The sequence below is a fragment of the Periplaneta americana genome, chromosome 16 (assembly GCF_040183065.1).
Source record: "Periplaneta americana isolate PAMFEO1 chromosome 16, P.americana_PAMFEO1_priV1, whole genome shotgun sequence".
Taxonomy (NCBI): domain Eukaryota; kingdom Metazoa; phylum Arthropoda; class Insecta; order Blattodea; family Blattidae; genus Periplaneta; species Periplaneta americana.
The window spans coordinates 30247195-30535552 of NC_091132.1; the positions used below are offsets into that span (position 1 = coordinate 30247195).

At 39.9% G+C, this 288358-nt stretch overlaps 2 protein-coding genes across 3 annotated transcripts in view; both read left to right on the forward strand.

Moving 5' to 3' along the window:
- rst (roughest) overlaps positions 1-31641 on the forward strand; it is a 278032-nt gene extending 246391 nt beyond the window's left edge. The window contains exons 5-8 of the mRNA XM_069849661.1: positions 20296-20713; positions 23361-23471; positions 25091-25353; positions 30833-31641. Coding sequence (XP_069705762.1) covers positions 20296-20713; positions 23361-23471; positions 25091-25353; positions 30833-31207 — 1167 coding nt within the window. The 3' untranslated portion in view covers positions 31208-31641. The remainder of the gene's footprint in view (positions 1-20295; positions 20714-23360; positions 23472-25090; positions 25354-30832) is intronic.
- Positions 31642-45177: 13536 nt separating this feature from the next.
- On the forward strand, positions 45178-152621 carry LOC138716524 (retinol dehydrogenase 12-like). Of its 2 annotated transcripts, XM_069849674.1 has the most exons (11): positions 45178-45377; positions 45485-45711; positions 55169-55404; positions 60649-60949; positions 65379-65986; positions 73465-73650; positions 79368-79508; positions 80741-80840; positions 144697-144800; positions 146129-146269; positions 151178-152621. In XM_069849674.1, exons 2-5 carry the CDS (start codon positions 45541-45543, stop codon positions 65559-65561), a joined length of 891 nt encoding a protein of 296 aa, XP_069705775.1. In that variant the 5' UTR covers positions 45178-45377; positions 45485-45540; the 3' UTR covers positions 65562-65986; positions 73465-73650; positions 79368-79508; positions 80741-80840; positions 144697-144800; positions 146129-146269; positions 151178-152621. The 2 variants fall into 2 exon arrangements, with proteins under 2 accessions (XP_069705775.1, XP_069705773.1); XM_069849672.1 differs by lacking the exon at positions 45178-45377 and having other exon boundaries at positions 45384-45711.
- Positions 152622-288358: the final 135737 nt, after the last annotated feature.

A 288358-nucleotide genomic window follows, 5' to 3' on the forward strand; every position in this document is an offset into this window, starting at 1 on the left:
CCAACATGTAGTTCCGTATTCCATTAACGGTCGCACTAACGTTAGATATGCTATTTCCCTCGATTTGGGGCTAGCTGTATTACTTGTAATTCTGTATCTTGCTTAGGTATGATCAATGTAAATAGGCCAAATAGACTAAATCGAGGGTATTCACAAATACAAATCCAAATGTATATTTATCGTAGGAAAGGGAAACCCCTAAAAACATGTAGTATTATTCTGTAATGGATCATGTTGTTAAAAAAATATACATACATACATACATACATACATACATACATACATACATACATACATACATACATACATACATACATACATACATACATACATACATACATACATACACATGCTCTCGCATTTATAGCCACGGTCTCTAGAGAGATAAATCACGTTCTAGGTCACACATAAGGAATAAAGAGGGAATTCTAAAGTCGTTAATTCAATCACGGATTGATTCTGCTCGGTGCACTGGGAAAACAGAACAAATCACTGCTCTTCCCCGAATGACGTGCATGCAGTGAAAATCTATGACTAGGACGTGCTTACGAATATCGACGACCGGAGCTCAGGCCCCCATCTTTCTTCAACGCGAGATCGCATTCTTATGAGATGATTCCGTTGCTTCAAGTGGAAGACAGGTTACATTAAGACGTTAATTCCAGAAATATCATCTTCATGTGCCTATTATCTAAGTTGACATCTGCTCATTCCCGTCTTGCTTGCTTGCTTGCTTGCTGACGAGACATTTGTGCTGTACAGTCTTCACTGTAACTTTCGTAGCACTCTGCAAGACTTCTATAGGCTATAATTAACATTATTTAGTCCTATACTTCTTGATTATACAACTTTTAACACTGTATCACTTCGGAATATGTATGATAAGACTTTCTTGTGTTAAATTCTAACGTACCTTGTTTACATGTTTCGAACTATTTATGGGTCATCTTCAGAACTGGTCGTTGTTGGTCTTGGCGCCTCTTGTTTTGTTTCCTGTGAGGGTGTGTTCGTGTGGTATAATATAGAGTCAAAGAGTGTGTGTGTTCTGAAATTGAGTTGTGTGTTGAGAATTTCTTTGGGGTGCGTTTTCGTGTGTCTGTATATTTCATATTGTTCTAGTGTGTTTAGTTTCTGGCTTTTTGGTTGGATGTGTAGTATTTTCATGTCTGTGTTGATGTCTCTGTGGGTGTGGTTAGCATTTGAGATGTGTTCTGCATATGTGGAGGTGTTTTGTAATTTTGTTGTGGCTGTTCTTTGTAACGTGTTTGAAATGATCTGCCTGTCTGTCCTATGTAGAAGTTGTTGCAGGTGTTACATTTGAGTTTGTGTACGCCTCTGTGGTTGTATTTGTTTGTTTGTGTTGTTTGTGTGCTGACCAGTTCTGAGGATGGCCCATAAATAAGTCGAAACATGTAAAGATGGTACGTTAGAATTTAACACAAAGTCTTATCATACATATTCCGAAGATTATTTAGTCATTTAAAAACACTTTGTACATCTGTAATGACTTTGGGCTGAGAAGGGTTAATCAACATTTAAAAACATTGTTAAGGTACGGTCACACGTCGCTACTTTTGCAGTGATGCAGTACAAAAAACTGCGCAACTCTCGTACTGCGACGTGTGAACAACGGTGCAACCCGAAAAGTAGAGGCTGCCGAACCTGCTGCTCGCTACTTTTTCATGCTGTGCGCAGCTTAAAAATAGCGACGTGTGAACAGAGTTCTCAGGGTTGCAGCCGCAGCATTTTTGATATCGGTTTTGTTGAAACTTTTGCTGCGGTTGCGAACAGTGTTGCCACCCAAATGTGCCAATGATACTTTTATTGTTTGGATGTATTTTAATGTTAGATGTGATGAAAATAAATTATTTGTAACAGTTATTAAAATGCACAACACAGTCTGAGCATATTTGCTGACGATATAATTCACTTTTTTAATTTTCTGTAGCGTAGTTTCAAACAGGAGGGTTGCCAACATTGATTACGTGAATATGCTGTTGGATATCATTTAAGTAGACCTATATAGGCGTTTTTAAAAGCTTTATAGTAAAAATAATGTCAATTTCTGAATACTAGTTAGGAAAGAAAAGCAAATGATAGATAAGTAAGCTTTCACATGAGTTTATTAATAATGCGAACATAACCACAAAATGATATTGAGAAGTCAACACGGAGATGGAAACCTGCAGCATGACTGCGGCTGCAAAAGTAGCGCCTTGTGTGTGAACAGACTCGCAACCTCCAGTTGCAACTTTTGCAGCACTCGGGTTGCGCAGCACGAAAAGTAGCGTGCAGCGCGCTACTTTTGGCTTACGTGTGAACACGACACGCAACATTTGCAGCTGCAGTACAAAAGTTGCGCAGCAAAAGTAGCGACGTGTGGCCGTACCTTTAGTTTCTCTAATATTTTAAGGCCATGGCAGCATTTTATAAGAATTATAAAGTGTCCCTAAACTTTTTAGCAAGACTGTACTTTTATTTTTATTCATCAGCAAAGTGAATAAATCCATTCCAAACGTTTTCTCAATAATCTACCATTGTGTTCTACCTCATTAACAGTAATAGGATGTAAAATATACAGAGCAGAATAACGATCGAGCAGTCCAAGTAACACAATAACATAAAAAAGATCTTTGTTTTTGATTTGTGGAGTGTTGTACGCAAATCGATCAACCTCGTTCAGTTCAGCACTTGATTGCTTGCGACGTTTGTCGAGCTAGCTGAATGGTGATCTGTTTACATTTATGTAATACCTCAGCAACAGTTGGATGGATGTCATAGAATTCAAATTTCTAAAGCATTTTATTGACTACAACACGATGTCGAGTGCTTCTGAATATAAGCTTAGTGCCATAACTGCAATTGACTTTGTATTCTCGTAACAATGGTACAAAAGACGATAGAAACAGAACTAAAATCAACAAGTTCATTGTAGGAATACATTTACTACTAAAAAAAATTCAAACTAGAAAGACATAAACAATTAAGTGTTAAAGAAATGTTAGTCCGTATAAAAGTACAAAATATGAAGACTGTAATGGAATTATAAAAGAATATAAAAAAATCTTAGCCAGTGCAAAAATACAGGATTATTCAGTAAAAGCGTGCAAAAATTAAAAATAGAAATAGCGGATGCTGTAATAGTATATTATGCAACGAGCCTATAATGGTAGTAATTAAGACGCGAGTATGTTTATGAAACGAGCGCAAGCGAGTTTCATAATTTTCATACGAGGGTCTTAATTACCATTATAGGCAAGTTTCATACGACATTTTATGCTCGACCGTATTTCTAACTTGAAATTATTCATAAGTATTCATATTATTCTTATCTGACTGAGGAGCGGAAGTGACCTTGTACAATATCTCGTAAATTGTGAGATGTGCGCAGACGCGAAAGTATTGATTTTTTCCGAGGAACAAATGTCATTGACCTTGATATAATCTAGAGAGTAAAATGAACATTAATCTTGATATAACCTGCAAATTGATTTAGACATTGAAAAACGAGATGACAAATTGAATTTATTTGAATATTATTTACAATTAACGCTAATTATTATAGTAAGAGAACATAACCTTCTGCGACAGTATTAGATTTCCAGCCTCCGTGACGTTTCGCTAGTTGTCTTTCGATTGCATATCCGAGAATAATCGATACTTGCGCTTTCATATTGCTTTCTGATTGGTGGAAAACCTGAACTTTAATGAATAGGTGTACTTTAATGAGGTCCATTAAAGGGCTGCTACCAGGTGTACATTTCGGCATGGTCGAGCACAGAGAACATTTTGAGATGGAGAACTTGACGTCTACAGCCTAAATTGAAGGTTCTACATTCATTTTCAACCATCAGAGTTCAATCAAATGTAAAATAGAGTACTGTACGTGCAACGTATTTATATTAAAATATTGCAAGAGGAAATAAAATACCGTTTGCAATGTTTTTCCACTTAGCTATTCAATTACACGTAAATAACACTGAACAACAAGTTTTTACTTTTTGTCTTGCTCCGAAATAAAAATAGGTGACTATTACTGATATGTTTGCCCTAAATCTGAATTTAAAATCCAAATTGCTCCATCACGTACCATTTTCTGGGGAAAATGAATTGAATTTTTTATGACAAAACTTATTTGTTTTTAATTTTTCACTGCTACTGATAAAATTACAACACACGAGGGATTCAGAATTCCTCATAATACTAGAAAAATGTGTACTGGATACAAAAAATGACGTTATATAGTTTAAAACACAACAATAAAAATATTTCATGCGTATAATGAGAAAAATCTCGGAATTTGAACTTCCATTTAAAATATTTTTTTGGATGACTTCTGCTTTTACTAGACCCGGGACTGTCTTTTACAAGGAACCAACAATAGACTGCAAGCATGCTGGATGATGATCTTCCTTTATATCGCCTTTATATTTTAGATATTTCTTGATGAAATCTTTCCCCATGCTCATAGCTTACCGCTCCAAAGTTAAGAGGAAAGAAATCCAAATGAGAATGTAAAAAGTGTATTTTGAGAGACATATTACACTCCATTTTGTCATATGCACTTAACATGGTTTCCACAGCAAGTTCTATGTAGTTGTCTGCCCTAGAATTTCCAAGGAAATTTGATGAAAGCGCGCCATGCCATTCTTTCTGTAACGGAAAGTTTTTCCTCAAATAAACGGTCAGCCATAACTTTGTAAAATTTGTGGACCGATGAAAGTGTCCTCTTTTAATTTGCCTTCAATCAAACTGGTAAATGTTTCCTTTAAATACTGAAAACCACACCCTTGTTTGTTCATTGCACTTTGAACTGTAATGAAATTTAGTTAAGAGAAGGGACCCAATATCTGTTTATTTATTAGAAGTACAAAAGAACATGCCAACAACCATAAGAAACCGGAAATAAGTCATAAACTCATAAAATTCATTACCTCTTGTTTTGGTTTATACCCCCAACTTGCGCCAGATATTTCCTGGGGGAGCGCTTATCGAAAAGTAAAATCATAGTATATCTTAAAAACCTTACGTGATACGAAGAAAAGAGATGCATTTTCGGATTCAGCGCACATCAAACCATAAGGGACACATTGTTTTAAGTCGGAGAAAAATTCTTGTTGTTCAGTGTAATTAAATAAAAAAAAAAGTGTTACAGAAATACCCGAAAATGTAATTATATGCCTATTATATTGTTAAAGTTCATTAGTGTACTTGTGTTTAATTTTGCCTTTATGAAACCCTTGTAAAATCTGTTTCTACAAATTTGTAACAAAAAATCTGTTAAATTGTAATTGTACTTTTATGAAATATGCCCCTGGTGTCCTTAGGTTTAAACACAAAAATTAAAAAAGTGATGTTCGAAAAGTTTTACGTGACACGAATTATAAATACGAGTATATAAAATACATCAGCAAATTTCGTAGTACAGACGAATAACAGTCCATATGACATATATTGAGAGAAGAGAGACATCTACGAGCATTTTCTACAAATGGTTTAACCATCACAGTGTTAAAAGAATGTATAAAACTCAGCTGCGTATATAAGCTCTCGTACGTGAGCAGAATTCAGGCAGGCGTGGCTTGATATAGTTTGATATATGTCTCTGAACTGTTTACACAAGAATATCACGTTCATGAGGTGACAAAACTTACTTCATCATAAATTAGGTTTAGAGAATGTAATCGCTCAGACATGGAACAATCGGTATGTAAATTGAAACAGCTTAGTATTTGAGGAAGACGCTTCATAAGATTATATAACTCAAGGAGAAGAATCTGTAGTCAGTTATTCAAGTCAGCATTGGAGAGCTGTTTAAATTTTAATAGGAATCCATAAAGAGAGACACTGGTAGTGGAAAGATATACGTGAAATACTACAGAATCATTCTTTTTATCTGACATGACATGAATCTGCTATTGTATATGGACATAATATGTTGTATTGAATGATGTTTTCTCTTATTATTCTCCCATAGATTTGTTATGTAGTCCCTAGCAGGTTTCTATTATCCTTAAGATAGCAAAGAGTAAGAAGTGAAATAAAATTATAACTGGAAACAACAATGTAAGGTCAATATTAGGTCCCCTACTTTTTCTAGTGTTTATAAATGATCTTGCCCCCCTAATAAAAGATGTAGGTCATCCCATATTATTTGCAGATGACACAAGTATAGTTATTACAACCAATAACTCCAATACATTCCAATCTTCAACAGAGGAAATTCTCTTCAAAATATGTGACTGGTTCTCAGTCAATAAATTGGTATTAAATTGTAACAAAACTAACATAATTCAATTTAAATCCTGTCCAAATTCAACGTCGCAAATTTCTAGCGCAATAATTAACAATAGATCCCTATTAGAAACAACAACAACCAAATTTCTTGGCTTAAAAATCGATAATGTGTTAAATTGCAAAAATCATATTAAAGAAATTACCCCCAAACTAAATTCAGCTTGTTTTGCTATTAGATCTATGCAAAAGATAGTAAATATCACTACCTTAAAAACAATATACTTTGCATACTTCCACTCGGTAATGAGTTTTGGAATAATATTCTGGGGAAATTCCACAGATAGTAACAGTATATTTCTATTACAAAAAGAGTAATTAGAATAATAATAGGTGCCAAATCTAGGGAATCGTGTAGGACTGTTTTCAAAAAACTACAAATAATGCCCATGGCTTGTCAGTATATCTTTTCATTAATAATCTTCCTCATATGTAATCGTGAAAACTTTGTAACTAATTCAACAGTTCATAGCATAAATACACGTCAAAAAAATGACTTTCATACTCTATGGGCAAGTCTATCGTGCTATCAAAAAGGAGTGCGTTATATGGCAGTAAAAATTTTTAATAGCCTCCCTATCGATATAAAAAATGAAACTCAAAACATAAAATTATTTAGGGACAAATTAAAGAAGAACCTAATTTCTCACGCCTGCTATTCTGTAGGTGAATTCATGACATTCAATAACACTTCATGAAATTGATACTAAAACTTTGTGTTGTACTACTAGACTATATTGTAAATCTCGTCTGTATATATTTCATCTAAACTGTGACTATAAATTAAGATTTTATAATAGAATTAAGTTTTTTTTGACTTGTTCCATATTCTAGCTGTAAGCATGTATGAATACCATGGAATGTTAATAGATACAATACAATACAAAGTAAGCAGGTACAATTATCTAGGTTAGGGGAAATAATAGTTATACTCATATAATAGTTACAGTTTTATTTTGTCGTGTAACAAATTTTATTAAAAACTAATGGTTATTTTAAAAATAATGCATAATTACTAATTACACTATATTAAATCTAATGATTTTATGTGTGATTATTTAATTATATAAAATAAAGTAAAGAATTAAATAATTATAGTTCTAACTTCTAAAATAACGCATGGACGGGATGAAGGTAAATTACCATTTTTCTGCCGGAAGTCAAAGACGGGTCCACGAGATCTTAAACAATCTCCACGTGAACAACAAAAAATGTTCACAACATTTGAATACATGTCCATTCTTCACATGAGCACCGCCGGCTCGAACCCTAGATCATATATATAACAGATAGCTCATCCCTATGTTAAAATCGATAGCACTTTGAAGGGAACAACCTCCAGGATCGCCACCCGTCCGCCGTAAACGAACACGAGATGGCAGTACAGTCGTTACTGCAATTCAAATGGGAGTTATGACTCGACTCCTTATGTAACAACTAGATGGCAGCATAGTAAACCTGACAAAAGTTGTTACCGTCAAAGCCTATAAGGCCCAGCAATCTGGGTATATATGATCTAGGCTCGAACGCATTCATGCAACCGATGGCTGATTTTACTGCCTGCTCATTCATTGGTCAAATACGAGTATGTAACATGACTAGAAAAAAATTGTCGCTAGATGGCAACTCCTAACGGCCAGTGGAGTTACTTGTGGATATAGGTCCTATACTTTATGTTTGTAGTATGTGTTAAAATATTACTCTAATAGCTTCTTCTTCTTCTTCTTCGTTAATCCAATATATTCTTTCCTCTCGAAAGAACAAAAAAGCCGAAAAACGTTTTCTGTGTGAAACTTCCCTACATTACTAAGTAGAGATTTCACGAATTTATCCACAAGAGTTTTTAATACAAGTTTTCTGATGGTTATTATTCCTAACACACTTCAATATGTCACACTAGCACAAAATAGATAGAACAACGGTTTTTTTTCTGTAGTTTGGAGTAGACATACCGATGAAAATAGTATATTTGGTGCTGCCACCTATCACTTCAGCGGAAGCATTGTTAGAGCAGGCAGTATATACAGCCATCGGATGCGTTCAAGCAGGCGATGCACATGAGTTCGCAAACCAATCTGATTAGGATGTTAGGCAATGAAGCAGCTAAATCTGTCCTATTGTTAATTGCAATAAATTGATGTTATACGATATATTTCTGTGGTTTATTTGTGAAAAATTATGTTAAATGAAATTTTAGTCCATTTTATTATTGCAATGAATTCAAATTATATACTGCATATAGGGTGTAACAAAAAGATAAGTGAAAACTTATGGAAACATTCCTCCAGAAACATTTCACTCCGGTGAAAACTCTGAATTCTTATGTTATATGAGAAATTCTATTTATTTCAACAAGTCACTTGGCAGCTACTTTTCGATTGCAGCGATATTTTACTACTTAATTAACTTATTATTCCCCGAAAAAGTATTGGGAATAAATTTGAATACGGAACAAAAAATAGTTTCCTTCCCAGGCAGGATTCGAACCACGAAAGTCTTAGTTACCAGTCTATCGTGCTCTGGAGTGAACAGGCTCTGAAATCAGCTACAAGTGTTGGTCCGGTTTTTTTTTTTTTTTTTTTTTTTTTTGCCACTACTACTGTACACCTTTACTTTTTAACTTTGCTCTAGAGCATGCCATTAGGAAAGTCCAGGATAACAGAGAGGGTTTGGAATTGAACGGGTTACATCAGCTGCTTGTGTATGCGGATGACGTGAATATGTTAGGAGAAAATCCACAAACCATTAGGGAAAACACGGCAATTTTACTGGAAGCAAGTAAAGAGATAGGTTTGGAAGTAAATCCCGAAAAGACAAAGTATATGATTATGTCTCGTGACGAGAATATTGTACGAAATAGAAATATAAAAATTGGAAATGTATCTTTTGAAGAGGTGGAGAAGTTCAAATATCTGGGAGCAACAGTAACAAATATAAATGATGCTCGGGAGGAAATTAAACACAGAATAAATATGGGAAATGCCTGTTATTATTCGGTTGAGAAACTTTTATCACCCACCCTGCTGTCAAAAAATCTGAAAGTTAGAATTTATAAAACAGTTATATTACCGGTTGTTCTGTATGGTTGTGAAACTTGGACTCTCAATTTGAGAGAGGAACAGAGATTAAGGGTGTTTGAGAATAAGGTGCTTAGGAAAATATTTGGGGCTAAAAGGGATGAAGTTACAGGAGAATGGAGAAAGTTACACAACACAGAACTGCACGCATTGTATTCTTCACCTGACATAATTAGGAACATTAAATCCAGACGTTTGAAATGGGCAGGGCATGTAGCACGTATGGGCGAATCCAGAAATGCATATAGAGTGTTAGTTGAGAGGCCGGAGGGAAAAAGACCTTTAGGGAGGCCGAGACGTAGATGGGAAGATAATATTAAAATGGATTTGAGGGAGGTGGGATATGATGATAGAGAATGGATTAATCTTGCTCAGGATAGGGACCAATGGCGGGCTTATGTGAGGGCGGCAATGAACCTCCGGGTTCCTTAAAAGCCAGTAAGTAAGTACTGTACACGATAGCTGTGATAACTTCCACACAAAAATAAAATTGTTCGAGCATGAAATAATTCGTTTCCGGACTGAAATTAATGTAACATATTTTATCCACTACATGTGAGGAATATTTCCCTGAAGTTTTGAAAGTTTTGTTACACTCTGTATAATTCGATTACCGAGCAGAATATATCTTAGCCATTTGGTTTCCAATCTCAGAATGAAACATCATTCATAGGGGCATGTAATTAAGCATGCGCAGGAGCCGCCATCGTACTTGACGATAATTATACACTTAAGAAATTTAATATTTCATTTTTTTCACACACATTTTTCTTATACAAACCAGTCTCGAAGTGGTTCGTTCCCTACCACCAGCCGACCTTGTCATTCAATCCTTTTGTTATATAAAGTGCGAAGTTTTATGATGTTTTGATGGCTGGCCAGGTCACAACGAACTTCGTCAAGGTCGGATCCACGTCGTTTCAGTTGTAGTTGGAAACCGGAGTAGGACAGGTGGAGATGTTTCATACGTCGACAGGAGGTAAAAGAAGCATTCACGTGGAGAGGGCAGTTATTGACAGCTCAGCGCTCCAGCGACTCTAAAACGAAGCACTGCGGAATTTATGATGATGGGAGTATTCGCGATTCTTTTTTCTTTTTATAAAATTGTTAAAAAAATGAAGGAAAATATCGTCCAAGTACAAAGAAGACGTTATGGTCTACAACATCATTATCATAAAAGAGAGAGATTTGATCAAAGGCCCGTTCTGGTTACTCAATTGTTAAAATTGTTTATTGTGCCATCTTGGAAGTTCCACTATACTCTTGCGTGAATTTGTACTACTTCTCATACTGTAATCTTATGCAAATCCAGCTTCAAAATGCGCTGTTTCTAATCTGTTCTCTATATATATTTCATAATTAATCTTAATTAAATTCATTTTGGACACAATCGCTATATATATTTGTTTTTATATTTTTTGAAATCTGAAACACCGAATCAAAGTCAGGATAGGAGAAGAAATGTCAGAGGAAAGTGAAATAGGGAGGGGGTACGACAAGGATTCCCTTTATCACCTACCCTGTTCAATATCTACTTAGAGAGTCGTGGCAAAAATGTCATCGTGCGCCGAGCCACTGTGTAACCTGCAACGTGCATAGCACCTATGGAGGGAGGCGGACACCCGACGGGGAAGTGAAGCAACTGTCTGACTTATTAACGGATTTCATTTTCCTTAGTGAAGCACTTAAATATAATTTTATACAGTATAAGGTTACAAACTAATGTTTAGTACGTGTATTATCACAACCTAAAATTAACTGTCTTCAGAATGTCTCTGCAACAGAGTTTCAAAATCAGGAATTATGTCACTTACTGCGAGTCGTTGTTGATCACGAAGGTATTTGTCTGTCAGTCGTGATCTAAATTTGGTTTTTACTATTTTCATTGTTGAAAATAAGTTTTCACAAACGTGAGTTGTAGCGAACATGGCTTCAACAGAGCAAGCGAAAAAACGAAGCTTCGGATATTTATTTTTTGGCAAAGATTTGAAAAGTTCAACATTTCTCAAGTCCTTACATATAGCTTTCATTTAACATCTCATGGTAAATCTGTGAGTTTAAATTGAAGATCTAACCGCATTATTCGTACATCTGCTGAAAAAGAATTAACGTACAGAGATAATAATAATAATAATAATAATAATAATAATAATAATAATAATAATAGTAATAATAATAATAATTCGCCTTTTAATGTTTTATGAGTGACATGTAGTATAATGCTGTTTTATGTTATACAATCGTTTCCTCGCAATACTTGTGAACAAATCATACATTTAATATTCTCATCATATTGGCAGCAAAAAATTGCGTCCTCCCATCCTCCTTGAAACTTTCGTTTTTGTAGAGGTACATAGTTTCGAGAGAGACATTGGACGATACGCCACTCGCAGGTGAGAGACAAATAAGCAATGGAACGAAGTTTAATTCCAGTGAGTGAGAGGGTGGGAGTTGAGGAAGGCAGGAAGTAAGAGAAATGGACAGCTATCATTGCGAGCCACAATGTGCTCGTGAGTCACATTTTCGACACGGCTGACTTAGAGGATCTAGTAAAGAACAGCTGTTTTCGGAATATGAGCGGAGTGATAGTAGTAGGAATAAGAATAAAGTGCATGAGATTTGTTGATGATACTAACGGATATACTAATGGAGCTAAATGGCAGCTATAAGCAGTATAAGATGAATATAAATGCAAACAAGACGAAGATTATGGTTATGTGGAGAAAAATAAAGAAGATAAACGTACGAATTCGAAATGAGGCAGTAGAGCAAGTGGACAGCTTCAGAAACTTGGGCTGTACTATAAGCAGTAACGTGAATTTCTGCCAAGAGATCAAAAGGAGTAATGCAATGGCAAAGGAAGCTTTTAACCCTCCTGCTACGAAGGTTTTTCACAACTTACTACTACCAAGGGGGGAATACAATTACCCCCATCAAAATCGTATACCGATCTTTGTTAAGCATTTGGAATATAAACAATTTATGTATTATTTAGGATAGACTTACAAAAAATGTAAGAATAAAATTATAAACATCGTATTTTTGTAAAATGAAGGGTGATTCAAAAGTCCTATTCCACTTTGTTGAAAACGTACGTATGTATACTAAAATTAATAAACTTTGGATATGTTACTGGTGGCACTACGAGGTAACATAATATTTCAGTACATTTAAATTTGCCTCCCTTCCATTTCAAGACAAACTCCTCAATGGAATAAGTGGAAAACACATTTACAAGCAATGAAAGTCACAGTACAGTAGCATAAATTGGAAACCATTTCAGTTATTTCTTGAAATTTAAATATTCGAATACCATATGTTGGCCTACAACAATGAGCGTCTCAAAAAATTTGGTTATAATACAATAGAATTAAAAAATAGAGTTCTAAAAATAAATAAAAATATACTTACTTACCTACTTACTTACCGGCTTTTAAGGAACCCGAAGGTTCATTGCCGCCCTCACATAAACCCGCCATTGGTCCCTATTGTGAACAAGATTAATCCAGTCTCTATCATTATATCCCACCTCCCTCAAATCCATTTTAATATTATCTTCCCATCTACGTCTCGGCCTCCCCAACTTTTTCCCTCCGGCCTCCCAACTAACACTCTATATGTATTTCTGGATTCGCCCATACGTGCTACGTGCCCTGCCCATCTCAAACGTCTGGATTTAATGTTCCTAATTATGTCAGGTGAAGAATAAAAATATACTTACTTACTTACTTAGCCTACTTACTTACTGGATTTTAAGGAACCCGGAGGTTCATTGCCCCCCTCACATAAGCCCGCCATCGGTCCCTATCTTGAGCAAGATTAATCCATTCTCTATCATCATATCCCACCTCCCTCAAATCCATTTTAATATTATCTTCCCATCTACGTCTCGGCCTCCCTAAAGGTCTTTTTCCCTCCGGCCTTCCAACTAACATTACATATGCATTTCTGGATTCGCCCATACGTGCTACATGCCCTGCCCATCTCAAACGTCTGGATTTAACGTTCCTAATTATGTCAGGTGAAAAATAAAAATATAAAAATAATAAATGAAATTTTATTTCTTTGTTGAAATTCAAATATTCGATTACCACCTAACAATAAGCATCTGGAAAAAAGGCTCCACTAATAATAATTCTAACAAAATCACTTTTTTTAGAAAAACCAACACACACAGAAATAAAAAATTGGCTAATTGGGAACAAAAATGATAATATAAATAACAATACAACAATTGTAGTAAACAACACAAAATAAAATAATTTGGCAGCAGGCAAACTCAAAAATGAAGAAAATTGTAGAATTTCAACATTTCCTTCCGGTTCCATTTGATGTAGCCTGCCGTTCGATGAATGAATCCCATCTCGCAAGCTGTTATTCTGTTACCGGAGATTCCATGATTCGCTCCCATATCTCAGGACCGTTCTATCCATTATTTTATATATGCAAATGTGGATTTATTTTTATAATTACTAATGATGGTTTCAAAACTCTGTTAATGACGTCCATGGATTTATTATAATTCAAAATTGTTTCGGTAAATCTAAATTTTCTGCAAAAGATTGTTTATAAACCAAATAAATGCATTAACTCGTTCTAGGATTTTGTTGTTTAAACATGTTGCTTGGTACTGGATATTTACCATAAATGGTCATTCATTATCTTTGTTTTTATGGAGATATGCACAAACAATGATTTTACTTAAAAAATCACGTTAAATCACGTTTTTTTTTCATTTATATACACGTAAATGTTGCATTTAAACCATGTCCATAGGACCATTATCTCTTCAGATAAATGATATTGATAAAATATAGACACTTAATTTGTATTATTATTATTGTTATTGAATTCACATTTTGAAAATAGAGATTTTTCAAAACACGATAAGCCTATATCAAGTCTATTTTCGTGAAATGAATTTTAATCCGGCAGTGAAGTTACTACAACATTCATAATAAAATTGCAACAAACAAAACAATTCTTATTTGAAGATTTAAAACCATTCTCTCATACTTATAAAATGTGTGTAATAAATTAGTAAATTGATTTCCGTTTATATAGTTTGGGTAAATTGAGTCCCACTTCGATTTATCTGTTAGGTAAATTAAGTCCCACTTGAATTAGGTGTTAGGTAAATTAAGTCCCATCTCGATTTAGGTGTTAGGTAAATTAAGTCCCATCTCGATTTAGGTGTTAAGTAAATTGAGTCTCACGTTCTGCAACCAGCCTATTAGCTTTGGCGAAGAGACACCGCGTGGAACTGACTTGATAGTTCTCCATAAATATCGTTCTCATGGGGTACTTGGAGTAGTTTTATCATTCGTTTTATTGAGATAATTTTTTTCGTCCTACAGATTGAAGTCTGAATGAAACAGTTTTCAAAAAAATCAAATCTTGATATGTAAACTTAATGATTCTTTGTTTTAACCATTTGTTCCTTCAAAAATGTTTATTTTTATATAATTTTCTTTGTTTTATTTCTTCTTTCTGTGCTTCGCAACTGAACATATGTGATCAGAAATAAGTCGTTGAACTGAAATAATGAATATTAAGGCAAATAGTTATGCTGAATTTATTTCATCTCGTTAAGAAACCGGAACTCAATTTACTGTAAAGAATAAAAAAAGGGACTCATTTACGCTCAGAGGAAGATAACTAATTATGGACTCAATTTACCTAGACCCGTAATAAACAAACCGCATGGCTGACAATCTTCTCTTTATTTTTTATAGCTTAATAATACTGTTGCGTGATAACAGTGGAAGCATTATTTGCTTTAGCACGGAAAAAACTAAATCCTGTTCTTGTAGTCGCTTAATTAATTTTTATTGCTCAATTTATTTAGAAATTATGTTAATTTCAACTTTATTAGTTACTTTATAACAACTCTTACTTACTTACTGGCTTTTAAGGAACCCGGAGGTTCATTGCCGCCCTCACATAAGCCCGCCATTGGTCCCTATCCTGAGCAAGATTAATCCATTCTCTATCATCATATCCCACCTCCCTCAAATCCATTTTAATATTATCTTCCCATCTACGTCTCGGCCTCCCTAAAGGTCTTATTCCCTCCGGCCTCCCAACTAATACTCTATATGTATTGCTGGATTCGCCCATACGTGCTACATGCCCTGCCCATCTCAAACGTCTGGATTTAATGTTCCTAATTATGTCAGGTGAAGGATACAATGTGTGCAGTTCTGTGTTGTGTAACTTTCTCTATTCTCCTGTAACTTCATCCCTCTTAGCCCCAAATATTTTCCTAAGCACCTTATTCTCAAACACCCTTAATCTATGTTCCTCTCTCAAAGTAAGAGTCCAAGTGTCACAACCATAAAGAACAACTGGTAATATAACTGTTTTATAAATTCTAACTTTCAGATTTTTTGACAGCAGACTGGATGATAAAAGCTTCTCAACCGAATAATAACAGGCATTTCCCATATTTATTCTGTGTTTAATTTCCTCCCGAGTATCATTTATATTTGTTACTGTTGCTCCAAGATATTTGAACTTCTCACCTCTTCAAAAGATAAATTTCCAATTTTTATATTTCCATTTCGTACAATATTCGCGTCACGAGACATTATCATATACTTTGTCTTTTCGGGATTTACTTCCAAACCTATCTCTTTACTTGCTTCCAGTAAAATTCCCGTGTTTTCCCTAATTGTTTGTGGATTTTCTCCTAACGAATTCACGTTATCCGCATAGACAAGCAACTGATGTAACCTCTTCAGTTCCAAACCCTCTCTGTTATTAATTAGTAATTAGAGTAATTAGAATAATAGTAGGTGCGAAATCTAGGGAGTCGTGTAGGACTATTTTCAACTAATTCAACAGTTCATAGCATAAATACACGTCAAAAAAATGACTTTCATACTCCATCGGCAAGTCTATCGTGCTATCAAAAAGGAGTACGTTATATGGCAGTAAACATTTTTAATAGCCTCCCTATCGATATAAAAAATGAAACTCAAAACATAAAATTATTTAGGGCCAAATTAAAGAAGTACCTAATTTCTCACGCCTTCTATTCTGTAGGTGAATTCATGACATTCAATAACACTTCATGAAATTGATACTAAAACTATGTGTTGTACTAGTAGACTATATTGTAAATCTCGTCTGTATATATTTCATCTAGACTGTGACTATAAATTAAGATTTTATAATAGTATTAAGTTTTTTGACTTGTTCCATATTCTAGCTCTAAGCATGTATGAATACCATGGAATGTTAATAAATACAATACAATACAATACAATATCCTGTACTTTCCTAATGGCATACTCTAGAGCAAAGTTAAAAAGTAAAGGTGATAGTGCATCTCCTTGCTTTAGCCCACAGTGAATTGGAAACGCATCTGACAGAAACTGACCTATACGAACTCTGCTGTACTCTGCTTTATAACAACTCTATACATTCATATCTACATTTTGATAGAAAACCCTTTCACTTGGTTTACCTTGAGAGTTGGAGGCACAGCAGTTTTCACGGAAAAGATAATTTCTCAGGAATATTGAAAATTGAGGAGCGTTTTTGCTAAATCGATAGATGCACAAAACTACTTTTCTCAGAAAACGAGTTTTATTGTATACACGGTTTATGTTGTAGGAAGGAGATATTTCTAATCATGCTATGCGCACGGTATGAACCGAGTTATGAAAAATCTGACTGCATAGGGTGATGCAGAAGCTAAACATCATATGATTGTGATATGTAACTCATTTTCGCAAAATTTTGCATCCATCGAGTTTAGCAAAAACGCTCCTCAATTGTATTCAGTTATACATCGAAATATTTCCTAATGTCGTTGCATTACTTTATATTCTTAGCAAAGAAATTATGAAAATCGGAATATCCGGGATATACGCCTGTCGCGTCTCTTTACCCACGCGGGTCAAAACACGTGATTGAGTTATAGCTAGCTGCATTTATAAATACGCACATTTCAGAGCCATTGCGTTTTATGCACTTCATGTTCCATTAAGTCCCTGTAAATTCAAATTCGTGTAATCCACAGTTTAACGTTTCTGTAAACATCAAATCCCCTTCAAAATTCACCCCTCCAACCCGTGCAATGACCTACTCTTTCATTATACACCAGCAGCACCTGTGACGATTTATTTGACATCTGATTCCTGCCCCAGCAGAGCCAGTATTGGGTGTCGCCCCCTTCCCGGAGATGAATTCCAACTATCATTCAATTCAATCCCTAACTAAATGGAAATCGCTAGAAATGGCGACCAGTGCATGGAGCAGCGTCTGTCCTAGCTGCAAAATTGAAGCTCATTTCCATTCACTTCTAACATTTTACAGAACTTAGCGGCTTCGAGTGTACTTTTTCTTACGAGATATCCGAGCTTAGTTCCTTTAAATTGGTTTTCACACTTTATTTTTTATACACTGGTCATCTAAACTTCCTGACAAGACCTACTTTTATTATCATTATTAATTACGTCTTAATAAATTCCGTATACTCAGACCCCATTTCTCTGCAAGTTTCCTTGTCATATACTCCTGTCTTCATATTCTTCTGCAACAGTTCATAGCATAAATACGCTTAAAAATGACTTTCAACTCGATCGGCAAGTCTATCGTGCTATCAAAAAGGAGTTCATTATATGGCAGTCAAAATTTTTAATAGCCTCCCTATGGATATAAGAAATGAAACTCAAAACATATGATTATTGAAGGTCAAATTAAAGAAGTACCTAATTTCTCACGCCTTCTATTCTGTAGGTGAAGACATTCACCAACGCTTCATGAAATTGATACTAAAACTTTGTGTTCTTCTAGTAGACTATATTGTAAACCGCTTCTGTATATATTTCAACTAGACTGTGACTATAAATTAAGACTTTATAGTAGTATTAAGTTCTTTTTTTATTTATTCCATATTCTAGCTGTATGAATACCATGGAATGTTAATAAATACAATACAATTTACATCATGAGCAAATAACAGTGAATATACCGGATGTACGGTCGAGGCAAATTACCAGGTTGAGTTTTTTTCCGGGGTTTTCCCTCAACCGAATGTGAGCAAATGCTGGGTAACTTTCGGTGCTGGACCCCGGACTCGTTTCACCGGCATCATCACCTTCATCTCATTCAGACGCTAAACAACCTAAGATGTTGATAAAGCGTCGTAAAATAACCTACTATACCGGATGTAACTGGATTCTGGTAGACCCCAAATATACGGAGAGGAAGTGAAATAACCCTGCTGGTTTTCAGAGCGAAAAGCTCATGTGTAGTATGTAACAAAAAAAAAGTGTAACACAATATTGGTGAAAATTTTATATTTCCTCAAACAAAGCTTTATTTTTCCAAATGTTTAACACCCTCTTATTCAGTATTATTACTATTGGACTGAAAATACTGGTGCATAATTATCATTTTTCTTTTTCTTTTTCGCTTTCATTGTTTGTTTACTTGTTTGTCACTTTTCTTATTCTATAAGCTGCCATTGTTTGTTTGTTTTTTCTGTTTGTTCGTTTGTTTAATTGTTTGTTAATTTTCCTACTTTGTTAACTTCCATTGTTTGTTTGTTTGCTTGCTTATTTGTTTACTTGTTTGCCATTTTTCTTACTCTGTTATCTTTCATTGTGTTTGTTTGTTTTTTTGTTTTTGTTTTGTATGCTTTGTCTAATGGCAGCCTCTGATTTGAGGAAGTTCTGCTAAATAAATAAATATTATAACTCGTAAAAAGGATATCCCCTATTAACTTCCCATCTCCTGCATTACTCTCGTAGGTAAGCAGGTTTGGTGTTACATGCGCTCTGTGTTTGTCAAGACTCAAGAGTGACGTTTAGTTCAGTACTTCGCCAATCCGATACGGTTGAACTACTGCCTGCTGAATCGCATCCTATGACTCCTCAATCAACGCTTACGTGCGAGTAGCTGCTAGGTGACAGATAGTGCACACAGCTATTAACATTATTATCAGTATATGCGTGTATTTTAGGGATAATAGCGATGTGCACTATCTGCCACCTAGCCGCAAAATAACTTTGATTGAGCAGGCAGTTTACGCAGCTATAGAATGCGATCCGGTAGCACTGGTTATATTATATCAAATAGTAAGGTATTTGATTATATCTCATTTCTAGTGACTTATTATTCACATTGTAATATGATGTCCGGTATCTCCTATCTGTCAGTCTGTATACCTGTCTGTCTATCTATGTACCGTATGTCTGTCTGTCTATGTATCTAATCTAATTCAATCCAATCCAATCCAAATCTATCTTTTCCTATCCTATTTTATATTGTATCTTATCTTTCTGTCTATGTGTCTGTCTATTTTTATGTATATCTATTTGTCTATTCGCCCGTCTATCTATCTGTATGTATGTCTATCTCTCTCTTTCGCTCTCTCTCTCTCTGTCTATTTAATTTCGTAAAGTTTAAGGGGAGGCAGAGGTGAAATTTTGAACAAAAACTGAAGAAAAATTGAAAATTTGGTTTTTTCCATTTTTATTGTCTTTATTTTGATATTCCGATGTTAGTTTTTGATTTTGTGCCGTTTAAAAGTATGAAATTAAAACCAAGATAACTGTATTACTATATTATTCCTGTAATAAACTAATACTTATCATTATTTATATACCTTCTCTGAACATATAAATAAAAATAAATATTGAAAATTTCTTACAATATGTTGCATGGAGCATTTTATATCAAACGATATAAAGTTTTATAAAATTATTAATATTTACAGAACTATTGTACTTAGAAAGTTGAAACTTGGCATGTCCATTACTACTAACATACTTAGTATCCATGATCAATTTCAAACAAATCGGATAAACTTTGTGGATTTTGAAGTATTCACCTCTGCCTCTCCTTAAGATACCTAACTGTTCGAATAAATCCATTGCAGTGTCTTTACTGTTAACGTTCTTCGTGGCAGGTTGTGGGAACTTCTGCGAACCTGACCCTGGACGTCGACGCCGACACTGCAGGCCGGTACTACTGCAAGGCCAGCGTCATGGGCTTCCCCGAGGTGGGGGCCGAGGCGGCCATCTACCTCAAGGGCCCGCCGACCATCATCAGTCACCGCACGCAGTTCGGTATCCAGGGGGACAACGTGCGCCTGGAGTGCGTGGCCTTCTCCATCCCCAAGCCCGAGCACGTCATGTGGACGTACCGCGGCAACGAGGTGGACGCCGACGACAAGGACTACACCATCCTGGAGGACCCGCTGCCCGAGGGCATCAAGAGCACGCTCGTCATCCGCGAGTCGCAGGAACAGCACTTCGGGGCCTACAACTGCTCCGTCACGAATCCCTATGGCAGCGACGTGGTGGAGATCAACCTCAAACCTCAGAGTAAGCACATCCTCAGTACAAATTTGTATTAAAACAAGCTTCATCTTCTCCATAGCAAGGAAATCTGTCCCGGATAGAGGGCTCCAGGTAAAATTCGTCTGTCATTTCTTCCCGATGTTGAATATCAATATTGAATAACGTCTGCCGTGACAACAGATTAAACATAGCACTTCCATTCCTGCTTTTCGAATTATGTCATACTTTCATACCCATTAACTTAGAACAAGAGATGTGACAGGGAGATAGCCCACTTTACACTTTAATATTAACCTGAATTACGCTAATATAGTACGAATACAACAATGCTATATTACATTGTCTGGAGCAGAGGTCTCCAAAAAGCGGATCGTCATTCGTGCTCTCGATGCTGCCCGCCGAACACAGTGTGCTGTAAGGCTAGAGAAGGGGAAGAGACTCGTACCTCAACAGATGGGAGCGATCAGTGTGGGATCGCGGCAACGGTTTGCTTATGTTTACAAATAATATCATCAAAAGAATAAGAAATATCATATGTTTGTATATTATTTTGACATACTATGAAGCTGGAGCCCCGTCTGTTGCTATAGGGACAAGTCATTGGAAATTCAACTTCTTCTGTTCTATGGTGCCTTTCAATGCCTGGAAAAGATCTTCTCCAGTTGTATTTTGTAATTACATCTAGAAGACATTCAGACACAGTAAAATGTTCATTAACTCCTCGGATGAAAATGGCTAGGTGAGCTTTGTTATTTCTATCTGTGCTTTCGTGCAATGCAAGTGAGTGAGCTACAAACTGGTTAATTGTGGTTTCGACTTCAGATTCAATTACATTTACAATCTTGAAATTCCTTCTCTGAACTGTAATTGGAAACAATTTAATTTTCTTAAACTTTGACTTTGTTCTGGACACAGTATTTTAATAATGTCCTGTATGCACTATTTTACAAATGATGCTTCTGTAAAGGGCTTCATTGATTTTCCAATATTCCAAGCTAGAATATAGCTAACAAGAAGCTTTTTCTGTTTAAGACTGAGGACACGTGTGTGATTTGTGTTTGTATTTTCTTGTTTTATATTTATCAAAATATTTGTGGGCCTACGCATTTCACCCAAAATGAAACGAAAAACATGCGGAACTGAGTGTACACGTATTGTAATATACTGATTATTATGTATAACCAAGGATTACACAGATAGCCCCAAAATAAACTATTTCCACGTGTCCAACATGCCTGTAATTGTATGATATTCTTTCTGAAGAGTCGAGTATTGTCATTGCATGTTGAATTTTAACACACACTTAAGCATTTCACATTCTCCCCACTAACACAAAAAATTTCTCTTCCCTTTCATCCTTGAATGTACTATGCCCAGGATTAGACGACATTGTGAAATAGTGGAACACTCCGACCAACACAATGATAATGGCAGTCCGCCACTGCTCTTCGCTTGCGCATAAACATTGAGTACAGTACAGGTGGGGATGGGTGAGGCTGAGCGCGCTCATTACGTACTGGCTTCGGTTCCGTTCAGGGGTTACTCGCGAGTACGCTTTTGGAGACGTCTGGTCTAGAGTAAACCGTACTTGACAGGAGCAGAATGTTACTCTTCAAGAGTTTCATGACAAATGACTTAATTCCTACTCTAGTATAACCTGTAGGAGTAATCATAAGAGCTATAGTTTATGTTTGTTCAGTCTCTGGTTGTCATGGCATCCATTACATAGAAATTGCTCCAGATGGCGTTCTTTTTTCCTCCAAGTACTTGAAGGGCTTTCTCGTGTGCATGCAGAGTTGCGTTCTAATATCTTCGATGAAGAAGCTTTCCTTCCTTAGTTCATATATTATCTCCAGAGTGTTGTTCTTCTTACTTCTAGCACTGTTTTCATGTAGCTGATTGTTAAGTTTTTCCCATATGATATTTAGTCCGTAGGTTGCTATTGGTGCAATTGCCGTTTCTGTTTCTAGTTGTTGCAGATTCTTGATGCTGTACATCGATTTTGTTATAGTGACTGCTCTTTCTTGAATGTGGATTCTGTGTGATTTATTGATTAGTGGGGTTTAAAAAGGGCACGTCAGCTACTATGGCTATTTGCGCCCTTTAATGTTGTTTGGAGTGTTACTCCTAAGTATTTAAATTTATGCACTACCTCAAGTGGCTCGTTCTGCAATGTCAGGGTGTAATTTTTTCTTAGTTTGCCGCCGTTTCTGAAATTAATTTCTTTTGTTTTCTGGTGGTTTATCTGTAGGCTGTTTTCCTCGGCCCATCTCACGAGTTTATTTAGGACCTGTTGTAGTTCTTCTATGTTGGCCGAGCCTATCGCATCGCCTGCATACATAATGAACGATGCTGTGGTGTCCTTTATGATTTTTGTTATGTCTGTGGTCATGATATTGAAGAGCACCGAGCTGATAGGATCTCCTTGTAGTACCCCAATTGTCTGTACTATTTTCTTGGATAGTGTAATTTCGTCGGATATTTGTATGTAGTTGTAGATACAGATGTCTGCTGTTGTTAGGGTAACATAGTCATAGTACAAAATGTTTATGAAAGTTTGTTAACAGGAAGGGGTAGAAAAGTGACACATACAGTTCCGGTATTCTAATATTATGATATTTATAATTTTGTCCATGTTCTGAAGAAAGTAACATGCGTCTTTCTGTTGCAGAGAGTTTTCCTCTACTTATGATCCTGACTGGAGTCATAGGAGGTGTTATAGTCATCATAGCTATTGCTATGGTGATAATTCTTTGTCAAAGGAGAGAAAAGAAACCAGAAGGTAAGTTGTGTATCATTTAATAAATACAAGTACATTGTCTTCTTCAATCTCTCACATTATCATCCCATTTAAAAAGGTGTTAATCAACGTGTGTTTTGTTTTGCTTTTTTTTACGTGTAATGACTATATTCATGTACATTAACAGAAAAACTTAAAGGATTTTGTGGAATGGAAATTAACCTAAGCCATTCGACTTCTGTTTTCATGAATATGCTTACATCACATCAGATAAATAGACCTCGGATTTTAGGTAAAAACCTATTTTGTTCCTCATTATATATACAAAATAAAAGTTGTACATATACGAATTATGGAAATATATGTTCGAAAATGGTGGTCCTATACAACCTAAAAATACCTAATTTCACGTTAGAAACTATTTTTACCTAATTTTACATTTCCCAATTTCTGAGACAATACCGCTTGAATATCCACAAGTGAATAAGCTGGTTTCCGCAATTAAAAAGGTTTTTATTAAAGCACCTACGAGGATTCAATTATTTCGAGAGCAACTTCCCAATGTGCCACTTCCACCAGAACCTATTCTTACCCGATGGGGAACATGGTTACAGGCCGTGGAATATTACAGCAAGCATTTGGAGGACATTAAGAACTTTGTTTTGAAATTGGGGGATTGATAGAAGAAGTGACAAAAAAAATCACCTTGGTTCCTGGGTTATGTTGGTGAAAAAGTTTCTGAAAAACTCAAATCAGTGCTTCAAAAAAACCCAGGACTGACAGTTCTCCGCACAGTTACTGACATCTTGGCTGGCAAAACACCTGAACATTAATGTGCTGTTCCCTTGCATCTAATACCAACATTTAAATATGCTTTGGTGTCATCATTTGATGTGGAACGCTCATTTTCGGCATATAAGATGGTGTTATCTGAGAAGCGATGCAGTTTCTCAATGGAAAACTTAGAAAAGGTGTTAGTTGTTTACTCTGGCTCTAATTATGGACATGTACAATGAAATAATGTCAAATGTTTCGGCTAATTTGTAATGGGAAATGAAATAATGTCATTTTTTGTTCACCTATTTTGATTTGTGATAGAACCTATTTTAGGTACCTAATTTAAGATTTTTAGGACCTAAAAGTCCGAGGTCTACTGATAAACCATGGCTAACGAGAAAGAATGGCTATGGCACGAATCGGAGTCACATGGTTATCATGGTCTAGTCATGGCCATCTTGACAATCGTCTAATATAAATGCATGTTCAAACTTCTAAAAAACAAAGGAATTGTTATATTAAACTCATGTTAAACGTGCATTTATATATGTTGACCATGTTATGACTAAAAATGTATCTTTCTCGTTACTCACTTAATAAACCCAAGAGTGTGATCGAATCCATTCCTAACTGAGGGGGAGTTCGCATATATACATAATACTACTTGGAAGAGTCTTAATAATCCATGTGGATTATAATATATTTTTAAAATAATTTTATTCAATAAAGTTGTACTTTGACATGGAGTTTCGGGACTTGTAATGGAATTGTTTTTGGTGAACATGCATTATAGACGTTGCTACCTTCACCATCGTTATCTCAACTAAAACTTCAGTGTTATTTTGAATTGGTTTTTCCTAGTTTTTTTTACTTTTTTTTTTCAGACTGCAGAGAAGCAGAAAAACAATGTAAAGAATCAGACAGGTCGTCCAACATCTCGGATTTGAAGATGGAGCTACGAACAGGTTCATCTGTAAGCAATGTCCATTGTGAGCTGGAGTACGGGCCCGACTCCGAGACAGGCAGCGAAAGTGTTGGTACGAGGGTTGGAGTTCCTCTAGCAGGCCCTGTACCTATGCCCGTCAACGGTGGCGACCACATATACCGCTACTCTGCGGAGTTCACAGAGCCTGTCTTTCCTCCTAAAGTAAGCAACAGTTGACATCTGGATCTCTTAAAGCAGTAATCATCATAAACTGCAGCAACACAATACACTGAATTTACAAGAACAACCAAATTGTTTTTTGTCTCAACAACATGTTTGTCTGCAGTTTCAATTATTGGCATGTTCACATAGTTTGTAGAAGTGATGTCAGTAGGACTTCCGTGAACTAATACTCAGCCATAGATAACCTTTTCCCACCCTTCTTAATGCAGCCAATTTTTTTACTCACATTTAAGTTTACAAGCATGTGCGTTGTGCAGGATGAAGACGAGTTACCAATTTGGCTCATTTTACTATGCCATGTAGACCTACTGAAATGGTTATCACAGGCTTAAAAGCAATCAGACCTGACCCATTTCTGCAAGGAAATGTATGTGAAGACTTACATTCATAATATTATTACTACATAATATGCTTATTCACAATTTATTTTAAAGTACTACCTGTCTCTTTTCTAGAATGACTGGTTTAATTTTGTTAATGTGCTGCTTTCTTTACAATCGTGTATAATCTATTGTAAGTTATCCTCCAACGCTCCATAATAATCTCACTTCTGTTTCTTGAATAGTCATATTATTAACCTTTATACTTCTTAAACAGTGGCAGATGGTGGGTTTGAAAGTTGAAGAGGCCAAGATATGACTGATGGAAGGTTGTATTTTACGTAAAAAAAAATATGTCACGTACCTCATTACTAGGCCTGTGACATTGGAGCATGTTTACAGTGAAAGGAAACCAATTCACTACAAGATAGACACAGAGTACGCAAGTGTATGTGTGTATGGAGACGACACAACCTCCCCAGTACAGTTCATTCAAGTATAATGCAAACTATCGTGAAGTGTAGTGCGCTCCGCAGTATGGCTCAGAAGGAAAGAAACACGTCTTGGAAACTAGAATATTTAGTTTCACAGTATGGTGCAATCTAAATAGCAATCTGTATTGTAAACTTTGCAATGTCAGAATTACGTCTGCTAAAAACAAGGAATATAATGTTCAAAGGCACGTAAGTACAATGAAACATAAACAGCTGGAACAAGGAAATATGCTGAAGGATCCTATGTCAAGTTCAACATTTTATGAAGACGTGTGTAAGGCATTTATACCTGCCGACATACCATTTAATAAACTCGCAAATACTGTGTTCCGCGACTTTTTATGGAAATATACTAGAAGAGAAATTCCACATCAGACTACGTTATGAAAGTACTATGTCGAGAAAATTTACAACACATGCATTACTGAGGTCAGAGATAAACTAACAAACCAACACATATGGGTGTCAATTGATGAGACGACAGATGCTGTTGGGCGGCATGTAGTTAATGTGATTGTTGGGGGTCTGGATCCGGAAGACTCTGCTGGATCATACCTACTGTCGTGTAATGTGATACATGATGTGAACAATTCTACAATATGTGGGGGTTTTTCAATATGCAATGTAATTATTATGGTCAGCAGTTAGGTATAGAGGATGACAAAGGACTTCTGATCGTTACCGTTGCAGCATCCTATGTGTTAAAGGCAGTAACTACATTGAAAACAACATACAGAAAGATAGTAAACATCATAGTTTATCCTGTCAGGTAGCTAATATTCTGCCGGATGACAAATACACTGCAGGTAATTTAGATGTAAAATATATTTCACATATGCACCTGTCGTTTCGCAGTTTCTCTGCATTCAAATCCATACTAAGACAGTAGTAGACACGCATTCGCTTTCGAAACTTTGAGAATGAATCTTGTTGTTCACTGTAATTACAAACTAAACACGCAATAGACAATACATCTAAGCCCACATGTGTTGAATGGAATTTTATAATAGTTGAAATGAAGTTAAGTAAAGATAGAAAGTAATTCAGAGGAATGTGTGTAATATTCCCTTCTGCAGACTGTACTGTACAAGACGGAGCGGTGCTGTGTGCTCTGTGTATATCTTGGAGTGAGTTGACTTTCTTTCACTGTACACATGCTCCAATGTCACAGGCCTACTCATTACTATTACGTACTTGTACAGCAAATTCACCAATGATCTTCATCCTTCACAAACCAATCAATTAGGTTACAACATATTGAACCTCTACTACTAGAAGAAACTAGTCAAGCAAGGTAAATCCTAAAGATTAACACAGTAAAGAAGTTGAAAATTTAATCAGTAATAATAATTATAGATTTGAACTGCATATAACTGTTAGGCTTACTTAAAATTCGAGTGACTAGCAAGCATGTTATGTAATAACAATTGTCAGGATTGCCAACTTTGTGAGTTAGTATCTGTTTAGTCAACTGTCCGAAGGCAGGTCTGAACCTCACAAGTGATACCAACAAGGCAACACTTATGAGGAAACTAAGCCAAGAGATAATGGAGTATGGAGGCGAGTTCCTTTTCCCCTAATTACTTGTAGTACCGATATCTATAGAGAGTTTAATTTTTTTAATCTGATGATTCTGATTATTTCACTGTGATATTCAGCCATGCTGAGAAATGTCAAGGAGAGCTCACAGGAGGATAACACCACAGCAGTAAAGAATGGGACGTTGTAAGATACTGAGGACCCTTACAAAATAATTTTTCACATTACTGTTACATATTGTATTTTATTGTATTTATTTATTCCCTGTACACTCTATTATAGATATAGATTCGTCATTAGATACTCACACACGCGCACGCACACACACACACACACACACACACACACACACAAAATAAGATTTCTAATAAGAATTTAATTTTAACATTCTTAAGTTCTTCAAAGAAATAGTAAAACTACTAAAAGACACAATAAATAACAAGAAACATAATATATTTTCAGTTTACAAGACATGAAAATAAATATACTAACATAGATTAAATAAAAACAAGTACGTACATAATGAGATTACATTAAACAATCATCTAAGGTGATTTATTAGGAGAACGAGTCAACCTTTAAAAACCAAGAGACTTCATCTTAGTGTTCTGTATATTTATTATTAATATTGTTAGGGGAAAAATTATGTACAACAGTAATGAAGGTATGGCTTTAATGTAAAAAATCAGGAATGACATGGACTGGATCAAAATAGTTTTACTCTGGTTTTGAAACAGTCATAATTTAAATGTTTAACATATCCGGGTATCTTGTTATATAGTAATATGATAATGGTAATAGTATGACAATTTATATGCAAGTGTTATGGTCAGTGATGTCGTGATAATAGTTTTCTTGACCATACTCCTCAACCCTTAATTTCTCTCTTGAAATATATTTTATTTTCCTCTCTCCATTTCACCGACTGCCATATTTTAGTAGGTTATTTAACGACACTGTATCAACTACTAGATTATTTAGCGTCGATCGAATGAGGCTGAGAATTCGCTGTACATTACCTGACATTTGCCTTATTGTTGCGGAAAACCTTGAAAAAAACACAACCCGGGAATCGAATCCACGTCCGAGAGTAGCTCTGATCAGTAGGCAAGCGCCTCTATTGACTGAGCTATGCCGGTGACCCAACCACCATTTAATGGATGTTTTTATGTTGAGAAAGTAAAAAATTGTTTTGATTTAGCCCACCTTTTAATACAATAATTGTGAAACAAGCTTAATTTAAGTAAGTTCCTATCAAGCTTTCATAATGAATCTGCAACATTTTGTTGTTTTTCAATTATTCTTTTATATATGATTCTGGAATTCAGCACTGTAGAGGTGGACCATTTATGTTTATGGATATTAAAGAGGATATATTAAGAACAGCAAGATATGATCTAAGATCAGTTCAGATCTCCGTGTACAAAATTTAGGCACCAATACGCTGTATGATTCTGTATGGGCAGAATTTTTTCTTCCCCATACGATTCATTAAAAAACTGTAGGTTCCCATTGGTCCCATATGGGCCCCATGACAGCACTGGTTATGGTCATGGATTTCAGAGTTTCTTTTAAAATAGTTAAGATTTTTATGAATGAAGCAAACTGTTTCTAGAATATAGATGCTGGGGAGTGATGAAATTTTTCGTTCTTGAAAAATGTCTTTGCTTGGAGCGCATATAGGGACTTGTTTCATTATCTTTATTATTTTCTTTTGAAGTTTCTACAAGTTGTACAATAATTGAAGCAGTGAGATCAATAACCACTCAAGTCCACTTCTGGCCATTCATTTTTTGCAAATTTGAAATTAAATTTTGGATATTTGCACAAGTGTTATGACTTTAAAAGTTGGTATACTACTTTGTCTTGATCTCTAAAACAACCAGAAATATTACGTGCAAAAAATAATAATTAGGTAAGAAATAAAAATTTTTTTTTTTTTTTGCATTTTTCTCGAAACTTGTGTAAATGGACTTGAATGGTTATTCATCTCACCGCTTCAATTGTTTATACCGGTAATAGACCATTGCTGTCACGTGTTCTGATGTATTTTCTAATACTGCACAAATTGTGTATAATATATAATACATAATCTAAATTTAACAGAAGAAATACTGAAATCAGAAGTAAACACTGACACAATTGTCTTTAGAGACAATTAATATTAAGTACCCTCCACAAAACTGGCTTCATTTATACATCGACAGATCCTTGATCTCCAGAGAACAAGGTGCCGGTGCAGGTGTTATGTGCTGTCTCTTCTCACTTTATAGATCTCTTGGATATGAAACGACAAGTTTTGATGGTGAAATCATTGCAATAAGTGAAAGTCTCAGGAATCTTCTGTGCCACATCAATAAATTTAAGAATGCAGTTATATTGTCAGACTCCAAAGCAGCTATTCTATCAATAGTCTCTAAACACACACCTTCATTCAAACAGCAGAAATAACTAAAATGCTCTCTCAATTAATATCACTCAATAAAAGAATTGTATTCCAATGGATACCATCCCATTGTGAAATCCTGGGAAACGAGAATGTGGATGCTTTAGCAAAGAAGGGCAGCACTGCTACTTACAGACCTGTTACTAAATCTACGTGTTACTCTGTGAAAAGATTTATTAAATCTACATACTTAGACTTCAACAAACAAAATTTGATAACACAATCCCAAGGGAAAAAATGGAACTCTCTGCATCAAAATCCACAGTTAATTCCCGATTTACCACGAAAATCGTCTGTAGCTGCATTTAGATTGGCAACAGGCCATGATTGTTTGGCCAAACACCTGCATAGAATTGGAATATATCAGTCCCCTAACTGCCCATTGTGCAACTCAAACCAAGAAATGGATTCGGAACACCTCAAAATCTGTGCTTCAGTGGCTGGCCATGATAATATCTTTGAAAAATATTGGAGTGCAAGAGGTCAAATGACTTTATTGTCAAACGCCTGGCATTAGAAAACAACAACAACAAATTGTGTATGACTGCAGAGTAAAAAAAAATCCCTGATTTCAACAGTACTGCAAATCAATTGCTATTTACGCACTTTTTAAGAATTACAATTGTATCATATTTATTTTGATTGTTCTTTTGTTGCAGGATGGACAAAACAACAACGGTTATGTGCCGTATGTGGACTATACACGTGATTACAATCCACCGCCACCTATCGAAAGTAGCCGAGAATCATTATCAGCGGTCACAAGTGTAGCAAGTGTTACAGGAGTGCCAAGCATAGACCCTCGATACTCGGCAGTTTATGGGAACCCATACCTGCGAAACTCCAATACGTCATTGCCACCTGCTCCAACACACGGCATTGGCACCCCTGCACCCCCTCCGTACTCGGCGGCCACTAGAAATGGCGCTGTCCCACAGGTGGCCAGGCTACCGAACTCCCCCACGTCACAATACATAGTGCCCACCACGCAGCCCACAACAATGAAGAGGGGGACCCTGGCTACACACGTATAATAATTGCTGGACTACAACTCCGTTAACAGTGTAACCATGCCATGTACATTATTTTGAATTCCAGGGTAAATACGCTAGGAATATTAAAAACACGTTGAAGCAGTTTAAAGCTCATCTGTACATACCTATAAAAATTTAGCTTTTCATAAGTGCGTGTGTAGTGAAAAGTTGGAAGCCTTACGAGGACATTTGTGTATAATTTAAGCAATTAGCAGGATTCTACAATCAACAGAGCTTCCAGTTTTAATCAGTGCATAGGGTGCAAATGAAACGCAAGTTCATACATACCAAAGACATTGCTTACATTCACCGTTGGTGTGAACCGAGCCTTGTTGCATGAAATGGACGACGGATGCAAATCGTGGGTAATGCATTTTCTTTCCATGAAAGATGGCGAACAACAGACTAGTCAAATAATTAAAAAAAAAAGAAAACTAACTTGTTGAAACTGGTTTACACTACATCTGGGATAAATTGGCCTCGGCGTGGCAAACAAGCTTACCCAGAGGTATAGTGCAGTGTACTCTCAAGAGACGATATAAATCTCAAAACAATGAATTAAAAATGAAGAGGCCACGGTAAGGGAACTCCCACAGAAGACGAACAACGATGTGTGCATGCTCATCCAGTTTTGTTGATGTATAAACTAAGTGGCTTTCATTGCTCTACTTTCTTCCGACTGCTGCTGAACGTTCCCTTGACATAAAACGATTAAATCTTAACTGTGATTACAACTACTTTCAATGTATTTACTAAAGAAATCTATCTTTTTTGGGATTTCTTCTGTTCCAAAAATTAAAACTATTTGATGTTACAAAAAAAAAAGTGAGAAGTTAAAAACAATACAGGCCTAAATATCTCAGCTTTTGGACATAATTTTTACAAAATCGATGTTCATTTTAGAATGGTCTGTTACACTAGCTGCCAAACGGCTTTAGTTGACTTTATACTTCATGTCAATTCATACCAGGGCTGTAGGTAAACAAGGCGTCTTGTTCAGCCCAATTCTCAAATGTCCAGTGTCACAGTGTGATAGTTTCATTGCATCATGTTCTTCACTTATGGTTGGTATTTTTATATCGTAGTTGGCAGGCAGCCATCAAGTTGACTGTAGTAAAACCCGTCCCTTCTGCTAATATCCAACCATTAAGATATAATGTTGTTGCTCTGCCGCCCGGGCCAGTTCCGTGTTGGTTCAGTTATTGTTTGGCATCTGTATTGTTGACATTTTACTCAGGCATTTTTTCCATTGTTGCTGGGGCTCTACATGCTTTCTTTAAAGGATCGCCCTGCACCGAACCGCAGGATGTCTTTTCGGGCAGCGGTGATTCTTGCGATGTATTTGTGAAAGATTGTGAAAGTTTTAAACATGTATAAATAGTAATGTGTTCAAATTTGTAATTAATATCTTTTAAGAGATGAAGAAGAGAGAGTTCTCACCCTTCCAAAAATCATCAAAAAGAAAAGCCAAAAATAAAAAAATTAATTTCATAGATATCAACTTTTCTATCTTCCATTTTCAATATTTCCACACGATGAAGCAAGCATAAATTGCTCCTCATTATGACGAATAGTTGAGTTTTAATGATCTCATTGCACCACAAATGGCCTAAGTAATACTCATACGAAAGTAACGGTATTAAGTTATGAAACTGTTATTAAGTTAAGAAACGAACGATTCTGGGGACTAAGCATACGTCCCGCCTCTCCCAGTAACAACCATTAAATGGGCCTATTGTAGACAACCAACCATACAAATGCCTATTGTTTAAAGTAGTGAGTGGTGATACTAAGACAATTATCGTACCATCACAGTAGTTTATATTAATTCTGGACTACGTGGTGATACCAAGTGACCGTGTACTTCTTTGTAGTGTTATTGCTACAATGTGTGCACCAATGAACTGAAATTTGTTTTGGTTATGTTTGATGTTGAGTGAAGCCTGCCTTAGTACTGAGTGATATTGATGAGTGTCTGGGCCTAATTGTTTTTTATATAGCTCTATATATATACATATACATATATATTTGCCAAGATTGTGTACATTTTAATAAGTTGAACAAAATGCAAGTTGACTAAGAAGTCACTGAACTGATGGAAAGAAGCTGCCAGCGATCTCTTTTTAATGTCTTATGATCTTTCTGTAATGTAAATTCTATTTAAGCTGTTTCTTTCGAACATTAGACTTTTAAAATATAAGAAGTTCTACAAAGAGATGTTGCATAAGTGGAATTTTGTTCTGCAATGTGGCACTTCGTCTTGTCCATCCGTGGATGCTGTCAGTGCTGGGAATCATGAGGCAAATGTCATATTGTTATTATTTAGATGTATGTCGAAGTATCTACAAGAAAAAATTACAAAAAAGATTGCCTACGGCCCTGATTCATTCCAATGTATGTAGAGTCTTCTTTCGTTTCTACTGCAATTCGCTCAACATCGTCATTTTCTTACACATTTTGGATTTCAAAACAGGAAACTTTCCTAATAAAGCAATATGAGACTTTTGTGACTGAAAAAATAAACAATGATCAATTTTATGAAATGTACTAAGAACTACCAACTACCTACGATATAATACAATGAAGACAATTAGAAAGATTACATCACATGAATTTGCAGTTACATTCTTACAATTTGCCTACAATTTTCCTTCCTTTCCCATGGAATACTACACTATTACAAATTTAATTATTGTCAGTGAGCAGAAAAACTGTTTAAATTTCAGCTTCACACAAAACACAGGAGATGGTACACAATGGCTCTAAAATATTTAATAGATTTGCAGGTATGTATAGATTTCTTATTTGACAGAGGAAGCAAAATGAACTGACATAGTGTTTACACACAAGGACAAAGAATTTTTAACAAGATTTTAATTTATTTTTGTCTTTGGTGCTGAGCAGTAGAAATACTTAAGTGACATTGTATTACATTAATATGGTATAAAGCAGGCGTCTCCAAAACCGTACTCGCGAGTAAGCCCCTGAACGGAACCAAAGTCAGTATGTAATGAGCGTGTTCCGCCTCACCCATCCCCACCTGTACTGTACTCAATGTTTATGCGCAAACGAAGAGCAATGGCGGACTGCCATTGTGTTGGTCGGAGTGTTCGACCATTTCACGATGTCTTCTAATCATGGACGTTTACATTCAAGGATGAATAGAAAATTTTTCGTGTTAGTTGGGAGAATGCTTAATTTGTTCGAAAATTCTTAAGCGTGTGTTAAAATTCAACGCGACGACAATACTTGACTCTTCTCAAAGAATATCATACAAGTACAGGTATGCTGGACATGTGAAAATAATTTATTTTGAGGCTATCAGTATAACTGTTGGTTATACATAATAATGAGTGTATTACAATACGTTTACACTCAGTTCCGCATGACAAACATAAATTTTTTTGTTTAATTTTAGATGAAATGCTTAGGTCTACAAATATTTTGATAAATATAAAACAAGAAAATACAAACACAAATCATACACGTGTTCTCAGTCTTAAACAAAAAACGTTTCTTGCTAGCTATGTTATAGCTTGGAATATTGGAAAATCAATGAAGCCCTTTACAGAAGCATCATTTGTAAATTCGTGCATACAGAACACTACTAAAATACTGTGTTCAGAACAAAGTCAATGTTTAAGAAAATTAAATTGTTTCCAATTACAGTTCAGAGAAGGAATTTCAAGATTGTAAATGTAATTGAATCTGAAGTCGAAACCACAATTAGCCAGTTTGTAGCTTACTCACTTGCATTGGACGAAAGCACAGATAGAAATGACAAAGCTCACCTAGCCATTTTCATCCGAGGAGTTAATGAACATTTTACTGTGTCCGAATGTCTTCTAGATGTAATTACAAAATACAACTGGAGAAGATCTTTTCCAGGTACTAAAAGCAACATAGAACAGAAGAGGTTGAATTTGCAATGGCTTGTAACAATAGTAACAGAAGGGGCTCCAGCTTCATAGTATGTCAAAATAATATACTAACATATGATATTTCTTATTATTTTGATATTATTTGTAAACATAAGCAGACCGTTGCCGCGATCCCCCACTGATCGCTTCCATCTGTTGAGCTACGAGTCTCTTCCCCTTCTCTAGCCTTACAGCACACTGTGTTCGGCGGGCAGCATCGAGAGCACGAATGACGATACACTTTTTGGAGACCTCACGGTTAGAGTCTTTGTTTTCTTTTCTATTAATTTTCATTCCATATTTTTTACATGTATGTGAAATAATATTAACTAAAATGCAACACAAAATAGTCGGGCTATTTTTTCTCATTTACATTTGAAAATAAAGTCACTGGAAATCTCATTTGAATATCAAATTCAAATTGCTGTTGAAATAGGGTTTGAATATTAAATTCAAAATGTTGTATACATAGTTATCAATCTTTGGGTACATTAAATTAAAATTTCTTAAAAGAAATGTAAATTTTTCTAAAAGTACATTTTTTGTTTCATTTATTAGCAGAAAACCCGTATTTCGTGAACTAGTTATATTTAGTATGCTGTACATTTACAGAGAAAATGAAGACATAGTAACAAAATATGATGGGAAAAGAGTACCGTACTTAAAGTTTGCTCAAAACTGTTGTCTGTGTTGCCATTAATGCACTGTTGAATAGTTTACCCTTAATCAGTGCCATCAGCTCTGTAAAAAAAAAGTCTAGATCTTAAGATTTATTTAATCAGAAATCATCGTCCATCAGAATCCTAAAAGTAATCAATTGGGTTGTGTTGGAAATGTCCCAGGGCTCAAAATCCTCGCCCCTTATGTGCGCGTGTGTGTGTTGAATCATTGCATAAAATGCAAAATGAGCAAAACTGTATTAAACTTTTTTGTTTGAAATATCTCAAAAGAATAACCTCCTGAAATTAATGACATTACTTAGGTTCACCTTGTGCAAAATGTGCCCAAATGCACATTGGTAATTTTATGTTTGAAAGTGTAGCGTGTTAAATATGTTGCTGTAGTTTTTCAATCTATGATAAAAAGCGAAAAGTATGTGTTTCTGCGAAATAAGAACGAAATTACATTTTATGAAGTATTTTTGTGTTTCTGTAAAAAAAAAAAGAATAAGAATGACCGTACTTAAAGACCCTCTCACACACAGGTTCTTCTCCACGTTAGCTTTTATAGTACATAATTATAGCATAGAAATGTGACCTATTTCAGACCCTCTATGTTGTTACGGTACCTGCACCATTATTCCAGTTTTCAACTAATTTGTCTGCTGCTGGTGGTAGAATATTGGCTGCCTATTCGATCTCTTCATGTCCAATGTTCACTCACAAACAAGTTGCTTGTGGTAACCGGTGATTTTGATTGAGTAACAAGATGGGTCGTAATAAAATCACAACATATATTTTGGCACGTTTTTTAATGTTCATAATTTCACTATAATTTTATATTTTGTTGCATTACTTATTTATTATTTGCAAGAATTTTAACTGAAAAATCTAGAAAACAATTATTGGTAAATTTTTTCTGAAGTTTGTTCTTGAATACCTTATGGAAGTCGGATATTGTTTTGATATCAGATTGTCGTGGTCGCGGTGAGAGTAAAAGGAAAATACGCAATTGTATAATCATATTGTAATACCGGTATTACGTTATAATACTATGGGTATGAAAATGCTTAAATTTAACTGCTTGTATAGACAAGAATGCATTGTTGAAAATCAAATTGGATGTGTGTTTATTATTTATCGCTATGAATAGTAACCACAACTTTCAGCTACATTTCCAATATCGTCAACAATACTATTTAATCACTTTCCAGCATGTGCACTAAAGTCCCGTCACTCTAATTTCCGGCAGCCAATCGCGTTGCAGGTCGGCTACATTTAAATGTTTGCGTCTTGTGATTCGCTAATGAAGAAGTTATTCATTTCTTAAGGCTCGATAAATACTTAATATAATTGCCCGCCATTTCGGCTCTTTCGTTGGCGTTCGCAGAAAGCACACGAAGACATTTGCCGCTCAATTATTTGCTGAATTACAGTGCGTTTGATTTATTATCATAGGAGCTATGACATGATAATGTTTAATGGTGTGGTAAATAGATTCCTCGTATGATAGCTCGGCAACGAAAGAACAAAAATGGCGAACGATACTACCTACCTAGATTTTATAAAGCCTTCACTTCATAAGACGTAAGCAAAGAGGAGGAGTCACGCCGGGAATAACAGCATCGTGACTACACTATATAATTGGATATGAAAGGTTTATTCTGCAAAGAGTAGGAGTTGATTTTTAAATTTACTTTATACATTCTTCCTATCGAAGTCAGAAATACTCGTAATAATTCGATGGCAGAGAATCAGACTGTCCCAAGTCCGTTTCACTATTTTTTTAGGAGACCAATTTTAAGTTCCTGACTTTCAAAGCTGGACGTGAAATATTTTGAAATAGCCTCATGGGAAGTTTATGGGGAATAATATTTACAGATTGTTCGATTCATATATATACACTATGCAAACAAGGACATGGAACACAATGAAACAGAACTCTCCTTGTTCTAAAAAGTTGAACTTATAACGGTTTATATATCTGTAACATCGAATTATTCCACCAACAAAACCAATGCTCAAAAATAAACCACAGTCTGCCTTTCACAAATCAATTTTATTTCAACATTGAATAAATTTGAATATGTTTCTTTGCATTGAGTCTGATGTGCTTAGTGAGATCGACTTTGATGACATCGTCAATGCTTTCTCTGTGAAGATAACGCAAAGGATATAAATAATTGATTAAATGGCGATCTTACTCGTGTTAATGGTGTAAGCATGTGCGGCTTACAGCTGTTTCGGTGCTTCTTCACACCATGATTCAACATGGACGCAAAGGATATCTTTATAAATTCACAAGTAAGGTGCATGTACAGTGAAACCTCTCCTTACAGACACTCCCAAGATACGGACACTCCTCATATACGAACAGATTTTTATGTCCCAACTGAAATAATATAGAAATAATGATAAATTTAACTCTCGTTTACGGACACTCTCAGACACGGATATGGACAGCTGTTTCACAGTCCTAAAGCTTGCTTTATCTCCTGACTGTGAACAAAACTTGGATTTCAAGACCTAATGTATTATAAAAATGGAAAATTTAGTTTTGAGAACTGTATAGAAATTCTTTAACATGAAAGAAGACAATAAGGCTCTCATAGGCTACTGACTACCCCTTGTTAGCTGGAAGCGGGTAGATAAACAAAGTCATAAAATTTAACTTGTTTGATGGGTTCAAGGTTTCCGCGATCGTGAAATTGTATTCGACACATGATAGGGTTAGTAGGATTATTCTCTTGACTTCAATCAGTTGTTCTGTTTCCAGCGACATGGCACCTGAACGTAAAGGTTAAGTTGAAAACTGTAAATTACAGTACTGCATAACTGCAGACCTAGAATAAAATTGCATGGCACAGTACTGTATTTTCCTTTTTCTGTCTTATCTACTGTAGTTCAGTAGACTGTATTTAGAATTAAACTACAGTAATACATTTCATTTAAAGCGTGAAGGTGTACATAATGCATATTATAAATTTACTGTTGGATTGGGGAGTTTCCCTCCCAATGAAGGACACCTCACAGATGCAGACAGATTGTTACGTCCCTTCGATGTCCGTATATGAGAGGTTTCACTGTATTTTAATTCCAATAATTTGTTTTCTGAGTTGTAACATTTCATTTAAAACTAATTTAAACTAAACATGAGTTAGGGAGCACTGCCTAGAGACGGCACTGTACCTAAATCCGACCCTGGCTTTACATTGCCCTCCCACTGCTTTCCCTCAATGTTGACATTAAGATGACTTATTTCTTGTTTTATTTTATTCTTAATTATCAATTTGGAAGAGGCATACGAAAGTTCTGCATTTGATGACTGTCTAATTTCTGTCGCTTTTTATCCAGTGAGCCAACTAGTTTATTTCTATTAATTCCACAATATAGAGGAATTCACTGGAATGTAATTTCTTTGTTCAGCTCTAAGACGATTTTTATTGAATCAAGAATTTCAACAAGTCTAGAAGATGCTGTCGAATTCCGATTAATTGCTGCTGAGCAGGGACATCGCTAGGAGGGTGCGAAAGGGTGCGCGAGCACCCCATAAAAAATCGGAGCACCCCTTTCCGCACCCCAAAGGGCAATCTATCAAAAAAATACTAGGCATAAGTTATTTTGAAGCACAAAAACAAACAAACAATTTCTTGGATGTAAAAAAACTACGTCCCTTAGTGTATCGTTATGGATGTGATGAACAAGAATGATAATAATAATAATAATACTTTACTTTACTTTACTTACTGGCTTTTAAGGAACCCGGAGGTTCATTGCCGCCCTCACATAAGCCCGCCATTGGTCCCTATCCTGAGCAAGATTAATCTAGTCTCTATCATCATATCCCACCTCCCTCAAATCCATTTTAATATTATCTTCCCATCTACGTCTCGGCCTTCCTAAAGGTCTTTTTCCCTCCGGTCTCCCAACTAACACTCTATATGCATTTCTGGATTCGCCCATACGTGCTACATGCCCTGCCCATCTCAAATGTCTGGATTTAATGTTCCTAATTATGTCAGGTGAAGAATACAATGCGTGCAGTTCTGTGTTGTGTAACTTTCTCCATTCTCCTGTAACTTCATCCCTCTTAGCCCCAAATATTTTCCTAAGCACCTTATTCTCAAACACCCTTAACCTATGTTCCTCTCTCAAAGTGACAGTCCAAGTTTCACAACCATAAGAACAACCGGTAATATAACTGTTTTATAAATTCTAACTTTCAGATTTTTTGACAGCAGACTGGATGATAAAAGTTTCTCAACCAAATAATAACACGCATTTCCCATATTTATTCTGTGTTTAATTTCTTCCCGAGTATCATTTATATTTGTTACTGTTGCTCCCAGATATTTGAATTTCTCCACCTTTTCAAAAGATAAATTTCCAATTTTTATATTTCCATTTCGTACAATATTCTCGTCACATGACATAATCATTTACTTTGTCTTTTCGGTATTTCCTTCCAAACCTATCTCTTTACTTGCTTCCAGTAAAATTTCCGTGTTTTCCCTAATCCTTTGTGGATTTTTTCCTAACATATTCACGTCATCCACATAGACAAGCAGCTGATGTAACCCGTTCAATTCCAAACCCTCTCTGTTATCTTGGACTTTCCTAATGGCATACTCTAGAGCATAGTTAAAAAGTAAAGGTGATAGTGCATCTCCTTGCTGATGATAATAATAATAATAATAATAATATTAATAAACAGATGTATAGTACGCGCAAGTGCATGAGAGAACATTTTGGATTTTATATGTACCACATTTTTACAGCTCGCACCCTATCTGCACCCCCTTGCTCTAATCCTGGTGACGCCACTGCTGCTGAGGAATCATTGAGAATAACTAACTCATTTGCTGAAATAATTTATACCCGTATGTAGTGAAAGCTTTTAAAGGAAATGTTTATTGTTCTTCTTCATGACGATATGTTTAATTGGTACTAATAGATAAGTAAAAGGAAAGAAGTCTGTAAAAATTCCTGCACCAGCTGGGACTCCACCTGTGGAAATGTATAGTCACTGGAATTCGGCATATTTAGTAGACCTTATACTTTTTATATGTAATTTATGAATTCAAAAATTTGATTAAAATTAGTTTTAGTCACATAATAATATTTGCTTTTAATATTATTTTTCATTTCACGGAAATTACTATTTAAAATTGAAAGCAATGTGAAAACATAGTTTTTTACTATGAAATTCTGTATTACTTTTCAGAAATGCAACTCATACAGACAAGCCTAAAGATTAAAATTATGAATTAACCTTCTCAAAAAAAAAAAAAAAAGTTTTCCAACTGACTGCCAAAAGCGGGTAATTTTCACTACAGTGAGCTACTCTTTTTTGGAATTTAGATAATTTGTCGAGAGGAACGAATTCTGTCCATAAAATAATTCTGAGTCTTTAGATCTAAGAGATCAAGAAAATATTACGCTGTAGCCTACCAGTATCACGTGTATTTTTAGATTATCTAATTCCAAATTCATTGCTGTATTTTCTTAATGGCTACAATTATTACGTTATTGCTTCACCCATGTAAATGGAACAGTGCGAGAATGAAAATGTGTGAGATGCTAAATCGAGTTTAACTGGCTGTTGTCTTATCACAAGGCAATTAAAAGGCAATGTAATCTATAATCATGAGTGAAACTATGTGACCATGTAATTAGAATTACTGGCAAATGAAGAACTGAACGATGATCTTTTGGACAGTTATTATTATCAGAGGAGTTACCCGGTACTTTAAAATTTTTGCCTGAAGAGGTTTTCAATTTGGAGACGTACTTCTTTTGGATATGAATTAGTTTTTTTTACTATATTTTCGCAATGAATAGAGTTACGTTAATTTTTGTAAAGTAATTAAAATAGAAATTTTAAGTTGAATATAATGGCAGTTGACTTGAATATAAACATCAACGTATATATGCCTAACTTGGAGTCAGGCCACAAAGGGAAACACTAGAGGAGGAGAGTTCGATCTGGTGCTGTGGATTGAATTCGGCATAGCTCAGTGGTCAGAGCACTTGGTACGTAGAACCAAGGACCTGGGTTTAATCCCCGGCACTGGAGCGAATTTTTCTCGTCAAATATTAATTGAATATTTTATATCTGAATAAAATTTTTGGAATCAAGATAGTATTGTGTAGACCTATACACAATAATGGCAATTCTTTAGAACATGGTCCCGTACTTTGATTTTTCGATTATTTGACCGAAGGTTATTTAGAATCAGTCGACAATTTGTCTAAATGTTGAAAGTGTTTCATAATTTTACTTTGTTTAATACTGTATTTGTAGTTCCTGCATGAACTTGTTAACATTTAAAACGAACTCCTCTTCTTCGTATTCTGATGATTATTATTCTTTTGTGCAGAGCAGTGCTGTCATAGTAATTTTTTTCTTGGCCATATGCCTGACCCCTTACTTTTCTTGTGTTTTCCAATTATTCTCATATATTATGTAATTATGGTTCTGGATTCCAGTGCTGTAGAGGTGGATCATTTATGTTTACGAGCATCAAAGTTATTAGGAACAGTAAGAGATGATCTAAGATCAGTACAGATTTCCATGTACAAAATATAGTCCTCCGTGTACAAAATTTAGACACCCATACACTGTATGGCTTCATATGGGTAAAATTTACTCTTCCCTTTACGATTGGTTAAAAAAAAAATTGTAGGTTCCCATATGGCATATGGCCTCTATTTTTTTTTATTTTAGTAGGTTATTTTACGACGCTTTATCAACATCTTAGGTTATTTAGCATCTAAATGAGCTGAAGGTGATAATGCCGGTGAAATGAGTCCGGGGTCCAGCACCGAAAGTTACCCAGCATCTGCTCATATTGGGTTGAGGGAAAACCCCGGAAAATAACCTCAACCAGATATCTTGTCCCGACCAGGAATCGATGGGGATGGCCTCTATGACAGCACTTGCTCAGGGCAATATAATTTGAATGAAATGAAGGAAAGTTATATGCATTTAATTTGTGGCGCAAATTGTCAACTGCATGCACCCTGGACCAAATAATCGAAAACCAAAAGTGACGTAAGTACAGAACTCATTCTAAAGGATTGTCTGCAATAATTCCTCTGATATCAGGGTGACCAGGCATCCGGCTTTTGAAGGACATGCCCTCCTTTTTAAGCTGTGTCCTCCAAGCATTTAAAATATAACATTTTCTTAAATCTATGACTATTGCAAAGTTAACTTTTCATAACACGTATTATTTAGTCCTTTGCGGTAAAATAATTATTTTATCTATTTGGGTTGAGGTAGAAACCAAAAAAATATCTCTAACGAGAAATTCCAAATTGTAGATTTTTTTTTTTTTTTTTTTTTTTTCGTTGGTAATTTTGTCTCTAAACTAAATTTATCATACGTAATGCTCTTAACGAGGACAATATTTGGTATTATTATTATTTTCGTTTACATTGAGAATTAAGGTATACAGTATTATCATATGAAGAGTAGGCCTATAGAAGCAATAATAGACACAGAAGTAATACTTTAAGTTTACAAAACAATGTCATTAGATTAGAATAATGTAGAATTACCCTTTGTTCTTCTTTTGAATAAAATATCGTCCATTTTTTCATCATTCTGCCTTCCAAAGACATTTTCGCATCTGGTCACCCTGTCTGATATGAACATTTTAAACATTTTTTGAGGGACATACCGACTGCCAATTTCATTTACTGGTAACACTTGATCTTACGTAAGAAGCAAACAGGAAAATAAAAAAGTGAGTCCCTATAATTCCGTGTTGTTCGTACCTAATAGTTATTGTGAGCATGATTGAGATTGTAAGGATGTTTGGGATTTGAAATAAAATTTTGAATTTTATTTTAATTTCTGTCTTTGTACTCCCCACATTTAAATTTAATGAGGAAGAGCCTTCCCGTTAAATATTTTATACCGTAATTGCTTTTTCAGTCCATGAAGTCTGTCTCGAAACAACAATGCAGTTGATAGTCTGTTAGTGATCTGTGGTATAAACGTTTCACATATCAATATGACGCCTATAAGTTGTCTGAATTTGCAATGAATAATAAAATGTGTCATTATAGAAAATTGCATTTATTTGGAAATTAATACCATACCGGTACCACAGTTAACTACTTTAGAATTACACTATATGTTAAATGAATAATAATATGTCATTACAAATAATTGAATTCAGTTAAGTAAGACCTACTTCCTACTTTAGAATTATACTGTGTTAAACGGTTAAATTAAGTATATCTCTGCCTTTGTATTTCCTGATTTATTAATCGCAGCCATTTGTGTATATACGGATAATAATTAAATTTTTATTATAGGTCTATTAAAATTAAGTTGAATATTTCGTTAATCTTTTACATTAAATTTACTGTGCTGGTATCTATTGTTGGTTACTCAAAAGAAGACGAGCAGAAGGAATGTGACCCTGACTGTGGCTGCTGATTATTATAAACATATCTCAGGTGTTTGATAATTTGTTTATGTATATGTGGCTTATTTAGTTATTATTTCTAAGAATAGACGGCGAAGGTAACAATCAGTGTCGCCAATAGTACATATACCCGTATTATAAAATTCAAAATTTCATCCCTCTCGCTCATGCTTGTGAAAAAGCACTAGATTTAGCGGGAAACTGCTGATACCGTACTGTCAATTATGAGAATAATTTATGTTTAATCTATATCAGCATTTTCCCAAATACTTTTTTACCCGTCCAAATAATAGGGTCAGCTATTGAGAACGAGTGGAACTATTTCAAAGTTTATCAATTTATTATATCTTTGGTTCTGACTTTATCCGTGATTAGGGTATACAAATTTAAAAGAATACTCTCCTACCACTTAGCTTGTATTTTAATGTTTATAACATGTTAATCTAAATATTACTTAAGAACTTTTGTTTCGTTTTTATATTAGATTTTCACATTAAGTGATATAGTATTATAAATTATAACAAATCTAATGATAAATATCCATTAAAATGTAGGAAAAGTAATTCTTTAATATTTTATCTTATACATACAGTAGGCTACACTTTATTAATACATTGTTATTACTCGTAAGTCGCTTGTATATCAACTGCAATAAAATGTCCCTCTTTCACAGTTTTAAAATCTGGCAATCCTACTTACATTCTATATTTCGTATAAGGAAAAAGTAATAAGGATCTTACCTTTTAACTTCAGTGTTACTGCAGCTATTATAAAATGTTATAGCAATAAGATATTTCATTAAGCAATGAAGCAACGCTACATAAATATTTTAAATTACCGCGTGTACGGAAAAGTGAATGATAACAGCTGATTTCGGGGCACTCTGTTGGAGAAAGTGGGAAACGTACGAATTGAAGGTGCTGTGAATATCATGGTTGCCAACGCTATCAATTTTCGGGAACATATATGGAAATTACATGTTGTTGATTTGTTGAATTATATCCTTTCCTCCATGTTATAACACTTCTTAATTAAGAAATAATTATATATGAGTAGGAGTTTAATTAATAATAAAATAATCCACTTGTAGTTTTTATTCTTATAAGTATCACAATTCTTTCTCCAATTATAATAAATTGGCGACCCTAATGTAAGTGCGAGAGCGAGAAGTGCAAGCTAGCAGAATATTCTTTTAATTTAAGCGAATAAGTATGCTTTCTAATTTTGTTTATATACTTCTTCCTCTCTTCCTTGCAGTTGGATTGCTGCGTAAAATTCGCGAATATCAATGGGGTCATTGCAAAACCAAATCAATGTTGAATGGGAAAGTTTTCATAGTTACTGGAGCGAATTCAGGAATTGGTAAAGAAACAGTACGAGAATTAGCTCGTAGGAAGGCTCGTGTTGTTATGGCATGTCGTGATTTAGACAAGACTAAACAAGTTATTGAAGATATCCGTCGTGAAATTTCTTCAGGTGAACTAGTAAGTATTTTCCCTTTAGCCCATAATTTGAAAGAACGGTGTAGCGACTGATTCTCGTTGTCCACTCACAATAGTATGCGCATTCGACACCTCGTAAAGAGGTTAGCTGCACTAGTCTTTCAGATTTTCCCTTTTGTATCGAGCTATGATATGCATGATTAACTTCAGGGGTCGCTTCCGTACAGGGGCAGTGGCATTTCTTCTAAGGTTAGAACTAGAACCCAGTTTAGGTAGATATTTGTGTATTAATCGAAAAAAAAAAGTCATATAAACATGCGTCCTATTCTCAATATTTTCTAGCTACTGTCCCTGTACGGAAGCGCGCCCCTAACCTGTCACATAATACACACCTCATCTAACCTAACCTAACCTGTCACATAATACTGCACACCTAATCAAACCTAACCTAATCTGTCACATAACACCTAATCTAACCTAACCTAACCTGTTGTAACATTCGTCACGTTTAGTATTATTTAGTTTCCATGTATTGCCGACCCTGCTATTCGTGTCGGTAGCCATCTATACTTGTTTTTTTGAAAGATGGGACATGACAGTAGCGTTGCGATCGGAAAAAGAACTGAATGTCACATAGCATGGTAGGCCTGTTGCTATGGTAACAACGATTGAGTTGCCAAACTTCCCGTTTTTACGTGGCGAGTGCTTAATAGCTCTGTTGGTGACATTTATTGTGCACACAATGGCTGCATTCAGCTGGGACTGCACTAATTCAGCTATTCATTTTTGCTGAGTTACAGCAGCTGTGAATTGCTGAACGACCATTGCAAAATGAATGCTGTGTGTACAAAGAAACACACTGCTATTGTTCCGTCTACTCCGGAATATAAGACACCATTGATTGTTGCCTACTCCCTCCACTTTCGCTGGCTAGCAACAGGCTTGCAGCAAAAAAAAAATGTTGCTACCGAAAATGTCAGCGCTGTTGGCCAGCAAGGCGTTCAATGCTGCCGCTATTTCAGCACTACCTCAGTGCTGTCCTGGCTGAACGCAGCCAATGTTAGCTTTAGTACGTTTCGTGTTTGATTCTCTGTCGATTTTTGTATTGTTTTCTTACCTTCGCGTCTATTGTCAATGAATGTTTTAATGTCAATTGCTAGCTTCCATGAGCTGGCAGCTTGATAGTCCATATTGGCAATGTAGCACTCCAGTTCCAAGCTCGGCTGCTTAACTGTGATGTTCCATCTTCCAAAAAAACAAGTATAGTGGAAGTGGATCGTAATTCCAGGAAGAAAATATGGCGACTTTTATAATAATTACATTTAGTTCGTTCAGTGTGTGTTTTGTGATATATTAAATGTGTTAATGTAGTAATAATTCCATATATATCATACAGTAAGAATTGAAATGTGTTGTGGCTGTGATAAAAGTATTGAAAATTGCTTTATAGCGCCACATTGGCAGTGATAAAAGTGTGCTGATGGATACTCTACCTTGTTCTTGACTTTTTATAATTTACAAACAAAGTGTTTGTGGTATGTTATTAAATTTATTAAAAAAGCATATATTGTTATAACCCATGAATCTGTCTGTGTTAAGTTACTAATAATTTTATGTACAGTGAAACCTCGATTAATCGTTTTGTTCTGGACTTCTGAAAAAAAACGGTGGAAACGGGAAAACGATTGGTACGGGAACCTGTCTAAAATGAATATAGGCAGTCAAATTTACTTATAGTACACACATATATTCATATACTAAAGAATGTGTGGTACATGAATGATTTTTTGATTAACTCACTTCATTTCTTGTTAAAAAAAAAAAGTCAGTGATTTTCATTTGCTTACTTGCACCTTTACTTTTTAAGCTAAACAGTAGCTGCTCAATATTAATAATGTTCACTTGGTCTCTGTCGGCGATCTCGTGAGCATATATGAACGCTCTCATGGTCTCGAACGCACTTAGTGCTTCTTGAAAACTCGGCACTGGTTTGGGATCAACTTCATCATTTTCGTCACTGTCGACTTGTCCCTCCTCCATGGAACTTCCACTCGCCACTTCCTCACACATTTCTTTCACAGACAGCACATCACATGTCGCGAGTTCTTGGACCACAGACACATAAGCGTCGAAATCAATGCCAGCGGTTCCTGTCTCCAGCTGAGTCCAGTCTTCGTCATCATCATTTCTGTTGACTTCCGACATGTCTAACTCTTCATTTCTGTCCCCATAACCACATTTTACGAAACAGTTCTGAATTGTGAACTGAGTCACTTGTTGCCATACCAAAACAATAGTATGTCTATCTTCATTTTTACCTCTTTCCTTTCATCCATCAAACATAAAGCCCTCTGTACTAGCTGCTTCCTATACGCCTGCTTGAAGTTCTTTCTTTATAACTCCTAAATCAAGTGGCTATACAACACTGGTGCAGTTTGGGGGATTAAACATCACCTTCACATTCTTCAAAGAGGATGTGTCTGGAGAATGTGCAGCACAATTATCAATAAAAAGGAGGATTTTCCTGCCTTTTACACCAAAGAATTTATCAAGAGCGTGAAGAATGTCTCTGAAAATCTCCAATGTCATCCATGCTTTGGAATTAGCATAGTATTTCACAGGTAGTTTCTTCACGTTTTTGAAACACCGTGGTTTTTCAGAATTGCCAATAATGATGGGAATTTGTTTGTCTGAGCCATCGGAGTTTGTGGACAGCAGTACAGTCAGTCGTTCCTTCGCACTTTTGCCTCCGTGGCAGGATTCTCCTTTAAGTGCCAGTGTACGGTCTGGAAGACAATTGAAGAAGAGGCATTATAGATGTCCGAGGCTCGTACTCTTCCAGCAGCTCCAGGAGTCTTGGGAACCAGAGATCCGTGGTGTTGGTGTCCACAGCAGCACTTTCCCCAGCTAGTTTCTTAAACACCAAGCCATGGCGTTGTTTGAAACGAGAAATCCAGCTGTTCGATGCAGAAAAGTTCTCAATCCCCATTGTTTCAGCTATTTTCAGAGATTTCTCCTTCAAGATGGTCCCATCAATGGGAATGCCTGATGCTACCAGGAAAAGAGGACATTTTCGAGCTTGCTGTAAGTTGACTCCTTGCCCGTCTTCCTCTTTTTGGCTGCTGTACCACACTTATCAGCCTGCTGTCTGATTTCTATTTTCTTTGCCATTATGCAATTTAGAGTTGAAGGTGGCAGGCCAAGACGCTTAGCTATGTCAATCTTCTTCTCCGTTGGATTTTTCTCCACCTCTTCTATGATACGAAGTCGTTCTTCTAAAGTCCGAACTTTTGTACATGGAAATGCCATATCTGAGAAAATCAGATTAGAAACTGCCAAGTTAAAAATACGAACTGTCGAGAATCGAACACGTGTGATAGACTGCGTACACAACTTGGTGGAAGCACGGACTGGAATGTTTTACAATAGAAAACGATCGATAGGACACATGGACCCTTCCCTCTACATTGTCTTGCCAGGCAAGCTGTGAGGAAGGTCGGTGCGTAAGCAGGCCAATAACCATAAAACTTCACAATTGGAGCTTGCAGCACAACATTCTGAAGACATCAACTGCTACAAATATTTGTAAGCTTCTTGCTATTTCTTAAAATTGATCAATCTGGGATTTACACACTTCAGGGCTAAAAAATCTGGCCAATAGATGCGGGAAAATGATAAATCAAGGAACGAGATGCGGGCTATATAGTCAGTAGTTTAAATGGAATATGTTCAGGGACCAACGAATTTGAATGATGGATCCGGGAAAATGATACATCCGGGAACAATAAATCGAGGTTCCACTGTAATTAACTTTTTTATAAAATGAATAATCTTTTTGTTGGGGTCCTAGTCATATATTTTTGTACATCGTCCTCAGATTATATAACTTATAATAACTTAGAATATGTGAGGGTATAATAAGTCCATATGTAGTATCACCATATTTTAAGTGTGTTACTCACTGAAAATAAACATCAACACTAACCAAAATGGTGTCAAATGTTATTGTTTGATTATAAGATGGATATTGTATATTGTCCTTATCTAATTTATCAAAACACAGACAGTTTTTAATGTCCAAAAATTTAACCTCCATTTTCTTATGTCTGTTACATAAAAGTCCACTCCGGGTTACACTGCTCCACTGAAGGAGCTCTAGAAAATTTTGAAGGGGAAAACTTTCCTGGCGGTCTTCACCTGCCTTGTCATTGAACAACAGACGACAGTCTTCTCGACTCCTCCTGCACAGCAAAATGACACAGTTCATTTCAATGTGCAGATTTACACCAGCCATCTCCTCCTCGTCCCGTCCCGTGATCACTTTGATCACATTTCCGTCCCCCTCGTGTATGTGGTACCTAAGAGGTTATGTCCATTTCTCTTGACTAGTGGCCAACAGGCTTGGAGCTCACATATTTAGTTTCTTGCAGCCCCGAACCCCTTGCAAGGACGCGTTTTGCATACCTTTTAAATTTGTCCTCCCAATTCACCTCTTTCAATTCAATTCAATTCAGTCACTCAAGAGTCACTCGTTTGCTAGATGGCAAAGTGGTAGCTCTAACGTGCCCTCTGTCACTAGCAGCAATCTTCCAACCAGGCCTACGCTATAGCCTTGATTTTTCTGAACCGACGCATGCGACATGCGAGGCCCGCCTCACACGAATCCGGACTACACGAGAGATAGAGAATGGTTTCTATAACTGCGAGATGCGAGGTCTGGGCATCACTCACTATCTCTCGTGTAGTCTGGATTTGTGCGAGGTGGGCCTCGCACGTCGCATGCGTCGGTTCAGAAAAACCAAGGCTTAAGGTTGTTTTTTGTTCGGACGTGTCTGCACACAGCCACCACTCTGGGAACAGGGAGCCAAGCTGCGTCCCTGTCTCCTGTATTCTTTCGTACACCAGCTGAACCTTCCTCACTTCTTACGTACCCTAAACTTATTTTATTCTCGTGTCACTGCAAATCTCATCACCACCTCCACACCACCCACTTCTCTCCCCTGATCACCCTTATCTCATCTTCCTGACTTCGACTCTCCGCACTTATCTCGACTTGTTCGATAAAACACAACCATCCCCTCAACTCCCCCCCCCCCCAGTCGGTAACTCGCGAGTTCGCTCTGTTTGATCCTGGATGATAGAGGTCACCATTTCCCTGCTCCTGAAGTCGGTAAGTCGCACAGTACGCTGTGTTGATCCTCCGATGCCAGGAGCTTGTTCTCGAAGTCGGTAAGTCGCACAGTTCGCTGTGTTGATCCTCCGATGCCAGGAGCTTGTTCTCGAAGTCGGTAAGTCGCACAGTACGCTGTGTTGATCCTCCGATGCCAGGAGCTTGTTCTCGAAGTCGGTAAGTCGCACAGTACGCTGTGTTGATCCTCCAATGCCAGGAGCTTGTTCTCGAAGTCGGTAAGTCGCACAGTATGCTGTGTTGATCCTCCGATGCCAGGAGCTTGTTCTCGAAGTCGGTAAGTCGCACAGTTCGCTGTGTTGATCCTCCGATGCCAGGAGCTTGTTCTCGAAGTCGGTAAGTCGCACAGTTCGCTGTGTTGATCCTCCGATGCCAGGAGCTTGTTCTCGAAGTCGGTAAGTCGCACAGTACACTGTGTTGATCCTCCGATGCCAGGAGCTTGTTCTCGAAGTCGGTAAGTCGCACAGTACGCTGTGTTGATCCTCCGATGCCAGGAGCTTGTTCTCGAAGTCGGTAAGTCGCACAGTTCGCTGTGTTGATCCTCCGATGCCAGGAGCTTGTTCTCGAAGTCGGTAAGTCGCACAGTACACTGTGTTGATCCTCCGATGCCAGGAGCTTGTTCTCGAAGTCGGTAAGTCGCACAGTTCGCTGTGTTGATCCTCCGATGCCAGGAGCTTGTTCTCGAAGTCGGTAAGTCGCACAGTACGCTGTGTTGATCCTCCGATGCCAGGAGCTTGTTCTCGAAGTCGGTAAGTCGCACAGTACGCTGTGTTGATCCTCCAATGCCAGGAGCTTGTTCTCGAAGTCGGTAAGTCGCACAGTATGCTGTGTTGATCCTCCGATGCCAGGAGCTTGTTCTCGAAGTCGGTAAGTCGCACAGTTCGCTGTGTTGATCCTCCGATGCCAGGAGCTTGTTCTCGAAGTCGGTAAGTCGCACAGTTCGCTGTGTTGATCCTCCGATGCCAGGAGCTTGTTCTCGAAGTCGGTAAGTCGCACAGTACACTGTGTTGATCCTCCGATGCCAGGAGCTTGTTCTCGAAGTCGGTAAGTCGCACAGTACGCTGTGTTGATCCTCCGATGCCAGGAGCTTGTTCTCGAAGTCGGTAAGTCGCACAGTTCGCTGTGTTGATCCTCCGATGCCAGGAGCTTGTTCTCGAAGTCGGTAAGTCGCACAGTACACTGTGTTGATCCTCCGATGCCAGGAGCTTGTTCTCGAAGTTCGGTAAGTCGCACAGTACACTGTGTTGATCCTCCGATGCCAGGAGCTTGTTCTCGAAGTCGGTAAGTCGCACAGTACGCTGTGTTGATCCTCCGATGCCAGGAGCTTGTTCTCGAAGTCGGTAAGTCGCACAGTTCGCTGTGTTGATCCTCCGATGCCAGGAGCTTGTTCTCGAAGTCGGTAAGTCGCACAGTACACTGTGTTGATCCTCCGATGCCAGGAGCTTGTTCTCGAAGTCGGTAAGTCGCACAGTTCGCTGTGTTGATCCTCCGATGCCAGGAGCTTGTTCTCGAAGTCGGTAAGTCGCACAGTACGCTGTGTTGATCCTCCGATGCCAGGAGCTTGTTCTCGAAGTCGGTAAGTCGCACAGTACGCTGTGTTGATCCTCCGAAGTCAGGAGCTTGTTCTCGAAGTCAGTATGTCGCACAGTTTGCTGTGCTGATCCTTCGAACTAGAGAACTAACCTTCTACCCGATTCCATCTCTCTCGTTATCCTGCCCCCCCACAACACACATGAAAGCAAGCCGATCTTCCCCAGGCACTCCCGTTACCCCTACCTCCCTCTCACTCAAATCGTACTTTACTATCACGCTTCAGAACTCTTCCCGCATCGAAGCCTCAGGGAGAATTTCTAAATTATCAATTTCTATCACGAATCCCCTGTTACCTCTACCACAGAACTATGAGGGAACCACAGTTATACTTTCTTTGTTAGCCTATTTCTGTAATAAACTAATGTTACTTTAAAATAGTCTTTCCTTTAAACTTCACCACAGTTTAGTATGATCAACCCACCCACAAGCTACAGCCATCTTGTCACGTCTCTCCCGTTTCCCCTCCCGACCTCGACTACACGTTGGAGAGGAATGACGAAAGGAGACCGGAGTATGACATAATAGTATACGAGTATTAACTAAAAAAAATCGGCTATCAAAAACAACCTGAACATGTGGCACAGTAGGAATTGATATAACTTGTTTAATTTCATTTCTTATACGCCAATTTTGGCGATCAATAGTCTCAATAAAGAATGAAACAGGAAGCAATAATAATAATAATAATAATAATAATAATAATAATAATAATAATAATAATGCATACACTGTATTTGTACAATTTTGCCTGGTGGAGTGCCTTACAGCCTTAACTCTGGCAAAATAAATAAATAAATAAATAAGTGCACATAGGCTATATAAAAGTATATGAAAAGTGGATGTAAATAAAAATGGACATATGCTTGTGGACATAGGTTACATGGATCCAAAAATGTGAACATAAATGTGTGTGGACATATGTGACATGGAAATGGTATCAATTGACATATCGTTCTGGAGGGAATTTATCACATAACTTACTTTAACAAAATGTTGTTGTTGTTGTTTTCTAATGCCAGGCGTTTGACAATAAAGTCATTTGACCTCTTGCACTCCAATATTTTTCAAAGATATTATCATGACCGGCCAATGAAGCACAGATTTTGAGGTGTTCCGAATCCATTTCTTGGTTTGAGTTGCACGATGGGCAGTTAGGGGACTGATATATTCCAATTCTATGCAGGTGTTTAGCGAAACAATCATGGCCTGTTGCCAATCTAAATGCAGCTACAGACGATTTTCGTGGTAAATCGGGAATTAACTGTGGATTTTGGTGCAGAGAGTTCCATTTTTTCCCTTGAGATTGTGTTATCAAATTTTGTTTGTTGAAGTCTAAGTATGTAGATTTAATAAATCTCTTCACAGAGAAATACATAGATTTAGTAACAGGTCTGTAAGTAGCAGTGCTGCCCTTCTTTGCTAAAGCATCCGCAATCTCGTTTCCCAGGATTCCACAGTGGGATTGTATCCATTGGAAAACAATTCTTTTATTGAGTGATATTGATTGAGAGAGCATTTTAGTTATTTCTGCTGTTTGAGATGAAGGTGTGTGTTTAGAGACGATTGATAGAATAGCTGCTTTGGAGTCTGACAATATAACTGCATTCCTAAATTTATTGATGTGGCATAGAAGATTCCTGAGACGTTCACTTATTGCAATGATTTCACCATCAAAACTTGTTGTTCCATATCCAAGTGATCTATAAAGTGAGAAGAGACAGCATGTAACACCTGCACCGGCACCTTGTTCTCTGGAGATCAAGAATCCGTCAGTGTATAAATGAAGCCAGTTTTGTGGAGGGTACCTAATATTAATTGTCTCTAAAGACAATTGTTTCAGTATTTCAGTGTTTACTTCTGATTTCAGTATTTCTTCTGTTAAATTTAGATTATATTCTATATTTAATAGAGTTAAAGGGTTTGGTTTAATTTGTAAGTTTTCTTTTAAATTCGGGATATTAGTTTTCTGTTTTAATTCTTGAACAATGGATATGAAACTTTTTTGAGTTTTCAATCTACAGAGAGGACTGTATGAATGCCAATTGTTTCCTGGTAATCTAATAAGTTTTTCAAATTGAGTCAGTGCTTTTTCTTCTATTGTCATTTTGATACTGTTAATATTAGTGAGGAATCTCATAGAATCTATTGGAGTTGTTTTGATTCCACCAGTAATGAGTCTGAGAGCTTGGTTTTGAACATATTCTATGTCGTTTATGAAAGGTGAAGTAATTAAAATTTCTCCGCAGTATGTCAGCACTGGCTGTATAAACATTTTGTATGTAGTGTTCAAAGTATTCCTGGAGCATCCCCATTTCTTTCCTGCTAGTCTTTTTAGAAGGGAGAATCTTTAACAAAAAGTTGTAAATAAATTATGTACAATTCAAATTAGGTTTAATATGTTTGCATGGTATACTTTCATATAACTTAGGCCTATAGTGAATCTTGTGTCTATCATGTCATAATATTATGATATAGGAAGCAAGAACACAATTTCTTCATTACCAAAAGTTGAATATCGGTGCAAATTATGAAAGCTGCTGTACAGAAATCGAACAGTGTTTGAAATCTTGAAAATTAATAAATGTTACATCTGAAAGTTGTAATTAATAAGCAACTTCTACTTAGTTTTTGAGTTTCTGGATCACTGTCTTATGTGACTCAATGTAAAGAATTTGATTTTAGTGCAAATGTGTTATCACTTTGTTCCTCTCTTTTTAGATCCCCATGCTTCTTGATTTGGCGTCATTGGAGTCTGTTAAAAGATTTGCCACTGAAGTTCTTAAAGATTTTCCAAAGATTAATGTTCTGATAAATAATGCAGGAGTATCTGTGCCTGTATCTGAACGAAGGAAAACTGAAGATGGGTATGAAATAAACTTTGGAGTGAACCACCTGGGTCATTTTCTGCTGACTTACCTTTTGCTCCCACGATTGAAGGAGTCATCTCCAAGCAGGTAACAAATCTTTATATTCTTCCCTGCTCTCTATAAATTTTTAAATTACGGTTTATTTAATGACGCTTGGAACTGCCAAGGTTATATCAGCGTCCCTGGTGTGCTGGAATTTTGTCCAGCAGGAGTTGTTTTACATGCCAGTAAAGAGTAAAGCCACAGAATTTGTGTGTTACATATGGGACATTTTGCAATACATTTTCTTGAACTGGAATATAATTTACAGTTTCTAAAAATACAGACTCACATATAATTGAACAGAATGCTTTTCCTTACATTATACCAAAGTCAGGAATCCAAAATCTCATTTCAGTGCAAAACAAAAACAAAAAAAAAAATATTAATAATAATAATACCTGTTATGTACGGAACAGTAGAAAATCAGCCTTTATTAACTGGTTTATTTCCTCTTCATTTTTTCTGAAATTACTTGTAGTTAAAAATGCTTTTTGGTGCTCAGCATTACTTTACAATATATAGGCTTACTTAACATGTGCTATCAGATCAAAGATTTTCCTTTACATGTTCCAATCACAAAAATATAGTTTCTGAGAAGTGTAAGTTACGTATGGGACAAGTGCTTGGTTATGTATGGGACACACTAGTATTAAGTTATCCTATTCAACTTAACTGAACAATAATAACTAAAAGCTTGTTTCAGAGTGTGCCTTACACACCCAAATTTTGAATTTTGGATTCAATCATCTTAATTTCATCAGCTGGAAGTGCAAATATTGGCATTTATTTTATTCAGCCCTTCCACAAGCATTTCTGTTTTCATATGAGCAAATGCATACATTGTGAACTTTGCATGATGTTGGAAATGCTTCTGATAGTCAGTGGCGTAGCATGAAATTTTGAGCAGGGGAAGCTAACTCAAGTTGTCTTTCATGCAATATGAGAAAACGTATTACAAAAATACAGTCTTAAAATAGTCAATTTCAAGTCAGCAGTCGAAGATTGGTTGGAACATCGTAAGTAACACCAATAAGGCATGACCTCAAATGATACGTACCGAATTCACGGTTTGCACATATCTCTTAACAAATAGGCACGTATACGTATAACTCCCTGTCATACTTAGAGAAATCACAATATTAGTATCATTACGTAAGTATGCGTCTGTCTTTTGGTTGTGTCCTTCATTGACAGCATGGGAGTCGGTCATTTGCTTTTTAAGTCACACAGCAAGGGAGTCGGTCATTTGTTTTTTAAGTCACACTTTTGTTCGTAAGTCAGTCTTGATAATACAATTGTCCTAAAAAAATTCAAGTAAATTAGTGTCAGGAACTGTTATTTCACTCAATATTTAATATATCAGCCACAATGCACACTAACACTTCAACTGAACACAACTGATGAAAAGGGATAACTCGGAAACTACTTATTTTAAATGTTAAAGCTAGCTTCTTGCTAGCCTTGCGACTAGAGTAGTTTAGTTAGAAAGGGATGGAAAATCTGCAGGGTGGATTACACAGAAGAAACCAGTCTGCTTGGAAGCTGGTGTGTGCAGGCTTCTTGTTTACTGCTGTGTCACAAATCATCCTGAGCTGCCGCATCACAATATTTAACGCGTAAATATAAATTCTATTAAAATTAATAAATAATTTTCTCCATAAACTGCAGGTTTATTATGAAATTATTATTAACTAGGGAAGCTAAGCTTTCAGCTTACATTGACACTACGCCACTGCTGATAGTCTCAGTGTTTTAAACATGGATAATCCTATTTTAAAATTATGATCTTTTTTTTAACAAACCGTATTCCTCTTGAATTTTCAGGTTAAAATATGCTTTTGTATTTGTTTCTGCTTACGAGATTCACGATTTTTCACAGAAACATATTCCTTCTTTCCTAGTCTTATTCTGCTTATGTCATTCCTTCTGTAGAACTGTATCACTTGACACTTTTATTCTTCACTTAGTGCATCACCCCGTTTCTTTCTTTCTTTTAGATCACTTATCAAATAGAGTTTAAGGTTTTCAGAAAGTATTTTTTACCTTTGAAGGTGACAGATTTTGAATGGTGTTGGAAAGAACATGAACTTGTTTTGTTGGAGATGTTGGGAGAAAAATTAAATTATGGTTTGTACCTGCAGAGGTTATATCAGCGTCGCCGTGTGCTGGAATTTTGTCCTGCAGGAATTCTTTTACATGCCAGTAAATCTACTGACATGAGCCTGTCGCATTTAAACACACTAAAATGCCATCGACCTGGGCCGGGATCGAACCCGCAACCTCAGGTATAGAAGGCCAGCACTATACCAACTACGTTACTGAGGCCGACTGTTGGAAGATTGCGTTCAACCCACTTGAATGCCTTGCCTATTACTTGTGGTGAAATCTTTGATGTTGATGCTCTGTTTTCTGAGGTTGAGCAGCTGGTAACTTTTTTTCTCTCTTTGAACTCTCTTCCTCTCTCTTTCCCAAGTTCTTTCTCGATCAATCTCTCTCTTATTCATTTTACATCTCTTAAGTATTTCTATATAGTCTCAATCTCTCTCCTTTCTTTTTTTTCACTTTCCCGAAGCTCTAGATTTTCTTCATTTTATTTATTTTTTTTTTGCCTATGTTTTCTCACTCTTTCTGCAATTGTCATAGGAGCCATACTTTACAAATGGATAATAATGGCACACCATGAAGAGTATTACATCATATTGTATGCCTATATAACATTTACAATAAATTTTGTACCTAAATATTTTTGTTTTTTAACTTCAAAATTATGTAATCAATATTTATGAATAAAAAAATAACTAATCAAACAAGTGAAACAAAAACTTCCTTTGCAAGTTAAATTGTTATAATGATCAAAATCACTTTAGTTCAAGCAGCACTACTAAAGCCATATAAGTAATGAAACTTATCTTTTTAATTATCAAGTTTTTTATGTTTGGGCTATTAATTATATGTTGCTAAAATGTATACCAAAGCCATAATAGGAGGTTGATTTTTCCTCTATAATGCTGGCAACCTGACTACCTGATAAATTCTCAAATTTTACAGAACATATATCTCCCTAAAATGGAATTTCCTTAATATCTAAGGAAACAGTCCCATTAGTAACAGATTTTAAAATAAAATTTAATGCCTATTTCATATGCATTTTCAATTACAATATAACACCATACTTCAAAAAATAAATACTAAAACTTTTTTTGCATTGATAACAAGCCACAGAGTTTAAAAATGTCAATTAATTTGTTATGTATGGGATACCGGCTTTATTTTTAACAGAATACCACTAACTTTTAAATTGAATAAATCTTGTAAATATATGGTATGAAAGACTTTTAAGTACATGTCTTTGAAAACGTAGGTAGAAATATTTCAAATAAATTATTTAAAATTTAAACCTTTTTAAACTTTGTCCCATATGTAACACAAAATTACACCACTGGAAACATTTTCAAGCTCCCTTTCAAAATTCTATACATTTTTGCAAAATTGTCCTTGGATCTAAGTACCGGTAATAGAGAGTTCAAGCTTTAAAATGATGTATTATTGGTCTCTTCTTAATAGAAATACTGTGGCCTCACCCTAAATCTACTGACATGAGCCTGTCGCATTTAATGCTCTCTATATAACATAGTGAAATTTATTACCAGTATGCAATGTCTGGTCTGTAGCAAATAATTTTCCATGGTATATTCCATTACTTCATTATATCAAATTTAATAATATTTTCACTAGTTACTGGAGCTTTGCACATGTTCATAATTATATGCTGCACATGTTTCTTCAAGTCATGCGTTTTACAGTGCGAGTTATAATTATGATCTCCTGCATTTATGGAAGTCGTATTCTCTGTCATTACATTCGTGCATATTTAGATTTGAGTATGACCTTACTCCTCCCTCAATAATACCCCTACAATGCTCTTGACTCGTTCATGCAGCGTACAGTGAGGAGGAGTGCAATGTACTCCAACAAGACAGAGCATGTTGCTGTCTTCCCCTGCTCTGTAACCACTAAAGTTTGCCAGCAGACTTAATTCACTCTTTATTCAAAATAACTGGCATCAGCGAATTAACTGAATGTCCAGAGCAAGAATTATTAGGACAATTTTGAATTGCAAACCAACAGGGAGATCACTGGTATGTCCTATGAAGAGATAGGAAGACAACCTTTGTAGACTATAACTGTTCTTTTCTGAGTTTCTGATGGTGGTGTTGGTATGAATGGTCTCATTAAACTAGAATATGCTTATTACTCCAGTTGTATGAAGCTTATTTGAGACATTTCTTATTTCCTTATTAACACTGATGAGTTACAGTATCTTTTGCCTGATTTTATGGACCTTGTTTCTTTCAAATTCATTGTCAGTTAAGAGATGTCTTACATTCCATACTTTGTATTGTATTGTATTGTATTTATTAACATTCCATGGTGTTCATACATTGCTTTACAGCTAGAATATGGAACAAGTCAAAAAACTTAATACTATTATAAAGTCTTAATTTATAGTCACAGTCTAGATGAAATATATACAGACGAGATTTACAATATAGTCTACTAGTACAACACATAGTTTTAGTATCAATTTCATGAAGTGTTATTGAATGTCATGAATTCACCTACAGAATAGAAGGTGTGAGAAATTAGGTACTTCTTTAATTTGGCCGTAAATAATCTTATGTTTTGAATCTCATTTTTTATATCGATAGGGAGGCTATTAAAAATTTTTACTGCCATATAATGCACTCCTTTTTGATAGCACGATAGATTTGCCGATGGAGTATGAAAGTCATTTTTTTGAACCGTTGAATTAGTTACAAAGTTTTCACTATTACATACAAGGAAGATTATTAATGAAAATATATATTGACAAGCCATTGGCATTATTTGTAGTTTTTTTTAAATAGTCCTACATGATTCCCTAGATTTGGCACCTACTATTATTCTAATTACTCTTTTTTGTAATAGGAATATCCTGTTACTATCTGTGGAATTTCCCCAGAATATTATTCCAAAACTCATTACCGAGTGGAAGTATGCAAAATATATTGTTTTTAAGGTATTGATATTTACTATCTTTTGCATAGATCTAATAGCAAAACAAGCTGAATTTAGTTTGCGGGTAATTTCTTGAATATGATTTTTCCAATTTAACACATTATCAATTTTTAAGTCAAGAAATTTGGTTGTTGTTGTTTCTAATAGGAATCTATTGTTAATTATTGCACTAGAAATTTGCGATGAGAAAGTACAAAGTAATGTTTTTATGTATATGCTTTATGTTTCCAGAATTGTTATTGTATCTTCTATGCTACATGAACGAGGAGTTATAGATTTTGATAACTTAAATGGTGAGAAAGGTTTTGTCGGAGCAAAGCGACGTATGAATCCAGCATATTGCAATTCAAAACTGGCCAACATGCTGTTCAACGTAGAACTTAACAAGAGAATTGAGAACACTGGTGTGGACTGCTACGCTCTGTGTCCAGGATTTGTGTACACAAATTTATTCCGATACTCTAATGTGAAGTGGTACCATTACATCCTTTTTTCACCTATTGCATTGATTTTTATGCGGACACCTTCACAGGTATGTTATCACTTATTACAAGAGTCCTGCATTTGGTCACTTTGAATACAAGTTAGGTGTACGTTGGTCATACTAGCTTGTCTTGGTACAGAAATCAAATTGCGAATCAACAGTTGTGTTTACATCTGTTTATTCGTGTACCTGTATGTAAAATCGGTGAAAAACAGGAATAGTACTTCCGTACAAAATACCCTTAATATTCCAGAGCCAGCACATTTTGTCCACGCATGCAATGAGAAAACCATTCGAGCTATTTGTAAGATAAAGATACATTAACTGAAATATATTAAACATCTATGCAGTGCAAACACACTCTGAAAGACACTCTGTACTCTTCAATGAAATTATGTAGATGTGCAACAAATGTAACAATATTAATCTAAAACGCACATTCGAATTTCTTCCTACAACCGCTTTTGTTAACATTATGTATTAGTTGTAATGACATAAAAGGAAAAGATGTTTAAAAAAATTTTGAACTCGATAAAAAACTCAGGTGCCACATAACAATTTTTAATTGCCATGGCTACCTGGCACCTGGAATTGTCTACTCCTGATTTTTACAATAAGTAAAATGCATCTAGATACTTCAGATTTAATTAAAGTTTGGAATTAACAAATGAAAATACATAAATGGCAACACAGACTTGAAATTAAACAAATTATGAGTGCATACTGTACGAGTCTGTACACATGACAATAAATGACTATGTGTTGCTATTTATGAGTGTGTTCAGAGGATAGGATCACTTCAGAACACAACGAAATGTCGAAATAATTTTCTGTGATGGAGGTTTTTAACGAAATATTACTGTCCTTTAACTTTTAAACCTTGTGTCTGCTTCTCGCATATGGTGCCAGGAACACTTTAATCAGTGCTGTCAAATTACGAAGCCTTAGTAGTGAGAAACATTAAAGAGTGTGGTTTGTCCATGTATAGTTCGCTTCCATGTAAAGTAAGATTAATAGATAATACCAGGTGGTTAGAATTGAACTGGCGGTATCCAGCGTGGCACAGCATGGAGTGTAATGATCGTAGGAGTATGAAACCTCGTCGATATGCTAATTAAGTAATGCGCTCACAAATTATGTAAAAAAAATAATTAGTTCCAAGTCTTGACACCAGGTGAAAATATGTCGCTGTAAGAAGTCAGGAAAGATCAAACACATGAACACCTCGTGGGCCTGTTAGGTGTACAGTGACATCTGCATGTTATAGGGACCTGCTTGTGCAACATGTGATTCCAGCTTTGCAAGAATGCAACCATGACCACACCACCCTTAATAATAGCTATCTTTCAGTTATTACCCTTAACAACACGCTAATCCCTTATTCATCTGTCGTAAAAAATCTTGGCTTCTTTTTTGATAATAATCTAAGTTGGAATTTTCAAGTCAAAGAAACGATAAAAAAAAAATCTGTTCCTCCATTCACTGTTTGAGTCGCTTGAGAAACTTCTTGCCCCAGCAACTAAAACTTACCATAGTACAAACCCTAGTAATGCCGCACTTCGATTATTGTGACATTTTGTTAAGTGACCTAAGTTCTGAACTGTCAGTCAAGTTACAGCGAGCTCAGAATGTATGCGTCAGATACGTGTGCAACATCCGACGATATGATCACATATCACCGTCCTTCGCAAGTCTTTCGTGGCTCCAACTTAAAGAACGCAGAACTTTACTCTTTCGAATTCTGCACACCTTAACACCAAATTACCTTTCGTCTCGTTTCTCTTATCTATACTCTAACCACGACATAAATACCAGATCACTTATCTGTGGCACGCTAAGTATACCTCTTCATAGAACATCTTGTTATTCATCATCTTTTACAGTATCCACCTCGCATCAATGGAATTCCTTGTCACAAAGTATTAGGGGCTGCAAGACAATAAACACCTTTAAGAACAGCTTAAAAGATAACCTTATTAGCATTTCACTCCAATCATACTGATTTAAACTATCACTGACTACATTGTTACTTCTTTCTTTTAGACATCATCCTGATTGTGCTGTATTTTCAAAATTGTCTCATAATAATCTCTTTCTATTATCTAATATTATTTGAAATATATTAACATTCTATGTATTTTAGCTTAATTCTGCTACACAGTTTATTTCAGTGTTTAGTTAATAGTTCATAGTATTTTGTTGTTTAATTCGTAAATAACTCTTGTATACATGTAACTCTCACCTAAATCAAATTGTTGAATTCTTTGTAAGTTCATGCATATGTATATACTCTTTTTGCTGGTTGAGTGGAAGAGAAGGCCTTACGGCCTTAACTCTGCCAGCTAAAATAAATCATTATTATTATTATTATTATTATTATCTTCATGCTAGATGGGACAACACCATATGTCTCTCGCTAGGTGAAAGATTTGCTGCAAGAAACTTTCAGTAACGACCGCATCATTTCTAGGCAATTTCCAGATGTGTAGCCTTCAAGATCCCTTGACCTAAATCCATGTGACTTCAGGTTGTGGGGATATTTGAAAGATCGTGTCTATTAGGGACATATCTGATCTGGTCTCTGCCTGGTTAGCATACAACGACATGTTGCTCTGATTTCATCGGATATGCTGCGAGCAACTGTCGACCATGTTATGGATGCAACATGTTGCTGAGGTAGGCTGCCATGTTGAACAGTGTTTGTAACCATAGTTCCTAATAAACGTGCCAGAACCACCGTTATCATGTGTTTGATCTTTCCTGCCGTTTTCCTGCGCCCATACCACGTTCTGACTGCTTACAGCGCCGTATTTTCATCTAGTGGCCAGACTTGGAACTAATTATTTTTTGCATAATTCGCGACCACATTGCTTAATTAACATATCTATGAGATTTCACACTCCTATGATTATTACAGTCCGTGCTGTGCCATGCTGAACACCGTCAGTTTAATTATAACCACCTTATATTAAAGATAAACTGGTAAAACTACTTGGTGTATTTTAATTGCTCATCATTCTGGTCACGCAATTTTCATGATGACTATGAAATAATTACATCTGTTTCCATGTTTATTCTAGGAGTAAATACAGGTAAAAAATAACCTGTAATTTGTTTCTTGCTCTTTCGTATATTTTCATCAACAGTTATTACTAGCATGATCAAACATCATTTTTGTCATTGTCATTATGGTCATGTGACATGATCTTTTGGAAAGCAAAAAGTCATGGTGACAGTAAAGAAGCAATTATTTGTCCGCTATTCTTTATAAAAGTAGCTAAAACACCAAATAAATTCTGGAGAATCACGAATTAAAATGAGAAAATTAATAAACAAATAAAAAATTAAAAGTACCGACTTCAAAGACATTTGAAACACATTTTCTCGTATTGAATAAATTCTTAAAGTTAGAAATGCTAATGCTGTTCTGAATTACACAAGGAAAAAGAAAGAGATTATTTCTCGAGATATTAAGCACAAAATTGTAGAATTATTCCAGTATAATATCAGTCTTATGATCCCAGGATAGGACGACATTAAGAAGATCAGAATTGAAAAGTAAAAGAAGAATTTTACAGGAAATGACAAAATTGTTTCACTCACTAAGTTTGTGACAGAAAGTGAATCTACTCATATACACGTGTTGTATGCACTGTTTTGCTGACTACGACCGTTTTGGGTGACACTGCCTAAACCTAAAGACAGAGAAATATGCCTATATAAAAATTCTGCTCTTTTAACATTTATCATGTTGTTGCTCCTATGATAATCAATCGTGCTGTAACTTTTTAATTGGTAGCTCAATGTCTAAAAAAAAATTCGAATTGATATTTTTTGATAAATAAGAAAAACATACTAACTTTGGTGTGATCTGTTCGGAATAGACATTTACACCTTCAAAAGTTGATAAGCAGCAAACTTTTTTGTTTTTCACGTTAGATGATAGGTCAGAGTGAGAGAAATGTTGAGAAAGAATGGGAATTACTTGTAAAAGTGGTCGCTACTCAAAATCTTGACTGGTTTCCGAGTTACAGCAAGTTAAACAAAGGAGCTTTTTCGCTTGGCGGATTACTCACAAATCAACATTTGTATTTGTTGTAATCTCAACGAAAAATACTTTCCTGTGCCTTCTTGTACTTTGGCCTGAATAATTTAGCCATCTTGAGCTGTTCTAACTAGATGAATATCATCCACAGTGTTAAATCTCAAATGTTTTAACACCAAATCAGCCCTAACGTAAACTTCATTCACGTTCACGTTATCCGACTAGAGATAGTGGGTTCCGCTATTGAAGTAATGTGAGCTGAATTACTCTGATTGGCTCTTTCATCAATGACGTCAACATAGTGTCAACGTTTAGCATATGACGAGGGTGTGAAAAGTCTCTAATGTCTTTATTCATCTCTGAAAAGGTATCTATTTCATCCCTTTTCACAAAGTATTTTAAATAATTCTAACTTCTGAATATCTTTTTCAGGGAGCACAAACAACACTTCATTGTGCTACAGCAGAAGAGCTCGAAGGAAAATCCGGATATTTTTTTCGAAACTGTGATTTTTATGAACCCAAGGTGAAATTTGATCCTGATGTTGCTACGAAATTATGGAAAGTGAGTGAAGAAATGGTTGGATTCGATGATGACAATAGTGAAAACCAGTGATATGTGTATGTATTTTTGTATTCTGTAATGATTACTTAAGTCATGATGTAATTGGTCATTTTGTGCCAATACTTGGTTAAGGGTCTGATCTAGATTATAATTTTTTATGTGTAGTTATTTATGTACAATTAAATATCTTATCAGTTTTGAAGGAACTTGGAACAAGAGGTGAAAAAGTAATAATTGTTTAAGAACATAAAGTGCATAAAAATGCATCAAAGCACAATAAAATTATATTAAAATAATTGGCCATGTTGAACATATTTGATCCATTTCTGTTTTCAAATCTTTCCCTTCAGTATCAGTCAGTGATGAAGCTAAGTTGTAAATACTGTGGTGGGAAGACTTACAGGTGGACCTATGCACATGTTCTCCATCTCTTTCTACTAGCTATTGCATCATCTGGATTGCAACTTGGGTGGCAGGTATTTCTGCACAATCTTACAAGCTGATTCATTATTAAGTGAGATCTTAACATTGTATTGTATTGAATTCAGTTGGATACACAGTATGTCACTGTCACATTATGTCATTTACAGTCGCCAAAATCACTACAGTAGAACCCCGATTATCCGTCACTTTATTAATTGATTGGCAGATTATCTGACTGTCTTGCTCTCGCTCTTTTTTTTTGCTACACAAATGTATGAAGTACTGTGCATTATATTAGCACGTTATTTTTTCTGGAGAGGATTATTACAAGATTTCACCCTTACACAATACAGTAGCGTGCAAATTAATCCGAACATGACATATTTTTACATTTTCTGTCATTGTTGGCTTCAAGCTGCTCACATCACTTTAATTGACATCTGTAGTACGTGTAATTCCATTGTTGAAGGTCTGTCATTTTTTTTTAATAATATGTGACATTTTGCCTGTCGTTTTGTACTTATAAGCATTTCAGTTGTGTTGAAGACTTAATACTGCAATCCTGTGTACATTCTGTCGTCTTCACAAAGGGATACAACTCCACGAAAACGGTCTAAAATTATAACATTAGCAGAGCATTCTTCTATGACACAGAGGCAAATTGCTGCAGAATGTCACATCGGTTTGGCTACTGTTAATTCGATCATAAAACGATACAGGGAGACTGGATCCATCACACCCCAGAAAAAAGGAAACTGTGGCCGGAAAAGGAAGACTTCACATGCAGATGATCGTTTAATTGTCAGAAAAAGTAAATTAACCCCCGAGTTAATGGCTACCACTGGGGCGAATATTCACGTCACAACAGTGCGGCGTAGGCTTTTGGAAGCTGGATGAAGGGCTCATAAGCCTATTAAGAAGCAACTGCTAACCCCTGTTATGTGCAAAAAACGCTTAATGTGGGCAAAATTACATCAACACTGGACAGTGAATGACTGGAAGAATGTACTTTTTTCCGATGAGTCTCATTTCGAGGTCCACGGCCACCGTGTTTCTTACGTACGGAAAGGATCCAAAAAAGTAACAGCAGCTCATCTTCAACAAGCACCCAAATACCCCCCTAAAGTAATGTTTTGGGGTTGTTTTACACATGAAGGGCCTGGAGCATTAATACCTATCAAGGGAATGATGAATTCTGACAAATATGTTCACTTATTGGAAATCAGAATCGTATCCCAGCTGCAAAAATCATTTCTGGATGGCAGAGGTGTGTTCCAACAAGACCTGGCACCATGCCATACGTCTCGAAAAACTACAGAATTCTTCAACAAGAAGAATATTCAGGTACTCCCCTGGCCAGGCAACTCACCCGACATCAACCCCATTGACAACTTGTGGTCAATTTGCAAAAGAAGAATGCAAAAAATGGATTGTTCTACAAAGGAGAAGATGATTTCTGCCCTCATTGGTGTATGGTTTCGCGATGAAGAAATGAAGAATATTTGTGGGAAATTAGTGGAATCCATGCCAAATCGTCTCAGAGCTGTTATTAGGAACAAGGGAGGCCACATAGATTACTGAGGTATGTCTTAGATCCTTTTTTTATCCCATTTGAGTGTTCTTGCATAAGTAATTACGTTGTTTGGATTAATTTGCACGCTACTGTATCTTTCTACAGACATCCATTACAAGGAGTTTAATTGGCTCTTAAAAACCCGTTGTTAACAATAGGGCTTAAATCAGTGAACTTCTGATCCACTACCTGGTGTATTGAGTTGAAGAGGAACTTACGAAAATGTAAGCATTATTGACTAAATTTATGAAAATCTTTTATGATATGGATTATCCGAATTTTTTAATTAACTGCTCAGCCCATCCCCTTCATTACCACGGATAATAGAGGTTCTACTGTATAGAAAAACGAAAGGGAGTGATATAAAATATTTCAGGTTCCCGAAAAAGTGTAGAGTTTTCTGCAAAATGGGTCTGCAGTATGCCAAGACTTTGCTCACATTGTATTGGGTGGTAACATCTCATAATAATAATACATGCTTGAATGATAGTGAATTACAATTACCAAACAAAAAAAGTCTAAATTAAAATATGAAAGTCTAACTTTTAATAATATGAGTGTGCTTTATGTATTCTAATATTCATATATTTATTTCTACATCATGCTTACTGGCTATGGTTCGCCACTACATTTCTGTATATAAGCTACCCATAGCCTTCTAAATACAACATGTACTATTTATCTCATCATAGATGTGTGCTTTTTCTATGTTTTTTTATGCTCATAACTAGACATCAGATCTTTAGGCCCTAAAAAATTAAGTTCTAGGTGCCTATATAGGTTGGAAACATATGTAAAATAGGTTCTTATTGTTTTAAAATAGGTACAATAATATTTATGAAAATACATCATAAGGGATATGAGTAAAAAAAAAATTACCTACTTAAAAATAGAGAAATGGCAGTATCGGTAATGCTTGAGAAAAATAGGCTTTAAGACAATTGCAGAAACTACAATAAATTTAACATTGCAAAAATGAAACAGATTATAGCTTTAGAATGTTATTTCAATGATGGATGAAACTTGTAATGTGCATTAAGTTAATACCATGTGGTGTACGGGTGTCATGTTACCAAAAACTGTCCTTATATTCTGATCTACATTTGTATGGCTGTGTATTAAATATAAATGTGTAGACACCTACATAAACACAGGCCAAGAATTTTTGTGAAATGAAAAATAAAATCCATATTCGTAGATGGTTAAGAAAAAAGTTATTTTTATAATAAAAATTACATCATCATCATCATCATCATCATCATCATCATCATCATCATCATCATCATCAACTTTCAGGTTTAGGCCTTCAGACCTGTTCCGTCCTCAGGGAATATCGTCAGTCCATCTTGTTCTTGGGCGCCCAACATCTCTACGTCCTTTGGGCTTATAATTTAGCATTATTTTGGGAAGTCGCATTTCATCCATTCTAATTATGTGGTCATGCCATTTTCTCTTCTGTTGTTCCACTCTGTTGTTCATGTTAAATATATTCCGCTCTGTTCTGATATCAGTGTTCTTTCTGTGATCTAGGAGGGTAGTCCCTGCAACTGCTCTTAGGAATTTCATTTCCGAAGTCTCTATTTTCCTCTTATCTTTCCTATTTAAGGTCCAATTTTCGCATCCATACATCAGGACTGTTGTGGCTACTACTTTATAAAGTTTCAGTTGCGTTTCTTTTGTAGTTTTCTGTCGTAAGTGTCTCCTGATGGTTCCGCATATTCTCCCAAATTTCTGAACTTTCATATTTATATCTTCGTTTTGGTTATATGTCACATTAGACCCTAAATATTGGAAGTTGGATACTTGTTCGATTATTTTATTATTTATAATAATTTTGCACCTAAGTGGATTTTTCCCTAAAAGGCCATTGATTTTGTCTTCGTAGTAGATATATTCAAGTTGTATTCTGTCATTATGTTCTGTAGTTTGAAGGATGCCATTTGTAGTCCATCTTCTGTTTCTTCTATGATAGCCTGATCATCGGCGAATAAAATTGTGTTTAAAACTGTATTTCCTAGTTTTATACCCCCCGTTATAGTATCTTGCCATCTCTTAATGGCCTCGTCAATGTATATACTAAAAAGTGCTGGAGACATCGGGCAGCCTTGTTTAACACCTTGGTTTACTTCAGCTGTCGCGCCTGTTCCATTGTCAATCGTAATTAATGTATTTTGATACAGACTTTGTATAACATTTATTAGATGGATGGGGTATCCTTTGTTCCTCATTATGCTCCATAGTTTTCCCCGTAAGACTTTATCAAAGGCTTTTTCGTAATCCACAAATAATATATATGTTGGTAGATTGTATTCTCTCCTTTTTTGTATAAGCTGTTCCATTATAAATATACAATCAGAACATGAACGTCCTTTCCTAAATCCGTTTTGTTCTTCTCCCAGCGTTACTTCATTTATAATATTCAATCTTCTTGTAATAATTTTCGCGTAAATTTTATAGGCTATATTAAGTAGGCTTATTCCTCTGTAGTTATTGCAGTCATTTCTATTTCCTTTTTTGAAAATTGGACATATTTTGGATATTTTCCACTCTTTCGGTATTGTGTATGTGCTCCAGCATATATTAATTATTTGTAGATATCTTGATTTTACTTCTACTGGAGCGTATCTTATTAGCTCGATGTTCATTGCGTCCATACCTGGCGACTTTTTGTTTTTGAAACTTTTTAATATTTCTTCTAGCTCATAATATTCTATAGGATCAATATCATTCATTTCTTCAGTGTGAGTTTCGTTATTATCTTTGTTCTTATTTGTCCACAAATGTTGAAAATAGTTGAGCCACTCCTCATGTTTGATGTTGTTCATGTTCAGGCAGTCTTTCTCAGATTTATTTAGATGTTTTATCACTTTATAAGCCATATTTTGTGCTCCATGTATATCGTATTCAATGTCACTAACAAATTTATCCCAACTTTCTCTGTTTATTTTCCTTACTTCTCTCTTGGCTATAGCACTTTTCTTCTTATAGTCTATTCTGTCTTCAGTAGATTTTGTTTGCAAGTATTTAAGATATGCTTCTTTCTTTTCCTGGATAATCTGTTTTATTTGTTCATTCCACCGCCATATTCCTTTCTTATTTTTAAACTTCCTCCTTTTACCAAGGGCTTCATTTGCAGATTTTAATATAGTATCTTTCAAATCCTCCCATTCTAGGTTTACATCTCTGCTTATAGCTCTATGATCCAGATTCTCTTGTATTCTTGAACAGTATAGCTTCCTTATACTGTCTTGTTGCAGTAAATGTATTTTGTAATTGGCTTCATCTCTTTTGGGTGGTTTCTTTATTTGTGAAAGCCCAGTATTTAGGGATGCTTACCTTAGATATTAACAAATAATGGTCTGAGTATATATCGCAGCCCCGATAAGCTCTTGTGTCCAAAATGTGTGGTGATAATTTCGTATTTGACAAAATATAGTCTATTATAGACTTCAGACCTCTTGCTGCCCAGGTATACTTATGTATTTCCTTATGGCGGAAAAAAGAATTTGTTATTTTGTATTCATTAAATACTGCAAAATTTTGTAGCATTTTGCCATTCTCATTTAAAATTTTTTCTCCATTTGTTCCTAAAATTCTTTCTATAGATGTTTTCCCCACTCGTGCATTGAAATCTCCGCATATGGCTATATAATCAGTTTTGCGGACAGAATTTATGTGTTTCTGTAAATGCTCATAGAACTCTATGCTTTCGTCTTTCCGGCCCTCTTCTGGAGCGTATATTCCCACGATTGTTAGATATCCTCTATGAACTTTAATTCTTACATTTATTATCCTATCATTTATAAAATTATAGCTATGGATTCTGGTCTTCCATTCTTTCCTTAACAGGACTGCAACCCCTGATGAAGCTCGTTTATTACCTGGTACTCCGGAGTAGAGCATGATGTAGTCTTCTAATTCTTTCGAACCTTTCAATTTCTTTTTTGTTTCGGTAATGACTGCAATATCTACTTTCATATCTTTCAACTCTTTCTGTAGTTCCATGTCTTTATTAGCTATTCCTCGTGCATTCCATGTTGCAATGTTCAGTTTTTCCGTAATGCCAAATCGTTTACCCTTGTTCTTTGCTTTTGTCGTCTTACATTTACCTCTTTATTACAGGCCTGGCACAAAACCACTTTCCCATCTGTCGTAAAACACTGGAAATCTGAAATTCATTGTTTTATTAATGCACTTTTGGAAGTTTTCAGTTTCGGCATTTTGTAGCACAAGCAGAGAAGCATAATACCAAAACTACAACTGTTGCTCCAAGATATTTGAATTTTTCCACCTTTACGAAGGATAGATTTCCAATTTTATTATTTCCATTTCGTATTATGTTCTAGTTATGAACAGCAGTTAACTTTAATGCAGTAATTCATTTTATGTTGAAACAAAACGATATATGTAAGTTTTGTGTTTAGTTTTTTACTTATTTTTATGTATATTCATTTATTTTTTTAATTTTTGGAATGGGTAATTTTAGTAATGTAATGTAATGAATTCTTTATTTATACTGGCAGAATTAAGGCCATAGGACCTTCTCTTACACTCTACCAGGTCACAAAGTATACAAGCAGTTAAAATTTAACAAAAAGTTAAAGAACAGAATACTAACATATTACAAAAATATAATAATAATAGCATAATAAAATCGACACTAAACAACATGAAAATAATACCATAATAGTAAAAAAGAAAGTAAAATACATTGGAATATGGAATATAGTAAAAGCGACTCATTTAGTACAAATGGTTAATATGGAAAAACTTAAGGAAGAATATATCAAAATGGAATGTAATAAAATAATAATAAAAAAGAAAAGAAATATGAAAATTAAATAAAATTAACGATAAAAAGGCTATGATAATAAATTCATCGGCTGATAAAGAGAAAAAAAGGGGAAAGGAAGGAAAAGGAAATATAAAACTATGGCAGAGAAAAGGGCTTATAAGGGCTTTTAGGGTCCATTAGAAATATTTTTCTTCAGTTCTTATAGATTTTTTATAGAATTTTTTTCAAATTTGGTTTCATTTCCTTGCTGTCTTATGTACAAATCATAGTTGCTGTTTTTACATCACAAAAATCTTTATTTGCTAAGGAAACTGACCTTGATTGGGTGGTGATAGTGATGTGATAAGCTGATGAAGAATATGGCAATGGTAGATTTTATATGTTAATTTGTTTTCACCAATAATTGAAAATGGCTCATAAATAAAATTTATATAATAGAAACAGCAATACTATATACATAATGTGTAGTAATAATATTGTTGGCAAAAAATAGAAAACCTCTCATAAGCATGTTCTTAGGACTTGGAAGATTTTCCACTTTTGCCAACGATTATGTTGTATGTGCATTGATCCAATATAGTTTATATTCAAAATGAAATAAATATTGAAACCATCGATGAAATTATATTTTATGCCAATGCAAGTAGTGAGAAATAATGATCTGAAATCGTATTAAAGTAGGATTTTATCCTTTTTATATATTATCAATTTTCACACGTACTACAGCCCAAAGAAGAAATAAAAACTTTTGTAGGAAGTTTTGTGTCTTTCTTGCCAGAATAAATACTAGTTTAAAAATGAGGCGCTATTCTGTGTTGCAGTATAGATTACAATCATGATCATCTATGAATTTGTAATACTACAATAAAAACAGATGCAAGACGTTATTTTGCTTTCTTTTATAAACTATATGCTCTTGTTTGTGTTTATTATCACTCCATATATAGTCACTTGCCTGTAATTTATTAACTTTTATGATAATTATGGCATTTTAATGTAAATGTAATAAAGTTTTTTTTGATAATTTTAAGGTAATTTGAAGTCACTGACATTCACCTTCTACTTATTTTGTATTTATGCATGAGCGTGTAGGATCTTTGTCTTGCAATTAATTTATTTCCTTCATTTGATTGTTTCTCATACTTTTCTACTGTGTCTTCCAGTGTCTCAGTTCCTGGACAAGGAGGTACAAATTGACAAAAGCCAATTTGTACTTGAGCTCAGTGTTCTGGGGATGCGGACCACTTTTGACACTGCATATGACATCTTGAATCCCTACAAGGTGGAGGACTTAATCTACACCATATTTGCTCTCATCTGTGGAGCAACGTATGAAATCTTCCTCGTTAGTAAGTGTACAGAGATCTTACGTACTCTTAGGAAGTCTTCTTTTTAATCACTTGGTAACAAGTGTTGCTGAACTTGGTACACTTGAGATTTCTAATTAACTGTTCTGAAATAATTAGGATTTTGTTCATATTCAGTATGTAGGAATCAATTTATCAGGGAATGATGTACAGATGTATGAACCAACATTACACTCTATTCGCCGAACTTATCAGCTTTGTTCTCAGTGCACATACATCGGAGTTATGAATTTTATTATAATCATAAAATGAAATTGAAATGAAAAAATAGAATTGAGAATAATATTAAGAAATGAAATGGAAATTAAAATTTTAAATAGAGTCGAAATTAAAAAAATAGTGTTAGAATGGAAATTAAAGTACAAAATTAAATTAAAATTAAAATTAAAACATGAAATTGAAATCAGAATTGAAGTTAAAATACTGATTTAAAATTGTAATTATAAACTCTAATTGAAATTAAAGGTAAAGTTAAAATTAAAATTTAAAAATGGAATATAATTAAAGAACTATATAAAATTTAAATTTGAAATAAATAAAGAAGAATAAAATTAAAGTTAAAAGTAATATTGATATAGAAAAATGAAATTAAAAATTATATTAAGTTAAAATTAAAATAGAGAAGTAAATTAAATTTAAAATAAAACAAATATATGTCTGGATAAATATACAATTAAAATTACTATTTGAAATCTGAATTAAAATTTAAAGATATTTTAAAAATTGATATTAAAATTAAATTTAAAGAACAAAATCGTAATTAAAATTGAAAAAAATTGAATTAAAAATCAAATTGAATTGGAAAAAGAAAATGAAATTAGAATTAAGGAATGAAATAAATATTAATAGCAGAGATGAAATGAAAATTACATTTAAAATTAATGAGTTAAATGAAATTTGTAATTAAAAAAAAATAGAAAGATATTTGAAATGTAAATTAAAAAATAGAAATTGAATTGAAACAAATATGTCATTAAAATTAAAAGTAAAGATAAAATTGAAAAATTGAATTGAAATGAAAAATGAGTTAAATTGAAATTGTAAAAAGTTACATTTAGTATTTAAAAAAAAAAAATGAAAAATAAATTTAAAATAAAATTTAAAATGTAGGCTAAAATGAAAATTAAATATGAAATCAGACGCCTGAAACTGTAAGACAAGATTTAATAGACAATATTTACATTAGAATTTAAACTCATGAATATTATAGGACATGTTTGAGATGGGCAGGCATGTAGCATGTATGGCCGAATGCAGAAATGCATATAGAATGTTAGTTGGGAGGGCGGAGGGAAAAGGACCTTTGGGGAGGCCGAGATGTAGATGGAAAGATAATATTAAAATGGATTTGAGGGAGGTGGAATATGATGGTAGAGACTGGATTAATTTTCCTCAGGATAGGGACCAATGGCTGGCTTATGTGAGGGCAGCAATGAACCTACAGGTTCCTTAAAAGCTAGTAAGTAAGTAAGAATATTACACAAATCATCAAGAAGTCATATTTTCATATTTTAAGAACAGATTTCAATTTAAAAATAAAATTAAAAAATGAAATTAGATTAAAAAATATTTTAAAATTGAAAAATGAAATTGAAATTAAGATAAAAGAATTGAATTAGAATTAGAATTAAGATGAAATTCAAAAAATTAGACAGAAATTGTAAATATATGATTAAAATTAAAATTAAGAAATGTAATTAAAAATAATAGAAATAGTAAATCAAAAAATGAAATTGAATTAAAAAATATGATTAAAATTGAAATTATAAAATGGAATTGAATTTAAAATTAAAACATAAAATAAAAAATTTAAATTTAAATTACAATTGAAATTGAAATGAAAAAAATGAAAATTAAATTAAAAAAGAAATTAAGAATAAAAATAAGAATTAAAGAATAAAATAAAAATTGAAATAAGAAATGAAATTAAAATTACAAAATTTAATTAAACCTGTAATTAAAAAATGAAAATAAATTAGAAATGGAAATTAAAAAAAATGAAATGAAAATTGAAATTAAAAACAAATTAAAAATGAGATGAAAGTTAAAAAATGATATTGAAATTAAATTGAAACTGGAAATGAAATGAAAATTAAAATTAGAACATAAATTTCAAGTTAAAAAAAAATTGAAATCAGAATCAAAATTAAGAAATATAAATGAAATTTATGAATTATTTTATTCCCAGGAAGTTCAGATGCCTGAAGCTTTAAAAGAATATTTAACAGACAAAATTTACATTAGAATTTAGAAACTGTTTAATATTGTAAAACGGATTTCTAGAAGCCATATTTTAAGAACTGATTCAAAATCACTTTTGAAATTTAAATGAAGAAAATGGAATTAAATTTGAAAAGAATAGTTAAAATTGAAATTAAGAAATGAAATTGAAATTGAAAAACTGAATATTAATTAATTTTAAATAAGAATAGAAAAATGAACGTATAAATAATTAGAAAATAAAACAAAAATTAAAAATAGGACTAGAAATTTAAAAAAATAATATAAAAATTAATATTAAAAAATGGAATTAAAACATAAAATTGAAATTGACATAAAAAAATGGCATTAAAATTAAAATAAAAAATGAAATTAAGAATTCAAATTAAAATGAAAAATGTAATTTAAACATTTAAATTGAAATTAAATGATAGAGTTAAAATTAAAATTAAAATTGAAAGATACAGTTAAAATTAGAATTAAAAATTAAAATTATTTATATACATAAATTAAAATTAAGAAAAAAAAAAAAAAGGAAATTGAAAAGAAAAAAATGAAATTAAAATGAACAAATGGAATTAAAATAAAAAATAAATTAAAATTAAGAATAAGAAGGAAATTAAATCAAAAAGTATAAATTAAAATTAAAACTAAAACTAAAAATTCAAATTATGAAATGAAATGAAATGAAATTTAAAATGGAAATTAATGATTAAAAGTACATTTAAGAAATAAATGTTAATAATATGGAAATGAAATGAAATATATAAATAAAATTAATTTGAAGAAATAAATTAAAAATTAAAGTAAGTTAAATTAAAGAAATTAATATAATAAAAAAATTAATGAAATTAATGAATTAATTTGAACCAAGTAAAAACATTAAATAAATAAATTTGAACAAGAGATTAAAGTAAAGATTCGATTGCATTGTTAAGAAATCACCTGAGATAAGACTTTGCACTGTAATTCCTTTTTCTGTTTCTTGGTTTGGTTTTATATTGATAATTAATCGATTAATTACTGGAGAGAGTCAAAGCAGCCTATCTGAAAAGAATGCTCTTCATCTCAAAATACACGCAAAGCAGAATAGCATATATTTTAGCAGACACAACCTACTTCATAGAGGACATGATGGCAACTCACAGCCTGGTACCAACACCACAAAGCATCAGATTCCTGCAAGACAGGCGACAAAAAGCAAAAGACATTAACCATAGACTCCTCAGCACACCAGCGATGACAAACAGCGAATGGAAGGAAGCCAACTACCACCTGCGCCATCTGTACACGAGAGTAGCAGCCCATGGACTACATCACCGAATATGCCTAACCAAGGGATACCACAGCCCCACCGACGGCTGCCAGTGCACCATATGTGGAGGACCATGCGATACATATCACATTAATGAATGCAAAGAAAGAACATTGACACTATCCCACTATGCAAACGATGCTAACTTTACTTAATCTTATGTACACAGTGTGTTTAATAAATATATTATTAAAAAATAGAATGAATTATATAAATAAAATGAAATAAATATATGAAATAAAATAAATAAATAAAATGGAGTGACAAATAAATTAATTATACTAAAAAAAATAAAATAAATCAGTTAAATTAAATTTGTTAATTAAATTGTATTAAATAAATAAGTGATTTATATTATTTGAATTCAATTAATAAATGGAATAAATGAATAACATGAAATAAGCGAATTAAATTAAATTAATTTAATAATTAATTACATAACATTACATTAGTATATTAAATTATTTAAATAAATAGATCGACTATTGATCAGATTTTTTGTATTCGACAGATAATGGAGGAAAAATGGGATTATAAGGGTACAGTACATCAGTTATGCATAGATTTCAAAAAGGCATATGACTCGGTTAAGAGGGAAGTATTATATGATATTCTTATTGAATTTGGTATTCCCAAAAAACTAATTCGATTAATTAAAATGTGTCTCAGTGAAACATACAGCAGAGTCCGTATAGGTCAGTTTCTATCTGATGCTTTTCCAATTCACTGCGGGCTAAAGCAGGGAGATGCACTATCACCTTTACTTTTTAACTTCGCTTTAGAATATGCCATTAGGAAAGTTCAGGATAACAGGCAGGGTTTGGAATTGAACGGGTTACATCAGCTTCTTGTCTATGTGGATGACGTGAATATGTTAGGAAAAAATACACAATCGATTAGGGAAAACACGGAAATTTTACTTGAAGCAAGTAAAGCGATCGGTTTGGAAGTAAATCCCGAAAAGATAAAGTATATGATTATGTCTCGTGACGAGAATATTGTACAAAATGGAAATATAAAAATTGGAGATTTATGCTTCGAAGGGGTGGAAAAATTCAAATATCTTGGAGCAACAGTAACAAATATAAATGACACTCGGGAGGAAATTAAACGCAGAATAAATATGGGAAATGTGTGTTATTATTCGGTTGAGAAGCTTTTATCATCTAGTCTGCTGTCAAAAAATCTGAAAGTTAGAATTTATAAAACAGTTATATTACCGGTTGTTCTGTATGGTTGTGAAACTTGGACTCTCACTCTGAGAGAGGAACATAGGTTAAGGGTGTTCGCGTAGGCTTCCGCGGCTGGTGTACATGGTGTGTGGATAAGCTTCAGGGCTTCTACCGCGTTGTCTTGGTGTTATTGGCCGACGTTTCGACCGCTGTGTTGTGGCCATCTTCAGAGCAGTTGTTGGATAAGGAAATAGTCTGCCAGTACTTATATATATAGTATATATATAGATGGCCACAACACAGCGGTCGAAATGTCAGCCAATAACACCAAGACAACGCGGTAGAAGCCCTGAAGCTTATCCACACAGGTTAAGGGTGTTTGAGAATAAGGTGCTTAGCAAAATATTTGGGGCTAAGCGGGATGAAGTTACAGGAGAATGGAGAAAGTTACACAACGCAGAACTGCACGCATTGTATTCTTCACCTGACATAATTAGGAACATTAAATCCAGACATTTGAAATGGGCAGGGCATGTAGCACGTATGGGCGAATCCAGAAATGCATATAGAGTGTTAGTTGGGAGACCGGAGGAAAAAAGACCTTTGGGGAGGCCGAGACGTAGATGAGATGATAATATTAAAATGGATTTGAGGGAGGTGGGATATGATGATAGAGACTGGATTAATCTTGCACAGGATAGGGACCGATGGCGGGCTTGTGTGAGGGCGGCAATGAACCTTCGGGTTCCTTAAAAGCCATTTGTAAGTAAGTAATGAATAAATAAATAAATAACTAAAATGAGATAAGTTAATTTAATTGGAATAAATTAAATAAAGTGATTAAGTTGTATTGAATTAGATAAATAAATGAAATAAAATTGAATAGAGAAATACTGTTAAGACGAAGATTGACATAAGTAAGTGTCATCATGATCATAATCACAGTGGAGGCTAGAATGTTTCCTGCATTATGTTTTAAATATTCCTTCCAGATTGGTTGACTGTATAAAGCTGATGATTCCAAAGAAAAACAGAAGATACATTAGAAGAAGAAGAAGAAGAAGAAGAAGAAGCAGTGAGGAGATACCTTTCATAGTGGAAACCTGGGGATACAGAAACACAAATTAGTTCATGTATGTATCTGATGGTAGGCGGCTGGGTAGCTCAGTTGGTAGAGCAGCTGGCTACGGACTGGAAGGTCCGGGGTTCGATCCCAGGTGGCGACAGGATTTTTTCTCGTTGCCACACTTTCAGAATGGCCCCGAGGTTCAGTCAGCCTCCTATAAAATTGAGTACCAGGTCTTTCCCGGGGGTAAAAGACGGTCAGAGCGTGGTGCCGACCACACCACCTCATTCTAGTGTCGAGGTCATGGAAAGCATGGGGCTCTACCTCCATGCCCCCCAAGTGCCTTCATGGCATGTTACCTTTTATCTATCTGATGGTAAAAGATCAACTTTGTGTGTAGATACAGTACTTGCGCAATTTATAGTTTTGAATTATTTCTTTTGCTGTTGCACAGATGGTTAATTTCCAGCACTAAGTCACTGGTACTTGTCGACTGATTTTGGCTTAATTGATATGAAATTTTCAATTTAGAAACCTCATACTTGTAGTGTGGGATGCTTTTAAACGAGTGAGATTTTGAATTGACATGTGAATTTTATTGAGACACAGTATTTATTACTTTATTTAATTTAATGTCAATATAATGAACTTGTGGGAGCACCATCATTATTTTCGTTAAAGTGACATTGATTAGATTCGTATGCAAGTTATGGATTATTGGTTCGAATATTCACCCTTAATAAACATCTGTGGTTTACAAAATATGTAGCTGGAACACTAAATGCATGTAGCTGTTGTAGGGAGAGTAAAAAAGTAACTTTAATAACTGTTTCATTATTTGAATATGTAGAATAAGACTACAAACACTTGATGACTTTTCAACATAGTATAACAGGAACACTTGCATTGAACGTAGTGAGGACTATGTTGGAAAGTGATAAAGTGTTTGTAGTCTTATGTAGATATTCAATTAATATTATTATTATTATTATTATTATTATTATTATTATTATTATCATTATTATTATTATTATTATTATTATTATTTTACATAAAAGTCTTTAGCCCCTGAAATAATGTAATAGACCTTAGAGTTAAAAAAAACATTTCTTTATCATAAAAAGGCTTCTTAATGAGCCAATTACAATCATTGTGGCAGTACTTTTCTTTAGTGCTTTGGTATAATAACTAATTTTACGCTAATAGTTATAGAATAGTTATAAAGACTAATGTGTATATTAACCCTTTGCAAATGCTTAGCAAGATTTATTACATTTGTTTGGTTGTTTGGTGTTGTAGTGTTGAATACTGACACTTGGCAAGCTGCAGTGGTGGTCACAGAGAGTGGAAAGAGAGCACAGAGGAAGCAGATTGAACACAAAGAAGGAGAGAGAGCACAGTGAGTACAGAAAGAGAAGAGAGAGGACAGAAAGAGCACAGATAAGATAGAGAGAACACAGAGAGGACAGAGAGAGCACAGTGAGGGCAGAGAGAGAATAGAGAGGACAGTTGGAGAAGAGGGACGACAGAAAGGGAATGTAGAGGACCTGGTGAAAATAGAGAGAACAGAGAGGCCAAAGTGAGTACAGAGAGAGTACAAAGGACGTAAATAGAATACAGGGAATGCAGATAGAGTTCCGAGATAAAAGAGAGGGCAGATAGAGTACAGAGAGAAAGTAGACAGGATAGAGAGATCACTGAGAGTGCAGAGAGAGAAAGTAGAGAGGAGCAAGAGACAAAAGGGAGGGCGGATAGAGCAAAGAGAGAAAGTAGAGAGGATAGAGAGATCACTGAGAGGGTAAACACAGAACAGAGAGGGCAGAGACAAAGTAGTGAGTAATGAGAGACAACAGAGAGGACAGGGAGAGCACAGACAGGACAGGAAGAACACAGAGAGACAGGGATAGCAGAGAGGGGACAGAGAAAGGAGAAGGAAAGCAGAGAATGGACAGGGTGAGCACAGAGGGAAAAGGGAGAGCACAGAGGGGACAGGGATAGCACAAAGGGACAGGGAGAGCACAGACGGAGCAGGGAGAGGACAGAGAGAAGACAGGAAGAGCACAGAGGGGACAGGGAGAGTACAGTGGGACGGGGAGAGCACAGAGGGAACAGGGACAGCACAGAGGGACGGGCAGAGCACAGATGGAACAAGGAGAGCACAGAGGAAACAGGGAGAGAACAGAGGGAACAGGAAGAGCACAGAGGGGACAGGGAGGGCACAGAGGGGACAGGGAGGGCACAGAGGGAACAGAGGGGACAGGTAGAAACCAGAAGGAGACACGAAGAACACAGATGGGGCAGGGAGAGACCACAGGGGCCAGGGAGAGATCACAGAGGACAGGGAGAGACTAGAGGGGACAGGAAGAATTGAAAGAGGGCAGGGAGAGACCATAGGAGACAGGGAGAACACAGAGGGAAGGGAGAGTACACAGAGGGGACAGAGAGAGAAAAGAGGGGACAGGAAGATCACAGAGAAGAGAGAGGGGTGAGCAGAGGAGACACGAAGAACACACAGGGAAGACAGAGAGAGCAGAGCGGGCAGGAAGAGGCCAGAGAGGACAGGAAGGACACAGAGGGGAAAAAGAGAGAAGACAGAGGAGGCAGGGAGAGACCACAGGGGACATCAAGAACACAGAGGGGGCAGAGAGAGACCAGTGCGGACAGAGAAAAGACAGAGGGAACAGAGAGAGACAGAGAGGGCACAGAGAGACCAGAGGGGAGAGGGAGAGACCAGAGGGGACAGGAATTACACAGAGGGGACGGAGTGAAAACACTGGGTACAGAGGGGACAGGAAGGACACAGAGTGAACAGAGAGAAGACTGGGGGCAGGGTGAAGGCAGAGGGGAAAGGAAGAACACAGGGAACAGACAGAAGACACAGGAGGCAGGGAGAGCGGACAGGACGAACACAGAGAGAATAGGGAGAAGACAGAGGGCACAGGGAGAGACCAGAGTAGACTGGAAGAACACAGAGTGAACAGAGAGAACATACAGGAGGCAGGGAGAGACCAGAGGCAATAGGAAGAACGCATGGGAAACAGAGAGAAGACAGAAGGGACAGGAAGAACACAGAGGGGGATAGAGCGAAGATAAAGGAAGCAGGGAGAGACCAGAAGGGACAGGACGAACACAGAGGGAAAAGGGAGAAGATAGAGGAGGCAGGGAGAGACCAGAGTGGACAGGAAGAACACAGAGTGAACAGAGAGAAGATAGAGGAGGCAGGGAGAGAACAGAGGGGACACGAAGAGCATATAGGGGACAGAGAGATGATAGAGGGGGCAGGGAGAGACCAGAGGGGACAGAGAGAAGATAGAGGAAGCAGGGAGAGACCAGTGGATACAGTAAGAACACAGAGGGGGACAGAAAGATGATAGAGGGGGGGAGAGACCAGAGGGGACACGAGGAACATATAGGGAACAAAGAGATGATAGCGGGGGCAGGGAGAGACCAGAGGGGACAGGAAGAATGCAGAGGGGACAGAGAGATGATAGAGGAGGCAGGGAGAGACCACAGGGGACACGAAGAACATAGAGGAGACAGAGAGATGATAGAGCGGGCAGAGGTAGGGAGGGACTAGAGGGGACAGCAAGAATACAGAGGGGACAGAGGGAAGATAGAGGAGGCAGGGAGAGACCAGAGGGAACAGGAAGAGCACAGAGGGGACAGAGAAGATACAGGAGGCAGGGAGACACCAGTGGATACAGGAATAACACAGAGGGGACAGAGAGATGATAGAGGGGGCAGGGAGAGACCAGTGGGGACACGAATAACATAGAGGGGACAGAGAGATGATAGAGGGGGCAGGAAGAGACCAGAGTGAACAGGAAGAACATAGAGGGGACAGAGAGATAATAGACGGGGCAGGGAGAGACCAGAGGGGACAGAGAGTTGATAGTGGGGGCAGTTAGAGACCGGAGGGAACAGGAAGATCATAGATGGGACAGAGTGATGATAGTGGGGGCAGGGAGAGACCAGAGGGGACAGGAATAATTCAGAGGAGACAGAGAGAAGATAGAGGAGTCACGGAGAGACCAGAGGGGACAGAGAGATGATAGAGGAGGCAGGGAGAGATCGGAGGGGAAAGGAAGAATACAGAGGGGACAGAGAGAAGATGGAGCAGGGAGGGAGAGGCCAGAGAGGACAGGAAGAATACAGAGTGGTCAGAGCGAATATAAAGGAGGCAGGGAGAGACCACAGGGGACAGAGAGATAACAGAGGGGACAGAAATAAGTTAGAGGAGGCTGGGAGAGACAAGAGGGGGAAAGGAAGAACAAACAGCGGACAGAGAGATGATAGAGGGGGCGGGGAGAGACCAGAGGGGACAGAGAGAAGATAGAGGAGGCAGGGCGAGACCAGAGGCGACGGCAAGAAAACAGAGCGGCCAGAGAGAAGATAGAGGTGGCAGGGAGAGGCCGGAGTTGACAGAGAGGGCGCAGGGTGAGACCAGAGGGAACAGGAAGTACAGAGAGGGGCAGACAGATGATGGAGGGGGGAGGGAAAGACCAGAGGGGACAGGAAGAACATAGAGGGGACAGAGAGAAGAGAGTGGAGGAAGGGAGAGACCAGTGGGTACAGGAAGAACATAGAGGGGACAGAGAGATGATATAGGGGACACGGAGAGACCTGAGGTGACAGGAAGAACATAGAGGAGACATGGAGAAGATAGAAGAGGCAGGAAGAGACCAGAGGAGACAGCAAGAACACAGAGGGGACAGAGAGAAGAGAGAGGAGACAGGGAGAGACCAGTGGGAACAGGAAAAACATAGAGGGGACAAGAGATGAGAGAGGGGGAACGGAGAGACCAGAGGTGACAGGAACAAGACAGAGGGGGCAGAGAGATAATAGACGGGACAGGGAAAGACCAGAGGGGACAGGAAGAACACAGAGGGAACAGAGAGAAGATAGAGGAGGCAGAGCGAGACCAGAGGGGACAGGAAGAACACAGAGGAGACGGAGAGAAGATAGAGGAGGCAGGGAGAGACCAGTGGGTACAGTAAGAACACAGAGGTGGCAGAGAGATGACAAAGAGTGCAGAGAGATATCAGAGGGGACAGGAAGAAAACAGAGGGGGCAGGGAGATGATAGAAGGGGCAGGGAAAGACCAGAGGGGACAGGAAGAATACAGATTGGACAGAGTGAAGATAGAGGATGCTGGGCGAGACCAAAGTGGACAGGAATAATACAGATGGGACGGAGAGAAGATAGAGAAGGCAGGGAGAGACCAGTCAGTACAGCAAGAACACAGAGGGGACAGAGAAATGATACAGAGGAAAAGGAGAGACCAGAAGGGACAGGAAGAACATAGAGGGGACAGAGAGATAATTGAGGGCGCCGGAAGAGACGAGTTGGGACAGGAAGAATACAGAGGGGACAGAGAAATGAATGGGGGACAGGGAGAGACCAGATGGGACAGGAACAACATAGAGAGGACAGAGAGATGATAGAGGGGGCTGAGAGAGACCAGAGGGGACAGGAAGAATACAGTGGGCACAAGGATGATAGAGGAGGCAGGGAGAGACAAGAGGGGACAGAGAGATGATAGAGGTGACAGGAAAAATACACAGGGGACAGAGAGAAGATAGAGGAAGCAGGGAGAGACCAGTGGGGAGACGATGATCATAGAGGGGACAGGATGATCATAGAGGGGACAGAGATGTAATAGAGGGGGTAGGAAGAGACCAGAGGGGACAGGAAGAATACAGAGGTGACAGAGAGATGATAGAGAGGTCAGGAAGGACATAGAGGTGACAGAGAGATGATAAAGGGGGCAGGGAACGAACAGAGAGGACGGCAAGAATACAGTGGGGACAGAGAGAACATAGAGGAGGCACGGAAAGACCAGACGGGACAGGAAGAACACAGAGGGGACAGAGAGAAGATAGAGTAGTCAGGGAGAGACCAGTGGATACCGGAAGAACACAGAGGGCACATAGAGATGATAGAGCGGGCAGAGGCAGGGAGAGACCAGATGGGACAGAGATGATAGAGGGGGTAGAGAGAGAGTAGAGGGTACAGGAAGAACATAGAGCGGACAGAGAGAAGATAGAGGGGGCAGGGAGAGACCAGAGGGGACAGGAAGGAAACAGAGGGTACAGAGAGATGATAGAGGAGACAGGGAGAGACCCAAGGTGACGGATAGAAGATAGAGGAGGCACGGAGAGACCAGAGGGGACAGAGAGAACATAGAGGGAGCAGAGAGATGATAGAGGGCGCAGGGCGAGACCAGCGGGGAGAGGAAGAATACATTGGGGACAGAGAGATGATAGTGGAGACAGGGAGAGACCAGAGGGGAAAGTTAGATCATAGAGGGGACAGAGACATGATAGAATGGGCACGGAGAGACCACAGGGGACAGGAAGAACATAGAGGGGACAGAGAGATGATAGAGGGGGCAGGGAGAGACCAGAGGGGACAGAGAGAAGATAAACGAGGCAGGGAGAGACTAAAGCTGAGAGGAACATCATAGAGGGGACAGAGAGATGATAGAGTGGGCAGGGAGAGACTACAGGGGACAGAGAGAAGGTAGAGGAGGCAGGGAGAGACCAGAGGGGACTGCAAGAATACAGAGGGGTCAAGGAGAAGATAGAGGAGGCAGGGAGTGACCAGAGGGGTGCAGGATGAACATAGAGAGGACAGAGAGATGATAGTGGGGGCAGGGAGAGACCAGAGGGGACAGAGAGAAGATCGAGGAGGCATAGAGAGACCAGAGGGGACAGGAAGAACACGGAGGAGACAGAGAGCAGAGTGAGGAGTGAGGGAGAGACCAGAGCGGTGAGGAAGAATACAGATGGGACAGAGAGGAGATAGAGGAGGCAGGGAGAGACTAGAGTGGACAGGAAGAACATAAAGCGGACAGAGGGATTATAGAGAGGGTAGGGAGAGACCAGAGGGAACAGAGAGAAGATAGAGGAGGCAGGGAGATTCCAGAGGGGACAGGAAGAATACAGAGGGGACAGAGAGGTAATAAAGGAGGCAGGGAGAGACCAGAGGGAACAGTTAGATGATAGAGGTGACAGGAAGAGTACAGGGGAAGAGAGACGAGATAGAGGAAGCAGGGAGAGACTATAGGGGACAGGAAGATCATAGATGGGACAGTGAGATAATAGAGGGGGCAGGGAGAGACCATTGGAGACAGGAAGAATACAGAGGGTACAGACTGATGATAGAGAAGGCTGGGAGAGACTAGAGGGGACAGGAAGAACATAGAGGTGACAGAGAGTTGATAGTTGGGTCAGGGAGAGACCAGAGGGGACAGAGAGAAGAAAGAGGAGGCAGGGAGAGGACAGAGGGGACAGGAAGAATATAGAGGGGACAGAGTCAAAATAGAGGAGGCAGGGAGAGACCAGAGGGACAGAGAGATGATAGAGAGGGCAGGGAGTGACCAGATGAGACAGGAAGTATACAGAGGGGACAATAAGAAGTTAGAGGAGGTAGGAAGAGACCAGAGGAGACAGCAAGAATACCGAGGGGACAAGGAGAAGATAGAGGTGGGAGGGAGAGACCGGAGGGGGGCAGGAAGAACATAGAGGGGACATTGAGATGATAGAGGGGGCAGCGAGAGACCAGAGGGGCAGAGAGAAAATAGAGGCGGCAGAGAGAGACCTGAGGGGACAGAGAGCAAAGAGAGGCAGGGAGAGACCAGAGGGGACGGGAAGAATACAGAGAGGTCAGAGAGAAGATAGAGGAGGTGGGTAGTGACCAGAGGGGACAGGAAGAACACAGAGCCAAAAGAGAGATGATAGAGGAGGCTGCGGTAGACCACAGGGGACAGGAAGAACATAGAGGGAGCAGAGAGATGATAGAGGGCGCTGGGAGAGACCAGAGGAGAAAGGAAGAATACAGTTGGGACAGAGAGATGATAGAGGGGACAGGGAGAGACCAGAAGAGACAGGAATAGTACAGAGGCGACAGAGAGCAGAGAGAGTTGACAGGGACAGACCAGAGGGGACAGGAATAATACAGAGGGAACACAGAGATGATTGAGGTGGCAGAGAGAGACCATAGGGGACAGGAAGAGTACAGAGGGGACAAGGAGAAGATAGAGAAAGCAGGGAGAGACGAGAAGGGCAGAAAGAATACAGAGGGGCAAGGAGAAGATAGAGACTGCAGGGAGAGACGAGAGGGGGACAGGAAGATCATAGAGGGGAGAGTGAGGTGATAGAGGTGGCAGCGAGAGATCAGAGGGGCCGAGAGAAGATAGAGGAGGCAGGGAGAGACCAGAGGGGACAGAGAGCAGAGAGAGGAGGCACGGAGAACCAGAGGTGACAGATAGAAGATAGAGGCGGCACGTAGAGACCAGAGGGGACAGGGAGAACATAGAGGGTACAGAGAGATGATAAAGGCGCAGGGCGAGACCAGAGGGGACAGGAAGAATACATTGGAGACAGAGAGATGATAGTGGAGACAGGGAGAGACCAGAGGGGACAGAGAGATGATAGAGGGGGCGGGGAGAGACCAGAGGGGACAGGAAGAGCATAGAGGAGACAGAGAGATGATAGAGGGGGTAGGGAGAGACCAGAGGTGACAGATAGGTCATAGATGGGACGGAGAGATGATAGAGGGGGCAGGGAGAGACCAGAGGGGACAGGACGAACATAGAGGGGACAGAGATGGTAGAGGGGGCTGGGAGAGACAAAAGGGAACAGTGGGAAGATAGTAGATACAGGGAGAGACCACAGGGGACTGGAAGAGCACGGTGGGGACAGAGAGCTGAGAGAGGAGGCAAGGAGAGACCAGAGGAGTGAGGAAGAATACAGAGGGGACAGAGAGAAGATAGAGGAGGCAGGGAGAGACCTGGGTGGACAGGAAGAACATAGAGCGGACAGAGAAATGACAGAAGGCGCAGGGAGAAACAAGAGGGAACAGAGGATATGGTAGAGGAGGCAGGGAGTGTCCAGAGGAGACAGTAAGAAAACAGAGGCCCAGAGAGAAGGTAGTGGAGGTAGGGAGAGATCAGTGGATACAGTAACAACACAGAGGGGACAGAGAGATGATAGAGGGGCGGGAGAGTCCAGAGAGGACCGAGGAACATATAGGTAACAGAGAGATGATAGCGGGGGCAGGAAGAATGCAGAGGGGACAGAGAGATGATAGAGGAGGCAGGGAGAGACCACAGGGGACACGAAGAACATAGAGGAAACAGATGATAGAGCAGGCAGAGGTAGGGAGGGAGTAGAGGGGACAGCAAGAATAAAGAGGGGACAGAGGGAAGATAGAGGAGGCAGGGAGAGACCAGAGGGAACAGGAAGAGCACAGAGGGGACAGAGTAGATAGAGGAGGCAGGGAGAGAACAGTGGGTGCAGGAAGAACAAAGAGAGGACAGAGAGATGATAGAGGGGACAGGAAGAACATAGAGCGGGCAGAGGTAAGAAGAGACCAGAGGGGACAGGAAGAACATAGAGGGGACAGGGAGAGATCTGAGGTGACAGAGAGATGATTTATGGGGGCAGGGAGAACACAGAGGGGGCAGAGAGATTATAGAGGAGCTACGGAGGGACCAGAGAGGAGGGGAAGTAAATGGAGGGGACAGAGAGACGATAGTGGGGGCAGGGAGAGACCAGAGGGGGCACAGAGAAGATACAGGAGGCAGGAAGACACCAGTGGATACAGGAAGAATACAGAGGAGACAGAGAGATGATAGAGGGGGCAGGAAGATACCAGTGTGGACACGAATAACATATAGGGGACAGAGAAATGATAGAGGAGGCAGGAAGAGACCAGAGGGGACAGAGAGATGATAGACGGGGCAGGGAGAGACCAGAGGGGAGAGAGAGATGATAGTGGTGGCAGTTAGAGACCGGAGGGAACAGGAAGATCATTGAAGGTACAGAGTGATGATAGTGGGGGCAGGGAGAGACCAGAGGGGACAGGAATAATTCAGAGGGGACAGAGAGAAGATAGAGGAGCCACTGAGACACCAGAGGGGACAGAGAGATGATAGAGGGGAAAGGAAGAATACAGAGGGGATAGAGAGAAGATAGAGCATGGAGGGAGACACCAGAGGGGACAGGAAGAATACAGATTGGACAGAGCGAAAATAAAGGACGCAGGGAGATACCAGAGGGGACAGAAAATAGTTAGAGAAGGCAGGGAGAGACCAGAGGGGACAGGACCAATACAGGGGGGACAGAGAGAAGATAGAGAAGGCAGGGAGAGACCAGAGGGGAAAGGAAGAACAAACAGCGAACAGAGAGATGATAGAGGGGGTGGGGAGAGACCAGAGGAGATAGAGAGAAGATAGAGGAGGCAGGGCGAGACCAGAGGGGACGGCAAGAAAACAGAGCGGCCAGAGAGAAGATAGAGGAGGCAGAGAGAGGCCGGAGGGGACAGAGAGATGATAGAGGGGGCAGGGAGTGACCAGATGGGACAGGAAGTATACAGAGGGGACAGAAATAAGTTAGAGGAGGTAGGAAGAGACCAGAGGGGACAGCTAGTATACAGATGGACAAGGAGAAGATAGAGCAGTCAGGGAGAGACCGGAGGGGACAGATATGAGACAGAGGAGGCAGGGAGAGAACAGAGGGGTGATAAAGAATAAAGAGGGGACAGAGTTAAGATAGAGTAATCAGGAGGAGACGAGGGGGATCAGGAAGAACATAGAGCGGACAGAGTGATGATAGAGGTGTCACGGAGAGACCAGAGAGGATAGAGAGATGATAGAGGAGGCAGGGAGGGACCACATGGGACAGGAGGAACTTTGAGGGTCACAGAGATGATAGAGTTTGTAGGGAGAGACTAGAGGGGAAAGGAAGAACTTAGAGGGGTCAGAGAGATGATAGAGGGGGCTGGGATAGACTAGAGAGGATTGAGAGATGATAGAGTTGGCAGGGAGAGACCGGAGGGGACAGGAAGAACATAGAGGGGGCAGGGAGAGGCCAGAGGGGACAGGAAGAATTCAGAGTTGACAGAGGTAATATCGAGGAGGCAGGGAGAGACCAGTGGATACAGGTAGAACACTTAGGGGACAGAGAGAGATGATAGAGGGGCAGGGAGAGACCGGAGGGGACACGAAGAACATAGAGGGGTCAGAGAGGTATAGAGGGGGCAGGTAGAGCCCAGAGGGTACAGGAAAATTATACAGGTGCCAGAGATATGATAGAGGAGGCAGGGAGAGACCGGAGGGGACAGAGAGGTGATTGGGGGGGGCAGGGAGAGAACAGAGGGGACAGGAAGATCATAGAGGGGGCAGGGAGAGACCACAGGGGACATGGAGAAGATAGAGGAGGAAGGGAGAGACAAGAGAGGTCTGCAAGAATACAGAGGGGTCAAGGAGAAGATAGAGGAGGCAGGGAGAGACCAGAGTTGGCTGGAAGAACATAGAGTGGACAGAGAAATGATAGAGGGTTCAGGGAGAGACCAGAGAGGACAGAGAAAAGATAGAGAAGGGAGGGAGACCAGATGGGACAGGAAGAACACAGAGGTGTCAGAGAGCAGAGAGAGAAGGTTGGGAGAGACCAGAGTGGACAGGAAGAACATAGAGCGGACAGAGAGATGATAGAAGGGGCAGGGAGAGACCAGAGGGAACAGAGAGAAGTTAGAGGAGGCAGGGAGACACCACAAGGGACAGGAAGACCATAGAGGGAACAGAGAGATGATAGACTGCGCCGGGAGGGACCAGATGGGACAGGAAGATTACAGAGGGGTCAGAGAGATGATAGGGGGGATAGGGAGAGACCAGAGTTGACAGGAATAACATGGAGGGGACAGAGAGATGATAGACGAGGCAGGGAGAGACAAGACGGGACAGAGAGATGATAGAGGATGCAGTGAGATGAGAGGGGACAGAGAGATGATAGAGGTAACAGGAAAAATACAGTGTGGACAGAGAGAAGATAGTAGAAGCAGGGAGAGACCTGAGGGGACAGGTATATCATAGAGGGGACAGAGAGATAATAGAGGGGCAGGGAGAGACCATAGGGGACAGGAAGTATACAGAGGGGACAGAGAGATGATAGAGAAGGCTGGGAGAAAGCAGAGGGGACAGGAAGAACATAGAGGGTACAGAGAGATGATTGTGGTGTCAGGGAAAGGCCAGAGGGGACAGGAAGAATACAGAGGGGACAGAGAGAAGATAGAGGAGGCAGGGAGAGACCAGAGGAGAGAGGAAGAATACAGAGGTGACAGAGAAAATAGAGGAGGCAGGGATAGACCAGAGGGTACAGAGAGAAGATAGAGGAGGCAGGGAGAGACCAGAGCTGTCAGAGATGTGATAGAGAGGGCAGGGAGAAACCAGAGGGGACAGAGGGAAAATACAGGTGGGGCAGGAAAAATGCAGAGGGGACGGAGAGAAAATTGAGGAAGCAGTGAGAGACCAGAGAGCACTGGAAGAACATAGAGCGGAAAGAGAGATGATAGAGTGGTAGGGAGAGACCAGAGGGGACAGTAAGAATACAGAGGGCATAGAGAGATGATAGAGGAGGCAGGGAGTGACCAGAGGGGATAGGAAGAATATAGAGGAGGCAGGGAGAGACCAGAGGGGACAGAGTAGATAGAGGAGACAGTGAGACCAGAGGAGACAGAGAGATGATAGAGGGGGCAGGGAGAGACCAGCGGGGACAGGAAGAATACAGAGGGGACCGAGAGATGATAGAGGAGGCAGGGAGAGACCAGAGGGTACAGGTAGAACATAGAGGGGTCAGGGAGATGATAGAGGGTGCAGGCAGAATAGATAGGGTACAGTGAGAAGATAGAGGAAGCTGGGAGAGACCTGAGGGGACAGCAAGAATGCAGAGGGGTCAAAGAGAAGATAGAGGAGGCGAGGAGAGACCTGAGGGGACAGATAAAAGACAGAGGAGGCAGGGAGAGAACAAAGGGTTGAGAAAGAATAAAGAGGGGACAGAGTTAAGATAGAATAATCAGGGGGGACCAGGGGGGACAGGAAGAACATAGAGCGGAATGAGAGATTATAGAGGATGCAGGGAAAGTCCAGAGGAGACAGGAAGAATACAGAGGGGACAGAGAGATGATAGAGGAGGCAGGGAAAGACCAGAAGGGACAGGAAGAATACAGAGGAGACAGAGAGAAGATAGAGGAGGCAGGGAGAGACCAGAGGGGACAAATAAAAGACAGAGGAGGCAGGGAGAGAACAGAGGGGTGAGAAAGAATACAGAGGTGACAGAGTTAAGATAGAGGAGTCAGGGGAAGTCCAGAGGGGACAGGAAGAACATAGAGCGGACAGAGAGATGATAGAGGTGTCACGGAGAGTCCAGAGGGGATAGAGAGATAATAGAGGAGGCAGGGAGAGACCAGAAGGGACAGGAGGAAGTTAGAGGGTCACAGAGATGATAGAGGGTGTAGGGAGAGACTAGAAGGGAAACGAAGAATATAGAGGGGACAGATAGATATTAGAGGGGGCAGGTATAAACCACAGGGGATTGAGTGATAATAGAGTTGGCAGGTAGGGACCAGAGTGGACAGGAAGAACATAGAGGGGACAATGAGGTAATAGAGGGGCAGGGAGAGACCAGAGTGTACAGCAAGAATACAGAGGTGACTGAGAGAATTTAGAGGAGGCATGGACAGACCAGCGGGGACAGAGACAAGAAATTGGTGGCAGGGTGAGACCAGAGGGGACAGGAAGAACATAGAGGGGGCAGGGAGAGGCCAGAGGGGACAGAGATAAAATAGAGTAGGCAGGGAGAGACCAGTGGATATAGGAAGAACATAGGGGGGACAGAGAGGTGATTGGGGTGCAGGGTGAGAACATAGGGGACAGGAAGATCATAGAGGGGACGGAGAAATGATACAGTTGGCAGGGAGAGACATGAGGGGACTGCAAGAATACAGAGGGTTCAAGGAGAAGATAGAGGAGGCAGGGAGAGACCAGAGTTGGGCAGGAGGAACGTAGAAGGGACAGAGAAATGATAGAGGGGGCAGGTAGAGACCAGAGGGGACAGGGTGAAGATAGAGAAGGGAGGGAGGCCAGAGGGGACAGGAAGAACACAGAGGTGTCAGAGAGCAGAGAGAGGAGGCTGGGAGAGACCAGAGGGGTGAGGAAGAATACAGAGGGGACAGAGATTAGATAGAGGAGGCAGGGAAAGACCAGAGTGGACAGGAAGAACATAGAGCGGACAGAGACATGATAGAAGGGACAGGAAGACACCAGATGGAACAGAGAGAAGATAGAGGAGGCAGGGAGACACAACAAGGGAGAGGAAGACCATAGAGGGCGCCGGGAGAGACCAGATGGGACAGGAAGATTACAGAGGGGTCAGAGAGTTGATAGAGGGTATAGGGAGAGACCAGAGTGGACAGGAAGAACATAGAGCGGACAGAGAGATGATAGAAGGGACAGGAAGACACCAGATGGAACAGAGAGAAGATAGAGGAGGCAGGGAGACACCACAAGGGAGAGGAAGACCATAGAGGGCGCCGGGAGAGACCAGATGGGACAGGAAGATTACAGAGGGGTCAGAGAGATGATAGAGGGTATAGGGAGAGACCAGAGTTGACAGGAAGAACATAGAGGGGACAGAGAGATGATAGACGGGGCAGGCAGAGACAAGACGGAACAGAGAGATGATAGAGGATGCAGTGAGGTCAGGGGTGACAGACAGATGATAGAGGTAACAGGAAAAATACAGGGTCTACAGAGAGAAGGTAGAGGAAGCAGGGAGAGACAGGAGGGGACAGGTTGATCATAAAGGGACAGAGAGATAATAGAGGTACAGGGAGAGACCATAGTGGACAGGAAGTATACAGATGGGACAGAGAGATGATAGAGAATTCTGGGAGAGACCAGACGGCACATTAAGAACATAGAGGGGGCAGAGAGATGATTATGGGGTCAGGGAAAGGCTAGAGGGGACAGGAAGAATACAGAGGGGACAGAGAGAAGATAGAGGAGGCAGGGGGAGACCTGAGGGGACTGGAAGAATACAGAGGTGACAGATAGAAAATTGAGGAGGCAGGGATAGACCAGAGGGGACAGAAAATAGAGCAGGCAGGGAGAGACCAGGGATGTGATAGAGAGGGCAGGGAGAGATCAGAGGGGACAGGAAGAATACAGAGGGGCAGAGAGAAAATTCAGGAGGCGGGGAGAGACCAGAGGGGCAGGAAGAATGGAGAGGGAACGGAGAGAATATAGAGGAAGCAGGGAGAGACCAGAGAGCACTGGAAGAACATAGAGAGGACAGAGAAATGATAGAGGGGGCAGGGAGCGAACACAGGGGACAGGAAGAATGCAGACGGGACAGAGAGATGATAGAGGTTGCAGGGAGAGGCCAGAGGGGACAGGAAGGACATAGATGGGACAGAGGGATCATAGAGGGGACAGGAAGAAATCAGATGGTACAGAGAGAAGATAGAGGAAGCAGGGAGAGTCCAGAGAGGACAGGAAGATCATAGAGTGGACAGAGAGGTGATAGAGGGTGCAGAGAAAGGGCAGAGAAGACAGCAAGGATACAGAGGGGACGGAGGGATGATTAAGGAGGCAGGGACACACGAGAGCTGTCAGAGAGATGACAGATGGTGTAAGGAGAGACCGGAGAGGACAGGATGAATACAGAGGGGACAGAGAGATGTTAGAGGAGGCAGGGAGAGACCAGAGGGGAGAGGAAGAACATAGAGGTGACAGAGATAGAGGGGGCAGGGATTGACCAGAAATGGCAGCAAGAGCACAGATGGGACAGAGAGAAGATAAAGGCGGCAGGGATAGACGTGAGGGGACAGAGAGAAGATGGAGGAGTCATGGAGTCACCGGAGGGGACAGGCAGAACATAGAGGGGACAGAGAGATGATAGAGGCGCAGGAAGAGACCAGAGGTGACAGGAAGAACACAGAGGGGACAGAGAGATGATAGAGGAGGCAGCGAGAGACCAGAGGTTTCAGATATAAGATAGAGGAGTCAGGGAGAGACCAGTGGATACAGGAAGAACGCAGAGACACAGAGATGATAGAGGGCTCAGGGAGAATACAGAGGGGACAGAGAGATGATAGAGGAGGTAGGGAGAGACCAGAGGATACAGGAAGAACATAGATGGTACAGAGTGATGATAGAGGGGACAGGAAGAATACAGTGGGGACAGTGTGAAGATAGAGGAGGCAGTAAGAGACCAGAGGGGACAGCAAGAATACAGAGCGGACAAAGAGAAGATAGAGGAGGCGGGGAGAGTGCAGGGGGAGGCAGGAAGAACATAGAGGGGACAGAGAGATGATAGAGGGGGCAGGGAGGGACCAGAGCGGACAGGAAGTTCATAGAGGGGACAGAGAGATGATAGAGGGGGCAGGGAGAAACTACAGGGGCAGGGAGAATATAGAGGAGGCAGGGAGAGACCAGAGGGGACTGCAAGAATAGAGAGGTGGGAGGGAGAGACCTGAGGGGGGCAGCAAGAACATAGAGGAGACAGAGAGATGATATTGGGGGCAGGGAGAGACCAGAGGGGACAGACAGAAAGTAGAGGAGGCATGGAGAGACCAGAGGGGACAGAGAGCAGAGTGAGGAGTCAGGGAGAGACCAGAGGGGTGAGGAAGAATACAGATGAGACAGAGAGAAGATGGAGGAGGAAGGGAAAGCCCAGAGTTTACAGGAAGAACATATAGCGGACAGAGAGATGATGGAGGGGGCAGGGAGAGACCAGAGGGAACAGGGACAAGATAGAGGAGGAGGGAGAGTCCGGATGGGACAGGAATAATACAGAGGGGACAGGAAGAATATAGAGGGGACAGAGATATAATAAAGGAGGCTGGGAGAGACCAGAGAGGACAGTTAGATGATAGAGGTGACAGGAAGAGTACAGGGGAACAGAGAGAAGATAGAGGAAGCAGGGAGTGACCAGAGGGGACACGAAGATCATGGATGGGACAGAGAGATAATAGAGGGGGCAGGGAGAGACCATAGGGTACAGGAAGAATACAGAGGGGACAGACAGATGATAGAGAAAGCTGGGAGAGACTAGAGGGGACAGGAAGAACATTGAGGGGACAGAGATATGATAGTGGGTTCAGGGAGAGACTAGAGGGGACAGGAAGTATACAGAGGGGTCAGAGAGAAGATAGAGGAGGCAGGGAGAGACCATAGGGAACCGGAAGGTCATGGAGGGGACAGAGAGATGGTAGAGGGGGAGGGACAGACCAGAGGGGAAAGCAAGTATACAGAGGGGACAGAGAGAAGATAGGGGAGACAGGGAGAGACCAGAGGGGACAGAGAGATGATAGAGGGGGCAGGGAGTGACTAGATGGGACAGGAAGTATACAGAGGGGACAGAAAGAAGTTAGAGGATGTAGGAAGAGACCAGAGGGGACAGCAAGAATACAGAGGGACAAGGAGAAGATAGAGCAGGCAGGGAGAGACCGGAGGGGGGCAGGAAGAACATAGAGGGGACATTGAGATGATAGAGGGTGCAGCAAGAGACCAGAAGGGAGAGATTAATAGAGGAGGCAGAGAGAGGCAGGGATAGACCAGAGGGGATGGGAATAATACAGAGATGTCAGAGAGAAGATAGAGGAGGTAGTTAGTGACTAGAGGGGCAGGAAGAACACAGAGGCGACAGAGAGATGATAGAGGAGGCAACGATAGACCACATGGGACAGGAAGAACATAGAGGGATCAGAGAGATGATAGAGGGCGCTGGGAGAGACCAGAGGAGAAAGGAAGAATACAGTGGGGACAGAGAGATGATAGAGTGGACAGGGAGAGACTAGTGGGGACAGGAAGAACATAGTGGGGACGGAGAGATGATAGAGAGAGCAGGGAGTGACCGGAAGAGACAGGAAGAATACACAGGGAACACAGAGATGATTGAGGTGGCAGGTAGAGACCAGAGGGGACAGGAAGAATATAGTGCGGACAGAGAGATGATAGAGGGTGCAGGGAGAGACCAGAATGGACAGGAAGAAAACAGAGGGGACAGAGAGAACATAGAGGAGGCAGGTAGAGACCAGACGTGTCAGAAGATACAGGAGGCACGGAGAGACAAGAGGGGACAGGGAGAAAATAGAGGAAACAGAGAGAGGACAGAGGGCGCAGGGCGAGACCAGAGGGGACAGGAAGAATACATTGTGGACAGAGAGATGATAGTGGAGACAGGGAGAGACCAGATGTGACAGAGATATTATAGAGTGGGCTGGGTGAGACCAGAGGTGACAGGAAGAACATAGAGGGGCCAGGAAGAATTCAGAGGGGACAGAGATAAGGTAGATGAGGTAGGGAGAGACCAGAGCGGACAGGAAGATCATAGAGGGGACAGAGAGATGATACAGGGGTCAGGGAGAAAACACAGGGGACAGAGAGAAGATAGAGGAGGCAGGAAGAGACCAGAGAGGGCAGGAAGAACAAAGAGGTGACAGAGCAGAGAGAGGGGGCAGGGAGAGACCAGAGGGGTGAGGAAGTATACGGAGGGGACAGAGAGAAGATAGAGGAGGGAGGGAGAGACCAGAGGTGACAGGAAGAATACAGAGGGGACAGAGTGAAGATAGAGGAGGCAGCGAGAGACTAGAGGTTTCAGAGATTTATATAGAGGAGGCAGGGCGAGACCAGTGGATAAAGGAAGTACACAGTGGAGACAGAGAGATGATAGAGGGCTCAGGGAGAGTACAGTGTGGACAGAGAAATGATAGAGGAGGCAGGGAGAGACCGGATGGTACAGGAAGAACATAGAGGGGACCAACGAGTTAGATACTATAGAGAGGACAAAGATCTCAGAAAGTTGAAGACAATTGAACATTGATCCGCCATGTTTCGGTTAGTCTAAACAAAGGGGCGTGGCTCGGATGATGTAGGAAATGACTGTGATGAAGTTAGTATTATTGTGAATTGAGTTACATATTAAGACTCTGTTAATAAGTAAAAAGTAAAATACACATAAAACTTTACGTTTTATAACAGCTGTAGGCCTATGTTTTATTAGTTTCACTAAATATAGCCCAGGTATTAAATGACAAGCTATACTCGATGCAACCAAAGCAAAGCACCTAAAAACGGATGAATTTAATCTGCAGAAGAAAAATAAATAATTTTTTGACTTCGTCACAAATTTAATTACCTTACAGCTAGTCTAACCTAATGTGAAATCATGTAATTCAGTGCTCACCAGGTGATTTCAAGAGAGACGACGTATGTAACTAATAGGAGTAAAATATAGGAACGGTAGTGGCGAAAATTTAAAAAAATATCCAGTAATTAAGTTATTGAGAAAAATTCATTTGAAATTGGAATTAACACAGAGAACTTTTGAAAACTGAAATTATTAAAACTACAAATAATCTCTTAGCGTGCAACATAATAATTAAAGAATGACACTAATAGAAAGTTACTCATGATCATAACTCACCACATTTATTGAAACGATAAGATACTTACGATTAACATTGTTATCAGAAACAACAGGAGCCACAGCTAGGTACACTTCTTTTCGCGTGATGGAGACATCATGTAGTCTAATATAGTTTGAAACAAATATTGTCGCGTGATGGAGACATCGTGTAGTCTAATATAATTTGAAACAAGCATTGATCTCACACGTGTCTCGCAACTAAGCAGAGGCTTTTGCAGAATAAAACTGTTCTTACATTATTTTGAACAATAATGACAAATTGTGTGTGATGCAAGTGCTAACTTTCCTCTTTGGTAACAAAAAGAGCCCTAACGCATTAATAAAAAGAAAATTGGAGTAGGCCCTGTAAACACAATAAATACTAAACTCTTGATGGTACAAACTTATTAATACAGATATTTCGCTTATGCTCAGTCCCTCTTATCTTATAATTCTCTGCGGCAATGGTACGTGTATTGAGAGGGTTTAATTATCCAGCAACGAATATTATGATTTACGGTACATTTCATTTAAATCCGAGGGAATGAGACATTTTTGGAAATTTTTAAGTCTTAATTATTACTTTTTCATTTATAAATCAGCTTTTTACAAAACCTATAGCGAAATGTTTAAATGAAATATTGATGTATCTGAAAAATATAATACATGTAACAACTCGTTACAGTGTACCTTTGATAAGCACTCCTCGCGGAGGCTGGCTGTACTATGGACGCCATGTTTTTTAGGGAACGATCCATAGTACTGTTGGCCTCCGCAGGGAGCGCTTATCAGAGGTCTTTAGCCTCTCTATAGTATCTAACTCGTTGGAGGGGACAGAGTGATGATAGAGGGGGCAGGAAGAATACAGTGGGGACAGTGAGCAGATAGAGGATGCAGTTAGAGACCAGAGGGGACAGCAATAATACAGAGGGGACAAAGAGAAGATAGAGGAGGCGGGTAGGGAGCAGAGGGGGGCAGGAAGAACATAGAGGGGCCAGAGAGATGATAGAGGAGGTAGGAAAAACAAGAGGGGACAGAGAGAAGATAGAGGAGGCAGGGAGAGACCAGAGGCGACAGGAAGAACATAGAGGGGACAGAGAGATGATAGATGGGGCAGGGAGGGACCAGAGCGGACAGGAAGTTGATAGAGGGGACAGAGAGATGTTAGAATGGGCAGGGAGAGACTACAGGGGACAGAGAGAAGATAGAGGAGGAAGGGAGAGACCAGAGGGGACTGCAAGAATAGAGAGGTGTCAAGGAGAAGATAGAGGAGGGAGGGAGAGACCTGAGGGGGGCAGCAAGAACATAGAGGGGACAGAGAGATTTTAGTGGGGGCAGGGAGAGACCAGAGGGGAGAGACAGAAAATAGAGGAGGCATGGAGAGACTAGATGGGACAGTAAGAACACGGAGGGGACAGAGAGCAGAGAGAGGAGTCAGGGAGAGACCAGAGGGGTGAGGAAGAATACAGAGGCGACAGAGAGAAGATAGAGGAGGCAGGGAGAGACCAAAGGTGACAGGAAGAATACAGAGGGGACAGAGAGAAGATAGAGGAGGTAGCGAGAGACTAGAGGTTTCAGACATAAGATAGAGGATGCAGGGAGAGACCAGTGGATACAGGAAGAACACAGGGGGGACAGAGAGATGACAGAGGGCTCAGGGAGAATACAGAGGGGAGAGAAAAATGATAGAGGAGGTAGGGAGAGACCAGAGGGTACAGGAAGAACATAGAGGGGGCAGGAAGAATACAGTGGGGACAGTGAGAAGATAGAGGATGCAGTTAGAGATCAGAGGGGACAGCAAGACTACAGAGGGGACAAAGAGAAGATAGAGCAGGCGGGGGGGGGGAGCAGAGGGGGGCAGGAAGAACATAGAGGGGACAGAGAGATGATAGAATAGGTAGGGAAAACAAGAGGGGACAGAGAGAAGATAGAGGAGGCAGGGAGAGACCAAAGGGGACAGGAAGAACATAGAGGGGACAGACAGATTATTGAGGGCGCCGGAAGAGACGAGTTGGGACAGGAAGAATACAGAGGGGACAGAGAGATGAAAGAGGGGACGGGAAGATCATAGAGAGTACACAGAGATGATAGAGGGGTCAGAGAGAGACCACAGGGGAAAGGAAGAATATAGAGGGCACAGGGATGATAGATGAGGCAGGGAGAGACCAGAGGGGACAGAGAGATGATAGAAGTGACAGGAAGAATACAGAGGGGACAGAGAGAAGATAGAGGAAGCAGGGAGAGACCAGAGGGGACAGGAAGATCATAGAGGGGACAGAGATGTAATAGAGCTGGCAGGGAGAGACCATAGGGGATAGGAAGCATACAGAGGAAACAGAGAGTTGATTTAGAAGTCAGGAAGAATATAGAGGGGACAGAGAGATGATAGAGGGGCTGGGAAAGACCAGAGAGGACAGCAAGAATACAGAGGGGACAGAGAGAAGATAGAGGAGGCAGGGAGAGACCAGACGGGACAGGAAGAACACAGAGGGGACAGAGAGAAGATAGAGTAGCCAGGGAGAGACCAGTGGGTACAGGAAGAATGCATAGGGGACATAGAGATGATAGACGAGGAGTAAGGGAGAGACCACAGGGGTCGGAGAGGTGATAGAGGGGGCAGGGTGACACCATAGGGTACGGGAAGAATAAAGAGGGTACGGAGAGGAGATAGAGGAGGCAGGGAGAGACTGGAGGGGACAGGTAATATACAGAGGAGACAGATGGAAGATACAGGAGGCACGGAGAGACCAGAGGGGCCAGGGAGAACATAAAGGAAACAGAGAGATGATAGAGGGCGCAGGGCGATTCCAGAGGGGACAGGAAGAATACATTGGGGATAGAGAGATGATAGTGGAGACAGTTAGAGCCCACTTGGGAAAGTTAGATCATAGAGGGAATAGAGATATGATAGAGTGGGCAGGGGGAGTCCAGAGGGGACAGGAAGAACATAGTGGGGACAGAGAGATGATAGAGGGGGCAGGGAGAGTCCAGAGGGGACAGAGAAAAGATAGACGAGGCAGGGTGAGACCAGAGCGGACAGGAAGGTCATAGAGGGGACAGAGAGATGATAGAGGGGTCAGGGAGAGAGTACAGGGGACAGAGAGAAGATAGGGGAGGCAGGGAGAGACCAGAGGTGACTGCAAGAATACAGAGGGGTCAAGGAAGAGATAGAGGAGGCAGGGAGAGACCAGAGGGGGCAGGGAGAACATAGAGGGGACAGGGAAATGATAGTAGGGGCAGGGAGAGACCAGAGGGGTCAGTGAGAAGATAGAGGAGGCATGGAGAGACCAGAGGGGACATGAAGACCACGGAGGGGAAGAGAGCAGAGTGAGGAGTCAGGGAGAGACCAGAGGGGTGAGGACGAATACAGGTGGGACAGAGAGAAGATAGAGGAGGGAGGGAGAGTCCAGAGGGGATAGGAAGAATACAGAGGGGACAGGTAGAATACAGAGGGGACAGAGAGATAATAAAGGAGGAAGGGAGAGACCACAGGGGACAAGGAGATGATAGAGGAGACAGGAAGAGTACAGGGGAACTGAGAGAAAATAGAGGATGCAGGGAGAGACCAGAGGGGACAGGAAGAATACAGAGGGGACTGACAGATGATAGAGAAGTTTGGGAGAGACTAAATGGAACAGGAAGAACATAGAGGGGACAGAGAGATGATAGTGGGGTCAGGGAGAGACCAGAGGGGATAGAAAGAATACAGAGGGGTCAGAGAGATAATAGAGGAGGCAGGGAGAGACCATAGGGAACTGGAAGATCATAGAGGGGACAGAGATGATAGAGGGGGTAGGGAGAGACCAGAGGGGACAGCAACTATACAGAGGGGACAGAGAAGATATAGGAGGCAGGGAGAGACCAGAAGGACAGGAATGAAATAGAGGGGACAGAGAGAAAATAGAGGCGGCAGGTTGAGACCAGAGGGGACAGAGAGATGATATAGGGGGCAGGGAGTGACCAGATGGGACAGGAAGTGTACAAAGGGGACAGAAAGAAGTTACAGGAGGTATAAAGAGACCAGAGGGGACAAGGAGAAAATAGAGGAGGCAGGGAGAGACCGGAGGGGGGCAGGAAGAACATAGAGGGAGCATTGAAATGATAGAGGGGGCAGCGAGAGACCAGAGGGGCAGAGAGAAGATAGAGGAGGGAGAGAGAGACCAGAGGGGACAGAGAGCAGAGAGAGGCAGGGAGAGACGAGAGGTGACGGGAAGAATATAGAGAGGCAGAGAGAAGATAGAGGAGGTAGGTAGTGACCAGAAGTGACAGGAAGACCACAGAGGCAACACAGAGATGATAGAGGAGGCAGCGATGGACCATAGGTGAATGGAAGAACACAGAGGGAGGAGAAGATGATTGAGGGCGCCGGGAGAGACCAGAGGAGAAAGGAAGAATACAGTGGGGACAGAGATATGATAGAGGGGACAGGGAGAGACTAGTGGGGACGGGGAGATTATGGAGGGAGCAGGGAGTGACCAGAAGAGACAGGTAGAATACAGAGGGGACAGTGTGCAGAAAGATTTGACAGGGACAGACCAGAGGGGACAGGAAGAATACAGAAGGAATACAGAGATGATTTAGGTGGCAGGGAGAGACCAGAGGGAACAGAAAAACATAGAGTGGGCAGGGAGAGACCAGAGGAGACAGGAAGAATACATTGTGGACTGAGAGATGATAGTGGAGACAGGGAGAGACCAGATGTGACAGAGAGATTATAGAGTGGGCTGGGAGAGACCAGAGGGGACAGGAAGAACATAGAGGGGACAGAGAGTTGATAGAGTGGGCAGGATGAATACAGAGGTGACAGAGAGAAGGTAGATGAGGCAGGGAGAGACTATAGCTGACAGGAAGATCATAGAGGGGACAGAGAGATGATATAGGGGTCAGGGAGAGAACACAGGTGACAGAGAGAAGATAGAGGAGGCAGGGAGAGACCAGAGGGGACTGCAAAGATACAGAGGGGTCAAGGAGAAGATAGAGGAGGCAGGGAGAGACAAGAGGGGGCAGGAAGAACATAGAGGGGACAGAGACATGTTAGATGTGGCAGGGAGAGATCAGAGGGGACAGAGAGAAGATAGAGGAGGTAGGAAGAGACCAGAGGGGACAGGAAGAACACAGAGAGGACTGAGAGCAGAGAGAGGGGGCAGGGAGAGACCAGAGTGGTGAGGAAGAATACAGAGGGGACAGAGAGAAGATAGAGGAGGCAGGGAGATACCAGTGTGGACAGGAATTACACAGAGCGGACAAAGTGATGATAGAAGTCGTAGGGAGAGACCAGAGGGAACAGAGAGGTGATAGAGGAGGCAGGGAGAGTCCAGAGGAGACAGGAAGAAAAGAGAGGGGCCACAGAGAAGGCAGATGAGGTAGGGAGAGACCAGAGGATGCATTAAGAACACAGAGGCAACACTGAGAAGATAGAGGAGGCAGGGAGAGACCACAGGTTACAGGAGAAACATAGAGGGAACAGAGAGATGATAGAGGGCGCCAGGAGAGACCAGATGGGACATGAAGTTTTCAGAGGGTTCAGGGAGAGACCATAGTTGACAGGAAGTATGCAGAGGGGTCAGAGAGATGATAGAGAAGGCTGGGAGAGACCAGACGGGACAGGAAGAACATAGAGGGGACAGAGAGATTATAGTGGGGTCAGGGAAAGACCAGAGGGTACACACAGAAAGATAGAGGAGGCAGGGAGAGAACGGAGGACACGGGAAGATCGTAGAGGGGACAGAGAGATGATAGAGGGGGCAGAGAGAGACCTGAGTTGACAGCAAGAATACAGAGGGTACAAGGAGAAGATAGAGAAGGCAGGGAGAGACCAGAGGGGGGCAGTAAGAACATAGAGGGGACAGTGAGGTGATAGATGTGGCAGCGAGAGATCAGAGGGGCAGAGAGAAGATAGAGGAGGCAGGGAGAGACCAGAGGGGACAGAGAGCAGAGAGAGGAGACAGGGAGAGACCAGAGGTGACAGATAGAAGATAGAGGCGGCACGTCGAGACCAGAGCGGACAGGGAGAACTTAGAGCGAAGAGAGAGATGATAGAAGGCGCAGGGCGAGACCAGAGGGGACAGGATAAATACATTGGGGACACAGAGATGTTAGAGGGGGCAGGGAGAGACCAGAGGGGACAGCAAGTATACAGAGGGGACAGAGAGAAGATATAGGAGGCAGGGAGTGGCCGGATGGGACTGGAGCAACACAGATGATCACAGAGATTTTAGAGGGGGCAGGGAGAACTTAGAGGGGCAGGGATAGACCAGAGGGGACAGAGAGAAGACTGCGGAGGCCGGGAGAGAAGAGAGGGGTGAGAAAGAATACAAATGCGTCAGAAATTAGATAGAGGATTCAGGGGGAGACCAGAGGGGACAGGATGAACATAGAGCTGACAGAGAGATGATAGAGGTGTCACGGAGAGTCCAGAGGGTATAGAGATGATAGAGGAGGCAGGGAGAGACCAGATGGGACAAGGTGAACATAGAGGGTCACAGAGATGATAGATGGGGAGGGAGAGACCAGAGGGTACAGGAAGAACATAGAGGGGATAGAGAAATGATAGAGGAGGTAGGGAGAGACCAGAAGGGACAGAGAGTTAATACAGTGGCATGGAGAGACCAGAGGGGAGAGCAAGAATACAGGGGGGACGGCGAGAGTATAAATGAGGCAGGGACAGACCAGGGGGGACAGAGAGAAGATAGTGCAGGCAGGGGGAGACCAGAGGGGCCAGGAAGAACAGAGGGAGCAGGGAGAGACCAGAGGGGACAGAGATAAAATAGAGGAGGCAGGGAGAGACCAGTGGATACGGGAAGAACACTGAGGGGCAGAGAGATGATAGAGGGAGCAGGGAGAGACCACAGGGGACAGAGAGATGATAGACGCAGTAGGGAGAGACCAGAGGGACTGCAAGAATACAGAGGGGTCAAGGAGAAGATAAAGGAGGCAGGGAGAGACCAGAGTTGGGAAGGAAGAACATAGAGGGGAGAGAGAGATGCTAGAGTGCGCAGGGAGAGACCAGTGGGGACAGGAAGAATACAGAGGGGACAGAGAGATGATAGGGGGTACAGGGAGAGACTGGAAGGGACAGGAAGAACATAGTGGGGACAGATAGATGATAGAGGGGGCAGGGAGAGACCAGAAGAAACAGGAAGAATACAGAGGGGACAGAGAGGAGACTGGGAGAGACAGAGGTGTCAGGAAGAATACAGAGGGAGCATAGAGAAAATAGAGGAGGCAGGTAGAGACTAGAGTGCACAGGAAGAACATAGAGCGGACACAGAGATGATAGAGGGGGCAGGGAGAGACCAGAGGGGACAGAGAGAAGATAGAGGAGGCAGGTAGAGACCACAGGAGACAGCAAGAAAACAGAGGGACCAGAGGGAAGATAGAGGGTGTACGGAGAGAACATAGGGGACTGGAAAACAGAGAGGCAACAGAGACAAGATAGAGGAGTCAGGGAGAGAAAAGAGAGGACAGCAAGTATAAAGAGGTGTCATATAGAAGATAGAGGAGGCAGGGAGAGACCACATAGGACAGAGAGAAGATAGAGGAGGCAGTGATAACCAGAAGGCCAGGATTATCATAGAGGGGTCAGAGAGGTGATAGAGGGGGCAGGGAGAGACCAGAGAGGCCAGAGAGAAGATAGAGGAAGTATGTAGAGTCCAGAGGGGACAGGAAGAACACAGAGGCATCCGAGTGAAGTTAAAGGAGGCAGGGAGAGACCACAGGGAACAGGTAGAACATAGAGGGGAGAAGATGATAGAGGGGGCAGGGAGTGCCCAGAGGGGACAGCAAGAATATACAGGGGACAGACAGAAGATAGAGGAGGCAGGTTGAGACCAGAGGGAACAGCAGGAATACAGAGGGGACAAGGAGAATTTAGTGGAGGCAGGGAGAGACCAGAGGGACCAACGAGGTGATAGAGGGGGCAGGGAGAGACCAGAGGGGACAGGAAGAATACAGAGGGGACAGAGAGAAGATAGAGGAGGCAGGGAGGGACCAGAGGAGCAGGAGGAATAGAGAGGGTTCAGAGAGAAAATAGAGGTGGCAGGGATAGACCAGAGGGGACAGGAAGTACATAGAGGAGACAGAGAGAAGATAGAGGAGGCAGGGAGAGACCAGAGGTTTTAGAGAGGTGACAGAGAGGGCAGGGAGAGACCAGAGGGGACAGGAAGAATACAGAGGGGACAGAGAGAAAATAGAGGAGGCAGGGAGAGACCAGAGGCAACAGGAAGAATACAGAGGGGACAGAGAGAAAATAGAGGAGGCAGAGAGAGACCAGAGTGCACAGGAAGGACATACAGGGGACAGTGAGATGATAGAGGGGGCAGAGTGAGACCACAGGGGACAGGAAGAATACAGAGGGCATAGAGAGATGATAGAGGAGGCAGGGAAAGACCAGAGGGGACAGAAAGAACATAGAGGGGGCAGGTAGAGACCAGAGGGGACAGAGAGATGATAGAGGATGCAGGGAGAGAACAGAGGGGACTGGAAGGCCATAGAGGGGACAGAGAGATGATAGAGGTGACAGGAAGAAAACAGAGGTGTCAGAGAGGAGACAGAGGAGGCAGGGAGAGACCAGAGAGGACAGAAAGATCATAGAGGGGAGAGAGAGAGAGATGATAGAGGGGGCAGGGAGAGATCAGAGGGGACAGCAAGAATACAGAGGAGACAGCGAGAAGATAAAGGAGGCAGGGATAGACCAGAGGGGTCAGAGAGAAGATGGAGGAGGCATGGAGTGATCGGAGGGGACAGGAAGAACATAGAGGGGACAGAGATGATAGAGGGGCAGGGAGAGATCAGAGGGTACAGAGAGAAGATAGAGGACGCAGCGAGAGATCAGAGGTTTCAGAGATAAGATAGGGGAGGCAGGGAGAGAACAGTGGATACAGGAAGAACACAGTGGGGACAGAGATATGATAGAGGGGGCAGGGTGGGACCAGAGGGGACGCGACGTACATGGGGTGGTCAGAGATTTGATAGATGGGCCAAGGAGAGCCCTGAGGGGACAGGAAGAATACACAGGGGGGCAGAGAGGTGATAGAGGACGCAGGGAGAGACCAGATGGGACAGGAAGAGCATGAAGTGGACAGAAAGATGATAGAGGGGGCAGGGAGAGACCAGAAGGGCAGCAATAAAACAGAGGGGACAGAGTTAATATAAAGGAGAGAGGGAGAGAAGAGATTGGACAGAGAGAAGATGGAGGATGCAGGGAGTAACCAGTGGGTACAGGAATAACACAGAGGGACAGAGCGATGATAGAGCGGGCAGAGGCTGGGAGAGACCAGACGGTACAGAAGAACATAGAGGGGACAGAGAGATGATAGTGGGCAGGGGGAAACCAGAGGGGACAGGAAGAACATAGAGGTGACAGAGAGATGTGTGAGTGAGCAGGAAGAGACCAGAGGTTACAGGGAGAATACAGAGGATACAGAGAGAAGTCATAAGTGACAAAATGAGACCCGGGGAGACAGGAAGAACACAGAGGGAACAGAAATAAGACAGGGAGAGAGACTGGTAGAAACCAGAGGGGACAGGAACAACACAGAGAGAACGGAGAGAAGACAGTAGGGACTGGGGAGAGCAAAGGGGACAAGAAGAACACAGAGGGGACAGAGATAAGACAGAGAGGGACTGGGAGAGATCATAGGGGACAGGAAGAACACAGATGGAACAGAGATAAGCAGAGAGGGACTGGGTGAGGCCAGAGGGGACAGGAAGAACACAGATGGAACTGAGAGAAGACAGAAGGGACAGGGAGAATCCAGAGTTGACAGGAAGAACACAGAGTTATGGTTAGAAGTTAGAAGGGAGAAGGAGAGACCAGAGGGAACAGAGAGAAGCAGAAGGGACAGGTAGAGATGAGAGGGGACAGGAAGAACACAGAGGGAATAGAGAGAAGACAGAAGGGACAGGGAGAGACGAGAGGGAACAGAAATAAGACAGACAGGGTCTGGTAGAGACCAGAGGGGACAGGAAGAACACAGAGGGAACAGACATAAGACAGAGATGGACAGGGAGACACCAGACGGGACAGGAAGAATACAGAGGGAACAGACATAAGTCATATAGTGCAGGGGAGACTAGAGGGGAGACAAAGAACTCAGAGGGAACAAAGAGAAGACAGACACGGCAGGGAGAGACCAGAGGGGACAGAAAGAACACAGAGGGGAGAGAAATAAAACAGAGAGGGCGGGGAGGGACTAGAGGGGCCAGAAAAAAAATGGATCAGAGATAAGACAGAGAGGAAAAGGAGAGACGAGAGGGGAGAGAAGAAACACAGAGGGAACAGTGATATGACAGTGAGGGCATGGAGAGGCTAGCGGGGGCAGGAAGAACAGAGAGGGAACAGGGATAAGACAGAGAAGGCAGGGGAGACTAGAGGGGACAGAAAGAACACAGAGGGAAGAGACATAAGACAGAGAGGTACATGGAAAGACCAGTGGGGAGAGGAAGAATACAGAGTGAACAGAGATAATTCAGAGAGGGCAGGGAGAGACTAGAGGGGACAGAAAGAATACAGAGGGAACAGAGATAAGACAGAGAGGGAAGGGAGAGACCAGAGGGGACAGAAAGGACACAGATGGAACACGGATAAAACAGGGCGGGGAGAGACTACAGGGGAGAGAAAAAACATGAAGGCAAGAGAGAAGACTGAGAGGACAAGGGGACACGAGAGGGGAGAGAAAGAACACTGAGGGAACAGGGACAAGACAGTGAGGGCATGGAGAGACTAGAGAGGACACAAAGAACATAGAGGGATCAGAGATATGTCAGAAAGGTCAGGGAGAGACTAGAGGGGACAGAAATAACATAGAGGGATCAGAGATAAGACACAGAGTGCTGGGAGTGTCTAGAGGGGACAGAAAGAAAATGGAAGTATCAGAGGTAAGACAGTGAGGGCAGGGAGAGTCTAGATGGGACACAAAGTACATAGAGGGAACAGAGATAAGGCAGAGAGGGCAGGGAGAGGGTAGAGGGGACAGAAAGAACATAGAGGGATGAGAGATAAGACAGTGAGGGCATTGAGAGTCTAGAGGGGACAGAATGAACATCGAGGGAACAGAGATAAGTCAGAGAGAGCAGGGAGAGAGTAGAGGGGACAGAAAGAACATAGAGGGATCAGACGTAAGACAGTGAGGGCAGCGAGAGACTAGAGGGGACAGAGAGAACACAGAGGGAACAGAGATTAAACAGAGAGGGCAGGGTGAGACTAGAGGGGAGAGAAAGAACATAAAGGGAACAGAGATAAGACAGATTGGGCAAGGAGAGAGGAGTGGGGAGAGAAAGAACACAGAGGGAACAGAGATAAGTCAGAGTGGGTAGGGAGAGACTAGAGGGGTCAGTGGGAACAGAGATAAGACAGAGAGGGCAGGGAGAGACAAGTGGGGATAGAAAGAACACATAGGGATCAGAGATAATACAGAGAGGGCACGGAGAGACCAGAGGGGAAAGAAGGAAGATGGAGGAACAGAGAGAAGACAGAGAGGGCAGGGAGAGATTAGAGGGGACGGAGAGAATATAGAAGGAACAGAGGTAAGTCAGAGAGGGCTTTGAGAGGCCAGAGGGAACAGAGATAAGACAGAGAGGGCAGGGAGAGACTATAGGGGACACAAAGTACATGGAGGGAACAGAGATAAAAGAGAGAGGGCAGGGAGAGACTAAAGGGAAGAGAAAGGACACAGAGGGAGCAGAGATAAGACAGAGAGGGCAGGCAGAGACTAAAGGGAATAGAAGGAACACAGTGGGAGGAGAAATAATTCAGAGAGGGCAGGGAGAGACTAAAGGGAATAGAAAGAACATAGAGGCAGCAGAGATAAGCCAGAGAAGTCAGGGAGAGACCAGAGGGGACAGAAAGAACACAGAGGGAACAGGGGTAAAACAGAGAGGGCAGGGAGAGACAAGAAGGACAGAGAGAACATAGAGGTAACAGAGTCAAGACGGAGATGTCAGGGGGAGTCTAGAGGGGACGAAGCGTACACAGAGTTAACAGGGGATAATACAGTGAGGGTTGTGAGAGAATAGGGGGGACAGAAAGAACATAGAGGGAACAGAGATGAGTCAGAGAGTGCAGGTAGAGACCAAAGGGGAAAGAAAGAACACAGAGGGAACAGAGATAAGACTGAAAGGGCAGGGAGAGACTTGAGGGGACAGAAAGAACACTGAGGGAACAGAGAAAAACAGAGATGGGAGGGAGAGTCTAGAGGGGACAGAAAGAACACGTAGGGGACAGAGATAAAACAGTTTGGGCATGGAGAGAGTAGAGGGGACACAAACATCACAGAGGGAACAGAGATTTCAGAGAGGGCAGGGAGAGACACGAGAGGACAGAGATATGTCAGTGATGGCAGGGAGAGGCTATAGGGGACAGAAAGAACACAGAGGGAACAGAGATAAGACAGAGAGGGCAGGGAGAGAGTGTATATGATAGAGGAACACAGAGGGAACAGAGATAAGTCAGAGAAGGCAAGGAGAGAGCAGTGGGGACAGAAAGAACACAGAGGGAACAGAGATAAGACAGAGAGGGCAGGGAGAGACTTTAGGGGAGAGAAAGAACACATAGGGAACAAAGATAAGTCAGAGAGTTCAGGGAGAGACTAAACGGGACACTAAGAACACAAAGGGTACACAGATAAGACAGAGAGGGCAGGGAGAGTCTAAAGGGAATAGAAAGAACACAGAGGGAGCAGATATGAGACGGAGAGAGAAGGGAGGGACCACAGGGGACAGAAAGAACACAGAGGGAACAGGGATAAAACAGAGACAGCAGGGAGGGACTAGAAGGGAGAGAAGGAACACAGAGTTAGCAGAAATAGGTGAGAAAGTGCAGGGAGAGACTAGTGGGGACAGAGAGAAATAGAGGGAACAGAGATAAGAAAGACAGGGCAGGGTGTGTTTAAAGGGAATAGAAAGAACACAGAGGGAACAGAAATAAGACAGAGAGGGCAGGGAGAGTCTAAAGGGAATAGAAAGAACATATAGGGAGGAGAGACAAGACAGAGATTGCAGGGAGAGACAAGTGGGGATAGGAAGAACACTGAGGGATCAGAGATAATACAGAGAAGGCACGGAGAGACCAGAGGGGAAAGAAGGAAGATGGAGGAACAGAGAGAAGACAGAGAGGGCAGGGAGAGATTAGAGTTGACAGAAAGAATATAGAGGGAACAGAGGTAAGTCAGAGAGGGCAATGAGAGACTAGAGGGAACAGAGATAAGAGAGAGAGGGCAGGGAGAGACTATAGGGGACATGAAGTACATAGAGGGAACAGAGATAAAACAGAGAGGGCAGGGAGAGACTAAAGGGAAGAGAAAGGACACAGAGGGAGCAGAGATAAGGCAGAGAGGGCAGGCAGAGACTGAAGGGAATAGAAAGAACACAGTGGGAGGAGAAATAATTCAGAGAGGGCAGGGAGAGACTAAAGGGAATAGAAAGAACATGCAGGAAGCAGAGATAAGACAGAGAGGTCAGGGAGAGACCAGAGGGGACAGAAAGAACACAGAGGGAACAGGGGTAAAACTGAGAGGGCAGGGAGAGACTAGAAGGGACAGAGAGAACTTAGAGGTAACAGAGTTAAGACGGAGATGGCAAGGGGAGTCTAGAGGGGACGGAGAGTACACAGAGTGACCTGGGGATAATACAATGAGGGCTGGGAGAGACTAAGGGGGACAGAAAGAACATAGAGGGAACAGGGATGAGTCAGAGATTGCAGGTAGAGACCAAAGGGGACAGAAAAACACAGAGGGAACAGAAATAAGACAGAGAGGGCAGGGAGAGACTTGAGGAGACAGAAAGAACACTGAGGGAACAAAGATAAAAAGAGAGGGGTGGGAGAGTCTAGAGGGGACAGAAAGAACACGTAGGGAACAGAGATTAAACAGTTTGGGCATTGAGAGACTAGAGGGGACACAAAGAACACAGAGGGAACAGAGATTTCAGAGAGGGCAGGGAGAGACAAGAGGGAACAGAGATATGTCAGTGAGGGCAGGGAGAGGCTATAGGGGACAGAAAGAACACAGAGGGAACAGAGTTAAGACAGAGAGGGCAGGGAGAGAGTGTAGATGAAAGAGGAACACAGAGGGAACAGAGATAGGTCAGAGAAGGCAGGGAGAGACCAGTGGGGACAGAAAGAACACAGAGGGAACAGAGATAGGACAGAGATGGCAGGGAGAGACTTTAGGGGAGAGAAAGAACACATAGGGAACAAAGATAAGTCAAAGAGTTCAGGGAGAGACTAAACGGGACAGTAAGAACACAAAGGGTACACAGATAAGACAGAGAGGGTAGGGAGAGTCTAAAGGGAATAGAAAGAACACAGAGGGAGCAGATATAAGACGGAGAGAGAAGGGAGAGACCACATTGGGCAGAAAGAACACAGAGGGAACAGGGATAAAACAGAGACAGCAGGGAGGGACTAGAAGGGAGAGAAGGAACACAGAGTTAGCAGAAATAAGTGAGAAAGTGCAGGGAGAGACTAGTGTGGACAGAGAGAAATGGAGGGAACAGAGATAAGAAAGACAGGGCAGGGAGTGTTTAAAGGGAATAGAAAGAACACAGAGGGAACAGAAATAAGAGAGAGAGGGCAGGGAGAGTCTAAAGGGAATAGAAAGAACGTATAGGGTGAAGAGACAAGACAGAGAGTGCAGGGAGAGACCAGTGGGGACAGAAAGAACACAGGGGGAACAGGGATAGGACAGACAGGTTAGGGAGAGACGACAGGGGACAGACAGAACATAGAGGGAACAGAGATAAGTCAGAGAGGGCAGGGAGTGACTAGAGGGGACAGAGGGAACAGAGATAAGACAGAGATTCCAGGGAGAGACAAGTGGGGATAGAAAGAACATATAGGGTTCAGAGATAATACAGAGAGGGCACGGAGAGACCAGAGGGGAAAGAAGGAAGATGGAGGAACAGAGACAAGACAGAGAGGGCACGGAGAGATTAGAGTTAACAGAAAGAATATAGAGGGAACAGAGGTAAGTCAGAGAGGGCAATGAGAGACCAGAGGGAACAGAGATAAGACAGAGAGGGCAGGGAGAGACTATAGGGGACATGAAGTACATAGAGGGAACAGAGATAAAACAGAGAGGGTAGGGAGAGATTAAAGGGAAGAGAAAGGACACAGAGGGAGCAGAGATAAGACAGAGAGGGCAGGCAGACACTAAAGGGAATAGAAAGAACACAGTGGGAGGAGAAATAATTCAGAGAGGGCAGGGAGAGACTAAAGGGAATAGAAAGAACATAGAGGAAGCAGAGATAAGACAGAGAGGTCAGGGAGAGAGCAGAGGGGACAGAAAGAACATAGAGGTAACAGAGTTAAGACGGAGATGGCAAGGGGAGTCTAGAGGGGACGGAGAGTACACAGAGGGAACAGGGGATAAGACAGTGAGGGCTGGGAGAGATTTGGGGGGGGCCAGAAAGAACATAGAGGGAGCAGAGATGAGTCAGAGAGTGCTGGTAGAGACCAAAGGGGATAGAAAGAACACGGAGGGAACAGAGATAAGACAGAGAGGGCAGGGAGAGACTTGATGAGAGAGAAAGAACTCTGAGGGAACAGAGATAAACAGAGAGGGGAGGGAGAGACTAGAGGGGACAGAAAGAATACGTAGGGAACAGAGATAAAACAGTTTGGGCATGGAGAGACTAGAGGGGACACAAACAAGACAGAGGGAACAGAGATTTCAGAGAGGGCAGGGAGAGACGCGAGAGAACAGAGATATGTCAGTGAGGGCAGGGAGAGGCTATAGGGGACAGAGAGAACACAGAGGGAACAGAGATAAGACAGAGAGGGCAGGGAGAGAGTGTAGATGAAAGAGGAACACAGAGGGAACAGAGATAAGTCAGAGAAGGCAGGGAGACACCAGTGGGGACAGAAAGAACACAGAGGGAACAGAGAGGGCAGGGAGAGACTAAAGGGAATAGAAAGAACATAGAGGTAGCAGAGATAAGACAGAGAGGTCAGGAAGAGACCAGAGGGGACAGAAAGAACACAGAGGGAACAGGGGTAAAACAGAGATGGCAGGGAGAGACTAGAAGGGACAGGGAGAACATTGAGGTGACAGAGGTAAGACTGAGATGGCAAGGGGAGTCTAGAGGGGACGGAGAGTACACAGAGGGAACAGGGGATAATACAGTGAGGGCTGGGAGAGAATAGGGGGGACAGAAAGAACATAGAGGGAACAGAGATGAGTCAGAGAGTGCAGGTAGAGACCAAAGGGGACAGAAAGAACACAGAGGGAACTGAGATAAGACAGAGAGGGCAGGGAGAGACTTGAGGGGACAGAAAGAACACTGAGGGAACAGAGATAAACAGAGAGGGGAGGGAGAGTCTAGAGGGGACAGAAAGAACACGTAGGGAACAGAGATAAAACAGTTTGGGCATGGAGAGACTAGGGGGGACACAAAGAACACAGATGGAACAGAGATTTCAGAGAGGGCAGGGAGAGACAAGAGGGAACATGGATATGTCAGTGAGGGCAGGGAGAGTCTATAAGGGACAGAAAGAACACGAGGGAACAGAGTTAAGACAGAGAGGGCAGGGAGAGACTGTAGATGAAAGAGGAACACAGAGGGAACAGAGATAAGTCAGAGAAGGCAGGGAGAGACCACTGGGGACAGAAAGAACACAGAGGGAACAGAGATAAGACAGAGAGGGCAGGGAGAGACTTTTGGGGGAGAAAAAGAACAGATAGGGAACAAAGATAAGTCAGAGAGTTCAGGGAGAGACTAAACGGAACAGTAAGAACACAAAGGGTACACAGATAAGACAGAGAGGTCAGTTAGAGTCTAAAGAGAATAGAAAATACACAGAGGGAGCAGATATAAGACGGAGAGAGAAGGGAGAGACCACAGGGGACAGAAAGAACACAGAGGGAACAGGGATAACACAGAGACAGCAGGGAGGGACTAGAAGGGAGAGAAGGAACACAGAGTTAGCAAAAATAAGTGAGAAAGTGCAGGGAGAGACTAGTGGGGGGGACAGAGAGAAATAGAGGGAACAGAGATAAGAATGTCAGGGCATGGAGTGTTTAAAGGGAATAGAAAGAACACAGAGGGAACAGTAATAAGACAGAGAGGACAGGGAGAGTCTAAAAGGAATAGAAAGAACATATAGGGAGGAGAGACAAGACAGAGAGTGCAGGGAGAGACCAGAGGATACAGGATGAACACAGGGGGAACAGGGTTAGGACAGACAGGGTAGGGAGAGACTAGAGGGGACAGAGATAAGTCAGAGAGGGCAGGGAGAGATTAGAAGGGACAGAGGGAACAGAGATAAGACAGAGATTGCAGGCAGAGACAATTGTGGATAGAAAGAACACATAGGGATCAGAGATAATACAGAGAGGGCACGGAGAGACCAGAGGGGAAAGAAGGAAGATGGAGGAACAGAGAGAAGACAGAGAGGGCAGGGAGAGATTAGAGGGGACAGAAAGAATATAGGGGGAACAGAGGTAAGTGAGAGAGTGCAATGAGAGACCAGAGGGAACAGAGATTAGACAGAGAGGGCAGGGAGAGACTATAGGGGACATGAAGTACATAGAGGGAACAGAGATAAGTCAGAGAAGGCAGGGAGAGGCCACTGGGGACAGAAAGAACACAGAGGGAACAGATATAAGACAGAGAGGGCAGGGAGAGACTAAAGGGAAGAGAAAGGACACAGAGGGAGCAGAGATAAGACAGAGCGGGCAGGCAGACACTAAAGGGAATAGAAAGAACACAGTGGGAGGAGAAATAATTCAGAGAGGGCAGTGAGAGACTAAAGGGAATAGAAAGAACATAGAGGAAGCAGAGATAAGACAGAGAGGTCAGGGAGAGACCAGAGGGGACAGAAAGAACACAGAAGGAACAGGGGTAAAACAGAGAGGGCAGGGAGAGACTAGAAGGGACAGAGAGAAGGTAGAGGTAACAGAGTTAAGACGGAGATGGCAAGGGGAGTCTAGAGGGGACGGAGAGTACACAGAGGGAACAGGGGATAATACAGTGAGGGTATGGAGAGACTGGAGAGGACACAAAGAACATAGAGGGATCAGAGATATGTCAGAAAGGGCAGGGAGAGACTAGAGAGGACTATAATAACATAGAGGGATCAGAGATAAGACACAGAGTGCAGGGAGTGTCTAGAGGGGACAGTAAGGAAATGGAAGTATCAGAGGTAAGACAGTGAGGGCAGGGAGAGTCTAGATGGGACACAAAGTACATAGAGGGAACAGAGATAAGGCAGAGAGGGCAGGGAGAGGGTAGAGGGGACAGAAAGAACATAGAGGGATCAGAGATAAGACAGTGAGGGCATTGAGAGTCTAGAGGGGACAGAATGAACATCGAGGGAACAGAGATAAGTCAGAGAGAGCAGGGAGAGACTAGAGGGGACAGAGGGAACAGAGATAAGACAGAGATTGCAGGGAGAGACAAGTGGGGATAGGGAGAACACAGAGGGATCAGAGATAATACAGAGAAGGCACGGAGAGACCAGAGGGGAAAGAAGGAAGATGGAGGAACAGGGAGAAGACAGAGAGGGCAGGGAGAGATTAGAGTTGACAGAAAGAATATAGAGGGAACAGAGGTAAGTCAGAGAGGGCAATGAGAGACCAGAGGGAAGAGAGATAAGACAGAGAGGGCAGGGAGAGACTATAGGGGACATGAAGTACAATGAGGGACAGAGATAAAACAGAGAGGGCACGGAGAGACTAAAGGGAAGAGAAAGGACACAGAGGCAGCAGAGATAAGGCAGAGAGGGCAGGCAGAGGCTAAAGGGAATAGAAAGAACACAGTGGGATGAGAAATAATTCAGAGAGGGCAGGGAGAGACTAAAGGGAATAGAAAGAACATACAATAAGCAGAGATAAGACAGAGAGGTCAGGGAGAGACCAGAGGGGACAGAAAAAACACAGAGGGAACAGGGGTAAAACTGAGAGGGCAGTGAGAGACTAGAAGGGACAGAGAGAACATAGAGGTAACAGAGTTAAGACGGAGATGGCAAGGGGAGTCTAGAGGGGACGGAGAGTACACAGAGGGACCTGGGGATAATACAGTGAGGGCTGGGAGAGACTAGGAGGGACAGAAAGAACATAGAGGGAACAGGGATGAGTCAGAGATTGCAGGTAGAGACCAAAGGGGACAGAAAAACACAGAGGGAACAGAGATAAGACAGAGAGGGCAGGGAGAGACTTGAGGAGACAGTAAGAACACTGTGGGAACAAAGATAAAAAGAGAGGTGTGGGAGAGTCTAGAGGGTACAGAAAGAACACGTAGGGTAAAGAGATTAAACCGTTTGGGCATGGAGAGACTAGAGGGGACACAAAGAACACAGAGGGAACAGAGATTTCAGAGAGGGCTGGGAGAGACATGAGGGAACAGAGTAATGTCAGTGAGGGAAGGGAGAGGCTATAGGGGACAGAAAGAACACATAGGGAACAGAGTTAAGACAGAGAGGGCGGGGAGAGAGTGTAGATGAAAGAGGAACACAGAGGGAACAGAGATAAGTCACAGAAGGCAGGGAGAGACCAGTGGGGACAGAAAGAACACAGAGGGAACAGAGATAGGACAGAGAGGGCAGGGAGAGACTTTAGGGGAGAGAAAGAACACATAGGGAACAAAGATAAGTCAGAGAGTTCAGGGAGAGACTAAACGGGACAGTAAGAACACAAAGGGTACACAGATAAGACAGAGAGGCCAGGGAGAGTCTAAAGGGAATAGAAAGAACACAGAGGGAGCAGATATAAGACGAAGAGAGAAGGGAGAGACGACATTGGGCAGAAAGAACATAGAGGGAACAGGGATGAGTCAGAGATTGCAGGTAGAGACCAAAGGGGACAGAAAAACATAGAGGGAACAGAGATAAGTCAGAGAGGGCAGGGAGAGACTAGAGGGGACAGAGGGAACAGAGATAAGACAGAGATAGCAGGGAGAGACATGTGGGGATAGAAAGAACATATAGGGTTCAGAGATAATACAGAGAGGGCACGGAGAGACCAGTGGGGAAAGAAGGAAGATGGAGGAACAGAGAGAAGACAGAGAGGGCAGGGAGAGATTAGAGTTAACAGAAAGAATATAGAGGGAACAGGGGTAAGTCAGAGAGAGCAATGAGAGACCAGAGGGAACAGAGATAAGTCAGAGAGGGCAGGGAGAGACTATAGGGGACATGAAGTACATAGAGGGAACAGAGATAAAACAGAGAGGGTAGGGAGAGACTAAAGGGAAGAGAAAGGACACAGAGGGAGCAGAGATAAGACAGAGAGGGCTGGCAGACACTAAAGGGAATAGAAAGAACACAGTGGGAGGAGAAATAATTCAGAGAGGGCAGGGAGAGACTAAAGGGAATAGAAAGAACATAGAAGAAGCAGAGATAAGACAGAGAGGTCAGGGAGAGACCAGAGGGGACAGGGGTAAAACAGAGAGGGCAGGGACAGAATAGAAGACTAGAAGGGACAGAGAGAACATAGAGGTAACAGAGTTAAGACGGAGATGGCAAGGGGATTCTAGAGGGGACGGAGAGTACACAGAGGGAACAGGGGATAAGACAGTGAGGCCTGGGAGAGAATGGGGGGGGCCAGAGAGAACATAGAGGGAACAGAGATGAGTCAGAGAGTGCTGGTAGAGACCAAAGGGGATAGAAAGAACACGGAGGGAACAGAGATAAGACAGAGAGGGCAGGGAGAGACTTGAGGAGAGAGAAAGAACTCTGAGGGAACAGAGATAAACAGAGAGGGGAGGGAGAGTCTAGAGGGGACAGAAAGAATACGTAGGGAACAGAGATAAAACAGTTTGGGCATGGAGAGACTAGAGGGGACACAAACAACACAGAGGGAACAGAGATTTCAGAGAGGGCAGGGAGAGACGGGAGAGAACAGAGATATGTCATTGAGGGCAGGGAGGCTATAGGGGACAGAGAGAACACAGAGGGAACAGAGATAAGACAGAGAGGGCAGGGAGAGAGTGTAGATGAAAGAGGAACACAGAGGGAACAGAGATAAGTCAGAGAAAGCAGGGAGAGACCAGTGGGGACAGAAAGAACACAGAGGGAACAGAGAGGGCAGGGAGAGACTAAAGGGAATAGAAAGAACATAGAGGTAGCAGAGATAAGACAGAGAGGTCAGGAAGAGACTAGAGGGGACAGAAAGAACACAGAGGGAACAGGGGTAAAACAGAGAGGGCAGGGAGAGACTAGAAGGGACAGGGAGAATATTGAGGTGACAGAGTTAAGACTGAGATGGCAAGGGGAGTTTAGAGGGGACGGAGAGTACACAGAGGGAACAGGGGATAATACAGTGAGGGCTGGGAGAGAATAGGGGGGACAGAAAGAACATAGAGGGAACAGAGATGAGTCAGAGAGTGCAGGTAGAGACCAAAGCGGACAGAAAGAACACAGAGGGAACTGAGATAAGACAGAGAGGGCAGGGAGAGACTTGAGGGGACAGAAAGAACACTGAGGGAACAGAGATAAACAGAGAGGGGAGGGAGAGTCTATAGGTGACAGAAAGAACTCGTAGGGAACAGAGACAGAACAGTTTGGGCATGGAGAGACTAGGGGGGACATAAAGAACACAGATGGAACAGAGATTTCAGAGAGGGCAGGGAGAGATAAGAGGGAACAGAGATATATCAGTGAGGGCAGGGAGAGGCTATAGGGGACAGAAAGAACACAGAGGGAACAGAGTTAAGACAGAGAGGCCAGGGAGAGACTGTAGATGAAAGAGGAACACAGAGGGAACAGAGATAAGTCAGAGAAGGAAGGGAGAGACCACTGGGGACAGAAAGAACACAGAGGGAACAGAGATAAGACAGAGAGGGCAGGGAGAGGCTTTAGGGGAGAAAAAGAACAGATAGGGAACAAAGATAAGTCAGAGAATTCAGGGAGTGACTAAACGGGACAGTAAGAACACAAATGGTACACAGATAAGACAGAGAGGTCAGTGAGCGTCTAAAGAGAATAGAAAATACACAGAGGGAGCAGATATAAGACGGAGAGAGAAGGGAGAGACCACAGGGGACAGAAAGAACACAGAGGGAACAGGGATGAAACAGAGACAGCAGGAAGGGACTAGAAGGGAGAGAAGGAACACAGAGTTAGCAGGAATAAGTGAGAAAGTGCAGGGAGAGACTAGTGGGGGGGGGGAAAGAGAGAAATAGAGGGAACAGAGATAAGAAAGTCAGGGCATGGAGTGTTTAAAGGGAATAGAAAGAACACAGAGGGAACAGAAATAAGACACATAGGACAGGGAGAGTCTAAAGGGAATAGAAAGAACATATAGGGAGGAGAGACAAGACAGAGAGTGCAGGGAGAGACCAGAGGGTACAGAAAGAACACTGGGGGAACAGGGATAGGACAGACAGGGTAGGGAGAGACTAGAGGGGACAGAGAGAACATAGAGGTAACAGAGATAAGTCAGAGAGGGCAGGGAGAGTTTAGAGGGGACAGAGGGAACAGAGATAAGACAGAGATTGCAGGGAGAGACAATTGGGGAAAGAAAGAACACATAGGGATCAGAGATAATACAGAGAGGGCACGGAGAGATCGGAGGGGAAAGAAGGAAGATGGAGGAACAGAGAGAAGACAGAGAGGGCAGGGAATGATTAGAGGGGACAGAAAGAATATAGGGGGAACAGAGGTAAGTGAGAGAGTGCAATGAGAGACCAGAGGTAACAGAGATAAGACAGAGAGGGCAGGGAGAGACTATAGGGGACAAGAAGTACATAGAGGGAGCAGAGATATGTCAGAGAAGGCAGGGAGAGACCACTGGGGACAGAAAGAACACAGAGGGAACAGAGATAAGACAGAGAGGGCAGGGAGAGACTATAGGGAAGAGAAAGGACACAGAGGGAGCAGAGATAAAACAGAGAGGGCAGGCAGACACTAAAGGGAATAGAAAGAACACAGTGGGAGGAGAAATAATTCAGAGAGGGCAGTGAGAGACTAAAGGGAATAGAAAGAACATAGAGGAAGCAGAGATAAGACAGAGAGGTCAGGGAGAGACCAGAGGGGACAGAAAGAACACAGAGGGAACAGGGGTAAAACAGAGAGGGCAGGGAGAGACTAGAAGGGACAGAGAGAAGGTAGAGGTAACAGAGTTAAGACGGAGATGGCAAGGGCAGTGTAGAGGGGACGGAGAGTACATAGAGGGAACAGGGGATAATACAGTGAGGGCTGGGAGAGAATAAGGGGGACGGAAAGAACATAGAGGGAACAGAGATGAGTCAGAGAGTGCTGGTAGAGACCAAAGGGGACAGAAATAACACAGAGGGGACAGAGATAAGACAGAGAGTTCAGGGAGAGACTTGAGGGGACAGAAAGAACACTGAGGGAACAGAGATAAACAGAGAGGGGAGGGAGAGTCTAGAGGGGACAGAAAGAACACGTAGGGAACAGAGATAAAACAGTTTGGGCATGGAGAGACTAGAGGGGACACAAAGAACACAGAGGGATCAGAGAATTCAGAGAGGGCAGTTAGAGACAAGAGGGAACAGCGATATGTCAGTGTGGGCAGAGAGAGGCTATAGGGGACAGAAAGAACACAGAGGGAACAGAGTTAAGACAGAGAGGGCATTGAGAGTGTGTAGATGAAAGAGGAACACAGAGGGAACAGAGATAATTCAGAGAAGGCAGGGAGAGACCAGTGAAGACAGAAAGAACACAGAGGGAACAGAGATAAGACAGAGAGGGCAGGGAGAGACTTTAGGGGAAAGAAAGAACACATAGGGAACAAAGATAAGTCAGAGAGTTCAGGGAGAGACTAAACGGGACAGTAAGAACACAAAGGGTACACAGATATGACAGAGAGGGCAGGGATAGTCTAAAGGGAATAGAAAGAACACAGAGGGAGCAGATATAAGACGGAGAGAGAAGGGAGAGACCACAGGGGACAGAAAGAACACAGAGGGAACAGGGATAAAACAGAGACAGCAGGGAGAGACTTGATGGGAGAGAAGGAACACAGAGTTAGCAGAAATAAGTGAGAAAGTGCGGTCAGAGACTAGTGGGACAGAGAGAAATAGAGATAACAGAGATAAGAAAGACAGGGCGGGGAGTGTTTAAAGGGAGTAGAAAGAACACAGAGGGAACATAAATAAGACAGAGAGGGCAGGGAGAGTCTAAAGGGAATAGAAAGAACACAGAGGGAGCAGATATGAGACGGAGAGAGTAGGGAGAGACCACAGGGGACAGAAAGAACACAGAGGGAACAGGGCTAAACAGAGACAGCAGGGAGGGTCTAGAAGGTAGAGAAGGAACACAGAGTTAGCAGAAATAAGTCAGAAAGTGCAGGGAGAGAATAGTGGGGACAGAGAGATATAAAGGCAACAAAGATAAGAAAGACAGGGCAGGGAGTGTTTAAAGGGAATAGAAAGATCACAGAAGGAACAGAAATAAGACAGAGAGGGCAGGGAGAGTCTAAAGGGAATAGAAAGAACATATAGGGAGGAGAGACAAGACAGAGAGTGCAGGGAGAGACCAGAGGGGACAGAAAGAGCACAGGGGGAACAGGGATATGACAGACAGGGTAGGGAGAGACTAGAGGGGACAGAGAGAACATAGAGGGAACAGAGATAAGTCAGAGAGGACAGGGAGAGACTAGAGGGGACAGAGGGAACAGAGATAAGACAGAGATTGCAGGGAGAGACAAGTGGGGATAGAATGAACACTTATGGATCAGAGATAATACAGAGAGGGGACGTAGAGACAAGAGGGGAAAGAAGGAAGCTGGAGGAACAGAGAGAAGACAGAGAGGGCAGGGAGAGATTAGAGGGGACAGATAGAATATAGAAGGAACAGAGGTAAGTCAGAGAGGGCAATGAGAGACCAGAGGGAACAGAGATAAGACAGAGAGGGAAGTGAGAGAATTTAGGGGACATGAATTACATAGAGGGAACAAAGATAAAACAGAGAGGGCGGGGAGAGACTAAAGGGAAGAGAAAGGACACAGTGGGAGCACAGATAAGACAGAGATGGCAGGCAGAGACTAAAGGGAATTGAAAGAACACAGTGGGAGGGGAAATAATTCAGGGAGGGCAGGGAGAGACTAAAGGGAATAGAGAGAACATAGAGGAAGCAGAGATAAGACGGAAAGGTCAGGGAGAGACCAGAGGGGACAGAAAGAACACAGAGGGAACAGGGGTAAAACAGAGAGGGCAGGGAGAGACTAGAAGGGACAGAGAGAACATAGAGGTAACAGAGTTAAGACGGAGATGGCAAGGGGAGTCTGGAGGGGACGGAGAGTACACAGAGGGACCTGGGGATAATACAGTCAGGGCTGGGAGAGACTAGGGGGGACAGAAAGAACATAGAGGGAACAGGGATGAGTCAGAGAGTGCAGGTAGAGACCAAAGGGGACAGAAATAACACAGAGGGAACAGAGATAAGACAGAGAGGGCAGGGAGACACTTGAGGAGACAGAAAGAACACTGAGGGAACAAAGATAAAAGGAGAGGGGTGGGAGAGTCTAGAGGGGACAGAAAGAACACGTAGGGAACAGAGATAAAACAGTTTGGGCATGGAGAGACTAGAGGGGACACAAAGAACACAGAGGGAACAGAGATTTCAGAGAGGGCAGGGAGAGACAGGAGGGAAGAGAGATATGTCAGTGAGGGCAGGGTGAGGTAATAGGTGACAGAAAGAACACAGAGGGAACAGAGTTAAGACAGAGAGGGCAGGGAGAGACTGTAGATGAAAGAGGAACACAGAGGGAACAGAGATAAGTCAGAGAAGGCAGGGAGAGACCAGTGGGGACAGAGATAAGACAGAGAGGGCAGGGAGAGACTTTAGGGGAGAGAAAGAACACATGGGGAACAAAGATAAGTCAGGGAGTTCAGGGAGAGACTAAACGGGACAGTAAGAACACAAAGGGTACACAGATAAGACAGAGAGGGCAGGGAGAGTCTAAAGGGAATAGAAAGAGCACAGAGGGAGCAGATATAAGACGGAGAGAGAAGGGAGAGACCACAGGGGACAGAAAGAAAACAGAGGGAACAAGGATAAAACAGAGACATCAGTGACGGACTAGAAGGGAGAGAAGGAACACAGAGTTAGCAGAAATAAGTGAGAAAGTGCAGGGAGAGACTAGTGTGGACAGAGAGAAATGGAGGGAACAGAGATAAGAAAGACAGGGCAGGGAGTGTTTAAAGGGAAAAGAAAGAACACAGAGGGAACAGAAATAAGAGAGAGAGGGCAGGGAGAGTCTAAAGAGAATAGAAAGAACATATAGGGAGGAGAGACAAGACAGAGACTGCAGGGAGAGACCAGAGGGGACAAAAAGAACACAGGTGAACAGGGATAGGACAGACAGGTTAGGGAGACACGACAGGGGACAGAGAGAACATAGAGGGAACAGAGATAATTCAGAGAGGACAGGGAGAGACTAGAGGGGACAGAGGGAACAGAGATAAGACAGAGATTGCAGGGAGAGACAAGTGGGGATAGAAAGAACACATAGGGATCAGAGATAATACAGAGAGGGCACGTAGAGACCAGAGGGGAAAGAAGGAAGCTGGAGGAGCAGAGAGAAGACAGAGAGGGCAGGGAGAGATTCGAGGGGACAGATATAATATAGAAGGAACAGTGGTAAGTCAGAGAGGGCAATGAGAGACCAGAGGGAACAGAGATAAGACAGAGAGGGAAGTGAGAGAATATAGGGGACATGAAGTACATAGAGGGAACAAAGATAAAACAGAGAGGGCAGGGAGAGACTAAAGGTAAGAGAAAGGACACAGAGGGAGCAGAGATAAGACGGAGAGAGAAGGGAGAGACCACAGGGGACAGAAAAAACACAGAGGGAACAGGGATAAAACAGAGACAGCAGGGACGGACTAGAGGGTAGAGAAGGAACACAGAGTTAGCAGAAATAAGTGAGAAAGTGCAGGGAGAGACTAGTGTGGACAGAGAGAAATGGAGGGAACAGAGATAAAACAGAGAGGGTGGGGAGAGACTGAAGGGAAGAGAAAGGACACAGTGGGAGCAGAGATAAGACAGAGAGGACAGGCAGAGACTAAAGGGAATTGAAAGAACACAGTGGGAGGAGAAATAATTCAGGGAGGGCAGGGAGAGACTAAAGGGAATAGAAAGAACATAGAGGAAGCAGAGATAAGACGGAAAGGTCAGGGAGAGACCAGAGGGGACAGAAAGAACACAGAGGGAACAGGGGTAAAACAGAGAGGGCAGGGAGAGACTAGAAGGGACAGAGAGAACATAGAGGTAACAGAGTTAAGACGGAGATGGCAAGGGGAGTCTGGAGGGGACGGAGAGTACACAGAGGGACCTGGGGATAATACAGTGAGGGCTGGGAGAGACTAGGGGGGACAGAAAGAACATAGAGGTAGCAGGGATGAGTCAGAGAGTGCAGGCAGAGACCAAAGGGGACAGAAAGAACACAGAGGGAACAGAGATAAGACAGAGAGGGCAGGGAGACACTTGAGGAGACAGAAAGAACACTGAGGGAACAAAGATAAAAGGAGAGGGGTGGGAGAGTCTAGAGGGGACAGAAAGAACACGTAGGGAACAGAGATAAAACAGTTAGGGCATGGAGAGACTAGAGGGGACACAAAGAACACAGAGGGAACAGAGATTTCAGAGAGGGCAGGGAGAGACAAGAGGGAACAGAGATATGTCAGTGAGGGCAGAGAGAGGCCATAGGGGACAGAAAGAACACAGAGGGAACAGAGTTAAGACAGAGAGGGCAGGGAGAGAGTGTAGATGAAAGAGGAACACAGAGGGAACAGAGATAAGTCAGAGAAGGCAGGGAGAGACCAGTGGGGACAGAAAGAACACAGGGGGAACAGAGATCGAACAGAGAGGGCTGGGAGAGACTTTAGGGGAGAGAAAGAACACATAGGGAACAAAGATAAGTCAGAGAGTTTAGGGAGAGACTGCACGGGACGGTAAGAACACAAAGGTTACACAGATAAGACAGAGAGGGCAGGGAGAGTCTAAAGGGAATAGAAAGAACACAGAGGGAGCAGATATAAGACGGAGAGAGAAGGGAGAGACCACAGGGGACAGAAAGAACACAGTGGGAACAAGGATAAAACAGAGACAGCAGGGACGGACTAGAAGGGAGAGAAGGAACACAGAGTTAGCAGAAATAAGTGAGAAAGTGCAGGGAGAGACTAGTGTGGACAGAGAGAAATGGAGGGAACAGAGATAAGGAAGACAGGGCAGGGAGTGTTTAAAGGGAAAAGAAAGAACACAGGGGGAACAGAAATAAGAGAGAGAGGGCAGGGAGAGTCTAAAGAGAATAGAAAGAACATATAGGGAGGAGAGACAAGACAGAGAGTGCAGGGAGAGACCAGAGGGGACAAAAAGAACACAGGGGCAACAGGGATAGGACAGACAGGTTAGGGAGAGACAACAGGGGACAGAGAGAACATAGAGGGAACAGAGATAAGTCAGAGAGGACAGGGAGAGACAAGAGGGGACAGAGGGAACAGAGATAAGACAGAGATTGCAGGGAGAGACAAGTGGGGATAGAAAGAACACATAGGTTTCAGAGATAATACAGAGAGGGCACGGGTAGACCAGAGGGGAACGAAGGAAAATGGAGGAACAGAGAGAAGACAGAGAGGGCAAGGAGAGATTAGAGTTAACAGAAAGAATATAGAGGGAACAGAGATAAGAAAGAGAGGGCAGGGAGATTCTTGAGGAGACAGAAAGAACACTGTGGGCACAAAGATAAAAAGAGAGGGGTGGGAGAGTCTAGAGGGGCCAGAAAGAACACGTAGGGAACAGATATAAAACAGTTTGTGCATGGAGAGACTAGAGGGGACACAAAGAACACAGAGGGAACAGAGATTTCAGAGAGGGCAGGGAGAGACAAGAGGGAACAGAGATATGTCAGTGAGGGCAGGGAGAGACTATAGGGGATAGAAAGAACACAGAGGGAACAGAGTTAAGACAGAGAGGGCAGGGAGAGAGTGTAGATGAAAGAGGAACACAGAGGGAACAGAGAGAAGTAAGAGAACGCAGGGAGATACCAGTGGGGACAGAAAGAACACAGAGGGAACAGAGATAAGATAGAGAGGGCAGGGAGAGACTTTAGGGGAAAGAAAGAACACATAGGGAACAAAGATAAGTCAGAGAGTTCAGGGAGAGACTAAACGGGACAGTAAGAACACAAAGGGTACACAGATAAGACAGAGAGGGCAGGGAGAGTCTAAAGGGAATAGAAAGAACACAGAGGGAGCAGATATAAGACGAAGAGAGAAGGGAGAGACCACAGGGGAGAGAAAAAACACAGAGGGAACAGGGATAAAACAGAGACAGCAGGGACGGACTAGAAGGGACAGAAGGAACACAGAGTTAGCAGAAATAAGTGAGAGAGTGCAGGGAGAGACTAGTGTGGACAGAGAGAAATGGAGGGAGCAGAGATAAGAAAGACAGTTCAGGGAGTGTTTAAAGGGAATAGAAAGAACACAGAGGGAACAGAAATAAAAGAGAGAGAGGGCAGGGAGAGTCTAAAGGGAATAGAAAGAACATATAGGGAGGAGAGACAAGACAGAGAGTGCAGGGAGAGACCAGAGGGGACAAAAAGAACACAGGGGGAACAGGGATAGGACAGACAGGTTAGGGAGAGACGACAGGGGACAGAGAGAACATAGAGGGAACAGAGATAAGTCAGAGAGGGCAGGGAGAGACTAGAGGGGACAGAGGGAACAGAGATAAAACAGAGATTGCTGGGAGAGACAAGTGGGGATAGAAAGAACACATAGGTTTCAGAGATAATACAGAGAGGGCACGGAGAGACCACAGGGGAAAGAGGGAAGATGGAGGAACAGAGAGAAGACATAGAGGGCAAGGAGAGATTAGAGTTAACAGAAAGAATATAGAGGGAACAGAGGTAAGTCAGAGAGGGCAATGAGAGATCAGAGGGAACAGAGATAAGACATAGAGGGCAGGGAGAGACTATAGGGGACTTGAAGTACATAGAGGGAACAAAGATAAGACAGAGAGGGCAGGGAGAGACTAAAGGTAAGAGAAAGGACACAGAGGGAGCAGAGATAAGACAGAGAGGGCAGGCAGAGACTAAAGGGAATAGAAAGAACACAGTGGGAGGAGAAATAATTCAGAGAAGGCAGGGAGAGACTAAAGGGAATAGAAAGAACATAGAGGAAGCAGAGATAAGACAGAATGGTCAGGGAGAGACCAGAGGGAACAGAAAGAATACAGAGGGAACAGGGGTAAAACAGAGAGGGCAGAGAGAGACTAGAAGGGACAGAGAGAACATAGAGGTAACAGAGTTAAGACGGAGATGGCAAGGGGAGTCTAGATAGGACGGAGAGTACACAGAGGGAACAGGGGATAAGACAGTGAGGGCTGGGAGAGACTAGGGGGGACAGAAAGAACATAGAGGGAACAGAGATGAGTCAAAGAGTGCTTTTAGAGACCAAAGGGGATAGAAAGAACACAGACGGAACGGAGATAAGACAGAGAGCGCAGGGAGAGACTTGCGGAGACAGAAAGAACTCTGAGGGATCAGAGATAAACAGAGAGGGGAGGGAGAGTCTAGAGGGGACAGAAAGAACACGTAGGGAACAGAGATAAAACAGTTTGGGCATGGAGAGACTAGAGGGGACACAAACAACACAGAGGGAACAGAGATTTCAGAGAGGGCAGGGAGAGACACGAGAGAACAGAGATATGTCAGTGAGGGCAGGGAGAGGCTATAGGGGACAGAAAGAACACAGAGGGAACAGAGATAAGACAGGGCAGAGAGAGAGTGTATATGAAAGATGAACACAGAGGGAACAGAGATAAGTCAGAGAAGGCAGGGAGAGACCAGTGGGGTCAGAAAGAACACAGAGGGAACAGAGATAAGACAGAGAGGGCAGGGAGAGACTTTAGGGGAGAGAAAGAACACATAGGGAACAAAGATAAGTCAGAGAGTTCAGGGAGAGACTAAACGGGACAGTAAGAACACAAAGGGTACACAGATAAGACAGAGTGGGCAGGGAGAGTCTAAAGGGAATAGAAAGAACACAGAGGGAGCAGATATAAGACGAAGAGAGAAGGGAGAGACCACAGGGGACAGAAAGAACATAGAGGGAACAGGGATAAAACAGAGACAGCAGGGAGGGACTAGAAGGGAGAGAAGGAACACAGTGTTAGCAGAAATAAGTGAGAAATTGCAGGGAGAGACTAGTGGGGACAGAGAGAAATAGAGGGAACAGAGATAAGAAAGACAGGGCAGGGAGTCTTTAAAGGGAATAGAAAGAACACAGAGGGAACAGAAATAAGACAGAGAGGGCAAGGAGAGTCTAATGCTAATAGAAAGAACACAGAAAGGAGCAGGTATAAGACGGAGAGAGAAGAGAGAGACCACAGGGGACAGAAAGAACACAGAGGGAACAGGGATAAAACAGAGACAGCAGGGAGGGGCTAGAAGGGAAAGAAGGAAACAGAGTTAGGAGAAATAAGTGAGAAATTTTAGGGAGAGACTAGTGGGGACAGAGAGAAATTGAGGGAACAGAGATAAGAAAGACAGGGCAGGGAGTGTTTAAAGGGAATAGAAAGAACACAGAGGGAACAGAAATAAGACAGAGAGGACAGGGAGAGTCTAAAGGGAATAGTAAGAACATATAGGGAGGAGAGACAAGACAGAGAGTGCAGGGAGAGACGAGAGGGGACAGAAAGAACACAGGGGGAACATGGATAGGAAAGACAGGGTAGGGAGAGACTAGAGGGGACAGAGAGAACATAGAGGGAACAGAGATAAGTCAGAGAGGGCAGGGGGAGACTAGAGGGGACAGAGGGAACAGAGATAAGACAGAGATTGCAGGGAGAGACAAGGGGGGATAGAAAGAACACATAGGCATCAGAGATAATACTGATAGGGCACGGAGAGACCAGAGGGGAAAGAAGGAAGATGGAGGAACAGAGAGAAGACAGAGAAGGCAGGGAGAGATTAGAGGGTACAGGAAGAATATAGAGGGAACAGAGGTAAGTCAGAGAGGGCAATGAGAGACCAGAGGGAACAGAGGTAAGACAGAGAGTGCAGGAAGAGACTATAGGGGACATGAAGTACATAGAGGGAACAGAGATAAAACAGAGAGGGCAGGGAGAGACCAAAGGGAAGACAAAGGACACAGAGGGAGCAGAGATAAGACAGAGAGGGCAGGCAGAGACTAAAGGGAATAGAAAGAACACAGTGGTGGGAGAAATAAATCAGAGAGTGCAGGGAGAGACTAAAGGGAATAGAAAGAACATAGAGGAAGCAGAGATAAGACAGAGAGGTCAGGGAGAGACCAGAGGGGACAGAAAGAACACAGAGGAAACAGGGGTAAAAACAGAGATTGCAGGGAGAGACTAGAAGGGACAGAAAGAACATAGAAGTAGCAGACTTAAGACGGAGATGACAAGGGGAGTCTAGAGGGGACAGAGAGTACACGGAGGGAACAGGGATAAGACAGTGAGGGCTGGGAGAGACTAGGTGGGACAGAAAGAACATAGAGGGAACAGAGATGGGTCAGAGAGTGCAGGTAGAGACCAAAGGGGACAGAAAGAACACAGAAGGAACAGAGATAAGACAGTTTGGGCATGGAGAGACTATAGGGGACACAAAGAACACAGAGGGAACAGAGATTTCAGAGAGGGCAGGGAGAGACAAGAGGGAACAGAGATATGTCAGTGAGGGCAGGGAGAGGCTATTGGGGACAGAAAGAACAGAGGGAACAGAGATAAGACAGAGAGGGCAGGGAGAGACTTTAGGGGAGAGAAAAACACATAGGGAACAAAGATAAGTCAGAGAGTTCAGGGAGAGACTAAACGGGACAGTAAGAACACAAAGGGTACACAGATAAGACAGAGAGGGCAGGGAGAGTCTAAAGAGAATAGAAAGAACACAGAGGGAGCAGATATAAGACGGAGAGAGAAGGGAGAGACCACAGGGTACAGAAAGAACACAGAGGGAACAGGGATAAGACAGAGACAGCAGGATGGGACTAGAAGAGAGAGAAGGAACACAGAGTTAGCAGAAATAAGTGAGAAAGTGCAGGGCGAGACTAGTGGGGACAGAGAGAAATAGAGGGAACCGAGATAAGAGAGACAGGGCAGGGAGTGTTTAAAGGGAATAGAAAGAACACAGAGGGAACAGAAATCAGACAGAGAGGGCAGGGAGAGTCTAAAGGGAATAGAAAGAACTTATAGGGAGGAGAGACAAGACAGATAGTGCAGGGAGAGACCAGAGGGGACAGAAAGAACACAGGAGGATCAGGTATAGGACAGACAGGGTAGGGAGAGACTAGAGGGGGCCAGAGAGAACATAGAGGGAAAAGAGATAATTCAGAGAGGGCAGGGAGAGACTAGAGGGAACAGAGATTGCAGGCAGAGACAAGTGGGGATAGAAAGAATACATAGGGATCAGAGATAATACAGAGAGGGCACGGAGAGACCAGAGGGGAAAGAAGGAAGATGGAGGAACAGAGAGGGCAGGGAAAGATTAGAGGGGACAGAGAAAATATAGGGGGAACAGAGGTAAGTCAGAGAATGCAATGAGAGACCAGAGGGAACAGAGATAAGACAGAGGACAGGGAGAGACCATAGGGGATATGAAGTACATAGAGGGAACAGAGATAAAACAGATAGGGCAGGGAGAGACTAAAGGGAAGAGAAAGGGCACAGAGGGAGCAGAGATAAGACAGAGAGGGTAGGCAGAGACTAAAGGGAATAGAAAGAACACAGTGGGAGGAGAAATAATTCAGAGAGGGAAGTGAGAGACTAAAGGGAATAGAAAGAACATAGAGGAAGCAGAGATAAGACAGAGAGGTCAGGGAGAGACCAGAGGGGACAGAAAGAACACAGAGGGAACAGGGGTTAAACAGAGAGGGCAGGGAGAGACTAGAAGGGACAGAGAGAACATAGAGGTAACAGAGTTAAGACGGAGATGGCAAGGGGAGTCTAGAGGGGACGGAGAGTGCACAGAGGGAACAGGGGATAATACAGTGAGGGCTGGGAGAGAATAGGGGTGACAGAAAGAACATAGAGGGAACAGAGATGAGTCAGAGAGTGCTGGTAGAGACCAAAGGGGACAGAAAGAACACAGAGGGGACAGAGATAAGACAGAGAGGGCAGGGAGAGACTTGAGGCGACAGAAAGAACACTGAGGGAACAGAGATAAATAAAGAGGGTTGGGAGAGTCTAGAGGGGACAGGAAGAACACGTAGGGAACAGAGATAAAACAGTTTGGGCATGGAGAGACTAGAGGGGACACAAAGAACACAGAGGGAACAGAGATTTCAGAGAGGGCAGGGAGAGACAAGAGGGAACAGAGATGTGTCAGTGAGGGCAGGGAGAGGCTATAGGGGACTGAAAGAACACAGAGGGAACAGAGTTAAGACAGAGAGGGCAGGGAGAGAGACTGTAGATGAATGAAGAACACAGAGGGAACAGAGATAAGTCAGAGAAGACAGGGAGAGACCAGTGGGGACAGAAAGAACACAGAGGGAACAGAGATAAGACAGAGAGGGCAGGGAGAGACTTCAGGGGACAGAAAGAACACTGAGGGAACAGAGATAAACAGATAGGGGAGGGAGAGTCTAGAGGGGACAGAAAGAACACGTAGGGAACAGAGATAAAACAGTTTGGGCATGGAGAGACTAGAGGGGACACAAAGAACACAGAGGGAACAGAGATTTCAGAGAGGGCAGGGAGAGACAAGAGGGAACAGAGATATGTCAGTGAGGGCAGGGAGAGGCTATAGGGGACAGAAAGAACAGAGGGGGAACAGAGTTAAGACAGAGAGAGCAGGGAGAGAGTGTAGATGAAAGAGGAACACAGAGGGAACAGAGATAATTCAGAGAAGGCAGGGAGAGACCAGTGAGGACAGAAAGAACACAGAGGGAACAGAGATAAGACAGAGAGGGCAGGGAGAGACTTTAGGGGAGAGAAAGAACACATAGGGAACAAAGATAAGTCAGAGAGTTCAGGGAGAGACTAAACGGGACAGTAAGAACACAAAGGGTACACAGATAAGACAGAGAGTACAGGGATAGTCTAAAGGGAATAGAAAGAAAACAGAGGGAGCAGATATAAGACGGAGAGAGAAGGGAGAGACCACAGGGGACACAAAGAACACAGAGGGAACAGAGATGAGTCAGAGAGTGCAGGTAGAGACCAAAGGGGACAGAAAGAACACAGAGGGATCAGAGATAAGACAGAGAGGGCAGGGAGAGACTTGTGGGGACAGAAAGCATACTGAGGGAACAGAGATAATCAGGGGAGGGAGAGTCTAGAGGGGACAGAAAGAACACGTAGGGAACAGAGATAAAACAGTTTGGGCATGGAGAGACTAGAGGGGACACAAAGATCACAAAGGGAACAGAGATTTCAGAGAGGGCAGGGAGAGACAAGAGGGAACAGAGATATGTCAGTGAGGGCAGGGAGAGGCTATAGGGGACAGAAAGAACACAGAGGGAACAGAGTTAAGACAGAGAGGGCAGGGAGAGACTGTAGATGAATGAGGAACACAGGGGGAACAGAGATAAGTCAGAGAAGGCAGGGAGAGACCAGTGGGGACAGAAAGAACACAGAGGGAACAGAGATAAGACAGAGAGGGCAGGGAGAGACTTCAGGGGACAGAAAGAACACTGAGGGAACAGAGATAAACAGAGAGGGGAGGGAGACTCTAGAGGGGACAGAAAGAACATGTAGGGAACAGAGATAAAACAGTTTGGGCATGGAGAGACTAGAGGGGACACAAAGAACACAGAGGGAACAGAGATTTCAGAGAGGGCAGGGAGAGACAAGAGGGAACAGAGATATGTCAGTGAGGGCAGGGAGAGGCTATAGGGGACAGAAAGAACACAGAGGGAACAGAGTTAAGACAGAGATGGCAGGGAGAGACTGTAGATGAATGAGGAACACAGATGGAACAGAGATAAGTCAGGGAAGGCAGGGAGAGACCAGTGGGGACAGAAAGAACACAGAGGGAACAGAGATAAGACAGAGAGGGCAGGGAGAGACTTCAGGGGACAGAAAGAACACTGAGGGAACAGAGATAAACAGAGAGGGGTGGGAGAGTCTAGAGGGGACAGAAAGAACACGTAGGGAACAGAGATAAAACAGTTTGGGCATGGAGAGACTAGAGGGGACACAAAGAACACAGAGGGAACAGAGATTTCAGAGAGGGCAGGGAGAGACAAGAGGGAACAGAGATATGTCAGTGATGGCAGGTAGAGGCTATAGGAGGCAGAAAGAACAAAGAGGGAACAGAGTTAAGACAGAGAGGGCAGGGAGAGAGTGTAGATGAAAGAGGAACACAGAGGGAACAGAGATAATTCAGAGAAGGCAGGGAGAGACCAGTGAGGACAGAAAGAACACAGAGGGAACAGAGATAAGACAGAGAGAGAAGGGAGAGACTTTAGGGGAGAGAAAGAACACATAGGGAACAAAGATAAGTCAGAGAGTTCAGGGAGAGACTAAACGGGACAGTAAGAACACAAAGGGTACACAGATAAGACAGAGAGGACAGGGATAGTCTAAAGGGAATAGAAAGAACACAGAGGGAGCAGATATAAGGCGGAGAGAGAAGGGAGAGACCACAGGGGACAGAAAGAACACAGAGGGAACAGGGATAAAACAAAGACAGCAGGGAGGGACTTGAAGGGAGAGAAGGAACACAGAGTTCGCAGAAATAAGTGAGAAAGTGCAGGGAGAGACTAGTGGGGACAGAGAGAAATAGAGGGAACAGAGATAAGAAAGACAGGGCAGGGAGTGTTTAAAGGGAATAGAAAGAACACAGAGGGAACATAAATAAGACAGAGAGGGCAGGGAGAGTCTAAAGGGAATAGAAAGAACACAGAGGGAGCAGATATAAGACGGAAAGAGAAGGGAGAGACCACAGGGGACAGAAACAACACAGAGGGATCAGGGATAAAACAGCGACAGCGGGGAGGGACTAGAAGGGAGAGAAGGAACACAGTGTTAGCAGAAATAAGTCGGAAAGTGCAGGGAGAGACTAGTGGGGACAGAGAGAAATAAAGGGATCAAAGATAAGAAAGACAGGGCAGGGAGTGTTTAAAGGGAATAGAAAGAACATAGAGGGAACAGAAATAAGACAGAGAGTGCAGGGAGAGTCTAAAGGGAATAGAAAGAACATATAGGGTGCAGAGACAAGACAGAGAGTGCAGGGAGAGACCAGAGGGGACAGAAAGAACACAGGGGGAACAGGGATAGGACAGACAGGGTAGGGAGAGACTAGAGGGGACAGAGAGAACATAGAGGGAACAGAGATAAGTCAGAGAGGACAGGGAGAGACTAGAGGGGACAGAGGGAACAGAGATAAGATAGAGATTGCAGGGAGAGACAAGTGGGGTTAGAAAGAACACATAGGGATCAGAGATAATACAGAGAGGGCATGGAGAGACCAGAGGGGAAAGAAGGAAGCTGGAGGAACAGAGAGGAGACAGAGAGGTCAAGTAGAGATTAGAGGGGACAGAAGGAATATAAAGGGAACAGAGGTAAGTCAGAGAGGGCAATGAGAGACCAGAGGGAACAGAGATAAGACAGAGAGGGCAGGGAGAGACTATAGGGGACATGAAGTACATAGAGGGAACAGAGATAAAACAGAGAGGGCCGGGAGAGACTAAAGGGAAGAGACTGGACACAGTGGGAGCAGAGATAAGACAGAGAGTGCAGGCAGAGGCTAAAGGGAATTGAAAGAACACAGTGGGAGGAGAAATAATTCAGAGAGGGCAGGGAGACACTAAAGGGAATAGAAAGAAAATAGAGGAAGCAGAGATAAGACAGAATGGTCAGGGAGAGACCAGAGGGGACAGAAAAAACACAGAGGGAACAGAGATAAGACAGAGAGGGCAGGGAGAGAAAGAACAGATAGGGTACGGAGATAATTCAGATAGTTCAGGGAGAGACTAAACGGGACAGTAAGAACACAAAGGCTACACAGATAAAACAGAGAGGGCAGGGAGAGTCTAAACGGACTAAAAAGAACACAGAGGGAGCAGATATGAGACGGAGAGAGAAGGGAGAGACCACAGGGGACAGAAAGAACCCAGAGGGAACAGGGATAAAACAGAGACAGCAGGGAGGGACTAGAAGGGAGAGAAGGAACACAGAGTTAGCAGAAATAAGTCAGAAAATGCATGGAGAGACTAGTGGGGACAGAGATAAGAAAGACAGGGCAGGGAGTGTTTAAAGGGAATAGAAAGAACACAGACGGAACAGAAATAAGAGAGAGAGGGCAGGGAGAGTCTAAAGAGAATAGAAAGAACACAGTGGGAGGAGAAATAATTCAGAGAGAGCAGGGAGACACTAAAGGGAATAGAAAGAACATAGAGGCAGCAGAGATAAGACAGAGAGGTCAGGGAGAGACCAGAGGGGACAGAAAGTACACAGAGGGAACTGGGGTAAAACAGAGAGGGCAGGGAGAGACTACAAGGGACAGAAAGAACATAGAATTAACAGAGTTAAGACGGAGATGGCAAGGGGAGTCTAGAGGGTACAGAGAGTACACAGAGGGAACAGGGATAAGACAGTGAGGGCTGGGAGAGACTAGGGGGGACAGAAAGAACATATAGGTAACAGAGATGAGTCAGTGAGTGCAGGTAGAGACCAAAGGTTACAGAAAGAACACAGAGGGAACAGAGATAAGACAGAGAGGGCAGGGAGATACTTGAGGGGACGGAAAGGATACTGAGGGAACAGAGATAAACACGGGAGGGAGTGTCTAGAGGGGACAGGAAGAACACGTAGGGAACAGAGATAAAACAGTTTGGGCATGGAGAGACTAGAGGGGACACAAAGAACACAGAGGGAACAGAGATTTCAGAGGGGGCAGGGAGAGACAAGAGGGAACAGAGATATGTCAGTGAGGGCAGGGAGAGGCTATAGGGGACAGAAAGAACACAGAGGGAACAGAGATAAGACAGAGAGGGCAGGGAGAGAGTGTAGATGAAAGAGGAACACAGAGGGAACAGAGATAAATCAGATAAGGCAGGGAGAGACCAGAGGGGACAGAAAGAACACAGAGGGAACAGAGATAAGACAGAGAGGGTAGGGAGAGACTTTAGGGGAGAGAAAGAACAGACAGGGAACAAAGATAAGTCAGAGAGTTCAGGGAGAGACTAGACGGGACAGTAAGAACACAAAGGGTAAACAGATAAGAGAGAGAGGGCAGGGAGAGTCTAAAGGGAATAGAAAGAACGCAGAGGGAGCAGAGATAAGACAGAGAGAGAAGGGAGAGACCAGAGGGGACAGAAGGAACACAGAGGTAACAGGGATAAAACAGAGAGAGCAGGGAGTGACTACAATGGAGAGAAGGAACACAGAGGGAGCGGAAGTAAGTCAGGAATGGCAGGGAGAGACTAGTGGGGACAGAGAGAAATAGAGGGAACAGAGATGAGAAAGACAGGGCAGGGAGTGTTTTAAGGGAATAGAAAAAATACAGGGGGAACAGGGATAGGACAGACAGGGCAGGGAGACGCTAGAGGGGATAGACAAAACATAGAGGGAACAGAGATAAGTCAGAGAGGGCAGGGAGAGACTAGAGCCTATAGAGGGAGCAGAGATAACACAGAGAGGGCAGGGAGAGACAAGTGGGAATAGAAAGAACACATAGGGATCGGAGATAATACAGAGAGGGCAGGGAGAGACCAGAGGAGAAAGAAGGATGATAGAGGAACAGAGAGAAGACAGAGAGGGCAGGGAGAGATTAGAGGGGACAGAAAGAATATAGAGGGAACGGAGATAAGTCAGAGAGGGCAGTGAGAGACCAGAGGGTACAGATATAAGACAGAGAGGGCAGGGAGAGACTATAGGGGACATGAAGAACATAGAGGGAACACAGATGAAACACAGAGGGCAGGGAGAGACTAAAGGGAAGAGAAAGGACACAGAGGAAGCAGAGATAAGACAGAGAGGGCAGGCAGACACTAATGGGAATAGAAAGAACACAGAGGGAGCAGAGATAAGTGAGAGAGGGCAGGGAGAGACTAAAGGGAATAGAAAGAACATAGAGGGTGCAGAGATAAGACAGGGAGGTAAGGGAGAGCCCAGAGGGGACAGAAAGATCACAGAGTTAACAGGGATAAAACAGAGAGGGCAGTGAGAGACTAGAATAGACAGAAAGAACATAGAGGTAACAGAGTTATGACAGAGAAGGCAAGAGGAGTCTAGAGGGGACAGAGAGTACAAATAGGGAACAGGGATAAGACAGTGAGGGCTCTGAGAGACTAGGGGGGACAGAAAGTACATAGAGGGAACAGAGATGAGTGAGAGGGGGCAGGTAGAGACTAAAGGGGGCAGAAAGAAAACAGAGGGAACAGAGATAAGAGAGAGAGGGCAGGGAGAGACTTGAGGGGACAGAAAGAACACAGACGATAAACAGAGAGGGGAGGGAGAGTCTAGATGGGACAGAAAAAACACGTAGGGAACAGAGATAAGACAGAAAGAGTAGGGAGAGACCAGAGGGGACAGAAAGAACATAGAGGAACAGAGGAAAGACAGAGAGGGCAGGGAAAGATTAGGGAGGACAGAAAGAACACAAAGGGAACAGAGATAAGGCAGAAAGGACAGGTAGAGACTAGAGGGAAGAGAATGAACACAGAGGGAACAGATAGAAGACAAGAAGGCTGGGTCAGATTAGAGGGGGCAGAAAGAACATAGAGAGAACAGATATGAGACACAGAGGGCAGGGAATACTAGAGGGGACAGAAAGAACACAGAGGATACAGAGATTAGTCAGAGAGGGACATGCAGAGAGCAGAGGGGACGGGAAGAACACAGAGGGGACAGAGAGAAGATAGAAGGGACAGGTAGAGACCAGAGGGGACAAGAAGAACACAGAGGGAACACATTGAAGACAGAAGGGACAGGGAGTGACCAGAGGGGTGAGGAAGATCATAGAGGGAACAGAGAGAAGATAGAGTGGACAGGGAGAGACCAGAGGGGACAGGAAGAACACAGAGGTGACAGGGAGAAGACAGAAGGGACCGAGGGATACCAGAGGGGTCAGGAAGAACACGGAAGGAACAGGGAGAAGATAGACGGGTCAGGGAGAGACCAGGAGGGACAGGAAGAAGACAGTGGGGTCAGAGAGAAGAAAGAGGGGACAGGGAGAGACCACAGGGGACAGGAAGAACACAGAGGTGACAGAGAGAAAACAGAATGGACAGGGAGAGTCCAAAGGGAACAGGAAGAACACAGGGGAAAAAAGAGTAGATAGAGGGGTCAGGGAGATGCCAGAGGGGAGAGGAAGTAGACAGAGGGATCAGAGAGCAGACAGAAGGGACAGGGAGAAACCAGAGGGGACAGGATGAACACACAGGGAACAGAGATAAGAGAGAGAGTGACAGGGAGAGACCAGAGGTGACAGAGATAAGACAGAAGGGAAAGGGAGAGACCAGAGGAGACAGGAATAACACAGAGGGAACAGAGAGAATACAGAAGGGACAGGGAGACAACAGAGGAGACAGGAAGTACACACAGGGAACAGAGAGATGACATGAGGGACAGGAAGAACACATAGGAAACAGAGAGAAGACAGAAGGGACAGGGAGAGACCAGAAGTGACAGGAAGAACACAGAGGGTACAGAGAGAAGACAGAAGGGACAGGGGGAGACCAGTGGGGTCAGGAAGAAGACAGAGGGGACAGGGAGAACACAGTGGGGACAGAGGGAAGACAGAAGGGAGATGAAGAACACAGAGGGAACAGAGATAAGATATAGGGGTCAGGGAGAGACAATAGGGGACAGGAAGAACACAGAGGGGACAGAGATAAGATAGAGGGGTCAGGGAGACACCAGAGGGGACAGGAAGAACACAGAGGGAACAGAGGTAAGAGAGAAGGGACAGGGAGAGACCAGAGGGGACAAGAGAAGACAGAAGGAACAGGGAGAGACCAGAGGGGAGAGGAAGAACACAGAGCGAACAGTTAGAAAACAGAAGGGTCAGGGTGAGACCAGACGGGACGGGAACAACACAGAGGGAACAGAGATAAGACAGAGAGGGACTGGGAGAGATCAGAGGGGACAGGAAGAACACATAGGGGACAGAAAGAAGATAGCGGGGCCAGAGAGAGACTAGAGGGGACAGGAAGAACACAGAGGGGCAGGGAGAGACCAGAGGGGACAGGAAGAACACAGATGGAACAGAGAGAAGACAAAAGGGACAGGGAGAAACCAGAGGAGACAGGAGGAGCACAGAGTGAACAGAGATAAGACCGAGAGGGACAGGGAGAGACCAGCGGGGACAGGAAGAACACAGAGAGGAGAGAGTGAGACCAGAGGGGACAGGAAGAACACAGAGGGAAGAGAGAGAAGACAGATGGGACAGGGAGAGACCAGAGGGGAAAGGAAGAACACAGAGGGAACAGAGAGAAAGGAAAGGGGCATCGAGAGACGATAGGGGACAGGGAAAACTTAGAGGAGAGAGAGAGAGAAGACACAGGATAGAGAGGGGACAGGTAGGGACCATTTGGGACAGGGAGATACCCTAGGGGACAAGCAGAACTCAGTGGTAAAAGAGTTAAGTCAGAGGAGTTAGGGAGGGACTGGAGATCACAGTAGTCATGGACGTAGGTGAACTTACAGAGTGGAGGACCTGACTATATTTATCAGAAGCAAGAAGAATTTGTAATGTAATGTAATGTCAGTGATAACAAGAATATTTCTATGTCAGTACACTTAATCAAAGCGTAAGGTCAATTAGGGATGGAGGAAGTAATTTAAATACGAATGTACTGTATATTTGAATATATTGTAAATTATATATATTGTAGTAAATATATACATGTGAAGCATACGATTAGCAATATAAATATTGCTGTGTTGCCGAGTATACCTTTTTTAAGAAGGAGATGTCATTATTTTGTATATTTCTACTTTTGGCTAATATGCTAGTATACAAATATTCTAAATCTCTCCCTCCCCCTCCCACATTTTTTTACAAGTAAAAGTTTTTTCGATTTAGGCTATATAAATGTCAATTTCGAGCATTGTTATGTCAAGAGTAATGAAGTAAGAGTTCGTCGACTCTCCTTATTGTGTATGTATATGAGTTTAGTAAAGGGTAGGCTACCGCAGTTAATAGGTGAATACAAAATGCTGTTTGAGGGGTATTAGGGAACAGAAGGTTCCCAAGTGAGTTTTTTTTCTCCTTCCCCCCCCCCCCCCTTCTCCGACGTGATTATAAACATTTGAGAATTGTTGGAAGAAGAAATATGTAGATATATTTGTATTGTAAAGCATTCTGAAATTTGAAAAGTGCAAAAGGGGCCTCTTCGTGTTATTCCTTCCACTTCCTGTACACTCCGGACTGCTGAGGCTTGATTGCTTCAACCTGTCGTCAGGCTGCTGGTGCTTTATCAGCGCCTGCTGCCTTCAGACTGCTGGTGCAACATTGCTCCTGCTGTCTTTCATCGTGTACTAGGGTTAGAAGGCGAAGAGGGTGAGATATGCCCGGGACGCAAATATCGATACGTGGATTATAGGCCAACCACTTGCATACACTATCTGTATTTCACGAGGGGTGAGTGTTCTGCAGCCGTATATATACGGCAGTATTGGGTCACGGGTGCGCTTGCGAGTAGTTATGAATATATTACAATAAAAAATTATAATAACTCTATACAATATTTTGAATGAATAATTATGATTTCTTATTATTATATCTATCAAATGAGACTTAAATAGGTTCATAATTAGAAAATTTCGGAAGAGCTCCAGTTATGTACGGTAATATGTACTTACACCGTTTTAGCACAAATATCGGTAACAATCAAGCATGGGTTGGATACGAGTGTGACGTAGTTGAGAATTATTTTGGTCGTTTACGTATCATCACGCAAAAAAGATTTACGTGACTACCGTCTATCACTATAGGTAAGCTCAAATGGAATGTCTAATATATTTTAATTAATATGCCTAAACTCATCGTTATTTGGGAAACGCGGGGAGAATCGTGTTACATTTCTAATGTCCAAATGTTTTACTTTCTAACAGAGTAGGCTACAGTCGTATATTTTAGTAGATTATTTTACGACGCTGTATCAACATCGCAGATTATTTGGCGTCTGTAGTGTTATATGAAAAGAGTAATTTTTTCTTGTTCTTTTTTTTTTTTTGTAGTGGTGTATTATTTCACGACACTATATCAACATCTCAGGTTATTTAGCGTCTGCAGTCATATAAAAAGAGTAATTTTTTTAGTGGCTTGTTTTACGATGATGTATCAACATCTGAGGTTATGTATATTTAGCATCTGAATGAAATTAAGGTGATAATGCCGGTGAAATGAGTTCCGGGATAGTTATCCAGCATTTGCTCATATTGGGTTGAGGGAAAACCCCGGAAAAAAACTAAACTTGCCCTGACCGGGATTCGAACCCGGGGCACCTGGTTTCGCGGTCATCAAAAGAGTAATACAAGATGCATTGTTAACAGGTTAACTACAAAACAATACTGCAAGGCTGTAATGGTATGTTTGGTTTAAAACATACGATATTCTTCTCCTGTACTTGTGGTGATGTAATTGTTGTAATATTTATTAATTGTTATCAATTTATTTGTATCACTTTTTTTAAAACTCCCGCACTTGACTCGCACGAGCAAGGAAAGGTTTGCCAACAAAATTCAGATTATTTATGAAATATCCAATGGAGTTTGGTTTGTAGCAGTCAGTGTTCACTTTTTATAGGAAGTTATGTTTCTTTAACGAAGGAGGGTTTATTGCAAGAAATGATAACATCATTTAAGAATTATGAGATGAGCATAAGTTGATTTACAATACCCATTACAATATTGCAAGTTATACTTTTTTTTTTTTTGGCCTTCTACTTCTTTTGCTCCAACAGGGTTGGCAACACTGATATCACTATGTCGTAAGTGAAATCATGGATGAATATATAATATTATAATAATATATTATATTTTTATCCATGAGTAAAATAGTAGACATAATATGTATTTTTTTTTTTACAAAAAACTTACTGAAGTTTTGAGTGAAATATGAAAATGGCTGACTTACGTTAGGTGCGTAATTTTATTGTGGTGTGTTTTTTGGAATAGAAAATGGTTATAAGTATGTGAGGTAAGAATATTTTTAGGATTGTGAGAGTTATAAATGAGTTCGAAGTATTTGAGAAACTGTTGAACAAAGTTGAAGTAAAACAGGAATTGAAGGGCTCGGGGCAACATAGTGACAAGCCACTATCAAATTTTACAGGAAAACAACTCTTAAATATTTAATACTTAAGGGTTTTCCTTTAAAATTTGAGTGTGGCTTATCACTATATTGCCCCAAGCCCTTCAAATGTACAATATAATGTACCGGTAGTGTTTCGGAATAACGTCACTCCCCCCCCCCCATCTTAGAACTGTTAGAATATGATGTTAAGTGTTTTCATAAAACGAAACCGGCTACATGAAATCCACAGACCTTTGGTGATAGGCGAGACTTAGGTATCTCGTCGATATGGACTCTGTGGTCACTGGCCCACGTTTCGATCACCATCTGCAAGAATTCATGTGGCGGCAATATTTTGCATTTGTGACTATTTTTATTTATTTTGGAATTGAGTTCTGGCGTTGTGTCTTTGGCGAAATGAAAATATTGTAAGCCACCGGCGTGGCTCATTCGGTTAAAGGTGCTTGCTTGCTTGCTTGCCTGCCGGACCGAAGTTGCACTCAGGGGCGGGTTCGATCCTCGCTTGGGCTGATTACCTGGTTGGGATTTTTCCGAAGTTTTCCCGAACCGTAAGATGAATGCCATGTAATCGGACGAATCCTCGGTGTCATGTCGCCAAATACCATCTCGCTATCACCAATCTTATCGACGCTAAATAACCCAGTGGTTGATGTAGCGTCGTTAAATAACTATCTTAAAAAAAGAGAAGATATTGTAATATCGTAAGACGTTAATCAGCATTACTAGTTCCAATAGTTCTAACAAGATGGGGGAGGTGATATTCCAGTATTACGAATTCTAACAGTTCTAACAAGATGGGGGGGGGGGGATATTCAGAAACAGTACCAATATAAAATGTACATTGCACTTAAGATTGAGATGATATGTTGAAATTTGTTTACAGATTGTACTTGGACTTGTGGAGGATGATTGCTTCTGCTTTTCCCGAGACCGATGAGGACTGTATGAAAATTTGAAAGACTTTGAGAGGAAGGTTGTATGTTTAAGGTAGGATTGTAAACTATTGGAATGAAAGAGATGTATGTAAATGATTGTGTCTAGGCATATATTTAAAAAATTGTTATGAAGAAAATAGTGTGGAAAGTTTTGCTCGGTTTTGTTTACACTTTTCTAGATTATGAATGTGTGATATTTTAGGAATTACAAATTACAATGTGTTAAAAATTTTAATGACAATATTAAAGTAAATAGTAAAGAATTAAGACAATTTACACTAGATGATTGTTAAGTGTTCCTCTTCGTAAAGAAGTCACCTGTAACTTCCAATGATCGGAGGACTTTTTCTAAGAAGCTCAGGAACTTGACTTGCTTCCTACTGTTCCACGTTCATGATCGATGCTGTAGAAGAGATCAGGTTACAACGATGTTAGTGTAATCCACATTTATCTGGCGTTCTCTATATTGCGATTAAGCCGCGATCGATATAAATATCTTAATAGCTATTGTCTATCATTTGATATTTTGGTAATTTGCTAGGAGACGTCGTTACATATAGACCATTTTTACACTAAACCTAAAATTTGTTTTTGCAAGATATACTAAAACCCTAAACTAAACTAACCTAACCTAACCTAATCTAATCTTTCCTGAATCTGTGACCTTACATTATTTTAGGGTTTTAGTATACTTTGCACACACTAAATTTAAGTTTAGTGTAAAAGTGGTCTATGTGCAACGACGTCTCCTAGCAAATTACCCTTCTTAGTGACCTAGCCAATTTCTTTTTCTCTTTCATATCAGTTTCAGCATTATTCTTTCTTAACCCACTCTTTCTAACACAGCTTCATTTGTTATTGTGCCTGTCCATTTGGCACGCTTCATTCTTTTCCATATCCACATTTCAAATGCTTCTAGTCATTTTTTTTTTTTTTTTATTTGTTCGTAATGTCAATGTTTCTGCTCCCATACAATGCGACACTCCACACAAAGTGGTTCAATAGTCCCTTACTTATATTTCCAGAGGTACGCACTTACGCGGGAGATGCTGTTTTTTTTTTTTTTTTTTAAGCTTCCTTTGACTTGTTGACAGCAGCTCATGTTATTACTTACAGTACATTTCAAGCATTAGAGCTGTCCACTTTTTCTACTGCCTCATTTCGAATTCGTACGTTTACCTCCTTTATTTTTCTTGCGATAATGAATATAGAAAATATGAAAATTAATATGGCTTGTAAATTCTACTATGCACTCTACTAATGTAAATGACATATTTACTGAATGAGTGCATACGAAGTTTCATGCTTGTTATACTCTCAAATGAAATCCCATCAGAATATTTTTAAAATTATTATAAACATGGTTCGATACTTTTTCAGGTTCCACCATAAGGACAACATTTCCCGAAAGATCAGATGTCTTCAGTTGATACTTCTCTCTCCTGCACATCAGATAACTCTACGTCGGCAAGCTTCAACATCCAGTCTGACATGGTTGGGATGCAGAGGATTTCAATAATAGTAAGATTGTACATTATATTTCCTTTATTTTCATAAACCACTACAGGCAAGGTGGTTGTAGTTTCGTTGTAATGGTTTAGTATGTAAGCGTCAAGCTGTGTGGCCTGATTAGAGATGTCAGGATGTAGTGCATTGTTGTGTTTTGTTATGCTTTTCTTTCCGTTCTCGTCGTTTGTCAGGATTGTTAGCAGAGAGAGAACCGTTTCCTTGGGGGGGGGATCAAAGCAAAAAAGAATCCCGATGTAACAAGATTAGGGGGGACATCATTTATCTCCTCTCCCTGTTTATGTTGACCTTGGTACAGTAGCCTATATCGGAATATGATCATTTAATAACTAAAGAGCTCCCCTTTTTAGGAGGCCATAGCCCTTCACGGGAAATCCAAAGGCTATTTCATTCATTCATTCATTCATTCATTCAATAAAGTTATTGTAAAATAAAGTAAAATTGTAACAAAATACTAGTATAAAGACAATGTCACTTTTTTTTCCTCTTGTTCAGAGGAGGGACCTGAAGCTTTCCAGTACAGCCTGAGGCTTATTGTGCTTACCACTTCTATTTTGTGAATGATTGGGTAGCCGAACGGCTGTGCTCTTGTACAAGTACAGGATGCTGTGAACTTAACCCGGCTATTGTATTAATGATGGCGAAATGAGTCCGAGGTCCAACACCGAAAATTACCGAGCAATTATACTTCAATTTGTTGAGGAAAAACCCCAACCAAGTAACGTGTCCCAACCAGGATTTGCACCTGGGCCCGCTTGTTTCATGGCCAGACGTGCTAACCATTACTTCACAGCAGTGGACGAATTTGACATTTACTTTATCTGTTTATTTAAAAAAGTAAGATATCATATGAAATGTAAATTCCGATTATTTTATTTAACCTTGTCTTTAAGTTTACACATTGTATGGGGATCACTTTTCTTTTTTCTGCATTGTTGTGCAGTATGTTATTCATATTTCTCCAAGTGGCTGCTTGAACACCTGCAGAGTTCTAACACATCGGTACAGGCTGTTACAAAACATTACAGTGCTTCCATTCCTCAAATGAGGCGAATATTTCCGGAGATTGGAAACTGAAATATTTTAGGTAGGGAAAAAAAGGTCTACAAAAAAGTGCAACGGATTTGCTCGATTTTATTGGTGATTATTAGTGTTATACCCCAGGGCTTAAGAACGCCCTATAGCATGATTTCCTGTGGGGTGTTAAATTTGAAACAGTCCAGGAACAGTGTCAGTAGAATACAAGACTTTAAGCAGGCACCCAATGCAATCCCAGCTTGTGAAGTAGATAGATGCTTAGCCAGCGTTATAGAGTTATGTGGCGTGTGTGGTAAGTCACTGCCTATGAATAAGTACTGGACTAATCGCATTGGTCCAGTGGAATAAAGCATGCATTTTAATTGATTAAATTAAATCACGCGTTGTTCGAACTGTTTTCTTACGCGTAGTCTCATTAAAGTGATTTCTCACTATGTTGCACTGAATCGAATTAATTGTAACAGATGTTTGATTAAGACGACATCTATAAGCACGTATAATCAAAAGGGGTTTGAAGCCCATCTCGCCTGGTGGATAGCGTGGGTGGTATCCTGGTCGGGAAACCGATAAGAGAACATGAAAATGATGAGGAGAAGATTGGCGGCAGACAGTGATAGAGTCAGTGATAGAGTGTTAGGAAGAAATAAGTCGAAGGTGGGATCGTAATGGCGTCAGCTCCGACAAGAGGTATACCATGTAAGTAACTCGCTATGTATATATTTTGCATATGTTTAATAAATCAAGTGTAGTTCCATTCAGAACTAATTCAGTCTAGAACCTAAGTTAAGTAACCATGTAGTTTTCCTATAATATCCTGAGAGCCCCAGCTCTTTTAATAAAATCGTTTGTTTTCCAATATAAGTGTAATGGTGGTGTCAGATATCCTGGTAAGTGTGAGCAGGAATCGAATGCAGTAGTCATCTGTTGAGCAAATCATCTGACCTAAGTTGTCGCACACTACAAAAATGGTGTTCAGAAATGGGATACAACGCGAACTGCTCATAGACGTGTTCTTCTATCAGGTTTCAAGGGAAACTACTAAATAATGTCTATTGATTTCAGACTGATAATAATGTGTCTAGTAGTTAAGTTATTTTATTTGAATTAGAATTTACAAATGCGGTAAGGATCCTGTAATATGTACAATAAAGGCAGGTCTGGAAATAGGTGGATTGCTAGGTCTAGATTTTCTACAGAAACATAAATTGTATCCTCGATGTAGGAAGACGAAGGAAGACTGGGTTATAAATTTGACAAAGGAATCCACATGTCACGAAAAGGTAGGCGTAATTGACGTTGGGACAGCCGCCCAAAATAGGTCAATGACTCGAGTGTAGCAGACGCAGAATTTGAGTCTGTCGCATCAAGTAGGACACAGTGAGAGGGAAAAGTCAAAATGTCTTAGGACAGACCCACATCTCAAATCTAAATCCCGAGACGTGGTTGTTCGAAATATCAAGGAAGCTATTATACCGCCAAGATGCGAAGTAGTGCTCTTAGGACAAGTCAATGGAAATACCACCAGGGAAGGGGCAGGTTCTAAGAGAAATGTGAAGATGTTTCAGGACAATGTTCCGATTATTCTCGTGCCGGCAAGTTTGGAAATAAATGATGTATATGTTGCTAGAACCCTCAATGAAATCGAGCCAAGTAAGAATCAGTCCCTGTGAAAATCATAAATTGTACTGGAGAAGAAATATGGGTACAAAAGAGACGAATATTAGGAGAAATTGAGTACCCGTGTAGTGATGCCTCACCACGAAAACAGACGAAAAGTTCCCATCGTAATACTATAAGTGCAATAAGCGAAGGTTCAGAGAGTATTGTAGAATCTATCAGCTTAGATCATCTGAGTGAAACATATCAAGTAATATCATGGATATATTAATTTGTCCTACAGAATTTATCTGTAATATTGACGCTTAATATTTTAGGAGAAAAATTCGCTCCGGCGCCGGAGATCAAATCCTGGTCCTTGGTTCTATATACCAAGCACTCTGATCACTGAGCTACACCGAATTCAATCCACAGCACCGGACCGAACTCTCCTCCTCCTCCTCCTCCGATGTTTTCCAAGTTAGCCATATATATGTTGACGTGTATCCAATGTCAACAGCCATTATACTAGGAGTGCACTCAGCTGAGTGACTTGTTGGCCGGGAATCCGCAGTTATTATGCACTGCTAGCTAAGTTTGCAAATTGCTACACATAAAGAAAATACAGACAAGTCTGTATCACCCTATGGCAAATGGACTAGTTGAACGTTATCATCAAATGTTCATGGCAATGATGTCGGACTTTGTGTGTAAAGACCAAAGTGATTGGAATAAGTGGATAGCTATAGTGCAAATGGCATACAGAAGTACACCCCACTCAGTGACGGGCTACTCCTCCTCATTCTTTCTCTTGTATGGCAAGGAAATGCCTCTGTCATTTCCAGTCGATGTCAGTCTGAAATTTCCAGAGAAAATATAGAATCCGATCCTGTAGTTGGCGTAGCCAGGAAGCTAGAGACGGTCTACAAAGGGGTTAGAGATCGATTAAAGCAGAGTAAGACAACGCAAGCGAGACAGTACAACAAGAGGCGAAATGTGAAACTTGAAACATTTGAGGTAGGAGACAAAGTAATCATACACAGCACAATGTTGAAAAAGGGAGTAACAAAGAAACTAGCTAAACCATGGACAGGTCCAGTTGAGATAGTAGAAAGACTAAATGAAGTAAATTACTGCATTCGATACGGAGATGGTAGATGACAAGTAGTCCACGTAAATAGGTTAAAGTTGTGATCCAGTAGAGTCGATGGTCAGGATGACGACATTAACCGTACCGAAAATAATACGGAACGTATGTACACGCACTATTGGGAGAATGATGAAGGACCCCTGGGAATGGAATCGGACAGAGAACTCCCAAGGTGAAGGGATAATGAGTGAAATGTCAGGAACGGCGATAGAAAAAGTGTGGGCATCGGAAGATGAGATACCACTAAGCGAATTAAGAGATAGAGTAAAAAGAGATGAAGATTTTGAATCCGAGGATGAAATCTCTCTTGGGTCATGGAAAGCGAGATCACATGAACCTCCCCAAGCACACAATTGTGCTGAACCAGACCACGGGTTCGACCCTCTTCATAATTCATTTAATGCTCCCAGTGAGAGTAACGAAACAGCCGAACAGAGAAGTGAACCAACTTCACCTCGCTAAGGACTGAGAACTAGAATTATTCACTAACCTATTTGATTACAGATTGTCTAATTGTTATTGCAAGAAAGTGATTTAACAAAATATGGGGACGAAATTTACATTCTCTTCCCCACATGTAACAATATTTTCAAGTACTGAACCACACTGTCTAGCCAGAGGAAACTGAGGAAGCCTGTGTTATCAGATTGGAATGACCTTCGACGTGATATCGTCCATTCCAGGAAAAACTCTAAGTATATTGCATAATATGAAGTAGAGCATGAAGCTCGCCTGGAAATGCCAAAGCTCAAAATGGCACTTGTAAAAATTTACTTTTACTTTTGTAACTGAAAATAACTGTATCATAAATAATTCTGTTGATCTGAGTTAACTGCTATGTAATATGTATATAGATTTGGAAACATTTTGAAGCTTAGGATAAATTTAACAGAAGGATATAATAGCATTTAATATAGCCTTGAAGGTTACTCTGCCTAATATCCTTATGTGTAAATATTCAAATTCAATCACATATGAAGTGATGATTTAAAGAAAGCATAGTTGATGTGAAAGTTGAAGTTAGACATGTCATATTTGAATCTCTTTCGTAAGTGTGTAAAAGATTATCTTAATTTAATCATTGTAATACTTGAACTTACTGTATGTATGTGTTCTAGGCTTCGAGAATGCAAGATGTACTGCCAGTGGTGTAACATGAAACACAGCATAAGCAACGGGAGCCACGAAGGACAGGTGACATCATTCACCAGCTGGAATGCTATCAGCATTCAGTATGTACGAAAAGGCATCCAACACAGAACACAGAGTTAAGACTTGAATGCTTTTAGGATAAACATTGAGCTTAAGAATGGAGTGAATTACATTGGAAAATGTGTGTGAGAGTTATGCATGAGGAGAAAAGAATGTATGTTGGAGCCCTGAGAAAAACGAAAAGGAATGAGTGAGAGAGAGAAATATTGAGTTATCTTAATAATATTCTATATTGTGAAATTTTATTGTTGCGAAGAGAAAAGGCTATCCAAAATCTATTATTATACCTAGAGTTGATAAGTGTTATAGCTGATGCCATGCAATGAACCAAACCGAATTAACACAAAATTATAGAAGATCTCAAAATTTAACACAGGAAATGCAAAACCAATTAGAATGCATAAACCAAGTTTTAAAATCATTATTAGTGATTCCACTCTGATTTGTAATTGAGCGACCACCAAATTCATAGTATACATGGTGTGCATTTGAAAGCCAATGGCGAGGGACTAAATGCCCTGTAAGCCTGTCTCAGCAGAAAGAGTCCCTGACACGAGATTAACTGTGTAAATTCTCACTGTTGCTTGTGTGTGTGAATCTAATCCACCATCACTAGGCCAGATAACAAGTTCAATGAAAAAGCACGTGCCATTGAGGCATCGTCTGGGGCCTTGTTATGCCCCAGGGCTTAGGAACGCCTTGTACCATGATTTCCTGTGGGGTGTTAAATTTGAAACAGTCCAGGAACAGTGTCAGTGGAATATATGACCTTAAGCAGACACCCAATGCAATCCCAGCTTGTGAAGTAGATAGATGCTTAGCCAGCATTATAGAGTTCTGTGGCGCTTGCGGTAAATCACTGTGTATGATAAAAGTATTCTTACGCCACAAATCACTGCTGGAATAATCGCATTGGTCCAGTGGAATAAAGCATGCATTTTAATTGATTAAATTAAATCACGCATTGTTCGAAATCTTTTCTTATGGGTAGTCTCAGTAAAACAACTTATCACTGTATTGCACTGAATCGAATTAATTGTAACAGTTGTCTGATTAAGACGACTTCTTTAAGCACGTATAATCAAAAGGAGTTTAAAGCCCATCTCACCTGGTGGATAGCATGGATGTTATCCCGGCCGGGAAACGGATAAGAGAATATAAAGATGATGGTGAGAAGATTGGTGGCAGACAGTGATACAGTCAGTGATAGTCAGAATCTAAGGAAGAAATAAATCGAAGGCAGGATCGTAATGGTGTGAGCTGCGATAAGAGATATACCATGCAAGTAACTCACTATGTATATATTTTGTATATATTTAATAAATAAAGTATAGTTCCATTCACAACTAATTCAGTCTAGAACCTGAGTTCAGTAACCATGTAGTTTTCCTATAATATCCTGAGAGCCCCAGCTCTTCCAGTAAAACCCTTTCTTTTCCAGTATAAGTGTAATGGTGGTGTGAGATATCCTGGTAAGTGTAAGCAGGAGTGGAATGCAGTAGTCATCTGTTCAGCAAGTCATCCGACCTAAGTTGTCACGCACAACAGTAGTAAACAGTGCAAAAGGGTGAGTCTGTGAGCTCCTTTGTTCTCCTTGTGTAGAGAAAAGTCTGTTTTGGAAAATGAAAATGACCACTTTTGAAATTTTGCCTGCCTCTACTGTCCATATGCCTAGGGGCAGAGGGTTGTCCTTTGCACTACAGATAGAGTTTGACGAGCTATATTCGCTGCACTTGACAGCTTTGTTGTCACTGAACATACAGCGGAGTTATGGTGTCGAGAATGTTGGCGGAATAGAGGTTGGTATTTTTTCTCGAAATTCAGCTTGTGTTCGGGATTCCCATTTTGATACTATTGTGTTCGAAGTAACTCAAGGGGGAATATCACACTGCATCCTGTTCCTCGATATGGCTATTATTTCCGCAGATTAGAGACTGCAATATTTTAGGTAGGGGAAAAAAATGTCTACAAAAAAGTGCAAGAGATTTGCTCGATTTTATTAGTGATTATTAATAAACATGCGGGGATGCTACAGTGAAAAGGGCGGATCTTTGACCCGTTCGTTCTCCTAGTGTAGGGAAAAGTCTGTTTTGGAAAGTCAAAATTACCGTTTTTTTTAATTTTGCCAGCCTCTACTGTCCAAATACCTGGGTGGAGAGGGTTCTCCTTTACACTACAGATAGAATTCGAGGCATTCTATTCACTGCACTTATCAGCTTTGTTTTCTAATTGCATATATGGCGGAGTTATGGCAGCAAGAATGTAGCGGTATTTTTTCTCGAAATTCAGCTTGTGTTTGGGATTCTCATTTTGATGCTACCGTGTCCAAAGTAAGTCAAGGGACAATACAACACCGCATCCCGTTCCTCGATATCGCCATTATTTCCGGAGATTAGAGACCGAAACATTTTAGGTAGGCAAATAATAAGTGTAGAAAAAAATGCAACGGATTTGCTTGATTTTATTGGTGATTATTAGTAAACAGGCAGGGATGGTACAGTGAAAAAGGAGGGTCTCTGAGCCCCTTTGTTCTCCTTGTGTAGAGAAAAGTCTGTTTTGGAAAGTCAAAATGACCTTTTTTTTAACTTTGCCGGCCTCTACTGACCATATGCCTGGGGGCAGAGGATTCCCCTTTACAGTACATATAGAGTTTGAGGTGTTCTGTTCGCCGCACTTATCAGCATTGTTCTCACTGGACAGACAGCAGAGTTATGAATTTTAGTATGATTGTAAAATGAAATTAAAATGAAAAAATAGAATTGAGAATAATGTTAAGAAATGAAATTAAAATTAAAATTTTAAATGGAGTCAAAATTTAAAAAATTGAGTTAGAATGGAAATTAAAGTACAAAATGAAATTGAAATAGAAATTAAAAGTAAAGTTAAAATTATAATTTAAAAATGGAATAAAACTGAAAAACTATATGAAATTTAAATTTGTAATAAAAGAGAATAAAATTAAAGTTAAAATGAAAGTTGAAATTGAAAAATGAAATTAAAAAGAATAAATGAAGTTAAAATTAAAATAGAGAAGAGAAGTAAGTTAAATTTAAAAGTAAAACAAAATATATATGGATAAGTATACAATTGAAATTATTATTTGAAATCATAATTAAAATTTAAATGTTGTGTATATAAATTTTTCGATGCCCGTGCGTCCTATTTTAAACAGTTGAAACCTACCCGCGCAAATGACGTTGCTGTTTTCTCTCTCTCAGAAAGCAGGTTGGCTCGCTTTTTTTTTCGCAAGGATCGCGCGGCGACGAGTCACGTTGGCAGTAGAAATGCTCTCAGGCACTGTGACGTCAATGGCGTCCCCCACCACCGAGAGGGGTATAAATACAGCTGGGACATCTTCCCCTTCAAAATTTTCTAGAGCTCCTTCAGTGGAGCAGCGTAACCCGGAGTGAGACTAGTGGCCAACAGGCTTGGAGCTGACATATCTAGTTTTGTACAGCCCCCATCCCCTTGCAAGGACGCGTTTTGCGTACCTTTTAAATTTGTCCTCCCAATTCTCTTTCGATTTTTCGATTTTCGATAGTCCAGAGTCACTCGTTTGCTAGATGGCAAAGGGGTAGCTCTAATGCGTCCTCCGTCACTAGCAGCAGTCTTCCAACCAGGCCTACGATGTAGCCTTGGTTTTTCTGATGCGACGTGCGAAGCCCACCTCGCACAAATCCGGACTACACCAGAGATAGTGAGTGGTTTCTATAACTGCGAGGTGCGCAGATCTCGTGGTTATAGAAACCACTCACTATCTCTCGTGTAGTCCGGATTTGTGCGAGGTGGGCCTCGCACGTCGCATGCGTCGGTTCAGAAAAACCAAGGCTTAAGGTTGTCTTTTGTTCGGACGTGTCTAAACATGGCCACCACTGCGGGAACAGGGAGCCAAGCTGCGTCCCTGTCTCCTGTATTCTTTCCTACAGCAGCCGAATCTTCCTCACTTCTTGCGTACCCTAAACTTATTTTATTCATGTCTTGCTACAAATCTCATCATCACCCACTTCTCTCCCCGATTGCCCTTATCCCACATCTTCCTGACTTCGACTCCCCGCACTTATCCCGGCTTGTTCGATAAAATACAACCATCTCCTCAACCTCCCCCCTTCTAGAGTCGGTAACTCGCGAGTTCGGTCTGTTTGATCCGTCGATGATAGAGGTCACCATTTCCCTGCCCCTGAAGTCGGTAAGTCGCATAGTATGCTGTGTTGATCTGCCGATGCCAGGAGCTTGTTCTCGAAGTTGGTAAGTCGGACAATTTGCTGTGTTGATCCGCCGATGCCAGGTGCTTGTTCTCGACGTCTGTAAGTCGCACAGTTTGCTGTGTTGATCCTTCGAACTGGAGAAGTAACCTTACTCGATTCCATCTCTCTCGTTGTCCTGTCCCCCACAACACACATGAAAACAAGCCGATTTTCCCCAGGCACTCCCGTTACCTCTACCTCCCTCTCACTGAAATCGTACTTTATTATCACCCATCATAACTCTTCCCGCATTGAAGCCTCTGGACGAATTTCTAAATTATCAATTTGTATCATGAATCTCCCGTTGCCCCTACCACAGAACTAGGAGGGAACTACAGTTACACTTTGTTTGTTAGCCTATTTCTGTAATAAAGTAATGTTACTTTAAAACAGTCTTTCCTTAAACATCACCATCTGTAATTTCTTTTGCTCTTTCTTGCTTTTGTTTTATATTTATAATAAATTATTGTTTTTGTAAATGGTATACATTGTCTTCTAGGTAATCCCTGTGTAGGGAAAGTGTGTGATGATAATAATAATATTAATAATAAATGTAATTGAATTGAATAACTTAATTAAATTTAATTATATAAATAAAAGAAATTAAATATCTGAAATGAATGAATAAATAAAATGGAATTAATTATAATAAAATAAAGCAATAAAATAAATGAGTTAAATTAAATTTATTAATTAAGTTTTATTAAATAAATAAGTGAATTACATTAAATTCAATTATTAAATGGAATAAATGAATAAAATGCAATAAATGAATTAAATTAAATTAATTTAATAATTAATGAAATAACATAACATTAGTAGCTAAAATTATTTAAATAAATAAATGAATGAATGAATGAATAAATAAAAAAATAAATAACTAAAATGAAGTAAATTAATTTAATTGGATTAAATTAAATAAAGTGATTTAATTACATTGAATTACATAAATTAATGAAATTAAATTGAATTAATAAATACTGTTAAGACGAAGATTGACATAAGTAACTATCATCATCATCATCATCATCATCATCATAATCACAGTGGAGGCTAGAATGTTTCCTGCATTATGTTTAGTGAGATCTTAAATATTTCTTCCAGATTGGTTGACTGTATAAAGCTGATGATTCCGTAGAAAAACAGAAGATACATTAGAAGAAGAAAGAAGAAGTGAGGAGAGGCGTCTCATTGTGGAAACCTGGGGATGGAGGAACACACATTAGTTCATGTATGTATCTGATGGTAAAAGGTTAGTTTTCTGTGTAGATCAGTACTTGCGCAATATATACTTTTGAATGATGTCTTTTGCTATTGCACAGATGGTTAATTTCGAGCACTGACTGGTACTTGTCGACTGATTTCGGCTTAATTGGTATGAAATTTTCAAATTAGAAACCTCATACTTGTAGTGGGGAAAGCTTGTAAACCAGTGAGATTTTGAATTGGCATGGGAATTGAAACACAGTATTTATTACTTTATTTAATTTAATGTCAATATAATGAACTTGTGGGAGCACCATAATTATTTTCGTTAAAGTGATATTGTTTAGATTTGTATACAAGTTATGGATTATTGGTTCGAGTATTCATGCGTAATAAACACCTGCGATTTACAAAATATGTCGCTGGAACACTAAATGCATGTAGCTGTTGTAGGGAGAGTCAAAAAATAACTTTAATAACTGTTTCATTATTTGAATATGTACAATAAGACTACAAACACTTGATGACTTTTCAACATAGTATAACAGGAACACTTCCATTGAACGTAGTGAGGATTATGTTGGAAAGTGATGAAGTGTTTGTAGTCTTATGTACATATTCAATTAATAAAACAATTATTAAGGTTAAGTGTTCGTGTAGGCTTCCGCGGCTGGTGTGTGGATAAGCTTCCGGGCTTCTACCACATTGTCTTGGTGTTATTGGCTTACGTTTCGACCGCTGTGTTGTGGTCATCTTCAGAGCAGTTGTTGGATAAGGAATCACATAACCAGGTCTCCACATGTACGCGGCGCCCCCCCTCCTTTCATCCGGACATTGGGCACGGTATCAAGGTCACTCTTTCGGACCTTATGAGGGCCAGTATTTAATATGAATACTCCCCTTCATACAGACCTCAACCGGATTGGACAACGTAGGACCAATCAGATGCCAGAAGGAGAACCTACGACCTATCACAGCAAGTACTCCCCCCATCGAGACTACTATATATATAAGAGCTGGCAGACTATTTCCTTATCCAATAACTGCTCTAAAGATGACCACAGCACAGTGGTCGAAACGTCAGTCAATAACACCAAGACAACGCGGTAGAAGCCCTGAAGCTTATCCACACACCAATTATTTAGGTTACTTTTTGACTCTCCGTTGTATATGTTTATTATTATTATTTTACATAACAGTGTTTAGCCCCTGAAATAGTGTAATAAACCTTAGGATTAAAAAATTTTTTGTTTATCATAAAAAGGCTTGCTAATGAGCCAGTTACAATCAATGTGGCAGTACTTTTCTTTAGAGCTAATTTTAAGCTAATAGTTATAGAACAGTTATCAAGACTAATGTGTATCTTAATCGTTTGCAAATGCATAGCAAGATTTATTACATTTCTTTGGTTGTTTGGTGTTGTAGCTTTGAATACTGACACTTGGCAAGCTGCAGTGGTGATCACAGTGAGTGGAAAGAGAGCACAGAGAAAGCAGATTGAGCACGAAGGAGAGAGAGCACAGTGAGTACAGAAAGAGCACAGATAAGATAGAGAGAACACAGAGACCACAGTGAGGGCAGGGAGAGAATAGAGAGGACAGTTGGAGAAGAGTAACGACAGAAAAGGGAAGATAGAGGACAGGGTGAAAGTAGAGAGAACAGAGAGGCCAAAGTGAGTACAGAGAGAGTACAAAGGGACAGGGAGAGGACAGAGGGGCAGGGAGAGCACAAAGGGGACAGGGATAGAACAGGGGGGACAGGGAGAGGATAGAGGGGACAGAGAGAGAAAACAGAGGGGACAGAGAGAGAACAGAGGGAACACGGAGAGTACATAGGGGCAGGGAGAGCACAAAGGGGACAGGGATAGAACAGGGGGGACAGGGAGAGGATAGAGGGGACAGAGAGAGAAAACAGAGGGGACAGAGAGAGAACAGAGGGAACACGGAGAGTACATAGGGGCAGGGAGAGCACAAAGGGGACAGGGATAGAACAGGGGGGACAGGGAGAGGATAGAGGGGACAGAGAGAGAACAGAAGGAACACGGAGAGTACAGAGGGGACAGGGAGAGCACAGTGGGGACAAGGAGAGAACAGGGGGACCAGGGAGAGCACAGAGGGAACAGAGAGAGAAATGAGGGAACAGGGAGAGTAGAGATGGGATAGGGAGAGAACAGAGGGGACAGGGAGAGGACAGAGGGGACAGAGAGAGAACAGGGGGAGCAGGGAAAGAAGAGGGGGCAGACAGAGTACAGAGGGAACAGGGAGAGTACAGAGGGGATAGGGAGAGAAGAGAGGGGACAGAGAGAGAACAGGGGGAGCAGGGAGAGGAGAGAGGGGAGCAAGGGGAAAGAGAGAGAACAGGGGGAGCATGGAAATAACAGAGGGGACTGGAAAAGGACAGATGAGACAGAGAGAAAAGGGGGTGCAAGGAGAGAACACAGGGGACAGGGAGAGGACAGCGGGGCCAGAGAGGGATCAGGGACAGGACACAGGGGACAGAGAGAGAACAGAGGGGACAGAGGGAACAGGGAGAGAACAGAGGGGACAGGGAGAGGACAGAGGGGACAGAGAAAGAACCGGGAGAGAATAGAGGGAACAGGGAGAGTATAGAGGGGACAGGGAGAGAATAGAGGGAACAGGTAGAGTACAGAGAGGACAGGGAGAGAACAGAGGGAATAGGGAGAGTACAGAGGGGACAGGGAGAGAACAGAGGGGACAGAGAGAGGACATGGGCAACAGGGAGAGCACAAAGGGGCCAGGGAGAGTACAGAGGGAAGAGGGAGAGCACAGAGAGGACAGGAAGAGTACAGAGGGGACAGGGCGAGAACAGGGGGGAAAGGATGAGGACAGAGGGGACAGAGAGAGAACAGAGGAGACAGGGAGAGAACAGGGGGGCCAGGGAGAGGACAGAGGTAACAGAGAGAGAACAGAGGGGACAGGGAGAGAGAACAGGGGGGACAGGGAGAGACTAGAGGAAGCTTGGAGAGTACAGAGGGGCAAGGAGAGAACAGGGCCAGCAGGGAGAGAATAGAGGGAACAGGGAGAGTGCAGAGGGGACAGGGAGAGCATAGAGAGAACAGGGAGAGAACAAAGGGGACAGGGAGAGGACAGGGAGAGAACAGAGGCTACAGGGAGAGAATAGAGGGAACATGGAGAGTACAGAGGGGACAGGGAGAGAACATAGGGGACAGGGAGAGAATAGAGGGGACAGGGAGAGAATAGAGGGGACAGGGAGAGAATAGAGGGAACCTGGAGAGTACGGAGGGGACAGGGAGAGAACAGAGGGGACAAGGAGAGAATAGAGGGAACAGGGAGAGTACAGAGGGGACAGGGAGAGAACAGAGGGGACAGGGAGAGAATAGAGGGAACATGGAGAGTACAGAGGGGACAGGGATAGGACAGAGAGAACAGGGTGAACAGGGGGAGAATAGCGGCATCAGGGAGTGTAGAGAGGGGACAGAGAGAGAACAGAGGGGACAGGGTGAGCACAGAGGGGTCAGGGAGAGAACAGGGGGGACAGGGAGAGAACTACTGGGGGAGCACAAGGAGAGATTAGAGAGAGCAGGGAGAGTACAGAGGAGACAGGGAAAGAACAGAGGGGACAGGGAGAGGACAGAGGGGACAGAGAGAGAACAGGGGGAACAAGGAGTGAACACAGGGGACTGGGAGAGATCAGGAGGGGCAGGGAGAGAATAGGGGGAAAAGAGAGAGTACAGAGGTGTCAGGGAGGGAACAGAGGGGACAGGGAGAGAACAGAGGTGATAGGGGGGAACAGAGGGAACAGGGAGAGTATAGAGGGGCAGGGAGAGAACAGAGGGAATAGGGTGAGGACAGAAGGGACAGGGAGAGAACAGAGGGGACAGGGAGGGAACAGAGGGGACAGGGAGAGAACATAGCGGATAGGGAGAGCACAGAGGGAACAGGGAGAGACCTACTGGAGGAGCAAGGAGACATTAGAGAGAGCAGGAAGAGTACAGAGGAGACAGGGAGAGAACAGAGGGGACAGGGAGAGGCCAGAGGAGACAGAGCGGGAATAGAGGGGTGAGAGAGAGAACAGGGGGAACAAGGAGTAAACAGAGGGGACTGGGAGAGATCAGGAGGAGCAGGGAGAGAATAGGGGGAACAGAGAGAGTACACAGGTGTCAGGGAGGGAACAGAGGGGACACGGAGAGACCAGAGGTGACAGGGAGGGAACAGAGGGAACAGGGAGAGTATAGAGGGGCAGGGACAGAAGAGAGGGAATAGGGTGAGGATAGAAGGGACAGGGAGGGAACAGAGGGAACAGGGAGAGAACAGAGGGAACAGGGAGGGAACAGAGGGGACAGGGAGAGAACATAGTGGACAGGGAGAGCACAGAGGGGACAGGGAGAGAACAGAGGAGTCATGGAGAGGACAGAGGGGCCAGGAAGAGAGCAGTGGGAATAGGGACAGTACAGAGGGGACAGGGAGAGAATAGAGTGAGCAGGGAAAGTACAGAGCGGTCAGGGAAAGCACAGAGGGAACAGGGATAGATGAGGGGGAGAGGGTGAGCCCAGAAATGACAGGGAGAGCACAGAGGGGACGGGGAGATGACAGGGGGAACAGTGATAGCACGTAGGGAACAATGAGAGCACAGATGGGAAAGGGAAAGAACAGAGGGGACACTGAGAGTACAGAGGGGACAGAGAGAGACAACTGAGGGGACAGGGAGAGGACAGAGGGAACAGGGAGAGAAGAGAGGGGACAGGGAGAGCATAGAGGGTACAGGGAGAGAACAGGGGGGACAGGGAGAGAATAGAGGGGACAGGGAGAGCATAGAGGGGACAGGGAGAGAACTGGAGGGAGCAGGGAGAGAATAGAGAGTGCAGGGAGAGTACAGAGGAGACAGGCAAAGAACAGAGGGGACAGGGAGGGGACAGAAGAGACAGGGGGAGGAGAGAGGGGTCAGAGAGGGAACAGCGGGAACAGGTAAATGACAGGAGGAGCAGGGAGAGAATAGAGAGTGCAGGGAGGATACAGATGAGACAGGGAGAGAACAGAGGGGACAGGGAGGAGACAGAGGTGACAGGGAGAGGACAGAGGGGTCAGAGAGAGAACAGGGGGAACAGGTAGAGGAGGGAGAGAACAGAGGGAACAGGGAGAGTACAGAGGAGACAGGGAGAGAACAGAGGGGACAGGGAGAGAACAGAGGGGACATGGAGAGAGAAGAGGGGACAGGGAGAGAATAGAGGGAACAGGGAGAGTACAGAGGGGACAAGGAGAGAACAGAGGGGACAGGGAGAGACTAGAAGGAACATGGAGAGTACAGAGGGGACAGGGAGAGGACAGAGAGAACAGGGGGAACGGGGGAGATTAGAGGGAACACGGAGTGTAGAGAGGGGACAGAGAGAGAACAGAGGGGACAGGGAGAGAAGAGAGGGAATAGGGTGGGCACAGAGGGGTCAGGGAGAGAACAGGGGGGACAGGGAGAGGACAGAGGGTCAGAGGGAACAGAGGGGTCAGGGAGAGAACAGGGCACAAGGAGTGAACAGAGGGGACTGGGAGAGATCACGAAGAGCAGGGAGAGAATAGGGGGAGCAGAGATAGTACAGAGGTGTCAGGGAGGGAACAGAGGGGACAGGAAGAGGACAGAGAGAGAACAGATGGGACAGGGAGAGAACAGATGTTACAGGGAGAGAACAGAGGTTGCAGGGAGAGAACAGATTGAACAGGGAAAGTACAGAGGGGACAGGGAGAGAACAGAAGGGACAGAGAGAGAACAGAGGTTACATGGAGGGAACAGATGGGACAGGGAGGGTTCAGGGGGCACAGGGAGAGAACAGAGGCAACAGGGAGAATACAGAGGGGACAGGGAGAGAACAGAGGGAACAGGGAGAGTACAGAGGGGACAGGGAGAAAACAGAGGGGATAGGGAGAGAACAGATGGTGCAGGGAGAGTACAGAGAGGACAGGGAGAGAACAGAGGGGACAGGGAGGGAACAGAGGGCACAGGGAGAGAATGAGGGGACAGGGAGAGAACAGAGGGGACAGGGAGAGTACAGAGGGGACAGGGAGAGAACAGAGGGGTCACGGAGAGAACATAGGGAACAGGGAGAGAACAGGTGGGACAGGGAGGGTTCAGAGGGCACAGGGAGAGAACAGAGTGAACAGGGAGAGTACAGAGGGAACAGGGAGAGTACAGAGGGGACAGGGAGAGAATAGGGGGAACAGGGAGAGTGCAGGGGGGACAGGAAGAGGACAGAGGGGACAGGGAGAGAGTAGAGGGAACATGGAGTGTACAGAGGGGACAGAGATAGAACAGAGGGGACAGGGAGAGAAGAGAGGGAATAGGGTAAGTACAGAGAGGCCAGGGAGAGAACAGTGGGTAAAGGGAGAGGACTACTGGGGGAGCAAGGAGACATTAGAGAGGGCAGGGAAGGTACAGAGCAGACAGGGAGAGAACAGAGGGGACAGGGAGAGAACAGAGGGAACAGAGGGGTCAAGGAGAGAACAGGGCACAAGGAGTGAGCAGAGGAACTGGGAGAGATCAGGAGGAGCAGGGACAGAATAGTGGGAGGAGAGAGAGTACAAAGGTGTCAGGATGGGAACAGAGGGGACAGGAAGAGGACAGAGAGAGAACAGACGGGACAGGGAGAGAACAGATGTTACAGGGAGAGAACAGAGGTTACAGGGAGAGAACCGAGGGAACAAGGAGAGTACAGAGGGGACAGGGAGAGAACAGATGGCACAGGGAGGGTTCAGAGGGCTCAGGGAGAGAACAGAGGGAAGAGGGAGAGTACAGAGGGGACAGGGAGAGTACATAGGGGACAGGGAGACAACGGAGGCGAGAGACAGCAAGGAGAGATTAGAGAGAGCAGGAAGAGTACAGAGGTGACAGGGAGGGAACAGAGGGGACAGGGAGAGGACAGAGGGGTCAGTGAGAGAACAGAGGGGACAGGGAGAGAACAGGGGGGACAGGGACGGAACAGAGGGAACAGGGAGAGAACAGAGGGAACAGGGAGAGTACAGAGGGGACAGGGAGAGAACAAAGGTTACAGGGAGAGAACAAATGGGACAGGGAGAGCACAGAGGGAACAGGGAGAGTACAGAGGCGACAGAGAGAGAACAGATGGAAGAGGGTGAGTACAGAGGGGACAGGGAGAGAACAGAGGGGACAGGGAGAGAACAGAGGGGACAGGGAGAGTTCAGAGGGGTCAGGGAGAGAACAGAGGGGACAGGGAAAGAACAGAGGGGACAGGTTGAGAACAGGGGGCACAGGGAGAGAACAGAGGGAAAAGGGAGAGTACAGAGGGGACAGGGAGAGAACAGAGGGAATAGGGAGAGTACAGAGGGGACAGGGAGAGAACAGAGGGAACAAGGAGAGTACAGAGGGGACAGGGGGAGAACAGAGGGGACAGGGAGAGAACAGAGGGGACAGGGAGAGTGCAGAGGGGACAGGGAGAGAACAGAGGGGACAGGGAGAGTACAGAGGGAACAGGGAGAGTACAGAGGGGACAGGGAGAGAAGAGAGGGGACAGGGAGAGAACTGAGGTTACAGGGAGAGAACAGATGGGACAGGGAGGGTTCAGACAGCACAGGGAGAGAACAGAGGGGACAGGGAGAGGACAGAGGGGTCAGTGAGAGAACAGAGGGGACAGGGAGAGAACAGGGGGGACAGGGACGGAACAGAGGGAACAGGGAGAGAACAGAGGGAACAGGGAGAGTACAGAGGGGACAGGGAGAGAACAAAGGTTACAGGGAGAGAACAAATGGGACAGGGAGAGTACAGAGGCGACAGAGAGAGAACAGATGGAAGAGGGTGAGTACAGAGGGGACAGGGAGAGAACAGAGGGGACAGGGAGAGAACAGAGGGGACAGGGAGAGTTCAGAGGGGAAAGGGAAAGAACAGAGGGGACAGGTTGAGAACAGGGGGCACAGGGAGAGAACAGAGGGAAAAGGGAGAGTACAGAGGGGACAGGGAGAGAACAGAGGGAATAGGGAGAGTACAGAGGGGACAGGGAGAGAACAGAGGGAACAAAGAGAGTACAGAGGGGACAGGGGGAGAACAGAGGGGACAGGGAGAGAACAGAGGGGACAGGGAGAGTGCAGAGGGGACAGGGAGAGAACAGAGGGGACAGGGAGAGTACAGAGGGAACAGGGAGAGTACAGAGGGGACAGGGAGAGAAGAGAGGGGACAGGGAGAGAACTGAGGTTACAGGGAGAGAACAGATGGGACAGGGAGGGTTCAGACGGCACAGGGAGAGAACAGAGGGGCCAGGGAGAGAACAGATGGGACAGGGAGAGAAGAGAGGTTACAGGGAGAGAAGAGATGGGACAGGGAGGGTTCAGAGGGCACAGGGAGAGAACAGAGGGGACAGAGAGAGGACATGGGCAACAGAGAGAGCACAGAGGGGCCAGGGAGAGTACAGAGGGAAGAGGGAGAGCACAGAGAGGACAGGAAGAGTACAGAGGGGACAGGGCGAGAACAGGGGGAAGGGATGAGGACAGAGGGGACAGAGAGAGAACGGAGGAGACAGGGAGAGAACAGGGCGGACTGGGAGAGGACAGAGAGAGAACAGAGGGGACAGGGAGAGAGAAGAGGGGGGATAGGGAGAGAATAGAGGAAGCTTGGAGAGTACAGAGAGGCAAGGAGAGAACAGGGCCAGCAGGGAGAGAATAGAGGGAACAGGGAGAGTCCAGAGGGAATAGGGAGAGCATAGAGGGAACAGGGTGAGAACAAAGGGGACAGAGAGAGGACAGAGGTTAACGAGAGAGAACAGGGAGAGAATAGAGGGAACAGGGAGAGAACAGAGGCGACAGGGAGAGAATAGAGGGAACATGGAGAGTACAGAGGGGACAGGGAGAGGACAAAGAGAACAGGGTGAACAGGGGGAGAATAGAGGGATCAGGGAGTGTAGAGAGGGGACAGAGAGAGAACAGAGGGGTCAGGGAGAGAAGAGACGGAACATGGTGAGCAAAGAGGGGTCAGGGAGAGAACTACTGGGGGAGCACAAGGAGAGATTAGAGAGAGCAGGGAGAGTACAGAGGGGACAGGGAAAGAACGGAGGGGACAGGGAGAGGACAGAGGGGACAGAGAGAGAATAGAGGGGTCAGGGAGAGAAGAGGGGGAACAAGGAGTGAACAGAGGGGACTGGGAGAGATCAGGAGGGGCAGGGAGAGTATAGGGGGAACAGAGAGAGTACAGAGGTGTCAGGGAGGGAACAGAGGGGACAGGGAGAGAACAGAGGTGACAGGGGGTGAACAGAGGGAACAGGGAGAGTATAGAGGGGCAGGGAGAGAACAGAGGGTATATGGTGAGGACAGAAGGGACAGGGAGAGAACAGAGGGAACAGGGAGGGAACAGAGGGGACAGGGAGTGAACAGAGGGGACAGGGAGAGAACATAGCGGACAGGGAGAGCACAGAGGGAACAGGGAGAGACCTACTGTGGGAGCAGGACGAGATTAGAGAGAGCAGGAAGAGTACAGAGGTGACAGGGAGGGAACAGAGGGGACAGGGAGAGGACAGAGGAGACAGAGGGAGAATAGAGGGGTGAGAGAGAGAACAGGGGGAACAAGGAGTAAACAGAGGGGACTGGGAGAGATCAGGAGGAGCAGGGAGAGAATAGGGGGAACAGAGAGAGTACAGAGGTGTCAGGGAGGGAACAGAGGGGACACGGAGAGACCAGAGGTGACAGGGAGGGAACAGAGGGGACAGGGAGGGAACAGAGGGGACAGGGAGAGAACATAGCGGACAGGGAGAGCACAGAGGGTTGAGGGAGAAAACAGAGGGAACAGGGAGAGACCTACTGTGGGAGCAAGGAGAGATTACAGAGAGCAGGAAGAGTACAAAGGTGCCTGGGAGAGAACAGAGGGGACAGGGAGAGGACAGAGGAGACAGAGCGAGAATAGAGGGGTGAGAGAGAGAACAGGGGGAACAAGGAGTAAACAGAGGGGACTGGGAGAGATCAGGAGGAGCAGGGTAGAGAATAGGGGGAATAGAGAGAGTACAGAGGTGTCAGGGAGGGAACAGAGGGGACACGGAGAGACCAGAGGTGACAGGGAGGGAACAGGGAGAGTATAGAGGGACAGGGACAGAAGAGAGGGAATAGGGTGAGGACAGAAGGGACAGGGAGAGAACAGAGGGAACAGAATGATCAGGGAGAGAACAGAGTGAACAGGGAGGGAACAGAGGGGACTGGGAGAGAACTTAGCGGAGAGGGGGAGCACAGAGGGGACAGGGAGAGAACAGAGGGAACAGGAAGAGAACAGATGGGTCATGGAGAGGACAGAGGGGCCAGGAAGAGAGCAGTGGGAATAGGGACAGTACAGAGGGGACAGGGAGAGAATAGAGGGAGCAGGGAAAGTACAGAGGGGTCAGAGAAAGCACAGAGGGAACAGGGATAGAAGAGGGGGACAGGGTGAGCCCAGAAAGGACATGGAGAGCACAGAGGGGACAGGGAGGAGACAGAGGTGACCGGGAGAGAACAGAGGGGTCAGAGAGAGAACAGGGGGAACAGGTAGAGGAGGGAGAGAACAGAGGGAACAGGGAGAGTACATAGGGGACGGGGAGAGAACTGAGGGGGACAGGGAGAGAACAGAGGGGACAGGGAGAGAATAGAGGGAACATGGAGAGTATATAGGGGACAGGGAGAGACCAGAGTCGACAGGGAGAGAATAGAGGCGACAGGGAGAGTACAGAGGGGTCAGGGAGAGAAGAGAGGGGACAGGGAGAGAATAGGGGGAACAGGGAGAGTACAGAGGTGACAAGGAGAGAACAAAGGGGACAGGGAGAGAATAGAGGGAACATGGAGAGTACAGAGGGGACAGGGAGAGGACAGAGGGGTCAGGGAGAGAAGAGAGGGAATAGGGTGGGCACAGAGGGGTCAGGGACAGAACAGGGGGGACAGGCAGAGATCTACTGGGGGAGCAAGGAGAGATTAGAGAGAGCAGGGAGAGTACAGAGGAGACAGGGAGAGAACAGAGGGGACAGGGTGAGGACAGAGTGTCAGAGGGAACAGAGGGGTCAGGGAGAGAACAGGGCACAAGGAGTGAACAGAGGGGACTGGGAGAGATCAGGAGGAGCAGGGAGAGAATATGGGGAGCAGAGATAGTAAAGAGGTGTCAGGGAGGGAACAGAGGGGACAGGAAGAGGTCAGAGAGAGAACAGACGGGACAGGGTGAGAACAGATGTTACAGGGAGAGAACAGAGGTTGCAGGGAGAGAACAGAGGTAACAGGGAAAGTACAGAGGGGACAGAGAGAGAACAGAGGTTACACGGAGAGAACAGATGTGACAGGGAGGGTTCAGGGGGCACAGGGAGAGAACAGAGGGAACAGGGAGAGTACAGAGGGGACAGGGAGAGAAAATAGGGAACAGGGAGAGTACAGAGGGGACAGGGAGAAAACAGAGGGGACAGGGAGAGAACAGATGGGGCAGGGAGAGTACAGAGGGGACATGGAGAGAACAGAGGGGACAGGGAGGGAACAGAGGGCACAGGGAGAGAACAGAGGGGACATTGTGAGAACAGAGGGGAGAGGGAGAGTACAGAGGGGACAGGGAGAGAACAGAAGGGTCAGGGAGAGAACAGAGGGGACAGGGAGAGAATAGATGGGACAGGGAGGGTTCAGAGGGCACAGGGAGAGAACAGAGGGAACAGGGAGAGTACAGAGGGAACAGGGAGAGTACAGAGGGGACAGAGAGAGAATATGGGGAACAGAGAGAGTACATGGGGGACAGGAATAGGACAGAGGGGACAGGGAGAGAATAGAGGGAACATGGAGAGTACAGAGGGGACAGGGAGAGGACAGAGACAACAGGGGGAGAATAGAGGGAACAGGGAGTGTACGGAGGGGACACAGATAGAACAGAGGGGACAGGGAGAGAAGAGATGTAATAGGGTAAGTACAGAGAGGCCAGGGAGAGAACAGTGGGTAAAGGGAGAGAATTACTGGGGGAGCAAGGAGACATTAGAGAGGGCAGGGAGAGTACAGAGCAGACAGGGAGAGAACAGAGGGGTCAGGGAGAGGACAGAGGGAACAGAGTTGTCAAGGAGAGAACAGGGCACAAGGAGTGAACAGAGGGACTGGGAGAGATCAGGAGGAGCAGGGAGAGAATAGGGGGAGGAGAGAGAGAGTACAAAGGTGTCTGGGAGGGAACAGAGGGGACAGGAAGAGGACAGAGAGAGAACAGACGGGACAGGAAGAGAACAGATGTTACAGGGAGAGAACAGAGGTTACAGGGAGAGAACCGAGGGAACAAGGAGAATACAGAGGGGACAGGGAGAGAACAGAGATTACAGGGAGAGAACTGATAGGACAGGGAGGGTTCAGAGGGCTCAGGGAGAGAACAGAGGGAACAGGGAGAGTACAGAGGGGACAGGGAGAGTACATAGGGGACAGGGAGACATCGGAGGGGAGAGGGAGAGAACAGAGGGGACAGGGAGAGAACAGAGGGGACAGGGAGAGTACAGAGGGGACAGGGAGAGAACAGGGGGGACAGGTAGGGAACAGAGGGAACAGGGAGAGTACAGAGGGGACAGAGAGAGAATAGATGGAAGAGGCTGAGTACAGAGGGGACAGGGAGAGAACAGAGGGGACAGGGAGAGAACAGAGGGGACAGGGAGAGTTCAGATGGGACAGTGAGAGAACAGGGGGGACAGGGAGAGTACAGAGGGGACAGGGAGAGAACAGAGGGGACAGGGAAAGAACAGAGGGGACAGGGAGAGAACAAGGGGTACAGGGAGAGAACAGAGGGAAAAGGGAGAGTACAGTGGGGACAGGGAGAGAACAGAGGGAACAGGGAGAGTACAGAGGGGACAGGGAGAGAACAGAGGGGACAGGAAGAGAACAGAGGGGACAGGGAGAGTTCAGAGGGGACAGGGAGAGAACAGAGGGGACAGGGAGAGTACAGAGGGAACAGGGAGAGTACAGAGCGGACAGGGAGAGAACAGAGGGGACAGGGAGAGAACAGAGGTTACAGGGAGAGAACAGATGGGAGAGGGAGGGTTCAGACGGTACAGGGAGAGAACAGAGGGGACAGGGAGAGAACAGAGGTCACAGGGAGGGAACAGAGGGGCCAGGGAGAGAACAGAGGGGACAGGGAGAGAAGAGAGGGGACAGGGAGAGAACAGAGGTTACAGGGAGAGAACTGATGGGACAGGGAGGGTTCAGATTGCACAGGGAGAGAACAGAGGGAACAGGGAGAGTACAGCGGGGACAGGGAGAGAACAGAGGTGACAGGGAGAGAAGAGAGGTTACAGGGAGAGAACAGATGGGACAGGGAGGGTTCAGAGGGCACAGGGAGAGAAGAGAGGGAACAGGGAGAGTACAGAGGTGACAGGGAGAGAACAGAGGGGACAGAGAGAGGACATGGGCAACAGAGAGAGCACAGAGGGGCCAGGGAGAGTACAGAAGGAATAGGGAGAGCACGGTGAGGACAGGAAGAGTAAAGAGGGGACAGGGCGAGAACAGGGGGGAAAGGATGAGGACAGAGGGGCCAGAGAGAGAACAGAGGAGACAGGGAGAGAACAGGGGGGACAGGGAGAGGACAGAGGTGACAGAGAGAGAGTACAGGGGGGACAGGGAGAGAATAGAGGAAGCTTGGAGAGTACAGAGTGGCAAGGAGAGAACAGGGCCAGCAGGATGAGAATAGAGGGAACAGGGAGAGTCCAGAGGGGACAGGGAGAGCATAGAGGGAACAGGGAGAGAACAAAGGGGCCAGGGAGAGGACAGAGGGGACGAGAGAGAACAGGGAGAGAATAGAGGGAACAGGGAGATTACAGAGGGGACAGGGAGAGAACAGAGGCGACAGGGAGAGAATAGAGGGTACATGGAGAGTACAGAGGGGACAGGGAGAGAACATAGGGGACAGGGAGAGAATAGAGGGAATAGGGTAAGTACAGAGAGGCCAGGGAGAGAACAGTGGGTAAAGGGAGAGAAGTACTGGGGGAGCAAGGAGACATTAGAGAGGGCAGGGAGAGTACAGAGCAGACAGGTAGAGAACAGAGGGGACAGGGAGAGGACAGAGGGACTGGGAGAGATCAGGAGGAGCAGGATGAGAATAGGGGGGAGGAGAGAGAGTACAAAGGTGTCAGGTAGGGAACAGAGGGGACAGGAAGAGGACAGAGAGAGAACAGATGGGACAGGGAGAGAACAGAGGGACCAGGGAGAGTACAGAGGGGACAGAGAGAGAACAGATGGAAGAGGGTGAGTACAGAGGGGACAGGGAGAGAACAGAGGGGTCAGGGAGAGAACAGAGGGGACAGGGAGAGTTCAGAGGGGACAGGGAGAGAAGAGAGGGGACAGGGAAAGAACAGAGGTAACAGGGAGAGAACAGGGGGCACAGGAAGAGAACAGAGGGAAAAGGGAGAGTACAGAGGGGACAGGGAGTGAACAGAGGGAACAGGCAGAGTACAGAGGGGACATGGAGATAACAGAGGGAACAGGGAGAGTACAGAGGGGACAGGGAGAGAACAGAGGGGACAGGGAGAGAACAGAGGGGACAGGGAGAGTGCAGAGGGGACAGGGAGAGAACAGAGGGTACAGGGTGAGTACAGAGGGAACAGGGAGAGTACAGAGGGGACAGGGAGAGAACAGATGGGACAGGGAGGGTTCAGACGGCACAAGGAGAGAACAGAGGGATCAGGGAGAGTACAGAGGGGACAGGGTGAGAACAGAGGGGTCAGGGAGAGAACAGATGGGACAGGGAGAGTTCAGACGGCACAGGGAGAGAACAGAGGGGACAGGGAGAGAACAGAGGTTACAGGGAGAGAACAGAGGGGCCAGGGAGAGAACAGAGTGGACAGGGAGAGAACAGAGGGGACAGGGAGAGAACAGAGGTTACAGGGAGAGAACAGATGGGACAGGGAGGGTTCAGAGGGCACAGGGAGAGAACAGAGGGAACAGGGAGAGTACAGAGGGGACAGGGAGAGAACAGAGGGGACAGGGAGAGAAGAGAGGTTACAGGGAGAGAACAGATGGGACAGGGAGGGTTCAGAGGGCACAGGGAGAGAACAGAGGGAACAGGGAGAGTACGGAGGGGACAGGGAGAGTACAGAGGCGACAGGGAGAGAATAGAGGGAACAGGGAGAGTACAGAGGGGACAGGGAGAGAACAGAGGGGCCAGGGAGAGAAGAGAGGGGACAGGGAGAGTGCAGAGGGGACAGGGAGAGAACAGAGGGGACAGGGAGAGTACAGAGGGAACAGGGAGAGTACAGAGGGGTCAGGGAGAGAACAGAGGTTACAGGGAGAGAACAGAAGGGACAGGGAGAGAACAGATCGGACAGGGAGGGTTCAGACGGCACAGGGAGAGAACAGAGGGAACAGGGAGAGTACAGAGGGGACAGGGAGAGAAGAGAGGGTTCAGGGAGAGAACAGAGGTTACAGGGAGAGAACAGATGGGACAGGGAGGGTTCAGAGGCCACAGGGAGAGAACAGAGGGGACAGGGAGAGAACAGATGTTACAGGGAGAGAACAGTGGGGCCAGGGAGGGAACAGATGGGACAGGGACAGAACAGAGGGGACAGGGAGAGAACAGATGGGACAGGGAGGGTTCAGAGGGCACAGGGAGAGAACAGAGGGAACAGGGAGAGTACAGAGGGGACAGGGAGAGAACAGAGGGGACAGGGAGTGGATAGAGGTTACAGGGAGAGAACAGAGGGAACAGGGATAGTACAGAGGGGACAGGGAGAGAACAGAGGTTACAGGGAGAGAACAGAGGGGACAGGGAGAGAACAGAGGTTACAGGGAGGGAACAGATGGGGCAGGGAGGGTTCAGATTGCACAGGGAGAGAAGAGAGAGAATAGGGAGAGTACAGAGGGGTCAGGGAGAGAACAGAGGGTCGAGGGAGAGGAGAGAGGGGTCAGAGAGAGAGAACCGAGGGGTCAGGGGGAACAGGGAGAGAAAAGAGGGGACAGGGATAGCACAGAGGGGCCAGAGAGAGTACAGAGGGAAGGGGAAGAGCACAGAGAGGACAGGGAGAGTACAGAGGGAACAGTGAGAGGACACAGGAGACAAGTAGAGCACGTAAGAGACAAGGGAAACAAAGAGGTGATAGGTAGAGCACAGAGTAGACAAGGAGATCATAAAGGTGACAGGAAGAGGAGACAAGGAGAGCACAGAGGAACAGAGAGAAGACAGAGGTAATAGCGGGAGCACAGCGACGACATGAAGAGCTGTGAGGAGACAGGAGACAAAGTGAGGACGGAGTGGAAAGGAAGAGGACAGAGGAGGACGGGAGTGGACAGTGGGGAGAGGAAGAGCACAGAGGAGACAGGGAGCGCAGAGAGGTGACGGATAGTGCACATATGCTACAGGAAGAGCATAGAGGTGTGAGGGAGAGGTCTGAGGGGACAGGAAGGGCACATCGGTGACAGAGAGTACATGGAGTAGAGAGGGGGAGCAGAGAGTGTTCAGAGAGAGAGAGAGAGAGAGAACAGAGGGGACAGAATGAGAAGGAAGGGAAGAGGGAGAGCGCAGATGGAACAGAGAGAGAGGAGACAGTCTAGTTTTCAGTCTATTTTTGTCTCCATTTTGTCATCAATATTGACTTAATTTTTCCTCTTTTTTGTCATGTGTATATTCATGTTTTTTTTATTGTGTTTCTCGCTTTATTCTCTCTCCATTTACTGCACTTTTATCTCTGTATTTTCTCGGGTAGTTTCTCCTGTAATACTCTGTCTAATTTCTCTTGTATTTTATCTGTATCTATCGTTCGTGCTATTTTCCTTCTATTTCTCTTTTATTACTTCTGTATTTTCGTTGTATTTCTTATTTACTTTCATGGTATTTTCTTGTGTGTTTTGTCCTCTATTAGTTGTCTATTTTTTTCTGTAATTTCCAGTCTAATATCTCTTCTATTTTTCCGTTATTTTCTGCTGTATTGTCTCGGCTGTTTGTTCCTCTATTTCCCCCTTTATTTTGTCCTCTATTTAGCCATGTATTTTGTACTATATTTTCTGTGTATGTTCTCCAGTATTTTGTTCTATCTTCTGCTGCTGTTTTTCTCTTGTATCGTGTCGCTTGTTTTTCCTTCAATTTTGCCGTATATTTTCTCTTTGATTTATTCACTATTTGTCATCTACTTTACTCGCTGTTTTTTCGTATAATTACGCTCTATTCAACTGTATTTTCACTATATTTCTCCTCCATTATGTCTTTTATTATGCCCTCTAATTTTTCCTTGATTTTCCGTTAATGATCCCCCTGTTTTTCTCCCCATTATCTCTACATTGCATTTTCCCCCCCCCTCGATTTTCTGCTTTATTGTCCCCTCTTTCTTTTTTTCTTTCTTTCTTTCTTTCTTTCTTTCTCTCTCTCTCTCTCTCTCTCTCTTTCTTTCTTTCTTTCTTTCTATCTATCTTTCCCATCTAATATCTAGTCTATTTTTCGCTTTATTTCATCATGCATTTTCCCCTGTATTTTATTATATACTTTCTCTCCAATTCTTTTATTCTTATGTCTTTTCCTTCCTATTTTCCTTCAGTTTGCTCCTCTATTTTCTGCTTCCCTGTATTTTGTCTCTATTTTATTCTCCATTATACTGTCTATTTTTTGCTCTATCGTCTCTGCATTTTTGCTCTATTGTCGCTATTGTTTGTTCAGTTTTTTGCTCTATTTTGTTCTCGATTGTCCCCTACATTTTCGACTGTATTTTATCCTATAATTTCCCCTCTGTTTTCTCTTATATTCCCTCTGTTTTCTTGTGAGTTATAGCTTGTGTGTAATTCTTTATTATTCTATCTTTTTTTGTCTACTTTTCCTCTATTGTGTTTTCTATTTTGTTGCGTATTTTCTCTGTATTTTAGATGGATTTTCTCTTCCACTTTGAATCTATTGTCCCCTGTATTTTCCAATTTCGTCTCCTCTATTAGCCCTTTATTTTGTCTCTGTCATCCCACGTTTTTTTTACTACTAATTCGTGTATTTTTCCATTAATTTCCCTGAATTTTATGCTCTATTTTGTCGTCTTTTTTCTCGTGTATTTTCTCCTCTATATTTCTCTGTGTTTTATTTTCTGTTATCCCTCAATTATCGCTCTACTTTCTTATTCCCTCTATTTTTTCCTTATATTTCTTTGTACGTTGTTTCTTTTTCGGGTTTATTTTGTTCTCTATTATTCGTGTCTACACTTTTAAGGAAAACATTTTAATAAAAATTATGGTTACTTTAAATTAATTTCATTTACATCATGTAATTATATAAAAGAAACCTTTAAACTGTATTTTGACTGCACATATTTCAATTTTAGCGCCTATTTCAACAGTTTCTAATACGTAGTTGCATGCATATTTTCAGGTTTTTTTTAGTGCAAAAAATTCCTTGGTCTATTTGTGAGTGCAAGGCTAAGATTTGAATTGAAGCATTTTCTGTTTTGTTTTGATTGAAATTAGTGCAGAGAAACTGCGCTCACACAAATATGTTGACGGGAATGGCAGGAGGTGTGAAATGGCAGCATCACTGTTGAGAAATCCAAAAGTCACAGATTGATATGTTTTGGAATTTTATTGTCATTGAGTCGTGAACGAAAATTTTCAGCAATATTTCGTTTAATGTTAAGTTGAGACGAATTTAAGGTCACTACCCGGGAGGAAATTAAAGGAAGAATGGGAAATGTGTGTTATTACTCGGTTAAGAAGGTTTTATCATCCAGTGTACTCTCAAAAAAGCTGAAAGTTAGAATTTATAAAAAAAATTATATTACTGGTTATTGTGTATGGTTGTGAAACTTGGACTCTGACTTTGAGTGCGGAACAGAGGGTAAGGATGTTTGAGAATAAGGTGCTTAGGAAAATATTTGGGGCTAAGAGGAATGAAGTTACAGGAGAATGGAGGAAGTTACACAACACAGAACTGCACGCATTGTATTCTTCACCTGACATAATTAAGAACATTAAATCGAAACATTTGAGATGAGCAAGGCATGTAGCACGTATGGGCGAATCCAGAAATGCATATAGAGTGTTAGTTGGAAGGCCAGAGGGAATAAGACCTTTGGCAAGTCCGAGATGTAGATGGAAGGATAATATTAAAATGGATTTGAGGGAGGTGGGATATGATGGTAGGGACTGGATTAATGTTGCTGAGGATAGGGACCAATGGCGGGCTTATGTGAGGGCGGCAATCAACTCTGGGTTCCTTACAAGCCATAACTGTAAAAGGATTGTAATTGGGAGTTAAATTCTCTCACAATTTGTGGTAGGTATTTCGAAAACTTTACTTTGAGATTTTACAAGTGTCATTTAATTATTTACTAACAGGCAGTTGAAATAGTACCATTTTTTTTATAGAATCACAATGATATTATTGTAACGAGTAGAGCTGCAAGATATTGCGTAAATAACGGTAGAATTAGGAAATAATAAGCATTTGTTTTGGCAGAGAATATGGCGCTGAAAATTGCATAATCATACATCCAGGTTTCCTGTGGGTAACCCAGTGTTTAGCATGAAATAGTATGAATATCTTTACTAAAATTTAATGTAGCACTTTGTTCGTGTTAGTGTACCTGAAGGTTATTCTATAGTCCCGGTTGAATATCACTGGTGTAGAGCATTCCGTTTGAAGCATCTGACTAAAGAACGATGTGAAATGAAGAGCATCTTGAGACATAAACCTAAACTGTTGATGATGTTAGTCCTGTTTTATGCTGATGTGTGAAATCACTCTCGCTGATGTGAGAAGGTAATTGTGAAGTTTCGGGGACAGTGCTTGTATTGAAAAGAAAGATCAACTTGTACACATTCGAAACGTTTTGTTTGCACTACAGTGCCTGCACAGTTGAAATCCAGAGCTGTGAACCAAAGCGGCGTGGCAGGAGAAGGAGTGGAGTTGGTCTGCGAGGCACAGGGTGACTTACCACTGCACGAGGCATGATCGGCATCTGACCGATTCCTCAATCACCGCCACACGCAGATCATGGAGAGAGAGACACCGCACAGGGTCACAGCAGAACTGCACCTTGAGTCCTTAACACGTAGGGTTGCTGGACCCTACTGCTGTTCAGCATCCAATGACTTCAGGCAGGACGAGATGATTGTCTACCTCACAGCGAAGGGTGAGTTTCATGCATGATTTACCATTGTCGAAAATAACTTCTGTCCTTGATGTTGCTGTATCGTTTTTATGAGATGGGTGGAAGGAAGTAGTTCCACTAACAGCTGCATTGTTTGAGTTTTAAAGTTTAATAATTGTTAAGTAAATGTAATAAATAAATAAAAATTGAAACCCTGTACATTGTTATGGCGTATTTCCTGTGACAGAAAGATATCAGTGTCTGAAATAATGATTATCTTTATTGATGATATTTGTGTTATTATGATGTGCAAAAGCACTAATGACTTTGAAACTGACTGCATGAGTATCTGTCGTTCAATATACACTGCTGGTCAGAAGTTTTTGGAATTATTAGAAATTAATTTATATTGAAATAGAGAAAAGAAATTGGAAAGAAATGTAAAATGCTCCTGGTGATTATAGAGATGAACCCTGTTGTAATCCAAAGCTTTCAACATTGTAAGGTATCATGTCTTCTTGAGCATAGTTCATTCCAGTACATGTTATGATTGAAAGCTAACCTTTCAAGAGTGAGCTACAGGTAATCATAGGGCGTCCATATAGCTACAATTCTAACCCACATTATTGACAGATTGTAAATGTTACGCTCTGTGTACTATGTTGGAATGGTAAATGTTGCAGAAATGTTACAAATTAATGTATACAGTATTTTGCTGTATAGAATGCCACAATTTATATTTTTCTGTTCGAAACGAAAATTTTAAAATGGCTTTATCATATAATAAAATTTGAGTCAATAGGTTTTGTTTTCTTACATTTTCTTGTAACTTGGTATTTTTGATGGTACTCTTAGACTGGACAGTTAAAAAAAAAAAAAAAAAAAAAAAATCCACTTTGTACTTTGGTTGAAACTTACCAGAGCAGAGGGTATGTGTGACCATAGTTATGAGAACCAAGAAGAATTTGCAGTTTAATGTAAGTCATAAAAAGAATATCTCTATGTCAGTACACTGAAGTGAAGCGTAAGGTGAATTAGGGATGGAGGAAATAATTGAAATAGAGATATATATTTCAATATATTGCAATAAATATATCCATATAACCAAACGGTTATGAATATAAATAACTCTCTGTTGCGAAGTAATTTTTTTTTTTTTTTTTTTTTTTTAGAAACAGATCTCATAATTTTTTACATTTCTACTTTTGGCTAATAGGTAGTATACAAATCTACTAAATTTACTTCATTTCTCCCCCCCCCCTTTTTTAAAGTAAAAACTTTGTCGATTGAGTCTATATAAATGGTAATTTCAAGCATTGTTACATCAAGAGTAATGAAGTAAGAATCCGTTGATTCACCTTATTGTGTGTGTATATGAGTTCAGTAAAGGGTAGGCTACTGCATTTAATAGATAAATACAAAATGCTATTTTGGATGGGTAATAGGGAACAGAAGGTTCCCAAGTCAGTTTTTTCTCCCCTTCCACCCCCCCCCCCCCCCCGCGTGATTATAAACATGTGAGAATTGTTGGAAAAGGAAATATGTAGATATATTTTGTATTGTAAAGCATTAATTATTCTGCAATTTGAAAAGTGCAAAAGGAGCCTGTTCGTGTTATTCCTTTCACTTCCTGTACACTCTGGACTGCTGGTGCTTCATTGCTCCTGTTGTCCTTTCATTACATACAGGGTTAGAAGGACGAAGAGGTGACATATGCCCGGGTCTCAAACATTGAAGATGTGATAGCCACCACATGTCTCCGATATCCATATTTAACGAGGAGTGAGTGTTGTGCAGAACACGCAGTAAAAATTGCAGCTTCTTAGCGTGAAATTTGTGGGAGCATATAGAATTTGAATGTGAGTAAATGCAGGAAAATAAAAGTGTGGAAATATGACTTTAAAATGTCGATTTTGTGTGACGAAAAGCAATTTGTGATTGTGAAATATAAGTGAAGCATGAGTTCTGAGAGCGATTATGTTGATAAAATGTGGTGAACGTATAAGTGAAAGATGTGTATTTATATTTGTTTACAAAAAAAGGGAAATAGGTTTTATAATGGACATAATTTCACCCAGCTCTTCCTTAAAGGGGAGAATGTGGGCAATATTATATAAAAAATAGCGTGTTAAAGGTTTAGTCCACCTAGAAGTTGTGTTTAGTATTTAAATGCCTAAAGACACAAATAAGGCTTTGTGGTAGTCTTGAAAGTTATTTTACCGAAATGTTAAATTTTCTGAAATCATATTGTGATTACAGTCTTTCTATTTCGTACACAAGTTAATGTAACTGAGATGTATCAATTTATCGAAGGAGATTTTAATAACTTAGAAGTAATTTTTTATTTGTCACTGCTATATTTTGTCACATATTTTGCCGACTATTTTCCCGTTATTTTATTGTCTAGTTTGTCTTCCATTTTCTCTCTATCTCTCTTGTATTTTCTCATCAGTTTTGTGGGATATGTCCCAGAGTATTTTGCCTCTTTTGTGTTCTGGTTTCCCGTCTATTTTGTCCACTATTTTGCAGTGTATTTTTTCTGCATTTTGTCTCTATTTCCTCTTTATATTGAACTCTATTTTCCTTTGTTATCTCCAGTATTTTGCATTTATTTCTCCTGTAATACCTCCTTTATGTACCGTCCATTTTTCCTTCAATTTCTGCTTTATTTTGTTCTTAATTTTCCGTGAAATGTCCCCTCTATTTTTCTTGTATCATGTGCTGTATTTTCCAGTGTCTGCTTTATTATCCCCTCTAGTTTCCATTCTATTTTCCTCCTCTATTGTTGCTCTTTTGCCAGTATTTTGCCCTCTGTTTTGCCTGTAATTATCAATTGTTTTGTCTATAATTTCTAATTTTTACTCTCTATTTACTCCTGTATTTTGGCACGTATTTTCTGCTCCATTTTGTCCTTTATTTCCCGAATGTTTTCATGTCTATTTTCTCTGCATTTTGTTCTCTATTTTTGCATTTATTTTCTACTCTATTTTTTTCGCTATTTTGTTTTATAGTATCTTGTGTATTCTTTGCTTTACTTTGTTATCTCTTTTGCCTGGACTTTCCTTTCTTTTTCACCTCTATTTTCTGTCTATTAACGCTTTACTTGTCTATTTTCTCGATTATTTTCTTCTCCATTTTGTCCTTTATTTTACCCTGTATATTCTCCTCTATTATTGCATCTTTTCTCTCCATTATTGCTATGTTTTCTGCTTTATTATTCCGTGTACAGTATTTTGTGCTCAAATTTCTATCTACTTTGTATTCTTCTTTCATTTTACGTCTATTTTCTCATGTATTTTCCCTCTATTTTCTCAACTATCATTATCATCTTCTCTGTTATCTGTCTCTTATCTCTCGCTAGAGGAAATAGAAGGAAAATAGATGACAAGGTACAGAGGAAAACAGAGGGGGGTAATAGAGGAGAAAATGGAGAGGGAATTAGAGGCGGAAATAGAAAGAAAATGAAGGCAAAATACGCTGGAATATAGAGGATGTAGAGGGAAAATACAGAGAGAACGTAGAGGAGCAAATGAAGAGAAAATGTAAGGGAAAAATAGGGAGGAGATTAGAGGAAAGAATAGAAAAATAGAGGGAATAATAGAGGATAAAAGTGAAGAGGTATAATAGACTAAAAATAGGGGGATAGTAAAGGAGAAAGTGGAGGGGATAACATAAGAAAAGTTGATAAGATAATAAAGTGACAAATGGGGAGAAACGTAGAGGAAAAAATAGAGGGGAAAATGGAGTAGAAAAAAAAAAAGAGAGTGTAGAGGGGAACATAAAGGGGATAATAGAGGAGAAAATACAGGGATAATAGAGTGAACAAAACAGAGGAGGAAATGCAAGGCAAATTAGAGGGAGTAATAGAGAAGAAAATAGATGATGAAATAAAGGAGAATATAGAGATGGAAAAGAGAGGAGGAGAAAATAGGTGGATATTAAGAGAAAAGAAATGGAAAATAGAGGGGAAAATACAAGGAAATATAGAGGAGAAAATGGATAGGAAAATAGAAGGGACAATAGGAGGAATATAAAATTGTACATGAGAAAATAGAGGGTATAATAGAGAGAATATCCAGGAGAAAATAGAAGGGAATATAGAGGAGGAAATGGAAAGGAAATTAGAGGGATAATAGAGGAGGAAAAAGAAGAAAATTGAGGATAATATAGAGGGAAAAATGGAGAGGAATAGATAGAAGAAAATAGATCGAAATAGAGAGAAAAGAGAGGAACAATAGACGAGAAAAGACAGGGGAGAAAGGTAAAAGAAAATAGAGTGGAAAATATATTTGGGATAATTGAAGTGGAAAGGGAGGGAAAGTAGAGAAAAATAGAGCAGAAAATGGAGGGATAATAGATGAGGAAATAAAGTAGACAATAGATGGAATGATAAAGGAGGATGTAGATGGGCAAATTGAGAGAATAGAGAGGACAAACAGAGGAGAGAATAGATGGGGAAATACTGGGGAAAATAGGGGACAAATAGATCGATATAGAGAGAAAATGTATGAGTGAGAAAATAGATGGAAAAGAGAGAAGGAAATGGAGGGGAAAGTGAAGTAGATAATAGAGGGAAAGTAGAGGTAGAGGATAAAATTGGGAGAAAATATATAGGGGGTAAATAGAAGGGTAAAGAGTTAAGAGGGGCGATATAGAGGACAAAGTAGAGGGATAATAGAGGAGAAAATAGAAGAGTATTTATAGGGGATAATGAAGAGGAAAACAGGGGAGAAAATAGAGAGGATAATAGAGCGGGCAGTAGAGGAGAAAATAGGGGGATAATGGAGTATAAAGTAGAGGGAATTGTATTGGAGGAGAAAATAGGAGGGATATACAGAAGAGACAACGGAGGAGAATATAAAAGTATAATAGAGTAGAACATAGAGGGTGTAATAAGAGTTGAAAATTTAGGGAAAATAGAGGAGAAAATGGAGAGGATAATACAATTGAAAATAAAGGCGAAAATACATGGAAAGTAGAGGCGATAATAGAGTAGAAAATAGGGGGAATAATTAATACCGACAATGTGTTTTTTTTTTTTTTTTAGTTTAAATTTTATTAGTTTTATATTGTGCGCCATGGAATGAAATATGGGCTCCGATGGTTCGTTTGTTCGCGAGACGGCGTCTCGAAGAGTCCGAGATGGTTAGCCAATGTTGCCAATTGAGCTATTTTGTTAAATGTTATTGAAAATTGTTATTTTTTTGCCAACAACTTGTTTTGTCTTTTATATTGCTGAAATAGGGATTAAGAAACTTTTGACGTTAGAAAATAATGATTTCTATATTTATAATAAGGAATGAGACGAATTTTGAAGTACTTTTTAGGAATTTTTGGTGATACGTGTGTTGGCAATAATGAAATCCAGTGCATTGAGTGCAACATGAACATGGCTGACTTTTTTGAAGTGCGTATATTTATCGTGCTGTGTTTTTTGGAATACAAAATGGATATAAGTATGCCAGGTAAGAATATTTGGGAAAATTTTGGACTGTGAGAGTTATAGGTGAGTTAGAGGTACTTGAGAAACCGTGGAATAAAGTTGAGCGAATGAATGTAGATGCGTAGTAGCTGTAGGTAATTCGTATGGAGGTTTCTGGAGCAATGGGTTGTAATATTGATGAATGTATCGTAATTTCGCAACGATAACGTATAATTTAGTTATATGATGTGTAGGTGACGTATAATTTAATTATATGATGCGTAGGTCTACTGGTCTATGCAGTTCCTGTATCTTGAGGTTTCATAGGTTACCGAAAATTTAAACGGCTTTTGTCATGTTTCAGGGCATTTTGGGGCAGTTTGAGAGTAGGTGTTTGATTCTGTGGAGTGAGACAAGATGAGAATGGTAGTGAAGCTGCACTGTGAGAGAAGATGGGAGGCAACTGTGGAGCAAATTGCAGTGGCGATACATGCATAAAGTGGTAAATATGGATTATAAAGTAATGTCGATATTTAAACACGGTAAATTAGGAGTAAGAAGGTGTGCATGTTCTATTATCAGTGCATATCTTGCTGTTTCTTAGGTTGCGAAAAATGTAAGGCACTTGTAAAGAAATGCGATTGTCAAATGTTGTATTGCAGGGTATTTTGGGGCAGTTGCGGACAGGAGGCAGCTCTGGGATAGGAGATGAGAGACAACTGTGGATGAAATACAGTCAGGAAACATGAATAAACTGGTAAATATGAATTTGTAACTGGTGTCGATATTTAGACACAGTAAATTAGTAGCAATAATAATACAGTCACAGAAAATAGTTGAAAATTTAAATTGTTTGGGTTTAGGTTTCTGAAGATGTGCATGTTGTATCGTGAGTGCATATCTTGCTTTTTCGTAGATTGCGGAAAATGTAAGCCACTTGGGCTAAACTCCAGAACATGGATTGCACCCTTCCCCTCTCCCCCACCGCACCTACCATGCAACTAGCTACTTTCCTTGCAGACTCCTCCCTCTCTCGCGTTCTCACGCTTCATCTCGCTCCGTCCGAGACACGCGCCACCTCAAAACATCATGGCGGCCACTGACGATCTCCGTAAACATCGCGCCGATGATCCGACATGTAGCACATGATGAAAAAAGCGGGGTATCGGGGCTGCAAGCCCCGATATGATCCGACGTGTAGCACATGATGAAAAAAGCGGGGTATCGGGGCTGCAAGCCCCGATGATGTTCCGACGTGTAGCACATGACGAAAAAAGCGGGGTGTCGGGGCTGCAAGCCCTGACGAGGGGTGTCGGGCACTGAAAAGTGCCTTTTGGAAAACATGATGCTCATTTGACAACCCATCACCAGTATCTGTGCGCGAAGTTAATTTCATGTCGCCACCACATTTAGGGCAAGTGTACGTACTTGCTAATAACCCTTTCTGCTGCAAAAACCGCATCAAATTACTGATATCGCTCCTAAAGTTATGCACGGCGAAAATATCGACGAACGATTCCATGTTCCTGGTAGAGTAACACAGTCGCACATCCAACCCTTTCGCACGTCGGCACAAAACTGTCGCCACGCCAAGATGTCCAGCGTCACCTGTTAATTTCGCCACCCCTTCTTTCTCTGATTGGCTTTTCGTGGCTTAAGTCCCGTTAACTCAACGCTCCTTTACTCACTCACTCACCCGCCCGCCCGCCATCTAGTCGCATGAACTTACATTAATTTATGCACTTAAAATACAACTTAAAATCGCTTCATTATAACATATATATCCCTCAACATTATTACAAGCGAAAAAATATTGCTTTCATGATGATTTATCTTAAATACCATCACGTCTACACATTAATTTATTCTTGATGATTGACACTTGCAACCCGCATGTTGCACGTTTTTCTTCTTCGTGAACATATATACGAGTTCCGAATTTTTTCTACCAAGAACAGGTGTTCTCCAGAGAGACTGTTGAGGATTCCGGCTGCTGAGGACTAGAGGATTCAACAATGAAGATGAACACATGAAGAAGAATAACAACATGTACAACAAGGACATATAAGAACAGAACACCACCCCATGAAGAGATGAAGAGAGAGAAAGAAAAAGAGGAGAGAGAGAGAAGACAGGTGGGAAAGGAAAAGGGAAATTACCCTCTAGCAGGTAATTTTTTCCCTTCACAGCTTATGTTGGCATGCCTCCCACCCTTCATTACCCATAATTCCCACCGTCCCCTAGTGACTTGGGGAGGGGATGGAAGGTGCAATCCATGTTCTAAAATTTTCCCGCCACTTGTAAAGAGGTGTGGTTGTCATGTGTCTTGTTGCAGGGTATTTTGGGGGCGGTTGTGGACTGGAGGCGACTGGGACAGGAGATGGTAGACAGCTGTGGATCAAATACCAGTCAGGAAATATGCATAAACTGGTAAACATGGATTAACTAGCTAGTGTCGATGTTGAAACGCAGTAAATTAGGAGTAGTGATAATAATACAGGCACAGAATATAGTTAAGAATTCAATTCAGTGGATTTAGGTTTCTGAGGATTTGCATGTTGTATGAACAGTGTAGTTTGCATATCTTGCTGTTTCATAGGTTGGAGAAAATGTAAGGCACTTGTAAAGAAATGTGATGGTGATGTGTCCTGTTGCAGGGTATTGTGAGGCAGTTGCGGACTGAAGGTGGCTTCGGGACAGGAGATGGGAGACAGCTGTGGTTGAGATACCATTCGGAAAATGTGCCTAAACTGGTAAACATGAATTACTAAATAGTGTTATATTGAAAGAGTAAATGAGCAGTAGTAATAATACAAACACAGAATATGGTTAAGAATTAAATTTTTTGTGTTTAGCTTTGTTTAAGATTTGCATGTTGTATTATCAGTGCGGTTTACATATGTTGCTGTTGATATGTAGCAGAAAATGTAAGGCACTTGTAAAGAAATGTGATTGTCATGTGTCTTGTTGCAGGGTATTTTGGGGCAGTTGTGGACTGGAAGTGGCTCTGGGACAGGAGGTGGGAGACAGATGTGGATGAAATACCAGTCAGGAAAAATGCATAAACTGGTAAATATGAATTACTTATACTCTATAACAATAATACTGGAAAGCTTGCCTGTTTAGCATTGCAAGTGACTGTGCTGCTATCTAGCGGTTTGGATTGTTTATACACTCGTTGTAGCATGTGCTAGGTTACGTGAGGAAAAATGGAGGGATGTCCATTTGATACGCAAATCAATAGTTTCATTTATGGCCGTGTGCACCATTCTCGATCATCTAGCCCGTTTATCAGCAATCACGGAAACATGGTTAATTCTTGACAGTGATCAAGTTACAGATGCGGTGCACCGACATTTTCCCTTGATCAACTCAGTACCGTCAGCTGACTGTACACTCGCTTGAGAAGAATCATCTGAGTGCTAGGTTACCGCGTATAAAACAGCGAACGAATGCACTCTGTCAATTATCGCTCCGTTTTTGTTTGTTGGACTGCTTTCAAACATCCTCGCATTTTTCAAATAACAAGTTTCAATAATCATGGAAGAAAAAAAAAGAAAAGAGCACTCAACTTCTCACAGTTCGAAGTGGGAATTCCTTTAGAACTCGTCAGCAATTCTGCATCCATATTACAGAATAAAAGTACTGACGGAAGTTCTCTAAGAGAAAAGCAGGCTACCTGGTTGGATTTAACCTCACAATTCACATGAGTTATACGTGTTTACATAATTCCACATAATTTGTAACGTAATTTATACAGTGGTTATTTCATATTATTGATAATAATTGGAAAAATTTCAGTATATGGATACCTCACTGAAATAGGGTACTAAAAAAGAGCAGATTTGTATGTGTTTGTCGAATGCTCATCATCTTGTTTATGAAAGACACATTTGAGTGCCAATAATTTATTTTGAAAAATTTCGGTATAATGATACCTCACTGACAATTATTTTGAAACAGGCTACTAAAAAGAGGAGATTTGTATGTGTTTGTCGAATGCTCATCATCTTGTTTACGAAAGACACATTTCAGTGCCAATAATTTATTAGGGAAAATTTCAGTATACGGATACCTGGCTAACAATTATAAAAAAAAAAAAAAAAAAAAAAAAAAAAGGCAATTCGTCAGTGTATGTCAAATACACATCACCATGCATACGAAAAGGAAGTTTTTAGTGCCAATTTATTTTGTGTGCACAAGGTTGGAATTTTGGAGTAAGAGGGAAAGGAAAGTATCCTTGTTCTGAAATTTATCCATTTATTTTGTGTTCACAAGGTTGGAATTTTGGAGTAAGAGGGAAAGGAAAGTATCCTTGTTCTGAAATTTATCCATTTATTTTGTGTTCGCAAGGTTGGAATTTTGGAGTAAGAGGGAAAGGAAAGTATCTGTGTAATTTCTCTTAATTCATGTGTAAACAGCCTAATTGTCCAAAACGTCATGTAGGTCCTAATAGTTTCAAACGGCAAACCTATAGCTAATAAGTGATAATCTCGGATTCTACAAAATGGTCATTTAGTTTTGCTATATTGTAACCGGCATAGAATAACTACTTTATTATTATGTTAACAAAATTGGACAGTTGGGCCTAAATAATATTTTGTCCTCAAGTAAAGTCCCGATCTTCCAGAGCAGAAACATATATAAAACATTAGTCTATTTTGAGAGAAAAAAAAAAATTATTATTCATCTACAAACTTACTGTTTCTAAAATAACATCAGTTCTGTTATTTGTGTGGTGATTTGCGTGTTCAAGATACATAATTTCATCTTCAATTCCATCAAGCATGTCAAATCGTGCCATCATTTTGGTTTTCTCGACTTGACCATGTTCAATTGAAGATAATCGGTCCCACACCCGTGATCGAATTTGATCATCAACTCGCTTGTTTAACTTTGATGGAGATTGATACTCTGCAAATTGACGTTGAAGATGGTTAAGTGCCGACTTAGCCATTGTGAGATTTTAATCGAGAATGGTGCACATGGGCATTACAGTTGGAACATTTTTAATTAATAAGAAGTTACAAAGTTATTGGAATAGAAATGAAATGGAACAATTCTCGTATGTTCAAATGTAATTATGATTTAGTTGTGCATGACTTTAGAAACTTTCATACATCGTGTATTTCGTTATCCATTAAATTTTTGATGTAACAATTTATTAGCACATTGAAATATTTGTCAGTGAAGATACTGGCACAGTCGCTTCTTTAGGGGTGAAGCCTGTATCTTGTATTTTATCTTTTACATGAAGTAGATGTGATTTTAAAATCTCTGCAGATGTGGTGTCTTTTGATAGGAAATAACTTATAGTTTGTTTTAAAATTTAGCACATTCTCGGAATAATGAAAATCATTGCTTGGTTTGCAAATGGCACTTTTGAAATTTTTATGTCAGTTGAAGTTTGTGGATTAGGCCTGTCTATAGCAAATTGAATGAATCCCTCACAGTGTCTGTTTTAGCATTATAAGTTATATTTTCCTTCAAAGACATTTTATTTTCAACAATAATAGTTACAACCTTTTCATTCAGTGGTACAATATCGGATTTTATTTGTAATAATTAATTGTAGAATGGTGCGATTTATACGGAGCCTATAGCAAATTTATGAAGTAAATTTTTGATAGGTGTAAGTGTTGGTAAAAATAATTTTCTTCTTAGAAATCTTTCGTCTTGAGGTGAACATTTATGGAATGTTGTGGTGAAACTTGTATCATAACTGGAATATTGTTTTCCCATTTTGTTGTTTTTAAGCACACTTGTGACTAATGAATTCATCTTGTTGAACAATTTTAATTAAATTGGGATTTGGACTTGCTGTGTTTAGAGCTGTCATTTCCGCCTGAGCCAGTTTTTATCTTACAGGATTTCTTGCATTGTAAAAAAAAAATTATGTTAATTTAGTGAAATATGAATATTGTTTTAAAACGTAGGAATAGGCAAAAATTATTTGTCCAAATAACTATATGAATCACTTATTATGGGGGGGGGGGGGGACATGATTCCACTTTCTTCATAAAAATCAAGAATTGACATTTTTATGTTATGCATCCCAAGACACACTATTTGGATAAAAAAAAAAAAAGTGAAGACTTGAAATGTTTTATACCGAGAAACTAGGCAATAAAGAAATTGTATTTTACATGAACAATATAAAGTAGTTTTATGCAGTTTAGTAACTGTTTCAGTTAACACAGAGAATATGTCATTGCTAATGCACTATCTAATTACATGATGGAGGAGTATGGTGTGTCGTTTCTGTCTAATGTGAGAAAACTCACAGCTTCCTTGATGCAAGATATAATATGTTTGTTTGAGAACTTGGTTATTCTTTCATTGTGCTTTGATTTTGAGTCATATTTTCGGAAGAAGGAGCTGTTAAATTGTGTGAAGGAATAACTATTATCTTCAGTCTGTTATTAAAAACAGAGTATTAAAAATTAACAGTTGTATGACTGATTTGAAACTTGAGTATACTTTTCGAATTTATTACAGCCTATTTTTACTTACCCCTAATGTTTCAAATTATGGTTATTGAAGTCCGATAATCAAAAGTGATGTGAATATATTTTGTGATTTTTGTACATATTGTCGTACGCTGGACTCCTGGCCGTTTCGCTCTCCGACGTGTTGTCGAGGTGGGGAGGGGAAAAGGGAGTGACGTGACAAGATGGCTGTGGTTTGTGGGCGTGGTGATACGAAACTGGAGTGAAGTTTAAAGGAAAGACTGTTTTTAAAGTAATATTGTTTATTACAGAAATAACAGTGAAAGTGTAAATATGATTCCCTCCTAGTTGTGTGGTAGGGGTAACGGGGGAGTTGTGATAGAAATTGATAGTTTAGAAATTCGTCCTGAGGCTTCGATGCGGGGAGAGTTATGATGGGTGATAGTAAAGTGCGACTTGAGTGAGAGGGAGGTAGGGGCAACGGGAGTGCCTGGGGAAAATCTGCTTGCTCTCGTGTGTTGTGGGGGGGGGGGGGGCGCGGCAGGATAATGAGAGAGAGAGGAATCGGGTAGAAGGTTAGTTCTCTAGTACAAAGGATCAACACAGTGTACTGTGCGACTTACCGACTTTGAGAACAAACTCCTGGCATCGGAGGATCAACACAGCGTACTATGTGACTTACCGACTTCAGGAGCAGGGAAGGTGGTGACCTCTATCATCGACGGATCAAACAGAGCGAACTCGCGACTTACTGACTCTAGAGGAGGAGTTGAGGAGATGGTTGTGTTTTATCGAACAAGCTGGGATAAGTGGGGAGTCGAAGTCAGGAAGGTGTGAGATAAGGATGATCAGGGGAGAGAAGTGGGTGGGTTGGAGGTGGTGATGAGACTTGTAGCGAGACGAGAATAAAATAAGTTTAGAATACGTAAGAAGTGAGGGTGATGTAGGAAAGAATACAGGAGACAGGGGCGCAGCTTGGCTCCCTGTTCCCGGAGTGGTGGCCGTGTGTAGACACGTCTGAACAAAAGACAACCATAGCATAGGCCTGGTTGGAAGGCTACTGCTAGTGACAGAGGACGCGTTAGAGCTACCTCTTTGCCATCTAGCCAACCAGTGACTGAAGTTGTGGAGATGTGGTATATTTATACCCCTCGGAACAATGGTGGTTGAGGATGCCGTTGATGTCACAGTGCCTGGGGGTATTTCTACTGCCAATGTGACTCGTCGCTGCGCGATCTTTGCTTTCTCCCTTTCAAGAGGGGAAAAAAGCGAGCCAACCTGCTTTCTGAGAGAGAGAGAGAGAGAGAGAGAGCGAGCGCGAGAGAGAGAAAGCAGTGACTCTCATTTGCGTGGATAGGTTTGAACCATTTAAAGTAGGATGCACGGGCATCGAGAATTGATATACACAACAATATTAATATTCTATCCCTATCGTGTAGAACTGTTGAGAGTGTTGTTAGTTAGTACTCGCATTTTGCTTATGACATTGTTTGTATTTTGTTTTTTAAAGAAGTTTAGATAAGGATGCAAATAGCAATAGTAGCTGACGCGCCCTATTAAACCTCATTAACTAATGTCTGTCTGAATTTATGTACGTATATGAGCGTAGCACACCTAAAAGACAAAAGCAAGTGACTGTAGTATCGGTAGCAGAAGCAGTAATAATAATAATAATAATAATAATCATCATCATCATCTTTTGGAAATGTGAAGAAAGATGTAGCATATTTTGCTAGGCGTAGTTTTTACAAAAAATAGAAGAAACATTTCCACATTTAAGTGACATTGTGTAGGCTACAATTATAATAAGAATAATTCTTAGGACAAGATGTATTTGTTGAAGAATAAATCTCATATCACAGTTGAATGCGTTATTTGTCACGTCATCCTTGCTGCCTACAATCCCTGCTGCTAGATAGCACTGGCGAGTCATTGGCCATGTTTACCGTGAACTTTCTGGTATTATCATTGTAGAGTATTTGCTAGTATTAAAATGTCGTGCTTAGAAATTTTTGGGTAGAACTTGGATTTGGATTATTGTTTCGTGGATTCTAGACTCTATGCCCAGTGTGAAAAGGGTATGACTACATTTCTTTGGAGAATAGAATGTTTAGTTGCAAGTAACCGAAAAGTCAAATGTCATTTTGGTATGTGAATAGGCTTAATGGGTGTATGTAAGGTTAGAGTGCCATGTATGGTAAAAGTATTGAGGTAAGATATGAATGCAAAGGAGCCAAAAAATTATTGGTTTGTCATTTGTTGGAAAAATACTTGATTAGTGTAGAAACATACAAAATTACCTTATTAAAAATGCACTTACAGTGTGATGAAAGTTTGAGGGATATTTTGCATCGCTGCACTTTAGGGTTGTTTGGCAAGTGTATGCTGGAAGTATGCTTATGTTGATGAATATTTCCTTGTGTCGCTTACACAGGTCACAGCTGTGGATCGGAAGTAAGAAATTTTAGGAACGGTACAGTTGATTTAAAATCGTAAAAGAAAAGTTGACAGCTGAGTAGTCATGGACAGTGCTGCTCATTGGAGTGACTGCTACCGCAGAGGTATCGGAGATTACGAATAAAGCTCTCTACTGGTGATCTCCGATACTACCGTAGGTGGAACAGGGGACATACGGAGGGATGCGGGGGTTTGGAGCGAAGCGACAGTTAGCTCAAGGATGACCAGCGCGTACGGACTGATGGTAGTTGTGAGGGGAATAAAATGACATGAAATCGGATATCTGTCACATGGAAATTATTTAATTTGGTTGAAGTTAATAATAAAGTCGCACACTGTAAACTTTGTGGGCGAATTTACTGTAAGGGTGGTGGAACTTGGAATTTGTTAGACCATTTGAAGCGATCGCACAATTGCGAACTTGATGAAAACAATTGCGCAAAACATTTGATACGATTTCTTTTTAAATTGTTTTATGCTATTTTCCCAAACGCTCACAGTCTATGAAAAAGTCTTGAAATTTCTCTAAAACGTAACTTTCGAGGGAATAAAAAACAAATGAAATATTTGCAAGACGACTCTAGTTATATTTTACTGTTTAGACGACTTGAGTTAAATTTTACTGTTTGGATTAAAATATTTCTGAATGAAACTAAAGAAATATCTGGTAATAATATAATTACAATTATCCTTAAGTTGATATCCACTTATATTTTTAATACAGAGCAGGAGTGGCGCATTTTAGAAGAGGCAGTTGAAATACTGACACCCTTTAACACAATAATCACAATCCTGTCCGGTGAAGAATCTGAATAAATTATGTTGGACAGTAAACTTTATCCCATTGATATCCCACGTTTCTTTTGTTTCATTCTGAAGCTCCCTTAATATATTTTATGTTAACTAAACTGATTAGAATAATAATTGACAAACTCTGTTTGCGATTAAACGAGAGTTTCTAGGAGAATTAAAGTATAAATGTTTACATTAGCTACTGAAAAGTTTTACTTCTGCATTAGTCTTGCAGTTAGATTGAATGTTATTAATTTGATGAATGACATAAAACTAATACGGCTTTCCACATATACTATGAATTTGAAAACTAGAAAGAAAAATCTGTCAGCTAACGTAGCACTTTAAGCAACACAAAAAAAAAAAAAAAAAAAAAAAAAAAAAAGAGCCGAAGAGAGAGAGAGAGAGAGATTAAACAACAACAAATTAGAATTTATTTTAAAAGATAAACAGATGTCAGTGGACTCGAATCACTACCTGATCCGATTAAAGGAATGCTGAGCGGAAAGTGTATGTCTGCTCCACAGCACATACTGCCCGTGCCTCACTTCCTGAGCTGTTTCTTTGCGGGGAGAGACGCAGAGGGGGAGAGAGGGAGGTCCAGGGTACCGCATGTGCCTACTACCCTACGTTCAACACATTGGACTTTTTAGGATTCCTTTCGTCAGCTATGAAGCAAGATCAGCCTGGACAAGCGAATGTATAGGCTGTCCCCTTACAAAACAAATTATGTCCTACTCGTCAATTCCTGTAACTAAACAGTAATATCAGTGGTAGACTTCAGTCTCTATTCAAATTTTTTCCACCGCGAAACCCCTTTTAATCTAAACTGTAATTGCGGAATCCTTGTAATATTTTATTAGTATTTAATAATTAAGCTACTATCTCAATAATTCTGCTCAGTGGGACGAATGTATTTGCTTTTTAAGCCTGCAATCTGTTTTATGGCGGAAAGTTGTAGTCTCATTTCTACTGTACTTGTGCATTTTGTCTTTTCAGTACTTAGTTTTAATGAACACATACGCAGAGAATCCAGTGATGAACGTGATGAATATTATTTTCCGTTTAAGATGTTTATTAAACATAATATTATTAGGCATATTATTGGAATAATAATAATAATAATAATAATAATAATAATAGACTGTGCCGGTACTGTTTCACATTGTATGTGATGAGGCGATAGTAGTGATCCTACTGGTTAGCAACTATCTATGGATCTATTGAGCTTCGTGACTGCATATACTAAGACTGTGGTTGTATGATTATTAGCGTAGTCTCAACTCATTGTGATTAGAGTTACGTGTTCCTCCTGGAAATACAAAACTGAGAGGGAGATTATTATTATTATTATTATTATTATTATTATTATTATCATTATCATCATCATCATCATCATCATCATCGGTGGTTTCATGTTATTGATTAATATTTTCGTAACATTTATATATTTTTATAGTATCCACTTAGTGTAAAATAGCCACCGGAGCAGCCCAGTTGGCTAAGGCACTTGACTATCGATCCAGAGTTGCGCGGGTTCGATTCCCACTTGGGTTGATTACCTGGTTGGATTTTTTTCCGAGATTTTCCTCAACTGTAAGGCAAATGTCAAGTAATCTATGGCAAATCTCTGGCCTCATCTCACCAAATACCGTTTCGCTATCACCAATCCCACAGATGCAAAATAACCTAGTAGTCAATGTCGTTAAATAACTAAGTAAAAAAAAAAAAGTATAAAACAAAATTTAAAATCAAATAGGGCTCACGAAACCCCGGAACATACTTTGAGAAACACTGCTCTGTGGTAATTCAGCAGTTGTTTAGACTGAACAAAGAATGACCTAGTATGTACATACATTTTCGGAAATCGCCATCAGAGATAATAGCGATAGTGGTAACCACAATTAGGATATCCAGTATTATAAACAGTAAAGACCCCTGCAGTGGCATAGGGTAATGTTTTGAGAACATGTAATATGCTGCCGTGCCGGTCCGAGCAGACCTAAGAGGCGTGGTTATAAGCACTAGGGAGCTCTTGGTTCAGGACGTGAGACACGGGGAGTATACAACCTGCGCTGCATCAGTCGGAGGTAACTGGAGGTCTCTGATTGAAAGCGCGCAAACAACCACTCTGGAGAAAACCTAATCATAAGCAGCACTAGTCATGGATAATGTTTTCAATGCTGCCGAGATTTTAGAATTTGTTTAATTCATGTGGAACAGCGTTATGGTATAGTTGAAATCCATGTGCCTGCATACAGTTGTAAAGGAGAATTGTTTTGAAGTTTACTTATGCCTATTGGTAGAGCATTTTAATATTGGGGGAGGGGGGTTAAGGAATTAAGTTTCCTGGTATCGTGGAAATTGTTTGCACCTGAGTGCAGTCCTGTTAGGTGAAATAAGAACAAGGAATGCTGCGGTTGCGCAGGTAGAAAATAGATTTTGATCTCATTGCACTGCTGTTTAGTGAAATACTCTTTTGATATGTTATTGGCGTGTGAATATAGACATTTTTATAATGATGTTGAATTCTTGTGCTGCCGGTAGTAATAAAATGAAATAATTGAAGTAATATTGTATTTTGTATCTCTACCGAAAGGTGGGAAATGCAAATGTCATTAAGGTTTTGTTGGGACACTGGGACAATTGTGTGAAAGCAGGGATGTCTGTTTAGAGAAAGTTAATAGTACAAGTAATGAGGAAATAGAAAAAGGAATTGTAAAGTGGATAACACTGAGCTGACATGATTGTGAATTTCTCTTCTAGATGATTTGTCTGCTGGCCGGGGGATGACGACAGGTTTTCCTGAGACCAATGAGCAAGATTGTTAAGAAGTGAAGAATTTCAAGAGGACATGAGGAATGAAAGACATGAAGAGGACATCAGAAGCGAAGAATTTCAAGAAGACATCAGGAGTGAAAGACATGAAGAGGACATCAGAAGTGAAGAATTTCAAGAAGACATCAGGAGTGAAGGAATTCAAGAGGACATCAGAAGGAGTGGAGATTTCAAGAGGACATCAGAAGGAGTGGAGGATTTCAAGAGGTATGTCCTCAACTTAAGATTGAAAAGATTAATAATGTAGAGTACATTAGAACAGATTATATACAGGGTAAACTGTAAGTAATGTAAATGTCTGTGATTCCTTGAGTAAAGAGGAAAAAGAAAATGTCGGATAGCATTTTGCTTTATTTTGAATAGTTTTCCAGAGAAACGTCGGTTTTAAGATACATGAATTATGAAAAGTTGGTACGCAGTGCACTACAACCATCTGGGTAACGCATTAAGTTGTGTTGCTGTGAAAGTGCTCCACCTGAGTTGTTGAAGGTCAATGCCATCATACCATATACATCGCATTTAAATTCGCAAGAAAAAAAAAATACAGAAATATTGTAAAATTTTTGTGTTTGAACTGTGTTGGATAATGCAGAACGAACAGTGATTTGTTCAAGTTGAAGGAAATCTTGAACAATTTAAAATCCTTATTTTAATAAAGTGTTGAGAGAAGAAATGAAATGGATAAAATTAAGAAATATGTTTGTTGTAGAGATGGTGCATATTTGAGGTTATGAAAAGAAAATTTTTAAATGTTTAGGAAAAAATAAAAATACAATGTGCTTATTTCACGTTGAAGTAAGGAAGAAAATTGAAATAGTAATATTATGAAACGAGTGTATAAGAAATGAGTTTGATTTGCTTGTTTTTGTTTGACGGTGTTATAAAAGAATATTAATAAAGAAATAACATGACATTTGCAAGATACAGTAGAATTCTTTGTATTTGGCAAGCGTGGGACAAAGGCAGTATGGGATAACTGATTTTGTGGGATAATTTGAAAATACGTAAAGGCATAAAAATATTTTTCCGTGTTGAAATGTAGTATTTGTGATATGTCATCATCATCATGAACAGCATGGCGTAGGCATTTGGCCTGTTGTGCCTTCAAGTATTGCGGTTAGGTAAAATATAATAATAATAATAATAATAATAATAAGATTTATTAAACACAATGTGTACATTGTTACATTTTAGTCAAAAGTTGCCTTCTTTTGCGTAGAACGTTAGTGTCTCAGTCCTTGCTTGGCAGGTTAGTATATGATACTGACTGCAGCTGTGCCCACAGAGGGTGCAGATGCACTGCTCTGAGGCCGAGTGGTATCCTTGTTTGGCACAGATCCTATGGTGGAACCCGTGGGCCGCCGTAATAATAATATGTTATAATTATCTTGAGTTTTTATAAAATTTTAAAATTTACGGGTTAAAATACTAAAATATTATTCAATGTTAATGAAAATTGATCTCTCCATTATTTACGTGGATGTCCTTGGTCTGTTCTACGCTTAGGGTAATAATTCAATAATACTCTTGGGAATTGATCTTGATTCATTCTCTCGACATGTCCTAACCATTTTATCTGATAGTTTTTTATTCTGGAAATAATATCTTCTATCTGCAGTTCTCTTCTTATATCCTTGTCTTTGATCAATAAGCTGATATCCCGCCACTGCTCTTAAAAAAACACATCTCGGCTGCTTCCAGTTTTTTTTGGTCAATGTCCAACAATCAGATCCATACAGGGGGGGGGGGGGGGATTGTCATTATGTTGTAGAACTTTAAGATAGTCTCCTTTCTAACCCTTACAATCAGGGCTCTTCTTAGAGTTCGACATACATGTTGGAATCTTTGTAACTTATCGTTGATATCTCGTCCTGTATTACATCCCACGTTGAAACCTAGATATTTTAAATACAATGCTTGTTCTACTATCATGCTGTTGATTACTATTTTGTTTCTAAGAGGATATTTTCCTTTAAGGATTTTCCTTTAAAATTTGAGTGTGGCTTATCACTATATTGCCCCAAGCCCTTCAAATGTACAATATAATGTACCGATAGTGTTTCGGAATAACGTCACCCCCCCCCCCCCCCCATCTTAGAACTGTTAGAATATGATGTTAAGTGTTTCCATAAAACGAAACCGGCTACATGAAATCCACAGACCTTTGGTGATAGGCGAGACTTAGGTATCTCGTCGATATGGACTCTGTGGTCACTGGCCCACGCTTCGATCAACATCTGCAAGAATTCATGTGGCGGCAATATTTTGCATTTGGGACTATTTTTATTTATTTTGGAATTGAGTTCAGGCCTTGTGCCCTTGGCGAAATGAAAATATTGTAAGCCACCGGTGTGGCTCATTCGGTTAAAGGTGCTTGCTTGCCTGCCGGACCGAAGTTGCGCTCAGGGGCGGGTTCGATCCTCGCTTGGGCTGATTACCTGGTTGGGATTTTTCCGAGGTTTTCCCGAACCGTAAGATGAATGCCAGATAATCTGACGAATCCTCGGCGTCATGTCGCCAAATACCATCTCGCTATCACCAATCTCATCGGCGCTAAATAACCCAGTGGTTGATGTAGCGTCGTTAAATAACCAACTTAAAAAAAGAGAAGATATTGTAATATCGTAAGATGTTAATCAGCATTACTAGTTCCAATAGTTCTAACAAGATGGGGGAGGGGATATTCCAGTATTACGAATTCTAACAGCTGTAACAAGGTGGGGGGGGGGGATATTCAGAAACAGTACCAATATAGAATGTAGATTGCACTTAAGATTGAGATGATATGTTGAAATTTGTTTACAGATTGTACATGGACTTGTGGAGGATGATTGCTTCTGCTTTTCCCGAGACCGATGAGGACTGTATGAAAATTTGAAAGACTTTGAGAGGAAGGTTGTATGTTTAAGGTAGGATTGTAAACTATTGGAATGAAAGAGATGTATATAAATGATTGTGTCTAGGTATATATTTAAAAATTATTATAAAGAAAATGAGTGTGGAGAGTTTTGCTCGGTTTTGTTTACACTTTTCTAGATTATGACTTAGGAATTACAAATTACAATGTGTTAAAAATTTTAATGACAATATTAAAGTAAATAGTAAAGAATTAAGACAATTTACACTAGATGATTGTTAAGTGTTCGTCTTCGTAAAGAAGTCACCTGTAACTTCCAATGATCGGAAGACTTTTTCTAACAAGCTCAGGAACTTGACTTGCTTCCTACTGTCCCACGTTCATGGTCGATGCTGTAGAAGAGATCAGGTTACAACGATGTTAGTGTAATCCACATTTATCTGGCGTTCTCTATATTGCGATTAAGCCGCGATCGATATAAATATCTTAATAGCTATTGTCTATCATTTGATATTTTGGTAATTTGCTAGGAGACGTCGTTACATATAGACCACTTTTACACTAAACCTAAAATTTGTTTTTGCAAGATATACTAAAACCCTAAACTGAACTAACCTAACCTAACCTAATCTAATCTTTCCTGAATCTGTGACCTTACATTATTTTAGGGTTTTAGTATACTTTGCACACACTAAATTTAAGTTTAGTGTAAAAGTGGTCTATGTGCAACGACGTCTCCTAGCAAATTACCCTTCTTAGTGACCTAGCCAATTTCTTTTTCTCTTTCATATCAGTTTCAGCATTATTTTTTCTTAACCCACTCTTTCTAACACAGCTTCATTTGTTATTGTGCCTGTCCATTTGGCATGCTTCATTCTTCTCCATATCCACATTTCAAATGCTTCTAGTCATTTTTTTTTTTTTTTATTTGTTCGTAATGTCAATGTTTCAGCTCCCATACAATGCGACACTCCACACAAAGTGGTTCAATAGTCTCTTACTTATATTTCCAGAGGTACGCACTTACGCGGGAGATGCTGTTTTTTTTTTTTTTTTTATTTTTTTTTTTTTTTTAAGCTTCCTTTGACTTGTTGACAGCAGCTCATGTTATTACTTACAGTACATTTCAAGCATTTAAAGCTGTCCACTTTTTCTACTGCCTCATTTCGAATTCGTACGTTTACCTCCTTTATTTTTCTTGCGATAATGAATATAGAAAATATGAAAATTAATATGGCTTGTAAATTCTACTATGCACTCTACTAATGTAAATGACATATTTACTGAATGAGTGCATACGAAGTTTCATGCTTGTTATACTCTCAAATGAAATCCCATCAGAATATTTTTAAAATTATTATAAACATGGTTCGATACTTTTTCAGGTTCCACCATAAGGACAACATTTCCCGAAAGATCAGATGTCTTCAGTTGATACTTCTCTCTCCTGCACATCAGATAACTCTACGTCGGCAAGCTTCAACATCCAGTCTGACATGGTTGGGATGCAGAGGATTTCAATAATAGTAAGATTGTACATTATATTTCCTTTATTTTCATAAACCACTACAGGCAAGGTGGTTGTAGTTTCGTTGTAATGGTTTAGTATGTAAGCGTCAAGCTGTGTGGCCTGATTAGAGATGTCAGGATGTAGTGCATTGTTGTGTTTTGTTATGCTTTTCTTCCCGTTCTCGTCGTTTGTCAGGATTGTTAGCAGAGAGAGAACCGTTTCCTTGGGGGGGGGTCAAAGCAAAAAGAATCCCGATGTAACAAGATTATGGGGGACATCATTTATCTCCTCTCCCTGTTTATGTTGACCTTGGTACAGTAGCCTATATCGGAATATGATCATTTAATAAAGGTATTGTAAAATAAAGTAAAATTGTAACAAAATACGAGTATAAAGATAATGTCACTTTATTTCCTCTTATTCAGAGGGACGTGAAGCTTTCCACTGCAGCCTGAGGCTTATTGTGCTTACCACTTCTATTTTGTGAATGATTGGTTAGCCGAACAGCTGCGCTCTTGTACAAGTACAGGATGCCGCACCGTGAACTTAACCCGGCTATTGTATGGATGATATGTGAATTAATGATGGCGAAATGAGTCCGAGGTCCAACACCGAAAATTACCGAGCAATTATACTTCAATTGGTTGAGGAAAAACCCCAACCAAGTAACGTGCCCCAACCAGGATTTGCACCTGGGCCCGCTTGTTTCATGGCGAGACGTGCAAACCATTACTTCACAGCAGTGGACGAATTTTACATTTATTTTATCTGTTTATTTAAAAAAGCAAGATATCATAATGAAATGTAAATTCCAATTATTTTATTTAACCTTGTCTTTAAGTTTACACATTGTACGGGGATCACTTTTCTTTTTTCTGCATTGTTGTGCAGTATGTTATTCATATTTCTCCAAGTGGCTGCTTGAACACCTGCAGAGTTCTAACACATCGGTACAGGCTGTTACAAAACATTACAGTGCTTCCATTTCTCAAATGAGGCGAATATTTCCGGAGATTGGAAACTGATATATTTTAGATAGGGGAAAAAAAAAAAGTCTACAAAAAAGTGCAATGGATTTGTTCGATTTTATTGGTGATTATTAGTGTTATACCCCAGGGCTTAAGAACGCCATATAGCATGATTTCCTGTGGGGTGTTAAATTTGAAACAGTGCGGGAACAGTGTCAGTGGAATATAAGACTTTAAGCAGGCACCCAATGCAATCCCAGCTTGTGAAGTAGATAGATGCTGAGCCAGCGTTATAGAGTTATGTGGCGCGTGTGGTAAATCACTGGCTATGAATCACTACTGGACTAGTCGCATTGGTCCAGTGGAATAAAGCATGCATTTTAATTGTTTTCTTACGCGTCGTCTCATTAAAACGACTTATCACTATGTTGCACTGAATCGAATTAATTGTAACAGATGTTTGATTAAGACGACATCTATAAGCACGTATAATCCTAAGGGGTTTGAAGCCCATCTCACCTGGTGGATAGCATGGGTGGTATCCCGGTCGGGAAACCGATAAGAGAACATGAAAATGATGAGGAGAAGATTGGAGGCAGACAGTGATACAGTCAGTGATAGAGTGTTAGGAAGAAATAAATCGAAGGTAGTATCGTAATGGCGTCAGCTCCGACAAGAGGTATACCATGTAAGTAACTTGCTATGTATATATTTTGCATATATTTAATAAATCAAGTGTAGTTCCAGTCACAATTAATTCAGTCTAGAACCTAAGTTAAGTAATCATGTAGTTTTCCTATAATATCCTGAGAGCCCCAGCTCTTTCAATAAAATCGTTTGTTTTCCAATATAAGCGTAATGGTGGTGTCAGAAATCCTGATAAGTGTGAGTAGGAGTCGAACGCAGTAGCCATCCGTTCAGCAAATCATCCAATCTAAGTTGTTGTGCACTACAAAAATGGTGTTGAGAAACGGGATACAACGCGAACTGCTCATAGACGCGTTCTTCATTCAGTATGTAGCTGTCTATCAGGATACAAGGGAAACTACTAAATAATGTCTATTGATTTCAGACTGATAATAATGTGTCTAGTAGTTAAGTTATTTTATTTGAATTAGAATTTACAAATGCGTAGTATGTCCAATAAAGGCAGGCCCGGAAATAGGTGGATTGCTAGGTCTAGATTTTATATAGAAATATAAATTGTACCCTCGATGTAGGAAGCCGAAGGTTGAAGGCGAAGGAAGGCTGGGTTATAAATTTGACAAAGGAATCCACATGTCACGAAAAGGTAGGCGTAATTGATGTTGGGACAGCTGCCCAAAATAGGTCAATGACTCGAGTGCAGCAGACGCAGAATTTGAGTTCGTCGCATGAAGTAGGACACAGTGAGAGGGAAAAGTCAAAATGTCTTAAGTCAGACCCACATCCCAAATCTGAATCCCGAGACGTGGTTGTTCGAAATATCAAGGAAGCTATTATACTGCCAAGATGCGAAGTAGTGCTCTTAGGACAAGTCAATGGAAATACCACCAGGGAAGGGGCAGGTTCTAAGAGAAATGCGAAGACGTTTCAAGACAATGTTCCGATTATTCTCGTGCCAGCAAGTTTGGAAATAAATGATGTATATGTTGCTAGAACCCTCAATGAAATCGAGCCAAGTAAGAATCAGTCCCTGTGAAAATCATAAATTGTACTGGAGAAGAAATATGGGTACAAAAGAGACGAATATTAGGAGAAATTGAGTACCCGTGTAGTGATGCCTCACCATGAAAACAGACGAAAAGTTCCCATCGTAATACTATAAGTGCAATAAGCGAAGGTTGAGAGAGTATTGTAGAATCTATCAGCTTAGATCATCTGAGTGAAACATATCAAGTAATATCATGGATATATTAATTTGTCCTACAGAATTTATCTGTAATATTGACACTTAATATTTTAGGAGAAAAATTCGCTCCGGCGCCGGAGATCAAACCCTGGTCCTTGGTTCTATGTACCAAGCACTCTGATCACTGATCTACACCGAATTCAATCCACAGCACCGGACCGAACTCTCCTCCTCCTCCTCCTCCTCCTCCTCCTCCTCCTCCGATGTTTCCCAAGTTAGCCATATATATGTTGACGTGTATCCAATGTCAACAGCCATTATACTAGGAGTGCACTCAGCTGAGTGACTTGTTGGCCGGGAATCCGCAGTTATTATGCACTGCTAGCTAAGTTTGCAAATTGCTACACATAAAGAAAATACAGACAAGTCTGTATCACCCTATGGCAAATGGACTAGTTGAACGTTATCATCAAACATTCATGGCAATGATGTCGCACTTTGTGTGTAAAGACCAAAGTGATTGGAATAAGTGGATAGCTATAGTGTAAATGGCGTACAGAAGTACACCCCACTCAGTGACGGGCTACTCCTCCTCATTCTTTCTCTTGTATGGCAAGGAAATGCATCTGTCATTTCCAGTCGATGTCAGTCCGAAATTTCCAGAGAAAATATAGAATCCGATCCTGTAGTTGGTGTAGCCAGGAAGCTAGAGACAGTCTACAAAGGGGTTAGAGATCGATTAAAGCAGAGTAAGACAACGCAAGCGAGACAGTACAACAAGAGGCGAAATGTGAAACTTGAAACATTTGAGGTAGGAGACAAAGTATTCATACACAGGACAATGTTGAAAAAGGGAGTAACAAAGAAACTAGCTAAACCATGGACAGGTCCAGTTGAGATAGTAGAAAGACTAAATGAAGTAAATTACCACATTTGATACAGAGATGGTAGATCACAAGTAGTCCAAGTAAATAGGTTAAAGTTGTGATCCGGTAGAGTCGATGGTCAGGATGACGACATTAATCGTACCGAAAATAATACGGAACGTATGTACACACACTATTGGGAGAATGATGAAGGACCCCTGGGAACGGAATCGGACAGAGAACTCCAAGGTGAAGGGATAATGAGTGAAATGTCAGGAACGGCGATAGAAAAAGTGTGGGCATCGGAAGATGAGATACCATTAAGTGAATTAAGAGATAGAGTAAAAAGAGATGAAGATTTTGAATCCGAGGATGAAATGTCTCTTGGGTCGTGGAAAGCGAGATCACATGAACCTCCCCAAGCACACATTTGTGCTGAACCAGATCACGAGTTCGACCTCTTCATAATTCATTTAATGCTCCCAGTGAGAGTAATGAAGCAGCCGAACAGAGAAGTGAACCAACTTCACCTCGCTAAGGACTGAGAACTAGAATTATTCACTAACCTATTTGATTACAGATTGTCTAATTGTTATTGCAAGAAAGTGATTTAACAAAATATGGGGACGAAATTTACATTCTCTTCCCCACATGTAACAATATTTTGAAGTACTGAACCACACTGTCTAGCCAGAGGAAACTGAGGAAGCCTGTGTTATCAGATTGGAATGACCTTCGATGTGATATCATCCATTCCAGGAGAAACTCTAAGTATATTGCATAATATGAAGTAGAGCGTGAAGCTCGCCTGGAAATGTCAAAGCTCAAAATGGCACTTGTAAAAATTTACTTTTACTTTTGTAACTGAAAATAACTGTATCATAAATAATTCTGTTGATCTGAGTTAACTGCTATGTAATATGTATATAGATTTGGAAACATTTTGAAGCTTAGGATAAATTTAACAGAAGGATATAATAGCATTTAATATAGCCTTGAAGGTTACTCTGCGTAATATCCTTAGGTGTAAATATTCAAATTCAAACACATATGAAGTGATGATTTAAAGAAAGCATAGTTGATGTGAAAGTTGAAGTTAGACATGTCATATTTGAATCTCTTTCGTAAGTGTGTAAAAGATTATCTTAATTTAATCATTGTAATACTTTAACTTACTGTATGTATGTATGTGTTCTAGGCTTCGAGAATGCAAGATGTACTGCTAGTGGTGTAACATGAAACACAGCATAAGCAACGGGAGCCACGAAGGACAGGTGACATCATTCACCAGCTGGAATGCTATCAGCATTCAGTATGTACGAAAAGGCATCCAACACAGAACACAGAGTTAAGACTTGAATGCTTTTAGGATAAACATTGAGCTTAAGAATGGAGTGAATTACATTGGAAAATGTGTGTGAGAGTTATGCATGAGGAGAAAAGAATGTATATTGGAGCCCTGAGAAAAACGAAAAGGAATGAGTGAGAGAGAGAAATATTGGGTTATCTTAATAATATTCTATATTGTGAAATTTTATTGTTTCGAAGAGAAAAGACTATCCAAAATCTATTATTATACCTAGAGTTGATAAGTGTTTTAGCTGATGCCATGCAATGAACCAAACCGAATTAACACAAAATTATAGAAGATTTCAAAATTTAACACAGGAAATCCAAAACCAATTAGAATGCATAAACCATGTTTTAAAATCATTATTAGTGATTCCACTCTGATTTGTAATCCAGCGACCACCAAATTCATAGTATACATGGTGTGGATTTGAGAGCCAATGGCGAGGGAATAAATGCCCGGTAAACCTGCCTGAGCAGAAAGAGTCCCTGACACGAGATTAACTGTGTAAACTCTCACTGTTGCTTGTGTGTGTGAATGTAATCCACCATCACTAGTCCAGATAACAAGTTCAATGAAAAAGCACGTGCCATTGAGGCATCGTCTTTTTGAAAAGAAGGGGGCCTTGTTATGCCCCAGGGCTTAAGAACGTCTTGTAGCATGATTTCCTGTTAAATTTGAAACAGTCCAGGAACAGTGTCAGTGGAATACATGACCTTAAGCAGACACCCAATGCAATCCCAGCTTGTGAAGTAGATAGATGCTTAGTCAGCATTATAGAGTTACGTGGCACGTGTGGTAAATCACTGCCTATGATAAAAGTATTTTTACGCCACGAATCACTGCTGGAATAATGGCATTGGTCTAGTGGAATAAAGCATGCATTTTAATTGATTAAATGAAATCACGCATCGTTTGAAATCTTTTCTTATGGGTAGTGTCAGTAAAACAACTTATCACTGTATTGCACTGAATCGAATTAATTGTAACAGCTGTTTGATTAAGACGACTTCTTTAAGCACGTATAATCAAAAGGAGTTTTAAGCCCATCTCACCTGGTGGATAGCATGGGTGGTATCCCGGCCAGGAAACAGATAAGAGAATATAAAAATGATGGTGAGAAGAGATTGGTGGCAGACAGTGATACAGTCAGTGATAGTCAGAATCTAAGGAAGAAATAATTGGAAGGAAGGATCGTAATGGCGTCAGTTCCGATAAGTAACTCACTACGTATGTATTTTGTGTATATTTAATAAATAAAGTATGGTTCCATTCACAACTAATTCAGTCTAGAACCTGAGTTCAGTAACCATGTAGTTTTCCTATGATATCCTGAGAGCCCCAGCTTTTCCAGTAAAATCCTTTCTTTTCCAGTATAAGTGTAATGGCGGTGTCAGATATCCTGGTAAGTGTGAGCAGGAGTGGAATGCAGTAGTCATCTGTTTAGCAAGTCATCTGACCTAAGTTGTCATACACAACAGTAGTAAACAGTGCAAAAGGGTGAGTCTATGAGCTCCTATATTCTCCTTGTGTAGAGAAAAGTCTGTTTTGGAAAATGAAAATGACCACTTTTGAAATTTTGCCGGCCTCTACCATCCATATGCCTAGGGGCAGAGGGTTGTTCTTTGCACTACAGATGGAGTTTGACGAGCTCTATTCGCCGCACTTGACAGCTTTGTTGTCACTTAATATACGGCGGAGTTATGATATCGAGAATGTTGGCAGAATAGAGGTTGGTATTTTTTCTCGAAATTCAGCTTGTGTTCGTGATTCCCATTTTGATATTATTGTGTCCGAAGTAACTGAAGGAGGAATATCACACCGCATCCCATTCCTCGATATGGTCATTATTTCCGTAGTTTAGAGAGTGCAATATTTTAGGCAGGGGAAAAAAATAAGTCTACAAAAAAGTGGAAGAGATTTGCTCGATTTTATTAGTGATTATTAGTAAACTTGCGGGGATGCTACAGTGAAAAGGGCGGGTCTTTGACCTGTTTGTTCTCCTAGTGTAGAGAAAAGTCTGTTTTGGAAAGTCCAAATTACCGTTTTTGAAACTTTGCAAGCCTCTACTGTCCAAATACACTACAGATAGAATTGGAGGCATTCTATTCGCCGCACTTATCAGCTTTGTTTTCTAACTGCATATATGGCGGAGTTATGGCGGCAAGAATGTAGCGGTATTTTTTCTCGAAATTCAGCTTGTGTTTGGGATTCTCATTTTGATGCTACTGTGTCCAAAGTAAGTCAAGGGGCAATACAACACCGCATCCCGTTCCTCAATATCGCCATTATTTCCAGAGATTAGAGACCGAAACATTTTAGGTAGGCAAATAATAAGTGTAGAAAAAAAAAATGCAACATATTTGCTTGATTTTATTGGTGATTATTAGTAAACATGCGGGGATGGTACAGTGAAAAAGGCGGGTCTGCGAGCCCTTTGTTTTACTTGTGTAGAGAAAAGTCTGTTTTCGAAAGTGAAAATGACCATTTTTTTTTTTTTTAATTTGCTGGCCTCTACCGTGCATATGCCTGGGGGCAGAGGATTCCCCTTTACACTACAGATAGAGTTCGAGGCGTTGTGTTCGCCGCACTTATCAGCTTTGTTCTGAATGGACAGACAGGAGAGTTATGAATTTTAGTATGATCGTAAAATGAAATTAAAATGAAAAAATAGAATTGAGAATAATGTTAAGAAATGAAATTAAAATTAAAATTTTAAATGGAGTCAAAATTAAAAAAATTTAGTTAGAATGGAAATTAAAGTACAAAATGAAATTGAAATTAGAATTAAAATTAAAATTGTAATTATAAAATTAAATTGAAATAGAAATTAAAAGTAAAGTTAAAATTATAATTAAAAAATGGAATAAAACTGAAAAACTATATGAAATTTAAATTTGTAATAAAAGAGAATAAAATTAAAGTTAAAATGAAAGTTGAAATTGAAAAATGAAATTAAAAAGAATAAATTAAGTTAAAATTGAAATAGAGAAGAGAAGAGAAGTAAGTTAAATTTAAAAGTAAAACAAAATATATATGGATAAGTATACAATTGAAATTATTATTTGAAATCAGAATTAAAATTTAAATGTTGTGTATATCAATTTTCGATGCCCGTGCATCCTGTTTTAAACAGTTCAAACCTACCCACGCAAACGACAGTAGCTGTTTTCTCCCTCTCAGAAAGCAGGTTGGCTCGCTTTTTTTCCCTCTTGTGAGGGAAAATGCAAGGATGGCTCAGTGACAAGTCACGTTGGAAGTAGAAATGCTCTCAGGCACTGTGATGTCAACGGTGTCCCCCACCACCGAGAGGGGTATAAATACAGCTGGGACATGAGTCCAGAGTGTTTTCTTGTAAACGAACCTATAAATTGTCTATTAAATGTACGAGGTCACTCAATTAGTCGCAATTTGAAAGGACAGGGACCTCTCAAATTGCAGATTTAGATTTCACGGCGCTTCTTCCGACGGCCTTCACATGCCTTGTCATCGAACAACAGATGACAGCGTCTTGCCATCCTAACGGCAAACACCAGCCATCTCCTCCTCGCCCCGTCCCATGATCACTTGATCAAATCTCCGTCCCCCTTGCGTATGTGGTACCTAAGAGGTAACGTCCAATTTCTGCTTCCCCTTCAAAATTTTCTAGAGCTCCTTGACTAGTGGCCAACAGGCTTGGAGCTCACATATTTAGTTTTGTACAGCCCCCAACTCCTTGCAAGGACGCGTTTTGCGTACCTTTTAAATTTTTCCTCCCAATTCTCTTTCGATTTTCGAGTTAAGAGCTTGTCTATGGTTAAGAGTCACTTGTTTGCTAGATGGCAAAGGGGTAGCTCTAACGCGTCCTCCGTCACTAGCAGCAGTCTTCCAACCAGGCCTACGCTATAGCCTTGGTTTTTCTGAACCGACGCATGCAAGGGCTGCCTTGCACAAATCTGGACTACACGGAGAGATAGTGATTGGTTTCTATAACTGCGAGGTGCGCAGACCTTTCATCTCGCAGTTATAAAAACCACTCTGTATCTCTGGTGTAGTCCGGATTTATGCGAGGTGGGCATCGCATGTTGCATGCGTCGGTTCAGAAACACCAAGGCTTAAGGTTGTCTTTTGTTCGGACGTGTCTACACACGGACACCACCCTGGGAACAGGGAGCCAAGCTCTGTCCGTGTCTCCTGTATTCTTTCCTACACCAGCCGAATCTTCCTCACTTCTTACGTACCCTAAACTTATTTTATTCTCGTGTCACTACAAGTCTCATCACCACCTCCAACCCAACCGCTTGTCTCCCCTGATCGCCCTTATCTCACACCTTCCTGACTTCGACTCTCGATTCGGCTTGTTCGATAAAACACAACCATCCCCATAACCCCCCCCCTACAGTCGGTAACTCGCGAGTTCGCTCTGTTTGATCTGTCGATGATAGAGGTCACCATTTTCCCTGCTCCTGAAGTCTGTAAGTCGCACAGTTGGCTGTGTTGATCCTTCGAACTAGAGAACTAACCTACTACTGGATTCCATCTCTCCCGTTGTCCTGTCCCCCACAACACACATGAAAACAAGCCGATTTTCCCCAGGCACTCCCGTTACCTCTACCTCCCTCTCACTGAAATCGTACTTTACTATCACCCATCATAACTCTTCCCGCATTGAAGCCTCTGGACGAATTTCTAAATTATCAATTTGTATCATGAGTCTCCCGTTGCCCCTACCACAAAACTAGGAGGGAACCGCAGTTATACTTTCTTTGTTAGCATATTTCTGTAATAAAGTAATGTTACTTTAAAACAGTCTTTCCTTAAACATCACTATTTGTAATTTCTTTTCCTCTTTCTTGCTTTTTTTTTTTTTATATTCATAACAAATTATTGTTTTTGTCTTCTAGGTAATCCCTGTTTAGGGAAAGTGTTTGATAATAATAATAATAATAATAATAATAATAAACTTCCCATCCAATCCTCCTCACGTCAGGAATCGATCATATAAAGGTGATTCTCCTTCTAATCACATCCATTGTGTAGAACAGAAAGTTTCGGAAGGAGATATCCGTGGCGCTGTTCGCTTCTTATCTTCGGATATGGGAGTTGCAGATCCAACAACTGCTACATATGATGTTTTAAAATCTAAACATCTACCTCCTTCTAGACCTTCCTCCTTCCCTGACCTTCCTGATCCTACAGCACCTCGTCTATCAGTCACCAGCGAAGACGTCTTGAAATCTCTACAGAGCTTTCCACAAGGTTCCGCGGCTGGTATCGATGGTTTACGACCTCAACACCTTAAGGATCTGGTGATTCCGGTAAACGGCTTCTTTCTTCGTTAACCGACCTTTGCAATTTTCTGTTACATGGCGACTTAGATCCTGGGATTTGTCCTGTATTTTACGGAGCTTTCCTTATTGCGATCAATAAGAAGGATGGTGGCATCAGACCTATTGCCATTGGGAACACTTTCCGAAGATTGATATCCAAAATAGCTTGTGTTAGTGTCAAAGAAGAAATTAGTGCATATTTTAGACCGAATCAATTTGGCTTCGGTTCACCTGAGGGCTGTGAAAGTATTATTCACTCATTGCGCTCATTCATTTCCGCCAATTTTATCTCTGATAAAATCGTTCTTAAGTTAGATTTCAGAAATGCCTTCAATTGTATTGAAAGAGATACCATGTTGCAAGCTGTCAAACTTAAAATACCACAACTTTTCCCCTATTTCTGGCAATCATACAGATACCCTTGTACTTTATTTTTTGGTTCTGATACAATTATGTCTCAATCAGGTTGCCAACAAGGGGATCCGGCTGGCCCTTTACTTTTTAGTCTAACAATTCATCCCCTTATTAAAGAACTTATTAGTGAACTCAACCTTTTTTTACTTAGGTGATGGTTGTTTAAGTGGAGCCCCTTCAGATGTTTTGCAAGATCTTAATAAAATCATTCAATTCGGTTCAACTATAGGGTTAGAACTTAATCCTGATAAATGTGAAATTTATTTTTGTTCTAAGTTTAATCAAGCTGTTTTCTCTTCTTTTGAAAAACTTGCTCCGGGTATTTCACTAATGTCAAAATCCACTTTAACGATTCTTGGATCTCCCGTGTTTTTGGAAGCTGCCGATCACATCGCTGAAGAAAAACTAATTTCTTTGCAATATTTCATCGATCGTTTAAAACTAATACATCCTCATATTTCTTATTATCTCCTTAAAAATTGTTTTCTAATCCCTAAGATGACTTACTTTATGCGTACTACTCCTTTATGGCTTCTTCCAACTTTCCTACATAAAGCTGATGCTCTTTTACGATCCAGTTTGGAAATGATCCTCAATATAAATTTTACCGATACTAGTTGGACTCAAGCCACTCTCCCAATTAAATTTGGTGGTGTGGGCATTCGGAAACTTTCTGACGTTTGTATGCCTGCTTTTCCTTCTTCTGCCTTTGGAGTTTTCCGTTGCATCAAATCGCTCTTTCCTTTATACAGTGATGTAGCTGAAATCTGCCATGTGCGTGATGCTCTGACAAGTTGGTATACTTCCTCACAAACCACTCATCCTCCTGCCCATCCTGAATTTCAAAAACAGTGGGACGTTATCTTTTCCCAAAAAAAATTAGATACACTCCTTTCTTCTTTCACATCCGAACAAGACATTGCACGTCTCCTAGCTCTTCAAGAGAGTGAGTCTGGAGCTTGGTTACACGCATTACCTTCTCCTCACATCGGCACCCTAATAGATAGTACATCCTTTAAAATCGCAATAGCTTTACGCCTTGGTTGTAAACTCTGCCAGCCACACCAATATATTTGCGGGGGAATTGCTGATATTTACGGTTATCATGCACTTAGCTGTGCGAGGAGCAAGAATCGCATTCCCAGACATACATCACTCAATGATATCATTAAAAGATCTCTGACTTCTTGTGGCATCCCGTCTCTTTTGGAACCACCAGGTATTAGTTGCGCAGATGGTAAACGACCCGATGGTCTTACCTTAATTCCATGGTCTAGAGGAAAATCTTTAATTTGGGACTCCACTTGCGTTGACACTCTAGCTCCATCTCACTTGCCGAATACCTCCAGACACGCAGCATCTGCTGCTGAATTAGCCGTGAAAAAGAAAGTCAATAAATATGCTCATCTTTTAGACAATTATATCTTTGTCCCGTATGCTGTGTAGATCTTCGGTCCTTGGAGTCATGACGCTAAAGTTTTGGTATCTCAAATCGGCCAAATTTTGATCTCCATTACTGGTGATTGCCGTTGCACTACTTATTTGCGTCAACGCTTAAGTATTGCTATTCAACGCGGAAATGCAATGAGTGTTTTGGGTACTCTTCCAGAGTCCAGCCCTTTGGACGAACTTTTTCTCCTGTAAAATTGTTTTTATCTCTATGTAAATGTTTATATTTAGTGTAATTGTAACGGTGAAAATATTGTTAATCCAATAATTTTTTTTTTTTTTTCATAAGTGTATATTATTTTTGGGAGTGTTTTTGTAAGTAATTTTATGAGGTTGTTATTGATATGCTGATAAATTATTTGTAATGATATTTCATTAATAATAATAATAATAATAATAATAATAATAATAATAATAAATGTAATTGAATTGAATAACTTAATTAAATTTAATTATATAAATAAAATAAATTAAATATCTGAAATGAATGAATAAATAAATAAAATGGAATGACGTAAATGAATTAATTATAATAAAATAAAGCAATAAAATAAATGAGTTAAATTAAATGTATTAATTAAGTTTCATTAAATAAATAAATAAGTGAATTACATTAAATTCAATTATTAAATGGAATAAATTAATAAAATGCAATAAATGAATGAAATTAAATTAATTTAATAATTAATGAAATAACATAACATTAGTAGCTAAAATTATTTAAATAAATGAATGAATGAATGAATAAATAAAAAAATAAATAACTAAAATGAAGTAAATTAATTTAATTGGATTAAATTAAATAAAGTGATTTAATTACATTGAATTACATAAATGAATAAAATTAAATTGATTAAATAAATAAATAAATAAATAAATATGTTAAGACGAAGATTGACATAAGTAACTATTATCATCATAAGCATCATAATCACAGTGGAGGCTAGAATGTTTCCTGCATTATGTTTAGTGAGATCTTAAATATTTCTTCCAGATTGGTTGGCTGTATAAAGCTGATGATTCCGTAGAAAAACAGAAGATACATTAGAAGAAGAAAGAAGCAGTGAGGAGAGGCATCTCATTGTGGAAACCTGGGGATGGAGAAACACACATTAGTTCATGTATCTAATGGTAAAAGGTTAGTTTTCTGAATAGATACAGCCTCATTCTTGACCCCACTGTCCGTTTCGAGAAGGATGATCAACAAGCCAATAAAGTTAAAAATGAAAAGAAGTCTCTTTAGAAGCCATGTATTCCTCACTTCAGTGAGAGATACAAAAGGAATATTAATATATGGGAAGTGAAAGGACTTGTTTTTGGCGCTAGGGGAACTTGATTTAAGTTAACCAAAACCATTCTCCTTTCTCTTAAATTTTGTAATGATTACATTAACAAAATGTGTCTAATGGTATTGAGAGATTCATTATCCATTTTACACAATCACTTGTATAATAGTACGTAATTTTTTTTCACTTGATTTCATTACTCTTCAATGTATTTTCATGTCATGTTTCTCCGAACTCAAATTCTACTTTATTTTTAAAGTTATCATTGTTCCGTATTCTCTCCGCAATCATATTGTATTTTTCATTTAACCTCTGCTTTGTATTCTGTATCCTAGTGGTCAGCCGTAGATTTCGGCCAGATGTCCCAAATTATGGAATTTGTTGTTGCGCAATTTATACTTTTGAATGATGTCCTTTGCTATTGCACAGATGGTTAATTTCGAGCACTAAGTCACTGGTACTTGTCTACTGATTTCGGCTTAATTGGTATGAAATTTTCAAATTAGAAACCTCATACTTGTAGTGGGGAAAGCTTGTAAACCAGTGAGTTTTTGAATTGGCATGGGAATTGAGACACAGTATTTATTACTTTATTTAATTTAATGTCAATATAATGAACTTGTGGGAGCACCATAATTATTTTCGTTAAAGTGATATTGTTTAGATTTGTATACAAGTTATGGATTATTGGTTCGAGTATTCATGCGTAATAAACACCTGCGATTTACAAAATATGTCGCTGGAACACTAAATGCATGTAGCTGTTGTAGGGAGAGTCAAAAAGTAACTTTAATAAGTGTTTCATTATTTGAATATGTACAATAAGACTACAAACACTTGATCACTTTTCAACATAGTATAACAGGAACACTTCCATTGAACGTAGTGAGGATTATGTTGGAAAGTGATGAAGTGTTTGTAGTCTTATGTACATATTCAATTAATAAAACAATTATTAAGGTTAAGTGTTCGCGTAGGCTTTCGCAGCTGGTGTGCATGGTGTGTGGATAAGCTTCCGGGCTTCTACCGCGTTGTCTTGGTGTTATTGGCTGACGTTTCGACCGCTGTGTTGTGGTCATCTTCAGAGCAGTTGTTGGATAAGGAACCACATAACCAGGTCTCCACATGTACGCGGCGCCCCCCCCCCCCTTCATCCGGACATCGGGCACTGTATCAAGGTCACTCTTTCGGACCTTATGAGGGCCAGTATTTAATATGAATACTCCCCTTCATACACACCTCAACCGGATTGGACAACGTAGGACCAATCAGATGCCAGAAGGAGAACCTACGACCTATCACAGCAACTACTCCCCCCATCGAGACTACTATATATATAAGAGCTGGCATACTATTTCCTTATCCAACAACTGCTCTAAAGATGACCACATCACAGTGGTCGAAACGTCAGTCAATAACACCAAGACAACGCGGTAGAAGCCCTGAAGCTTATCCACACACCAATTATTTAGGTTACTTTTTGACTCTCCGTTGTATATGTTTATTATTATTATTTTTTTACATAACAGTGTTTAGCCCCTGAAATAGTGTAATAAACCTTAGAATTAAAAAATTTTTTGTTTATCATAAAAAGGCTTGCTAATGAGCCAGTTACAATCAATGTGGCAGTACTTTTCTTTAGAGCTTTGGTATAATAACTAATTTTACGCTAATAGTTATAGAACAGTTATCAAGACTAATGTGTATCTTAACCCTTTGCAAATGCATAGCAAGAGTTATTACATTTCTTTGGTTGTTTGGTGTTGTAGCGTTGAATACTGACACTTGGCAAGCTGCAGTGGTGATCAGAGTGAGTGGAAAGAGAGCACAGAGAAAGCAGAGTGCGCACGAAGAAGGAGAGAGAACACAGTGAGTACAGAAAGAGCACAGATAAGATAGAGAGAACACAGAGAGTACAGTGAGGGCAGGGAGAGAATAGAGAGGACAGTTGGAGAAGAGGAACGACAGAAAAGGGAAGATAGAGGACAGGGTGAAAGTAGAGAGAACAGAGAGGCCAAACTGAGTGCAGAGAGAGTAGAAAGGGACAGGGAGAGGACAGAGGAGACGGGGAGAGAACAGAGGGAACAGGGAGAGTACGTAGGGGCAGGGAGAGCAGAGAGGGGACAGGGATAGAACAGGGGGGACAGGGAGAGGATAGAGGGGACAGAGAGAGAACAGAGGGGACAGAGAGAGAACAGAGGGAACACGGAGAGTACAGAGGGGACAGGGAGAGCACAGAGGAGACAAGGAGAGAACAGGGGGACCAGGGAGAGCACAGAGGGAACAGGGAGAGTACAGATGGGATAGGGAGAGAACAGAGGAGACAGGGAGAGGACAGAGGGGACAGAGAGAGAACAGGGGGAGCAGGGAAAGAAGAGGGGACAGGGAGAGTACAGAGGGAACAAGGAGAGTACAGAGGGGATAGGGAGAGAACAGAGGGGACAGAGAGAGAACAGGGGGAGCAGGGAGAGGAGAGAGGGGAAAGAGAGAGAACAGGGGGAGCATGGAGATAACAGAGGGGACAGGAAAAGGACAGAGGAGACAGAGAGAGAAAAGGGGGAGCAAGGAGAGAACACAGGGGACAGGGAGAGGACAGCGGGGACAGAGAGGGATCAGGGAGAGGACACAGGGGACAGAGAGAGAACAGGGGAGCAGGGAGAGAACAGAGGGGACAGAGGGAACAGGGAGAGAACAGAGGGGACAGGGAGAGGACAGAGAAAGAACCGGGAGAGTATAGAGGGGACAGGGAGAAAATAGAGGGAACAGGTAGAGTACAGAGGGGACAAGGAGAGAACAGAGGGAACAGGGAGAGTATAGAGAGGACAGAGAGAGGACATGGGGAACAGGGAGAGCACAGAGGGGCCAGGGAGACTAAAGAGGGAAGAGGGAGAGGACAGGAAGAGTACAGAGGGGACAGGGCGAGAACAGGGGGGAAAGGATGAGGACAGAGGGGACAGAGAGAGAACAGAGGAGACAGGGAGAGAACAGGGGGGACAGGGAGAGAGAACAGGGGGGACAGGGAGAGGACAGAGGGGACAGGGAGAGAATAAAGGAAGCTTGGAGAGTACAGAGGGGGCAAGGAGAGAACAGGGCCAGCAGGGAGACAATAGAGGGAACAGGGAGAGTACAGAGGGGACAGGGAGAGCATAGAGGGAACAGGGGGAGAACAAAGGGGACAGGGAGAGGACAGAGGGAACGAGAGAGAATAGAGAGAACAGGGAGAGTACAGAGGGGACAGGGAGAGGACAGAGGTTACAGGGAGAGAAAAGATGGGACAGGGAGGGTTCAGAGGGCACAGGGAGAGAATAGAGGGAAGAGCGAGAGCACAGAGAGGACAGGAATAGTACAGAGGGGACAGGGCGAGAACAGGGGGGAAAGGATGAGGACAGAGGGGACAGAGAGAGAACACAGGAGACAGGGAGAGAGCAGGGGGGACAGGGAGAGGACAGAGAGAGAACAGAGGGGACAGGGAGAGAGGACAGGGAGATGACAGAGGGGACAGGGAGAGAATAGAGGAAGCTTGAAGAGTACAGAGGGGGCAAGGAGAGAACAGTGCCAGCAGGGAGACAATAGAGGGAACATGGAGAGTACAGAGGGGACAGTGAGAGCATAGAGGGAACAGGGAGAGAACAAAGGGGACAGGGAGAGGACAGAGGGGACGAGAGAGAACAGGGAGAGAATAGAGGGAACAGGGAGGGTACAGAGGGGACAGGGAGAGAATAGAGGGGACAGGAAGAGAAGAGAGGGAAGAGGGTGAGCACAGAGGGGTCAGGGAGAGAACAGGGGGGACAGGGAGAGAACTTCTGGGGGTGCAAGGAGAGATTAGAGAGAGCAGGGAGAGTACAAAGGAGACAGGGAGAGAACAGAGGGGACAGAGAGAGGACATAGGGAACAGAGGGGTCAGGGAGAGAACAGGGCACAAGGAGTGAACAGAGGGGACTGGAAGAGATCAGGAGGAGCAGGGAGAGAATAGGGGGAGCAGGGAGAGTGCAGCGGTGTCAGGGAGGGAACAGAGGGGACAGGAAGAGGCAGAGAGAGAGAACAGACGGGACAGGGAGAAAACAGATGTTACAGGGAGAGAACAGAGGTTGCAGGGAGAGAACAGATGTTACAGGGAGAGAAAAGAGGGAACAGGGAGGGAACAGAGGGGACAGGGAGAGCACAGAGGGGATATGGAGAGGACAGAGAGGCCAGGAAGAGAGCAGTGGGAATAGGGACAGTAGAGAGGGGACAGGGAGAGAATAGAGCGAACAGGGAGAGTACAGAGGGGTCAGGGATAGAAGAGGGGGACAGGGAGAGCCCAGAAGGGACAGGGAGAGGACAGAGGGAATAGGGAGAGCACAGAGGGGACAGGGAGATGAAAGGGGGAACAGGAATAGCACGTAGGGAACAGTGAGAGCACAGAGGGGAAAGGGAGAGAACAGAGAGGACAGGGAGAGTGCAGATGGGACAGAGAGAGTACAGAGGGGACAGGGAGAGGACAGGGGGGTCAGAGAGAGAACAGAGGCGTCAGGGATATTACAGAGGGGTCAGAGAGAGAGAGAGAGAGAGAGAGAGAACAGAGGGGTCAGAGAGAGAGAACAGAGGGGACAGGGAGAGGAAAGAGAGAGAACAGGGGGGACAGGGAGAGAATAGAGGGGACAGGGAGAGCATAGAGGGGACAGGGAGAGAACTGGGGGGAGCAGGGAGAGAACACAGAATGCAGGGAGGGTACAGAGAAGACAGGGAGAGAAGAGAGGAGACAGGGACAGGACAGAGGACACAGGGAGAGGAGAGAGGGGTCAGAGAGAGAACAGGGGGAACAGGTAAAGAACAGGAGGAGCAGGGAGAATACAGAGGAGACAGGGAGAAGACAGAGGAGACAGGGAGAGGACAAAGGGGTCAGAGAGTGAACAGGGGGAACAGGTAGAGCAGGGAGAGAACAGAGAGAACAGGGAGAGTACAGAGGGGACAGGGAGAGAAGAGAGGGGACAGGGAGAGAATGGAGGGAACATGGAGAGTACAGAGGGGACAGGGAGAGAACAGAGGGGACAGGGAGAGAATAGATGGGACAGGGAGAGAATAGAGGGAACATGGAGAGTACAGAGGGGACAGGGAGAGAACAGAGGGGACAGGGAGAGAATAGAGGGAACAGGGACAGTACAGAGGGGACAGTGAGAGAACAGAGGGGACAGGGAGAGAATAGAGGTACCAGGGAGAGTACAGAGGCAACAGGGAGAGAACAGAGGGGACAGGGAGAGAATAGAGGGAACATGGAGAGTACAGGGGGGACAGGGAGAGGACAGAGAGAACAGGGGGAACAGGGAGAGAATAGAGGGAACAGGGAGTGTACAGAGGGGACAGAGAGAGAACAGAGGGGACAGGGAGAGAAGAGAGGGAATAGGGTGAGCACAGAGGGGTCAGGGTGAGAACAGGGGGGACAGGGAGAGAACTACTGGGGGAGGAAGGACAGATTAGAGAGAGCAGGGAGTGTACAGAGGGGACAGAGAGAGAACAGAGGGGCAGGGAGGGAAGAGAGGGAAGAGGGTGAGCACAGAGGGGTCAGGTAGAGAACAGGGGGGACAGGGAGAGAATTTCTGGGGGTGCAAGGAGAGATTAGAGAGAGCAGGGAGAGTACAAAGGAGACAGGGAGAGAACAGAGGGGACAGAGAGAGGACAGAGGGAACAGAGGGGTCAGGGAGAGAACAGGGCACAAGGAGTGAACAGAGGGGACTGGAAGAGATCAGGAGGAGCAGGGAGAGAATAGGGGGAGCAGGGAGAGTGCAGCGGTGTCAGGGAGGGAACAGAGGGGACAGGAAGAGGACAGAGAGAGAGAGAACAGACGGGACAGGGAGAAAACAGATGTTACAGGGAGAGAACAGAGGTTGCAGGGAGAGAACAGATGTTACAGGGAGAGAAAAGAGGGAACAGGGAGGGAACAGAGGGGACAGGGAGAGCACAGAGGGGACAGGGAGAGAACAGAGGGGACATGGAGAGGACAGAGGGGCCAGGAAGAGAGCAGTGGGATTAGGAACAGTAGAGAGGGGACAGGGAGAGAATAGAGCGAACAGGGAGAGTACAGAGGGGTCAGGGATAGAAGAGGGGGTCAGGGAGAGCCCAGAAGGGACAGGGAGAGGACAGAGGGAATAGGGAGAGCACAGACGGGACAGGGAGATGAAAGGGGGAACAGGAATAGCACGTAGGGAACAGTGAGAGCACAGAGGGGAAAGGGAGAGAACAGAGAGGACAGGGAGAGTACAGATGGGACAGAGAGAGTACAGAGGGGACAGAGAGAGAACTGAGGGGACAGGGAGAGGACAGGGGGGTCAGAGAGAGAACAGAGGCGTCAGGGATATTACAGAGGGGTCAGAGAGAGAGAGAACAGAGGGGTCACAGAGAGAGAACAGAGGGGACAGGGAGAGGAAAGAGAGAGAACAGGGGGAACAGGGAGAGAAGAGAGGGGACAGGTAGAGCGTAGAGGTGGCAGGGAGAGAACAGGGGGGACAGGGAGAGAATAGAGGGGACAGGGAGAGCATAGAGGGGACAGGGAGAGAACAGAGAGTGCAGGGAGAGTACAGAGAATAGAGGGAGAGAAGAGAGGAGACAGGGAGAGGACAGAGGAGACAGGGAGAGGAGAGAGGGGTCAGAGAGAGAACAGGGGGAACAGGTAAAGAACAGGAGGAGCAGGGAGAGAATAGAGAGTGCAGGGAGAATACAGAGGAGAGAGGGAGAGAACAGAGGGGACAGGGAGAAGACAGAGGAGACAGGGAGAGGACAAAGGGGTCAGAGAGAGATCAGGGGGAACAGGTAGAGCAGGGAGAGAACAGAGAGAACAGGGAGAGTACAGAGGGAACAGGGAGAGAAGAGAGGGGACAGGGAGAGAATGGAGGGAACATGGAGAGTACAAAGGGGACAGGGAGAGAACAGAGGGGACAGGGAGAGAATAGATGGGACAGGAAGAGAATAGAGGGAACATGGTGAGTACAGAGGGGACAGGGAGAGAACAGAGGGGACAGGGAGAGAATAGAGGGAACAGGGACAGTACAGAGGGGACAGTGAGAGAACAGAGGGGACAGGGAGAGAATAGAGGTACCAGGGAGAGTACAGGGGCAACAGGGAGAGAACAGAGGGGACAGGGAGAGAATAGAGGGAACATGGAGAGTACAGAGGGGACGGGGAGAGGACAGAGAGAACAGGGGGAACAGGGAGAGAATAGAGGGAACAGGGAGTGTACAGAGGGGACAGAGAGAGAACAGAGGGGACAGGGAGAGAAGAGAGGGAATAGGGTGAGCACAGAGGGTTCAGGGTGAGAACAGGGGGGACAGGGAGAGAACTACTGGGGGAGGAAGGACAGATTAGAGAGAGCAGGGAGAGTACAAAGGAGACGGGGAGAGAACAGAGGGGTCAGGGAGAGGACAGAGGGAACAGAGGGGTCAGGGAGAGAACAGGGCACAAGGAGTGAACAGAGGGGACTGGGAGAGATTAGGAGGAGCAGGGAGACTACAGAGGTGTCAGGGAGGGAACAGAGGGGACAGGAAGAGGACAGAGAGAGAACAGACGGGACAGGTAGAGAACAGAGGTTGCAGGGAGAGAACAGAGGGAACAGGGTGAGAACAGAGGTTACAGGGAGAGAAGAGATGTTACAGGGAGGGAACAGAGGGGACAGGAAGAGAACAGAGGTTACAGGGAGAGAACAGAGGGGACAGGGAGGGTTCAGAGGACACAGGGAGAGAACATAGGAAACAGGGAGAGTACAGAGGGGACAGGGAGGGTAAAGAGGGGACAGGGAGAGAACAGAGGGGACAGGGAGAGTACAGGGGGAACAGGGAGAGAACAGAGGGGACAGGGAGGAAATAGAGGGCACAGAGAGAGAACAGAGGGTACAGGGAGAGAACAGAGGGGACAGGGAGAGTACAGAGGGGACAGGGAGAGAAGAGAGGGGACAGGGAGAGTACAGAGGGTACAGGGAGAGAACAGAGGGGTCAGGGAGAGAACAGAGGGGACAGGGAGAGAACAGAGGGGACAGGGGAGAACATAGGTAACAGGGAGAGTAGAGATGGGACAGGGAGAGTTCAGAGGGCACAGGGAGAGAACAGAGGGAACAGGGAGAGTACAGAGGGGACAGGGAGAGAATAGAGTGCACAGGAAGAGTACAGAGGTGACAGGGAGAGAACAGGGGGGACAGGGAGAGAATAGAGGGAACAGGGAGAGTACAGGGGGACAGGGAGAAAACGGAGGGGACAGGGAGAGTACAGAGGGAACAGGGAGAGAACAGAGCTGACAGGGAGGAAAAAGAGAGGGCACAGAGAGAGTACAGAGGGGACAGGGAGAGAACAGAGGGGACAGGGAGAGTACAGAGGGTACAGGGTGAGAACAGAGGGGTCAGGGAGAGAACATAGGGGACAGGGAGAGAACAGAGGGGACAGGGAGAGAACATAGGGAACAGGGAGAGTACAGATGGGTCAGGGAGAGTTCAGAGGGCACAGGTAGAGTTCAGATGGCACAGGGAGAGAACAGAGGTAAAAGGGAGAGTACAGAGGGGACAGGGAGAGAACAGAGTGCACAGGGAGAGTACAGAGGTGACAGGTAGAGAACAGAGGGGACAGGGAGAGAATAGAGGGAGCAGCGAGATTACAGGGGGACAGGGAGAAAACAGAGGGGACAGGGAGAGAATAGAGGGAACATGAAGAGCACAGAGGGGACAGGGAGAGGACAGAGAGAACAGGGGGAAGAGGGGGAGAATAGAGGGAATAGGGTGAGCACAGAGGGGTCAGGCTGAGAACATGGGGGACAGGGAGAGAACTACTGGGGGAGGAAGGACAGATTAGAGAGAGCAGGGAGTGTACAGAGGGGTCAGAGAGAGAACAGAGGGGACAGGGAGAGAAGAGAGGGAATAGGGTGAGCACAGAAGGGTCAGCGAGAGAACAGGGGGGACAGGGAGAGAACTACTGAGAGGAGCAAGGAGAGATTAGAGAGGGCAGGGAGTGTAGAGAGGAGACAAGGAGAGAACACAGGGGACAGGGAGAGGACAGAGGGGACAGAGGGAACAGAAGGGTCAGGGAGAGAACAGGGCACAAGGAGTGAACAGAGGAGACTGGGAGAGATAAGGAGGAGCAGGGAGAGTACAGAGGTGTCTGGGAGGGAACAGAGGGGACAAGAGGAGGACAGAGAGAGAACAGACGGGACAGGGAGAGAACAGATGTTACAGGGAGAGAACAGAGGGAACAGAGGGAACAGGGAGAGTACAGAGGGGACAGGGAGAGAACAGAGGTTACAGGGAGAGAACAGAGGGAACAGGGAGAGAACAGAGGGGACAGGGGGAGAACAGAGGTTACAGGGAGTGAAGAGATGTGGCAGGGAGGGTTCAGATTGCACAGGGAGAGAACAGAGAGAACAGGGAGAGTACAGAGGGGACAGGGAGAGAACAGAGGGATGAGGGAGAGGAGAGAGGGGTGAGAGAGAGAGAACCGAGGGTTCAGGGAGAGAACAGGGGGAACAGGGAGAGAAAAGAGGGGCCAGAGAAAGTACAGAGGGAAGAGGAAGAGCACAGAGAGGACAGGGAGAGTACAGAGGGAACAGTGAGAGCACACAGGAGACAAGTGGAGGACGTAAGAGACGAAGGAAACAAAGAGGTGATAGGTAGAGCACAGAGAAGACAAGGAGATCATAAAGGTGACAGGAAGAGGAGACAAGGGGAGCACAGAGGAAGCAGAGAGAGAGGACAGAGGTAATAGCGGGAGCACAGCGACGACAGGAAGAGCTCAGAGGAGACAGGAGACAAAGTGAGGACAGAGTAGAAAGGTAGAGGACAGAGGAGGACGGGAGTGGACAGTGGGGAGAGGAAGAGCATAGAGGAGACAGGGAGCGCAGAGAGGTGACAGATAGTGCACATATGCTACAGGAAGAGCATAGAGGTGTGAGGGAGAGGTCTGAGGGGACAGGAAGGTCACATCGGTGACAGAGAGTACATGGAGTAGAGAGGGAGAGCAGAGAGTGTTCAGAGAGAGAGAGAGAGATAGATAGATAGATAGATAGATAGATAGATAGATAGATAGATAGATAGATAGATAGATAGAGAGAGAGAGAGAACAGAGGGGACAGAATGAGAAGGAAGGGAAGAGGGAGAGCGCAGATGGAACAGAGAGAGAGAGAGAGGGGACAGTCTAGTTTTCAGTCTATTTTTGTCTCCATTTTGTCATCAATATTGACTTAATTTTTCCTCTTTTTTGTCATCTGTATTCTCATGTTTTTTTTTTATTGTGTTTCTCGCTTTATTCTCTCTCCATTTACTGCACTTTTATCTCTGTATTTTCTCGGGTAGTTTCTCCTGTAATACTCTGTCTAATTTGTCTTGTATTTTATCTGTATCTGTCGTTCGTGCTATTTTCCTTCTATTTCTCTTTTATTACGTCTGTATTTTCGTTGTATTTCTTATTTACTTTCATGGTATTTTCTTGTGTGTTTTGTCCTCTATTAGTTGTCTATTTTTTTCTGTAATTTCCAGTCTAATATCTCTTCTATTTTTCCGTTATTTTCTGCTGTATTGTCTCGGCTGTTTGTTCCTCTATTTCCCCCTTTATTTTGTCCTCTATTTAGCCATGTATTTTGTACTATATTTTCTGTGTATGTTCTCCAGTATTTTGTTCTATCTTCTGCTGCTGTTTTTCTCTTGTATCGTGTCGCTTGTTTTTCCTTCAATTTTGCCGTATATTTTCTCTTTGATTTATTCACTATTTGTCATCTATTTTACTCGCTGTTTTTTCCTATAATTACGCTCTATTCAACTGTATTTTCACTATATTTCTCCTGCATTATGTCCTTTATTATGCCCTCTAATTTTTCCTTGATTTTCCGTCAATGATCCCCCTGTTTTTCTCCCCATTATCTCTACATTGCATTTTTTCCCCCCCTCGATTTTCTGCTTTATTGTCCCCTCTTTGTTTTTTCTTTCTTTCTTTCTTTCTTTCTTTCTTTCTTTCTTTCTTTCTTTCTTTCTTTCTCTCTCTCTCTCTTTATTTCTTTCTTTCTTTCTTTCTTTCTTTCTATCTTTCCCGTCTAATATCTAGTCTATTTTTCACTTTATTTCATCATGCATTTTCCCCTGTATTTTATGATATACTTTCTCTCCAATTCTTTTATTCTTATGTCTTTTCCTTCCCATTTTCCTTCAGTTTGCTCCTCTATTTTCTGCTTCCCTGTATTTTGTCTCTATTTTCTCCTCCATTATACTGTCTATTTTTTGCTCTATCGTCTCTGCATTTTTGCTCTATTGTCGCTATTGTTTGTTCTTTTTTTTGCTCTATTTTGTTCTCGATTGTCCCCTACATTTTCGACTGTATTTTATCCTCTAATTTCCCCTCTGTTTTCTTGTGAGTTATGGCTTGTGTGTAATTGTTTATTATTCTATGTTTTTTTGTCTACTTTTCCTCTATTGTGTTTTCTATTTTGTTGTGTATTTTCCCTGTATTTTAGATGGATTTTCTCTTCCACTTTCAATCTATTGTCCCCTGTATTTTCCAATTTCGTCTCCTCTATTATCCCTTTATTTTGTCTCTGTCATCCCTCGTTTTTTTCACTACTAATTCCTGTATTTTTCCATTAATTTCCCTGAATTTTATGCTCTATTTTGTCGTCTTTTTTCTCGTGTATTTTCTCCTCTATATTTGTCTGTATTTTATTTTCTGTTATCCCTCAATTATCGCTCTACTTTCTTATTCCCTCTATTTTTTCCTTACATTTCTTTCTACGTTGTTTCTTTTTGGGGTTTATTTTGTTCTCTATTATTCGTGTCTACACTTTTAAAGAAAACATTTTAATAAAAATTATGGTTACTTGAAATTAATTTCATTTACATCATGTAATTATATAAAAGAAACCTTTAAACTGTATTTTGACTGCACATATTTCAATTTTAGCGCCTATTTCAACAGTTTCTAGTACGTAGTAGCATGCATATTTTCAGGTTTTTTTTAGTGCAAAAAATTCCTTGGTCTATTTGTGAGTGCAAGGCTAAGATTTGAATTGAAGCATTTTCTGTTTTGTTTTGATTGAAATTAGTGCAGAGAAACTGCGCTCACACAAATATGTTGACGGGAATGGCAGGAGGTGTGAAATGGCAGCATCACTGTTGAGAAATCCAAAAGTCACAGATTGATATGTTTTCGAATTTTATTGTCATTGAGTCCTGAACGAAAATTTTGAGCAATATTTCGTTTAATGTTAAGTTGAGACGAATTTAAGGTCACTACCCGGGAGGAAATTAAAGGAAGAATGGGAAATGCGTGTTATTACTCTGCTAAGAAGGTTTTATAATCCAGTCTACTCTGAAAAAAGCTGAAAGTTAGAATTTATAAAAAAAATTATATTACTGGTTATTGTGTATGGTTGTGAAACTTGGACTCTCACTTTGAGGGTATTTGAGAATAAGGTGCTTAGGAAAATATTTGGGGCTAAGAGGAATGAAGTTACAGGAGAATGGAGGAAGTTACACAACACAGAACTGCACGCATTGTATTCTTCATCTGACATAATTAAGAACATTAAATCGAAACATTTGAGATGAGCAAGGCATGTAGCACATATGGGCGAATCCAGAAATGCATATAGAGTGTTAGTTGGAAGGCCAGAGGGAATAAGACCTTTGGCAAGTCCGAGATGTAGATGGAAGGATAATATTAAAATGGATTTGAGGGAGGCGGGATATGATGGTAGAGACTGGATTAATGTTGCTGAGGATAGGGACCAATGGCGGGCTTATGTGAGGGCAGCAATTAACTCCAGGTTCCTTACAAGCCATAACTGTAAAAGGATTGTAATTGGGAGTTAAATTCTCTCACAATTTCTGGTAAGTATTTCGAAAACTGTACTTTGAGATTTTACAAGTGTCATTTAATTATTTACTAACAGGCAGTTGAAATAGTACCATTTTTTTTTATAGAATCACAATGATATTATTGTAACGAGTAGAGCTGCAAGATATTGCGTAAATAACGGTAGAATTAGGAAATAATAAGCATTTGTTTTGGCAGAGAATATGGCGCTGAAAATTGCATAATCATACATCCAGGTTTCCTGTGGGTAACCCAGCATTTAGCATGAAATAGTATGAATATCTTTACTAAAATTTAATGTAGCACTTTGTTCGTGTTAGTGTACCTGAAGGTTATTCTATAGTCCCGGTTGAATATCACTGGTGTAGAGCATTCCGTTTGAAGCATCTGACTAAAGAACGATGCGAAATGAAGAGCATCTTGAGACATAAACCTAAACTGTTGATGACGTTAGTCCTGTTTTATGCTGATGTGTGAAATCACTCTCGCTGATGTGAGAAGGTAATTGTGAAGTTTCGGGGACAGTGCTTGTATTGAAAAGAAACATCAACTTGTACACATTCGAAACGTTTTGTTTGCACTACAGTGCCTGCACAGTTGAAATCCAGAGCTGTGAACCAAAGCAGCGTGGCAGGAGAAGGAGTGGAGTTGGTCTGCGAGGCACAGGGTGACTTACCACTGCACGAGGCATGATCGGCATCTGACCGATTCCTCAATCACTGCCACACGCAGATCATGGAGAGAGAGACACCGCACAGGGTCACAGCAGAACTGCACCTTGAGTCCTTAACACGTAGGGGTGCTGGACCCTACTGCTGTTCAGCATCCAGTGACTTCAGGCAGGACGAGATGATTGTCTACCTCACAGCAAAGGGTGAGTTTCATGCATGATTTACCATTGTCGAAAATAACTGCTGTCCTTGATGTTGCTGTATCGTTTTTATGAGATGGGTGGAAGGAAGTAGTTCCACTAACAGCTGCATTGTTTGAGTTTTAAAGTTTAATAATTGTTAAGTAAACGTAATAAATAAATAAATAAATAAAAATTGAAACTCTGTACATTGTTATGGCGTATTTCCTGTGACAGAAAGATATCAGTGTCTGAAATAATGATTATCTTTATTGATGATATTTGTGTTATTATGATGTGCAAAAGCACTAATGACTTTGAAACTGACTGCATGAGTATCTGGTTGAAAGCAAATAAACTGTCATTGAATGTACACTGCCGGTTAGAAGTTTTCGGAATTATTAGAAATTAATTTATATTGAAATAGAGAAAAGAAATTGGAAAGAAATGTAAAATGCTCCTGGTGATTATAGAGATGAACCCTGTTCTAATCCAAAGCTTTGAACATTGTAAGATATCATCTCTTCTTGAGCATAGTTTGTTCCAGTCCATGTCAGTGGTTGAAAGCTAACCTTCCAAGAGTGAGCTACAGGCAATTGTAGAGCGTCCATATAACTGCAATTCTAACCCACATTATTGACAGATTGTAAATGTTACGCTCTGTGTACTATGTTGGAATGGTAAATGTTGCAGAAATGTTACAAATTAATGTATACAGTATTTTGCTGTATAGAATGCCACAATTTATATTTTTCTGTTCGAAACGAAAATTTTAAAATGGCTTTATCATATAATAAAATTTGAGTCAATAGGTTTTGTTTTCTTACATTTTCTTGTAACTTGGTATTTTTGACGGTACTCTTAGACTGGACATGTTAAAAAAAAAAAGAAGAAGAAGAAGAAGAAGAAGAAGAAGAAGAAGAAGAAGAAGAAGAAGAAGAAGAAGAAGAAAAATCCACTTTGTACTTTGGTTGAAACTTACCAGAGCAGACAGACGCAGTAGTCATGGACCTAGGTGAACTTAAAGAGCAGAGGGTGTGACCATAGTTATGAGAACCAAGAAGAATTTGCAGTTTAATGTAAATCATAAGAAGAATATCTCTATGTCAGTATACTGAAGTGAAGCTTAAGGTGAATTAGGGATGGAGGAAATAATTGAAATAGGTATATATAGAAACAGATCTCATAATTTTTTACATTTCTACTTTTGGCTATCTGATCCTTTTCCAATTCACTGCGGGCTAAAGCAGGGAGATGCACTATCACCTTTACTTTTTAACTTTGCTTTAGAATATGCCATTAGGAAAGTTCAGGATAACAGGCAGGGTTTGGAATTGAACGGGCTACATCAGCTTCTTGTCTATGCAGATGACGTGAATATGTTAGGAGAAAATACACAAACGGTTAGGGAAAACACGGAAATTTTACTTGAAGCAAGTAAAGCGATCGGTTTGGAAGTAAATCCCGAAAAGACAAAGTATATGATTATGTCTCGTGACGGAAATATTGTACGAAATGGAAATATAAATATTGGAGATTTATCCTTCGAAGAGGTGGAAAAATTCAAATATCTTGGAGCAACAGTAACAAATATAAATGACACTCGGGAGGAAATTAAACGCAGAATAAATATGGGAAATGCGTGTTATTATTCGGTTGAGAAGCTCTTATCATCCAGTCTGCTGTCCAAAAATCTCAAAGTTAGAATTTATAAAACAGTTATATTACCGGTTCTTCTATATGGCTGTGAAACTTGGACTCTCACTTTGAGAGAGGAACATAGGTTAAGGGTGTTTGAGAATAAGGTGCTTAGGAAAATATTTGGGGCTAAGCGGGATGAAGTTACAGGAGAATGGAGAAAGTTACAAAACACGGAACTGCACGCATTGTATTCTTCACCTGACATAATTAGGAACTTGAAATCCAGACGTTTGAGATGGGCAGGGCATGTAGCACGTATGGGCGAATCCAGAAATGCATATAGAGTGTTAGTTGGGAGACCGGAGGGAAAAAGACCTTTAGGGAGGCCGAGACGTAGATGGGAGGATAATATTAAAATGGATTTGAGGGAGGTGGGGTATGATGATAGAGACTGGCTTAATCTTGCACAGGATAGGGACCGATGGGGGGGCTTATGTGAGGGTGGCAATGAACCTTCGGGTTCCTTAAAAGCCATTTGTAAGTAAGTAAGTAAGGTAATATACAAATATACTAAATTAATTCATTCTCCCCCCCCCCTTTTTTAAAGTAAAAACTTTGTTGGTTGAATCTATATAAATGGTAATTTCAAGCATTGTTACATCAAGAGTAATGAAGTAAGAATTCGTCGATTGACCTTATTGTGTGTGTGTGTGTGTGTGTGTGTATATGAGTTCAGTAAAGAATAGGCTACTGCAGTTAATAGATAAATACAAAATGCTATTGAAGAGGTAATAGGGAACAGAAGGTTTCCAAGTCAGTTTTTTCTTCCCTCCCCCACCTGCTATGTGGTTATAAACATGTGAGAATAGTTGGAAAAGGAAATATGTAGACATATTTGTATTGTAATGCATTAATTATTCTGAAATTTGAAAAGTGCAAAAGGGGCCGCTTTGTGTTATTCCTTCCACTTCCTGTACACTCCGGACTGCTGGTGCTTCATTGCTCCTGCTGTCCTTTCATTACATAGAGGGTCAGAAGGACGAAGAGGTGAGATATGCCCTGGTCTCAAACATCGAAGACATGATAGCCACCACATGTCTCCGATATCTGTATTTCAGGAGTGAGTGAGTGTTGTGCAGAACACGCAGTAAAAATTGCAGCTTCTTAGCATGAAATTTGTGGGAGCATATAGAATTTGAATGTGAGTAAATGCAGGAAAATAAAAGTGTGGAAATATGACTTTAAAATGTCGATTTTCTGTGACGAAAAGCAATTTGTGATTGTGAAATATAAGTGAAGCATGAGTTCTGAGAGCGATTATGTTGATAAAATGTGGTGAACGTATAAGTGAAAGATGTGTATTTATATTTGTTTACAAAAAAAGGGAAATAGTTTTTATAATGGACATAATTTTACCCATGTCTTCCTTAAAGGGGCAATATTATATAAAAAAATAGCGTGTTAAAAGTTTAGTCCACCTAGAAGATGTGTTTAGTATTTAAATGCCTAAAGACACAAACAAGGCTTTGTGGTAGTCTTGAAAGTTATTTTACCGAAATGTTAAATTTCCTGAAATCATATTGTGATTATAGTCTTTTTATTTCGTACACAAGTTAATGTAACTGAGATGTATCAATTTATCCGAGGACATTTTAATAGCTTAGAAGTAATTTTTTATTTGTCACTGCTATATTTTGTCACATATTTTGCCGACTATTTTCCCGTTATTTTATTGTCTAGTTTGTCTTCCATTTTCTCTCTATCTCTCTTGTATTTTCTCATCAGTTTTGTGGGATATGTCCCAGAGTATTTTGCCTCTTTTGTGTTCTGGTTTCCCGTCTATTTTGTCCACTATTTTGCAGTGTATTTTTTCTGCATTTTGTCTCTATTTCCTCTTTATATTGAACTCTATTTTCCTTTGTTATCTCCAGTATTTTGCATTTATTTCTCCTGTAATACCTCCTTTATGTACCGTCAATTTTTCCTTCTATTTCTGCTTTATTTTGTTGTTAATTTTCCGTGAAATGTCCCCTCTATTTTTTTCTTGTATTATGTGCTGTATTTTCCAGTGTCTCCTTTATTATCCCATCTAATTTCCATTCTATTTTCCTCCTCTATTGTTGCTCTTTTGCCAGTATTTTGCCCTCTGTTTTCCCTGTAATTATCAATTGTTTTGTCTATAATTTCTCATTTTTACTCTCTATTTACTCCTGTATTTTGGCACGTATTTTCTGCTCCATTTTCTCCTTTATTTCCCGAATGTTTTCATGTCTATTTTCTCTGCATTTTGTTCTCTGTTTGTGCATCTATTTTCTACTGTATTTTTTTCGCTATTTTGTTTTATAGTATCTTGTGTATTCTTTGCTTTACTTTGTTACAGTATCTCTTTTGCCTGGACTTTCCTTTCTTTTTCACCTCTATTTTCTGTCTATTAACCCTTTACTTGTCTATTTTCTCGTTTATTTTCTTCTCCATTTTGTCCTCTATTTTACCCTGTATATTCTCCTCTATTATTGCATCTTTTCTCTCCATTATTGCTATGTTTTCTGCTTTATTATTCCGTGTACAGTATTTTGTGCTCAAATTTCTATCTACTTTGTATTCTTCTTTCATTTTACGTCTATTTTGTCCTGTATTTTCCCCTCTATTTTCTCAACTATTATTATCATCTTCTCTGTTATCTGTCTCTTATCTCTCGCTAGAGGAAATAGAAGGAAAATAGATGACAAGGTATAGAGGAAAACAGAGGGGGTAATAGAGGAGAAAATGGAGAGGGAATTAGAGGATAAATAGAGGCGGAAATAGAAAGAAAATGAAGGCAAAATACGCTGGAATATAGAGGATGTAGAGGGAAAATACAGAGAGAACGTAGAGGAGCAAATGAAGAGGAAATATAAGGGAAAAATAGAGAGGAGATTAGAGGAAAGAATAGAAAAATAGAGGGAATAATAGAGGATAGAAGTGAAGAGGTATAATAGACGAAAAATAGGGGGATAGTAAAGGAGAAAGTGGAGGGGGATAACATAAGAATAGTTGATAAGATAATAAAGTGACAAATGGGGAGAAACGTAGAGGAGAAAATAGAGGGGAACATAAAGGGGATAATAGAGGAGAAAATACAGGGATAATAGAGTGAACAAAACAGAGGAGGAAATGCAAGGCAAATTAGAGGGAGTAATAGAGAAGAAAATAGATGATGAAATAAAGGAGAATATAGAGATGGAAAAGAGAGGAGAAAATAGGTGGATATTAAGAGAAAAGAAATGGAAAATAGAGGGTAAAATACAAGGAAATATAGGGGAGAAAATGGATAGGAAAATAGAAGGGATAATAGGAGGAATATAAAATTGTATATGAGAAAATAGAGGGTATAAGAGAGAGAATATCCAGGAGAAAATAGAAGGGAATATAGAGGAGGAAATGGAAAGGAAATTAGAGGGATAATAGAGGAGGAAAAAGAAGAAAATTGAGGATAATATAGAGGGGGAAAATGGAGAGGAATAGATAGAAGAAAATAGATCGAAATAGAGAGAAAAGAGAGGAATAATAGACGAGAAAAGACAGGGGGGGAAAAGGTAAAAGAAAATAGAGTGGAAAATATATTTGGGATAATAGAAGTGGAAAGGGAGGGAAAGTAGAGAAAAATAGAGCAGAAAATGGAGGGATAATAGATGAGGAAATAAAGTAGACAATAGATGCAATAATGAAGGAGAATGTAGATGGCCAAATTGAGAGAATAGAGAGGACAGAGGAGAGAATAGATGGGGAAATAGTGGGGAAGATAGGGGACAAATAGATCGATATAGAGAGAAAATGTATGAGTGAGAAAATAGATGGAAAAGAGAAAAGGAAATGGGGGAAAGTGAAGTAGATAATAGAGGGAAAGTAGAGGTAGAGGATAAAATTGGGAGAAAATATATAGGGGGTAAATAGAAGGGTAAAGAGTTAAGAGGGGAGATATAGAGGAGAAAATAGAAGAGTATTTATAGGGGATAATGAAGAGGAAAACAGGGGAGAAAATAGAGAGGATAATAGAGCGGGCAGTAGAGGAGAAAATAGGGGGATAATGGAGTATAAAGTAGAGGGAATTGTATTGGAGGAGAAAATAGGAGGGATATACAGAAGAGACAACGGAGGAGAATATAAAGGTATAATAGAGTAGAACATAGAGGGTGTAATAAGAGTTGAAAATTTAGGGAAAATAGAGGAGAAAATGGAGAGGATAATAGAATTGAAAATAAAGGCGAAAATACATGGAAAGTAGAGGCGATAATAGTGTAGAAAATAGGGGGAATAATTAATACCGACAATGTGTTTTTTTTTTTTTTTAGTTTAAATTTTATTAGTTTTATATTGTGCGCCATGGAATGAAATATGGGCTCCGATGGTTCGTTTGTTCGCGAGACGGCGTCTCGAAGAGTCCGAGATGGTTAGCCAATGTTGCCAATCGAGCTATTTTGTTAAATGTTATTGAAAATTGTTATTTTTTTGCCAACAACTTGTTTTGTCTTTTATATTGCTGAAATAGAGATTAAGAAACTTTTGACGCTAGAAAATAATGATTTCTATATTTATAATAAGGAATGAGACGAATTTTGAAGTACTTTTTAGGAATTTTTGGTGATACGGGTGTTGGCCATAATGAAATCCAGTGCATTGAGTGCAACATGAACATGGCTGACTTTTTTGAAGTGCGTATATTTATTGTGCTGTGTTTTTTGGAATACAAAATGGATATAAGTATGCCAGGTAAGAATATTTGGGAAAATTTTGGACTGTGAGAGTTATAGGTGAGTTAGAGGTACTTGAGAAACCGTCGAATAAAGTTGAGCGAATGAATGTAGATGCGTAGTAGCTATAGGTAATTCGTATGGAGGTTTCTGGAGCAATGGGTTGTAATATTGATGAATGTATCGTAATTTCGCGACGATAACGTATAATTTAGTTATATGATGTGTAGGTGACGTATAATTTAATTATATGATGCGTAGGTCTACTGGTCTATGCAGTTCCTGTATCTTGAGGTTTCATAGGTTACCGAAAATTTAAACGGCTTTTGTCATGTTTCAGGGCATTTTGGGAGTAGGTGTTTGATTCTGTGGAGTGAGACAAGATGAGAATGGTAGTGAAGCTGCACTGTGAGTGAAGATGGGAGGCAACTGTGGAGCAAATTGCAGTGGCGATACATGCATAAAGTGGTAAATATGGATTATAAACTAATGTCGATATTTAAACACGGTAAATTAGGAGTAAGAAGGTGTGCATGTTGTATTATGAGTGCATATCTTGCTGTTTCATAGGTTGCGAAAAATGTAAGGCACTTGTAAAGAAATGAGATTGTCAAATGTTGTATTGCAGGGTATTTTGGGGCAGTTGCGGACAGGAGGCAGCTCTGGGATAGGAGATGAGAGACAACTGTGGATGAAATACAGTCAGGAAACATGAATAAACTGGTAAATATGAATTTGTAACTGGTGTCGATATTTAGACACAGTAAATTAGCAGCAATAATAATAGTCACAGAAAATAGTTGAAAATTGAAATTGTTTGGGGTTTAGGTTTCTGAAGATGTGCATGTTGTATCGTCAGTGCATATCTTGCTGTTTCATAGGTTGCGGAAAATGTAAGCGACTTGTAAAGAGGTGTGATTGTCATGTGTCTTGTTGCAGGGTATTTTGGGGGCAGTTGTAGACTGGAGACGACTCTGGGACAGGAGATGGTAGACACCTGTGGATCAAATACCAGTCAGGAAATATGCATAAAGTGGTAAGTATGGATTACAAACTAATGTCGATATTTAAACACAGTAAATTAGGAGTAAGAAGGTGTGCATGTTCTATTATCAGTGCATATCTTGCTGTTTCATAGTCCCTATTTACACTTGCTATTTGTCGCGCAACATCAAGAGCTTTCTGTCGGCTATATGTAGCATCACCGTTTACACTTGGCAGATTTTTCGTCCACAAATCGACGCAACGTCCTATATCAAGTGCTTTCTGTCGGCTAAATGTAGTATCACCGTTCACTCGTGGCAGATTTCTCTTCTGCTACTCGGGGCTAGTTTTTGAGCTCGAGCAATGTGTGAGTGATGTGAGCCTTTTAAATGAACAGAATGGATTTTAACAGTTAAAAATGTAGCTGTTTTAGCTTCTGCAGCTTAAAGTGTTTCGTTAGCTTGCACTAATGTGAGGGGGGGGGGGGGGGGGAAACCAAAGAGAGACTGGGAAAGGAAATGGTTATCCAGAAGGCAGGAGAAAGGGTTATTCAAGGCTCTGGTTATTCCATGTTCTCAGTAAAGATTTCAAACTGGAACAAAATTGTCCAATAGATATTTATTGTATTAAAATGAATTGAAAGTTTAATTTTTTTTCTTGCATATTGACTCCTGATGTTCTTTATTTTTGTTTTGATGTTGGAGGGAATAGTATTGGGACGAACAGACTCCAGATTTTTTGCAAATAAACTGCAATCCATTTTCCCTCCGAACCCTATTGTGATAGTCCTTATTTCTGATGTCATATAAGCATGGACATTCCTTGTAAAGCTCGATTAATTTCATTACTTGGTTTTTGTTCCACTCTGACATGAGGGTGAAGAGGTCGTTATTGAGGCCCCACGTTGGGTGCCATTTGATGCACGGCTGATGTCCCTCACTCGTATCAGCCTGCTGGTCCGCGGCTGTCAGCACTCGTCCTTCGTGTAGCGCGAATAGGGTAGGCAGATTTATTATGGTTTTAAGTAGTGGGCGCCAGCCCACCCTATTTCGACGCTCGGTGTTGCGTGAGATTCACTCAGGGTAGCCGAGGTACGGTTGTGGTGTAGGACGATGTCGGGAATAATACCATGCCGGCTACTTATATAAAAGGCAGTGTAAACTTCAAAACTATAAGTTTATTGTCGTATTCACTTGGTAAACCCTAGAGTATGTATTTCCGGCTGACTTGTAATTGAGTCGTTGGTCGCACTTCTGTATCGACTCTATGGCAGCTCTGAATAAGCTCTATCCGATACTATAAATTCAATACTCTGTCCAGTACACTATGATCGAAGCTCCTAAACGTTGACGAGTAGTCTCGCCGATGACAAAGTTCTATCTATCGAGTCTTCGCCGGAAGAAAGACTATTAAGTTGGGCCGCCGACACCAAAAAAAAAGATGTCGACACGAAACGAAGTAGTTATTGTGCCCTGTATGTAGGGCCGCCGACACGATAAGAAGTTGTGATGCTCTCCGCTCCCCGTCACCCTTATTTATGAAAACCTATCCTACGCTAAAACTAACTATCCTATTGGTTAAAAAGTACGTCACTTAACCGGCCTAAAATCTATTCTCTATTGGTCCAAAGTGACCTCATAAGCTGAACCACGATCTCTTCTTATTGGGCGCGAAATACGTCATCTCTAAATTTAAACTTTGGACTTCCCACAACATGAAATTAGTTAGTAGATCTTTCGAGAACCCCCGTTCTTGGAAAATCCGAGCTTTGCAATAACTTTCCCACAGGTCCAGTCCAACTTTAGGATTTTATGCCTCAACGAGTGTCTATGCAAAACCCTGCCCAAGGTGGCCATAAGTCTGTCCGATTGTGACAAGTGACGAGAGGAAGCGAAACATCTGCGTGGGAAGCTAATTCTAACCAAGTCGCCAGAACATCCCCGTGAATACATGTAATAAAAATATGGAGATATCACTTTGCTAATAAATCGGTCTCTCCCTCTCCTAATTACTGCTTCAGACATGACGCTACAAAGCGCGCGGAAACAGAGAAACAGCTGATTAAAAGTTGTCTGCTACTGCTTTTCCGAACCATGTTCGGGTCCTGTCGCGTGAATTTGGCTGGCCCATCTACGGAAATGTCGCACAGAAATAGAAACAGCTTCTACCCAGCAGATGTCGAAAGGGAAGGAAAGAAATCTGTACTGCGCATGCGCCCGCGCTATAAGTCGAACGACATTAAGCTAGTGTAAATATAGGGACATAGGTTGCGAAAAATGTAAGGCAATTGTAAAGAAATGTGATTGTCAAATGTTGTATTGCAGGGTATTTTGGGGTAGTTGGGGACAGGAGGCAGATCTGGGACAGGAGATGAGAGACAACTGTGGATGAAATACAGTCAGGAAACATGAATAAACTGGTAAATATGAATTTGTAGCTGGTGTCGATATTTAGACACAGTAAATTAGCAGCAATAATAATACAGTCACAGAAAATAGTTGAAAATTGAAATTGTTTGGGGTTTAGGTTTCTGAAGATGTGCATGTTGTATCGTCAGTGCATATCTTACTGTTTCATAGCTTGCGGAAAATGTAAGCCACTTGTAAAGAGGTGTGATTGTCATGTGTCTTGTTGCAGGGTATTTTGGGGGCGGTTGTGGACTGGAGGCGACTCTGGGACAGGAGATGGTAGACAGCTGTGGATCAAATACCAGTCAGGAAATATGGATAAAGTGGTAAACATGGATTAACTAGCTAGTGTCGATATTGAAACACAGTAAATTAGGAGTAGTGATAATACAGGCACAGAATATAGTTAAGAATTAAATTCAGTGGATTTAGGTTTCTGAAGATTTGCATGTTGTATGAAGAGTGTAGTTTGCATATCTTGCTGTTTCATAGGTTGGAGGAAATGTAAGGCACTTGTAAAGAAATGTGATGGTGATGTGTCCTGTTGCAGGGTATTGTGGGGCAGTTGTGGACTGAAGGTGGCTCCGGGACAGGAGATGGGAGACAGCTGTGGTTGAGATACCAGTCGGAAAATGTGCCTAAACTGGTAAACATGAATTACTAAATAGTGTCTATATTGAAATAGAGTAAATGAGCAGTAGTAGTAGTAATACAAAGACAGAATATGGTTAAGAATAAAATTTTGTGTGTTTAGCTTTGTGAAGATTTGCATGTTGTATTATCAGTGTGGTTTAAATATGTTGCTGTTGATGTTGTCTTCTTCTTCTTCACTTCCTGGTTTAGGCATTAATTGCCTGTTCCGTCTTCACTAATAGATCTACGACCATCTCTTCCAAGGACGTCCAACATCTCTTCTTCCTCTTGGGAAGTAGTTTTGTATTGTCTTTGGTAATCTACTCTCTGCCATTCTTTCTATATGTTCTTTCCATTGTTCCTTATTGTTAGTTATCTTTTCTTTTATGGAGTAGATTTACAGTTCTTCACGGATATCCTCGTTTCTTATCTGGTCCATTCTAGTACATCCCTTTACTCTCCTTAAAAACTTCATCTCAGCTGTCTGGATTTTACTTTCATGTTTAGTAGTGGTAATCCAAGATTCACTCCCATATAGGAGGGTAGGAACTGCCATTGTTTTATAGAATTTTAATTTTGTTTGTTTGTGGGCTATTTATTGTGCCACAAATAGCTTGGAACTGATATTTTTGCGTGTAGAGGGTTTTTTCCACTAAAAGCCATCACCTTCGTTTTATTTATCGAGATTTTGAGATTATAATGTTTACATATTTCATTTAATTTATGGGCAGCCAGTTGCAATAAATCTTCGTCATAATGTAGTAAGACTAAATCGTCAGCGAAAATTAAGTTGTTAATACTTGTGTCATTATTCAATCTAAGGCGTTTGTGTGTTAACATTTTCCACTGTTTCATAATGTCGTCAATGTATATATTAAAAAGAGTGGGCGATAAACTGCACCCTTGTCTAACTCCTTGATTTATTAAAATTTCTTCTGACTTTTTTTCATCTGCTTTTATTTCTGTTTTGGTTTCTTCATATAAGCTTTGGATTGATTTTATTAGATGATGCGGATATCCTCGTTCTTTCATTATTGCCCATAGTTTGGTTCTATTCACTCTGTCGAAGGCCTTTTCAAAATCAACAAACAGTTAAATTCTCTTCTCTTTTCGATTAGTCTCTTTATAATAAACACATTATCACTACAAGATCTTCCTTTTCTAAACCCTTCTTGTTCTTCTTCTAAAAGTATATTAGATATAATCTTCAATCTATTATTTATAATTTTCGCGTATAATTTATAAGTGGAGTTGAATAAACTGATACTATCTAATCTATTTCCTTTTTTGAAGAGGGATATAACTTCACCTATCTTCCAATTTTCAGGTATTTTGCATGTATTCCAGCATTCATTTATTAAATTCAGTAGTCTTATTTCTGCATATAAACCTGCATATTTGATCAATTCATTATTTATACCATCTATACCTGGTGCTTTTCTGTTTTTCATTTCTTTCATTGCTTCCCTCATTTCGCTTAGAGTAATTCTGTCTATTTCTGATTCATTTTCATTTTCAGAAGGGTATTTTATATCTAATTCTTCTTCATTCCACCATAATTCTCTGTAGTGGTTTTCCCATGTTTTCAGATCAATGGTATTTAATTTTGCAGTGTCTTTTTCTGTTTTATTTAACTGTTTCATTACTTTAAATGCTAAAGATTGTCTTCCATGTACATCGTGCTCTATTCTAGAAATGAATCTTTCCCAGGAATCTTTATGAGCTGTTTGAGTTATTTGTTTTGCTCGGTTTCTTTTTTGATTATATATAATTTTAGATTCTAAGTATTGTAAATAAGCTAATTTCTTATCTCGTACAGCCTCTTCTATTTCGTCATTCCATATCTTTAATCCTCTTTTGTTGCGAATTTTTTTCTTTTTTCCTATGGCTTCACATGCAGCATTTAGAATACATGTTTTCATATCTTCCCACTCTTCGTTTAGGTTTTCATTCATTACATTTCTTTCCAAATGTTTTTGTAGCCTGTTTTGATATAATTTTCTTATACTTTCTTCTTCTAAGAGATATACTTTACAGACTTCTTCTTTTCTTTTTTCTTGGGTTTTTCGTTTTTTCCATTTGGCTATCATAAGTATCGTGGCTATTAATAAATAGTGGTCTGAATATATGTCATACCCTCTATATACTCTTACATCTTGTATTTGATTCCTAAGTCTGTCATTAATCATTATATAATCTATTAGCGATCTTTGATTTCTAGCGCACCATGTATACTTATGTATATCCTTCTTCCTGTAAAATGTGTTTGTGATTTTTAGTCTATTATAAGTGGCAAATTGTCGAAGTTCCTCACCATTTCTATTTATCACATTTTCTCCGAATGTACGTATTATTCCTGGGATTGGAAGATTGCCAACTCTGGCATTTAGGTCACCACCTATGATAATATTTTCAGTGTTTTTAATGCCATTTAATTCTTGTTGCAATTTATCATAGAAAATTGTGGTGTCTTCAATTTTCCCTTTTTCTGGTGCATATACCCCTACAATATTCAGATAATTCCGGTCTATTTTCAATCTTACAGTTACTATTCTTTCATTCACATATTTGTAGCTTATTATTTTTGATCTCCATTTATTATTAATTAGTATAGCTACTCCACTGTATATTAATATATAGTTACCAATATCTTTTGTTCCTTTCAGCTTCTTCTACTATATCGATGTTTTGGTTATTTAGTTCTCTAATTAGCTCTTCTTCTTTAGTGTTCAGCCCTCTAACATTCCATGTTCCCACTTTAATCCGTTGATATGTAGTGGAAAATGTAAGGCACTTGTAAAGAAATGTGATTGTCAAGTGTCTTGTTGCAGGGTATTTTGGGGCAGTTGCGGACTGGAAGTGGCTCTGGGACAGGAGGTGGGAGACAGATGTGGATGAAATAGCAGTCGGGAAAAATGCATAAACTGGTAAATATGAATTACTAATACTCTGTAACAATAATACTGGAAAGCTTACCTATTTAGCATTGCAAGCGGTGGCGAAAAGTGACTGTGCCACTATCTAGCGGTTTGGATTGTTTATACACGCATTGTAGCGTGTGCTAGGTTACGTGAGGAAAAATGGAGGCATGTGCATTTGATACGCAAATCAATAGTTTCATTTATGGTCGTGTGCACCATTCTCGATCATCTAGCCCATTTATCAGCAATCACGGAAACATGGTTAATTCTTGACAGTGATCAAGTTACAGATGCGGTGCACCGACATTTTCCCTTGATCAATGCAGTACCGTCAGCTGACGGTACGCTCGGTTGAGAAGAATCATCTGAGTGCTAGGTTACCGTGTATAAAACAGCGAACGAATGCACTCTGTCAATTATCGCTCCGTTTTTGTTTGTTGGACTGCTTTCAAACATCCTCGCATTTTTCAAATAACAAGTTTCAATAATCATGGAAGAAAAGAGCACCCAACTTCGCACAGTTCGAAGTGGGAATTCCTTTAGAACTCATCAGCAATTATGCATCCATATTACAGAATAAAAGTACTGACGGAAGTTCTCTAAGAGAAAAGCAGGCTACCTGGTTGGATTTAACCTCACAATTCACATGAGTTATACGTGTTTACATAATTTGTAACGTAATTAATACAGTGGTTATTTCATATTATTGATAATAATAATAATTGGAAAAATTTCAGTATACGGATACCTCACTGACAATTATCTTGAAATAGGGTACTAAAAAGAACAGATTTGTATGTGTTTGTCGAATGCTCATCATCTTGTTTACGAAAGACACATTTCAGTGCGAATAATTTATTTTGGAAAATTTCAGTATACGGATAGCAATTCGTCTGTGTATGTTGAATACGCATCATCATGCATACGAAAAGGAAGTTTTTAGTGCCAATTTATTTTGTGTTGCCAAGGTTGGAATTTTGGAGTAAGAGGGAAAGGAAAGTATTTGTGTAATTTCTCTTAATTCAAGCGTAAACAGCCTAATTGTCCAAAACGTCATGTAGGTCGTAATAGTTTGAAATGGCAAACCTATAGCTAATAAGTGATAATCTCGGATTCTACAAAATGGTGATTTAGTTTTGCTATATTATTACTGGCATAGAATAACTACTTTATTATTATGTTAACAAAATTGGACAGTTGGGCCTAAATAATATTTTGTCCTCAAGTAAAGTCCTGATCTTCCAAAGCAGAAACATATATAAAACATTAGACTATTTTGAGAAAAAAAAAAAAAAAAAAAAAAGCATTTTTATTATTCATCTACAAACTTACTCTTTCTACAATTACACCAATTCTGTTATTTCCGCGGTGATTTGCGTGTTCAAGATACATAATTTCATCTTCAATTCCATGAAGCACGTCACATCGTGCCGCCATTTTGGTTTTCTCGACTTGACCATGTTCAATTCAAGATAATCGGTCTCACACCTGTGATCATCATCAACTCGCTTGTTTAACTTTGATCGAGATTGATACTCTGCAAATTGGCGTTGAAGATGGTCAAGTGCCGACTTAACCATTGTCAAATTTTAATCGAGAATGGTGCACACGGGCATTAGAGTTGCAACATTTTTAATTAATAAGAAGTTACAAAGTTATTGGAATAGAAATGAAATGGAACAATTGTCGTATTTTCAAATGTAATTATGATTTAGTTGTGCATGACTTTAGAAACTTTCATATATCGTGTATTTCGTTATCCATTAAATTTTTGATGTAATCATTTATTATCACATTGAAATATTTGTCAGTGAAGATACTGGCACAGTCGCTTCTTTAGGGGTGAAGCCTGTATCTTGTATTTTATCTTTTACATGAAGTAGATGTGATTTTAAAATCTCTGCAGATGTGGTGTCTTTTGATAGAAAATAACTTATAGTTTGTTTTAAAATTTAGCACATTCTTGGAATAATGGAAATCATTGCTAGGTTTGCAAATGGCACTTTTGAAATTTTTATGTCAGTTGAAGTTTGTTGATTAGGCCTGTCTATAGCAAATTGAATGAATCCCTCACAGTGTCTGTTTTAGCATTATACGTTATATTTTCCTTCAAAGACATTTTATTTTCAACAATAATAGTTACAACTTTTTCATTCAGCGGTACAATATCGGATTTTATTTGTAATAATTAATTGTAGAATGGTGTGATTTATACGGAGCCTATACCAAATTTATGAAGTAAATTTTTGATAGGCGTAACTGTTGGTAAAAATAGTTTTCTTCTTAGAAATGTTTCGTTATGAGGTGAACATTAATGGAATGTTGCGGCGAAAGTTGTATCGTAACTGGATATCGTTTTCCCATTTTGTTCTTTTTAAGCACATTTGTGACTAATGAATTGATCTTGTTGAAAAATTTTAATTAAATTGGGATTTGGACTTGCTGTGTTTAGAGCTGTCATTTCAGCTTGAGCCAGTTTTTATCTTATAGGATTTCTTACATTGTAAAAAAAAATTATGTTAATTTAGTGAAATATGAATAATGCGTTTAAAACATAGGACTAGGCAAATTATTTGTCCAAATAACTATATGAATCACTTATTATGGGGGGGGGGGGGGGGGGGAATGATTCCACACACTATTTGGAAGACTTGAAATGTTTTATACGGAGAAACTAGGCTATAAAGAAATTGTATTTTACATGAACAATGTAAAGTAGATTTATGCAGTTTAGTAATTGTTTCAGTTAACACAGAGAATATGTCATTGCTAATGCAGTATCTAATTACACGATGGAGGAATATGGTGTGTCGTTTCTGTCTGTCAGAAAACCCACAGCTTCCTTGATGCAAGATGTAATATGTTTATTTGAGACCTTGGCCATTCTTTCATTGTGCTTTGATTTTGAGTCATATTTTCGGAAGAAGGAGCTGTTAAATTGTGTGAAGGAATAACTATTATCTTCAGTCTGTTATTAAAAATTAACAGTCGTATGACTGATTTGAAACTTGAGTATGCTTTTCCAATTTATTACAGTCTATTTTTACTTACCCGTAATGTTTCGAATTATGGTTATTGAAGTGCGATAATGAAAAGTGATGTGAATATATTTTGTGATTTTTGTACATATTAATATTCTATCCCTATCGTGTAGAACTGTTGAGAGTGTTGTTAGTTAGTTAGTTAGTGCTCGCATTTTGCTTATGATATTGTATGTATTATGTTTTTTAAAGAAGTTTAGATAAGGATGCAAATAGCAATAGTAGCTGATGCGCCCTATTAAACATCATTAACTAATGTCTGTGTGCATTTATGTACCTATATGAGCGTAGCACACCTAAAAGACAAAAGCAAGTGACTGTAGTATCGGTAGCAGAAGCAGTAGTAATAATAATAATAATAATAATCATCATCATCTTTTGGAAATGTGAAGAAAGATGTAGCACATTTTGCTAGGTGAAGTTTTTACAAAAAATAGAACAAACATTTCCACATTTAAGTGACATTATGTAGGCTACAACTATAATGAGAATAATCCTTAGGACGTCATGTGTTTGTTGAAGAACAAATCTCATATCACAGTTGAATGCGCTATTTGTCATGTCATCTTTGCTGCCTACAATCCCTGCTGCTAGGTAGCACTGGCGAGTCATTGGCCACTTTTACCGTGAATATTTGCTAGTGTTAAAATGTTGTGCTTAGAAATTTTTGGGTAGAACTTGGATTTGGATTATTGTTTCGTGGATTCTAGACTCTGTGTACAGCGTGAAAAGGGTATGACTACATTAATTTGGAGAATAGAATGTTTAGTTGCAAGTAACCGAAAAGTCAAATGTCATTTCGGTATTTGAATAGGCGTAATGGGTTCCAAGGGGATGCAAGCGATTATAAGAACCTCTACAAGAGAGGTCCTCTAGCCTCTGCATCTCAACTTCACTCTCACCTACTAGCGGTGGAACCTGTTAAGCTGAGTAACCCATGTCAAGGTTGTGGTATTAACCCCTTTGGCGACATGGGTCAGCGAACAAATGAGAGACGGGGGTTCTGTCAGAGCTGCTAAGGATTACCTCAGCTAAGGTCTGACAGAATGATGCAAAGTGGAAGCAGGCTCCGCATCTAGATGCGCGGCGGAAGAGTTCTTAAGGACCAACGGCGACATCGGAGATCTAATTACTAGATACTGCGTAAGGGAAGGTACCCTGAAATAAAACCATGCAGGTTGGAATGCTGAAAGGTGGCAACCCCACCGTCCAACTATATCTGCACAGCCCTCGTAAGGCGGTCAGATGAAATCTCAATTACTGGTAAGCTACAGAGTAATGGACCCCGATCACATAATAATATGACGACTAAGCTATGGAAAAAGGACAAGAATTTCGGTATTCATGAACAAGTAAATATAATAACTTGGAATGTGAGAGGTTTAGCGAATAAAGAAAATGAGATAGAAGCGATACTAAACGAAAGGAAAATAAGTATAGCATTTTTAAGCGAAACTAAGAAAAAACTTCATGGAACAAAAGATTTAGGAGAATATACAATTATATATATTATATAAGAGCACAGGCGGGAGTAGCTATCATGCTGCATAAATGTTGGAAAAATAGATTAACAAGTTACAGTTGGATTAATGAAAGAATATGTACTGCAAGGTTCAAAATAGCAAGAGGATATCTATCATGTATAGCAATATATGCCCCGGAAGAGGGAAGAAAAGAGGATAATGAAAAATTTTACAACGATGTACAAAATATATTAGACAGAATAAATAAGAATGATTATATTATAATAGGAGGCGACTATAACGCAAGAATTGGGAAGGAAGCTATCCAAGATATAATAGGACATTCAGGAGAACAAGTTATAAACAGTAACGGACGTCTTTTGAGAGATTTTGCGTTGTATAACAACTTTAGGATAATGAATACATTCTTCCAACATAAGGAGATACATAAATAGAAATGGGCAGCAAGAGAGACAAGAACAATTATTGACTATTTCTTAGCTAATCATAAAACAGCAAAACTGTTCAAGGACGTTAGAGTATATAGAGGGTATATCATTATCTGTTGCAGGCAAAAGTGAACTTTAAAACTAGGTGGTATATGCCTAGTAAGAAACAGAATTCTGAACAAAAGGAAGCATATAAAATATATTTACTATAACAACAATCTATCAAAGAATTATACCAGAGACGGTTAGAAGAGAAAACAAAGGAGGTACCAAAAAAGAATGACATCGAAGACGAATGGAAACAATTGAAATTAATATTAAACACAGCAGCACATGAAGCCTTGGGAAAGAAAAAAATAATGAAGAGGAGAAATAAAGGACCAATGATATGGACAGAAGAACTTAAAACAGAAGTAAATAATAAAAAGAGATTATATTTAAAGTATTTACAACAACAGACAAATGACAGCTTAATTGAATATAAAAGACAAGCAGCAGTTGTTAAAAGGTTAAGTCGGAAGATGCATAAAGATAGATGGGATAATTTTATAACGGAAATAGAAAATGATGTACATGGAAAGCAAGAACTATCTTATAAAATAATTAGGCATCTGAATTGTACTGAAAGAGATGTAGCAAATATTAAAATAATCAAGCATGAACAATGGCTGGAATATTATAAACAACTGCTAACGTTAGAAGATAAAGACAATATTAATGAAAAGGAAGAGATAAATAACAGATCTGGAACAAATGTAGATGAACTAGAATTAGAGGAATTGGAGATAGCTTTGCGAAATACAAAAAATAGGAAGGCAACGGGAAGTGATAAACTGAACAGTGAATTATTTAAATATGCATCCAAAGATTTTAAAATAAGATTTCTGGAATTTTTTAATAAATGTTGGATACAGAGACAAATACCTGAAGAATGGAAAATGACAATTATATAACGAATATTCAAAAAAGGAGACAAATCTAAATGCGAAAACTATAGAGGAATATCTCTACTAAATGCAGCATATAAAATTTACTCCAAAATAATAACAGAAAGGCTAAAACCTATAAGTGAAGCGATAATAATGGAAGAACAAGCAGGCTTTCGGAAAGGAAGAAGCTGTATAGATAACATATTTGTATTACAACAAATAATAGAAAAGCATAAAGAATTTAATAGAGAAACGCATTTAACATTTATTGATTATATTAAGGCGTTTGATAGAATAAATAGAAATGAATTATGGAGAATATTATATAATAGAGGTATTCCTTTGCATCTAGTTGAAGTGATTAGAAACATATATAATAATTCTAAAATACAAATAGCTGGTGATACACAGATAAGAGTAGAGGAAGTTAACTTAGGTTTGAGACAAGGCTGCAGTATGTCGCCGATTCTATTCAATATATATATATATATATATATATATATATATATATATGTGGACGAAATATTAAGAAAATGGAAAATAAAAATAAAGAACTATACACAGAATTTTAATGAAGATAATTTCATAATGACGATGCTATTCGCTGACGATCAGGTAGTAATAGCAAATAATGAAAATAACCTACAGAGAGCAGTACATGAGTTATGGAAAATAAATAAGAACTATAATATGGAGATATCTGTACATAAGACTAAAACTATGGCATTTTGTGGCAAATCTCCTGTAAGATCTAAAATAGTAATAGGAAACAATATTATAGAACAGGTAAATAAATTTAAATTTTTGGGTGTTACCTTATCTTATAAAGGAGACTATGATCAAAAAGAAAAAATAGAAAAATTTAATTACATAAATGGAACAATAAGAATAACCCTGAAATCAAAAGCTAGAAAAGATACATTGTTAAAATTTTATAAGGTGATGTCAGTGCCCAGTTTACTATATGGAAGCGAAACATGGGTTATGAAAGAGAGAGATGCCTCTAGATTACAAACAAATGAGATGAAATTTTTGAGAAGCGTAGCAGGTTACAGGAAAATAGAACATAAAAGAAACGAAGAAATAAGAGAAGAACTTGAGATATATGAATTAAACAACAAAATAGAAGAATATAGAAATACATGGATGTCTCACATTTCAAGGATGCAGGAGGACAGGATACCATATAAGTTTTGGAAATATAAACCTCGGGGAAGAAGAGATATTGGAAGACCAGCGAAAAGATGGATGGACCAATTTCAGTAGCTGCTACAGGAATCAATTTCCTAATGCATGAAGGATGATGATGATGATGAATAGGCGTAATGGGTGTGTAAAGTTTGAGTGCAATGTATGGTAGGATATGAATGCAAAGGAGCTGAAAAATTATTGCTTTGTCATTTGTTGGAAAAATACTTGATTAGTGTAGAAACATACAAAATGTAAGTTATTAAAAACGCATTTACAGTATGATGAAAGTTTGAGGGATTTTTGCATCACTGCACTTTAGGGTTGTTTGGCAAGTGTATGCTGAAAGTATGGTTATGTTGATAAATATTTCCTTGTGTCGCTTACACAGGTCACAGCTGTGGATTGGATTTAAGAAATGTTAGGAACAGTAGAGTGTGCATGTACTGAATGTAGCCAAATGACTCATTGATAGAGAACACGAGATTCTCTTGGTCCGAGATTACGGATACTAGATCACTCCCGGCAGTATCGGACGTCTAGGCGGGAGTGTAGTAATGATAAGCAAGCAATATTGCTCGGCCCGTGGAGTCCTATAGGAAGCATTTCCCGGTCCTTTAAATATATATCATGTCGTAGCTCCTATAATAGTTAATCAATCGCGCTGTAATTTTTTGGATCGATAGCTCAATGTCTAAGGAAAGCATAGAAAAAAAAAAATCGAACTAAAAATCTTTTTTGGAAAGTGAGAGAAAAAAAAATATTAACTTGGATGGAGATTGATCTGTTCAGACTAGACATTTGCAACTTCACCTCTGGTAAGCGGAAAACATTTTTGTTTTTCACGTTAAGTGAGAGAAATGTTGAGAAAGGATGGAAATTACTTTTAAAAGTGATGGCCACTCAAAATCTTTACTGGTTCTCGAATAATGGCAAGTTAACCAAAGAAGCTGTTGGCGCAGGACTCATGACTCAAACATTTGTTCCGTAAAATTTGTACGGAACCCTTCAATGCATGAAAACCCGTTATTGTACGGATGGTATTAAATGGTATTTTAATATAGTATGTATAACATGAGACTGGCCTTCCATCTATGCCAGTGGTACTCATTATGCGGTGTGCGACCCGCTTGCGGCTCTCAGAAACATTTATTGTGGCCCCTGAACTAATAGGCCTATTACTATTACTATTATTTTTATGATTATATGTTAATTTCTGTAATAATGTGGAACTGGAGAAAACTTGCATTATTACTGCCAATGAAGATTTTCAGCTACTACACGTAGCTATTTGTTTTCTTTATAAAGTGATAGTCATGATGTCCCATGTGCCTATTATGTCTTTATATAATAATGGGTTGTAAACGTGTTTATCTTAATATGTATATATTACAATAGCATGCATTCAAAATTTGATAAGAAGTGTCCAAAATATTCTCATCCAAGAACAGAAGGTTGAAAATATTAAAAATGTCTCTGATATCTGAACAGAAATCAATGTATTCCACTGTACATAAAAACGAACTAAAACCAAAAGTATTGTATCACATAGCAGAAATTAAGCCATTTACAGGTGCGGAGATTGTTAAAGGAGTGTCTTTCAGCTGTAGACCTATGTGACACTTTATTTTCAAAATTTGGAAATTAAAAACTGATTACAGATTAAATAACAGTACCTTCTCGTATTATTGATGTGATTTTGCAGAAGAGTAGCAAAGTTGGTCCTTAATTTTCAGAAACACCAATGACATACTATTATTATTATTATTAAATAACTCATAATAATAATAATAATAATAAATCCACGTATTTTGTTAAGCTTCAATAGTATGAAATGCATTGTGGCTCTCGGAAAATAACCATTTCTCAATGTTGGCTCTTGAATAATTGCTAGTGAGTACCACTGATCTAGGTGGTTTGGGTTCACACCCTGGTCATGTCTGGATATGGAATTTGTGTGTGGATAAAATAGACGTTGCAAATGGTTTTCCTTGGGTTACTCCCGTTTCTCTCATTCATCCCACCAGTACACTCCACCCTCTCTCATTTCACTTATCTGTAATAGTCAAAAAGAGGCTGGAATGATATCCAAGAGTAGTGCGGATTTCCGATGCTTACTGAGATTGTAAGAGCTTGAAGCCTCCAGGTCCCGGGCTTGGGCTTGTTAGTAGATTATGGGACTTTCCCTGCTAGGTACAAGAAGGATGGCGTGCTTGTCAGTGTTGATACACGGATGCCACCTGGGCCATCTTTTGGACTTATTGTTAGACAATCATCGCATATAGGGAGTACAATGGGCCTAACTGGCCTAAGTGCAAGGATCCATTCTGGATCCAGCCCTTGTGAAATCAATCATTCAATCAATCAATGAAACAGAAAATTAAGTTCAAGTATAACATAGTACATCTCACTTTGATTTCAACACAAACTGGAAATAAGAATGTATGGAGACAGGTATCTGTGTTATGGTTACTTGGGTTAAAACGGGGTCAACTTGGATGCGAGATGATAACAGCCGTCACATTTTTTCGCAGATTGGACGATATGCTCAAGAGCAAATGTCATTGATAACTCAAGGTATTCATGAATGTAGACTCTGTAAAGATCACTCATTAACCCAGTATGCTATATGTGGTGATGAGTTGCGCTTGCTAAATACAATGCAGTCTAATACAAAAGAAACGGTGAGGAGTAAATTAGCGGAAGGAACCTACAAATTAGTGGGAAAGATTGTAAGTGACAAAACAAGTGCATGTTGGATAAATTTTAAGGTATGAATTTTTAAGGAAGTTGTTGTTTAGCTATAATATTTCATTTTGACAAATTAATACTAATCCACGGTAATACTATAAATTCGTGAATTAAAGACTAGTATTTACTGTATGTAAAGAAACGCACGGTAGCGTCGCTGTTAAGACGTAACGCCGAAGCTGGAAGGTCGCGGGTTCGATTCTCGATGGGGTCATGGATTTTTCCACTGATCTAATCCTTCCAGCCGCACTATGGCCCTGAGGTCTACTCAATCTCTAACAGAAATGAGTAGGCCTACGAGAGACATATTTCATTGGGAGAAAAAGGCGATGAGCACGTAGGACTGACACCTACTGCCATTAAATGCCGAGTGTCTGTAAAGGTGGAAGCCTTAACCTCTCGCTATCCTCTAGACCAGGTGTCTCTGTCATAGGGAGCAAGTTGAGATAACATAGTCAGCTGGAGAGATAAGCTCAATACCGAAGATAGCCGATCGTATTGATGTTACAAGCGTGAGCGAGCTAAGTTGTAACTGTCGCCGGAGAAATGCTACAGAACTACACTTTTTGACCTGTACGTAAACAGTACATTAGTCGGTTGTTTTCGGAATAAATTTCGTAAGTAGTTTAATAACTTATTATCTAATGATATGTCAGTGACTATAAATAAGATTATCAAGCATGAAGAACAATACATGTTGCGTAATTATTTAAGCAGAATAGTTCATTCCTGGCTAAATGGTTTTACATATCTCTTTTCTTTTAAACTTATATATTTAATAAAACAAAATTAAATTAAATAATGATTAAATTACAATGAAACTTGTTGGTTGTTAAAGTACGTAATCTTACGATATATCAATATAAATATATTCAATACAACAGAAGTGAAATATGTTTTTTGTTATGTTTTTAGTATATTAAAAAGATTATTCAAATGCTTAAAATTTAACATACAGCAAAATCAATATTGAAAGACTTAATATATTATCTCATAAATTCATTTTTAAACACATTGTTGTGAGTAAAAGTGCTAGTAAATTAAATTGTACTCTCAACTACCTTCTAGGGGGAAATGAACTGGCTACCTTACTCCATTATCTCCTGGCCTAGTTGGCTCATAAGTGGTGCCTTCTTGGTACCACTTGAGAGGTTAAGACCTGTCTTTGGATAGTTGACTAAACAACAAGAATTACTTGAGAATTACTTCAATCCAAACTGTCAACATCATTAAAATATTATAACATACAGGGAATTTAAGACAATTAACATTATATAAAATATATTGGTGACAGTTGTTTAAATGCATATAATTGTATTCCTGTGCAATAAACTGCATTGTTATGCTGTTCTCAGCTACAATTATTTTTTCTCACTATAACTTCATGTACGTCTGGAGATAACGATTGAGTTGCCATCAGACGGAGAGTATTAATGAGATGGGCTTGTGTCATGCGTGATCTATGCTTCGACTTTACAATCTTCATTAGGGAAAAGAATTGCTCGCAGGTATAAGTGGAGCCAAACATAGCAACAATTCTTATTGCAACATTTCGTATCCGTGGAAAACTGTGCTTTCCGAGAAGATTGTAGAATTCTTGCGGTCTCATTGTCGGGAAACTGTTCTTCAAAAATGTGCTGCTTTGCATTTCAATTAACTCGATCTGTAGTTCCCCCGGCACGTTGGGAGTGAAGTCATTAAATCTGGTCTCAAATTCTTTCTTCAAGTCCTTTAGATTAGTGAAATGGTAACAATTACCCACCGAAACTTGCAACTCCCATAGTTTTATTTTCTCTATGAAAGCTTTTATTTGTTCATACATTGCCGTAATAAGTATGTTCTTTCCTTGGAGGCTCTGGTTTAGGGAGTTAAGGTGTCCTGTAATGTCGCTGAGGAAGGCTAGATCTTGTATCCATTCGTTATCGGCCAGTACAGGGAGAGGACTTTTAATTTCCTCCAAGAACTCTTTTATTTCCTTCCTCAGGTAAAAAAAACGAGAGAGAAGAACTCCACGACTTAACCAGCGAACTTGAGTGTAATATGGTATGTCACTGTAATCATTCCTAATTCCCTAAAGCGGCGGTGGTTTAATGCACGACTTGTTATCAAATTGGTGGCTTTTACGACAGCGTCCATCACATGAGACATTTTTCACAGATTTCGCACAATGGGACTCTTGGTGCAGAAAACAATGTATCAAAGTAACATTTTGATTGCCGAGTTTTTCTTTCAGTCGACCAATAAGACCTTTTTTGGTGCCCTTCATTGCTGGTGCTCCGTCAGTTGCTACACATACTAACCTAAAATTAATAAAATAATAATTGCTATAATGCTAATTGACAAAATATGTTTATTAATTTAAAACCTAATTATAACTTTATCTGAATTAAAATGAAGGAAATACATTGATTATTGAATGTTCATTAAAATGTTTGTTGAAATATAAAGTATTAAAATATACCTGTCCCAAGGTAGTTGATATTTGTCGACCGTCTCCACAATGCATTCAAATAAGTCTGCACCTGTTGTTGTGTCAGTCAGGGGTATCAAGTCAAGTAACTCTTCCATGACTGACAAATCATCTTTAACTCCCCTGATGAACACAGCACACTGAGCTGTGTCACATATATCACAGCTCTCATCAATGGCAAGAGAGAATGCAACAAATTGCTGACAACAATCTCGAAGCTGGCTATTGATATTTTCACCTAATTCTTCTATCCTGTCAGCCACTGTGTTTGGTGACAAACATATCCTCTGAAAACATGATGTTACTTCAGGACACATAATATCTGCGACTTTTAACAGACATTCTTTTACGAATGTACCTTCCAGTTCTACCTATAATATGAGCGAAGGCATAACTAGCTTTCAATGCTGATTCCTGAAAAGTATAGAATACAGTATTCTGTATAAGTCTGCTTTGTAACTGACGATGACTTTGATAGTCATGAGTACAACTAAGCAAGAATATACTGTATTAGGTACACTTTCAGACCAATGAGAGCCAATTGAGTTGAGCGAGCTGTTGAAAAACTGAAACTTTATTTACTGTAATTTTGGATATTGATATTCACGCATTGATAAATTAATGTCCTGTTCCTATTTTACAATAAAAAAAATTTCCAGGTATCAGATTTCATCAAGATTGGAGGAAATGAGATTATCCATCCCTTTCTTCTCCTTTGGAGTAAAATTTTACAAATAAAACATAGTCGAAGATTATAACGAAGCCAATGGTAAAGTCCTATAAAAATCGGTTGTGTAATTTTAAATCATTGACTTTTTTATTTAGAAACTCTTCTCTTTCCCACCCCTTAGGTTAGAGATCGAATTTCAATTTCTCTACTTAAAAACCAAGCCCGCGTTAGTCGTGACCACCGTGGAAAGTTTTTGCGCCAGCCATTCTTGAGAAGAGAGTTAACAAAGTGACATTTCATCAGATTCTAAAGAAAATAAATAGTAACTTACCGATGAAAATTTTGAATCCACAGATGAGCTGCCTAGGTGTTTTGCTGATTTTAAACGTTGAACTAGAAGCATTTGCTCTGTGCCCTGAATTCCTGAGTACATGGCCTCATGCTTAACTTTGTAATGCCGTTGAAAATTGTACTTTTTCTTACAACATAACTTCACCCCACAAACCAAGCATTCCGCAATATCACTGACACTCGACTTAATAATTAAGAAATCCACCTCCCAACTGTCTTGAAAAAAAAAATCTCTGTTGAGACTTAAATTTATTTGTTACATCTGTGAGCGCCATTTTCACCTTTTTAACTTTGAAGATTACAACACGATGACTGACTGTTATATCGTAACGGTTGGAGATGTCTATCTATACATTAAAACGGCGCGGTCAGTGACGTCATCCGGAGATACACGAACTGCTCCCGCATCTTGTTGCACTCTTACATTAAAAATGAGAGAGGAAGATATGCTCCGTGAAGGCCCTATTGAGACGTCTGCTCTAGACCTATTTGGCGTGTCATGGGGTTGGTTTTACTTTATTTATAATAGTACACTTTTTTTAAATCTTAAATATTTAAAATTACTGTCTCAAATTATCTCATTTTGTAGTATTTAATTTTGTAATGACATAATTTGAAACCATAGTTTGTGTTTTATGAGTATTATTATTGATTTACCATCTCAAATAGTATGTCAAATTATTTAATTTTGGTAGTATTTAATTTTGTAATGACATAATTTGAAACCATAATTTGTCTTTTTATGAGTTGTAACATTTAAATTCCTATTATTAATGATTTTAAATTGCCAGTTATACTATCTCACTTTATTTCATTTTGTAACGTTTTATTGCGAATATTGTACTACCTAAATTTAATTTTTATGTCATTTTATTTCATAATGATGAAATTCGAATGCCTAATTACTCTATTATGCGTTCTAACATATTATATTGCCGTATTAATTATTTTATTGTCAATCATACTAACTCAAATTATATCATTTAGTTTTATAATATATTGTAAAATTGTTCGTGTAATTTGTTGTCCAGTACGTACTGTTTAATTAGCTTTTATTTTTACTAATTTCGGAACCGTAGCCTGAGGCTTATTGTACCTAGACCCACAACTATATTGAACACATACTGCGAGACATCACACACACACTTGGACAATGGACAGACAACCAGTCCCCGTGAAGAGGTCCGAATTAAATAGCCCTGACTTCACGACCGAGAATCGAACCCGGTCCATCTTGATCAGACCAAGGAGGTGGACTAGCTTTTACTTACTATTGTAAATATACACTCTTGTATATCCATTACAATCGCGGTATTCAAAAACACGTTATAGATCCAATCACAGCTTGTTATTGAAGAGCTGAAGCAAATACTGAAAATGCTGCAATATTTTGTCTCCCGAGAAAGAGTCACGAATTGTTGTGATGAGTGGTAATTAAGCCGGCAGTCAGTGTATGCATTTCATGGTGATCGGTATTCCTCGTGCCCGAGAGTGGGAATTATCGGCCAGTTAGTATCGCCTACGAGAACGAGTGGGAGTAAGAGGCTGTTTGCCCGACTCTAGTTACGGTACAGTTGAAATCCATGTGCCTGCATACAGTTGTAAAGGAAAATTGTTTTGAAGTTTACTTATGCCTATTGGTAGAGCATTTTAATATTCGGGGGGGGGGGGTTTAAGGAATTAAGTTTCCTGGTATTGTGGAAATTGTTTGCACCTGAGTGCAGTCCTGTTAGGTGAAATAAGAATATGGAATGCTGTGGTTGTGCAGGTATAAAATAGATTTTGACCTAATTGCACTGGTGTTATTGCTAGAGTCGGGCAAACAGCCTCTTACTCCCGCTCGTTCTCGTAGGTGAGACTAGCTGGCCGATAATGCCAGTCCTGGCCTGTTATCGCACGGCCGACTTATCGTTATGAAATACGTACACTGACTGCCGGCTTAATTGCCGCTTATCACTGCAATTCGTGACTCTTTCTGAAATATTAATGTTGATAAAGTAATTTGGGAAGGCACAGCAGTGTGGTATGCAATAAATAATACAGCACATTATGATTGTCGACATTCTTAGAGAAGTCACACTATTTTAATGAACTATTTATTGCCTTTCTGGAGAAGCAAAATAATGCAGCACTTTCAGCTGTTACCTAATCGTAAGCTAGTCTAAAACAATAACAAGTTATGGTTGGAGCTATGATATACTTTCTTGCTATCAGCATTTTGTTGACATTCCATATTTAATCATTCGATAGTGTTTTGTATACGCTATAGTAATGGATATCACACGACTGTATTATTATTATTATTATTATATTGCGCTGTGTAAGGACGAAATAAAATAATGCTTATTTATATTATCATAAAGGACCAAAGGCTCTGACAAAAGATATTTTTGTTTTCCAACTGATAAAATGCTGAATGTGAAATGGAAACACTTTTGCAAGGGGAAGGACAGAGTTATGAAATAGAGTAGGTCCTTTCACAAATTGATCATAATTACTTACAAATGCGTTTTAAGGAACCTGGAGGTTCATTGCTGCTCTCACATAAGCCCGCCATCGGTCTCCATCCTGAGCAAGATTAATTCAGTCTCTACCATCATATCCATTTTTATATTCTTCCCATCTACGTCTCTGCCTCTCGAAACGTCCTTTCCCTCCGGCCATCCAACTAACACTCTATATCCATTTCTGGATTCGCCCATACATGCTAGATGTTCTGCCCATTTCAAACTTCTGAATTTAATATTCCTAATTATGTCAGGTGAAGAGTACAATGCGTGCAGTTCTACGTTGTGCAACTTCCTCCATTCTCAATCCCTCTTAGCCCCAAATATCTTCCTAAGGATGTTATTCTCGAACACCCTTAACCTCTGTTCCTCAAAGTGAGAGTCCAAATTTCACAACCATACAGAACAATCGGTAATATAACTGTTTTATAAATTCTAACTTTGAAGTTTTTTGAGAGCAGGCTGGATGACAAAAGCTTCTCAACCGAATAATAACAGGCATTTCCCCCCTCCCCATATTTATTCTGCGTTTCTTCCTGAGTGTCATTTATATTTGCTTTATCATAACAACAGAGAATAAAAGGTTATTATTATTATTATTATTATTATTATTATTATTATTATTAAATTACCTAATTATGTTACGACGCTTTATGAACTGCTATCGCTATCTAGCTTGTGAATGAGATGATAATGCCAGCGAAATGAGTCCAGGGTCCAGCGCCGAAAGTTACCCAGCATTTGCTCTCAATGGTTTGAGGCGAGAAACCTCAGCCAGGTAAAGGCTGGTTCACAATAAACCGGGAATGGAAACGACAACGAGAAATAATGTTAAAATAAATATATTTAAATGTGAACATTCACAATTAACGAGAAGATTGCTGGAGCCTGGAAACGGGAACGTGAAAGTTAATTGTGAATGCTCACATTTAAATGTATTTATTTTAACAATATTTCCGTTATCGTTGTCGTTTCCGTTCTCGGTTTATTGTGAACCAGTCTTAACTTGTCCCAACCAAGATTCGAACTGGAAGCCGATCGTTTCACAGTCAGGTGTGCTAACTGTTACTCTACAGCGATTATTATTATTATCATCATTATCGTAATCATTAGGTACCGGTACAAGTATTAGAAATGTGATTAATTATTATAAACCATATAGGCCTATATAATTTTATATTGTAACATGGCTAGAATAGAAAATGATTGTTCTGTAACAATAATTTATAACGTGCACACCAATAGAAAGTGTAGTTTTCTATAGTATAGGCTGGTTCACAATAAACCGGGAACAGAAACGAAAATGGAAATAATGTTAAAATAAATGAACAGTATTTAAATGTGAGCATTCAGAATAGTTAATTGTGAATGCTTATCTTTAAATACATTTATTTTAACAATATTTCCGTTCTAGTTCTCGTTGCCGTTTCTGTTCTCGGTTTATTGTGAACCAGCTTTTAATATTTTCATGTTTCATATCATTGTGTTACAAACTATTTTTTTATTTAGTTGTTATAAAAGATAGCCTAATTACTGTAAAGTGTAAACCATCTTGGACTATACGAGTATAGCCTCATTTTCAACTACCTGTATTAAAATACCATTTAATACCATCTGTACAATAACGAGTTTTCAAGCGTTGAAGGGTTCTGTACAAATTTTACGGAACAAACGTTTGAGTCATGAGTCCCGTGCTAACAGGTTAACTCGCCGTTATTCGAGAACCAGTAAATATTTTGAGTTGCCATCACTTTTAAAAGTAATTTCCATCCTTTCTCAACATTTCTCTCGCTTTGACCCGCCATCTAACGTGAAAAACAAAAAAAGTTTGCCGCTTACCAGCGGTGAAGTCTGAACAGATCAATCTCCATCGAAGTTAATATATATATATATATATATATATATATATATATATATATTTTTTTTTTTTTTCACTTTCCAAAAAAGATTTTCAGTTCGATTTGTTTTTCTATGCTTTCCTTAGACATTGAGCTATCAATCCAAAAAATTACAGCGTGATTAAGTATTATAGGAGCTACGACATGATATATATTTAAAGAACCGGGAAGTGTGTAAGCCAATGCTTCCTATAGAAGCATGGCCCGAGCCATGACCTAGTATCGGTAATCTCGGGACCAAGAGAATATCAATGAGTCATTTGGCTACGTTAGGTACTCGCGCACTGGGTGAGACTGCGGTGATTACGCAACCGAGAACGGGCGATAATATGAGGCAGTCTGCCTGACTCTAGTTATTGCCTTGTGAATATAGACATTTTTATAATGATGTTGAATTCTTGTGCTGTTGGTAGTAATAAAATGGAATAATTGAAGTAATATTGTATTTTGTATCTCTACCGAAATGCGGGAAATGCAAATGTCATTAAGGTTTTGTTGGGACACTGGGACAATTGTGTGAAAGCAGGGATGTCTGTTTAGAGAAAGTTAATAGTACAAGTAATGAGGAAATAGAAAAAGGAATTGTAAAGTAAGATGTGACATTTTGGATAACACTGAGCTGACATTATTGTGAATTTCTCCTCCAGATGGTTTGTCTGCCGGCCAGGGGATGACGACAGGTTTTCCTGAGACCAAGGAGCAAGATTGTTAAGAAGTGAAGAATTTGAAGAGGACATCAGAAGGAGTGAGAGATATGAAGAGGACATCAGGAGTGAAGAATTTCAAGAAGACATCAGGAGTGAAGAATTTCAAGAGGACATCAGGAGTGAAGGATTTCAAGAGGACATCAGGAGTGGAGGATTTCAAGGACTGGAGAAGAAGTGAAGGATTTCAAGAGGTATGTCCTCAGCTTAAGGTTGAAAAGATTAATAATGTAGAGTACATTAGAACAGATTATATACAGGGTAAACTGTAAGTAATGTAAATAATTGTGGTGGGTGATTCCTTGAGTAAAGAGCAAAAAAAAAAAAAAAATGTCGGATAGCATTTTGCTTTATTCTGAATAGTTTTCCAGAGAAACGTGGGTTTTAAGATACATGAATTATGAGAAGTTGGTACCATCTGGGTAACGCATTAAGTTGTGTTGCTGTGAAAGTGCTTCACCAGAGTTGTTGAAGGTCAATGCCATGATACCATATACATTGCATTTAAATTCGGAAGAAAAAAATACAGAAATATTGTAAAATTTTTGTGTTTGAACTGTGTTAGATAATGCAGAACGAACACTGCTTTGTTCAAGTTGAAGAAAATCTTGAACAATTTAAAATCCTTATTTTAATAAAGTGTTGAGAGAAGAAATGAAATGGATAAAATGTTGTAGAGATGGTGCATATTTGACGTTATGAAAACAAAATTTTTTAATGTTTAGGAAAAAAATAAAAATACAACGTGCTTAGTTCACGTTGAAGTAAGGAAGAAAATTGAAATAGTAATATTATGAAACGAGTGTATAAGAAATGAGTTTCAATTTGCAAGATACAGTAGAATTCTTTGTATTTGGCAAGCGTGGGACAAAGGCAGTATGGGATAACTGATTTTGTGGGATAATTTGAAAATACGTAAAGGCATAAAAATTTCTTTCCGTGTTCAAATGTAGTAATTGTTATATGCCATCATCATCATCATGAACATCATGGCGTAGGCATTTGGCCTGTTGTGCCTTCAAGTATTGTGGTTAGGTAAAATATAATAATAATAATAATATGTTATAATTATCTTGAGTTTTTATAAAATTTTAAAATTTACAGGTTAAAATACTAAAATATTATTCAATGTTAATGAAAATTGATCTCTCCATTATTTACGTGGACGTCCTTGGTCTGTTCTACCCTTAGAGTAATAATTCAATAATACTCTTGGGAATCGATTTTGATTCATTCTTTCGACATGTCCTAACCATTTTATCTGATAGTTTTTTTATTCTGGAAATAATATCTTCTATCTGCAGTTCTCTTATATCCTTGTCTTTGATGAATAAGCTGATATCCCGCCACTGCTCTTAAAAAAACACATCTTGGCTGCTTCCAGTTTTTTTTGGTCAATGTCCAACAATCAGATCCATTGTCATTATGTTGTAGAACTTTAAGATAGTCTCCTTTCTAACCCTTACAATCAGGGTTCTTGTTAGAGTTCCACATATATGTTGGAATCTTTGTAACATATCGTTGATATCTCGTCCTGTATTACATCCCACATTGAAAGCTAGATATTTTAAATACAATGCGTGTTCTACTATCATGCTGTTGATTACTATTTTGTTTCTAAGAGGATATTTTCCTTTAAAAGGTGTTACCTTTGTTTTCTTGTCCAAATTATATTAAACTTTTATATTACTCTTTGTAGACCATGTTCCAAGTTTGCTATTAATACCTGATTGTCGGCATAGAAAAGAGTATCGATTTCTATATTGTGAACACAAAAATTATTTTCCATCTGTTAATGGTGTCGTCAGTGTATATAATGAAGAATGTGGGTGATGATGGACACACTTGCCTTACTCCTTGATTTATAACCTTTTTAGTAGTATTCTTTTTCCGTTTTATTTGAATCATTATTTGATTTTCATGATACAGGCTCTGTATTGCTCTTTTATTTTGAGGGATTGGCGTTACGAAATTTTTGGGGACAAACTTTACATAAAAGTTGTGTCCTTTGAGAATTAAACAAACAATAATTCCTGTCTTTCATAAAAACTTTGTCAAACAGAGTAAATTTTGTTGGGGACATAGGGACCGTGGTTACATTTTGATGTTTGGATGTTATTTTTTAATTATAAATTTTAAAATTAATCCTTTTACAGTTTGTTTCGAAGTAAAACATGTGAGAGTTAGTTAAGCGCAAAAGTAAGTAGTTGATATTTTCAAGAAACTCATTAAATCATCTGGGACATAAATTTACCGATTTGAGAATATTCACCCACGTATGATTATCCTTGTGTTTGAAAAACGTATTCGTTATTTTCAACTCATTAAATGCAGAAAAATCTATTAGTCTTGTTTCATTAGAGTTTAAAGTTGGTTCTCCATTTGTACCTAATTTTGATATTTTAGAAATACGTGCAATGTTTAGTTTCAGTACTGAATATGGTAAAGTACATTCACCAGTTTATAATGAATGTAATACATAATAGCGTAAAAAATGCTGGCTGTTTTCTTAATGTTATGACAATTTTAAGTAGCGGCCATATGATGTGAAGAGCAGTGTAGCCAATGTTGCAATCATGAAGATGAAGTAATGTCTGCTTCCTATTTAGACTTGTCTAAACACCCCCTTCGAAATGGATGAGTGCATTGTTTGGAAGGCCCAAGTGATAGTTTACCGATGCTGTCTGATCTAGTTGAGGGACATATTGGGGGTTTTCTGTCTACATTTTCATGCGTGAACAATGTAAAGAGTAAACAATATGGGGTGTGTGCGATCCACGATAAGCACCCACATATTCATCCGAGTCTTCCCTTTTGCATGAATAACTTTGATTTTTGGCCTGGGTGAAAGTGCCGTTGTTTTGACATTGCCAGTTACTTGGTTGCTGGATACAAAGGATTTTACTGTATGTGGTTTGTCATCGTCTATGAAAAAAAAAAGAAAAGGTTGCTATGACAAATGTGATATATTAAATATAGCATTGGCAAATCTTTTTGTAATGTTAAAGCACGGTTTTGTGTAATGATAAAGAGTGATGTAGACAAAATTTTATTTTGAAACTGTGTGAGTTAAGTTTGTTTAGATATTTGGTGAACACAGCCAATAAGGGAAAAAAAAAAAAAAAATTCGTTTTGTTGTACTAGGAGCGTTATCTTGAGCCAGTTAGATATAGTTACGTCCAAGTTTAATTTTTAAAGTAGTATTCGGTAAATTTACATGACATTTTCTGAGTCATATTTAAAAGCAGTTGTTTTAGGTCCCCCCCATTGCATATACGAGAGCTGCTTTACAATGTTGTCGCAGGAGAATGAAAGCTTCCATTGGTTTGGATCAAATTTCTGTGCATTTCATTTATTACCATAATACACTCGTCTCTTAAACTGACTGAGCAGATTGGGACTTAATTGAATAGCTTTCCGAAAATATACTACAAGGTGTTTCATATGAAATAATTTTTTATCTGGAAAAGGAAAGAGAATGGAGCAAAATGGTATGAAAGTTTTTTGTTTTAAACAACTGAAAGAATAACGTCTTGAAATGAATGATATTACTTACAGTTTACCCTGTAGATGTAAGAGCACCCATAGTCGAGAGGACACCTATAGTTGACACCCAATTTTGAAGTGAATTTGTGTTTTCTGTAAGGTTGACAGCTGTGTCAACTTGAGGTTTTCAACTTAATATTGCATTTTACAACTAGTTTAAATATGCTTCTCACAGAGTGCATGAATATCTTTATTTTTTTTCGTCTGCAACTCCTAGAAGCTGTAGTTGACAGGAGCTGTCAACTTTAAGTACCCAATGTTTCAGCTTTAGGAGACAATATTGAAGAAGACTACCCATTTTTGAAACAAAAGAATTGAACAATATTCCCAGCAATCAACAGGTTAAACATATCTGTTGGGAAAACATGTAGTCTGGTTTGATGGACAAATTGAAAACTTGACAGCGTAATAATGGAGCTTGCTCCACGAGGATTCTCTGGAAGAAAGTAAAAATCGTACAAGTAGAAGAAAACACAGCAAGAAATACGAATGTATTCAAACAGAACCACCTGTGCCCACGACACCACAACCAGTTGATCCAGAACTAGCTATTCCCATGATACCATCTGAAGTGGCGTCCACAAGCAAGGGTTTTGTGCCTTCAGCACCAAAAATAGAGAAATAATTCCTGCTGTAATTACGTGACCATAAGCATTCTTTATTTTTATCTATTTATTTATTTATCCTAGTAGAGGTAAGGCCATCAGGCCTTCTTTTTCCCCATTAGAATATCTTAAAAAAAAGTGAGGTAATAAGAACAAACTAGAGAAAGAGAAGACGAATCGAAGAGAGCAAGAGAAGAAAAAGAAGTGGCAAGGGAAGATAGAGAAATCTCGGAATGAGAAAGTTGAGATGAAAGTGCGGTTTCATTGATGAATACTAGTGACTCTGAATGGTGTGAGGAGGATTCTGATGAGATGTGGTGGAAAGTCTTGAGCAAGGGAAGGGGGGCATTTCATAATTAGTGAATTTGTTTTTGAAATACAAATTATGGGTTTGAGAAGTGTTGATGCAAGTGAAACAGAATTTGAAGCAGATGAAAAAATGACATTTCTTGTATATATTAGAATCAAATGATTGGGTATGTGGAGACTCCAGAGCGAACTATAAGGGGGGGGGGGGGGGAACAGATGACATATCTTTAGAAATAGCGACTGAATGCAAGGAGGAGAAATAATTGGATCTTTGTTTGTATAATATTGGTGTTTTAAAGTATTTGAATTAAATGAAAGTTGTTGTAAAGTAATAATAATACAATAAAAGCTTAATAAGTTATATGAGGTGTTTTATTCTGTATTCCAGTGACATAATTTTTTCAGGCTATAAAAAAAATGTGTGAACTATAGGTGCATGTGAGGAGATTATTGTTAAATGTAATTTTCAATATAAATGTATTAACACATATGTAGATTAAATTAGGGAATTGGAGATGTCAGTTTTTAAAATGTTTTTTTTACAGTAAAGTACAGTCGGAGGATCGAAAAAAAAAAAAAAAAAAACAGTACATGTTTCCTTAACATATCGACTACTGGTGCTCTTACCTTATAGATTGGATAGGAAAGACAAAGTAGATACATGTTGAGATGAGTGCATTTTCTAATTACAATATGCCAGCTGATTGTGGTGAGATTTAACACCATGAGTATCCATCGAGGTGTGCCTTAAAAGTTTGTGTATTTAGGTGACACCATAAGTCTGTATTTACGTTTTATTGCTATTTCTTTCTAATACTCTTTGTACACTCCTTTAATTACTTGCTATTTATGCAAAGATGGTTTGTAAATGCCATCTATAGTAGTGTCTATCTCTTTCTATTGTTGTATATTAATAGTATCCTACTTTTTTTCCATGGTCCTGTTTTGTCCATAAGCATGCATTTTTTTTTTTTTTATGTATCATTTACAAGTTGATGTAAAAATTTGTAGTTATCACTATTCATTACTTTGTAGGTGCCTTTTAGTTTTGCTGTCACTTTTGACTAAATGCTGCTTTATCTATCGGAACTATTTGCCACAGTGAAATCATTGATTATGTAATATTTATGATTTAGTATTTGGTGTAGAATTTTCACATTTTCTTTCTGATCTTTCTTCCACTTTGACTTATAGTTATCACTATTCATTAGTACACTGTTATTATATAGTACTAGTCCTGATTGCTGTTTATTTCTGCCATATTTGTATCTTTGTGTTTGTTGCTGTTATCCTTTGCATTCTTGTTGTGTAAGTACATTGGCTGGCTTTGTTCTTTGGTATCATGTACACCTTTTTGATCAACTAACTCTTGACTCTCTTCTGGCAGTGAACTTGTATCTGCGTTACTTATTTGATGCATTTTTGAATCTCTCCTTCCTCTTGTGCCCCTGTCTTGTCTGTTGACTGTCCTCAGTTTGCCCGAGTTGATTTGTAGATATTGTTCTTTCTCCCACTCTGGCCGTTGGTATAATTATGTATTAATGATAACTGAACTACTGCTGTTGTGAAATATTTTGGTCAAAATGAGTGTAGAAGTGATTCTGAAAGTGAGTCAAACTTGGTGACTTATCATATATGATATAGTAATACATTTTTTCGTGAACGTAACTGCATGTGGTTGAAAATATCAGCTGGCATAGTGTAGTGGTTTGTGAAAAACATAAAATGAATTGTATTGTGTTTTTTTTTTTTTCCAGAGACATTGAATTTTGTTTAGTGTATGATCTTGTTGTGTCTTTGTGATTGTAAATGATCATTAGCAGTGTGATTTGTTGACATTAATGATATGCGCGAAATCTGTTGGAAAGTGAATGTAATCATGGAAATGTGTTGGTGGAATTTTTTTACTAATTGTTGTAAATAGACAATATTACTTGATAATTACGATATCTTGAACAAAGCAAGGATTTGATAGGGAATGAAAGTTAAATGCACATTTCTACATATTTGATTGTTGAGCATAACATAATACAGTCTGATCTTTAAGTGAGAACCCACTAGATGCGAGGAATGTAGTGGTAACCCTGGTTATATGTAGGCGTGTTAGCATTGAGTGTAATGAATGAATATAGAGGAAACTGTGAAGAGAAAGATAATAATAATAATAAATGAACTTACCCATTTAAATAAGATTCTGAAAATGTCCTTGATTCTGCAGAAGGCATAGATCCATACATTTTATTTTATTATTAAAGACGTTAATTAAAGTTTGTTTTGTCACAGAATTTGTATAATTTCTTGTTGCCAATTTTGGGTCATGAATTATTTTAGGGTTGACTTGATATACTGTAGACTTTGCAGGACCCCAAAGGAAATAGTTGGGTGGAGTCAGATGAGGCAGGGGATCTCGGAGGCCACAGTCATTGCGAAATTATCCTCTCTCTCTCCAAAAATGTATCCTAAGAAATCCATCGATGCAAGAGATGTGTGAGCAATAGCATTAACCTGTTGAAAAGACCATTTAGCAGGTCTTGTTTGTTTGTTTGTTTGTTTGTTTGTTTAACTGTTGAATGAAAGGAAACTTGAGAATTGATGGTCTCGTTAAAAAAAGTTGGGCGAATAATTATTGATGGGGATATAGCACACCACACATCTATTTTCTCTGGATGCAATTGGGTTCTTTTTCACAGAATGAGGATTTTCAGATGACGAAATTCTGGTAATTTGGGAATTAATAATAATAAGTTTGAATGTGCATACACCGTGCATGGGGTAAGAAACATTACTTGTCTTTACTATAAGCTGTGATGGATTTCTGTCTCTTCTTACACTTGATAATATGATACCTGTCACATAGTTCTGAGCATAAAACAAACACACACACACACACTTATCATGTGGTTCGTGGTAAGTCTTGTTGCCGCACACCTTGTGGTGGAAGCCAATCTTGTTGTCATGTGTCTCATTTCATGATTAGCTTCTGTCCAGGTCCTATCTTGCATCGCACACGTTGCGTAGAATTTCTCTGGTATGCTGGTTTTCTTCTCGTGCAGATCTTGTAGGAGCCGTTTGTAGGCGTTTGTTTGCTGGGAGCATTATTTCGCACCTTAGGTCCTCTATCAAAAAGGTCTCTCTGGTTAGTTTGTACACTAGTCTCGATCTTGCGTTCTATCAAGGCTATCTCTAGTAAAGGCTGAGGCCTTAGACTTGGCAACGCCGCCTTCGCGGTCGGCCGACGTGCTGTTCTTAGAGAGAGTCTTATCTAAACACGATGGACTGAATGAAGCTGAAATCTTTAGCGATTTAAATATCACATTTCATGATAACGAAATATTATATTGAATATTACTTTTCTTCAGATTGTGTTGTAATTATAGAATATGTTTAACCTAATGAAATCAATCATGCATAATCATTTACAATGCATTTTATTAGCACTCAAGGGTTGGTAAATCCCTAAACAAAAAAATACAATGAATACAATTCACATATTAAATCTTTAACATATTCTAACGCCTGGAGGGAAATATTCAAGACAGAATATTAAGTTTTCTTTTGTTGTTGTGTGTCTCAACAGATTGAGTTCTTTTCTTACAATAATTACTCAGAACTATATAGCTAATTGTTTTTATAGCCTTCTTCACAAACTTGAAACGATCGCTGCCGCAGAAGCATGATTCTTGAATTACATTGGATATTATTACGTCATTCTGGACTGCAATTTCACTTAAGTGGCGAACAACATTTGTCTGATCACACACAGCCAAAAACCTGCTTTCATACTTAACTGATACAAGAGTTTGTGCAATCCCCACTACATGCTTCCCTATAGACAAAATTATGTCTGACGGCACCGAAAGCCGATCCCTGTTCAGTATTTGGAAATACTCATCTTGGCAGTCGATCATTATTAACTAAAAACTCAGTACAGTAAGTACAATTTACATTTGCAGCGAGCTTGAAACTTACGTAACCACATATGTACAAAAAGCCAGACTCATCAAACTGAATATTTACAAGATAATTCTCTTCTAGAATCTCAAGAAACATTTCATGTTGTGGTACAGCAATAGTTTTACACTCTGTATCATTATCATTACGTTCACTAAGCTCTATGAAGTTCTTTGAGAAGGTAACAGCCCCATATCTCGCGGAACGAAGACCAAGAACATGTTTAATTCTTTTTTTTTTTTTTTTTTTTCAGCTTGGAGAATTTGAGTAACTGATATATTGTAATTACCTCCAGCAAGTTGCCTATACTGTCCAAATCTCAATTCCAAGTTATCACTTTCAAATTTCCCTGGTAACACATAGGATACATTAAACTCGCTAAGAGCATAAACTATTATTTCTTTTAAAACAAAGGTACAATGATACAGTGCATTGTAAGTATCAGATGTTAAACAGCGTGATAGAGAGTTTTCATCAGCAAGCTCTTTCCATCGTGTAAGCCAGGAGAGGAAATTAGTTAAATAAATTAGCCTTTTATCCTGAATGTCAGAGAATGGTTGTTGCAGTTCATTGAGTTTCAAAATATGAGTTAGAGGTCGCTTGGTGTTAACGATATACCACCACATTAATATGATTTTTACGAAATAAGCTGTACCTGTACATTCGTATTTATGAAGTGCTGAAACTGTAGTTTCATGAAATACATTAGCTACAAGAGACACTTTGTGACGTTGAAAAGTATTTGGATACAAAGTCTTGTGACTTAACTTTGGAGCTGCCTTTATTAGTAAATTTGACTGTCTTTTGTACAACTCTACAATGTCCATAAATTTTGCTTCAGTAGTTTTGTTGAAATCATTGTTATTAACATCAATAACTTGGTTACTACAGGATTCCAGATCGGCCCAAAAAGGGACGTAAAATATCTTAGAAGGGTTTTTTAGGTTAATCCAATTGTTTCTTATGTTCTTAAAAACATGTACACTGTCGTAAAGTACAAATGTTTTAAAGGGGTTGCCTTCAACTTGGAAATAATACTTAGAATCTGAGTCTTTTGTCAACTCATTAAACATGACTCTGTTAACTCTATTATTATCGCTAATAACAGACAGAACGTTCAAACCACATAACTGAATCTGTTGTATTACACTTTTTGTAAATGCTGCTAGTTCAGATCCCTTGAATTGTTTTACTGGAATTAGTCTCACAACTTCCTTAAAGCTACCGAATGCAGAACTTACTAAGAAACAAACCACTGTCTTAGCAATTTTTTCCGTATCATTCGTTGCAACTCGAAATATACTTCCATTCTTGAAGTCTAAACTTTGTTTCACATGAATCTCATCTACCTGCAAATTTACGATTCTTTCGGTTTCAGACAATCCCTCAACCATATTTTTCAGGAAATTATTGGTTTCTACTTCCGTGTTAGGAGATATAGAGAAGGCTGCAGTTAATTTTTGTAAAACTCTTGGATGAGGCAGTGTCAAGATATTATTTAACCTAATAACTTGGTAGCATTTTACAGATTGCATATAAATAAAAAATGCATTCAGTATTGTTGTGACATTGTACTTTGGCTTTTTAAAAAATGTTATTAAAAACTGATCATGGAGTAGACTGAGTTTTTTAAATGCCTTATCAGAACTCTCATCCACACCGTTTTCTAACACAAACTTGAACTTTTCAAATAACTTATCTATCAAGTTAATTAAAAAACTCTTATCATTATTAATGACATCATGAAAATTGTCACAGTATTTAAACGCCTCCTGTAACTGGCTCCATTCACTCAGAACTGAGTTCCTAAAAATAACTTTGTTGTCAGTAAGTACACTTGCATTAGGCATTATTCCACCGTTGACATGAACCTCAGTAGTAAGATCCTTATTTATTCTAATACTACTACCAACCTTGGGAATAGTTGTAAAATCTAATTTATATAACATACAAACACTGTCAGTTGTATGTACACGCCAGTCTTGCGAATAAGACAGAACCTTCGAATGCACATTTAATAAAAAGTTTTCATAGGAAGTAACTTTATTTTCCTCTTCAACTCGTCTTTTCTCGTCTTCTTCTGCAGTCTTCAGTCACTTCTCCACTTCCTTTCTTCTTTCCTCCGGAGATTTTCTTTTCACACTCTCGTTAATGCTGAGGTAAGAAGGCAAGCCAGGAAACAGTTTTGGAACTGCACTTTCACTTAAAATGGGAGTTCCAAGTACACGTTCACATTGTTTTCCATCCTTATCAACATATTTTTCAACGGTAATTAAGTCGGAATCACGAAAATGTTTTATGCACACAATGGATCTGTCATTTGGTTTCCAACTGGCACGTGTCCATTCTTCTCTAAGTGCAATTTGTTTAGGAAATTTAAATGATCGAACATAGCCCTCTGTTTTAATTGACGGGGCATAATTGCTTTTACACCTGGGTACCACACAAGAACTAGGCATTTTCACATACGACACAAATATAATCTCCTACTTATAACCGTTAATTTAACATTCTAATGACAAGCATCACAGATAACTTCCTTGCAATAAATGGCGCGAGTGACCGACTGTAGCACGTCGCTCTGACGTTGCCAATTTTCGCACGCCGCAGCCTTTACTAGAGATAGCCTTGGTTCTATGGTAGTCCTAGAGCTCTCTTCAAATACCTAGCCTTCACCCGCTCTAGTTGTTCCATCTGTTTGTATGTGAGGTATTCTCCCACTGATTCTAGGCCATACATCAGGATGGGTAATATCTTTATCTGGAACAGGTTCAGGAATTAATGAAACCTGTAATGTGAAAGCACCATGGTGTTGAATCATGCTCTGGAACCTTTCGCAATAATGAATATGTTTCTTAAATTGTTGTGCTACTGTCACTTTATGTGTCATAGTATATGAAATGTTTGTCTGTGAAATGAGTTTCCTCCATGATTTTGTTATACTTTGAAGCTTGCTATCAGAGATATCTAAAAGCTTATTTTCTGTTAACACAGGGGGGGGCTGCCACTCCTCGCAGCATCTTGTATTTATCAAATTGTAAATAGGATCCCGATGTGGTAGTTTGGAGTTTGGAAACTACTGTCAAAATTGTTGTTGCCTGCCTTGTGTGAACACATGTTCTATCGTGAACATTTCAACTCTATCAGAACACACATTTTACAGTCTGGAAGACTGTTATCTGCAACCGTTGTCGCAATGGGGATGTTGAGATGGTAAAAACTTTGTTGACCTTGCCCAAGTCTTAAAAGTATTACCAACTGCTTTTTGGGTGCTTGACCGCTATTCTACCTGCGGTATTGTGGTGGAAGTAAAAGATCAGACAGTATGTGTGGTGTGTGACAATGATGTATGCATAATTTGGGGAATAGTGCAAGATTATGAGTTTATTTACTTAGTGATGGGAAGAATGTAATGTTAGCGTGAGTAATTATTTCTTAATTTGGGTGAGGATGCGAAATATGCACGAAATATTAACCGAAATGAAAGTATTTTCACGAGTGAGGTGATGATAAAGTGATTAAAGAAATGATACTGCTAATGATTATTTTTTCATATTGTTGTATACACTGTATTTGAGTTGATACTTTACTGTATATACTCGTATTATAGACGCCAGTGGGATTACATTTTGAGTTGCAACATGTGGTATTACTGGATGCACTTGTGATAGAAAAATTTGATCAGTTAGGATGGGTGAGTTTGAAGAGTTTGGTTTTTTTATTTGTTTATTTTTTCTTTTACTGTTGGAAGGAAAAATTGCATAATTTGATTTTTCAAAATTGAAAATAGCTTACCAATTTCACATAGAAATACATATTATAAATTGTTGTATAAATAAATTATAACTGGGGTCACATCCGAAAAATCAAAATGCTTGACCAATTATGAAGCATAATAGATGGTGGGGAGGGGGTAGGGAGGAAAGAAAAAAAAAAAGTGATGTGTGATTGAATTGTTAAGTGTAATTATAGTTAGAATGAAAAAGAAGGGAAAAAAGAAAAAAAAAAAAAAAACTATTTACTTTATAATGAAACCTGGTCAGTGTTGAATGACAGATTGCAAAGTAAAATGAGTTACAGTTGGAGAAGTTGCAGAATATTACTGGAATGTGTGATGTGGAAATGAGTTGTGATTATTGACTGGGATATCTTTTTTGATGCAAAGATTATGGGGAAAAGTGCGTCTATAATGTGAGTAAATGTGATAATTTGTTATTGTGTTAAGGTAGATACACAGAGACAACAATAAATTGTAACAATTAGGTATTGTGTTAAGCTAGATACACACACAACAATAAATTGTAAGAATTAGGTACATACAATTATATGTAGTGTGCGCATACGATCTGTATGGCATATCTATTTTTGTTGGTCATTTCTCATAATTGAAATTGATGAAGGTAGGAGTTTGAGGTATAGTTGGTTGTTCTTGTTGAATGTACATCATCTTGGGTTGTCGTGTTCATTCTAGAAATGTAGTAGATGAAAGTGGCACAACGTGGTTTGTTAGGTATTGTTTTCTGTTGTGATTGCGGTGTACATCTTTTGTTTTGCTGCCCCCCCCCCTTTTTTTTTTTTTGGATGAATTTGTTTTCTTCAGTCGTTTTCTATTGGCTTTTGTCGAGTTTCCTTTTTTGAATTAATGTCTTATCTGTTGTGATTGGGGTGTATATATTGTGTCTTTGTTTCCAACTTTTTTAGATTAATTGGTTTTATTCAGTTTTCTGTTGGTGTTTGTGGATGAGTTTATATTTTTGATTCAGTGTCTTTTCTGTTGTGGTCAGGGTGTATGTCTAGTGTATTTGTGTGTGTACTTTGTTAGATGAATTCATCTTATGTTTTGTTGGTGGGTTTATATTTTTCAATTGTGATTAATTTGATTTACTCAGTTTTCTTTTTGCTTTTGTCCAGGGGTTTGTATTTCTGAATGAGTGTCTTTTGTGTTGTGATTGGGTTATATATCTGTTTGTAGTTTTTAACATTAATTCGTTTTACTTAGTTCTGTTTTTTTTCTTCTTCTTCCAATTGGTTTGTATTTCTGTCCTTACTTTGTTAGTTGGTCTTGTCTTTGTTTTTGTCGATGGGTTTATGTTTTTGAATGGTGATTAATTTGGTTTATTCAGTTTTCTTTTTGCTTTTGTCGAGGAGTTTGTATTTCCGAATGAGTGTCTTTTGTGTTGTGGTCGGGTTATATATCTGTTTGTAGTTTTTAACATTAAGGGTATGGCCACACGAGCTACATTTGTAGCAAGTTTTCTGCGACAAATGTAGCTGGAATTATAGGCAGCATTGAGTTAAATGGAAGCGGCCACACGGAGCAGTAAATGTAGCAAGTTTGGCGCATCCCAAGGTCGTGTCGCAACTCGAATGGGTCCGGGTCCATTTTTTCTGCGACATTTACTGCTGTTGGGTGGCCACACGTAGCGACATGGGTGGCTACACGTGCAGCTACATTTGTAGCAACTTTCTACGACAAATGTAGCTGGGATTGTAGACCGCATTGAGTTAAATGGAAGTGGCCACACGGAGCAGTAAGTGTAGCAAGTTTGGCGCCGTCTGACATGTTAGGTCTATTTGTGACCAATAATTTTCCACCTTAAACGAATTAACATTGTTGTTAGTTACTGGCAATTTCTTATTATGAAATCCATATTTTTAAACTTTAAATTTATGTTAATATTTATTTCCGCTTTACTAATTCCCAGAGGAGACTCAGCGAGTCAAAGAATATACATGTCAAAAGACTTTTACCTACTAACTGACAATACATAAAGAATAAATATCATGCAAAAGAAAACAAAAAAATTGTAATAAAAGTACAAACAACCATGTAAAATGAATGGTTATGATTTAATTTTTTTTTAGGAATGAGATAGAAAGCGAAAATCAAATGTCATGTAAAGGCCACAGAGATTAAGATTTTAAAAAGAGTGAAATAACAAATCAAAGTTATTCATTTTACAGTCGAGAATTACAATAATTTAGCGCAATGTAAATTTACAAATGCGTATGGATACACCGCGTAAGATAATTTTAAATACTATTTTCTTAATCTTACTCCTGTTTTTTGTTACTTCACCTGAAGGAAAAGTAAATATCACCACTAAGTTCCTTTCTGGTAATTGAATTTGCAGCCAGGCATACAACACCTTGGCATTTTATTCAGGCCTAATGTATTTAAAAATAAAACAAGGGACATTGATGAGTGCAGTGAAATTTGTCTCTCGAATTAGCTATAAGATATCGCAATTTGTACCACCCCGCTTATCTTTTAGCGTTAAAATCTTCATAAGACATGAAACTGTAACATACCCTAAGATTCACCTCTCAGTTTCCCCCTCCCCCGAAATTTAATAATCTGAGAAACGTGAACTATCATGTTTAAGAGAACGTAAACTCTGTTTTCTATTGGATAAGATGTAGGCCTACAATGGGAGAAAGGCATTCTGAAATTTTAAGGAAAAGCCGTTTTTTTTAATGGTTGAAATTCTCAGTATGTATATGTAATCACAACAACAGAATTAACTTGTGTTTATGAGGGAGTGAAGTAGAGAGGGAGATTGACTTTTGGATGGGAAATTATCATGACAGATTTATAACAATACGATGCCAATATATGTAACATATTTTGTTACTAACAATATGGTGCCAATAAATATTGCTTCCCTTATGTATAGTCCAGCTGAGTTGCCCTATTTTTTTAACTCTGTTCAAAATATCTTTCTTTAAAAAGTACATACATTTTTCTTCTTTCAATTTCTACCTAAAGAATTCTTCAATAATAAAATGCATACAAAAGTGTTGTAGCAAACCCTTCACAGCAATTTGTTTGGTAAAAAAAAAAAACGTACGATTATTTTGCAGGACTGATCTCACAAATGAGTATTGTTTATGCAGACATTTCCACTTTGAGTTGTATTTTGGGATATAAGGGTCAAGTTTAAATTGCCGCAACGTCCAATAAGCATTCTGCAAAACCAAGAAAAAGAGAACTTTTATGATAGCTGTGTTTACTTATACTCTTTTCAAAATACCGTTCTTCGAGAGTACACATTTTTTTTTTTTTTTTTTTTTTGTTTCATTTTCGACCAAAGGTTTCCTTCAATAATAAAATCTATACAATAGCGTTCCAGTAAACCCTTCACAGTGACTTCATTTGGTAAAAAAGAAAAAACATAATTCTTTTACAAGACAGATTTCTCAAATATGTTGTGTTTTGTGTCATGTTTAAAACTCCTTTTTACTTGGAGATGCTTGAGAAATTCATGTATTGGAAAGGGAAGAGCATGTCTAATCTGTAACTTCTGGTGAAGTACCAAAGAAACAGAAAATAAGATGAAGAAAATAGTATTTAAAATTAGGTTATGCGTGTATCCATACGCATTTGTAAATTTACATTGTGCTAAATTATTGTAATTCTGTACTGTAAAATGAATAACTTTGATTTGTTATTTCACTCTTTTTAAAGTTTTAATCTGTGTGTCCTTTACATGACATTTGATTTTCGCTTTCTATCTCATTCCTAAAAAAAAATTAAATCATAACCATTCATTTTACATGGTTGTTTGTACTTTTACTACAATTTTTTTGTTTTCTTTTGCATGATATTTATTCTTTATGTATTGTCAGTTAGTAGGTAAAAGTCTTTTGACATGTATATTCTTTGACTCGCTGAGTCTCCTCAGGGAATTAGTAAAGCGGAAATAAATATTAATATAAATGTAAAGTTTAAAAATATGGATTTTATAATAAGAAATTCCCAGTAACTAACAACAATGTTAATTCGTTTAAGGTGGGAAATTATTGGTCACGAATAGACCTAACATGTCAGATGGCGCCAAACTTGCTACACTTACTGCTCCGTGTGGCTGCTTCCATTTAACTCAATGCGCTCTATAATTCCAGCTACATTTAACGCAGAAACTAGCAGTAATTGTAGTGCCCTTGTGGCCACCCATTTTGCGATAATTACGGCAGCTTCATTTGTAGCAGAAAACCTGCGACAAATGTAGCTCGTGTGGCTGTACCCTAATTCGTTTTACTTAGTTCTGTTGTTTTTTTTTTTTTGTTTTTTTTTTTTTGTATTTGTGTCCTTACTTTGTTAGTTGGTCTTGTCTTTGTTTTTGTTGATGGGTTTATGTTTTTCAATCGTGATTAATTTGTTTTACTCAGTTTTCTTTTTGCTTTTGTCGAGGAGTTTGTATTTCCGAATGAGCGTCTTTTGTGTTGTGGTTGGGTTATATATCTGTTTGTAGTTTTTAACATTAATTCGTTTTACTTAGTTCTGTTTTTTTTTTTTTTTTCAATTGGTTTGTATTTCTGTCCTTACTTTGTTAGTTGGTATTGTCTTTGTTTTTGTTGATGGGTTTATGTTTTTCAATCGTGATTAATTTGTTTTACTCAGTTTTCTTTTTGCTTTTGTCGAGGAATTTGTATTTCCGAATGAGCGTCTTTTGTGTTGTGGTCGGGTTATATATCTGTTTGTAGTTTTTAACATTAATTCGTTTTACTTAGTTCTGTTTTTTTTTTTTTTTTTTTTTTTTTCAATTGGTTTGTATTTCTGTCCTTACTTTGTTAGTTGGTCTTGTCTTTGTTTTTGTTGATGGGTTTATGTTTTTCAATCGTGATTAATTTGTTTTACTCAGTTTTCTTTTTGCTTTTGTCGAGGAGTTTGTATTTCCGAATGAGCGTCTTTTGTGTTGTGGTTGGGTTATATATCTGTTTGTAGTTTTTAACATTAATTCGTTTTACTTAGTTCTGTTTTTTTTTTTTTTTCAATTGGTTTGTATTTCTGTCCTTACTTTGTTAGTTGGTCTTGTCTTTGTTTTTGTTGATGGGTTTATGTTTTTCAATCGTGATTAATTTGTTTTACTCAGTTTTCTTTTTGCTTTTGTCGAGGAATTTGTATTTCCGAATGAGCGTCTTTTGTGTTGTGGTCGGGTTATATATCTGTTTGTAGTTTTTAACATTAATTCGTTTTACTTAGTTCTGTTTTTTTTTTTTTTTTTTCAATTGGTTTGTATTTCTGTCCTTACTTTGTTAGTTGGTCTTGTCTTTGTTTTTGTTGATGGGTTTATGTTTTTCAATCGTGATTAATTTGTTTTACTCAGTTTTCTTTTTGCTTTTGTCGAGGAGTTTGTATTTCCGAATGAGCGTCTTTTGTGTTGTGGTTGGGTTATATATCTGTTTGTAGTTTTTAACATTAATTCGTTTTACTTAGTTCTGTTTTTTTTTTTTTTCAATTGGTTTGTATTTCTGTCCTTACTTTGTTAGTTGGTCTTGTCTTTGTTTTTGTCGATGGGTGTATGTTTTTGAATGGTGATTAATTTGTTTTACTCAGTTTTCTTTTTGCTTTTGTCAAGGAGTTTGTATTTCCGAATGAGTGTCTTTTGAGTTGTGGTCGGGTTATATATCTGTTTGTAGTTTTTAACATTAAGGGTATGGCCACACGAGCTACATTTGTAGCAAGTTTTCTGCGACAAATGTAGCTGGAATTATAGGCAGCATTGAGTTAAATGGAAGTGGCCACACGGAGCAGTAAATGTAGCAAGTTTGGCACATCCCAAGGTTGTGTCGCAACTCGAATGGGTCCGGGTCCATTTTTTCTGCGACATTTACTGGTGTTGGGTGGCCACACGGAGCAGTAAGTGTAGCAAGTTTGGTGCTGTCTGACATGTTAGGTCTATTTGTGACCAATAATTTTCCACCTTAAACGAATTAACATTGTTGTTAGTTACTGGGAATTTCTTACTATGAAATCCATATTTTTAAACTTTAAATTTATATTAATATTTATTTCCGCTTTACTAATTCCCAGAGGAGACTCAGCGAGTCAAAGAATATACATGTCAAAAGACTTTTATCTACTAATTGACAATAAATAAAGAATAAATATCATGCAAAAGAAAACAAAAAAATTGTAGTAAAAGTACAAACAACCGTGTAAAATGAATGGTTATGCTTTAATTTTTTTAGGAATGAGATAGAAAGCGAAAATGAAATGTCATTAAAGGACAGACTGATTAAGATTTTAAAAAGAGTGAAATAACAAATCAAAGTTATTCATTTTACAGTCGAGAATTACAATAATTTAGTGCAATGTAAATTTACAAATGCGTATGGATACACCGCGTAAGATAATTTTAAATACTATTTTCTTAATGTTACTCCTGTTTTTTATTACTTCACCGGAAGGGAAAGTAAATATCACCACTAAGTTCCTTTCTGGTAATTGAATTTGCAGCCAGGCATACAACACCTTGGCATTTTATTCAGGCCTAATGTATTTAAAAATAAAACAAGTGACATTGATGAGTGCAGTGAAATTTGTCTCTCGAATTAGCTATAAGATATCGCAATTTGTACCACCCCGCTTATCTTTTAGCGTTAAAATTTCTTTTGTTGGTAAAAATCTTCATGAGACATGAAACTGTAACATACCCTAAGATTCACCTCTCAGTTTCCCCCCTCCCCCGAAATTTAATAATCTGAGAAACGTGATCTATCATGTTTAAGAGGACGTAAACTCTGTTTTCTATAGGATAAGATGTAGGCCTACAATGGGAGAAAGGCATTCTCAAATTTGAAGGAAAATCCGTTTTTTTAATGGTTGAAATTCTCAGTATGTATATGTAATCATAATAACAGAATTAACTTGTGTTTATGAGGGAGTGAAGTAGAGAGGGGGATTGACTTTTAGATGGGAAATTATCATGACAGATTTATAACAATACGATGCCAATATATGTAACATATTTTGTTACTAACAATACGGTGCCAATAAATATTGCTTCCCTTATGTATAGTCCAGCTGAGTTGCCCTATTTTTTTAACTCTGTTCAAAATATCTTTCTTTAAAAAGTACATACATTTTTCTTCTTTCAATTTCTACCTAAAGAATTCTTCAATAATAAAATGCATACAAAAGCGTTGTAGCAAACCCTTCATAGCAATTTGTTTGGTAAAAAAAAAAAAAAAAAAAAAAAAAAAAAAAAAAAAAACTTACAATTATTTTGCAGGACTGATCTCACAAATCAGTATTGTTTATGCAGACATTTCCACTTTGAGTTGTATTTTGGGATATAAGGGTCAAGTTTAAATTGCCGCAACGTCCAATAAACATTCTGCAAAACCAAGAAAAAGAGAACTTTTACGATAGCTGTGTTTACTTATACTCTTTTCAAAATACCGTTCTTCGAGAGTACACATTTTTTTTTTTTTTGTTTCATTTTCGACCAAAGGTTTCCTTCAATAATAAAATCTATACAATAGCGTTCCAGTAAACCCTTCACAGTGACTTCATTTGGTAAAAAAGAAAAAGCATAATTCTTTTACAAGACAGATTTCTCAAATATGTTGTGTTTTGTGTCATGTTTAAAACTCCTTTTTACTTGGAGATGCTTGAGAAATTCATGTATTGGAAAGGGAAGAGCATGTCTAATCTGTAACTTCTGGTGAAGTAACAAAAAAACAGAAATAAGATTAAGAAAATAGTATTTAAAATTAGCTTATGCATGTATCCATATGCATTTGTAAATTTACATTGCGCTAAATTATTGTAATTCTCGACTGTAAAATGAATAACTTTGATTTGTTATTTCACTCTTTTTAAAGTTTTAATCTGTGTGTCCTTTACATGACATTTGATTTTCGCTTTCTATCTTGTTCCTAAAAAAAATTAAAGCATAACCATTCATTTTACACGGTTGTTTGTACTTTTATTACAATTTTTTTGTTTTCTTTTGCATGATATTTATTCTTTATGTATTGTCAGTTAGTAGGTAAAAGTCTTTTGACATGTATATTCTTTGACTCGCTGAGTCTCCTCTGGGAATTAGTAAAGCGGAAATAAATATTAATATAAATTTAAAGTTTAAAAATATGGATTTTATAATAAGAAATTCCAAGTAACTAACAACAATGTTAATTCGTTTAAGGTGGGAAATTATTGGTCATGAATAGACCTAACATGTCAGACGGTGCCAAACTTGCTACACTTACTGCTCCGTGTGGCCGCTTCCATTTAATTCAATGCGCTCTATAATTCCAGCTACATTTGTCGCAGGAAGTTGCTTCAAATGTAGCTACGTGTGGCATGTCATGTGGCCACATGTAGCAACATTTAATGCAGAAACTAGCAGTAATTGTAGTGCCCTTGTGGCCACCCATTTTGCGATAATTACGGCAGCTTCATTTGTAGCAGAAAATCTGTGACAAATGTAGCTTGTGTGGCCGTACCCTAATTTGTTTTACTTAGTTCTGTTTTCAATCGTGATTAATTTGTTTTACTCAGTTTTCTTTTTGCTTTTGTCAAGGAGTTTGTATTTCTGAATGAGCGTCTTTTGTGTTGTGGTCGGGTTATATATCTGTTTGTAGTTTTTAACATTAATTTGTTTTACTTAGTTCTGTTTTTTTTTTCAATTGGTTTGTATTTCTGTCCTTACTTTGTTAGTTGGTCTTGTCTTTGTTTTTGTTGATGGGTGTATGTTTTTGAATGGTGATTAATTTGTTTTACTCAGTTTTCTTTTTGCTTTTGTTGAGGAGTTTGTATTTCCGAATAAGCGTCTTTTGTGTTGTGATATCTGTTTGTAGTTTTTAACATTAATTCGTTTTACTTAGTTCTGTTTGTTTTTTTTTTTTTTTTTTTTCAATTGGTTTGTATTTCTGTCCTTACTTTGTTAGTTGGTCTTGTCTTTGTTTTTGTTGATGGGTTTATGTTTTTCAATCGTGATTGATTTGTTTTACTCAGTTTTCTTTTTGCTTTTTGTCCAGGGGTTTGTATTTCCGAATGAGCGTCTTTTGTGTTGTGGTCGGGTTATATATCTGTTTGTAGTTTTAACATTAATTCGTTTTACTTAGTTCTGTTTTGTTTTTTTTTTTCGATTGGCTTGTATTTCTGTCCTTACTTTGTTAGATAAATTCGTTTTAGTTGGTCTTGTCTTTGTTTTTCTCTATGTGTTTATGTTTTCCAATCGATGTCGTTTCTTTTGTGTTCAGGGTGTATATGTTTTGCCCCTACTTTGTGAGATTTTGGTTTTACTCAGTTTACAGTTCGTTTTTGTTGTTACGTATAAATTTTTCAATGAATGTCATTTTAGTTATGATTGGGGTGTATGTCTTGTGTATTTGTGGCTCTAGTTTTTGAGAATAATTTGTTTTGGACATTTGTAGATGAGGTTGTATTTTTTGATGAACATGTTTGCTGTTGTGATCGGGTGTATTAGTGTTTCTACTTTGTTAGATTAATTAGTTTTGCGCAGTTTTCTGTGGGTTTATATTTTTTAATCAGTGTCTTTTCTGTTGTGATTGGGATGGCTATTTGTGACTACTTTGTGAGATTAATTCGTTTTACCAAGTTTTCTCTTTGGCTTTGTGTTTCTTCATTGAATATCGTTTGTGGTGCTACTTCTTGAGATGAGTTGGTTTTGCTTTTGTCCACGGGCTTGTATTTCTGAATCAACGTCTTTTCTTTTGTGATGGGGGTATATATCTTGTCTATTTCTTGCCCTAATTCGTTTTACTAAGTTTACTGGTTTTTTTTTAGTGAGTGTCTTTTCTGTTGTGAGATTAATTTGTTGTAGTCGGTTTTTTTGTTGGCTTTTGTCGATGAGGTTATATTTTTCACTCATTGTCTTTTCTGTTGTGGTCGGGGTGTATTTGAGGCACTTGTTTTTAAGATTAATTTGTTGTAATCAGTTTTGTTTTTGATTTTCCCCATGGGTTTATATTTCCGAATGAACGTGTTTTGTGTTGTGGGTATCTTGTGTCACTATTTTGTTAGATATAATCGTTTTAGTCAGTTTTCTCTTTACTATTCTTGATGGGTTCTTTTTCCAATTGGCGTCGTTTGTGTTGTGATGAGGGTGTACTTCTGCGTCTACTTTGTGAGATTAATTCGTTTTATTCAGCTTTTGTCGATGAGTTTGTACTTGTGATTGATCTTTTCTGTTGTGAGGTTGTATATCTTGTGTATGTGTGGCCCTACTTTTTGAGATTAATTGGTTTTATTCAGTTTACCGTTCATTTTTGTTGATATGATGTATATATGTTATGATTGGGGTGTATGTCTTGTGTTCTGCTTTCAGAGAATAATTTGAGGTTATATTTTGAAATGAACGTCGTTCTTGTTGTGTATTTGTTGTCCTACTTTTAGGGATTAATTGGTTTTATTGAGTTTTTTTTTTATTTATCTTGATTAGTTGATATTCTTGATTTAGCGTCTTTTCTGTTGATGTGAGGGTGTATTTAAATCGTTTTACTCAAGTTTTCTTTTTTGCTTTTGTTCATATATTTCGGAATGAAAGTGTTTTGTCTTGTTATTGAGGTGTATTTAATTCGTTTTCTTGAGTTTGTCTTTGGTTTATATTTTTCAAGGATTGTATCATATTTCGACTTGGTTTGCTAGAGACAGGGTTCATTTCTGTAGCTTTGGATGAATGCGTTTTCTTTGAGATTGTAGAAACATTTCATTGTTTAGGAGGAAAGCGTGAAAGTATATTATGATTTATTGTTGTGTGTGGAATGACAGCTGCAATAGCAGTTATTACGAGAATTGTATGTATTGTTTTGTGATACTATATTTACTCACGTAATAGACGCTGTCGGCGCGTAATGTTAGCAGTACCGATTAAATCTATTGATTAATGTCGATTGTCGTGTTGTTTGCTGTCTGTAATTATTGTTTTGCTTCATAATGAACTGTAATGAGAGTGTATTACTACGCAAATGTGAGGTTCAAAATTGTTAAATTTGCAGAAATTGACGGAAATCGGGTGGCAGGTCTTGAATTTGTAGTAGAAACAGGCAGTTTAGTCATTTTCAATAGTAATAGCGTTGTGATTATGTTAGATAATTGTGTAATTAGCATTGTAGATTGCGTAAATTGCGTCTATTACACGAGTGAATATGGTATTGTGTATTACCCGTTTTGCCGGGTAATATACACGAAAATGACACGCAAAATAAAAGCTTTTTTTTTATGTGTATTTTGTTGTATAAATTGTTGGTTTGATAATAAAAATCTTGTGCAATTGTGTTTTCTATGTTATTTCTTTGGTATATTGTTTTGTGGTATTTTCGACGTGTATATATTTATTTTGCGTGTTTTGTCATGTATATTTTTTTCTAAGTTGTATGATGTATTTTATTTGCTGTATATTTCTTGTAAATAAATTTTTTTTTTTTCCCCTGTGTATTTTTTTCCTATGTATTTTTTCTATGTTTTTTTTGTATATATTTTTTTTCTGTTTATTTTTGTATATATTTATATATGTTTTCTTGTGTATATCTTTGTATATTAAGTTCTTTGTTTTCCTTGAATAAATGGTTTATGCTGCACCCTCTATGTCTTGTTTTTTGTACTAAAAAATTTGAATTTGCCGTCTTCCTGTTACCTGGTTTCGTTTCAAACTTTTTCCCGCCAAAATACTTAATATATAAAAGGGTAGTCCAAGAGCTCTTGGACTACCCTTTTATATATTAAGTCCTAGCGCTTGAACTGTACTGATGACGTCAGATATCTAGGTCCCGTTTATATAGGCAGAGGTGGCTCGCTCAAGCGGAGAGAACAGGAACTCAGAAGAGTTCCTGTTCTCCCCGCTTGAGCGAGCCACCTCTACCCATACAAACGAGACCTAGATATCTGACGTCATCAGCACAGCACAAGCGCCAGAAACTTATGAAAACAAAATTTCCCTCGCCAAATTATTAGACGCACGTTTATTTTGCAACATAACACACACATATTATTGAAATAACACAAGTTAAAACATTTCGAAAGCAAGATAAACATTTTAAAAGTAATACTTGTTAAAAATATTTCAAAAATAATTATTTTGAACGGTTATTTTGAAAATAACATAAATATTTCTGAAATAACATGTTTAAAAAGTTGTTTTTAAAATAATAGTTATGAAAAAATCGTATTAAAACTTGAAAAATATTTTAAAAATATTCTTCAAAAAATATTATTTTTAAAATAATTGATTAGAATTGATAGCTTTGAAAAAAACACAAGTATTTTTGAAATGATATTTTCTTTTATAATTTTTATCAAATAATATTTTTAAAGTGTAGAAGAATAATTTGTATGAAAAAAAAAAAACTTTTAAACTTTGAAAAACATTTATAAAAAAAATATTTTTACAAAATAATGTTTTAATAATTTATTTCAAATAATATTTTAACAAATATTATTTAAAATAAATTATTAAAACAAACATTTTGTAAAAATACTATTTTACAAATATTTTTCAACGTTTAAAAGTATTTTTTTTTCATACAAATTATTTTTCTACACTTTTAAAATATTATTTGACAAAAAATTATTTAAAAAATATTTTTTTTTATATCATTTCAAAAATACTTATGTTATTTCAAAAACTATCAATTCTAAACAATTATTTTTAAAATATTTTTCAAAAAATATTATTTTTAAAATATTTTCAAGCTCTAAAACGATTTTTTCATAACTATTATTTTAAAAACAACTTTTTAAACATGTTATTTCAAAAATATTTATGTTATTTTCAAAATAACCGTTCAAAATAATTATTTTTAAAATATTTTTAACAAGTATTACTTTTAAAATGTTTATCTTGCTTTCCAAATGTTTTAACTTGTGTTATTTCAATAATATGTGTGTGTTATGTTGCAAAATAAACGTGCGCCTAATAATTTGGCGAGGGAAATTTTCTGTATATACAGAGTATTTGAGGAGGAATAGTAAATATTTTTGGGGGTGATAGAGCAGTCCATACTGAGTAAAAACGTTGATATAAACATGTGTTCAATTTTGATTGGATACAGAGATACAGCTGTTCAAATGTAACCCAAAAAGATGTTAAGCAAAGGAAAATGATCACGTTCAATGCACTTTCGTTTCGTGTGCTGCTACTCTAGCTGCTATGGACTTGTTTATCAATTACCATTTTTGTTTCGAAGCCCAAGTTATGAAGTAATGCTCTAATTTAAATAATTCAACATTTTCAACTCTGATTGTGATTACTTGGACAATTCTAAAGCATCGTTCAAGCATGCCGCACGTATTTACAAATGATGAATATGCCGATATGGAATATATTGTGTAATGGAAACCCATACACAAAATATACCATACCGACATAAACACCATTTGTAAATACGTGCGGTATGCCTGAACGATACAGTAGAATTGACCAACAAATCACAATCACAGTTGAAAATGTTCAATTATGTCAATTACAGCATTACTTCATAACTTGGGCTTCGAAACAAAAATGGTAATTGATAAACAAGTCCATAGCAGCTAGAGTAGCAGCACACGAAAAGAAAGTGCATTCAACGTCATCATTTTCCTTTGCTTAACACCTCCTTGGATTACATTCCAACAGCTGTACCTCTGTACACAATCAAAATTCAACACATCTTTATATCAACGTTTTTACTCAGAGCAGTCCATACTATCACCCCCTAAAATATTTACTATTCCTCCTCAGATACTCTGTATATACATGCACAGACGTAGACAACAGCAGAGAACACTGATGGACTGTACACGAACTTCCGGATAGTCCGCATACAACCCACCATAGCTCTCCACTGTTGCCTACATCCTGCAAACCTGGGAAGGAAGATGTAGACAACAGCAGAAAACCCTGGTGGACTGTACGTGGACTTCCGGATAGTCCACATACAGCCCACCAGGGTTCTCCACTGTTGCCTACACCAGGAAAACGGACAAAAAAAATTTTCAAGTCCAACAGATATAGACGACAGCTGAGAACCCCGATGGATTGCACAGGGACTGTCACATAGTCCAAGTACAATCCACCAGAGCTCTCAGCTGCCGTCTATACCTGCAGGACTTTAAAACTTTTTTAAGGGCTCAGGTACAGCTTACAGCAGTAAAATTTTCCAAATATTCAACACTATTTCCTCCATTCCCACATCCTGCACAATAATGAAAATTATTAAATGTAAAACACTGTAATTCTGCTTCATGAAAAAAAATTTCCTTTTTTAAAATCGTAATTTTTATTTAAAAACTTGACAAATTGTTTAAAAACTTGAGAAATTATTTAAAAGCTTGATAAATTATTTAAAAGCTTCACAAATTATTTTAAACCCTGAGAAATTATTTAACACTTTCAGAAATTATTTAAAACCTTCAAAAACTATTTAAAAGCTTGACAAATTATTTTTAACCTTGACAAATTATTTACAAACTTGAGAAAGAATTTAATAGCTTCAGAAATTATTTAAAAACCTTCAGAAATTATTTAAAAACCTCAGAATTTCTTTAAAAACCTCAGAATTTCTTTAAAAACCTGAGAATTTGTTTAAAAACCTGAGAATTTGTTTAAAAATCTAAGAAATTATTTAACAACTTATTTTAAAACTTGACAAATTATTTCAAAGACTGAGAGATTATTTAAAACCTTCAGAGATTATTTAAAACCTTCAGAGATTATTTAAAACCTTCACAGATTATTTAAAACCTTCACAGATTATTTAAAACCTTCACAGATTATTTAAAACCTTCACAGATTATTTAAAACCTTCACAGATTATTTAAAACCTTGAGAAATTATTTTAAACCTTGAGAAATTATTTTAAACCTTGAGAAATTATTTAAAACCTTCAGAAATTATTTAAAACCTTGAGAAATTATTTAAAACCTTCAGAAATTATTTAAAACCTTGAGAAATTATTTAAAACCTTCAGAAATTATTTAAAACCTTCAGAAATTATTTAAAACCTTGAGAAATTATTTAAAACCTTCAGAAATTATTTAAAACCTTGAGAAATTATTTAAAACCTTGAGAAATTATTTAAAACCTTGAGAAATTATTTAAAACCTTCAGAAATTATTTTAAACCTTCAGAAATTATTTTAAACCTTCAGAAATTATTTAAAACCTTCAGAAATTATTTAAAACCTTCAGAAATTATTTAAAACCTTGAGAAATTATTTAAAACCTTCAGAAATTATTTAAAACCTTCAGAAATTATTTAAAACCTTCAGAAATTATTTAAAACCTTCAGAAATTATTTAAAACCTTCAGAAATTATTTAAAACCTTCAGAAATTATTTAAAACCTTCAGAAATTATTTAAAACCTTGAGAAATTATTTTAAACCTTGAGAAATTATTTAAAACCTTGAGAAATTATTTAAAACCTTGAGAAATTATTTAAAACCTTCAGAAATTATTTTAAACCTTCAGAAATTATTTAAAACCTTCAGAAATTATTTAAAACCTTCAGAAATTATTTAAAACCTTCAGAAATTATTTAAAACCTTCAGAAATTATTTTAAACCTTCAGAAATTATTTCAAAGCTTGACAAATTATTTACAAACTGGAGAAATTATTTAGAAACTTGAGAAATACTCTAAAAGCTTCAGAAATTATTTAAAACCCTGAGAAATTATTTAAAAATTTTATTCATTATTTAAAAACTTCACAAATCAATTAAAACCTTAAGAAATTATTTTCAAACTTGAGAAAATCATTTGAAAGCTTCAGAAATTATTTAAAAACCTCTGAAATTATTTTAAAAACTTGAGAAATTATATAAAACCTTCACAAATTATTTAAAAGCTTCACAAATTATTTAAAACCCTGAGAATTTATTTAAAAGCTTTATAAATTCTTTAAAAACTGTATAAATTGTTTGAAAACTTGACAAATTGCTTAAGAACTTGACAAATTGTTTAAAAACTTCTTTACAAACTTGAAAAATAATTTAAAAGCTTGACAAATTGTTTAAAAGACTGAGAAATTATTTTTAAAGCTTCACAGATTATTTAAAAACCTGACAAATTATTTAAAACATTGAGAAATTATTTAAAACCTTGAGAAATCATATATAAACTTTATAAAATTATATAAAACCTTGAGAAATTATTTAAAAGCTTCACAAATTATTTAAAACCTTGACAAATTATTTTAAACCTTGACAAATTATTTTAAACCTTGACAAATTATTTAAAACCTTCACAAATTATTTAAAACCTTCACAAATTATTTAAAACCTTCACAAATTATTTAAAACCTTCACAAATTATTTAAAACCTTCACAAATTATTTAAAACCTTCACAAATTATTTAAAACCTTCACAAATTATTTAAAACCTTGACAAATTATTTAAAACCTTGACAAATTATTTAAAACCTTGACAAATTATTTAAAACCTTGACAAATTATTTAAAATCTTGACAAATTATTTAAAACCCTGACAAATTATTTAAAACCTTGACAAATTATTTAAAACCTTGACAAACTATTTAAAACCTTGACAAATTATTTAAAATCTTCAGAAATTATTTAAAACCTTCAGAAATCATTTCAAAGCTTGACAAATTATTTAAAACCCTGAGAATTTATTTAAAAGCTTTATAAATTGCTTAGATATTGTTTAAAAACTTGACAAACTGTTTAAAAACTTTCAACAATTATTTTAAAACTTCAAAAGTTGTTTCAAAACTTGAGAAATTATTTTAAATTTTGAGAAAATATTTAAAACCTTGAGAAATTATTTAATAATCTTGAAAAATTATTTTAAACCTTGAGAAATTATTTCAAAGCGTCGGAAATTATTTTAACCCCAGAATATATCATTTAAAAGCTTGAGTAATTATTTAAAACACTACGAAATTATTCAAAAGCTTCAGAAATTATTTTAAAACTTGACAAATTATTTTAAAATTGAGAAAATTATTTTAAAACATCAGAAAGTGTTTAAAATTTTCAGAAATTATTTAAAACATTGAGAAATTGTTTAAAAACCTTGAGAAATTATTTTAAAGCATGAGAAATTTTTTTAACCCTGATAAATTATTTAAAAGCTTCAGAAATTATTTCAAACCTTGACAAATTATTTCAAAGCTTAAGAAATTGTTTACTAATTACAGAAATTATTTAAAACCTTGAGAATTTATTTCAAAAAATTTACAAAATTATTTTAAAGCTTCAGAAATTATTTAAAACCTTGAGAAAATATTTCAAAACTTGAGAAATTTTTTTTAAAGCGCGAGAAATTATTTAATACCTTGAGAAATTATTCTAAAGCGTCAGAAACTATTTAAAAACCTGAGAAATTATTTTTAAAATTTAGAAATTATTTAAAACCCCGATAAATTATTTAAAAGCTTCAGAAATTATTTAAAACATTGACAAAATATTTTAAACCCTGAGAAATTAGTTTAAAGCTTCAGAAATTATTTTAAAACCTGAAAAATTATTTTTAACCTTGACAAATTATTAAAAAACTTGCGACTTTTTTTAAACGCGTCACAAATTATTTAAAACCCCGATCAATTATTTAATACTTTAAGAAATTATTTGAAAGCTTCAGAAATTATTCAAAACCTTGAGAAATTATTTAAAAGCTTGAGAAATTAGTTGAAAGCTTGAGAAGTTGTTTAGAAGCTCGAGAAATTATTTCAAACCTTAACAAATTATTTAAACGCTTCACAAATTCTTTGAGAGCTTGAGAAATTACTTAAAAACTTGACAAATTATTTTAAAACTTGAGAAATTATTTTATAGCTTCAGAAATTATTTAAAAGATTCAAAAATTATTTACAAACTTCACAAATTATTTAAAACCTTGACAAATTGCTTAAAAACTTGAGAAATTCTTTAAAATCTTCAGATATTATTTACAAACTTCAAATATTGTTCAAAAACTTCAGAAATTGTTTTAAAACTTTCACAAATTGTTTTAAAACTTCAGAAATTGTTTAAAAATTTCAGAAATTGTTTCAAAACTTGAGAAATTATTTAAGAACTTCAGAAATTATTTTAAAACTTGAGAAATTATTTAAAACTTTGAGAATTTATTTTAAAAGTTTTTAAAATTATTTAAAAGCTTCAGAAATCATTTATAAGCTTGAGAAATTATTTAAAACCTTCATAAATTATTTAAAACATTAAGAAATTATTTCTAAGAGTCAGGAATTATTTTAAACCCTGAGAAATTATTTGAAACACTGACAAATTATTTAAAAGCTTGAGAAACTACTTAAAAACTTAAGAAATTATTTTAAAATTTAAGAAAATTATTTCAAAGCTTGAAAAA

Coding starts and splice junctions, on each gene's coding strand:
- LOC138716524 (XM_069849672.1), top strand. CDS start 45,439: ATGCTTTCTAATTTTGTTTATATACTTCTTCCTCTCTTCCTTGCAGTT. Junction 45,712..55,168: donor AAATTTCTTCAGGTGAACTA/GTAAGTATTTTC, acceptor CTCTCTTTTTAG/ATCCCCATGCTTCTTGATTT. Junction 60,950..65,378: donor TTATGCGGACACCTTCACAG/GTATGTTATCAC, acceptor TATCTTTTTCAG/GGAGCACAAACAACACTTCA.